This window comes from Lepidochelys kempii, chromosome 2, assembly GCF_965140285.1.
Source record: "Lepidochelys kempii isolate rLepKem1 chromosome 2, rLepKem1.hap1, whole genome shotgun sequence".
In the NCBI taxonomy this organism is placed as follows: domain Eukaryota; kingdom Metazoa; phylum Chordata; order Testudines; family Cheloniidae; genus Lepidochelys; species Lepidochelys kempii.
In genome coordinates, this window is record NC_136381.1 from 68,247,052 (window position 1) to 68,476,322 (window position 229,271).

At 42.4% G+C, this 229,271-nt stretch overlaps 4 protein-coding genes and 1 non-coding gene across 14 annotated transcripts; 4 read left to right on the plus strand and 1 right to left on the minus strand.

Moving 5' to 3' along the window:
* The first annotated feature begins 19,317 nt into the window (after positions 1-19,317).
* Positions 19,318-20,367, plus strand: MOS (MOS proto-oncogene, serine/threonine kinase). Its single transcript, XM_073329408.1, has one exon. It carries the CDS (start codon positions 19,318-19,320, stop codon positions 20,365-20,367), a length of 1,050 nt encoding a protein of 349 aa, XP_073185509.1.
* A 19,176-nt stretch (positions 20,368-39,543) lies between these two features.
* RPS20 (ribosomal protein S20) lies at positions 39,544-43,239 on the plus strand. The gene is made up of 4 exons (XM_073331126.2): positions 39,544-39,690; positions 41,777-41,876; positions 42,494-42,567; positions 43,016-43,239. The coding sequence occupies exons 1-4, from the start codon at positions 39,688-39,690 to the stop codon at positions 43,196-43,198; spliced, it is 360 nt and encodes a 119-aa protein (XP_073187227.1). The 5' UTR covers positions 39,544-39,687; the 3' UTR covers positions 43,199-43,239.
* Positions 42,359-42,423, plus strand: LOC140908008 (small nucleolar RNA U54). Its single transcript, XR_012157719.1, has one exon. It is a non-coding gene; the product is annotated as a small nucleolar RNA U54 (small nucleolar RNA).
* Positions 43,240-49,185: 5,946 nt separating the features above from the next.
* Positions 49,186-124,577, plus strand: LOC140906696 (kinesin-like protein KIF20A). 7 transcript variants are annotated; one of them, XM_073331128.1, is made up of 19 exons: positions 49,186-49,262; positions 51,041-51,187; positions 52,442-52,516; positions 54,211-54,330; positions 55,392-55,530; positions 55,622-55,806; positions 62,803-62,911; positions 63,477-63,668; positions 63,753-63,864; positions 65,695-65,766; positions 68,649-68,795; positions 72,626-72,791; positions 75,192-75,365; positions 78,762-78,901; positions 82,155-82,320; positions 90,058-90,175; positions 90,251-90,318; positions 92,231-92,350; positions 120,996-121,306. In XM_073331128.1, exons 1-19 carry the CDS (start codon positions 49,251-49,253, stop codon positions 121,128-121,130), a joined length of 2,397 nt encoding a protein of 798 aa, XP_073187229.1. In that variant the 5' UTR covers positions 49,186-49,250; the 3' UTR covers positions 121,131-121,306. The 7 variants fall into 7 exon arrangements, with proteins under 7 accessions (XP_073187229.1, XP_073187228.1, XP_073187233.1 ...); XM_073331127.2 differs by lacking the exon at positions 120,996-121,306 and adding an exon at positions 95,858-100,575; XM_073331132.1 differs by lacking the exons at positions 92,231-92,350; positions 120,996-121,306 and adding an exon at positions 124,159-124,300.
* Positions 99,073-197,086, minus strand: LYN (LYN proto-oncogene, Src family tyrosine kinase). Of its 4 annotated transcripts, none has more exons than XM_073331136.2 (13): positions 196,833-197,086; positions 158,033-158,106; positions 156,132-156,180; positions 155,935-156,040; positions 155,440-155,538; positions 155,230-155,333; positions 153,156-153,305; positions 151,212-151,364; positions 131,641-131,823; positions 130,282-130,358; positions 118,317-118,470; positions 116,716-116,847; positions 99,073-100,888 (listed from the first exon to the last, which is right to left on the minus strand). In XM_073331136.2, the coding sequence occupies exons 2-13, from the start codon at positions 158,099-158,101 to the stop codon at positions 100,686-100,688; spliced, it is 1,479 nt and encodes a 492-aa protein (XP_073187237.1). In that variant the 5' UTR covers positions 158,102-158,106; positions 196,833-197,086; the 3' UTR covers positions 99,073-100,685. The 4 variants fall into 4 exon arrangements, with proteins under 4 accessions (XP_073187237.1, XP_073187235.1, XP_073187236.1 ...); XM_073331134.2 differs by having other exon boundaries at positions 157,970-158,106; positions 196,833-197,085; XM_073331135.1 differs by lacking the exon at positions 196,833-197,086 and adding an exon at positions 172,083-172,182 and having other exon boundaries at positions 157,970-158,106.
* Positions 197,087-229,271: the final 32,185 nt, after the last annotated feature.

The following is a 229,271-nucleotide window of genomic DNA, read 5'->3' on the forward strand; positions in this document are numbered from 1 at the left end:
ACAACTTGCGTGATTTAAAACTGGGAGGATGGCAGTTATTCAGAGGCTCGTAAAACAAAACATAGGCATCTGCAGTCCATGATTTAACCACGTGACCAATTGGAAGATCCTACTTTCACTGTAGTGTACTAGTGGCATCTCTACATTGAAAATAAGGATTGAGGAAGCTGCCGCGTTATGTGTTTGGAGCCCACCATGAGAAACCGGCAGGTGAGTTTGAGACTTATTAGCGCACAGGAGATTGTGATGTTTTGCGTGATCACTTCAGACAGAAATATGGGCAATTCGTGTTGACTTTACACTTGCTATTTGTAATGACTGGAAATTATGCTTTAAACAAGACTGTTGGGACATTTCCATGAAAAACCATCCTGGGAAGCTCTGTGAGGCCAAAACACTACATATGCATGAGTCCCTACAGTCAGTGCCTCAGCATGCAGATGGTAGTATTATGAATCTAGTCAAAATCCTGTTCTTGCCGTGCTGTGTATAGTTTGTCGCCCCTTGCTCCCATTCCAAGTAGATACTTCCACTAACTTATGACGACCTACTAGGAAGCTAAAAGACTAGCAGCCGCCTGACAGTAGGTTTACATTCATATTCCATCCATTCTCAACAGTGTATTTGGGTTTGTGTCTCTGGGAGTATAGAGCTTAACCCTCACCACTGACTACATTTCCTGCCTTTGCTTTCTCTTCCCCTATTAAGGGGGGAAAAGAAGAAAAGGCAGAAAGGAATTGAAAAGAGATTCTGCTCCTGCGAACTATGGACCTAGATGTTTCACCTACTGTGAGAGAGATTTTTACCTTATTGTCTCAAATTTCTCTCTCTCCCCTGCACTGGCTAGTGCCAATAAAAAAATCACTTCTCTACCATGTGCTCCTCATTTGCTTTATATTGCAGTAGTGCCAAAAGACACTCATGAGAATCTGAGCCTGGCTCTATATACATGGAGAGATATGTACCCTACTCTGAAAAGCTTACCGTCTGAATTAAACAGGCAACATAGAAACAAAGTGTCACATTAGCTACATTTTTTTTTAATATTTCCCCCTAAAGCACCCTTCCCCCATTTTAAAAGAAAAAAAAATCCTTTGTCCAGGTGCCTCACCCAGTATTCTCTACACTTGCTGGCCTAACATGTCCTCCTTTCCAGCCTGGCAGTGCTGGAGAAATAGGGCAAGTTCTATAAATGGTTGGACAGGTGGGGCACAGCCAGTTGACTCATATTGTAAAATGGATGATAGAAAAATATTTTCTAAAGGCCCTGTGGCATGGTCCCTTCTCCTCCTGTGGGTGGGAGCTCCAGCTGCCTTCTCCAAAGGTAGGGGACAGGTACAGAGGGTTCTACTTCCTCCTGGGACTACTGTTTAGAGTAACCAGATGCTGGAGCCCTTTTAAACCTCCTGTGAACCTGGCCTTATTGCTAAAGACCTCTCAGCTTGGGAGGGTATTGTTTGTCACCTGCCTTTCAGCATGTCCTCATTATTTTAGCGTGGGGAGTGCAGGAGTAAATACTAACTTGCTGTGTTGTACCCAATGGGCACTAGATTCAGCCACCATCTCAGTTCCTGCATAGCATGAGCACTGCCAGCTTCTGTGATCTGGGATATATTTTATTTTTTGAGTCCCTCAGCTCTGTCTTCTTTCTTCCCCACATACAGAGAGGGGATTACTGAGTGACCCCTGTGGAAAGTTCAGAGATGTTATCACTTCAGCTGTATTAAACTAAAAGGTAGTTTGGACCTCCCTACTATTTAGCAGGCAATATCTATGGTAAATGAGAGAGGAGAGGAGATGAGGGCTCAATATCTTCCTTAGCAATACATCTAGTGACTTCCTTATCTTTCTTGTGACTAGAGGGGAAAGCCCACTTGGGTTCTCTTTTTTTTTTTTTTTTTCCCCCCTCCCTCCGGTGGATTCCCAAGTATGAAGAAAATAGCTTTGTCGGGAGAGAGAATTTAGAACAGGTTTCCAAAACTATGGTCTGTGATCCACTGATGGTCTGAGAGAGAGCTGATTGATCACATGGTGGTGGCTTCTCCATTTTCAGTTGCTGCATTATATTTTCAGGTGTAAGTGTGCTTTTAATTTTCCATGTTGCCAATTGTAATTGCCAGAGGAATGTTATGTTGTCATAAATGGGCAGGAGGCCCACAAGATACTCTGTAATAAAGTACACTCCATGCGATGTAAAAGTTTGAGAAGGCATGCTAGATGATTTAACCCTTGACTATGGTGATTGAGCAGAACCTTTAGGCAAAGAACCAGTGATGCCTCATCCCCAGATTTATAACTGCATTGGGGATGGAGATGTTGAGGCTATAAGCATGCAAGAAAGTGGTAGAAGTTCTAGCCAATCCTCTCTGGCATTCTCTCTTCATACTTCTACTTTGATCGTTGTCACTCAGAAGTTAGCGCAAGCGTGGCAACTGTCTCCAAGTCCTAGAGCATAAATACCTAGGTTCCTCAGAGAAGGCAGTGCAATTTTCTTCATAGATCTGAAGTAGATGCGACAGTGTTATCTTCACTTCTCATATCTTCCTCTCTGAAACCATGACTTGTGAAAGGCGTGGGTGCATTTTGTGTGGTATCAGCTTCCATCCTACCTTTTGACTTCCTCTGACTGATGCATTTCTTGTGTAATTATCTTGTGATACATTTTAAGCCTTTGGGGGGGGGGCGCAGAGAGGGGAATTAATGTCTTTGGAGTAGCATATGCTACAGCGTAGTGGTGACCTGTATAGTTCATAGGCCTCTAGTAGGCAACTGAGATGCTGCTTGCATGTACCTTCCAACACCCCGCCCACTGCTTTCTTGAAATATCAAACAGCCATGGTTTTGTTTGCTTTTTAATAAGGTGCTAATAAAACTGTGGTCATGTAAAAGGCACATGATGCATCTCTACATGACAGTGTCTTTGGCTCACGTCTGCTCTGTCTGGAAATGGAACACCAATAGGAGTGAGAACTTCCTGAAGAAGCAGAATGCTCCAGGAACAGCAAGGATCGCAGGCTTCCTCCTCCCCCACCCACCTGCCCCAAGCTAACCCCTGTAGGCACACAAAGCAACTGAGAAAACCCATTTTACTTAGGAGTGAATGTGCTGTGAGGAGTAACCTTTCTCTTCTCTCTCACCAGAAATACAGAGAGGTCATTCACTCCACATGCATGCCTCTTCCCTTCACTGCACCACACTGAACCTTGAGACAATTAGCAGTGGAGAGGTGAAAAGACTGGACACCGTGGGAAGATTAGTACTAGGGAAATGGACCTGGGGTGGTGGAGTGTCATAGAGATAGATAGGGTGGTTTGGGACTATGGAGAGTTAGTGGGTTTTGGGATGTGGGGAGTTAGAGAAGATGAGGGGAAAGGAAAGAAAGGAGGAAGAGATTGAGATGAGAAGCTAAGGGAAAGAAATTGAAAGTAAGTATAAGAAGGAAGAAAAAATATTCTTTGGATGGGGACAATGGAAAAGGTAGAAAAGCAAAGGGATGGACACCAGGATATATAACAGAAGAAAAGGAAAAGTGTGAAGGATGATAAAAGGAAAGAATGATAAAAGCAAGGGAAACCTAGTAAGTTTTAAGTATTTAATATTTTGATTCCAAAATAAAATAGTTCTGCCTAGTTAGGGTTACCAGATAGCAACTGTGAGAAAACGGGACAGGGAGTGGGGACTAATAGGCACTTATATAAGAAAAAGTCCCCCAAAACGGGACTGTCCCTTTAAAAATGGGACATCTGGTCACCCTGTGCTTCTTGGGCATGTTCTGTAATAAAACAGAATATTCAGGATGTACAATTATATATTCAAGAAGTAACAATGGCAAGGTTGCCCCCTTGTGCATGTGCATTACAATCCAGTCTCTTCATGATCTTTAGCCTGTATCAGGTAAAGCAATATCAGATGTTCCCTATAGCTTTAGAGAGATGTGTAGCATCTTCTAAATGTTTAATTTGTGCATAATTCTATTAATTCATTGGCATAATGGTTCACTACGTCTTCAAGGATTTAAATTGGGGAGATGAATTCTGTGATTCATATTTTTAAAATGTAATCAACAGCCAGTCACTCTACAATTTCTTTTCAACCTGCAGCCAAGCCTTCTTTTGATGCAGCCCATGTTATAAGACAGTTAATTGTGAAAATACTTACATTTTTAATTAAGTGGTTTCTGGTGGTTAACATAGATTGAAACATGTTGGGGAGACCACACGACATTGTTGCATTACCCCTGGGTGGGGTATATATGCCACTAACTTTCACTATTACTTTAAACCAGTGATACTCGGACCTCAGTGGTTCAGGAGCTAAATTAGGGGTTAATATTACCCAAAAGAGCTATAGTAGTGTGAATTCATTTTCTATGTGTGTCTGTGTGTATATATAAATTCTTACACAAAATGACTGACCAAATATTTTATCAACTACAATTGGTTAATACCATAGTAAAAGTATCCTGATTGGTTAATAATGAAATCACACAGTGTTTTAATATTGTGCTGCAAGGAGTCACAGGAGACACATTAAAGAGCCAGTTGCAGCTCAAGAGCTTCAGGCTCAGTATCACTGCTCTAAACTGTTATACTTAATCTATACTATGTTGTGTAAAAATCATATTAGTGTGTCCTTTTCATATAAATCACTTCTGTGGACTCTGATATACACCGAGTAGTACAGGGTACTAGAAGATGTTATACACACCATTGTCATAGGTTTTAGAGTAACAGCCGTGTTAGTCTGTATTCGCAAAAAGAAAAGGAGTACTTGTGGCACCTTAGAGACTAACCAATTTATTTGAGCATGAGCTTTCGTGAGCTACAGCTCACTTCATCAAATGCATGCCGTGGAAACTGCAGCAGACTTTATATATACACAGACAATATGAAAAAATACCTCCTCCCACCCCACTGTCCTGCTGGTAATAGCTTATCTAAAGTGATCATCAGGTGGGCCATTTCCAGCACAAATCCAGGTTTTCTCACCCTCCACCCCCCCCACACAAATTCACTCTCCTGCTGGTGATAGCCCATCCAAAGTGACAACTCTTTACACAATGTGCATGATAATCAAGTTGGGCCATTTCCTGCACAAATCCAGGTTCTCTCACCCCCCTCCCAAAAACCACACACACAAACTCACTATCCTGCTGGTAATAGCTCATCCAAAGTGACCATTCTCCCTACAATGTGCATAATTAAGGTGGGCCATTTCCAGCACAAATCCAGGTTTTCTCACATCCCCCCCACCCCCATACACACACAAACTCACTCTCCTGCTGGTAATAGCTCATCCAAACTGACCACTCTCCAAGTTTCCTCTTGTTTTTTCCTACCCCTCCCCCCCCAGATGTTCTGGTTTAACTTGGATTTAAACTTGGAGAGTGGTCAGTTTGGATGAGCTATTACCAGCAGGATAGTGAGTTTGTGTGTGTGGTTTTTGGGAGGGGGGTGAGGGGGTGAGAGAACCTGGATTTGTGCAGGAAATGGCCCAACTTTATTATCATGCACATTGTGTAAAGAGTTGTCACTTTGGATGGGCTATCACCAGCAGGAGAGTGAATTTGTGTGTGGGGGTGGAGGGTGAGAAAACCTGGATTTGTGCTGGAAATGGCCCACCTGATGATCACTTTAGATAAGCTATTACCAGCTGGACAATGGGGTGGGAGGAGGTATTTTTTCATATTGTCTGTGTATATATAAAGTCTGCTGCAGTTTCCACGGCATGCATCTGATGAAGTGAGCTGTAGCTCACGAAAGCTCATGCTCAAATAAATTGGTTAGTCTCTAAGGTGCCACAAGTACTCCTTTTCTTTTTACCATTGTCATAGTATATATATAAATTTAGAACTGTTTGCACAAACTTTTAAAAAATTCACCATGCATACAGACCAACCCTGGAAAAGTAATTTATCACCAGCTATGTTGTTGAGGTTTTTTTGTTTTGTTTTTTTAATTAAAAATATAAATGGTGGTTGCTTTTTGTTTTTTACAAGTCCAAGCTGGGTGAGACAGCCAAAGATTCATACAGATTAAGACTCTACATATGGTTTCCAAGCAGGCTGAAGAGTTTCCCACAAATATTTGATTTGTCTAAGAGAGATGGCAACTTCTTGTAGAGCGTACTGAGTCCTGACAAGAAGGTACCTGTCAGACCCTTACATGTTTTGACGGATACAATTTCAGCATGAAAGTTCTTCAGGCAGTGACTTTGAACATAAGCCCACCTTCTGGCTTATTGCTTTTTTAACTAAATTAAGAACAAGGGACATTACATGATATTGTTATAGGTAAGATCATCTCTCTCCCTTTTCTCCTAGCATCAGTGTTCAATTTTAAAGTGGGAACAGACCAGCAAAATATGCCAGGGCAGAGGACTGTTCTTCAGTTGAACACTAATGTAATGGACACTAAAGACAAGTAGCCATGGAATAAAACCCCAAACTCACTGAAGTCCTAGGCTGGGCACGTTTACCTACCTCTGACAGATGCCTAAAAGCTCTCTTTTTTTTTTACACTTCAGTGGAATGCTTGTCATGCCAGTAATGTATTATGGGATTAGCCAGTGTTCCTACCTCCCCATCTCTTTGCAAGAGGACATCCCAAAATATTTTTTACCATTTATTAAAGGAAGCTATCCTGCTCATTGTCTGCGATATAGACACAGTGCTGGAACTGAAGCAGGAGATGGACCTGTGTTCATGGTTGTTCATAGACCTATGGAAGATGGTAGGCCTGGGTGACTGTTCATTAGTACCCCACATCCTCTCACATGCAATACATTATTCAGATCCCAATCACCACCATTATTACTGTTGTATTAGGACAAGGAGCAGTCAGTAAGTGATGGAAGCCTGTTGACATCATTCCCAAGCCCATTGTAGTGTGTGCGCCATGTTTACTCAGCTCTGTGGAAAACCATGATCCTACCCCTAAACTGCAAACTTCAAAATCCAGCATTACCCTTTATTCCTCAGTTGCCCTATTTGAAAAGTAGGGGACCCATGGGCTATTAATTAGCTTTCCAAGGTATTTAGGTGTCTCACTGACATTGATTACAGTGAGAGGTAGGTGCCTAAATACCTTGGAAGATCTGGGCCATAAATTCTAAGGCCAGAAGGGATCATCTAGTGTGACTTGTGTATCACAGACCTTAGAACTGTCTGAACTAGAGCAGATCTTTTAGAAAAACATCCAATCTCTATTTTAAAATTTCCAATTATGTTGAATCCACCATAAGCAAAGGGTTAATTACCTTCACCGCTAAACATTTACATGTTGTTTCTGGTCTGAATTTGTCCAGTTTTGACTTGCACCCATTAGATCTAGTTATACCTTTGTCTGCTACACTGAGGAGTCAATTATCAAATATTTGCATTGGGCTAGCTATTAAATCTTCCAGTACAGTTACCTGAATTTGTCTGCCATACAATGCCCTTATTTCACATCATACGATCTTCATACCGTTAACAGGCTTTGACGCTATTGTGGCTTGTCTCCACAGAATCTGACCAGTGTGCAATCCATGGCAGGGTGGCACATAAATTATTTAGAAATGTAGAAAAGCAAAGGGCTAGCTAAATGTATGTCAAGGTCACCTATGAGATAGTTACAACATAAAAGAGCTAGTAATTTTTTCTTGCAGTGTCTGCAAAATATTCTATGTTGTAGTCATCTTTTGAACATTAATAATAGTGTTCTTATGTTCTTCCATTCTCAGGCTTGGAGGAAATGATGACTAAAAAGGGTCATCAGCTCCCAAGAATAACCTGGGTTGGATCAGCCTTCTGTGAGCACAGTGTTCATTTAGTGCCACAAAGAGAGAGAAAGCCAAACAGACATCTATTAGGCAACAGGACTGAAAGTCAGGCCCAATAAATATGACTCACAAATTGTAAGCCCAGTTGGGATCATCTAGTCTGACCTAATGTACAAGACAGGTCATAGGACATCCCTGTATTAATTTCTGTTTGAACAAGAGCATGAGTTTTTGAAAAACATCCACTTTGGATTTTAAAAAACCAAGTAGCGTTGTTAAAAAATAAAGTAGTGACAGCTGTAGCAGATGTGCTTATTGAGCGCATTCAGATTTACATGCAACTACTTGAAATGTTTGACTATTTGCTTCTCTATCCCATCTGTCCTGCAGAAGCACCCAAGCTCTGGAATACTGAACTGGCTCGTGTTCATCATCGGAATTTAATAACAATTATAATTGTTCAATTGCAAGACAACCTGTGTGTCTCCATTGTCCTCAAATTATGCCATCAGTTACACTTTTGCAATCCTACTGCTGGCAAAAAAATTTCATGAATATAAATGAATGTACAATCTGAGAACCATGAGCTTGCATAGGTGTAACTGAAGGCAGTATTTGGACTGTAAAATCTTTATTAAGGATGATGATACATGAATCAGAAAGAACATGGCTTGACTTTCAAATGCCAGACTGAGGATGCAAGGACAGACAGAAAAAAAGTATTTTGAATTGTAAACTGAGCAGATTTGATATAGAAATAATTGAATCACAAATATAGAACCTTACAGACATTTTTACAAAAGAATTTCATAGTAGAACTGCAATTCAAGTTAGGGTTGCCAAGTGTCTGGTTTTCGAGCAGAATGCCCGGTCAAAAAGGGACTCTGGCAGCTCCAGTCAGCACTGCTGACCGGCCTCTTAAAAGTCCAATTGTCGGCGCAGGCAGGCTTCCTACCCAGCTCCATGCAACTCCCAGGAAGCTGCCAGCATCTCCCTCTGGCTCCTAGGTGGAGGGGCAGCCACGGGGGCTCCATGCTCTGTCCCAGCACCAGCTTAGCAGCTCCCATTGGCCAGGAACCGTGGCCAATGTAGGCATGGGCAGCACGCAGAGCCACGTGGTCACACCTCCACGTAGGAGCTAGAGGGAGATGTTGCCGCTTCCTGGGAGCCACCTGAAGTAAGCAACACCCGGAGCCCGCACCCCACCCCCTCCCATGCCCAACCCCCTGCCCCAGCCTGGAGCCCTCTCCAACACCCCAACCCCCTAATCTCCAGCTTCACCCCAGAGCCTGCACCCCAGCCAGAGCCCTCATCCCCTCCTGCACCCCAACTCCCACCCCAGCCCTGAGCCTCCTCCTGCACCCCAAATTCCCCAGCCCCAACCCAGAGCTTGCACCCGCAGTAGGAGCCCTCACCCCCACGCACCCCAACCCCCTACCCCAGCTGGCTGAAAATGAGCAAGTCGGGGAGCTGGGGTGGATTGAGCAGGAGCAGGGGCAGGGCCTTGGAGAAGGGGTGGGGCCTCAGAGGAGGGGCAGGCAAGGGTGTTCAGTTTTCTACAAATACAAAGTTGGCAACCCTAATTCAAGTCCTAAGGAGATAAATCGGAATCATTTTGCATGATTTTAAAGCTTTTTAGTAAAAATCTCTCTTCATAAATCTCTTCTTGGAAGTTATACAGCAACTAGATACTATAGGGTTGCATTTATTAGAGAGAGTTCTTGGGGGTGGGGAAATACAACTAACTATACACAGTTACAGGTTTCGGAGTAGCAGCCATGTTAGTATTCGCAAAAAGAAAAGGAGTACTAGTGGCACCTTAGAGACTAACAACTTTATTTGAGCATAAGCTTTCGTGAGCTACTCTGATTAAGTGAGCTGTAGCTCACAAAAGCTTATGCTCGAATAAATTTGTTAGTCTCTAAGGTGCCACAAGTACTCCTTTTCTTTGTACACAGTTAAATTCTCTGAGGTAAAATCAATTCTAAATGTCAGTTTTGTAATTGTTTTCACATTTGAGGCCTAAAATATTTCATACTCATCTAAAGCGCACACATCTCTACACCCACAAACACTAGTGCACATTAATCAAATTCCAACTCCACCTAAAGAAAGGGAACAATTGATCATTTTAAAAAAAAATGTTTGCTAATAACTCCCTATGGATTCCCTAGAGCGTCATGTCTTATATGGGTCTGCTGTTTAGACTGTAAGCCCTTTCAAGCAGGGACTGTGGTGATTTGTTTTTTCTCTTGTACAGCACATTGTCAGAATTTAACTGTAATAACAAATATAAACATGTCCTTAGATATGACTGAGGGCAAACAGCAATGTTCATGGGGGCTGATCCTGCATTCCTTTTGCACTGGAACTCTCCCCAACTCATAAGGGAGGCTTGGGTGTGCCCCAAACGCAGTATCATTTGTTACTTTTTGTAGAAATATTGCACTTAACTAAGGGTTGATCTTCCAGATGTAAATATTTTTTGCCATAGATGATTTCACCCATATTATATTGCAGCTTTCATAAAACAGGACATATATTGCAATATTGTCATTTTAAAGATAAACCATGAAACCCTGTTTTTAAAATCCCTTGTTATGTATTTGTTCCTAATGACACTTTAAGAGTTTAAAAGCTGAATTGTGCCCACAATTTCCGCTGATGCTTTGCAGTTGATGAAGCTTCCTCTCTCTTTGCACGAGTCTAGAAAGAGAAGCCATGTTAGTGATCTGGTTGTGCTTCCTCTTCACGTGCACTAACGTGGTGACATAGGTTGCTATGAAAGGCTCCTTTGGAGGAATTGCATTGGATACAGTAGAACTGCTGTACTAGGAATTTTATTAAATAAAGGGGTGTGCTCCCCCTTCTGGTCAATAAGGATCATGCCACCAGATATAGAAAATGGTTGAATAGATAGGCACATCATGTGGGTGTAATCTCTTTCTCTCTTCTGTACTTGGGTAACTGGGCCCAAACAATGGAAGGGTTTGGATGCTAAGTATAAAAAAGACACTCTTCAGTAATGTGCTGTGTAATGTATTGTGCAATGTTACTGTGTTATATGAAAATCAAAGCTATTAAAAGTCGGTTCTCTTTCTAAAAAATTCTGCTTTAATTACATTCAGACTGAAAGAGGCCAAGTATCCCTCCACATTCCCTGCCTCCTCTACCCCCCAGCAACTGCTGTCATGCATAGGATTTAGTTTCCTCAAGGGAAGATACATTTGGGGACCTAAAGAACTTTAGCGTATACCCTTTCATTACCAAAATCTAATGCAATGAACACCGAGAGAAGAATGCAGTTTGCTTTCTCTGTGTGTTCATGTTTTGGGGATGAACGGACATCATCACTGTGGAAATCATAATTGTCTAACACTGCTGTTACAAGTTACACTGAAGATGACCGCAAATCAAAGAAGTGAGTGGAGGGGAAAAGAACTTGAACCATCAACATCCAAGCAGAAAATCTCTTATAAAATTATTTTGAAAAGGATTTTTAAAAGAAAAAAATAGGGTGTACTATTTGAAAGGTGCTTAATCAGAAAGTGGAATGTGTTTAAATGAGTTGATTTAAAGAAATTCCAGTTGATGGTGCCCTTTAAGTTATTCCTCCTGTTCTTCAGTCTAATACTTTCCTGGCACAAAAACCAGAAGCTTGACTTTGTTTTTTTTTTTGTTTTTTTGTTTTTTTTTTACAGGTGCTGAGTGCCTGTAGTGACCTTTGAGGTCAACACGGTGTGGCTGCTCAGTACCTCTGAAAAACAGAAACGTGGGGGTGGGGGGAGAGGACAAAGAGGAGTGGAAGAACTCACAAGAGAGGGGAAATCCTCATTCTTGAGGAAGAAAATGTTCTTAATTTAAATATTCCTCGATATAACCCCCAAACCTCCCATCCAGCATTCAAGAGCCTGTCTTAGTCTGCTGGAAAGCATCCGTAGCAAACAGGTTTCACCCACCTAAAAGATGCCAAAGTCCCCTGAGAACCTAAAGCAGGGATTGTCTGTACAGGTAACAGCACAGTGGGACCGTGATACATTACTAGAGCCGGTAGGGGCTGCCATAAGAGAAAAATAGTAATTAATTAAAGTCTCCTGCCTACATTATAGACTCCTCTATTTACTGTGCCACATCTCTTCCACCTTATCTCCTCAGTTTGGCTAAAATCAGTACCTGCCCAGGAGGTGGCATTCACTACCTGGACACCCAGAAGGTAACTTAACATGCCTTACTGCCTAATTTATGAATTGCACCCAAAGTCTGCTACTTTACAGACAAATAAAATACAAGTTTCTACAGGGTTGCTGGAACAATTTTTATAGTGGGTTTGCTGAGAGCCATTGAACCATACTGTGAACCCTGTATATAATGGAAACCACTTCAAGCCAGGGGGTGTGGCAGCACTCCCCACATCCCTGGTTCTGGCACTTCTGTGTCCCTGCCCTGAAGCGTTTACAGTGTAAATAAACACAGCATGAGACAAGTGAAAACAAACCCAAAGGAAGTGGGCTAGGGGAAGAGGAGGAGAAGGAGTATACTTATAGGGTCTTGACTTTGCTTTAGGGGTCGAATAAATATTCCTGGGGGGGTTGATTTGTTTGCTGTTGTTTATTTTATTTTGATTTAAACACAAATAAAAGCATAGAACCATTGCTATAAGGTGCCACTGATACTATTATCATTGTGGCACCTTAGAGACTAACCAATTTATCGATGAAGAGAGCTGTAGCTCATGAAAGTTTATGCTCAAATAAATTGGTTAGTCTCTAAGGTGCCACAAGTACTCCTTTTCTTTTTGCGAATACAGACTAACACGGCTGTTACTCTGAAACCTATTATCATTGGTTTTCCCTAACAAAAAACACATTCCCGTTCCCCCCTCACACTCCAGCCTCTCACCAGCAGGCCATAGCTTCAGGATATTTTGAATTAAAGTCCCAAGTTAAGGCAACTCCCCCCTGAGATCACTGTGCACCCAGCCTCCTATCTTTTATAATGAACTCAAGTGACTTTGCTGACCACAAGTGTGGCAGCAGGGCACGGGGTGAGAGGTAATTTCACAAATAGGCAGACCATTTAGGCCATTATAGGTCATAACTAACACCTTGAAGTCTATTTAGAAGCTAATAGAGATCTGCAGAATGTGGCACACTGGTGTTATATGCTGATCCATGATTCTCAACAAGTGAGCCACCAAGTTTTCACATCAGTTTCAGTGGCTGGCTGGATTTAATACATAGCTCCTCAGAGAGCCTGTTTCAAGATGGCAAAGGCATGGAAGACAATAGTGATCTCCATACCCAGAGGAAATGGGCATGTTTGTTGGGGTTTTACTATCAGTTTTATTTTATGAAAATAGGATTAAAAATAAGATATTGGGGGTGGGGGACTTGGTGGGATAGGAATAGAGGAAAGGGGGTGGACTATGCAAGCACCAAAAGGTAAGGAAGAAAAGGGGGGAGAGAGCCTGGGAGGACAGAAGGGAATAGAGTATTGATGGGGTGATAGAAAAGGGGGGGAGGGAAAGAAGGGAAGAAGATAAGCACAGAGGTGACGGAGTGGGAGGAATCACAGTGAATAGAGTGGGAATCAGAGAGGGATGGAGCTGAACAACCAATAAGTCTGAAAGCCAGCAAGCATAAAATGATGATGACACCAGGATGCTGCCCCCTTTCTTGGGCCAAAACTTTGAAAGTTCTCAATTCTGCCTTCTTCCTGTTCTACTCCTCTCATGGTACTGCTCTGCTACCTACCCCAATAAAGGAGAACTAACAACTTAAAATGCCTTGTTCAAAAATTTTAAGTGACACTTAACTTTCGAACGCCTGAACAGCAAATGTAACTTTTCTTGTCTGCATAGTAAACACTGGCATTTTTATCTGTTTGAATAATCAAAGTGGTGCTTTCCGTGCCTTCTTGGCTGCAAAGATTTGAACTGCTTCCTGCTGAAGGTCCACAGTCTGGGCCAGCTCATGCTCTATTGAGATGATTGCAAGGCCGACCAGCCTCTCCTGTGTCATTGTGGAGCGTAGATGTGTTTTTATTAACTTCAGCTTGGAGAATTTGCATTCTCCACTGGCAAATGTTACAGGAAGTGTTAGAGGTATGCGCAGAGCAACAAAAGCATTTGGAAAGAGGGTGGTCATCTTATCTGTGCACATATATTCCAGAACAGCCTTTGGAGTTGATCCTGCTGAAATTTATCTCGAAAGGGCTTTCAATTCATCACCTAAATCACTCGCATCAATTGCGCATGTCATCAGGTGTCAACATTGTCTCTAGTGCCCTGCATTGCTGGTGTAGGTCTTCTTCAGGTACAGTGAGGAGTTTGGGAATTTCGTACAACATCCCAAATATACTGCTGTGTTTCCTGAGCTGCATGAAACGTTCTTCAACTGACCGTATTGCACAAGCTAGCACCTGGTTAAAGAATTCAACTTTGAATTGTTGTTTGGGGTCTCTTATGGGATTATCCTGTGCCTCGTAATCAAAATGTCTTCTTCTTGGGTGACTCTTGTATTCCTGAATGGATGGGAAAATAGCTTCAGTGTGAAGTTCCTCTGCCAACTTCTGTGCACTCTTCAGAACGTTTTGAAATCCCTCATCTGACCAGTAAGACTGTAGGTATGACTTTGCTTTGTCCAGTTGTTCCATTGCTCCAGATTTATCAAGGTCAACACCTTAGAGTCTCTTGCTTACAACGTTTATTTCAAACAGTATGTCATGCCACAACACTAAGCCACACAGAAATTAGAAGTTACGTATGTTTCTGGTGATTCCATTTCCCACTGCCACTGTTCTCCCATGAACAGTTCCTGTCATAGCATTATCCTCCATAATGACAACTATGGCATCATCTATCTTCCCAGTTTGGTGTTTGATAGGCTTTATCGCCTCCACTCAACTTTCCCATCATGTGGCACGCAGTGGTTTCAGTGTCAGAGAGGATGTTTCCAGATGTTGCTTCAAAATTTGCCATCGATGAGTGGATGCAGAGAAAAGTATATAGATGCTTTGAATTACATTAAAAAATTCAGCAGCCTCACTAGAAGCTGATGCTGTATCAGTGACCACCAAGTTGAATGAATGAGAACTGCATGGGACAAAAAAAGCTCGAGGGTTTAACTCTCGGATCCATGTCTGCACTCCTCTGTTCTTTCCTCTCATGTTGGCACCATTATCGTACCTCTGACCTCTCATGTCAGCTATCGCAATTCCCATAACTTCCAGCTTTTTAAGAAGCATATTTGTCATACCGGCTCTTGTAGTATCATCAATGTCACTAAAGTCTAGAAAATGCTCTCTGACAGTCACCATTGCAGGGACATTTTTACTAGGTTCTGTTGATGTTACAAAACGCACCATTAAAGTAATTTGTTCCGTATGGCTGATGTCAGGTATGCAGTCCAGAATAACAGAGTAATATCTTGCTGACTTCAGATCTGCCACAATCTTCTGTTTGACTTTTGTTGCCAGTAACTGCATGATCTCATTTTGAATTGTTTTTCCAAGGTAGTGGGGTGTGTACATTTCTTGGGTGGTGACTCTTCTTAGATGCTCCTGGAGTACAGCATCAAACTCAGCCATCAGCTCCACAATTTTAAGGAAGTTTCCATTGTTTGGCACAGCTAATCTGAAGTGCCATGCAGTGCTAGGTTTTAGGTAGCAAGCATTCTCACAATGGCAATGAGCCTTTTCAGAACATTTTGCCAGTAAAGAGACTCTGATGCAATCTTCTCTTGATGCTGATCATCTCTGGTGGCCTTTAACCTAGTCTCATCTCAAGCTCTTTCCACCTATGGAATGCTCTCTGGTGATTTGCTGCCTTCTCATGGCATGCCAGATTTCTAGCCAGATTTTTCCAGTCCTTTGTTCCTGTAGAACCCAATGTGGCTGGAACATTAGACTGGAAGAGTTTGCAACAAAAACAGTACGCAGCATTCTGGGTTTTTGAGTACATAAGCCATGGCCTCTCCACTTTGTCACCATTGGGGATTTCACACCAGTAATGTGTTGGGTGGAAACTTCTATTTTCATTGTCTTTGGGGAACATGAAGTTTTTCACTTGCTGTGGCCCATGAAGTACAAGCAAGTCCCTCAGGCTACTGTTCAAGTGGGTCCACAGTCCTGGATCATCTAGACTTAAGGAACTAAACTCAGCAGCAGCTGTTTCTTGTGCCTCCACCACACTCTTCTCTGATCTACACTTTTCTTCAGGAATGTGCATGGTTACATCCCTTTGAGATGGAGATATGGATGGTGCAGTAGCTGCCAGGTCACCTGCACTCTGACTAACTGGAAGATCAGGCATCTCCTCACCACTCACATCCTCACTGGGGCCGGAACATTTGTGTTTATGTATCTCAGGAGAGCTCCTTCCTGCTTAGATAGAAAAGCTTCCTTTACTTTCTTTCTTTTTCTGAATGATGCCCCAGAGGGGCGTTTTCGTCTTTCACTCATGACTGCTGTTCTGTGCCAGCTATGGTGGCTCTCAACACTCAATTGAAGGGGACAAATAAGCAGGCTCGTAGCCAGTCCTGAGTGAGGGAAGATATCAGCGTCTTAAGGGCCTAACTGGCTCCTACTACTTCAGTTGACTGCCTGTTCTCCTCAAGTGGGTTCAGGGAAGCAGCAGGAAACAGGAAGCTCCCTGAGAAGCTGGTGTTAATTAGTCCAGGCGCCTGGGGGTGCTAGAGAGGTCCATAAGAGGCTCCTCCTCCTCTCTCTCCCTGCAGCTCCTGCTACTTTCTGTTATTGCCTCTCACCTTTCCTCCTGCCTGCCTGTTATATCTCTTGTGCCCTCCTTCCTCCAGCACAGCACTCCACCATCTCTGTGCATCTAGAGCAGAGACATACATATGCACCAGCAGCAGACACAATTTTCTACACTCTGGGTCCTAGTGCCCGCCCCTCCCCCCCAGTCTGGCACCTGAGGCGTCCGCCTCAGTTCGCCTCATGGTAAGGCCTGCCCTGGTAGTGGGGGCCCCCTGGCAGGCCCTGGCTTACTGTCTGCATCCTGATTCTGGACTAGAAAGAGCACTGAGCACAGTAGCCTCAAGCCACCTCAAAGCTCCTCCTGCTGCTAGGCTCTCATCAGAAGAAGGTGGGAGAGTGTGGGGGAGGAAGCCACGGGGGTGTTTTGTCCCAGGCAAGTTCCATCTGGGACAAGAGATGCTGGAAGATCCTAATTCATCCCTGGCTCTTTTCTGTCTAACTAACATGATAAAAACCCATATTGTGCCATCCCAACCTGTTTGTCTAAATTCCTCCCAACTGACCTGTTCCCAGTGGGAATCTGCCGTTCCACAGAGCTGGGAGATAACAGCATTCTCATTCACCTCGGGTCCAGATTCCACAAGTTTGCTCGATACTTGAAACTAGGATGTTCCAAAATCAGATCTCTCTCCTGACAGACTAACGCTGATGCAGGCAGCACCCATGCAGTCTCAGCACTAAGCTGTGTCTCATTTGCGGGTTGCCAGAGACTGAAGTCTTTGAGACCTGCTTGGCTGGTTACTCCAGGGTTCAGAGAGGGTCAGAGGAGGCCAATAGGGATATCAAGCATTCCCTCCTGGACCCGACTGCTCACAGGGACATCTGTGAACACAGTCATGGTCCTTTCTCAGGGAGAGAATGCTGGTACTGGTGTACCTGTCTGAGAGGGACATAGTCTCACCACACTTGGAATGTCCCTTGAAGCCACTAGGCTGCTTCCTGTGCATCCTGAAAAGAAAAAAGGGTCACAAAACCACAACTGTCAGAGCAGCAACAGTCAACAGAGTTAGTGCAGGCCAAGGTCCAACTCGGAGGAAGCAGGAGCTAGCACTTCAAGGAAGTAGGTGCTAAGAACTAGGGGCTAGACTTTCATAGGTATTTACATACCTGAAGATGCAGATAGGAGCCTAGTGGGATTTCCAAAAACACCTAGTCGCCTAATTCCAATTTAAGCCAATGGGAGTTAGGCACCTAGTCACTTTTGAAAATCCCACTAGGTACCTATCTGCAACTTTAGGCACCTAAATCCCGTTGGAAATCTGGCCCTAGAAGTCCCAATGCATCAATGAATATAGCTGGTGTCTAGAACAGAAACAGTTGGCACAAAATGCTCTGAAGAAATGAGAGCAAGAGACTCAAAGTACCAAGGCACTGCAGAATATTTGGCCCGGTTTGTCATAGCTACCCCTTGGAGCACCTTCACCCACTAAGGTCCCAAGGGAACTGTAGATGCTTTCATGCACTCCAGGGCATATAAGATGCCTTGTGCTAAAACCAGTGGTTCCAGAACTTTGAGCTTGAGGCATTCCTGACTTTGTGCCCAAGGACACAGAGCAGGGAGCCAGCACAACTGTATCCTAAGAGAAATTATTTTTTCTTTCTTTTTCAATTATAGTTTTTTGTTCATTTTATTGCATTTATTAACTATAATTCTGGGTAGGTATTGTTGTTTTATTTTCCTGCTAGAGCAGCTACAGTAACTTCTCCAACTTATTTACTACAGAGGATCTAGAAATAAAAAGAAAAGGAGTACTTGTGGCACCTTAGAGACTAACCAATTTATTTGAGCATGAGCTTTCGTGAGCTACAGCTCACTTCATCGGATGCATCAAATAAATTGGTTAGTCTCTAAGGTGCCACAAGTCCTCCTTTTCTTTTTGCGAATACAGACTAACACGGCTGTTACTCTGAAACTAGAAATAAAACATTTATCATCCCACTGAGCTAACAGGGTGGGGTGAAATGTTATGGGGGAACTAGAGGGAATTACTATTCATTTATTATTTACTACTTATAAATAGATGAAACATTACAACATTTTGCTTTTACCCAGATATTATCCTTGTCTCTCTCTGTACTGACTTGGGCATCCAAGTAATTTTGTTTTGTACCAGTTATATTTAGGTGGCAACTAATCATTCTCTTAACAAACTAATCAATGGTTTTAGAGTAGCAGCCATGTTAGTCTGTATCCGCAAAAAGAACAGGAGTACTTATAGCACCTTAGAGACTTTTGTTAGTCTCTAAGGTGCCACAAGTACTCCTGTTCTTTAAGCTAATCAATATTAGCTTTCTCAGTTTCAACTGCTTCCGCCAGTAACAGCTGTGAGGTATTTAATGCACATGGTGACTATCATTCTTGCCTACAGTGAAATATTTTACTTGATCACTGTGGTCCATTTACTCTTGGAATATTTTGTAATGACATTCAGTTGGAGATTCTTTAAATAACATTTTATCCTGTGATGAGAAATGATACAAAAGGCAGTACCCCGTAAAGTGAGTTAACATATTTTAGCCTAAACCCCATTTGTATCAAGGAGCTTTCTTTAAAAGCCTAGATTTAAATGCAATTTGCTTTCAGTGTTGGAGAAAAATGTTTGCAGCTGAAACTGATTGGGGTTCAGCTACCTGGTGACAGATGCAGCTCATTTGGAGAGACAGAGAGAGCATAAAAGAGGCTCTGGAAAAAAACTACTTAGCTCCTCTTTTTCAGGAGGCTCTCAGCCTGTCTTTGTTTGTTATTATTAACGCAGCCCCTGTTCTTATTCTCAACTCACTATGCCATCCCCTATCCCTCTTAATCGTCTCCTGCCCCTGGAGTTTTCCCCCTCTGTGGACCTGCGGCCCTGCAGTAGTCCTTTGGCATTCCCTGGAAAAGGTGGAAAACTCTTCTTAGGGGGAACTCCTTCACCGAGGGCTCGTCGGCTGCCTCCACGCCTGGCCTGGTGCTCTATAGACTGGGATCAATTGTGCCTACTACAGCCCCTGGGCTCTGGGGGCTTTGGGTCTGTCTACAAGGCCACCTACCATGGGGAGACAGTGGCTGTGAAACAGGTGAAGAAGTGCAGCAAGAACCGGCTGGCATCACGGCAAAGTTTCTGGGCTGAGCTGAATGTGGCCCGCCTACACCATGACAATGTGGTACGTGTTGTAGCTGCCAGCACATGTGCTCCTGCCAGCCAAGACAGCCTGGGCAGCATAATAATGGAATATGCGGGCCGCACTACCCTGCACCATGTCATCTATGGCACTAGCTGCCTGCAGGGAAAGGGAGAGGGTGATGGGGGTGGATGTGGCAGAGAACCCCTAAGCATAGCTGAGTCCCTGGGTTATTGCTCTGATATTGTGACTGGCTTAGCCTTCCTCCACTCACAGTGTATTGTGCACCTGGACCTGAAGCCTGCTAATGTCTTAATCACCGAGCAGGGTGTGTGTAAGATTGGAGACTTTGGGTGCTCCCAAAAGCTGGAAGATAGTGTGTCCCCAGGTCCCCAGCTTTACCAGCAGGGGGGCACATATACCCACCGTGCCCCTGAGCTCCTCAAAGGGGAGAAGGTCACCCCCAAAGCAGACATCTACTCTTTTGCTATCACCTTATGGCAAATGGTGTCCCGTGAGCAGCCTTATTTGGGTGAGCGTCAATATGTGCTCTATGCTGTGGTGGCCTATAACTTACGTCCATCTCTGGCTGCTGCAGTCTTCTCCGAGTCTGCCTTGGGCCGAAGACTTGAGACTGTCATTTGCAGCTGCTGGAGATCTGATGCAGAGGAGCGTCCCAGCGCAGACCTGCTTCTTCAAAGCCTCCACTCCTTGCAGGATAGACTGTAGCAATGCAGCAGATTCTGCAGTGTCTTTTTCTCCCCCCCCCCCTTTTATTGCTGACTTTTTTCCTTTTTTGTGTGTGTGGCTGCATTAATGTGTTGTGGATCTGACCCTTGTTTCTTCCAAAGGGTTTAAAAAAAAACTACCTGTTGTGAAATTTCTATAAATAAAGTGATTAAACCCAGTTTGGTCAGTGTTGAAGAAAAGAATGGAGGTAAGACTGTCTGAAATGAGTTTGCTGTCCTGAGACTGGGCTCTGTCCTGCCTTGCTCAGGAGAAACTAGAGAATGAATCTGGGCTTCTAGTCTGTTTCAAACTCTGGTTTTCGAGGGGTGAAGTATAAAGGTGTATGAAGTCCTCATTGTCATCTTTTTTTTTTTTAAAAGGAATTTTAAAAATGCCTCAAACTAGAGTGATGGGAGTCCTGTAATAATCTGGCTAACTATTCCCAAAATGTGCGATTGGGGCAGCATTTTAAATTGCCTCAAAGAAATTTCCTGTATTTGCATATTAGTGGTCTTCCTTTTCATTCCTAATTTCCCCAAACAGATATTGATCCTACATCCTATGAGCAGATGTACAGAGAACAAAGAAACATTGAGGATAATTGAAATCTCTCTTCCTCCACTTCCCCAAATGTTGCCTCATTTTATGTGAAATGGATTAGGACTAAAGATATTGTGTAGCTTGTGTCCCTGTTTAGCAATCTCACAATGAAATAAGGTGGGTTTTTCATCAGTTTAAGCTTTTAAAGGTAAGAAACGGACTCTACAAATGCTGTATTAGCAAGTGTATTGGGTTAAGAAAAAGATGCAGCATTGCCAGCTGTTATGGTGAATCTATCTGTATTTTATGGTTTACTTAAAGCACCAGCCCCTGGAGTCATCGGAGCTTTCACACATTTAAAAAGAGTTGGTTTCTAGTCACCATGCTGCAGAGAGAACCTGGATAATGTAAACCCTAAAGCCTTAAAAAACTGAAAGGAAATAAGATTCCCAACATTTTAAAAGCCAAACTTATGACTTGGGGGCCTGACTCTCAGCTTTTGAATACTTAGGGTTGTTTTGGCACTAAGGAAGACATTTAGAACAGCTGGGGAAAAAGATGCCCTAACAACATTAACATTTTTAGTGATGATATTCTAATTGAGAAACTACTACCACTAGATTATCACACTTGTTTGCTTGCTTTACTGTTCTCTCCCCTTCATCTTATCTATCTGTTGTGTCTTGTTATAATCTACACTGTAAGCTCTCTGGGGCAGAGACTGTCTTTAACTGTGTCTGCAGAGTGCCTAGCATAATGGAGCCTTGATCGGTGTCACTGTAACTGGTGATTACTGCACTAGTTGTCCAAAATGTAATTCTTATTTAGAACTATGAAGACTAGACTGCTATAGTTTGTACTTTTTCAGCTCTTCCCTTTGTCTCATTTTTGGAAGAAGGAAGTGGTGGTTCAGTCCAGTTTTGTTTTTTCTCACTCATCTCCATTCCTTAAAGGATTAATGTATCATAAGTCAGAAAATGACTGATCTGTTCATGTCTCATGAAGTCTTGTAATTATGAATTTTGAGATGAAAATTCTAGTCTTCAATATGAAAATGTCTAGTTTGTTGATCACAGAATGAACATATTTAAAAGGTACCCCTAAATCTTTTAAATGGTTTTTTAATTAAGGAGGGCTTTGAAAAGCATACTGAAGGAAAATCGTAAAGGTAAATTGGTTTTTCTTCATGCTTCTTGTTTCCTTCAAAACATGCTTTATGGAAGTTTGGCAATTTACAGTGTACCATGATCACTGTGGCTTGCCCTATAATACTGTACAACTTGTATCTTATAAATTGGGATTGTCTTATGAATTTTAACATGGGTTTACCATATTGAGTCAATTGGCTGTCTTGAAAACGTGCCGACCAGAGTGCATTAATGTAAAACCTAATTTAGAATATAATCTCCACCAAACTATCCACATGTGGGACTAATGGTCTGCAGACATAAAATTTTAAGAAAGTGACACCTAGTGTTGTGAATGCAGAAGAACACCATTAGTCTAGTGGATCTCAACTTGTATTACAGTAGCTTCTGATTTGTTTATATCAGGAGTGGGGCTCTGTTGCACTAGGCACCGTACAAATGTTCACTATTTTTTTTTTTAAGACTCTTCTAAACAGAATGAAGTGTCCAGGGTGTATAGGAATCAAGTTGAAAAACAAAAACCATTCAGACCTTAAGCAGCCTATTCCAAGTCAGTGTGGGAAAAGAAATCAGAGACAAGACGATGAAGGGGCTGGACAAACTCTGTGGCTGCCTGAACAGAAAGAAAGATGGATCTGATAGATATTAGAAATCTTATGAATGAAGTGACAAGATTCAGACACGGTACGGATGCACGGGGAAAGGAGTCTGAGATGACTCTAGAATTATGGGCTTGGTCAACAGGGAGGATGGTGGTATTCTCAATTTGCCAGAGAGGTGAGGCCATATGGTAACTCAATCCAACCTTTCACTTCCTGAGGAGGCTGCCACTGGTCACTTAAAAGGGCTTTACTAGCTTTTGTAGAAACTTGGGAGTGGTTTATAGCAGTTTGACTTTTGATCATTCAAGGGGATTTTCCTCTATTGCCGTCTCTATGTTGGTGTGAACAACTGTACTATGACCACAAAGTGGTGCAACTGCAACTTTGTCTCTGACATCCTCTGGCAGGATACACACTTCAGTGGGCTGTGTTTGAGACTTCTATTGTTTGTTTGAACGTAAACAGCTAAAAGTTGTTAGATTCTTTTCATTTTTGGAAACCGTCCACTCCCACCCTACTTTACCAAATACACTTGGTCTCTGTGGGGCTCTATCTCCTTTGTCCACATCTTGCTATATCCATACAAGTGGATAGAAGATCATTTAAAACACTTTTGTTGCGATAATCCACTTCCTAAACCATGCACCAGAATTATCAATACATAATTAACCATAAATTGGGGATATAACAATAGCCTTTCAATTAATTCTGGCATGCTAATGGCAATTAAATTTAGTCAAATGTCTTAATTACAATAAGAAAAGGAGTACTTGTGGCACCTTAGAGACTAACCAATTTATTTGAGCATAAGCTTTCGTGAGCTACAGCATCCGATGAAGTGAGCTGTAGCTCACGAAAGCTTATGCTCTAATAAATTGGTTAGTCTCTAAGGTGCCACAAGTACTCCTTTTCTTTTTGCGAATACAGACTAACACGGCTGTTACTCTGAAACCTTAATTAAAATAGACATTGTACACTTGTTTGGTAACCCTGGATGCCACAGGGGCCAAAATCTTAATACCACTTCACAGACTCTCTATGGAACTTGTTTCCAATTTTGTCCTGTAATTGGACAAACTCATGTGTCTTTAGCTGTAATATGTCCCTAATGTCAATGAATATCTCTATATATGAAGAAAATGGTCAATATGAGTGTGCTTTGTAGAATTTTCTGATCAAGTAATTTAAAGATCTGCAAAGCAGAGCTGCTCTAGGATAGACAGACTAAGCAGAACACTGGATTAATAGAAAATTTTCCACTGAAACTTTTTAGAAAGAGTCATGATGCAATTAAGAAACAGATTTTGTTTAAACCTGGTGCTGTCAAATTAAAGCCTCAACAACCATTATATGTGGAAAATGAGATCTAAGCATATGTGACCAAACCAGTCAGGAGTACTCTGGAAGTGTGTTGGATCAAAATGAAAACTCTTCAGTTTTAAACATATCTAATTTTCCTTTTTGAATCAGCCCTTTAGAGCTTGGAAATAGTCCAGATTTTGGCAGTTAACTTGATCAGTCAAGTGACCAGAAGGAAAAGATCGCTACTCCATGGGTTATCTTGAACTGCAGTGACAAAACATGTAAGGGGAATGAGAATGGAAGAAGAGATCAAATTGGAAATGGCGTGTCTACGGTGAATTTGAGATACAAGTTGGGTAAGGTAATATCTTTTATTGGGCCAACTTCTATTGGTGAGATATTGCTCCCCTTTCTACTGGGGATTGGACTGAGATCACTAACTTGCTTCAGGTAAGTCACCTAACTGCCATCACATAGTAATAGCTTGTCTCTCTCACCAACAGAAATTGGTCCAATAAAATATATTACCTCGCCCACCTTGTCTCTCTAATACCTTGGGGCCAACAGGGCTACAACAATACTGAATACAGCGAATTTTGTCACTTTGTATTACTTTGACTTGCTCTTCTTAGCTATTGCTGGAGCTCTTTTATGTTTACAAACAAAGTTTAGGCATCAACTCTTTAGGGTAGGCACCATGTTTTTGTTCTGTAAAGTTCCATATCATTTGAGAGTTCAGTTGGACTACTTGCATGCTTAAAGTTAAGGTTGTACAAAAATTTATGCAGGATCATGGTACTGGTTTCTCATTTTAACTCTTCCATTATAACTGGAAATATAATGGGGATAGTGTGGGGTAACAATGAATATTTTATTTATAATATGTTCAAAGGTAAATTATTTCAGCTGTTTCTGCCATCAATATCCTATGTAATCTTGGACACATCTCAACACCTCTGTGCTTCTGTTATCCCCCCTCATGGTGAAATAGGGGTTGGTTTGTTTCAGTTCAGGCAAGAAGTGGGAATAAAAAGTCTACTGGCTCCTAACCCAGTGCTCCATCTAAGACCTGGAGTATTTTGATACAGAAAGCAACTGTAGATCCTACATTTCCCAGAACACATTCCTGAGTTGTTAAGCAGCCCAGCCTGACAAGGAGCAAAATGGACCAATGTTCTGATAAGGAGTTAAATGGCTGCACTTGTTTGTGCAGTGAAGTGGTTCTCAACCAGGGGTATCTGTACCCCTCGGGGTTCACAGAGGTCTTCCAGGGGGTAAATCAGCTCATCTAAATATTTGCCTAGTTTTACAACAGGCTACATAGAAAGCACTAGTGAAGTCAGTACAAACTAAAATTTCATGCAATGACTTGTTTGAGTATACTGCTCTGTATACTATACACTGAAATGTAAGTACAATATTTATATTCCAATTGATTTATTTTATTATATGGTAAAAATGAGAGAGTAAGCAATTTTTCAGTAAGTGTGCTGTGACACTTTTGTATTTGTGCTGTCTGATTTTTGTAAGCAAGTAGTTTTTAAGTGAGGTGAAACTTGGGGGTATGCAAGACCAATCAGACTCTTGAAAGGGGTACAGTAGTCTGGAGAGGTTGAGAGCCACTGGTGCAATACATGTGGTGCTAACAGCATATTTCATAACTTAACAGACTGTTCTATTGCACATGTGCTAGGGCCATGAAGAATGAAGTACATAAGTTGGAAATTTAAATGTTCAGCTGTTAAGAAGCTATTCCCCTGAGGAGGGGACTAAAGGATGTGAGAAATATTATATAATCTGACTTATTTACTTTAGATATTTTTCCCTCCTGCTTAGTTCAAAAACTTATGCTTAAACTTTCAACAACAACAAATACCTTCAGAGACAAACATGGAAAACTTCAGTTGAAAAAATGAGTTTAAAAATGGAGGCTTTATAAAATGGGAACTGCTTTCTTAACAGTAGCTGGTTTTGGTAGCAAAATATGTAATAAAATATAGTTAGGAATATTTGGGCATCTTGTTTAATTTCTTGTCCTTGCATGTTTTCCTCTAGTGGTTTAATTTAAAGCACAGTGAAAATGAATGTTTTTTTTTTTTAAAAAAACAAAACCACCTAGTTTGTGGGTTTGAATGTGTCACTGCAGAGAGATTCAGCTGACAGCCATCTGCTTGCATATCATTGAAGTATGTAACCAATATAAAGTAATAAAACTAATAGATTCCAAGGTTCCAATAGATTCTAGTCTGATCTGCTGTATAACACAAGCCATAGAACTTTCCCAAAATTACTCCTAAAGCATATCTTTAGGTTTGTGCAGTGTTTTTTTTTAATCTTGGATTTTCCATCTCTGGCAATTTTTAAACCACCACAACCCTTGATAAATTCTTCTAATGGTTAATTATCCTCATCGTTAAAAAATGTACACCTTATTTCCTGTCTGAATATGTCTAGCTTCAATTTCCAGCCATTGGGTCGTGTTAAACCTTTCTCTGCTAGATTGAAGAGTCCATTATCAAATCTTTGTTCCTCGAGTAGGTACTTAGAGACTGTAATTATTACCCACAAAACCTTCTCTTTCTTAAACTCAAGGAGCTCAATCTATTTAGTTTATCATTATAAGGCATGTCTTCTAATCTTTTAATCATTCTTGTGGCTCTTCTCTGAACCCTCTCCAATTTATCAACATCCTTCTGGAGAATTGTGGACATCAGAACTGAACAAAGGCTTCCAGCAGTGGTCACACCAGGGCCAAATACAGAGGTAAAATTATCTTTCTACTGTTATTTGAGATTCCCCTGTTTATGGATCCAAGATTGTGTTAACCTTTTTGGCCACAGCGTTGCACTGGGAGGTCCTGTTCAGCTAATTATCCACCACAACCCCCAAATCCTTTTCAGAGTCACTTCTTCCCAGAATAAAGTTTCCCATCCTGTGAGTATGGCCTATAGTCTTTGTTCCTAGTTGTATATACTTGCATTTAACCCTGTTGAAATGTATGTTGTTTGCATCCAGTGTACCAAGTGATCCGGATCGGTCTACATCAGTGTCCTGTCTTCATTATTTATTTTTTGTCCTTTACAAGCTTTCAGTGATGAATTTTGTCTTCCAGGTCATTGATAACAATGTTAAATAGCATAGGTCCAAGAACCAGTCTCTGAGACCTCACCAGAAACACACCTGGTTATGTCACTTCTGCAAATAAAGTGAATGAAGTGAGAATTAAAGGGTTTTCTTAATTTACTTAATCAAACCAGTCCTATTAACAAGGATTAAAACTTAGACATTCTTTTGTTGGAAAACAGTCTTCAAGTTTTAATATGTCATGCTTGTACTGAACTTTGAAAAAGTAAAATGTTTAACTGCTACAGTTACAAGCAGCATTTAAAAAAAAAATTGTCCAGGTCACACAGGGTGGCGCGAGCCAGCAACGCTCTTATTGGAAGTGTACATTCAGAATGGTTCTTAACAGAAATTGCAATTTTAAAATTGCATTTATGTGGGTGGGGCAGGTACATTTCCATTGGGCAGAGTCAGGTATTCATGCAAACCTTCCAACAAGCTAGATTCCTTGGACTCATTTCTACTGGGGATTGGACTGAGATCACAGACTTGCTTCAGGCAGGTCACCTAACCGCCATCAGATAGTAATAGCTTTTAGTCACTACTGGGCAGAATGGTGGAAGGCTCTGTATTCCATTATGAATCCCTCGGAGATCTACCACTGTGTATTTTTTTTCTTTTCCTTTCCCCAGTCACGGCTGTGACTACTTTTTTGTGCTAATGGATCTTGTCATCTTAAGCTTAGACAAACACTTTAAACCTAAATGTATCTCTTCCTCTTAAGAGAAACACAATCTTTTAAAATAATTTACAACTTTTTATTGGTAAAGTGCTATAATTTACATAATGCCTTCTATCAATAATATCTTTCATGCCCCAAAAAGCTTGCAGTCTAAGATAAAACCAACAAACTGGCTTTGTTAGTACATGGTGACTAAGGAAAAATCATCATGTGCTATAGTTCCTTTGGGGGTATCCAATCATAAGTTACAGTTGCATGTTTTACAGACCCTAACTGCACCACATGTGGGTTTCACTTTAAGATGCTGTGCAGCTCACTACTTTAGGGGATGCATCTGCCTGTGTTCCTTCTGTGAAGCAGAAGTACAGTGGGTATGATTGGAACTAACAGTTGTGAATGCATCAATCAACTTTGTTTGGGGGAAAATATACCAAGTGGTGTATTTACATGGAAGTGTGAAAATTGGCATCTGCATTAGTGTTGTAACAAAGATCAGCTGGAATTGTATATAAAGAAAGACTTTAAGAGTTCTACTTCCATCTGAAAAGGTGACTTAAGCTTTGTGTCCTTACATGGACTAGTAGGCATATTTGCCTTTAAGAACAAAACTAGAGAATTCTTCTCATAGTTGGAATCTTTTAACAGGAATATATTTAAAGCAGGTCTACATGTGAGCACCCAAGGGACTCCTCTTTTGAACAGGAAATATGCTTGCAGGAAGTTTTCAGAAAGGAGGTCAATGAAAAAATGAAGTACACTCTGGGTGGTCTCTGAGGAGAGCCTTAGATCAGCCACAACTAGTGGAAGGTTATTGTGGAACATGAATATTCCTTACTGCCTTTTATTTTTTTAAAGAAAACGTGGGTTTACTAGGAAAAAGACAGACTAAAATAAGGAATTGTGAGATTTTTGTAAGAGTAGACTTTTATTTTTTTTCTTTTGAATTTGTCTGGGGAGAGGGAAGCCTCCTTTTTAAAGGAGTCAGAACTGAGAAGACTCCAGGGGAAAAAAGTCCTATTTGAAAGCTCTAGGAGACCACAAAATAAATAAATATTGAGTATCTGTCTGTATCTCTAAAATTGCCTGCTCAGAAAAAAATATTTTTGTGGCCACGTTTATTAGGGTTATAATATGATGAAAATAAGAAAAGAGATACAAAAATCCTCTGATAATTGTCTCAGCAATGTAGTGATGAGACAAACATCCAGACTGAAAAATGCAGTTTCCAGGTATTGCTGGTGGCATACTAATAGATTATTCATCTCTCATATACTAAAGCCTTATTAAAATACTGCTTACTTTCCTGTATTGAGCAGACAGGAATATAGCAAAAAGAAATTACTAGAGAACTGCAAACTGTCCTGGTTATTCTATCTTGTACCCTGTTAAATAGAAACTTGGGTAACTTTAAGAATGGGTATTCCATAGAACTCTTATTAAACCAGCAGCAAACTTCTATTTACTCAAAAATTAAGCTTACCTAAAGTTTTGCTGCTGGTGGCATAGGGGTATGGCACTTGCTCCTAATGAAGGAGGTCATAGGCTCAAATCCTGAGGTGGCCATGGCAGGTGGAGTGAAAATGTTGTACCTTCATGAGCCCAGATAATGCACTGTGAACCTGGATAGCTAGGGTGTCATTCTTTCTTTCTCTGGCACACATGACTATTCGCTGCAATTCATAGTAATTCAGAATGTCAAGAACTAGTCATGTGAGCCAGGGAAAGAGAGTAAGAGTGTCTGGCTTTTGGAAGTGGGAGACCCTAGTTCTCATCCCTAGATTCATGACTGTGTACAGAAAGTGAAACAAGTGCACTGGGGAGATTGAAAAAGAACTCTACCAGACTAGCTCAGTGGCTAGGCCACTCCTGCAATTTTGGGACACTTAAGTTCAAATCTCTTTTCCTTATCAGATAGAGGGGGGGAATTCATAGAATCATAGAAATGTAGGGATAGAAGGGACATCAAGAAGTCATCAAATCTAGCTGCCTGTGCTGAGGCAGGATGGAATAAACCCAGTTGGCTCTGACAGGTGTTTCTCCAACCTGTTCTTAAAAACCTCAAATGATGGGGATCCCACAACCACCTCTAGAAGCCTATTCCAGTGCTTAACTATTGTTAGAGTTTTTCCTCATCTCTAACCTAAATCTCCCATGCTGCAGATTAAGCCCATTACTTCTTGTCCTATCTACAGTGGACAAGGAGAAAAGTTGATCAAATTCTTCTTTATAAGGTCCCTTAATATAGTTGAAGACTGTTACAAGGTTTCCCCCCTTGGTTATCTTTTCTCAAGACTAAACATGCCTAGCTTTTTTTAACCTTTCCTCATAGGTCAGGTTTCTAAACCTTTCACCATTTTTGCTACTCTCCTCTGGACTCCAGTTTTTCCACATCTTTTTCTAAAGGGGGGGGGGTTACCCATAACTGTATCCAGTATTCCAGCTGAGGCCTCACCACTGCTGAGTAGAAAGGACAATTACCTTTTGTCTTATATAGAAGACACTTCTGTTAATATACCCTGGAATATTAGCGCTGCCTCCCCCCCCCTTTTTTTTTTTTGGCAACTGCATCATATTGTTGACTTATATTTAAGTTGTGATCCACTATAACCCGCAGATCCTTTTCACCTAGCCAGTTATTCCTGTATGCTGTAGTTACGTGTTTTGATTGTTTTTTCTTCCTAAGTGAAGTTCTTTGCACTTATTTTATTGAATTTCATCTTGTTGATTTCAGACTAATTCTCCAATTTAAGGTCCTTTTGAATTCTAGTCCTGTCCTCCAAAGTGCTTGCAAACCCACCCCCCCCTTGGTGTCATTTGCAAATTTTATAAGTATACCCCACACTGACTCCTGTAGGACCCCATTAAATATGTTCTCCCAGTTTGCCAATGAACTCTTGATAACTACTCTTTGACTGTGGTCTTCCAACCACTTGCGCACTCACCATATTTTCTCTAGTTTGCTTCTGAGACTGTCTTGTGGGATTGTGTCAAAACCCTCACTAAAACCAAGATATCAGATCTACTGCTTCTCCCCTATCCACTAAGCCAGTAATCCTGACAAAGAAATTGAACCCAGGCCTCCCACAGAGATACCCTAACCACTGGGCTAAGTTATAAGGGGGGCACCCCTCCGCCTGCTGCATGTTGTAAACCTAGTTCTCCTTTACTTTTGTTAAAAAGCCCAAAATAAAAACTAAACGTTGAGTTCTTATTTTATTTGACCTCATTCAAAAAAAAGTTGACTTTTTTGATTTGATAAAAATTTTATTTTTTGTTTGACCAAAACAAAACTTTTTTCCCCCTGGAAGTGCCAGGGAATGAAAAAGTCCATTACCTGTCCTGCCCTACTGATTCAAGTAGGGGAAACCTACCCAAAGAATCACCCAGGCCCAGACAAATGACAGTGACTCAAGGGGATCCCTGATTCAAGGGGAATAAAGGTTGGACTTGAGGCACTAAGGGCTAACTTGAAATACCATAAGAGACTTAATAAATGGACCTCACAAAGAGCGTGGATGGGGAGGGGATTTTTTAGTGTTCTGGCCTGACAGTAAATTCTTATAAGAACCAACAGGGAGCTGAGAGTGCTGCACCCGCAGAGCCATGTAGTGCTACAAGGAGGTGCCCGGAGATGGTTGCCTGTCATAGTTTCATTTGTTTTATTTTTCTTTTAAGAAGTTAGAAGATTTCTCTGTGCAGAAAACAAAACTAAAACTTCAGAAATATAAGGAGGCTTCAGTAAGGTTCAGCTCCCCACAACCCCAGCCAGATAGATGCTGGAACTGGGGGTGCTGCTGCACCCTCTGGCTTGAAGTAGCTTCCATTATATACAGGGTTTGGTTCAGTGGCCAGTGACTTACAGCAGGGTGTTGAGGGACCACAGCTGGGAGACAGTGCCTCCTAAATTCCAGGAGGAGGAAAGGTGCGGGGAGGGGGAGTGTATGGGAGACCCCCCTCTTCCCTTGACAGGGAAACTGAATGGTTCACACAGCATATAAAGCCATCTCCAAACTGTTTCAAAATGGGAATGGCAATGAGAACAGGTTGTATCAACCCAAAGATCAATATAAACCCCACACTATAACTGGAGGACACACCTTCACAGCAATTTCTTTCAAGAAAACATCAAAGAACTGAGCCTCAACTACACTCCACTAGAGCAGCACCGCAGCTGCAGTACTGCCTGAAGATCCAGATAGAAAAGTAGCCAGAGCAGAGCCTCTATTCTGCAAAGACATACATGTGCTTCACTTTATGCACTATGAATAGGCTCTGTTTCGTTGGGACTACCTGTAGTATGTGAAGTTAAGTGTGTGCAAGTCTTTCCAGGAACTGGTCCTAGGATCTGCACCAGGCTGCTAAAGATGGGGGAGTAAGTTTTATAACCTCCTATGCAGTTTCCTCATCTTACACGTGGAAACTGACTGTCCTGGTTCACAGTTAATGTAGCATTGCCATATGCAAGCATTCAAAGATCATGAGACTAATACTTTCAGTTTTTATTTTCTTAGTGGTTTTTGAGTCATCAGGTTCCAAATTTTTTCCCTGCAGCCATGGGGGTTAGAAATTTTTTAAAAATTAAAGCTTTTACAAAATTATGTAGTCACATGACTCCAAGAGCTAGCTCATCAAGACAAATAAATATCATTAGGCTTGCAAAAAATAAAAAAGAGGAGCAAGAGTGAGCAACGCTTTTTTAATATGGCAGTCAGTGGTTATCACGCCCCAAACTGCTTTCTACACATACTTCAGGATCAGCTCTATTTGCATGACCACAGTCTTCCAAGCCCTTAAAACAACGATAACTTCTCTTTCAGTGATAAATGTGCAAACCCAACATTTCATCCTGTTTTGTGGATGGAACTCCTGTTGTCATCAGGTGGGGGCATGCATGTGTGGAATTGGAAGGCATAAGTGTTTCTTTTAGTTCTTGTTTGCAGGACAACTAAAATGGTAGTTTAAATGGTAAAGTAAAAGGGGGGAAATACATTGATATGTATCATCGGATGCTAAATAATCCATATTCTTTTATGTTGTAGAAACAGAACTATCTGTATGTTGTGTGCATGAGAATGTAGAAAATATGCTTTTATTAAGTATGCATTTTCTGAACTACTGTGGTAAGATTAAGTGTAAGTCAAAGAAAACCTTTAGGAACTGTGCTATACAGATCCAGAAGCTCTTAACTGCACTGGTGTGTGAGACCACAGTACAGACTCTATAGTTGCTTTTTTTCCTAACCACAACCTCTTAATTTAAATGGTAGACTACAGCTGCTTCTTTGCTACATTAACTTTTCAGAGAGAAATGGGTAAGCCCTTTGAAACTCAAACTTCTTAATATTTGATGCCCCTTGGATCATTTTCATGCTACATTGTTGATCCGGCCAGCTGTTCGGGGTAATGATTTCTTCAATTTAGTTCCTGTTTCTGATCAGAGCTTGAACACCAACACATCTTGTTTTCTTCTGAGTCCTAAGCTTTACCTGACCTTTTACTAGTCCTGCTTCTGTCAAGCCCCAGTGTGAGTAATATAGGTCACAAAAGGTGGAGCATCATTGACCTGGCTTCAATTTTTCCTCTCAACCAGATTCCAAAGAGTTAGGAAAAGTACTTACTGTTCTTCCTCAAGGGTATGATATGTTGAAACTCAGAATACAAACCTTTCCCCTTTCTTTTTATTAACATCTACATGGTAGGTAAGTGTGAGATGCCACCAATATGCTGCTCTAATGTTCCAGTAGCACCAATGTCCTCATGACACCTCATCTGAAATCTCCCTCTCCTCAGCCACAGACAGCACTTTCACACATGTCCCAGTCCTGAAAAAATGTTCAGGACCAGAAAAAAAAACTGGTTCAAGTAAGTGCAGGAAATAGGAAAGTGAAGTTGATAGGATGAGGGAAACAACTGAGAGAAGCTAGGTGAGACACTCGATTGAGGTACTCTGTTGAGAGCATTAGCCATCTAGTCCTTAAGATGCCTTGGGCTACTTCTTGAGAGGTAGGCACTTTGGATATCAAGAAATACCTTCTTCCACGTCTGACGGGCCAGGGAATTATATTGCTTAGTATTAAAGACCAAACTACTGTGATTTGTCACTTCAACATGGGACTATAACTCTTTACCCAAAGCTTGCGATCGAGGTCACAAAAATGCCAGATGGTGAAAAAGGCAGCAGGCTGTCTTCTAAGGTCACTTACTGAAATTTAATGGGTTTGTTTGTCTGACCCTCATCGAATACCAAAAGAAAAGGGAAGGAGGAATTGTCATCAGGATCCTGATTCCAGGGCCAATGGAGAGATGCCAAAGCTCCAGGTCCGCCTGATTGACTGCGTAGGCATGCCAATGAGGGAGTGAGGAGCCTGGGGGCCTGTCCTCCATGTGAGCTGGGGCTGCCTGAGCCACAGTAGGGCATAGCTAAAGAGAGCAGCAGCCTGAGCTGAGCTGGAGGCACCAACCCATCTTGCCAGTGAGTATCTAAACCAAAGGGGTACCTTTTTCCATGTTACGCAAGTGCTAGTGGCTCAGTGTGGGCTGGTCAGGGAAGATGCATGATGCTTGCATCTGCAAGAACATAGGATTTTTCCAAAGGCTGCTAGCAGGGATATTTTCCCGACTCCCACATGCCCATAGTGATTCTGGGGGACACCGTCTACTCCTTGCTCCTTTGTCTCTTGAAATTCTACATTGGCCACCTCAATAGACCCAAGGAAAGATTTAAATACAGCTCAGCAGGTGCAGGATGACTGTTGAACGTGCTTTCGGTATATTTAAAGCTCAGTGGGGATATTTAATGGCTAGATTTGATCTCAGTGAGGCAAACATTCCTATCATTATTGCTGCATGTTCTGTATTACATAATATTTCTGAGGCAAAGGGAAAAAGGCTTCCAGCAGGGGAGAGGTGGACTGGCTCTCTGCTGAATTTGAACAGGCAGACAGGGCTATTAAAAGAGCCAGTGATGGAGCTATATGGTTGAGGAGGCTGTTAAAATGTTATTTTATAGTTCGCCATAGCAGTGTTGTGTGATACTTTTCTGAACTAGTGTGCCTTTGGGCGCACAGACCTTGAATATGTTCATTGTACGGTCAAGGGTTATTGACTCCCCTTATTAATGTTGTAATGTGGCATTTATGCTTGGTACAAACAAATGTACTTTAAATTTCAAAAACAGAACTTTATTGGGTGAATGTAAACAGGAAATAAAGCTAAAGTGTAAATACAGAAGTACTGTAAGAGGCTGACCCAAACATATAAAAAATAAGTAAACAATTAACATAATTGCATATTAAAAACATATTACAATGTTTCTTTCATGTTACACTACAGTGTACTACTTGTTTTTAAGTCATAGTTGTCCTTATTTTCCCTTACCACAGAGTGATTAGAGAAAAGGGTTCATGTCATGCTGCAACCTGTGATGCTGTGGGTACACGAAGCAGCAAATGGAGTTTTCCATGAGTCGGAAAGGCTGCTATGTACGAAGCCTTGGGGTAGTTAGCACAATAATTTTTGGCAACATCTGTGTGTGTTGCTTAAGTAAAGTTATGTCCTGGTGAAATTACTGAAGCACCTCTCTGTTGCTTTGTCGTTCCTTCAGTAACCACTCTGTCCATTCCTGGTTCTTCCCCCTGCTCTTGGCCATTCGGCCCCTCCAATCCCTGTGCTCGCGATCAGCAGCTGTACAGGACTGGAGGATCTCACAGAACATATCCTTCCTGATCTGCTTCTTTCTTCACCTGATCAAGGTCAAAAGTTCAGCAGGCGTAGAAGGGGCATCTCTTAAGGCCACCATGCCAGAGGCTGCTGATTAAAACAAAGAGATACAGCATTAGATTTACAGTCACAACAGAAAGTAAAAGATGTCTTAAACTCCCTTACACTATTCCTAAAAAGACCTTTAATAAGAAATTATATTTTTCACTTTAGTTTCAGAGCCCCTTGTTACATAAATTTGCAGCTCAAGCAATGGTGAGTATGGACTACTGGGAGTCCTGGAGGACTGTTGTGTGGAAGGTTTAGACATTGGGTGCCTCTCCGTGTCAGTAAGGGGAAAATGGAGTGAATATTGAGAATATTTTTATAGGCAGTGGTGATTTTGGCTGATATCTCACTTCTGAGTTTGATAAAGGCCCAAAGGACACAGCTGCCACTGACATCGTGAAGCTGCCTCAGCTTGTATGCCGCTAGCCTGTTGAAATGGTGTGTGCAAAATTAATGGCAGAATGGTGTGACGGAATGGTTTCTTCCTCTATTACAGGGGAAGAAACAAGGCAGTCATCCTTCAGAATATTTGGGAGAGGGCTGCAAAGTATCTCCATGAAAGTTTCATTGAGTTCGTTCAAGAGGATACCAGGAGCACCCCTGTTGAGCTACGCAAAATACTTTGCCTGGCCCCCTGGCTAGCTTAACATGGAGAAGCGGATGCCACCTCTTGCCAACCACAGGACAGTGATCTAATGCAGGCTGTGTAACTTGGACTGCCATATTTTTTTAAACTTTTCTAACATTTTACAAGTTACCCAAATCATGGATAGGATGGGTGTCATTTTTAAAAAGAAGAAGAAGAGTAGGTGGCGAGAAGGAGGGGAGGTTTTGGGCAACAAAAAGGTTAAAAATAATTGCTTATAAGGAACAGTACATCTATACATTTAGCTGAGCTCCCTTTCATGTTATCAGGCTCATCAGTGCTCACCCAGCAAGATGGCTTGACTGTTGCTGAGTTTCGAACACCTGGCTTGCTGAATGGCTTGTGTCGCTTTCTTGGTCCTCCCCCCTCCCTCCTCATTGTGCACTGCAGAGGTTTCTGCACCTGGATCTCTCAAAGTGTCCAAAATCACATTCTGGTGCTGGTGGGTCCTCACCAAGTATGACATCTAGGAACAAAGAATGTAAGTTGTGTTTACAGGAGCAGGGACTATCATGGGAAGCAGACACTCTGAAAAAGATGTGTGGGTCATAGTGGATAATCAGGTGAACATAAGCACCCACTGCAACACTGTGGCTAAAGCACCAATGCAAGCCTGGGATGTATAAGCCGTGGAATTTGAAATAGGAAGGCTCGATTACCTCTGTGCTTGACAGGATTGTGACTGCTAATGGAATACTGTGTTCAGTTCTGTTATTAATTCAAGAAACAGTTGATACCTCAGAGAGGGTTCAGGGAAGAGCCAGGCGACTGGTTAAGGATTGGAAAGCAGGACTTGTAGTGATTTAAGGAGCTCAATTTATTTAGCTTATCAAAGAGCAGGCAAAGGCGTGATTTGATCAGTCTATAGGACCTACACGAGGAACAGAAATTTGACAATAGAGGGATCTGCAATCCAGTATAAAAAGGTATCACAAGATCCAACTTAATTGAAGCTCGACAAATTCATACCAAAATAAGGTGCAATTTTTTAAGGGAGGGTAATTATCCATTGGAATAAAATAGCAAATGTTGTTGATACTCTATCACTGGAAACTTTAAAATCAAGACTCAATGTTTCTTTAAACAATGTGCTCTAGTTCAGTGGTGCCCAACCTCATTACGTAGGAGGGCCACATAAACCTAAGCACAACCTTGTGTGAGCCAAACAATTTTAATAAGATTTAAAGTCACCTAGATTGATTTATATTTTAAGTTCAGTTTGTTTCATATGTATTTAAATTGTAAATAGAAACTGTATTGTCTCTTTACACACATGTGTAAACTAAAATGATGTAAACGTGACAACACAATCCTAATGAATTGGTTGTTAGTATACTATGTTGAAGCAGGCTGTGGGCCTTAAGAAATGCTTTGGTGGGTCGTGTATGGTCTGCAGGTTAGGCAGCTCTGCTCTAGTTCAACCACAGCTGTTGATCTTGAAGCAGGAATTAATTAAAGGAAGTAAAAAGAAAAGGAGTACTTGTGGCACCTTAGAGACTAACCAATTTATTAGAGCATAAGCTTTCGTGAGCTACAGCTCACTTCCTCAGATGCATATCGTGGAACGTTCCACGATATGCATCTGAGGAAGTGAGCTGTAGCTCACGAAAGCTTATGCTCTAATAAATTGGTTAGTCTCTAAGGTGCCACAAGTACTCCTTTTCTTTTTGCGAATACAGACTAACACGGCTGTTACTCTGAAACCTGCCATTAAAGGAAGTATGCTCTTATGAAGTCCTATGGTCTGTGTTATGCAGGTCAGAGTAGATGATCACAATGGTCTCTTCAGGCCTTAAAAATCCATGAATTTATGACTTGCAATGATTATACTTATCAAGGAGGATGAAACCGCCAAGGCCCATAGTGAGGTTTTCAGAAGCTTGAGTACTCTTAGTAGTAAGTAAGTGAGTAAGAGCCTGTGGAGCCTCAGCCTAACCAACTTCCAATCTTACCACAGAACTCTTGTTTTAGTAGAAATCTTCTTACAATATCAGACGCAAAAGGATACTAAAAGGGAAAGGTGACCCCCCCCCCCCAAAAAAAATCAAGTATAAGTGGATAAATCCAAGACTAAAGGGAGCAGGGTCCAGGAGGGCTTTAACTCGATGCTAACTGAAGTTTCTTTTTTGCTCCTAGATACTATAGTAGTGGCTATAATATAAATACCTTGCAGGAATAGACAGGAACAAGTTCATCACCATTTAAAGCAAGTTAGTTCCTACAGCCAACTCTATTAATCAAGAATGGAATTTAAAATGATTGTAAGCGCTCTGGGGCAGGGTCTGCTTCTTTGCTGTGTGATTGAACAGCACTTAGCCCAAGGGCCTTGATCCACAACTTGGGCATTAGGCATTACTCTCACACAAACAAATAATATTTGCCTAGTGTTCTCTCATTTAAAGAATGTTACTTTAAATTATGGAGACTTTTTAATGAATTATTTTTGGCTATAATTACTACTTTTAAAGTCCAGATCTTAACAATTTTAGACTGCCATCTTGCAAGGGCCTACACATTTAAAGCTAAAGGAACCACCGTGGTGCTGTATCTACCCTGTGAGGATTGGTACAAAGGCTGAGCGTGGGGTACTTGCTGCTCTTGTACTGTGTGTGTGTAGGGGGGGAAAGGATATCTCCTCCTCCCTCTGCGGCCACCCACAGCACAAAATTGAAATGCTGAGGCTGGACAAAGGGGGCAGGATTTGGCCTTTTAAAATTGAAAAGTTGACCAATTGTATTTAAAAACTGTCAATTTGAAGTAGCTCCTACCACAGACTTTTCGCTGGCAAACAAAGTCAGTGTGAGCGGCCGAGGTGTTTTTCAACCTTTTTATCTTTCCATCCTTGCTTTAAGTTAGCAGAAACCAATTGCTTGAGGCGATGCTGCAATTACAATCCTGTGAGAACCCCGAGCGACAACGCTACTTGCACATCACCCCAAACGTTCATGTGTTCAGTTAAATTCGGTCATTTTTCCTTTTGAAAACAGGCGCTGAGCCTCCCGGCCCCGTATCTCTTCGAGGCCTGACCACCCCCAGCCTTTACAGATTTTTGTCACAGAGGGGGCGAGCAGCGCAGCGGGCTCAGTGGGGGGGCCGGGCTCAGGGGCGGGCAGGTGCGCTGGGTCGGGCTGGCACAGGCGGTACAACTCCCGCCCAGGCTCAGACTTTATTATGCCCCGGCAGCCTGGCTGCTCCGCTCGGCAGGCGGGCTCCACGGCCCGAGGCTGCACCGCCGCCCCGCGACCCGCTCGCTGCTATAGCCTGCCTGACCCCAGCGCCAGCCAGCCAGGGGCGGGGCGGGCGGGGCGGGGCGGCCCTGGCTGGCGTCAGCGGTCGCGCGATGCCCGTATGGAGCGCTGCTATATAAGCGCCGCGCGCCCGCCCCTCTGCCTCTGCCGTGAGTGACGCCGCCGCAGCCGGTGCTGCTCGCCCCGCTCCTGACTCACCGCTGTTCGCTGGGCCGCGCCGCCCCCGCCCGGGAATAAGTCGGTCAGGAGGACTCTGTGCAGCCATGGTGAGCGGGCCGGGGAAGGGCGCGTGGCGCTCTGCCAGGCCTCTGCTCGCCGCGTGCTCCCTCCCTCCCTGCCTGTCGGCTCGCCCGAGCCCCGCGGGGCGGCGGCTCCCGGCCTCGCTGCCGTGTGTTACATCGGGGCCTTTCTCCTCTACCGGTGCTGATCCCGGCGGAAGCGGCGGGCTGGCAAGACCCCAGCGGCAGCGACCGCCTGCGCTAACGGGGAGGCGGGGGGAGACGCTGCCCGGCGGCGAGGGAGCGGCCGGGGCAGTTTGTAGCTGGGGGTTTCGGGGACGTTCCCTCACATGTCTCGCTCCTGCCCGCTTTGGCCAGTAGGCACCCCAGCGCTGGGGAAACGGCCTCCCTCAAACAGGCTGCGCCTGTGCTGCACGCTGAGCTTCGCCAGCTCTGCCCCTCCATGCAAAACGCGGCCAGTTCCGGGCGGTGGGGGGGAGGGTTGGATTCTTGGGAAATCACGAAAACATCTTTCTGTGGCTGTATCTTGTTTCCCCTGTAGTTTTATCTACTCTAGAAAGCCAATGAGTCAAACCTAAATAGCTCTTACAAATTAAATTGGCGGGTCCTGTGTGGTGTACCTCTGCTGCCCTTGGACCCCTCTTTCATTAGCTGTGAACCTTTATATCATTAATGGGATTACAACACAGTGCAATTTGCAAAACAGATACAAGTACTTTAAAAAAAATCCTAGTATATATTACCATAAAAAGAAAGGGTGCTTGCCACATATATATAAAAATACAATAGCAGCAATAAAATACTTATATACTGTTGTCCTAAATCACTTAATACAGGGATTGTCTTTCTGATCTCTCTAAGCACATTGCAGAAGTTATACATTAGATTGTTCTTTCTTTATTGTTACTTAATTATTCATTTTATGTGCTATTTCATAAGAAGTCAGAGCAAGTATACTAGTGTAGTTGTCATTCCCCAAATGAATTTAAATCAATCTCCTGATAGATGCACATCTGTGATTTGTTGATCACACACCTCTTTGTTGTTTATCGCCTACCTGCATTACGCCTATGATACTGGCATTTTTCTTTTTGAATTCTTGCCGTGAAACAAACACTGGTTAAACTGTATTACAGATTTGTATGTCTCTACATGCTTAAAGAGACAAGGTGGGGGAGGTAATATCTTTATTGTACCAACCTCTATTGGCGAAAGACGAGCCCTCATGGTACACAGAGCTCTTCAGGTCTGGGAAAGGTACTCAGAGCTATCTGTTTGATCTTATATTTAGTTGTAACACTGAGTACCCTTCCCAGACCCAATGAAGAGCTCTGTATAATTCAAAACCTTGTCTCTCACACCCTTTATCTTTCTAATAATCAGACTGACACAACACTACATACTACATACTACAGACTAGACTCTGGTCTACGCTACAGAGTTAAGTAGACGTAAAGCAGCTTACTCTGTCTACACTAAAATAAAGCTCCCACCAATGTAACTTGCCCACTACATCCATTTAATAACTCCACCTCCATGAGAGGCATAGCCCTTAAGTTTATGTAATTAGGTTGATGCAAGGTCAGTGTAGACACTACATAGACCTGCTACCTTTCAGAAACCATCCCACAATCCCCCACAGTAGCAGTTAAATCGGTGCAACAGCTCCTGTGAGGACATGGATGACTGACACAAGGAGCATAGTGTGTACTTGTAAAACCAATTCAATTACTGTGGTGGCTGTATGACAACATAACTTACATCAACTTAATTTTTTAGTGTAGACTTGCCCTATATGATTAAAGTAATTATTTTGGAGGTGGCTAGATGGCATGTTCCATAAAGACACAAGTCAGTGGAGTGTTTCTGATATTTTCCAAGATGCATAATTGTTAGAGTAACTGTACAAAATGCTGTTTTTGAAACTGGATTCTTACCCTTCCCCCCATTCAGAATCCTTTTGATATGGACTCTAATAAAAGTTATAAAAACTGTAGTTACGGAGATATCTAATGTTCTCAATTTTAGTGAAGGTAGAATGCTTTAAGCGGCATACATACAATATTGACCCGTTTGGCTCTAGTTTCTAATATTCATAATGTTAATGTTTCAGGCATTTAAAGATAGTGGCAAAGCACCTGTGGAACAGGAAGTAGCAATTCACCGAATTAGAATTACCTTGACGAGTCGCAATGTAAAGTCCCTTGAGAAGGGTAAGTAACACTTCTTTTCTTTTTTAGGGTTGCTTATGATTTGAAGTCTCAAATGTTTCAAAACATAACTTCAGCTGGCAGCTTCCCTAATTGACAGGTTATTAGTCTATAAGCTGTCAGTTGTGTTTAAAATTCTTTACCACAGCCATTGACCTATTCTGCCAGTGACATAAAGTAAACTATGGAATAAACTTGTTACTTTAACCTGCTTTAAATGCTTACTTTATCCATACTAGCCGAACTGTTTAACTATGAACTCTCTTGAACAATGTTATAGCTATGTGTTGTAAACACTCTCCTAAAATAGCTATGCCTGGTCCATGCTCTCAAAGCAAAATGTGTTTAAACCACTTTAGTTTAAACTCTTAAGTCTTTATATAGTTAATCTAACACTGTCTAAATGCCATTATGGACAGGCCTAAAAAGTAAAATTACAAGTGACCTTACTAATTCTGGGATGAGCAGTTTATGCCATATGTAGTTGGCCATGAGGATAAATTGTAAACTGAATTACTATGATTATTATTTACGCTATTCTGAGCCAACGTTTTATGTGAAGTGGAATATCTAGTTCAATTAAAAAAACCTTTTGTAAACAGTTGTGTATTCTTTTACAGTCTGTGCTGACTTGATCAGAGGTGCCAAAGAAAAGAATCTAAAAGTGAAGGGACCTGTTCGCATGCCTACTAAGGTACTTACGGCTTAGGTGGCAGGAAAACCATGATTAATTCTCCAAGATTTTATTTGTAAATTACAAATAGTAAAATTGAGAAGGGGTGCAGTCTGATTAAACTGGATTGAATATATTTAAACTCTAACCAGTTAATGGATTAGTTAACTGGCATAAACATATGACTCAATTGTTTAATACAAAACATGCTGAAGAGAAAGGCGGAAGAGGATTTTGACCTGCTTCCTACCTGCATTCCTCTCTTTTGACTTAAGACTCCTTGGCCAGCTATGAAAAGGAGGTGAATAATGGCCACTAAGATAAGTAGAGCTAATTTTTGACAACTATGTAAAAAATACTGCAAGCAATATTTTAATTACATTAGAGCTATAGAAAGTTTTGATTCTAGTCAAAACCTCTGCATAAATCTGTCTTCATTTATTGGTTACTACTCCACTTTCTGTTATAGACTCTGCGAATCACTACTAGGAAAACACCTTGTGGTGAAGGTTCTAAGACCTGGGATCGTTTCCAGATGCGTATCCACAAGCGTCTCATTGACTTACACAGTCCCTCTGAGATTGTTAAGCAGATCACTTCTATCAGTATTGAACCAGGTGTAGAAGTTGAAGTTACTATTGCTGATGCCTAAATGCCTGTCATCTACTTTAATAAAAGTTGATTTGTAATTTTTTTACTGTTGCTTTGTGTTTTGTGAAATAGAATCTTGACTAGAATCATGATTCTTTCATGAATAAAGAACCGAAACAAAGTGGCATAACAATCAAGAATCTAGGCCTTTAGAGGGGAATGGTTGGCCAAGACTTCAGTAGAAATGAATGTTTACCATTAATATAGAACTGCTTTAATGTATTTTGAAGAAGGGAGTGCAGTGTGATGTAATGTTTCAAATAACCATTAAACCCTAAAGGAACATTAAAATAAGGGAAAAAAATTTTTTCATAGTGAATTTTATTTGCCTGGAACTTCTTATAGGCCAGTGGTCCCCAGCCTTTCTGTGACCAAGAGCACATTCATGCCTTCAGAAGAGTGTGGCGGCATGTTCTCTGGCGGATGTGCTCCTCTCCTTTGTTCCTTGGCACCAGCCCTGGCAGTGGGCACACATAAATGCCCCAGCGGGTGCCATGGCACCCACAGGCTCCACATTGGGGACCACTGTTATAGGCGGTAGTCGGTCACTTTTCTCAGATAAAGTCTGGTTTGAAAGTGAACTGCAAAGGCTCAAATCCCTTTTAGTTTGCTCCTTTATGATGTATAAAGAGAGGCTAAACTTCTTTTTAAAATCATGCTTGTTAAGGAAGACCAAGAGGTCCTGGGGATACTTATTGTGAGACTTTATTTGAAGCAGTGAGCATATTGAATATTTAACAAACACCTTTAATCTCAAATGTGAATTCAGCATTGAAGTTAAATAGCTGTTAATTTTTAAACAGGCTGACTAAAAAAACCCCCTCCCCTCCCAAGTGTAACTTTCTCTTGTATTTCACTAGTCTTGGGGCTTGTCTTCATGTGCAGCGGTGCAACTGCACCAGTGCAGCACTTCACTAAAGAAGCTACTATGCTGACGGTTTCAGAGTAACAGCCGTGTTAGTCTGTATCCACAAAAAGAAAAGGAGTACTTGTGGCACCTTGGAGACTAACATTTATTTAAGCATAAACTTTCGTGAGTTACAGCTCACTTCATTGGATGCATGTAGTGGAAAATAGAGTGGAGAGATTTATATACAGAGAGAACATGAAACAGTGGGTGTTACCATACACACTGTAACAAGAGTAATCAGGTAAGGTGAGCTATTACCAGCAGGAGAGCCGGCGGGGTGGGGTGGGGGGCGGACCTCTTGTAGTGATGATCAACCATTTCCAGCAGTTGACAAGAACATGTGAGGAACAGGGTGGAGAGGGGAAATAAACACAGGGAAATAGTTTTCCTTGTGTAATGACACATCCACTCCCAGTCTTTATTCAAGCTTAAGTTAACTGTATCCAGTTTGCAAATTAATTCAGTTCGGGAGAACTCCCATTTGTGTAGTTAATCTACCTCCCCAAGAGGCAGCAGCTATGTTAACAGCAGAAGCTCCCCCATGGATGTAGCACTGTCTGCGTAGGGGGGTTAGGTTGGTGTAATTACATCACTCAGGGGTGTGGATTTTTCACCCCCCCCCCGAGTAACCTAGTTACACTGATAAGTCTTTAGCATAGACCTGGCCTAAGTCTTCCAAGTTAGATGGAACCTGAATTCCTAGTGTAGTTGTGTATAAAGCAATGAAAGAAAACGGGTCCAATTTTTGGTTTGTATATCCTTTAAGGGCCTTTAAAGATCTTGCAGTAAATCTTCAAGAAAAGGAAGGACCTGATATTTCAATCCCCAGTATAATTCAGTTAAGGACTGAAAGAAATGCTTGACTATTTTATTCCTTGCAGATATGTTCACATCACCACTCTAGTGTACTCTTGAGGGCCTGTTGCTCTGTGAACTCAAATTCCTGCAGAAATAGGCATTTTTGATGCTTGGAGAATAGACTGGGCTTCACCTAGTGTCTTCAAACTTCAATTCCTTTCTGATACACAGTATTTCTGATTATGAAATATACTATATACCCAATCAGACTGTTAGAAAACATTTCTAAATATTTTTCCCTTCTTCCTGTAACTATTTAATACTGAACACTGAATGAAGTAGTCAAGCAACCTCGTAGTGAAGTGCCTTAGAGAGATGGGGGAACAACAATGTGCTTTGACCACCATAAACCAACTAAATGAGCTGTCACTGTAATTCATTACATGTTGTCCTCTAAGAACAAAAATTTAAAATTCTACAGAATCCAATTAGTATATATTCAGAATACTTTATCCCTTACAGCTAATTTAGTCTTCTACAATGATTTTCCTAAATGACACCAATTTACAGGTTTCTGTGATGGATAAGAACAGTGAGCTATCTATTCCTAAACTAAGTGGTTGTGGAAATAGCTACTCATTATGTATACTTCAGTATTTTATAAAAGCCCAACTCCAGCTGCAAGATGTTAGACCATCCAATTTATGTTGTAAAACATTTCTAGATTGGCCGATGAATGGCTTTTTAATGATTATTTGCACTTTTATAGCACCTTTTTATGAGAAGTTTTCAAAGCATTTTACAAAAAGACAATAGTTTTGCTATGAGAAGCTCCTGTGAAATACAAGAATTAATCAACAAATTTTACAGAAGAATATGCTGATTGATATAGATAAGTTGACAGAGTTTAAGGCCACAGAAGACTGCTAGATGATTTAGTTGTGCTCCTATATCACAAGTCATTAAATTTCACCCAGTTATCCTTGTATTCAGCCCACTAATTACTGTTTGGTTATATCTTCCAGAAAGGTATCCAGGCTCAATATGAAGCCATCAAGAGATGGAGAATCCACTACTTACCTTTATTGTTAAAATATTTTCTTTGCTGTTAACATTTTGTGCTTAATTTCTAATTTGAATTTTCTCTGGTTTCAGCTTCCTGCCAGTGGTTCTTGTTATACTTTTCTCTGCTAGATTAAAGAGTCATAGAATCATAGAATATCAGGGTTGGAAGGGACCCCAGAAGGTCATCTAGTCCAACCCCCTGCTCAAAGCAGGACCAATTCCCAGTTAAATCATCCCAGCCAGGGCTTTGTCAAGCCTGACCTTAAAAACCTCTAAGGAAGGAGATTCTACCACCTCCCTAGGTAACGCATTCCAGTGTTTCACCACCCTCTTAGTGAAAAAGTTTTTCCTAATATCCAATCTAAACCTCCCCCACTGCAACTTGAGACCATTACTCCTCGTTCTGTCATCTGCTACCATTGAGAACAGTCTAGAGCCATCCTCTTTGGAACCCCCTTTCAGGTAGTTGAAAGCAGCTATCAAATCCCCCCTCATTCTTCTCTTCTGCAGGCTAAACAATCCCAGCTCCCTCAGCCTCTCCTCATAACTCATGTGTTCCAGTCCCCTAATCATTTTTGTTGCCCTTCGCTGGACTCTCTCCAATTTATCCACATCCTTCTTGAAGTGTGGGGCCCAAAACTGGACACAGTACTCCAGATGAGGCCTCACCAATGTCGAATAGAGGGGAACGATCACGTCCCTCGATCTGCTCACTATGCCCCTACTTATACATCCCAAAATGCCATTGGCCTTCTTGGCAACAAGGGCACACTGCTGACTCATATCCAGCTTCTCGTCCACTGTCACCCCTAGGTCCTTTTCCGCAGAACTGCTGCCTAGCCATTCGGTCCCTAGTCTGTAGCTGTGCATTGGGTTCTTCCATCCTAAGTGCAGGACCCTGCACTTATCCTTATTGAACCTCATCAGATTCCTTTTGGCCCAATCTTCCAATTGGTCTAGGTCCTTCTGTATCCTATCCCTCCCCTCCAGCGTATCTACCACTCCTCCCAGTTTAGTATCCTCCGCAAATTTGCTGAGAGTGCAATCCACACCATCCTCCAGATCATTTATGAAGATATTGAATAAAACCGGCCCCAGGACCAACCCTTGGGGCACTCCACTTGATACCGGCTGCCAACTAGACATGGAGCCATTGATCACCACCCGTTGAGCCCGACAATCTAGCCAGCTTTCTACCCACCTTATAGTGCATTCATCCAGCCCATACTTCCTTAACTTGCTGACAAGAATAGAATCATAGAATATCAGGGTTGGAAGGGACCTCAGGAGGTCTATGGGAGACCGTGTCAAAAGCTTTGCTAAAGTCAAGAAACAATACATCCACTGCTTTCCCTTCATCCACAGAACCAGTAATCTCATCATAAAAGGCGATTAGATTAGTCAGGCATGACCTTCCCTTGGTGAATCCATGCTGGCTGTTCCTGATCACTTTCCTCTCATGCAAGTGCTTCAGGATTGATTCTTTGAGGACCTGCTCCATGATTTTTCCAGGGACTGAGGTGAGGCTGACTGGCCTGTAGTTCCCAGGATCTTCCTTCTTCCCTTTTTTAAAGATTGGCACTACATTAGCCTTTAGTCCTGGTGTTTTCTGCCCTTGAAAGTACTTACATGCTACACTGAAGTCCTCTCTCAGGTTTTTTGATAAGCCAAACATGATGAGCTCTTTAAATCTCACAATAAAGCACTCTGTCCTCAAAAACTTTTTGTGCCTTTTATGCAGCTTCAGTTTTTTTCCATGTAAAAAATGGACACTAGAATTATATACAGAGGTAAAATCACCTCTGGTGTTCCTACTCACCTGTTTATACAGCCCAGCATTGCATTAGTCCTTTTTGTGCACAGCATCACAGGGAGCGCTCATGCTGAGGTACCTGTCCACTGTGATTTTAAAATCCTTTTCAGTCATTGATTTCCAGGATACAATCCCCCATTCTGTAGGTATGGTCTGCATTCCTTAGAGATATATAACTGCATGTGGCTGTGTTAAAACACATTTTCTTTGAATGGGCCTGGCTTACCAAGCAATTAGAATGACCTATATGGCTATCCTGTCATCATTTACCACTTTACCAATCTTTGTCATTTGCAAATTCTATCAGCCATAATATATCACTGATGAAAATGTTGAACAGTATTGAAATTAAAGCTACCTGCTTGCTCTGAGGCTCTGCTTCCTATGTAATAGTTCTTTCAGTGTGGATCAGGCCATGTCTACACTACAAAATTAAATTGACTAAAGTTAGGTTGAACTACAGCCACCACAATGCACATCCTCATCAGGAACACTTGGACCAACTTAAGTGGGGCATTATGGGGCACTGACAGCCAGAGCCCCACAGCCTAGGCTGACAGCTGGAGTCCCACTGCCCTAAGCCAACAGCCAGAGCCCCACCACCCAAGACTGACAGCTGGAGCCCTTTCACCCTCAGTTTGACAAGCTGAGCTGTCTGCTCCCAGCAGCAGGGCTCAGCCTGCCAAAGGCAGCAACAGGCAATGTAAGCAATGCAATGTCTACATGGACACTGCATTGACCTAACTACATCAGCCTAACCCTCTTGTGGAAGTGGGATGGTGTAGCGGGGGAGTTAAATTGGTGGGAAGAACACTGTAGCATAGGTCAAGGTAAACTGCCTTACATGTGAGGGTGATCTGGCTGCAATGTGTCACCCTACTGATCGCTAGGGTGTATTCGGCTGATCTGGCTGGCGAGGCTGGTGTCCCCTTCCCCCCTCACCGCTCCATGTGCATCCCTCCCAAAGCTGCAGGGTCAAAGAGGACAACCTCCCAGACAGAGGAGTACTGTTCTTCGTCAAGGGTATACAGTAACTGCCCTCCCCTGCTAGAACCTCCAAACAAGATCAACCTGACTGGGTAGGGTAGACCAGGCCACAGACTCAGTGACAGACCCAGGCACAAAGAGTAGTAGTCTCAATCAACAGTCCTGCATTTTAACAATGACTTCCCCAGCCTTCCTGCAACCACAATATTGCTGCCACTAGCTTTAGACTATCTCATAATCAACCAGTCTGGATTTAATCTTAATTCTTTTTCTGGGTAAAAATGCAGGTTTAACCAGACTGTTTGAAAACAATGGCTGGGAAGCTCCAGGCTTCTCAACCTCACGTTTCCTTTACGAAGGGTTGGCTGGTACGCCAGTGCCCTCTGCCGGACACCCAGCCGGCTCTCTACGTGAGTGGGTGAGCGGCTTGACCCCAGCCCGCTTTGGCGCGGTCCGGCTGTCGCTTTGCAGGAGCGTTTGATGCTATCCCCGGTGAGCTGTGGGGCGGTCGCAGTTCAAGTCCCAGCTGCTGCTGCCCCTCGCTGGTAGCCGCGCTAGCGAGGCCCGCCGAGGCAGGGTGGAGACAAATGATAGTCCCGCCCGGAAGCGGGGCCCTGGCGGGGGTGACTCCACGGGTGGGGAAACGGCCGGGTGCTGCTGCCGCCGCCCATGTGAACGGCGAGCTCAGCCCCCCAGGCCCGTCCGAGCCGCGGATCCATCATCCCAGGCAGGCCCTGGAGGGACATTAGGGGCGGGTACCTAATGACCCCTTCCCCCCACCACACACGCGTTACAGACGTTCCCCCCGAGCTCGGGCCGGTACAACTGCCCCCTCCCCCCGTCAGCCCTGAAAGAGGAACCGGTAACTGGAAGCCCAGCCCGGGGGCGTCCGGGTGCTTAGCGCCACCCCAGTCCCCAACCGTCACAACGGGGTTGCCGCCGGCAAGTGTAAAACGAGCCACCCCCCCAGGCGGCAGCGCCGGCGGGACTCCCACACGCACCTCCTACTGCGCACCGGGCCGGGCCCGCGGCCAATCAGGGGAGGCGCTGGCACCGCGCGCGCTAAAAAGGGCGGCGGGTGGGGGCAGCTGCAGGTTGGAGCGCGTGAGGGGTGGGGGGGCTGGAAAGCAGGCGAGCTGCGCGCGACGCTCAGCTGGCGCTAGCGGTCTCTCCTCAGGTGGTGCGCGGGAAGGGTTGGAACCGCCCCGACTCTGAGAGCGGGCGCACCTCCCCTTCCCCCGCGCGGCCCGACCCCCTCCCTTGCGTCGGGAGCCGGGCTCAGGAGGGGGCGGCGGCTGCTGCCGCCTGGTGCCCGCGGCTTTCCCGCGGGCCTTCCGCTCTGAGCCGACAGCCCCGCCGCTCTCCCGGGGGCGGCTGCCTCCAGCCTGTGCCCGTGATGAGGCGGACCCCGGCCGTGGGCCGCTCCGTCCTCTCACCTAGACTCGGTGGACAGCTGCTCTCCCTCTGCCATAGGCAGCTGCGGGGCTCTGGGTGCAGTTCCGGGCTCTGCCACTGCGTCACTGGGCCCCTGGGGAAGACACTGCCTCTGCTTCCCCTCTGTGAATGGGGACAGAGGGGGCTCTAATAGGGTGACCAGACAGCAAGTGCGGAAAAACCGGGACAGGGGGTGGGGGATAATAGGAGCCTGTCTAAGAAAAACCCCCAAATATCGGGACTACCTCTATAAAATCGGGACATCTGATCACCCTAGGTTCTATAGAGATTTATGCCTCTGTTCATTAGGGCCAAACTCTGCCCCTTGCATCCTAGTGCCATGTGTTCCCCAGCTGCAGTCAGTGGGAGCCCTGCATAGGGATAAGAGGGGGGCAGAATTGAGCTTACTGTGAGTTTGATCTCGTTAGGGTGCTGAGCACCCTCACTTTGTGAGTCACAACACTTTGGATGCCTTTTGATAGCTACAAAGGAAAGGGAATGATAGAAGTGCTAACTATCCCTTTCAGATGTACCTATTTACAGGACTGCCCATGTCACTGGTCTGGTACTGTAGATAGTAAATGTTTTGGATTTCCTGCAGACTTTTTTCATGCTATCTGCAGTTTTAAAGATTTTTTTACATTGCAGAGCATTTTTAAAGAGTAAATAACTACAAGTTTTTTGGGGGTCATGTCTTTAGATCTCCCTCCATCCCACCCCTTCAGGAGGTGTATATATATATTTTTTAACTTAAAAGCCTTGTTTCTTGCATACTCTCCACCATTTGCATGTGAGAGCATGTGTGTTTTGTTTCTTATTCCTCTATATGTTCACAGGTTAAGAGAATGGACTATGAGGAGGGAAGCTATGCATCCTCAGCAGGATCTGGCGTGTTGGACTTCACCTGTTATGAGGACTTAATGGGTAAAACCTCACCCATGGAGTTGTCCGTCATACCTAATGCTGATGAACAGCAGCAGGAGGTGGGGGTTGTTTGTAATAATTTCTTCTAATGATGTCTTTGCATTTAAGTAGCAACAACTCAATAACAAGTTTCTCTGTATTGTGAACTCCCTCCCTTTTTCCAAGTCCGTTTCCTTTTCCCTTTACTTAAAAACAAATCATGTCCTGCAGCAAATTAACATTTTAACCAGTACTTACAATGTTTGTCTTAAGCATTTGAGGAACTAAAGGATTGTAGGGTAGTGCAGAAGTACACGTGGAAGTTTGCACAACACCCAGCTGGAGTATGCCCAGTTCAAACTAGTATTCTTATCTTATTACTAGCTTACTCTTACCATGAGAACCAAACTGTTTTACACTCTTGCACTTTGCCTGCAAGCCTTTTAACTTAGTAATATAACTATTGCATTATGCCAAGATCTGGCCTTGTAGGTTTTTTTTCTACTGGTCATGCTATCCTACAGCAACAGGTCTACTGCTTCTTTACCTCTTGGTCATCACTCTATCCATTCTGCCTTTTTGGCAGAGTGATGATGAAAGGAGTAGTCTGAAGAGTTGTGCTAATGAAAGGTACTAAATAGACAGGCTGGATGGGAAGGGAAGGATTATAGGGATCCCTCTTTCTAATAGAGAACAGTGGGGAGACCCAGTTGGGTTATTTTTTCCTTTTAGTAGCTAGGAGGGGAGCTAGCAGCAGCAGCTAGGAAACATCCCTGACTTCAGCAACCAAGAAGGCTTCCTCCATGACCGTTTCTGAAGGGACGATAAAAGGGTTTGTGGCTTGGCGATAGGCACAAGGTGTTCTTTTTTTACTGAGCCTCAGTAGTGTGCCTTGAACCATATAAAACTGGAGTATGGACTTTCCATTTATTATACAAGCAACACAACTTAGATACACTTTGCAGAGTGACTAGAAGGTGGAAGCAGTTCAATTTTTTGTAAAATATATATATATATATATATATAAATAAAATGTGCTGTTGGTGGATTAACATTGGGCTTGTTGTGTGAAATAGACATTTTAAAGAATTTAAATGAAAAGGAGTGGATAGTTTAGCACAGTAAGAGTTCTAGGCATAAGGGACAGCTTGGAGAAGACATGAAGATAAATGGAAGGATACTAGTACAAAAGTCATAGTAATGTGGGTGGCATGAGATGGAATTGTGTGGTGTGGGGAAAAACATCAGAGATATAAGGTAAAAACAAAAACTCTGGAATCCTGAGTCTTTGGCCTACAGACTTAACTATAAATATTTTTTTTTCAAATGAGCAGATATATCAACCTTTGAAAGTCTACTTGAGAGTCAGACCCTTCTCTAAAGCAGAACTTGAAAGCAATGAATCTCAGGTTAGTTGTTGTCCATAAATGACTTATTTTTTTGTCCTCCGTGGAAAACACTTGCATTTCATCTCAAGAATTCTAAAATAGAAAAAGCTTCTGTAAGTTTTCAGTTTCTAAATTTTGTAACCAATAGACAGCACTTTTCCTCACTATTAAAGTTGAGTGCCTCAGAAGTGACAATTCCATCTCCTAGAAATATGCTACTTATCAGCAGTCTTTACTGTCTCACTGATTCCTACAATACAGATTTGATAAATGTGGAAAGCCAAACCAGAACAAGATTAGCGTATTAAATTTTGTCCAATAAACTGTTCTGAATGTGGCATCTGTACAAAGTCTGACCCTTAATCAATCGTTTTTTTTCACATATTAAAGTAAAATATGTGACAGGTAACTTAAAGGCTGAACACAGAGAAAATAAATATCTGCTGTGCACCAGTAAAACTTGTCCAGGTTCTAGGAAAATAGATGGTAATATTGCATGGCTTGCGTGTTATGCAAGGTAATGACTTTGTGACTGATGGAGCAGAAGTAATTTGCTCTTGCCACTTGAGCTGGGTGAAATTCTCTGTACAAATATTTTATTTGCCAAAATATTTTATTTTGGGTTGTCTGAAACTATTTTGAGAAACTTGTAAAATAGTTTTGGACCCCCAAAAAAGTTCTGGTCTAGATTCATATGATTACTTAGGCCCTCCCACTGCTTTTGTACCAGTGGTTAGGGCATTTACCTAGGAGGTGGGAGATCCGTGGTAAAGTTCCTGCTCCAATGAATATTGAATTATTTATACAAAGTGGAACAGCTTCAACAGGAGAGAGTAAGAGCCAAACCAAATAGCCAGTAGCCTGCTGGTTAGGGCCCTCAGCGGGGAGATTAGGGATTTGAATTTGGGACTCCCACATCCTAGCTGCGTGCTGTAACCACTAGACTACTGGGTATATGAGCACTACCATTTCCTCCTGTGAATTGAGTCCTTCATTTAATCTTTTAAAGTAAGTTAGGTTAGGTTGAACAAAACATTTATTCAACCTGAAAGGCAACTTTTTTTATTGACTTGCAATTTACCAAGAATTAAGAACAAAATTGATTTCAATTTGGGTTGAACCTAAACTTTAAGAATTGCCAGTGAATCGAAAAATAATTTGCCCAGCTCTAACTACCACAGTTATCAAATGGATTATGTTATGGTTTTATAATACTTAAGAGGCAGAAGTTAAATCGTGTAAACTCTAGAAGTTTCTTTTCCTAGGTTACAAATAACAACACCATACATTCAAACTGAAACTCTTCAAATCCAGTTTACACTCCATTTAGGCAGTTCATAGTTTACATTTTGTCCAGAAACAAAATATGGAGAAAACTAGTCAGTTTCTAATGCATCTTATTTGCAGGCTCTCTTGCATGAGTATGATACTGCAAAGCTTGGGTTGCAAACTCAACAGGTGTTCGGAGTGTGTTGCAAATAGGAGTGGGAGGAGGGGATCCTGGAAACATTTTTAATGGTCTTGGGTATTGTAAAAGCGTACCTTTTACAAAGCCCATGTTTTGGTCCAAATCTTATATTAGTGTCCCATTAAAGTTTTAATGCACCTCTTAAATATTTTAACCTATTTTTTACAATGTTGAAGCTCTGGTAGACAAAGGTGTGCGCTTCTGGAAAGCTATTTTAGAAAGAAGAACTTCTATGTCTTTGCTTTAGGACTGTGTAATTATTGAAAATCCAGAAACAGTAACTCTACAGGCACCCAAAGAATCCTTTACGATGAAAAACAGTGAAAAGGGGATTGGACAGTCTGTACACCAGTTCACCTTCACTAAGGTAGGCTAACTTTCATGCCATGATCTTTACTAAGAAAGCAGTTTTACCCTATAGGAAACCAAAGTTGTGGCTTGTTCTTCCATTTTTAGTTATAGTGAAAGTTTCTGTTTGTATAACTTGTTAACTATGACCTTTCAAATTTGAATTACTTGTGGTATCTTCTCAACTTCCTTTGAAACAAAACACAATGTACAGGACTGATATTCACTGTTAATTCATCAGGAAGGGTATATTTTCACACAATGCTAATTAGATGAGAGAAGGAAATGTATGTAGTAATCGTATTGCTTTCTTTGATTAGATGGTGTTTACAAAAGCTTCTTGCAGGCAGTATTATATGAAACAACATAGCACAAGAAAATAATGTGACCACATACATTTTTGTGGTTTCACTATCCCTCTCAATCACAATTGCGTATATAGGTATTGTAGGAGTGTGTTACTTAAAACTGGCATCTAGAAAGGTATATCTTCCAATTGAGAAGATGGAAGCTTTATGGCTTGTCCTTTTCAAACCTGATGCCTAGTTTTTCTTTTCTTGACACATGAATGCAAAATCCAGCAAGGACAACAGGAGTTTCTGTTCTCCCAGTATCAGGAGAGTGGTTTGCATAACCTGTTGAATAGCTTCATATTTAAGACTTGGTCTTTCTCTGAGTAATTTTTTGAATTGTAGATGCACATTTCTATATGGCTCCCTCCTATCCTGCAATACAAGTATAGGTGATTCTTCTTCCAGGATACTTGGCATGTGATGAGGAGCTCAGGCTATTCTTGGTTCTTGCCAGTTGAACGGTGGTCAGAAATAAATGTGAGCCTGCATTTATCTCAGTCGCTGGAATTAAACATGCATGACATGAAGCCCAAACAGAAACTTGTGATCAGTTATAGGGGATCCAGACAATGAAGCTGATACAGTTTGTTCAACTTTCTCTGTACAACTAACTTACCTTATTACTCAACAGTGAATGGTATAAACAAAAGTTCTTTGTACCATTTAGTAATCCATTTTTCAGCTGCTCCAGATGTCATTTGAAAATTCTTGTTCTTTTTTTGGTTAGGTCTTTGGTCCAGAAACTACTCAAAGTGACTTTTTTGAAGGCACAATGAAAGAGATAATAAAAGCTTACATTGATGGAGCAAATGGACTAGTGTTTACCTATGGGGTTACTAATGCAGGCAAAACATACACTATTCAAGGTAACAAAAGCAAATGTTACTACTTTCATAAAATCCAGTCAACACTTTATGTGAAACTAACTACATATAATACACTTACTTTTCTTCACAGGTTCTCCAAAAGATGGTGGTATTTTGCCTCGTTCTCTTGATATGATCTTTCACCACATAAGAGGAAGACAATATCTGAAAATGAACTTGAAACCATACTTAAGCAATGATGTAAAGAAGCTAGATGTGACCCAGGTTAAACAAGAGGGAACTATAAAAGCTGCTGTTCTTGCTTCTCTGAAAGAGGTCAGTGACCAAATATTTCCTTGTTACTTAAGTTAACATCTAAATCTTCCCCTTAATTTAAAAAAAAGAAAAAAGTGCTTAGTACTTTTTTACAAGGTTCTGCTGTAGTGAGTTCCATTGTCAAATTTGTGTAGGCTCTGTAGTGGTCAATTAAGATATGGAGACTTTTAAGAATAAGAGCAGCAGGTCATACGTGCAGCATAGGTTAAACCTTTTTAATGAGAACTTTGTGGAAACTAAGTCCCCTACAGACAGGGGAAACAGAAGTGAAAAATATTATAACATTAGTTTGAAACCTGCTAATGTTATACTGTTGAGGGTCACTTCCAGTTTATTGTGTAATTCTTCCCAAGATAACATCTATAGAACCTTGATCTCCTTCTCAGACGAGGTGTCTGGCTGTAATGTACCTTGAATAAAAAAAGTATACAAATTTGGTCGCTGCTCTCAAAATCTGTGTGAAGCTGAAATCAGGCTACCAAAATGATTCCGTTCCAGCATGACTAAGGTTTTATGTAAGGAATAGAAATTTATTGTGGGTAAATAAATAAATTAAATTTTTCAGAAGTATCCTAGCCCCAATGAAATTTCATTGGGGAGTCTAAGCTCCCAAATTGGTGCATTTCAAAATTTTCTCTTTGATACGTGTTAAGAATACTATCAGTCTGATAAACCCAAAATGTACACTCCTACTCTTCCATTTTAAAAATCTATTATGTTCAGCCCAATGTGTCCTGTGCCGAAATATATCTGGATGACTATGGGATTAGTGAGGTGGTTAGGGGGTTATCGTCCCTCCCAACTGTCTTTTCCGTTGTCTCCAATAGCCGTGACTGCTTTTGGAATAGTCCAGTTAACTATCAGAGACTCATTTCTCAACAAATGAGAACAGAAATTATTCTAGCAGCTCATTCAAACCCTGCAAATCTAAGTTTGATGGATCCAAATCTGATTTAATAATGTTAAATAGAGATCAGAAAACCTCAAATGAAAAAATGTGAAAGACCTAGAAGAAAAGGTCTGTGAAAGACAGGTGTCAAAAGAGTACTAAATCATTAGTGGGAGTCTTGTACTACTGAAAATTGACATAATCTGAACTTTTTCCAGGTAGGATTCGTAGAAAAAGTTTTATTCCTGAGGGCATTCTGCACCTAAAATAAAATTCTGCACATAATATTTTAAAATTTTGAAAATTTTATTTGTCAAATGTGGAGGCTGCCAGCATGGCATTGTCGACCACTGGCTGCACAGAGGTGGGAGATCATTGCAGCTTCCCCCTCTTCCCCGGGACATGGACTCAGCAGTGAGGCTGCACCCAAGTCTGTCACGGTGCAAGAACTGGGCCTGCCCCAGAAACACCCCAGGGCCATGCCCCTCCATGCCAGGTGCACCAGGTGTGGGTAGGAAGGCTCAGCAATGCAGGATTCAAGTGTGGAGGGCCTTAGTGTTGGGGGGATCCAGGTGTGGATTGAGAGAGTGCTGTGCAGGGCAATCTGGGTGTGGGCAGCTCAGTGGAGGATCTGGGTGCAGAGGGGATCTGGATGCACCAGGGTTTTTTTGGGTGCAGTGGTAATGGGACTCTGCAGGGGGGTCCAGGTGAAGGCAGTTGGGGGTCAGCCGAGGGGAAGGGTCTGGATGTGGGGGGGAGGGGGTCCAGATGCTGGAAGAGTGGGACTCAGTGGGGTGAGGATCCAGGTGCAGCTGTTTGTGGATCTGGGTGTGGGTGGCTCATCGGGGTGGTCCAGGTGGAGGAGGAGTGGGGCTCATTGGGGGGATTCTGAGTGCGGTGGGGGCGGTGAGACTCAGCGGGAGGATCTGGGTATGAGCGGGTCTGGATGCATGGGGATTGGCAGATAGGGGAGCAGCTCCCTGTACAGGGATCCCTCCACCTGCAGCTGAGGGGTGTGTGTGTGTGTGTGTAGTTTTGCAGAGCTTCCTGCAGCCAGGGGGAAAAATCTGGGGGTAGGTCTGACCTGGACCTGGCTGCCATGTAGGGGAAGAAGTCCTGCCCTACCCAGCCTGGACTAGCAGCTGGTAGGAGCTTCCAGCCAGGTCCTGTCTCTTGCCCCAGTCCTGTCTCTTGCCCCACAGTGACTTACCTCTCTGGTGGCTGCCCTGGGCACCTGAAACTTACTGCTGGGGAGGGTCGCATGACTGCTGTTGTGGCTTTGCAATCAGTCCTTTTTCTGTGGGGAACATAAATTCTGCACATGCACAGTGGTGGAGAATTCCACCAGAAGTAAAAAATTAAATACATAACCATTCCTTTTCTAGAGATTGTTATTTGAAAGGCTTCTGTTTTGTTCCTTAAACTTGACCAGCCTCCTGTACCTCATTCTGAAGACATTGTCTATACTACCCAAACTTTCCATCAGTTAAACTGTTGTCTGCTTCATTGATCTCTGCTTGAATGGCTGTAGTGATTTGGATGCTATGGGACTATGAACATCAGACTTTTTTTTATGGAAAAGGAAGGGTAAGAGATTAAAACTGTGTATTAGCAGGTACACTCAAATGTAGAACAAAACTATTGACCCAGATTCAACTACCATCTCTATGCTGACAGTTCACAGATCTTCTACTCTACACCGGACCAGTCCAAACTAAAATGTAAGCATATCTGACATCTCCTCATGAACACCTAGCCATCTGCTGAAGCACAGAATGGCTATAACAGAGTTCTTAATCTCTTCCCATCTTCCCTCCCCCCACCCCCAGCTCTTTCTGTGAGTCACTGGACAACACCACCATCCTACCTGTCACTCAGTCTTGTAATCTGGGTATCCTCTATGATTCAGATCTCTAGGTCCTCACATCCAGGATATATCTAAGTCTTTCAGATTTTTTCTGTATAACATCTCTAAGATACAGCCTTTCTTTTACATCTACCTAGCTAAAACTCTTGTCCAGGCTGTCCTCTCACATCTTAATTACAGCAACATCCTTTCCTCTACCTTTACAAATGCAATTTTGACCCACTCATTTGTTCAGAACGTTGCTGCAAAGAACCTTCTCCTAGCTTGTTGCTTTGATCATGTTTCCTCTTTATATCCTCAAATCTAAGTTGCTGTCTTCACTTTTGAGGCCATTTGTGGCCTATCCCCCACTGTGTCTATCAGTCCTTTGCTATCAAGATGTTGATTTGTGCCTCTGATTGGCCCATGCCAGCCATGATTGCCCGCCTGTTAAGTTTTCAAAGAAGCACTTTGTGCTTTCTCCCATGCTAGTCTTCATGGTTGGGAAGAGCTCCTCATAAACCTCTGCAAAACTACACTATCCTACAAACCCCTCCTTAAATCTCTTTGCCATGATGCCTGCAAAAAATTAACTGCAGTTAGGCCACTGGTACCACTTCCTGTCAGACAAGCAGTATTGCCTTACTGCTTCCTTGTGCTTCCCTCATAGGTGCTGACTCTGTGGATGCTCCAGGGCTAGAGCACCCATGGGGGAGGGGAAATGATGGGTGCTAAGCACCCATGAGCAGCCAAATCCCTCCCAGCATCTCCTGCCCACAGTGGATCAGCTATTCCACGGTGTGCTGGGGGAGGAGTGAGGGTGGGGTGCTCTTGGGGGAGGGCAGAGATGCGAGGGTGGGGTCGAGATCCCCTCCCCCCCCCGGCACATTAGAAAGTTGTGCCTCTGGCTCCCATATCCATCTGTGGTCTCTTGTCTTATACTTGGACAGATTGTAAGATCTCTGGGGAAGGGGCTATCTTGTGTTTATACTGCTGCTATCACAGTGGAGTCCTAGTTGATGACTTGGGTTCCTAGGCACTATGGTAGTATGAACAATGACTCCACTCTGAATTCTTGTCAGAAGGCTTTCAAGCATTCTGGTGTTAGCAAAACTGAAACTTACAAAAGAATTAGGAAGGAAAACAAGCTATTATAATGTTACAGTTCCAAAGCTGCCATAACAGTCAAGAGAGCTCATAAATGAACTTGATGAGGATGTCTTTTATGAATAGCAGATAAATGGTAACCTGACTACTTGCATCTGTCTTATATTTTAGTGCATACAGCAAAACCTTCTGAACTTCTCTCTGAATTGCAAAGGCTTCATTCCTTCTGTTACTATGGAGTTTTAGTGGTCTATGGGAAGGTTGTTTTTCATGATTATAATGCAAACAAGTATGTAGAGGACAGAGGAAGAGAGATGTTTGGATATACTACTTTGGAAAAATCTGAACAAGCTGTGGGACTTTAATGACAGCAGAGCCAGCTTTTTGTTTTTTGAAGCCTAATTTTGGATCTAGCCAGATGAAATTTGGGGTAATTTTGAAATCTACATTTGACAGATCCCTTTTATATTGATCAGTGGTTTTCAAATTTCTTTTCTGGTGACCCAGTTGAAGAAAATTGGTGATGCCCGTGACCCAGCAGAGCTGGGGATGAGGGGGCTGGGAATGAGGGGGTCTGGGGTTTGGGATGGGGGGTTGGGGTGCAGGAAGGGGCTCTGGGTTTGGGGGGCTCAAGGCTGGGGCAGGGGATTGAGGCACAGGGTTCGGGCATGGGCTTACCTCAGGCGGCTCCCGGTCAGCTGTGCAGTGGAGGTGCTAAGGCAGGCTTCCTGCCTATCCTTGCACTGCAGACCGCACTATGCCCCAGAAGCAGCTAGTAGCAGGTCCGGCTCCTAGGCAGAGGTACACAAGCAGCTCTGCACGGCTCTCACCCATAGCCACCGCTCCCCCCAGCCTGTGTGGAGCTGGTGCTTGGGGCGGGGTCAGCGCACAGAGCCCCGTGGGCCCCCTGCCCGTTTCGCCTAGGAGCTGACCTGCTACTGGCTGCTTCTGGGGCACAGTGTGGTGTCAGAACAGGTAGGGACTAGCCTACATTAACCTGGCAGCACTGCCGCCAGGACTTCTGACACCCCGTTGGCAGTGCTGAGCAGAGCCGCCGCAACCCAGTGCCTTACATTCTGCGGCCCAGTACTGGGTCATGACCCACAGTTTGAAAACACTGAGATTGATCAAGTTCTGGTAACATAGCAATATTACAAATTTGAGATGTTCAAAGCAGGTATATTCAAGACACTTGTCCTGTTCATGTAGTTAAAGGCCAGAAGGGACCACTAGATTATCTAGTCTGTTATTGGTGAAGCTTTTGTTTCTGAAGTCCTTATAGTTCAGTCATAGGTTGACATGTATATCTAGATGGCCCCAAACCATCCAATCTCTAACTACTTTATTAAGAGTATTGCTTCACTTTGTCTACAGTCTTATACTTAAATTCCATTCAGGTAGGTTTTTTATATAACCTAACCCCCCTACCCTCCTTTGTTTAAACAAAGTGGACATCTTTACCTTTTTCAAGTAAATTTGCACTTTGCTTATTGGTTTACAATTGAAAGAGTTCACGGTTTACATTTTGTTAGATGAAACACCTCTGACTTTCCCAATAGTGACAAATTATACTATTCATGTGAGAAATCAGAATCTGAAGTTCTGTTCTGTTACTTAACTCTTGAACATGTAGAGGAAGCTTTCATATTTTAACAGCAATTAGTGTACATGTACTTACCTGTGTACTCCCATCTATGTGAAATACTGACTGAAGAATGGTTGACGCAGGGTCAAAATAGGAGGAGGAGGAAATGTAACTGTGGGAGGGGAAGTCTTATAAGAAGCGCATACCATTTTTTTAGGGGAAAAGGCAATATGCCGCATTTATTGAGAATACAGCAGTTAGCATATGACTTTCACTCTCACTCACACACTCCTGCCAGTTGATGTTTATAGTTACCAGTCCAGAGTCTGGATCAATCTAGTGGCCAGTCAGAGTTGTTGCAGAGGGGCTCTGTGGGTCACTATCCAACGCTTCTGGAGTTGTGGCAAGATGAACCCGAAGTCCCATGGCGAAGCACCCTGTTCTTATAGTCTTTTTTTCTTTTTTTCTCTCGTTGAAGTCTGTGGATTTTGCCGTGTCAGTTTGTGACCGGTTACTCCTTAATTGGTGTTATCTTATTGTTAACATTCTAAAACACCTCCGAGAGGGTCATCCTGTCCTGGTTTCGATTTAATCAATTGTCTTGTCTTTAGGGGTGCCAGCCTCCACCTCGGGGTTGTCAATCTGCCCTTCCTCACTTATGGATGCACGTTGATGGTTCGCTGGTGTCCTTAAATTTCTTTACTCCTCCTTCCTTGACCATCTGACTTTAACAATGGCCTTCACACCTTGTCTTTTCCTGATGCATACATTCCTCATTCACACAAACAGTCTTTTACAGAGACCTTCAGACAAGATAACATTTTGGAAAGGATTATATGATTACTAAAGGGATTGCAAAAGAACCTTACACAACTTAATTTGCAATGCATACAAAAAGCAAGACCTTACAGTAAATACTATAGTGAAATCTTATCCTAAAACAAGAGTGACCATAATCGGTCATAAGGACTGTTCTGGTCTGTCCCTGCCTTAACATCAGTACAGACACTGGCAGTGTGTCAGATGCGTTTCTGCCAATGTCCCAGAGGGTCATTCCTTTCTGCTATTCAAAAAGGGTGGCTGGCAGGATGATCAAATCATACATTAATTCTTTATAGTACAAATATAAAATCCTGCTCCTACAGAAGGCGATGCCTGGAGCTCCATTCAGCATGACAAAGATCAAGTTGTTGGCGTGGGGGAGCAGGTGGGCACAATATTTAAGAAAAGAGGCTGTGGCAATCTGATTCTAGCCTCACTACTATTGCTACTGTTGCAAATGTAAAACTTCTAGTAAAAACAGTGGCTGCCAGCAAGGGGCCAAGAAATCATGACTTAAGCTAAAATTTATATTCAAACTCAAGAGTTCTACTCTGATTTTGCTTCATGGCTAGTTTTCTTCTTCTTGCAAAAACTACAGTTTATGATCCTTCTGAATTGTTTTTGTAGATTGTAATTAAATAACCTTTTTCAAAAACTAGTATTGGAGGTGAAGACAAGCCCAGCATAACATTTCTTCAACTATGATCATATGTTAACTTGGCTACAACAACTTTTTATTTTCTCAAGGACATAGAAGATACTTCGAAATCTATAATTCAGAGTGCTTCATTATGTACCTTGGAATCTGTGTCTTCTAGCAGCTGTACTTCAACAAGTCTGCCTTCTGACCTGCTAGGTAAAATACACTTGAATTCATGGGGGAAAAATGAAGGTGTCTGCTGCAATTGTTTTAAGAATGGAGGGAGTGGAAGCAGAGAATCTTGTAATTGGCAGCCAGTAGAAAATTTTCTAAGCTTTAGAGATTTAACTTGCTTTCAAAGTGTGAAAATGTAGAAGAGAAATAACAAATTTAAAATTCTCTTTGATATCTTTGCCACATTTAAGTAGTGGCTTAGTTTGCTAGGCAAAAAAAGGTTTGGTCAGAACTTGTGGCTAGAAACATCAAGTTGGTGGTTGGCGTAAGAGGAGAAAATAGGAAAACCAGGAAGTATTTGCAAGTCTGTGTTTGAGTTGTAGATTTGATGGGCAATGTTAAATGTTTGGGACTAATCTGTCAAGTGTGCTCATGCATTTGTGTTAATTAGGTGTATGCAAAAAATTCGGAGAAGTAACAAAGCTTAAATTTTGTGCACAAAATTGTTTAATAGGGACTTTCTGCCATTTGAATTTCTGAGGCTACTGAACAATTTCAGACTCGCTGATAAGGCACTTGGGTAACTTTTTTTAATCATCTTTAACAGTGGAGGACTCTGTTTTACTTGACACTGGTGGGACTAAGCATCAGAGAACACAGTCTTCAGTGTGGGTTTCCTTCTGTGAAATTTATAATGAGTATGTGTATGACCTTATGGATGTATTGGCTATATCAAAAAATCAAAAACGCAAAGTTCTAAGAATCTGTGAGGATCAAGGAGGAAACTCTTATATAAAAGGTAATGACATTACTTTTGTGACTTTGGTTGTCCTATACAAATATTAATGACTTGATGTATTTGTAAACAAGTCTCTTTCTGCAGACTTAAAGTGGATCAATGTTCAGAGTACGGAAGAGGCTTGCAAAATACTAAAAATAGGAAACAAGAACCGAAGCTTGGCTTGCACTAGAATGAACCAGCACTCAAGTAGAAGGTTTGCTGCCTGTAACTATAGATATGTCCTTGTACTCTAGTTTTTTTTGTTAAACTGAAATAATTTAATTATACCACTTTGAAAGCACTTCTGAAAAGAACAATTATTAGTTGATTGCTTAAGACTCTGCTTGATTGTATACTTGCCAGTGTATCAAACCTGTCACTAATTTCCCTTTTTCAGGGGGAAAACTGAGAAGATTATGGCAAAAAAATCTGCCAATAATTGGAGTCCTTGTTTTCTTTACCTCCTTCAGTCTCTTAAGCCTGGTTATGGTACAGAAATTGCACTGGTCTCATTAGTTTCTGTGAAATAGATCAATACAGTTGATTGAGATGATAGATCAGCAGATCTTGGTAAAGGATAAATGGAACAGGATTGGAATGGCTGTTTTCTCTTGGGTCTCAAAGATAGTACTGGGCAACTACTTGTCTCCAGCTGGGGTTTCTCAGGATTTCCTTGTCATCCCACTTGTTCCATATGTGTGCAGGGCCAGAGACCAAATTTAACCTGCAGTACAACCTTTATATGCTGCTGCTCAGCTGTCTACATTTTGCCAGACTAGAATATTGCAATTCAGCTTTCCATGCTGTCTCTATGGATAACAGCTAGCTGGTTATAATTCAGTCCAGAAAAGACTGAGATAATATTGGATTAAGCGGAAGTAAGGGGAAAAAGGCAGAGAATCTTGTATTGAAAAGGTATGCCCACTTGTTACTCAGTTTTATAACTTGGGAGGGTTTTTTATCCTCTGCTGCCTGATGTCCATTTGTCTGTTTCCCAAGGATTTTTTTCAGTCTGTTTTCAACAAGAGATTGTGATCTTTCCTGTTGAACAGTGGCAGCCTGTAGCCACCTACAGAGGAAGGCTACACTTGAACACCCCTTAAACTAATGCAGAACAAAGCTATCTGCTTTCTTAGCAGAACTTCATACATGGAACAGTTACACTGGTGTTCCAGAGAATACTGACTTCAGTTAATTTCTGAGTGTAATTCATTGCCTGTACACACCAAAACTAATTCCTTCAGGAATTGTGATTTGACTATTGGAGTGCCTGTCTGCCAAACTACTTAGAGATTAACTGGAGTGCTCAGACTGTGCAGGAGAAATTGGGAGCAGAACATTCTTAACTCTCTGAAATTTTGCTTCCCTCTTTGGTCTGACAGCCCGAGTAGAACTGCCAGAGCACTAAAGGCTGGTTCTTTCTGAGGGGGTTGACTTAAGATTTTCTTGTGATATTAAAATGTTAATGCACCAGGAAAACCTTACAGAATATTGGGTAAACTGAACAATAAATGATGCATATGCTAGAAACCAGGGTGAATTATCAGACTGACAAATTCCTCCTCTCCTCCTTCCCCCTTCTAAATCCACTCCCCTTATTTTCAGGGAGTTGGTATTCCAAACACTAGTTTCTGTCTGAAGTTCTTGTGTTCAGGGATCCAAAAATGAACCTGTCATGGATCTGTAGATTTCTTTATGCTGCTTAAGCCAAACAGCCTGTGTGACTCATGAAAATCATTCTCCCCCCCCCCCCCCCCCGAAGCAGCTAATTAAAATCCCATCCTTAACTCCCGCACTTCAAGTAACCTCTATTTGCTTCTCTTTACCTTTTGGTTTTTAATGGTATTAAATACTGTATCAACTTTTATTGGCTGTTCAAATTTAATGCATTACAAATATGCTCCTTAACTTTTATTTTGTCTGACCCTTAATTTTCTATTAACCCCACTCAACTTGTAAAAACCAAAATACTAGGTAAAGTTGAACATAATTCTAGATGGAAGTCAGATTGTTGATAATGAAAACTTGTTTGTCTCCCTACTAGTCACAGCATATTTTCTATCAGACTACTAAGACTAAGTGATGAGGCTGAGCCTCGTATTCTTGGAGTTTCAGAGTAAGTGTCTTACTTCCTAATTCTACAATAAAATTTATTATGGGTGTGCTAGTAATTAAACCTATGTCTAAGTTGCCTAACACTGAATTATAAATTGTTCTCTGACCTTTGAGTATTTCAGAGCCATGTTTGCAGCAGACCTTTAAAACTTGGTAAGGGGAAAAAGTCTTGAGTACAGAAAGCTGGCTTTATTGGTCCCATTACATTCCATTAAGATATGGTTGAGAGAAACTTATGAAAATTGCCACTTTCCATCTGTAGCCAGGAAACTTTTGGTAGCCTATTGAAATAACTGAACACGAATATTCTAATCTAATGGTGGGCCCAAGCCATTCCCAATGCAACAATAGAATGTACTGGTCAGGGAACCCCAGATGGCAATAGCCTCTCTGAGAGTGGGGAGAGCAAGACAGTCTTCCCCTGACAACCCCTTCCTTGGGGGCCTCATGTGGGGAACAAGCTTCCCATCTTCTGTAGGGGGAGCTAGGCTTGGCTGTGTCCCCCAACTCTGTATGTGACCCCATCAAGCCTCCCCTAATGGTAACTGCCTTTTGCTGCTGTTTGTATAATATGTGAGTCTCACACCTCAAACTGCGCTACACTGCAGAAGGTTCAGAGTCCAGACTCTACCAATGATGTATGATCTCGGGCAGATGGGTGTTATCTTTATGTATTTCCTTTTAAACCTAGGAAACTACATTGTTAAAAGAATGCTTAGGTGGCAGAGTCAAGCTCTTGGAAGTTGTGGAATGGTAGGTTGCTTGGTCAACCTTAATTCAGCCTGCTTGTGATCATATGTATTATACACATACGAACTTATTTTCCCCACAGGACTCCTCCTTCCTGCAGTGCACAGAATGGACAGTGCTCAGGGACTGAATCAGGGTTGTGTAGTGAAAGAAGATGTCTATAGGATCCCTTTCCCCCTTCCTCTAGAAGTTGGTAGGAGTGAAAAGAACAAAATAGAGGACTTCAGGAAGGTGAAAGAATGATCATGTGATTTAAGGCAGGAGAAGGCCAAAGGAGAGACCTGCTTCTGCCATAGTTCATGTGTTACTGAGGAAGTCCTTTAAGACACAATTTTGGCAGGTGCCACTAATCATGTTCCTCTTTCTCTGGGCACCTTCTTTGAGCCACCTGGGGCCTGATAGGCAGAAGTTCTGAGCACTCAGACCTTCAGCTGAAGTTGTTAGGTGTGGGTTCCCAGGCAGTAAGGCAGCATGATCTGGAGGCATGAATATGAGTTGAGTCGCGATGTTATGATTTGAAATCATGGCTCTGCCAGTGAGTCAGTTTCTTATTTTTCTAAGTGGGGAAGATAACAAATTCATCTCCAAAGAGATAAGAGCACTAACGTTTTGTGAGGCACTCTGATATTGTGGTGAGAACTGCCCTATGAGGTGTTCTGTATTTGCCTGCACACTTTGGTTAGTCTACAGTAAATAAGGTAAGATCATCAACTGAATGATATTGAACAACTGCCTCATTCCCTGAGCAGCACCAATCTTGTGTATTGAATGAGGTAGGGATCTTGTGGAGATAGTATGTGATCATGTAATTAAACATATACATGCAAAGGGCTAAAATCTGCATAGGCTTAGGTTGCATGGGCAGTCTGCATTTGGGCACATCACAACTTTTGAGTACTTGACTTTGCAACCTAAATGTCCTCATAATGCAGGTTTTTTTTTTAATGTTTATCCTGGCACAAATATTTCTGAGTATTCTGGTGGGCCATGTGGAGGCAAACCAATGGCCTAATCCAAACTTTGATGACAAAAGTTTCATTATGTGCTAAGTGTTGACACTTGGCTGTAAAAGTCAACCTGTGGGGAACTCCTGTCCTCTAAACAGATGTTGGAAGCTGCAGAAACAAACAAACTACTCTGCATCCAAAAAGTATCCAGCTATAGCTATGTATTTTAAAATAAGGATTAGGACATTGGCTTAACTATCTCTCCATGGAATATGGAAATACTAATGTCAGTATTTAAGCTGTTGCAATGTGTTTAACTATAGCTGTATTATGAGTAAGACTATATTTTAGTCATGGGTATTTTTAGTAAGTCATGAGTGGGAAACAAAAATTCACAGCCCATGACCTGTCCATGACTTGTACTATATATTTGACTAAATCTTGGGTGTGGGGGTGGCCTGGGTGGGGGAGGGGCACACAGCATGCCCTGGTGGTGGTGGTGGGGGGGGGGAATGGCAGGGGTTGGCGGGGCTGGCAGGCTCCCTATGTGGCTCCCTAGAAGCAGCAACATCCCTCCCAGGCTCCCTCAGCTCCTAGTTCCGCATGCTGACCCCATCCCAACTGCCACCAATGGGACCTGCAGGAATGGTGCCTGAAGGCAGAGGCAGCATGCAGAGCTAGCAGTTGAGGGAGAGACATGTCGCCGCTTCACAAGCCTCCCAAGGTAAGCGCTGTCCAGAGTCCTCACCTCAGCCCTGAGCTCCCTCCCACATGCACCCAAACTCCTGTTGCTGCTGGGGAGGGAGAAAGGGGGGTGGTGACCTGAGACTGCCCCGGCAGTGGCCGGTGCAGCTCGCCCAGGACTTGCCTGAGCTCCTCAGGCGAGCTGCACTGGCTGCTGCAGAAGTCACAGAGGTCATGGAATCCGTGACAAACTCACAGCCTTAATTATCTGATGCCCTAGTCTGGACTTTGTATTGAAGGGAAGGCTTTGTACAAAACCATGTTTCTTACCTTCTGTTTGCAAAAGCCACTGAAGAATCAAACAATAGAAAGAAGGTACTCTGTAGTTCACATCTTAGATGTGTGTCCAAAATGTCACACCAACATATCTGAAAATAAACAATATTAAAAATTGTACTTAATTTGTACAATATTTATATTGCTGATTAATTCTTTCATTTAGATTGTCTCTCTGTGACTTGGCTGGGTCTGAACGGTGCAATAAGACACAAGCTTTTGGAGACAGACTAAAAGAAGCAGGGAATATTAATAATTCTCTTTTTATTCTTGGGAAATGCATTGCAGCACTGAAGCAGAATCAGAATCCTACGTAAGTGAGAAGACCTATAATAATAACTTGAATTTTAGTTCAGCTAAAAGACTAACCATGCAGTGCACAGCTTTGGGTAGTGATTTTGCAAACTTGGACAATGGTTCACTTAACATGTACATTTAGCAATATGTTTATTGAAAACATCACTATAACTCATTTAATTCTTCTTCTTTTCCTGTGGGAAAAACTATTGTATGTGGGAGTATGGTAGAAAAGACATGAAATTGCAAAACCAGTGACTCTTTTTATTTTGTGAGCAACCAATATCTCTCATAAGTACAGATTTTTTTCTCCATCTGTGCAAGTAAACTCACTTGAGAGTTCAGAAATAGACTCTCCTCCGCATGAGATTTCTTCAAGTATCTCCTTTTTGTGACTGGTATGAACTTGTCCAAAAATACAGATTTGTTGTCCATATTCTTTTTTCTTGACTTTTTAAAATATCTTTCCTTGGACAGTATTTGGGAATATGTTCAGCTTTGTTGGATAGGGACGTTACATTCAAATTTGGGTGTTCTTATGGAAAAGTGCGTATATTTCCTCAAAGAGAAAAGGAGTACTTGTGGCACCTTAGAGACTAACCAATTTATTTGAGCATAAGCTTTCGTGAGCTACAGCTCACTTCATCGGATGCGTACTGTGGAAAGTGTAGAAGATCTCTTTATACACACACAAAGCATGAAAAAATACCTCCCCCCCCCTCCTGCTGGTAATAGCTTATCTAAAGTGATCACTCTCCTTACAATGTGTATGATAATCAAGTTGGGCCATTTCCAGCACAAATGGAGTGGAAATCTATCAACTGCATGAAAAAACTTGTACAGATACAGACAGACATCATCTTCCTTTCCAAATGCAAACAGATGGACATCATACCAAAAGGACTGAAGGTAAAAAATCCATTACAATCGACATACCACACAGACTATGCTGACAGCTTGTGCCACACGCTCTCAAAGAAACTGCAGAACCACCTGATCAACATCCTCTACAGCAAACAAGGAAAGATAAAGAATGAGCTCTCAGAAATGGATACTCTCATAAAAAACCAACCTTCCACACACACTTCCTCGTGGCTGGACTTTTCTAAAACTAGATAATCCATTTACAACACACACTTTGCTTCTCTACAAAAGAAAAAGGACACTAAACTTTCTAAACTACTACATGCCACAAGGGGCCACAGCAATGGTTCCCTCAACCCACCCAGCAATATTGTTAACCTATCCAACTATACTCTTAACCCAGCAGAAGCAGCTCTCCTATCTTGGGGTCTCTCCTTCTGCCCCTCCACCCCCACGAACATGATACAGTTCTGTGGTGACCTAGAATCCTATTTTCGACGTCTCCGACTCAAGGAATATTTCCAACATACCTCTGAACAACATACTAATCCACAGAGACCTCCCTACCAACACTACAAAAAGGATTCTAGGTGGACTCCTCCTGAAGGTCGAGACAGCAGACTGGACTTCTACATAGAGTGCTTCCGCCGACGTGCACAGGCTGATATTGTGGAAAAGCAGCATCACTTGCCCCATAACCTCAGCCGTGCGGAACACAATGCCATCCACAGCCTCAAACAACTCTGACACCATAATCAAAAAGGCTGACAAAGGAGGTGCTGTTGTTCATATTCTGACCTATTCATGGTGACAAGAGGCTGCTCGGCAGCTCTCCAACACCACTTTCTACAAGCCATTACCCTCTGATCCCACTGAGGGTTACCAAAAGAAACTACAGCATTTGCTCAAGAAACTCCCTGAAAAAGCACAAGATCAAATCCGCTCGCACACACCCCTGGAACTCCGACCTGGGATATTCTGTCTACTACCCAAGATCCATAAACCTGGAAATCCTGGGTGTCCCATCATCTCAGGCATTGGCACCCTGACAGCAGGATTGTCTGGCTATGTAGACTCCCTCCTCAGGCCCTACGCTACCAGCACTCCCAGCTACCTTCGAGACACCACTGACTTCCTGAGGAAACTACAATCCATCGGTGATCTTCCTGATAACACTATCCTGGCCACTATGGATGTAGAAGCCCTCTACATCAACATTCCACACAAAGATGAACTACAAGCAGTCAAGAACGCTATCCCTGATAATGTCACGGCTAACCTAGTGGCTGAACTTTGACTTTGTCCTTACCCATAACTATTTTACATTTGGGGACAATGTATACCTTCAAATCAGCGGCACTGCTATGGGTACCCGCATGGCCCCACAGTATGCCAACATTTTTTACGGCTGACTTAGAACAACGCTTCCTCAGCTCTTGTCCCCCTAATGCCCCTCCTCTACTTGCGCTATATTGAGGACATCTTCATCATCTGGACCCATGGAAAAGAAGCTCTTGAGGAATTCCACCATGATTTCAACAATTTCCATCCCACCATCAACCTCAGCCTGGACCAGTCCACACAAGAGATCCACTTCCTGGACACTACGGTGCTAATAAACGATGGTCACATAAACGCCACCCTATACCGGAAACCTACTGACTGCTATTCCTACCTATGTGCCTCCAGCTTTCACCCTGACCAAACCACACGATCCATTGTCTACAGCCAAGCTCTGCCATACAACCGCATTTGCTCCAACCCCTCAGACAGAGACAAACACCTACAAGATCTCTATCAAGCATTTTTACAACTACAATACCCACCTGCTGAAGTGAAGAAACAGATTGATAGAGCCAGAAGAGTTCCCAGAAGTCACCTACTACAGGACAGGCCTAACAAAGAAAATAACAGAACGCCACTAGCCGTCACCTTCAGCCCCCAACTAAAACCCCTCCATCGCATTATTAAGGATTTACAACCTATCCTGAAGTATGACCCAACACTCTCACAAATCCTGGGAGACAGGCCAGTCCTTGCCTACAGACAGCCCCCCAACCTGAAGCAAATACTCACCAGCAACCACATACCATACAACAGAACCACTAACCCAGGAACCTATCCTTGCAACAAAGCCGGTTGCCAACTGTGCTCACATATCTATTCAGGGGCCTAATAACATCAGCCACACTATCAGAGGCTCGTTCACCTGCACATGCACCAATGTGATATATGCCATCATGTGTCAGCAATGCCCCTCTGCCATGTACATTGGTCAAACTGGACAGTCTCTACGTAAAAGAATAAATGGACACAAATCAGATGTCAAGAATTATAACATTCATAAACCAGTCGGAGAACACTTCAATCTCTCTGGTCACGAGATTACAGACATGAAAGTTGCGATATTACAACAAAAAAAGTTCAAATCCAGACTCCAGCGAGAGACTGCTGAATTAGAATTCATTTGCAAATTGGATACAATTAACTTAGGTTACCTTGCATAATGACTTAGCCACTCCCAGTCTCTATTCAAGCCTATTTCCCCTTGTTTTTTCCTACACCCCTCCCCCCCCCCCGACGTTCTTGTTAAACCCTGGATTTGTGCTGGAAATGGCCCACCTTGATTATCATACACATTGTAAGGAGAGTGATCACTTTAGATAAGCTATTACCAGCAGGAGAGTGGGGTGGGGGGAGGTATTTTTTCATGCTTTGTGTGTATAAAAAGATCTTCTACATTTTCCACAGTATGCATCCTATGAAGTGAGCTATAGCTCATGAAAGCTTATGCTCAAATAAATTGGTTAGTCTTTAAGGTGCCACAAGTACTCCTTTTCTTTTTGCAAATACAGACTAACACGGCTGTTACTCTGAAACCTTTCCTCAAAGAGTGGATCTAGAAAAGTTATTGGTCAGCTATGTATGTGATATTTCAACTCACTGTTTCCTTCATGGAAATTGTACAATTTTCTCTTTAAGTGTGAAACACAGCTATATTCCATTCAGAGAGAGTAAACTCACTCGTCTGTTTCAACCATTCTTCTGTGGTAAAGGCAAAGCTTGTATGATTGTCAACATTAATCAGTGTGCCTCCGCTCACAGTGAGACATTGCACTTAATGAAATTTTCTGCTACAGCCAAACAGGTAAGTAGAAGTCTACTTCTTGAAGCATTCTTACACTTAACTTATAAATTGCCTAGATTGACTATATATTGAAACTCCTGATCACATAGTCTCTGTGCTTCTTGATTTGAAGCACAACTGCCTTGTCTCTTATGGGCTTATAAAATACCATACTACTTCCTACATATAAAGTGCTGTTGCTTGTTTTTAATAGTCTTAATCTTCTTGAAATAGTGGCTTTTCAGTCAGGTATGCAGAATTATATTAGTATGCACTAAACAAAGTACAGTTACCTAGCGTGACCAGACAGAGTGTTGGCCATGTTATGCTACCTGTGTACATGCAAATAATTAAATTGTAATCCCACATCATGTGCATGCACAAGTTATGAATGTGTAAGTTTGTTGCACAAGCTGACCATTTGTCCCAAAGCTTTTTAACAGCAGCTTCAAGAGATGCAGTAAGAAGACGCAATCTCTAGTGTCTTACAACCAATATCAGAAACAATCTTTACTTTCTTTGGGAGTGGCTGGCGCACATGCACGTGCTCTCTCTTGCTCTCACTCTTCCTCCCCACCCCCACCCCCCGACCAATTTCCACCCTGCATAGATGGTTGCTAGTTCCTATCCTCCCTGCCTCATCACTAATGCAGGATTTTGGATGGTATTTGATCTTACCCTGCTCTATTCGCTTTCCTATTTCTTCCTGACAGCTGCCCCGCAGAATCAATTGCTGGGCTGCCTCTTGCTGTCCATTTCCTGCTGCTCTCATGAGGTAGCTATTTATTTGATGGAAAGAGAATCTTCTTTCTAGTTTGGGGCTGTAAACCCACTTTTACATTTAAAACTCTATTACACTCAGGAAACTGTTAGAGCTCCTAAGTCAGGGTTTCTGACAGTGCTCTCAATGTAGAACTTTCCCTGTTTGAGTTCCCTCCATAGTACATGCTTCTTCCCTCTCTGGATGGATAGAGCTTGTCTGTCAGAATCCCCTGAGCTTCTCTGATCTAAGTCCCATGACTCAATCTTCATCTTGCACATCAGGGTGGATACCTGAACCTCTCAGCCTCATCCCACATGAGGCAATAACCATGCTAGGCAATTGCTCTTGGTCATTCAGGGAAAAAATGCCAAAAGCTAAAATTCTCAATTTTTTTCTGAATCTCTGCTTAGATAACTAACCATAGCAAGTCTGAAAATAAGGAAGATCTTGTTTTATTAAATAAAAACTGAGGGACAATGTTAGGATATAGATATTCAGGCCTGTCTGCAAAGGCCTGTACTCTAAGAATTTAGGTGTATTGTTATCACTTGGCTAGTGATAGAGGTATAAAAGAGAGAATCAAAATCACTGTCTGCTGGTGTAAGGGCCTTCTCTTCCTGTGACAGTCTGAGGCCCTGTTCTTAGGCTAAGGCCTTTGGCTAAGCAGCAGAGGCAGCCATAAGCTGGGAAGCAAACAGTCACATCCTCACATTCCAAACTAGTCACACTGAAATAAGGTGCTATTCGGCTGTTAGGAACTATCAGGACAGGATTGTATTCCTATCACCTCCAGAGAAAGGGAAGTGCCTAGAAAATGTAAAAGGAAACTTAGTTTGATAGCATCCTGTCTGGCAAGAACTCACTTATCAATAGCTGGGATGTGAAATCCTCACTTCTGTGTTGTCTTGTCATTGTAGTTCCCACTTTGCTATTGTTTGTCTGTATAATCTCTGTCTGGTTCTGTGATTGTTCCTGTCTGCTGTATAATTAATTTTGCTGGTGTAAACTAATTAAGGTGGTGGGATATAATTGGTTACATAATCATGTTACAATATGTTAGGATTGGTTAGTTAAATTTCAGGAAAATGATTGGTTAAGGTATAGCTAAGCAGAACTCAAGTTTTACTATATAATCTGTAGTCAATGAGGAAGTGACTGGGTGTGTGTGGGGGTGGGCATGGGCATGTGGGTGTGTGAGATGGGAACAGGGAATGGGGGTAAGAAAATTGGAATCATGTTTTGCTAAAGGGGGAAATGGGAACAGGGAATGGGGGTAAGGAAGTTGGAGTCATGTTTAGCTAAGGGTAGGAATGGGAACAGGGACACAGGTGTAAGGCTCTGTGGTGTCAGAGCTGGGAAGGAGGATACTAAGGAAGGAAACTGGAATCATGCTTGCTGGAAGTTCACCCCAATAAACATCGAATTGTTTGCACCTTTGGACTTCGGGTATTGTTGCTCTCTCTTCATGTGAGAAGGACCAGGGAAGTAAGTGGGTGAAGGAATAAGCCCTCTAACAGACAGTCTTAAGTTTGTCTTAAAAGTATATGTATTTTAACATTCTTTGCTAGATGGAAGGTTTGTTAACATAGCTCCTTTATATTACCAGAAAGAAATGCCATTTCCTCGACAGTACATAAAATTTTATGACTATTTTTCAGGTTATTCAGACAATCCACCCCCAAACCTTTGGATATTTTGCCCCAAAACTGGTTGGGAAGGATGGCAAGCCTATAGTACATTTTGATGCCAACATATCTGCTGAAGAATTTCCCGATGAAGATATTGATACCTCCTCTGAAGAGGAAGTGGACATCACCATCATGACCCATGAGGTAGTTAAAATCTAATCAGTTATGTATACCACAGTATATTTTAGTCAGTATATTCAAATAATAGGAGAAGGGACAAGTTGCCTAATCTGAAATGCTTGGGTTCCTGCTCAGTGTAATTTTAACATGCTGTGCGATGGTAGGATGGCCCAGCCTAGCTTTAAGATGGCTAAGTAGAATAGAAATGAGGGTAAGCATTAGAAATTTCAGGTCAAAAGGAAAAGCTCAGAGGAAGTGAATATTTAGATTGGGATGCCTCTTTAAACCCTTCTCAGACTGTGATGTAAATCTGATGCAATATCTAAGCAGGAAAGTAAGGAAGCAGTAAGTTTTTTTGTTTTTTTTTATTAAAAGACCGCGCCAATTATTTTTAAACAGTTACCCTTTTCCTCCTGGGGAACTTTACAAACATGTCTTTAAAACCTTTGCAGATCACTTTAACAAACTCATATGTGATGGGGAATAAGGTTAATGTCTGTAACTTGCTTTGTATATACAAATCATCATATAAATGCAGGAGCATGTATCCATCCTATATGATGTGGCTGGAATAGAAGGCTTGCTATCTTTAACAGGATCTGAGGTAACATCTGCTAAAATGAAACAGTGGGTCTGTTGATCTGAAAATAACTTGCGTCCAAGAGTCTTAAAAGAACTAGCTGAAGAACTCTCTCAACCATAATGTTAATTTTTAACAAATTTTGGAAAACTGGGGAAATTCCAAAGGTTTGAAGGTCTGCCAACATGATTCCAATTGTTAAAGAGTAAAAGGGATGACCCAGGGAACTCTAGACTGGTTAGCAAGACCTCAGTCTTGGGCAAAATAATAGAACAGTTAATTTGAAACTCTATTAATACAGGCTAAAAATATTATTCCAGTTCATATGGTTTCATGGAGAATAGGTCTTGTCAGACCTGTAACCTTTTTAAACAATTACAGGTCAGGTTGATTAAAAGCAACTTTGTTGATATGATATACCTAGATTTCTCCAATCCATTTTACTTAGTACTCCATGGCATCTTGATTAAAAATTGCATTATATGGAATTCACAGGGCCCACATTAGATGGATTTAAAAATTGGCTAACTGACAGATCTCAAAATGAAGGTGGTTAATGAGGAGAGGTACTTGAACAGGGCCATTAGTTGCAGCATCCCCAAATGGTTGGTTATTGGTCCAACACTTGTCAATATATTTTTAGAATCTGTTTAGATGAGAGAAAATCTGTCCTATGCAAACGTTAGTAGCAAAGATTAGTGGTGTAATAAATGAAACTAGATTAGTGTTAGTGATTTGAATTGTCTGGTTAAATGGTCACAAACCCAGAAAATACATTTTAATACAGCCAAATACAAGGCACTACATTCTAGGAACAAAGAATGCAGGCTATACTGATGGGAGACTGTCTTGGAAAGCAGGGACTTATGCAGATTTAAGAATCATTATAGCTAAGACTCCACGTGAGCTCTCAGAACAATGTTGTGGCAAAAAGGGCTATCGTAATCCTTGGTGGTTTTTAAAAACAAACCGGGGTTGGGGGGGGAGATATCAAGTAGAAATGAGGAAGTGATCTTGCCTCTGTGTACAGGGTTGGTAAGACAATTGTTAGAATACTGTGCACAGTCCCAGTGTCCACACTTCAAGAAGGTTGTGGACCTATTGGAGAAAGGTTAAATGAGAGCTATAAAAATGAGCCGGGGCTGGAATACAAGCCTTATTGATGTGAGGCTGAAGGTGCTCAGTCTATTCATCTTATTGAAGAGAAGGTCACTGTGTATAGGTATGTAAACATTTAAAAAGATCTCTGATAGAGGAGGCTTGTCAGTCATGCTGATAGACATAAGATCAATGGCTGGAAGTTGAAATTAGACATACTCAACCTTGAAATAAGATGCAGTATTCCAGTAGTAATTTCAGTAGAAATTAAACATTGGGACACCTTATCTGAGGAAGTGGTAGACTTTCTATCTCCTTTTTAAAAATGAGATTAGATATCATTCTAAAAGGCAAACTAATTCAACTTCTGGGAATAATTGTATAGCCTGTAGTTTCAGTAGGTTGGACTCGGTCCGTGATTCTCAGACTGAAACTTGCAAGCTGGAAGTGGCTCTTTAATGTGTTGTCTACAGCTCTTTGTAGCACATGATATTAAAACACTGTGATTTAATTAACAACCAATCGGGATGCTTTTACTATGTTAACTAATTGTAATTGATAAAATAATCCTTGGTCAGTCACTTTGCTGTGAGAATAATATATAAACTAAATATTTCCCTGTCATACTATAGTACTATATACTCATATTTAAACAGTAAATGAAACAACGAATTCACACTACTGTGGGTCTTTTGGGCAATGCTGATGGCTTATTTGGCTCCTGAACCACTGAGGTCTGAGTATCACTGAACTAGGTGATCATAGGGGTCCCTTCTGGCCTTATTGTCTGTGAATCTAGCATCTTTTAGCAATTAAATACCAAGGTGAAAACAGAAAATGCCAAACTGGGAAGAGGTTGTTTCTGCAGTAAATGTTTTCAAATTTGAGGTTTCTCTTCAACCTTTCCTTTTGAACGCTAGAAACTGCTTAAACTAAAATGTGCAAGAAATGCAACCTCTTTCTATTGGCTCTGATTTTTACTATTCTGTAGCCAACATCCTGGTCATTCACAAACAGTCAACTTCTGTTAGTCTTGGTAGTAAAGCTTTTAATAATTTAGTATCATAAAGCAACCTTTAATCTATTTAAATTATCCAAGTGGAGAATTGTGTCCATTTCATTAAGCTATGACATGGCTAACAAACTCTCATCTACTGGTTTGAAAAAAACATTCTGTTTTAAAAAAACAAAACACTGTTCTTGTTTGTCTCATGCCAGATTCATTCTTTTCTAACTGATCTGTCATGGTGCACAACTTAACAATTGTCTAGATTGCTAAATACTAGTGATTGCTGCTGCAAATCAATACTCTAATTGTTCACTTCTGAACTGATCCACTCTCAGTAGCCCAATTTTATATCTATGTATTGCTTTCCAGCCCATGGAGCAGGAAACTCTGGAGGTGATCCCAAAATGTGGAAAGACTTAATTGAATTATTTAGTAGGAGCAAGATATAATCATTGAAGTAAATATCAGTTTTCCCATTAACTTCAATGGGAGTAGGCTCAAAATCCTTTTCTTGGGCACATAATTAGGTTTCAACAGAACTGAGGTATTTCAATAGGAAAACCAACATGAGATGGAGTTTCATGTTCCATAGTGGACAGGTAGAGATGGCTTTTATGAACACCATTGCCTGGTAAATAGCCCTTTTTTTTTTTTTTTTTTTTTTTTATATATAATTTGAATTGCATGTTGTTACTCCTGAAGTGGTTTCTGAAGTGAAGTATTTTAAATGCAGGAGCTCTTGAAAACGACTGAGAACCTGAAGGAGACGCTAGTTGCAGAAAGGCAGAGTAAACTACTTCTTGAGGTGCAGATACGTAAAGAGATGGCAGAAGCCATGTTTCAACAACTGTTGGAAACGGAGGAAACCTGGAGGTAAGCGATGACACCATCAAAACTATATAACATGATATAGAATAGGAACATTTCATGCATACGCCATTTAGAGAGGAAGCTAATCATGACTGGCCAACTCTAAAGCTCTTCTATTGTTCCCAAGAGCAAAAGACTAGAAAATGTCTCAGTGATCAGACTACCGTTGCATGCTTCCCAAAAAAAAAAAGGTGGTGGTAATGCCCTCTGCACGCAACACTGGATTTATTTTATGGTTAACCTGAAATTACTGGAGGATCTCATTCTGACTTTCCCATACATGAGAATCTACCAGATCAGGTAAGAATGATGGGTCTAATCACATACACTTAGTACCTCCCTGAGGATGCTCTGCTAGACTGCTGTAGAATACAAATGGCTACACAAGTGGCAGAACACCTTTGTAAGCACACTACATTGTCTATCTTTTGTGTGGCTTTTTTGCCAGCTCCACGAACCATTACCGCCTTCTTGGTGGCTAAGATAATGTGACTGCACACACAACATAGAGCTGGTTCTGAGCAATGGTTGTGGTAACTCCAGGGATTGGTTCAATAATTTGGGGATCTGCAAAGTTGATGGGTATTTCAAATGCTATTGCATGTGACATAGGGCAGTGGTTCTCAAAGCCAGTCCGCCCCTTGTGCCGGGAAAGCCCCGGCCGGGCTGGGCTGGGCCAGTTTACCTGCTGTGTCCGCAGGTTTAGCCGATTGTGGCTCCCACTGGCCGCAGTTCGCCACTCCCGGCCAATGGGGGCTGCGGGAGGCGGTGCGGGCCAAGGGATGTGCTGGCCGCCCTTCCTGCAGCCCCCATTGGCCGGGAGCGGCGAACCGCGGCCAGTGGGAGCGGCGAACCGCGGCCAGTGGGAGCGGCGAACCGCGGCCAGTGGGAGCGGCGAACCGCGGCCAGTGGGAGCGGCGAACCGCGGCCAGTGGGAGCGGCGAACCGCGGCCAGTGGGAGCGGCGAACCGCGGCCAGTGGGAGCGGCGAACCGCGGCCAGTGGGAGCGGCGAACCGCGGCCAGTGGGAGCGGCGAACCGCGGCCAGTGGGAGCGGCGAACCGCGGCCAGTGGGAGCGGCGAACCGCGGCCAGTGGGAGCACTTGTATTGCAAGACAAATCATCTGCTTAGTTCTCTCATCTTGTTTCTGCTATTCATTTTCATTCAGCTTCTGCTTCTGCTCCACTAAAGCACAGTTTTCTGACATTTTAAGAGGAGGCTAGTCATGATAGACCATGGCCTCTCTGGCAGGTGACTAAACACAGAGAAATCAAGCATGCACTGAGATGGTAGACGTCTGCACACTACTAAAGAAACCTGAAATTACCTGTAGCATTTTTTTGCATCTTTTCTTGGGAGGCGTCCCCTGGAAAAACAAGGGAGTTCTAAAAAAAAATTGCGAAAATCACAATGGGATTGTGTCCCTCATCCCTGTATTTTACGTGATTGGCACCAAGGTGAGCCTAATAGGAATACCACAGAAATTTTATTATACTGTAGTGTAGTAAAATTGGAGACAATTGGTTAGACACGTCTTACAGTAGTGTTAATGTGTCAGGTCTGTCACTGTCTATTGATAGAAACTTGCTGTGTTTTTCCCCCCCACTCCTTCCAAAAAAAAATTAAGGCTGGGATAGCCCATCTAAGTCTTGGTTTAAACTTAAATCTATCAACGTAGTTATGTTTGGAGCATGAGGGTGGTCGGTTAATCTACATAGTTAAACCAGCAAAACCTTCCTGATGTAGATGCATTTTATACTGGCATAGAAGTGCTTATACCAGTATAGCTTATGCTGGTTCCTCAAACTGCAGTTATATGCCAAAATAAGACCTAAATTTTAGATGGGCTCAAGTTTAAAAGTGGATCAAATTCTTAGGAGTTCAATCTCAAAGGGGCTTGAGCAGGGGCGGGTAAACTTGTTTGGCCTGAGGGCTACATCAGGCTTCCAAAATTGTATGGAGGACTGGTTAGGGGAGGCTGTCTCCCCAAACAGCCAGGCGTGGCCCAGTCCCTGCCTCCTATCCAACCCCCACTGCCTTGCTTCTCACCCCCTGTCCCCTGACCACCCCCAAATTACCCTGCCCTCTATGCAACCCCCCTTGTCCCCACCGCGCTGCCTGGAGCACCAGTGGCTGGCAGCACTACAGCCGTGCTGCCTGGAGCACCGGGTCAGGCCACAGCTCTGCAACTGCACTGCCCAGCCGCCCAGAGCGTTGCACTGGTGGTGTGGCATGCTGAGACTGCGGGGGAGGGGGAACAGCAGGGGAGGGGCCAGGGACTAGCCTCCTGGACCAAGAGCTCAGGGGCTGGGCGGGAGGGTCCCGTGGGCTGGATATGGCCCGCAGGCTGCAGTTTGCCCACCTCTAGGCTTGAGCCTAGATATTAAGGAGAGGAGGGATGGTCAAGTATTTAGAGTGCTAGCTTGGGATTGGGAGCCCCAGGTTCAATTGCCTTCTCCTCCACTAGCTTTCTGTGTGACTTTAGGCTTGCTGTGCTTCAGTTCTGCCACTGTACAATGGGGGATAATAGCATTTCCCAATCTCTGTGGTGGTGTGAGTATAAATCCAGTAAAGATTGCAGTATTTGAGTTCCTCACCATAATGGGGACCATATAAATACCTCTGAGCCTTTTTCAGTCTTGCCAGTTGGTGTGTACTGTGACTACATCAACTGAATGAGAGATCCAAAGCAGTGACCTAGCATGCTTTTAGCTTTCCTGAACTAGCAAATATCTGTTGCCAAACCAAAGTACTATAGAAAACTAGACCAACCAAACTTGACTGACTTCCAGCATTAAATATACACATAACCCTTCCTGTTGCGTATACAGTTGTCCCACAGACTTGCATTATAGCACCATTGCAAGTAGCTCAGAAAGTCCTTGCTAGCGTTAATATCTAGACAGCACAGGAGTTAGAAACAACACTTTTTTTGGCATCTCTTGATTTCTCTATTACTTAATTTACAATGTTCTAGTACTATAGATTAACTTGAATGAATTATTTTTCTGATACTGAAAAATAGAATCTGACAAGACTGTCTCTCAAGGACTAAGTGAAATTACTGCAAGCTTAAAAAGTAGAACTTAAAGTAGTGTACATTTCTTCTGCTAGTCTCCCATTTAACCTCATGATTTTTATTTACTTTGAAACTTTGTCCAACTCTTTCTAGGTTTCACATGTAGTTTTGAAATATTAACGCTTTGACTCTTGTAAAATCCTGTAAACTCAAGCTAACTTGATTTATCATTCTCAGTAAACGCTTGGAAGATGTGAGAGAAAGTTATGAGGAAAAGTTGGAGAATACATTTGAAATGTATAAGGAAGCTATAAAGAAACATGCATATTTGTGTGCAATGGAACAAGTTGAAGACCACTATGTTCCAATAGAAGAGTTTGTAGCTGAACAAGAGAAAGTTGAGGTAGACTTCATTTGGTTTTTTAATTGCAGTGTATGTAGTGTCCTTAAATTGTCAGCCTATGTAACATTGCCTTTCCTTAAAGGTATCCTCCAGGAATTCTCCCTCTAACTGTAACATTGTAAACTAAGCCACCAAAATAACTTTTGAGGTAGCTCAGCTCATTGATGCTGTGAATACATGGTCATATTGTGCTAGTAGGGTGTGTCAGGCTCTTTCTGATACTGTTTCTATGCTAATAGCTTCTCTGGGAACTCTGGCTGTGGGTATGTCTACAATGCAATAAAACACCTGTGGCTCGCCCATGTTGGCAGACTTGGACTGCAGGGCTATAAAATTGCAGTGTAGACATTACAGCTGGAGCTTGGGCTTTAGGACCCTCCAGCCTGAGCCTGAATGTCTGCACGAGAGTTTTCTAGCCCCATAGCCCAGGCCCCATAAGCCTGAGTGAGTTGGCACAAGCCAGCTGTGCGTGTATTATTGCAGCATAGACGCTCTACATGGCTAACACCAATGAGCCCTGTTGTGTGCGGAAACACTACCTGCACACTCCACCCAGACATCAATTCTGTGGGTGTGTGAGGACTTCGTTATAACTGGAGGGAATGTGGATTTGATCAAGCTGCGTCAGGAGGAAAGACCTAGAATAACTGGAGGAGGAAGGTAGCAACACAAAGGATTGGGGGTATGAGAGTGATGGCATAGAAGCCAGGAGCTAATATGGGATCCCACAACTTGCAAGGAGGTAGAGGGTGGGAGCAAGACTTCAGTCTTTGAGGGGGAGTTTGTGTGGAGGAAAAGCAGAAGGGAGACATGGTGAGTGAGAGGGATAGCCCTCATAGCAGCTCTTAATTCTGAAGGTCCAGAGGGAAGCAGTTGATGGTCAGGAGGTTGGTAGTTTTGTGGTGAGAAATCAAAATTTTGAATAAAACCCAAAAGGCTCTTGAGTCTATACTCAAGAGTCTAGACTCTTGAGTCTTTTAGTAGCTGTATCCCACACTAAATTACACATTCTTCAAGTAGATGCAGACATGTATTCCACACTAGGTGCATACATGTCCAGCAAGCCAGAGCCTTTTGCCTAGCAATAGCTGTAGAAGGGTAGCACTCATGCTCTGGCTCCTTCCCTGGCTATCTGAGATGGCACCTTGCCTATCCCAATGCAGTTCCTTCTCACCACCTGTGGTTGAAGTCTCACAATCTCATGCCTAGTTTAATGTTCCCTGCTGATGCCCTCACTGGGGTTTAAATGCTGTCCTTAGTGTGGAGGAGCGATCCTCAATAGCAATCCCCACAACGGTTGCTTGCTTTGTTTCGGTGAGGCACACCTTAAGAGCACACTTCAATCTGTATACTGTTTCAGAAGTGGACTTGGGTGGTGTGGGACCTTTGCCTCAAGCAGCACCTGCTTGAATAGTCCATGTGGCCTGATCTGGTACCAAGGCCCCCCTCAGACTCAGAGCACTGCCATGCCTCATTCTGGGGTAGGCGCCCTGCCAAAAAGACAGAGAAGCTGTTCTGTCATTGGTGCTGAGGAAGAGGTCTTGAGGGGACTCCTTTGCCTCCCCTTGGAAAAGTTCAGACCAGCACAAGGTCAGTTCTGGCAGGAAGGATAGCACAAATACCTCTGACCCTTCCCTGGTACTAGGTGGGAAATGCAGAAACCAGATACCATTGATTCTGGCTCCAGTCTTAAGGCATCCGTTGCATCTGTACCAACAAGGGAGATGTCAGTACCAATTTTGTCCATGTTGTCGGTGTACCAGGCCTCCACACACCACCTCTGCCTTTTGGTCCTGCTCTCACTGTTGGTCCCAGGGTTGCGCCACCTGCACTGTAGTGAGCCACTGAACCTCCATGTCCCTGGCCACTGCATCTAGATGCTCCCCTTCCTGTGGTGGGGATGGAGCTGGTACTGGAATTGGTGTGGAGGTCCTCAGCACCAGCACTCTCTTCAGCCCTGCCGTGTTCAATGCTGCAAGTGCTCTCTTGGCAGCTTTCACCACCTTTGACGTTTTGTGCATTCAGATGCTCCAGTACGGCTGTTTTCATCGGAACCAATGTTCCCTGTGGCACTAGCATGCTCTGTACTGCCTTCATCAGGGGCCCAGATTCCCACCTTGTTCTGGGCGATGGATGAATCGGACCAATGTTTGGCTCCCTTGGGTCTCTCTCCGCCCATGTTGCCGAGAACCCGGTGCTCTGATTCAGAGTCAGTTGTCATCCTCCCGCTCTGTATCAACCAGTGAACTCCAGGGATGCCAATGGATCAGTATGGCTCCCAGGTTGTCAGGTACCTCATGGCTGGGATGGAGGTTCCTGGCCACCAATACCCTATCAATGGCCTTGGACTCAGTAAGACACTCCTTATTTGCGGAGATCCCATTCTTCATCCCACTTCAAGACAAGTCACCCACCAGGTGACAGTGGTTGCTTGTGGTTGATCCAAAGCTGCCATCTTGTCTTTGGAGCAGATGGCATCCTTCCTCCTGACTTCCTGGGAACAAGAGACAATTTTGGCTCACCCAAGACCTTCGTCCTCATTGCCAGACGATGCTGTGCTTCCTCGTTTGTCCTCTCCTATTCCAGAGGACTTTAAGGTGTACCAAGACCGTTACACCATGTAACCACAGCCCTGGGCATCCAGGTGGCATTCCTCCAAGAGAACATGAGCAAACTGGTGAATGTTTTATAGCCCACCATCCCCAGGAGAATGGTCCTCCTGACCAGTGATGTGCTCCTTAAGCTTGCAAAGAGCCCTGTGGAGTATCCTGGCCTCAGTACTGCTGGTTGCAAAACTTGTGGAAAAGTGCTACTTTGTTCCCATTCAGGGATTTGAGGGGGTTCTTTTTCCATCTGGACCCTAATTCCCTTGTTGTAACAGTGATAAATGACAGGACCTGGCCAGGAAGTTTCAAGTCTACTCTCAAGGACAGACTCCTAGATCTTCCTGTCCAGAAGATCCAGCCACTCTACCTAATCACCATTGCAGATGAGGATTGCAAATCAATGAACTTTGCTGGCCCAGTACGACTTCCTCAATTGGTCAGTCATGGCTAAAGTTGAGGACCAGTTGTCAGAGGCCTCACTTGAGGAGTTCCAGGTGTGTGTTGTGGAAGGCTGCTTGGTGGCCAAAACATTCCTGCAGCGCACCCTTGAAGTTGCAGGCACCCCGGCCAGGGTTATGGCCTTGGTGGTAACTAAGGAAGGTTTTCTGGCAGCAGAACTTTGGAATCAGTCTGGATAGCCACCAAACCATCAAGGACTTGCCCGTTGACTGAAGAGTCTTGTTCTTGGATAAGACTGATGCACTCAGTCTTTGCACTCCTTCAGGGCTACCTTGAGGTCCTTGGAAGTGAACAGGCAAAGATGCCATTATGGGGCTCCGCAGCAGCAACAATGTCACCTGCAGCATTCCCTTGCACAATCTTTTCTCCTGAAACAGGACTACCCTAGAAAGGAAGATAGATCCCACAGGAGGAAGCAGTTGGGCTTGAGCTTCGGGCAGTTCACATGCCCTCCCTCAGCTCAGACCAAGCACCCATTTTTGACTCCTTTGACCAAAGCACTGGTGCACTTTTAATAATGTTTGCGACTGTATTACCTCCGAAAGCTGTGTCCTAGATACTGTTGGATTGGGCTATGCAATCCTGTTTTTCTCAATGTCCCCCTCCAACTCTCCTTTCCTATCCCTGGTCAGGAACCCCTCTCACAAGACACTGCTCATCAAGTAGGTCAGCTCTCTGAAGTTGGGCGCGATGGAGGTTCCATAGGAACACTGGAGCTGTGTTTTTTTTACTCCTAATACCGAAATCCAAAATCCAAAGGCGGGATGAGACCCATTCTTGACCTTCGTAGCCACAACAAATTCATTAAGTACTTGAGATTCTGCATGGTCACTCTATTGGCTATCCTCCCACAGTTGGCTTTCCTCCTCTCAAAATGACTGGTTTGCTGCCCTGGACTTCGAAGACACTGTCCATTCTGCTGAGCCACAGGAAGTTTCTACGTTGTGGTAGGAAACCACCACTTTCAGTATATGGTCCTCCCATTCAGCCTCTCTTCTGCCTCCTGAGTTTTTACCAAATGCATGGCAGTGATCTTGGCATATCTCAGGAGGAAGGGAATCCACATCTTCCGATACCTTGATTGGTTACTGAAGGCTGGCTCCAGAGAGGAGGTTCTTACCCACATTGACATCACATTTAGTTTGCTCAACCGTCTGGGACTCATTTTAAACACTGCAAAGGCAACCTTGACTTCTACTCCCCAAATAGTTAATTGGGGCCTCTTAGATTACACAAGGTCGAAGGTATTCCTGCCAACCAACTGCTTCCAGGCATTTCATCAGGCCTGCCTCAGTTTGCCGTCTTGGCCATTTTTGACAGTCCGCCTGTGTCCGAGCCTGTCAGGCCACATGTCCACTTGAACAGTGTGCCAACTTGCATCGTCGCCTTCTTCAGATGTGGCTCAGGATGGTTTACTGCCCTTCCCTGCATTCTCTGGACAGGTTGGTTTGTTTTCCTCCACTAGTCCTGGATTCCTTGTATTCGTGGGAGTCCCCACACAGTGTGTGCCCAGAAGTCCCCTTCACTTGGCCCTCTTCAACCAAGTCAGTGGCCACTGACGCTTCCCTTCTGGGTTGGAGGGTGCATCTGGATTCACTGAGGGTGGAGCCTCACTCCACATCAACATGTTAAACTTTGGGCCATCCACAATGCATGTCATGCCTTCTGGGACCACATCAGACACTTGATGGTTCACACAGTCACCAACAATACTGCAATGTGCTATGTGAACAAGCAAGAAGTGCATTCCAGGTTACTCTGTCTGAAAGCGATCAACCTGAGGCAATTGTGCATCAAAAGTCATCACTCCGGTAGCAATCCATTTGCTGGAGGTGCAAAATTGTCTATGGACTATCTCAGTAGGGTTTTTTCCCTGAGCCATGAGTGGTTGCTGAGGGAGAGTGTTCTCTGGGTCATTCCCATGATTGACCAGTTTGTGATGAGGGAAAACAAAGGTGTCACCTCTTGGTTTTTCTCCCAGGGGGGCCTCAGTCCAGGCTCAGTCTCCAATGTCTTGCACGGCAGCTGGTATTCGGCTCTTCTGTATACCTTCCCTCTCACCCCCCCAAATTCTGATAATTCTGCAGGCCATCCTCAAGCTGAAAGTGGATCGGGTCAAGTTCATCCTCTTTGCTACAGTGTGGCAGATAAGATGCTGGGTCTCAGACCTCCTTGCTCTGTTGGCTCAGCCTCCCATCCTGTTTCTCTCCATCCTGACGTGCTCACTCAGGACCATGGCTGCACCCTCAATCCTGCAATCCGCTTCCTGCACCTTTATGGCCTGGCTACTACATGGTTGAATGAAGAGGAGCAGTGCTCAGCAGCTGTCCAGCAAGTCCTACTCAACAATTGGAAGCCCTCCACTAGGACAGCCTACTTAGCCAAGTGAAAAAGGTTCTCAGTATGGTCCATGACCTTTGGGACCCAGCTGACTGGCTTCCATCGAGAAACATCTTGGAATACCTGCTACATTTTCAAAAATCAGGCCTTGTCCTCCGTTTTCTGAGTGCATTTGGCAGTGATATCAGGGTTCCATTCCCCTGATTTCAAGGGAAATGAGAAATCTCATCAGAGTGGCATTGGAAATAACTGAAGAGGCTTTTCTGCTTGCATCCTCTGGTTCCCTCTGAGAACTGGTTCCCTATTCGGACCTAAACATTGTTCTAGCAGTTCTGTTTGGCCCTCCGTTTGAACCCCTTGCATCTTGGCTGCTGCCCCTCCTGTCAGCCATTATTTCGGTAAGAAGGGTGTCTGAGTTGCAGGCCCTCGTGGCTGAGCCCACTCACGCTGTTTTCCAAGGACAAGGTAATGTTGTAACCTCACCCAAAGTTTTTATCCAAGGTGGTGTCTGTTTGATCTAAATAAGACAGTGTATTTGCCTGACATCCAGAGTATGGAGGAGCTCTTCTGGGGAAGAGCATGCATTAGGGGAAAAACCCACAGGTAATGCCTACATAAAAGGCTAGATAGAACTAAAGAGTTTTTTGTATTTCCTCTCACCAGTTCATGTCATATGTGGACCACAAGGGGGCAAGTGGTCTCTTCATAGACTATCTCTAGAGCAGGGGTCTCAAACACTCAGCCCGTGGAGTTATTTGCTGCAACCCGCCGAGCTCCTCCCCCCCACCCCCGAGTTATTTCCTGTGGCTGCCAAGCTCCCCTCCCCTGCCACCCCTTCTCCTTGTGCCCTCCGCCCCCATGCGGGCCATGTCCCTGCTCCTCTGGCGGTGGGAAGCGCCTGGAGGTAGGCAAACAGCTGTTTGGTGGCGCTTAGCACTTTCTGGGAGGAAGCACTTTCTGGGAGGAGCAGGGAGCCGTGTGCTCAGGGGAGGAGGCAGAGAAGAGGTGGGGTGGGGACTTGGGGGAAGGGGTTGGAATGGGGGTGGGAGAGGGTGAGAAGAGGTGGGGCCTCGTAGAAGGGTTGGAGTGGGGGCGTGGCTGGGGGCAGAGGAGGGGAGTTAGTGATGCAGCTCTTGGGCCAATGTACTAGTCCTCATGTGGCCCTCGTGGTCAATTGAGTTTGAGATCCCTGCTCTAGATGAATAACCTCCTATATCAAGGCTACATATGAGAGAGCTTCAGCTACACCTCAGCAGGTACAGGCTTACTCCACAAGAGCACAAGACACATAAATAGCATTTCTCAGTGGCATTTCCATACTGGTCATTTGCAGGGCGGTCATGTGGTTGTCTATACATATGTTTACAGACCATTATGCTATGACCACATCTTCCAGAGTGGATGCAGGCCTCGGAAGGGCGGTCCTGCAGTCCCAATTGCAGTAGACTCTGAGCCCGGCCTCTAGATAGGTGACTCGCAAGCAATACCCCTAAGTGGAATACACATCTGCACCTACTCAGAGAAGAAATTGTTACTTACTGTAATTGTGGTTCTTTGAGATGTGATGCAAACATGTTTTCCACGACCCACGCTCTGGCTCCTCTGCATCAGTCTCCTTTCAGCAGCTTTTGGTGCAAAGGAGATGAGGGGGGTCAGGATGGTGCCACCTCATATAGTGAGGGGAGGGGTTACAGGCAAGAAGCGTGAGCATGAGCCCTCTACAGCAGCAATTCTCAATCAGGGGTCGGGGGGCCATGAGCAGGTTTCATGGGGTCCACCAAAATAGACCAGAGAGCAGGGCCAGTGTTAGACTCACTGGGACCCATGGCAGAAAGCTGAAGCCGGAGCCCTGTTGCTTGGGGCTGAAGCCAAAGCCCAAGCAACTTAACTTCATGGGGTCCCGGGCAGTTGCCCTGCTTGCTACCCCATAATGACAGCCCTGGTTCTTAATCTACTGGATTTGCAGAAAAGCGGTTCTTGTGGCACAGATGGGCTGTGGAGTTTCTATGGCATGTGGGAGGGGGGTGCTCAGAGAAAAAGACTGAGAACTCCTGCTCTACAAGTATTGCTAGGCAAGTCTCCAGCTCTGGCATGCTGAGCGTGCACATTCTTAAGTGGAATACACAACTGCCTTGGCAAGAGAGGCACAAATTTCTAGAGAAGACTCAGTAAGACTAACTTTAAAAGAACCTTCAATTGGCAACTATTTCTAAAATAAAGGAATGTTCAATATGATCAACATTTGCAGTAGTAAACTTGTTTAAAGACCAATCTTTTAGTCAAAGGTGTATATTCTCTTTACATAAATATCAGTGTGCCTTTCTTTGTTCAGGACAGAGATAGGAAAATATTAGAGTTGCGACAAAAATTTGTAGAGCGGTCAGATGGATTGTTGGCTTTGGGAATCCCAAATTCAGATATGTTGACTGCAGAGGACAAAGTGAAATCAGGTAAGCATCTAATATTCTCCCAGTATGCTCTTGTTGTAGAGTATAAACCAGCTTAACTCTCTTTATCATCTACAGATCTTAAATATAAGGAGATGCAGAGCACTACAGATGTATTGCAGAGACAGTGCAATGAGAAAGATGAGGTAAATTTCTCTATCTTGTCCTAGACTTTGGATGAGTGGGGGATTGTTTTGGTGATTGAGGGCTCTACCCTGTAAGGGCCAGATCTTCAAGTGCTCAGCAATAGAATGCTCTCAACTGGGGAAAAGCTTTCAAAAGTGCTCCTAGCCAATATGCTGAGTTTTCTTTGGTGCCTAAACTGGGAATTGGGCGCTCTTACATTCTGGCTTGTCACTGGTTTGAATGTCCTCTTGTAGTGACAGTTGCATGTGATCTCTAATGAGATGCAGTGAAACTAGAATCAGCAAAAAATCTGGCCTAGGATCAGGATGCCTCACAAACACTTTATTCAACAATCCTTTGAGGTAGGAAATAATTTATTGCCCCACATTTTAGAGATGAGGAGCAGAGGCGTAGATTAAGTAACTTGCCCAACGAAGCCAGGTAACAGCACAGATCCTGAATTTCAGATCAGTGCCTTTTAAAAAAGCAGTCCTTCATTTTCTTTTTGTATCAGAGGGGTAGTCGTGTTAGTCTGTATCCACAAAAACGATGAGGAGTCCGGTGGCACCTTAAAAACTGACAGATTTATTTGTCTACAAAAGCTTATGCCCAAACAAATCTGTTAGTCTTTAAGGTGCAACTAATTCATTGCCAAAGCTGTTTTCTGGATGGAGTGCAGATCTGGAAGTCAGACATAAATGGTTCATTGCTGTAATATCCAGGGTGTGCATTAGGCTTACTGGTATGTGCCTCATATGTTTAAGAATGACCCCAAAGCAGAATTCCTTCAACTGTTCATAATGTGCACCAGTCGCTTACTAATTCACACCCTGGAGTAGGCCAGCTTTAATAAACATACTCATAGTTGAGAAATGTTTGTTAATTTCTGCTGAAAACAAGACATTTTTACTTTTGTGAGAAACTTACTATATTTTACTAGCTCTAATTTAGAGTATATAATTTAAAGTCCCTGGACTAGTAACTCATCTTATACCCAGTCTCCAGAATCTCAGCAGCGAGTTCTGGCTCTGAAGCCAATTTCAACTTTTTGGCCTGAAAATGAAACTTGCTTTCTAGTGTAAAAACTTAATTGTGAGTTGTTCAGCATTTCAAATTTAAAATGGCTAAAAGAGCAGAAAGCTATTGCTGCAGTGGCAGCCTGGGACTTCAGGCAGTGGGGGCAGCCTAAAGGAATTACTCATTCTCCTGAAAATCCCACTCTTCTATCCTGCTTCACTTCTCTCATACATTCCTACTCAGTGGCTCAGCTCTTACCTTGCATAGTTTCCCCCTCCCACATTTGCCCATTTAACATAGTGAGCACAAGGATTTTTTAAATATAAGTATTTATAACTTCAAAGCCCTTTGGAGAACTAGCTTAATAGTGGAGGTTTTTTGGTTTTTTTTTGTAGTGGAATACATACAGCTGGGGGCACTAATTCTCAAAACCTATTTTGATTAGCAGGTTGGGCCTCTATCTCAACTGTGCTCCTGCTCAGATAGTTCACAACTAGTCAAACACAATCAATAAAACACTGTTGGGGGCGGGGAGAGAAAGTAGGCTTTAAACTGCCCCTTGCTCAGCATGTGAGGTTATTCCAGGAGCAGTCTGTGATCCTTCCTTCCATTCTTACTACTGGTGTAAGTGATCACAACTCTCCTGTCTTTAGTGGAATGGCAACTGCTTATTTCTGCGGTGCATCTGATCCAACAATTCTAATATGTGCTGGTTGTACTTTATTGTAGGTTAAGATATACTCATAAAATTCCATTGTTCTACCATGGGACCACTTTTACATTCCGGGGTCTTAATGGCCTGTTACTGTGGAATACTAATAACACTATCAAATGTTTAACTACCTCTCCATGAATTTAAGGGTATATACCCTTAAAACTTTCAAGGATTTCTTACCTTAGTATTGTTTTGTGCAGCTTATAAAATCTCTAAAGTTTAAAATACAAAAATTAAATGAAACCTTACAAGAAGCGAATGAAGTCTGCAGAAAAGCAACTGAGGAAAACCATCGACTGACACACGTGGTGATGCTCAAGGTTTGTCAAACAAGTATTGAAACTACCTTTAAATGAATTGTTAGTGCAGCTGATGGTTTTACAAGGCTATTTCTGAATAGGAGATAGCAATTTTATTTTTGGTTCTTGTTCCTTTTAGTGCTAGCATAAAGCTTGTCCTTGAGTTGGCTGCTGGCGGAATCTCTTGTGTTCTTTAGGATATGAATTGACCATACAGGACACTTCTTGTACTATGGGTTTGTGTCAAACCCCTGTGCTTATATTCTTTAAACTGGTAATGTATAAAAAGAAGGTTTATTTTGTTTGACTTGTGTAGAGGGGAGTAGATATGGAAAACTAGAGGACTCTGTACTGTAAATCTGACTGCATTTGAAATGATTTTATAAAACATTATTAGTTAGAAACTAGCAACTTTCAAATATAAATAAAAGATGCAGTATTCAGAGAGCTCTTCTCGAATGCCCAAATATAACCCATTGTTGCTTGCTAGACTTCAGCAGAACACCTGTACGCTGATGCTGATTACTGTGAAACATAAGAATATCAGCTTTAAGCAATGGTGTCTTTCCTATGGAAGGGACTAAATTATATCTAACTAGGGCCTCTGGGCTAGATCTTCAATTAAGGCCTTATTCTAGTTGCAGTGGCTCTCCCACTAACAAGGAGGCTTAAACAAAGAATAGAATATGTTCTTTGTATAGCAACTAAATTAATATGGTTACCTTTGAATTTTGGCCTCTGGATTTGGAAAGGACAGATAAAGACAATGCAAGGTACGTCTAGGACTACTGAGCTTTTTGCTTTTAGCCCATGTGAACATTAAATTACATAATTTGCATGCACTGGCCTTGAGTTTATAGCCCATTCATTTCACTGGGGTAGCTCAGTCCCTTCAGGTTCTTATTCTAGGATTTGGAGACATCAGTTCACATTTAAAAGGCTTTTGTTACAACCATAAGATCCAGAAATTGTTTGTTCTTACGACTTTGTGTTCTTCAGAATGTGAATCTGCTGTAGGGGCTCAGTCATCAGCATAAAGGGGCAGGATGTATGACTATTTCAAAGTTGAATTACTGAGCTCAAAGCTTGTCAGACACTGGGAGACTTGATCTTAAAGTTTGGTGTACACACAACAGAGGGTCCGCTTTCTACAGGATGATGTAGAGCACTTAAATGAAATATTGCAAACTGCTCCACCCACACTTCATCATTGACCAATTTTGATGCCATTGTGATTCTCTGTGGTCAAATATCTATGTAGGAATTAGACTGGGCCCAGTAATGCGCTTCTTGACCATTCAATAGCTAATTTAAATAGTAACAACCTGGGTTGAACTTGAGGACTGGTTTATGCCACATGGAAAACACTTTGAAAACTACCTTCCCCTTTCTTACTATTTGAATACTTACATAAAAACAGGAACTTCTCCTTGATCGATTTCTTATTCCAGCCTAAAGTCAAACAGAATTATGTTGTAATTAGTTGCTGTGGAGAGAATTCTGACTCTAGGTTTGAAATTGAAACAGGAGCAGGTGAGTAGCTAAGGAGTAAAGATCCTGTGACACTTACTTCCCCCAATATTTTGAGTTTCTTGTCTTAATGGGTCAAATATAGACCTAAATTGGAAACTGAAGTTAATTAGCATACCAGATGTGGTATTCAGGCATCTTGCTCTATTTAGTTTGAGGCGGTATTGCATGTGCTTGTGACCATGTAGTTTAATGTCTCAAAACTGCCAAAACTTTAACTTAAACTTTGGCTAATGGCCTTTGCCCATTTTTCTTCAAATATAATTGTCTATACAGTAGAGCTAGGGAAAATTTTTCGGCCAAAATTTCTTTAGCAAAAATGCAGATTTGGCAATACTGAAACACTTTGTGAATTCATGGTGGTTTTTTTTCCAAATAATTTGTGGAGGGGGAAACACAACTTGAAAAATCATTCATTTTGACACTTTTTAATACGAAAAAAATCAGAATGTTTTCCTCCAGAACTGTTTAAGACTTCCTTCCTTTTTTTTAAACCTTAAACGTACAGTGTTTTGGGTCAGACAAAATATTTTGTCTGATAGGCAAACTGGTTGAAACTATAGGGAAGAACCAAATTATCACAAACCGAAGAACACGATTTGTAAAAGGAAGTCATGCCTCAGAAAGCTATTAGAATTTTGACGGGGTCAGCAAACGTGGTTACAGTGTACTAAGACTTTCAGAAAGCCTTTGGCAAGGTCCCTCACCAAAGGCTTTTAAGTACAGTAAGCTGTGTTGGGATAGGAGGGAAGGTCCCCTCATGGATCAGTAATTCGCTAAAAGACCAAAAATAAATAGTCCATTCTCAGAATGGAGAGAGGTAAATAGCATGATCCCCTAGGGATCTGTACTGGGACCAGTGCTGTTCAGCATATTCCTAAATGATCTGGAAAAAAAAAGTCTGCAAACTGTTCACCCCTATCTTGAGTGATTTTGTAAATTCAAAGCAGACTGCAAAGAGATCTCACTAGACTGGGTGAGTGGGCAACAAAATGGCAGATGAAATTCAGTGTTGATATGTGCATTACTTTGCATTTTGAAGAACACCATTTTGTATGGAGTTGTGATAACCGATAACTTAGATCCTCACTCAGGAAAGATCTGGAAGTCGTGAATAGTTCTCTGAAAACATCCACTCAATGTGCAGTGGCAATCAAAGCTAACCATGTTAGGAACCATTAGCAAGGGTTGTATAGATAAGGCAAATATCAATTAACTATATAAATCCATGGTACACTCAAACCTTTAATAGTGTGTGTAGTTTGGTACCCGCATCTCAAAAAAAGATATATTAGAACTGGAAAAAATACTGAGAAGAGCAACAAAAATTAAGGGTAAGGAACAGCTTCCATAGAGGAGAGATTAAAAACACTGACTTCAGCTTGGAAAAGAGACAACTAAGCAGGGATACGATAGCGGTCTATAAAATCGTGAACCATGTAGAAAAGTTGAGTAAAGAAGTTTTTCCCATAACAACCAGCAGTCACCCATAACATTTATAGGCAGCAAGTTGAAAACCTAGAGAAGTACTTCTTTACATACCACAGTCAACCTGTGGAACTCGTTGCCAGGGGATGTTGTATAGGTCAAAACTATAAAGCGATTCAAAAAAGAATTAGGTAAGTTCATGAGGGATAGGTCCTTAAATGGCCATTAGCCAAGCTGGTCAGGGATGCAACCTATGCTCTGGGCAGACTGAGCCTCTGACTTCCAGAAGCTAGGAGTGGACAAGAGGGGATGAATCCCTCTATTGCCTGTTCTGTTCATTCCTTCTGAAGCACCTGGCCAATCAGGGTACTGGGTTAGATGGACCATTGGTCTGACCTATTATGGCTGTTCTTAAGATTGCCAGCAAACCAAAAGAAATCCGTGTATTTGCACAGTTCTACTAATATAACACACTGATCTCCGTCTAAATTTTACTTGGAAGAAAATGAACAAAATAATAGTACCATCCACTAGTTTTCATTTATCTAATGTGGTTTAACAATTCCATAGGAACAAGAGATGAGAGGTCTTCAGAACTGGGCTAAACGTGTCCTTGAGCTTGAAGCTACAGTGTCTCTTCTGCAAGAAGAACTAGATGAGAGGAAAAAGCACTTGTATTCAGAAGAGCTTAAGGAGCAAAAACCCAAGAGAGGCTTGTTTACTAATCTAAAGTCTACAGTAGCAGTCACTTCTAAAACACCTGTTGGCAAAACCTTGGGGAAATCTGAAGACTCTCCAACTATGTCAAGAAAACAAGCTATTTTTGCACGTAAAGTAAAAGAATAACTCTAATCCTTGCTGCATTAACATGTCTGTATTGACAAGGCCCATCAGCTGTAATTTTGAACTGATGTTAACAGTTGGAATTTGGGTGGAGGAAAAAAGGCTAGTATAGATACAGCCTTACCATCAATGTAACTGGGAGGATAAGCTATTAATAGGAATGACAACTTTCCTTCTGTCAGTGTCTTCTTTAATAACTACAGAAGACATGTAAACGTAAACCTAAATTGGGATTCTTGTGTAACTGTTGGTGTGGAGATCTGCTGTGGAAATACAGCAGGTATGGATTTCCACATTGCAGGAAAATGGGTGCCTTGTGTCAAGGTTAGTGGTACATTCCTGTCTTTTACTTTCCTTGTTTCTTTTTACACTTACTTCCAACACTCAAAATGGCATTTGTGCTCGACCAAACAGCTTGTTCACTTTCACTGTTTCATTAGCTAGTAGATATTGTTTGTAGAGGAGCTGGCTTCCTCACAGTTAATCTTATGCTTGATTTGAATTGAACTAGTAATCTTATACTTGATGTCAGTTGACTGTGGAATTAAAATGAGTGATTTGGTACTAAGATTTCATTTAATGATAGTCAGATGATGGAATGGTAAGGAGCCACTGTTCATTTTAAATGCTTCTGTCATAATCATGATTGCCTTGGTTTGCTTGGTGTCCATTTGAAAATCCCTCATTGAATTGTGTATGCAGTAGACTTCTTAAAATGTACTTCTAATAAAGCTTGTTTTTTTTCAAGTCAATTACATATTAGATCATTTTAAGATTTGGTGTTAAACGGTGATTAGATCATCAGATAATTGATTTGTCCTGAGAGTCCCTGTGTCTTAACTTTTGTTTCTATTGAAGTATGATGCACTTGAAATCAAAGTTTAGGAGCAAGAGGGCCAGTACCTCATCTTAAAAGAAAACTTTGTCTAGAAATTTAGTGGGGCTGGGACTGCATGGTGATTATAACCAGAAATAGTTTTGTTTTAGCCAGATAATAGAAAAACTACTTCAGAAATGTGTGCCAGTCACAAGGTTGTAGGAGTTGAGCAATTGCCTTTGCATGGTTTAATGGTGGCTGATTTTGTTGTGCTATACTGTCAGCATTACACAGCTATGTATAGGAACCCTTGAGTCAGGTAAGAGGTTTTTTGGCAAGTTCTCAGCTTTCAAGCAGTGCCACACAGAAAACTAGGTATGATCAAAGTGATATTTTGGTGTCAGTGGGGATGGTGGTGGATGTAAAAGTGTTGATTTGGGATTTAGCCATACCCCCTAACTATGGATGTATTATCTGAGTTGCTAAATTATGCAGCAGGTTGATTATGTAGGAATTAAGCAATACGTTACAGTTAAATCATGAAATGGGGTTTCAAGCAAGGGAAGTTGAATAGTTGGAGAGTTAGGTGAGTGGTGTGCATTCTTGTGGTCAGAGAAACCTGGGCTTGCAAAACCTAGCAGCCTGTATCTTTGGAGTACAAAGATTAGAGGTGGTGTTTATACAGCTCAAAAAACCCACCTCCTGACTGAGGCCATATTTACAGGGACTAGAGTGGCATAATCCTGTACTATAGAGGCTGCCTACAGTGAGTGTTTTATTTTTCATTGCTGTAAGAACTCTGTTCTCATGTAGCAGTAGCTAGGTAGAGAGGCATTCTTTTCTCAGTGTAGCTGCATCTACACTGGGGCTAGGTTGGCATAGCTATAGTGGTCAGGGGTGTGGATTTTTCACACCCCTGAACGCTGTAATTGTTGACCTGTGTTTTAAAGTGTAGACCAGACTGGAGTTAGAGGTTGTCACTAACATTGTGAAACACTAGATGGAGCAGCATTACTATTGCAACACTCAGATGATCATGTTCCTGTAATTCAAAGCCCTGGTCTCGAAATTTCCTCTTCCCTTTGTCAGTACCAAATACTCCTAACTGGTTAAGTGAGTGCTTCAGTCTGTTAAAACTCACGCTAATGTGTACTCAGGGACTTCATATATTCACTAGGAATTGGGATTTTCTGATCTAGGAAGCACGAGTTACTCTCCCGAAAAGCAATATCCAATGGGGTTATTTGTCCTATCAAAACAGGTATCCACTGATTTATAAATGGACTCATCACAACCATGGCAAATTCCAAAGAAACAGCCTTCTGGTAGCTTGAACGCCATCTGGATCAAGCTCTAGCTCAGTCCTTAAACTGAATATCCAGCCAGACCACCTTTATGTCCATCACTGGCACTCAAGAAAAGATCAGAAATGAGGATAATAAATGGAGGTTCTCATTTTAAATACTTTGGTTTATTACAGTAATCTGATAACATGAATAGGAACCTTGATAAACCCCAGTCATAGATTTCAGTTTAGATGTTCTCCCCCCCCTCCCCCCAACATTACATAAAATATGGCTTAAGTTAAACCAAACATGCTTCCATCTTTCACCTGCATTTCTCAATGCTGCACTAGCTCTGCAAACACATAATGAATTTGATCCAGTGTATGGCTCCTAGACTTTTTCTGCAACTAAGATGACTTAGCATTTCCCAATGCTAACTTAAATTTTGAAAATGTTCAGGCTTTCCTAAATGTTTCAGTACACAGTGGTGCCTAGTGGCACTGTAGAAGATTGAGGTTTTGGCAGCTATTTTGGAATTGACTACTGAGGTGGGTAGTTCAGAATTGTAGGATAAGAACCACTGAGCTGGATATTTCTGCTAAAATATTCAGCAGTGAAATGGCTGTCTTGAGATTTCTGAACTGCTCCTCCTGAGATGAATGGGTATAAGAGGCAAGATTAATTTAAGTGATGCTATACAAAACAAAAATAGTTCTTTTGGTTAACATCTGAACACTGACACGATCTGATCCTGCATTCCTTGTACACAGAAAACTGTCAGCCTGGCCTATAAAGTGGCTACTTACTGTAATTTGCAGGACAAACTACTATGGTACAAGTTTAAATTTAAAAAGTTTGTTTATTAAAATAAAAAAATCACCATACAGTAAAAATATTTACAGTCTGTGGTGGTTAATCTGCACATTGACTGACTTCCTTCATTCAGAAACCTGCTACGCTTTACTAAAAAAGAAAAGCAATGGATGTTTATACTGCTCCCTTTGTTTGGACTGCAGGTACACTAAAGCCTCACCAGTAGTTAGCCTCTTTTAAAGCTTCCGTGAGTACCCTTTATCATAAATGGTTTTGGTTGTAAGAACAGCCCAGACTTTTTTTATACAAAGGAGGACAAACAGGCAGTCACATTGTAACTGCGCTGGTTATGCTTTTTGGTAACTAAAACATACTCAACTTGATAATTCACTTCATGACTGAGCATTGGTTTAAATACAGTTTTGTTAATACATCTGGATTCTAACAGAATATACATTAAGAACACCAACTATGTAATAAGTAAATCAGTCCATGTTTTTAACTGTTGGTTATGAATTAGTAGTAATTACGTAATGAAAAGCAGAACCAGGGTGCTAACACTCACTCCAGTGTAATTTCACTGATTACAGTATGCTTATAAGGTGTGGTGCATTTAAAAACATTCTTTTTGGCTAATCTTTAAAATTGCTTTCAGTTCAATTAATTGAAACATTAGGAATATATTACTGAATCACTCACTCTAAAATTCCTATTAAGATACTTATAGAAAACATTCTCATGGGTAATAGATGGATCACAGTGTTTCAGAATACTGAGGGCCAGATCCTGCTCCCTTCAAAATACAGGGGAGATTTGCCACTGACTTAAGATGGGAAAAAAATGAATTTTGAGCTGGTGGTTCCAGGCTTAAATTCAGTGCTCTATATGCAGAGCAAGAAAATATGTTGTCTTTTCTGACACATCTAGCACAATAATTACACCGTTTTATAATGCAATTTCACAATATCTCAGGTCTGATTCTTACCTTGATGCCTGTAAAAGACACTTTTTTCAAATCTTAACAGTGTAAATGCTTGAGCTGTGCATAAATGCCAAAGATAATTAAGTGTAAAAAAATTACCTTTAACCCTCTTAAAGGGGATGATTACATCCTAAATATTAATCTTGCAACAAGATACAGTTCTCCAGATAGTGATCTAAAATAACCAGAGGCTATACAAATACAAAGCATGATATCTTGCAAAAAGCTAATTTGGGAGCAGAAATTCTTTAACTTTTCCTTCATAAGTTCATATTTATCTTCAGCCTTCTTACATTTTCTTGTAAGGCATGCTATCATTTAGGGATTTCCCCAACTTCTTCTGTTTGCAGCTGCAAATGCTTTGTAAGTTTGTATTGGTGAGACTGTACTCTTTGTTTTCAAAGCTTGTTTTGTTTGGATGTTTGTTTAGGCAAATAAAAAGATATCTAAAGAGAACTCTAACTGTAAGCAGAGTGATCATTCAAATTAAATTAACCATAGAGGAACGGTTTATTTCTAGGCAGAATGATTCTTCCTGTGGAATTTCAGCCTCCAGTTTCAGAAGCCACAATCTGTTAGGATATCCAAAAACATGAAATAACTGGTCTGCCCAGTTTGTCCGAACAATAGTCTATGCCAACTAGAAAAGTTTTTGTTCTATGGCTGCTGTTGATACTGCCCTTCTGTTGCTGTGTAGAAATCATCTAGCACACTCTGTAAATAATCAAATGTTGGCCTCTCTTCTGCTTTATCTTTCCAGCATGTTTTCATAATATCATAAAGCTCCGCAGGACAGGTTTCCGTGCGTGGCATGCGGTACCCACGCTGAAGAGCAACCATCACATCAGCATTACTCATACCTAAAACAAAACAAATGATTTTTAGAAGCAGATTTTTGTGTCCAATGATCAGAGCACCTTCTTTTGCTGTTACTCCACACCCCAAAAACTCATACTAAATTAATTAATCTAAATGGGGCAATGCAAGTTTTACTTTTTTTAATTAAAGCTAGCAAATAGATGCTGTGCATATACATAGTATGACAGTCTCTGCCTCAGAGCTTAAATATAAACTCACAGGCAAAAAACCTTTAATGTAGGGTTAAGGTTGTAGATAGTACTCTCTGTTCCTCATGCCTTGCCAGAACGGGAGTTAAATTCCAAAAATCCAAATGTTGGAAAACCAGGAAATAGAGGGTTCTGCCTCAAGGCCCTCTCTGTATTCACAACTTGTGCACTGTGACATGTCAGTCTCTGTAACTATTTTGAAAAGCTGTGTCATGCAATCTCTTTTACAAGGGAAGTACAGTATTCTACATAAGAGTTACATCCCTTGCCCCCCATGGCCATTGCTCCTTCCAGAAAGTGAAGGGAATACATATTTGTGTCCTCAGGCCTATATTTTCTCAAGCCTAGCTTTCGGCTTTGTAAATAGCTTAGAGTATCATAGTCTAGTTCAGTGTAAGCAGCCTTTCCACTGTCACAGGAGACTTTAGTCTTTTACCTGGATTATGTCCAGCCTGAAACCCCTAAGGCCTTCAAGAGGTACACCTCTTACCCACTGATAATACTGGAGACAGAATCCTGTGTTTAGATCACTCAATAATCTTCTGTACTGTCTTTGAGACACCTTTACTCCCTGCACCTAAAGGGGGGAGAGGCTCCTCTGCCTACAGCCTGATCTTCCATTGGGCCCATTGATGATACCAACACCAGCCTCTGTGCAGAGCTTCTCTTACCAGACTGGTAAAGTATCTCTTGGGTCCTGTGTATCAGAGGACTAGCTGTGTTAGTCTGGATCTGTAAAAGCGGCAAAGAGTCCTGTGGCACCTTATAGACTAACAGACGTTTTGGCGCATAAGCTTTTGTGGGTGAATACCCACTTCATCAGATGCATGTAGTGGAAATTTCCAGAGGCACGTATAAATATGCAAGCAGTCTGGTCTTAGCACCACCTTTGACCATGGGCTCAGTGAGAATCTCTTTAGCCCTAATCTGCGAGACAGTCCCTCACCCTGCACAACCTGGTATTGGTTAAATCTAAAGCCACCTTGAAGAACAAACTGGCCTAAAGTTCAGAAGCCTTGGTGCCACAGGTAGTAACCAGAGTGCCTACTCCTCACCTAGTACTGACACACCAATTCTGAAGCTGCCTTTCTTAGTACCTCATCACCAGACTAGATGTCTAATTGTGTAATAAGAACACATTTCCCCAGAGGAGGTGTTTCTTCTGTTTTACATTCTTTCTCTTCTGTACACCCAGACCCATGGGGCCTCCCAAACAGCACCACTGTAATTTCATCTCTGTACTTCTTCAGAACTGGATGCTCAATGCTGACAAACTTGGTCTCACTGGTTTGGATCCTAATGACACCTTCAACTTGGGTAGATTTCCACCCCCTAGTCAGGCTGCTAGGCACCCTGCTACATACTTTTTCCACTGCCTGTACCTGCTCCTCTGGTTCCAGTTTGAAATCACTTCAGGGTACCTTCAACTTCTTTGTACTTGGAGGCTACCTCACTCTACCTCAGGACACCAGACCTCTTCTCACCTCAAACCCACAACTCATGGAAAGAGATGCATGGCCGCCTTCAGTTACTTATGTAGCCTTACATATAGCAATGCTTGAAAACCCTTTTTGAAAGCTGCAAGACCAGCAACGACCTCAGTGCTAGCATTGGGGCCCCCCTTTGGCACAGATAGTCCCACTAGCCATCATGGGACCTCAGTCTTGCCCTAACAAAGTTACTGGACCCTTATGAGCCTCTGGCTTGAACTTTTCAAGCACATTAATCAAAATAACCTTCCTCCTAGCAATTACATCTGTTCTGAAGATGAGTGAATTTAGGGCTCGATGGCTACTGTACCTCTTTAGCATTATAAACCACCATACAAAAGTCTCTTCATGACTAAGGTAGTCTGATATCCACCTTTCTCAATCTGTGTTTTTTCTGGCAACCTTACTCAACTCCAGGGAACTTCATCTCCAGGCCTTATAGGTGCTTGGTCTTTAGCTGCTTGGGATTCACAAGGAAGATTTAGGCTGCCAAGTAGGAGGGATTCTGTAGCCAAGTGTGGAGGGCACTTCCATGGGAAGCTCAAGTTCCAGGGCCCTTGTTTGTTTAAGTTATACACAGTGGCAAAGTATACCATAACCCACTGAATAGGGTACTCTTCAAATCCCTTCTCCGCTTCAAGCAGAGCATGCAGTTGAAACTGGGACTCCCATAACCTGGATGAGTGCTTTCATCATGGGTTAAAGATTATAAACAGGGCCCCCCTTCTTCTACTTTAAAGCATGCCTCCTAGATCATGGCCAAAGGCAAGAGACATGCTTAGCATGTGAATCCTGGTATTAACTTATGTCTAAGCCTAAGTGAGCTGTTTGTTTGGTGTCAAGACTCTGAAATATGTAGGTCTGGCTCCTCCAGTGACTTAACACTGGAAACTTAAGTGTGTACAGTGTTGCACAGCAGCTGGACAGTTTGTGAATGCCACTGGTGCCTAACTGGGGGACATAAGCCTCTAAGTTCCCCTTGTGACATCTGTCCGCTGCTCTTCTTAAATTATCATTTCTTCCCCTGTTTTACAAATAGTGAGACCCAACTGCCAAACAACTAATTGGAATAGGAAATGTTGAACGCTGTTAAGTCTTACCTAGCAAACTACTAGTCCCTGGTTTAAAGACTCAGGTTAGGAGAGCTGCTGTACCCTCCATAAGTCTCCCTAACCATTGTGGTTCAAGGCTCAGTATAGGAATCTGGTGCTACAAATTGGTATTTAGCTAAGAATTTCTTGCCTACTCTCCAGCTGCTCAAGTGGGAATGCAGAGAGGCTTTTAGAGCAGAAAAAGGTTACTAACTTGTAACTGTTCTTTGCATTCACATAAGCTGCCCACCTTCCCCTGTGCTTCAGCATAACAGCAGGAGGCTCAAGGGTGGGAGAAGGAGCTGAGGTGGGTAGGGGTGAACTCCCTTCTACCACACAGGACCATATCATCACAGGAGAACTCTGGTGGAGTTCTCTAATGGACATAGTTTTGGAATTTGATACCAGGGTATTATCCCACAAATATAAGTGACTCCTGCAGAGTACTGAATGATAAAATCTTTTTAAGGTGACACTTTGATATAACCTTAACCTCTGTGCATGAGGGAGATCACAGTACCTTATTCTTTTCTCCTCAGTGTCTACTGAACAAAGGCCTGTACTGCACAGAGCAGTTCACAGATTCTAAGCTCTGCAGTGCTGCTGGTACTCATCCACTCCTTGTGCTGCATACCCCAGGCCCCAGAACTTCCCTGTCATCTGAACTGGCTGAGTGGAAGTACTGAGTCAGATTTTGTCTGGGCTATAGTAAATGGTAGGTTGAGTTAGGGAGGGTGAGATACTTTTAGTCTCAGTTGCTATGTGTAAAGGGGCAGAATTAAGGTCACCGCAAAGCCTTATCTCCCCCTGTGGTTGGATTGACATTTTATTTTGGGAATTAAGCTACCCCAATCTGGAAGACCACAGGGTATGGCTGAACCCCTGCACTCAGAGCTCTCCTGTTGTGGAATGTCTCAAAGACAATGCTCTAGACTTCGCAGAACCACCCTCCGCTCCCTTAGGCTGACAGGGCACAAGGCTTAACTAAGTCTTGCATGTGGATTTCCCTTGGAATTTGAGAAAATGGAATTACTGAGGGGAGCATGACTGAGTGGACAGTGGACTTCTCAGTGACAGTAGACAAGAAGCTGGATATGAGTCAGCAGTGTGCCCTTGTTACCAAGAAGGCCAATGGCATTTTGGGATGTATAAGTAGGGGCATAGCGAGCAGATCGAGGGAGGTGATCATTCCCCTCTATTCGACATTGGTGAGGCCTCATCTGGAGTACTGTGTCCAGTTTTGGGCCCCACACTTCAAGAAGGATGTGGATAAATTGGAGAGAGTCCAGCGAAGGGCAACAAAAATGATTAGGGGTCTGGAACACATGAGTTATGAGGAGAGGCTGAGGGAGCTGGGATTGTTTAGCCTGCAGAAGAGAAGAATGAGGGGGGATTTGATAGCTGCTTTCAACTACCTGAAAGGGGGTTCCAAAGAGGATGGCTCTAGACTGTTCTCAATGGTAGCAGATGACAGAACGAGGAGTAATGGTCTCAAGTTGCAGTGGGGGAGGTTTAGATTGGATATTAGGAAAAACTTTTTCACTAAGAGGGTGGTGAAACACTGGAATACGTTACCTAGGGAGGTGGTAGAATCTCCTTCCTTAGAGGTTTTTAAGGTCAGGCTTGACAAAGCCCTGGCTGGGATGATTTAACTGGGAATTGGTCCTGCTTTGAGCAGGGGGTTGGACTAGATGACCTTCTGGGGTCCCTTCCAACCCTGATATTCTATGAGTAAGAGGACTAGGTACTCCTCAGGGTCCCATAGTTAGCAACTGGAGGTACCAATAGATATGAAGGGGAGTCTGGCCATGCCTCTCCCTTACTGGCACAATCTTTTCTCCCACAAAGAGGTAGGGTAGGGGACAAGGGGAGCTCTGTACCCTTTCCCATCAGGGCACCAACCCTACTCACACTCAGATCCCCCATGTCTGTGTAGGGTGCAGTAGGTTTTGGGAAAGAGATTGCAGGGTTCTCTTTCTCCTCATATCTACTGCTCAGGAAGTGCAGAGATGTAATCTAAATGATCACATCAAGCACACCACTGGCTCCTAGGCATAGAGTGTCTCCAAAAAATATTCCCCTACCTCTTTTAAGGGTCAGATCTGTGAATGCATGATTTCCCAAAATGATGGCATGCAGCATTTCCCTACTCTCAGCTCTCCTTTCTGGCTCAAGCTCCACCTGCCTGCCAGGCACCTATTTTTTTTTTTAAGGCTTTATGCATGGGGCATGGCACTACATATGTCCCTCAAGAAGCTGCCATTTGGGGGTGAGGAAAGTGACTTGCAGAGCTCGCTTTCCCCTTCACTCTACAACTCAGGAGAGTCATAGATCCAACCTAGGGAACTATGTTACACAAACACAAAATGGCTCCCCTACCCTGCAGCCTCCCCAAACATCCCGCTATGGCTCTTCCTGCTACTTTTCCAACTGCAGCCAACAGGGTGAGTGAGACTAAGGGCTCTCTCTAAGAACCTCAAAAGTCTCAATGCTAAACTTGCCCAAATTGTCTCCTGAACTGTAAGCAACCTGCAGTAAGCTCAAGAGCCAAAACTGGGGCCTTGAGGAATCTTGGACAAAGTTGCACAAGACTAGAACCAAGGGGCTGCTCAATTCCAAACTAATGGTTTAGCTAAAAAAACCCATCCTTCAGCCTACGCCTCTCAGCATTGAAGGTAGGGCTCTGAAAGTAGCCACCATCTAATTATATGGTTTTTGTGACTTGCCCACCATCACAGTGGAGGCTGGAACAGACCCTAGGTCTCACATCCTAGCCCATTCCTTTAATCACATGTCCAGCTCTTTCTATTGTCCCTGCCCCTTTCATTCCACACCGTTTCTATGCTAACAGTCTAGCATATGTGACTAGTTCATTTCACACATGTACTTCAAAAGGTAGTGCAGTACAGAGGCTGAGGCTTGGGACTGTCATATAAAAGGACCTGGATTCAAGTTCCAGCTCTGTTGTAAGTGCCTTTGTGTCACTCCTGCAGGTATGAAGAATGCCAGTAGCCTTCATCTCATGTAGAGGTAAGGAGAGTCCATAACGGTGGTGGGTAGACAGCTCCAGCTGATAGGAACCAAAGCAGCGACTACATTGGCACACTACAGAACCAAGCAAAACAGCCAAGTTTTTTATTAATGGATTTTTAGAGTGGTATCCTGGTACCAGATACTTCATGTTCCCTCTCTCCTTTGCACTCAAGCTGTGGGCACGTAAGGGCAGTTTTATAACAGACTATGTTGGGAGGAGACCTGTATATTGGGAACCTCTTGGGCAAACGACCCCAATATTGTGCCACACACTACTCCTACCCCTGCTGGGGCACAGTAAGTTTCAAGGCAATCTGCCTATGTATGGGGATTTTAGAGTACTTAGAAAAATCAGCTGTGAACAGAAAGTCTGCTGTGACCTGTAACTACTGAAGAGTTGCTAGACAACAGCTGAGAGAAAGGTAGTATTCTCATCAGAAGGGGAATTGAAGCAGAGTGCGACCAAATGCTTTGGCCAAAGTCACACACAAGCAATCTGTGATGAAACTGATAATTGAACCCAGATCTTCTGAGTGCCAGTCTGGCATCTTAACTACAAGATCATTCACTCTCTACCATGTGCTTCATTCAGAGCATAGGATAAAGAATAATTGCCTCTTCTTCTCCAAATACAAACAGTCTCTGTCATTCTCTCCATTATACAGCCTAGAGGGAAGTAAAGCAAGGGGGAAGCTGGATAAATCCAGAGAAGCTGGGAGAAGAGCTTTCAGGGAATGCTTCCATCTTCCCTCAAACTTACAGCTGCCCCTCTTTCCCTAAAACCCACAAAATAACCAAAGCCTGTTGTGAAAATTTTGACACCTGAGGAGGGCTTCCAGGAGCTGTAAACTAGTCCGATAGAGGAGAGAGAATGGCCACATGGAATGGGTACAAAATATATCGGAAGGACAGAACAGGTCGTGCGGTGGTGGGGGTTGGGGTAGGGGGTAGTGGCACTATATGTGAAAGAAAATGTAGAATCAAATGAAGTAAAAATCTTAAATGAATCCACATGTTCCATAGAATCTCTGTGGATAGTAAATCCATGCTCTAATAAGAATATAACAGTAGGGATCTATTATCGACCACCTGACCAGGACAGTGATAGTGACGATGAAATGCTAAGGGAGATTAGAGAGGCTATCAAAATAAAAATCTCAATAATAGTGGGGGATTTCAATTTTCCCCATATTGACTGGGTACATGTCACCTCAGGATGAAATGCAGACACAAAATTTCTCGATACTTTAAATGACTACTTCTTGGAGCAGCTGGCACAGGAACCCACAAGGGAAGAGGCAACTCTCAATCTAGTCCTGAGTGGAGCGCAGGATCTGGTCCAAGAGGACCAGACTATATGGACTATCTGGTCCATAACTATAACAGGACCGCTTGGAAATAGTGACCATAATATAACAACATTTAACATTTCTGTGGTGGGAAGAACACTTAAGCAGGCCAACACTGTGGCATTTAATTTCAGAAAGGGGAACTATGCAAAAATGAGGAGGTTAGTTAAACAAATTAAAAGGTACAATGACTAGAGTGAAATCTCTGCAAGCTGCATGGACACTTTTCAAAGACACCATAATAGAGGTGAAACTTAAACGTATACCCCAAATTAAAAAAAACACAGTGAAAGAACTAAAAAAGAGCCACCGTGGCTTAACAACCATGTAAAAGAAGCAGTGAGAGATAAAAAGGCATCTTTTAAAAAGTGGAAGTCAAATCCTAGTGAGGTAAACAGAAAGGAGCATAAACACTGCCAAATAAAATGTAATAAGAAAAGCCAAAAAGGAGTTTGAAGAATAGCTAGACAAAAACTCAAAAGGTAATAACAAAATGTTTTTTAAGTACACCAGAAGCAGGAAGCCTGCTAAACAACCAGTGGGGCCCCTGGACAATCGAGATACAAAAGGAGCACTTAAAGACGATAAAGTCATCGCAGAGAAACTAAATGAATTCTTTGCTTCAGTCTTCATGGCTGAGGATGTTAGGGAGATTCCCAAACCTGAGCCATCTTTTGTAGGTAACAAATCTGAGGAATTGTCACAGATTGAAGGGTCACTAGAGGTGGTTTTGGAATCAATTGAGAAACTTCACAGTAACAAGTCACTGGGACCAGATGGCATTCACCCAAGAGTTCTGAAAGAACTCAAATGTGAAATTGAGGAACTATTAACTATGGTTTGTAACCTGTCCTTTAAATCAGCTACTGTACCCAATGACTGGAAGATAGCTAATGTAACGCCTCTAGAGGTGATCCTGGCAATTACAGACCGATAAGTCTAACGTCAGTACCAGGCAAATTAGTCGAAACAATAGTAAAGAATAAAGTTGTCAGACACATAGAAGAACATAAATTGTTGCGCAAAAGTCAACATGGTTTCTGTAGAGGGAGATCATGTCTGACTAATCTATTAGAGTTCTTTGAGGGGGGATCAACAAACGTGGACAAGGGGGATCCAGTGGACATAGTGTACTTAGATTTCCAGAAAGCCTTTGACAAGGTCCCTCACCAAAGGCTCTTATGTAAATTAAGTTGTCATGGGATAAGAGGGAAGATCCTTTCATGGATTGAGAACTGGTTTAAAAGACAAGGAACAAAGGGTAGGAATAACTGGTAAATTTTCAGAATGGAGAGGGGTAACTAGTGGCGTTCCCCAAGGGTCAGTCCTAGGACCAATCCTATTCAACTTATTCATAAATGGTCTGGAGTGAGGTGGCAAAGTTTGCAGATGAGTGTACAGGGCCAGATTCAGATTACCAGTGCATTTCTGAAGTAATTGCATTAGAACCAATTGAGTTATTCTGGTGTAGCCGATCAGAATGCAGCCAATAAAAAGTTCCTTTTTTCGATCACCAAGAGGGGGAGTAGTTAACAGTGTGTCGGCAAATCATACCGTCAAATGGCAGATCTGAATGTGAATGAAGTGGATCTTTCCGAGGTGAACAAAGCTAAGCACATTTCAGAGATTAACACATTCATTAGGTGGAAGGGATAGCGTTACATTGTATTCAACAGTACATTTTGCCAGCTTATTTACGGACAGTAGTATTAGAAATAAAGGAAACCACTTGTTTGGTCTCTAAACTACAGGAAGAGCACTGCAGCAAAGCTGCTGGGGGCAACCAGACAGAACAAAGGAAATATGCTCAAATGAGAATATGGAGGGGAGTTTGATGCTTTATTTTGCTCACGGAGGACCAAATTATGCCTAGTTCTCTGTGGATGCATGGAAAACAGGGTCTGCTCTCTCCATGTGTCTGTGGGGTCCCTACGGTCTCAAAAAGGGGCAGAGAGGAGGTAAATCCATTTATCTCCATAAAGTGAGTCAACATACACTGGGAAAGCAGGACGTAGTGTCCTAAAAGATAGTGGAAGCTGTGCAGGCATTCTACAACTGCATTGGCAACTTTGTTTTTTATATTCAAAATGTCTATATAAATGACAGTTATAATATCCAGTACCTTATTGGATGAATAAGCCAGTGCTTTTTCCTTTTAAAAGAAACAGTCGTGGTTGTCCTCTCTTACAGGCCTGTAAGGTGAGTTCTTATATTTTTTAACATTTATATTTTAATTCCCTGCAAATAATTTCTTAAATATTAACACTGGAAATGGGCCTGAGTCGGAAAATTCAGACCCAGATCCAAACATTTCCAAATTTCAGAGATGTTTGGATCCAGGGTTTTGGTTTCAGTTCCAGCACAAAAATAGATCTCAGCTATGAAATCTGGATCTGGATCAGAACTCTTCATTTGGGCCCATGTTTAATATTTGCATTCAATTTTCCATATGGTGAAAAGCATTGAAATGGTCCAAGTTACAACAGTGCAAATGCACTTGCTTTTGAGACTATCAGTGAAATAGGATGTCGTCATAGGACAAGAGTCTCTTGCTGCTACACAAATGCAGAGCAAAGGTTAAGGCGCTTACGGAAAATACAAGTAGAGAGCAAGTCAATGAGACATTTATCTTCCCTGCAGAATGCTCCGATGCTCTATTACAATGACTTTATTTCTGTCAATTTAATAATGTTATCTGATGAGCGTCAGTGCACAAGAACAACAGTTGCTCACCAGGGGCTTCATCCTGCCAGGTGTTAAGCACTCTGGCTCTAATCCCAAAAAGCACGTAAGTGTGTTCCTATTTTTAAGCAGTGAATCGTGCCATTGAATGGGAATGTTCATGTACTTAAGTGCTTTGCTAGATCAGGGCTAGAATGCTCAGCATTTTGCCAGATCAAGCCCTGCACCTTTACCGTTCTGCTACATTCTGAATGCATGGGGCAAATACGCCCATTTTGTGCTTCAGCCAATTTGTGAAAAGCCCACCTGTAAACATGATTTCTAGTTTTCAAGAGAATAATGGGGAGTTCTTTCTTTTAATCAACATTTATTAATGACACATTTTAAGTACACATGCCAAGACACAACATGATGAGCACGTATACAAATGTGTATACTGAATAAATAATATTTCCCAGCTATACAGCTTGATCGGTTGTCATAGATTCTGGTATAAGTTAAAGATACAAAGGAGTAGCAGTGTCTCTCTAATTTTCCAAGACACTGTTATGGGTAGACTATTTCTTAATGAACAGTTTCACCAGAACCATATATTATTTAATTGAAATTCATCCTGAATGCACATCTCTTACACGGTTCATAATCTTATACAGGATGCTAACTTATGAGTCTGAGGCAGTGCTAACAAACATTAGCCGTTAAACTTGGCAGGATGCAGAACCAATTCCTTATGTTGAGCCCTCTTATTTTACTAACATCCAGTATTGGTGATTGTTAGGAGTAACTGATCACAGGTATGGAGGGAGAATCTAGATCTGAAAGGAGGTACGTGTAATAGAGAGCAGATGATGCCATTGAATGTATCCAATATTTGACATATTGTACGATCAGCTGGAAATTAGTTTCTCAACAACTGGTTCAAATTGTTTGCCTACAAAATCAGATATTTGCATTTTATATTTCAAAATAGTTTCTGTAACTATAAGTCCCACTAATCACTTCAAGATTATCAGGAAGTAAAATAGTCATTGAACTTAGAAACAGAGTTCACAAAAACTCAGTTTTCTTGACTGTAAATGCTTTCTGCCAAATTGTATGTTTATACTCCCTTCACACTGGTGTTAACCCCTTGTCAAATATAATTCAAACCATCTCACAGAGCTTTAAACTGACTGCATATAAGACCTTAGATTTAGTTAGCTAGTTTTCAACTATTAGTAAAAAAATGTTGTAAGGTATTCTTACTAGAGCTGATTATTTTTAGTTATTTATTTTATACTATTTATTATTTCTACTCTTGAGGGACTATCTTTGCCTGGCTACTAAATATTGGTAGGACAAAGTTAGGACGTACTTTTCTTCCTGGAGTGTTATAGCCTAGACTTGATCTAACCTGACTAATGTGCTAAGCTGTGTTTTCGCAGCTGTTTGCCGGTCCCACAGTTATTTTGGTTACATGCTGGCTCTTCATATCACATTTTCAATATAAACCAGGAGATTTAACTTTGTATTTTCAATTCTTCAAATGAAACAAAGATTATTATATATATATATATATATATACACACACACACACACACCAGTTTGTGCAGATTTGTGCTGGAGAAAGCTCTTGGGAGCCTTTTAAAACCTGCCAACAGTGTGATGTAAGGGTTGGAGTTCCCCTTCCAATCTCTGGCTACAATTAATTCATCCCTGACATATATGAATTATCTATGTAGCTCATAAAAATACCTGCAAAGAATTACTATTTTTCCAGTGGGATGCATCAGACTGCACTGGGTGTTAGGTATTTTTTAAAAAAAATAAAACAAAACAAAAAAAGTTCTCGGGGGGGATATTGTCCACACGTTTCTCAAAGGACACCCTTTCTCTCACTAGTTTAAAATCAAACGGGTGGAATGCTGTACTGTACTGTCAATATACTCCACATATTTTCCTGGAACAAAGCATAAATGGCAGCATGGCACTGCTTTTATGGAGGTAAAGATGGAAAATAGAATTTGTTGCGAAACTTTAAAACAAACATTTTTTGTGAGGTTCTAGGTTTTTCTTTTAATCAGGGCTAGAAGCTTTTACATTTCACAATTATAATTCATCTTAATAGCAAACTTCACGATACCCACGGATAGGTAAATTGGGTGACCCTCAAAATGTTAAGCGTTTGAGTTCAGTTATGATAAGCATATGTATCAGACTACCTCAGCTTTAGGGAGGATACCACAAATCGTCCAACCACACACAACTTCCACCTGATACTTTCTTGAGGAAGTGGCGCCTAATGGTTGATTAACTCACGCTAGTATGTTGAGTGGGTGTCTGCTGGGCCTGCTACCCATTCACATATTCAGGCCCTTATCTAACAAAGCGTTTAAACATGATTAACTTTAAACATGTGAACAGTCCCACTGACTTCAGTACTTCTTGACTTCAATGGGACCACTCGTGCTTAAGTGGTTTGCTGGATCAGAGTCTTCAGGAGCACTGAACATACCTACATTCGCTCTATCTTTTCTGGAGGTGACCTGGTCAGTACATTTTCCCCCTGTTCTAATCTGATGGAGACTCACCCTTCCCCCTCTTTCTCATTAGAGGAGCAACTGGAAAGTCTGGCCCCCCTAATGGAGTTGGGGATGGCAGGCCTGCTCCCACCATTCTAGCCCAGCGGGGCTTGAACTCTCTGTTCTAGCCCTTTGAAGCTTCATGCAGTCTGGGACGCAAAGCTCCGAAACGCTTGTACAGTGGTGCTTTGAGTGTTTTCAGAGTTTAAACAGCCAGAGCTGTAGGACCTAGCAGAAGGCATTGCTGGGAACTCCTATGCTTGAATGGGTATCTGCAGCTGTCAACTACCCTGGAATATATTAAGAAGGAAGATGGAAGGCCTCTAGGATTCTTCTTCCTCAAAACTATACCATCCAGTAAGCAGTAAGTGCAGATGGTGGGTACATAGGAGTGTGGTTAAACTTCCCAACTTTCCCTCAGGAAGATGGGTGATTCTTAAGTGAACTCTTCAGAACCTCAAAAGGTGAAGCTCAGTGTGTATTTACACAATGGCATTCTGCTTCCTGGAGTGCTTGTGGGAGTTGTTAAATGATGCATGAGCCAGGGGAAATAGATGAATAATTATATATTGTGGTGGAGCACCAGTTCAGCTATAGTTAAGGCTGAGAACCTCTTCCTGTTTAAAGGCTGACTTTTCTAAGTGTTCTAAACTCTGCTTGCTTACTTAGATTGGTTTGAAATTTCCTGTGCCTCATGGAGCTACAGGGTAGGGAAATGGTCCAAATGTGGGGTCATTTGAGCAAGGGGCTCCCTCGATACAGCCCTTTGGGGAAAAAAGCATTTCATAAAGTCTACAGATTCAGATTTTTTTGTTGGTTTTTTTTTTTTTTGCACACACCTGGGGCTCAAACCATGGCTCTGGTCATCCCCCCAGCGGCTCTTGCTCACTGAACAATTTATCTCAGCTAGTGCATGGCATCCACTTCCCCTTTGGGGAAGCAATATTGAAAACATTATTAAAGGAACAGTCTAGCTTTCTAGAATGGAACGACAAACACTCACAGGCCAAACAGACTGCAATGTACATGTGCAGAAAAAGACTAGGCAAGAGAGTTTCCAGCCAGCCTGGTCTCACATGACCTTGATGGCTCGAGGAGACCTCCGGTGGACCTAGAACCTGAGCTAAACCCCAGCACTGTAACTTCAGACTGTACCCTTGGCAGAAGTCTGAGGAAGATCTGTAGGCATGTTGCTGCTATCTGCTTCTGCACAGTGACAGTTCTTGGTTTTTTGTTTTTAACTTCCGGGAAATATAATCGGACTACAGCAGATCATTCAGAAGTGGATCATACTATTTTCCAAAAGAAATGACACATACATTTGCTGCACAGTGCAGGGGATGTAGGGAGTGCAGGGAGATGAGAGGAGATTAAGGGGTAGAAGAGTAGAGTGGAATGAGGTAGGGGTGTTTAGGGCTGCAGCAAGGGGAGGGAGTGGGGCTTGCGGGCTCAGGTCAGGGTGGGGATGGACACTAGGATTTGGGACATGACGATAGGTGGCAGTGGGAGGATTAGGAGAAAGGGGGCTGTCAGCCTCACATTTTTCCCTGCTGTGTATGCCGGGATCCGGAGGGGCCCCTAGCGTCTCCCTCTGCCCCCCCCATCTGTGTGCCAGGACCGGAGGGGTCCTGCCACTCTCTCCCTGGCCCCTCCTGGGCTTGCCCTTCTGGGTGGTCTGAGACTTTTTCCCTGCCCTTGTGTGTGCACTGGGATTTGGGGGCCCTGCCTCTCCAGGGCATGGTCTGAACCCCTCTCCCTGCTCCCTGTCTGTGTACCAGAATCTAGAAACCCTGAAAATAACACCAATTTAAACCTTTGAAAACCAGGAAATACAGTCTGTGCTAATGCAACCTTAACTCTGCCCTCTTTGAGATCCTCCCCAATACACCCATACCATTTATACTTGCACTCTGCTTTTGTAGATAGTGCAGAACACTCAGGGGACAAGGCACGTCACCATGTGAGATAGAGCCTAACACCTTCTATTTGCTGAGGTGCGATGTACTGAAGAAGAGCTACCTACGCCTGCCCTTTACTCAAACACAGCCCACGCCACAACCCTTATAAACAACCCTAAATTTTACAGCCCCTTCACCCTTATACACAGGATGCCATCTCATACTATACTTCCATTTACCCACAGACCATGCTCGTACCCCACCTCACTGTCCCCAAGGCGAGAAGACACTTCTGCCCCACTATTGGCATAAGCTACATAGCCCATTGCTGAAATGAGGCATACTGGATCTCTCAAGGCACCTCTTTTCACACTGGGAAGAAGACAGGGAGCAAAGCTTAACTGCCCCCACACAAAAATAGCCGCCGTGTTCGCCCCCTCCCCCCCCGGTCTTCTCATATCACAATCACACATCCCACAAGTTGGTCCAACTAATCCTGCCACCATGCCACACAGCTAGACCAACACCATGAACTGAGCTGCTGTGCATGCAAATAATTCCCAGTGGCTCCTGCCAGCTCCAGAGTGCAGAGTTAAGGTTGTGTTAGCATCACCATTACTTTCACTCTTTACTTCCTGGTTTTCAGCTGTTTTGAGTTTTGCTGTGCTTGACGTTCTGGAAAGGCATGAGGTACCACAAGGCAACCTTAATTGTGCGTTAACGAAGGTTTTTGTTAGTCATATCTATCTATCTAACACCTTTATACAAGGTTTTTCTGTTTGCTTAACCCAGGGAAACTACGTAACTAATGCATTTTCCCGTAAAAATATCTTCAAACAAAAACAGATCAACACTAGGTTGCTTAATGAGGTCTGCCTAATGTAAGAAACCTCCAGCGTAGCCTTATGTCCCAGCTACCTTATCATCTAAGTGCCAATATTCCAATGGGAAATCAGCCCTTCTCTAGATTCCGCTTTCCTGTTCTTTTGTAGCGTCTAATGCTGACAAAATATTATGACTGTTTATGTAACAGCAGAATTGCTTAGTAGGTTTCATTTGAAATTCCACCTCTTCAAGAGCAACATTTCATTACTCACAAATAGCACTGATACACAGCCCTAGAACGTGTAACATCACCGGTCTAGTCGATCATTAAACCATGTGAAGTGAGCTTTGGGAAATCAGGCTTAGTGACAGTTACTGGAAGTCAGCATTTACGACAATTTTAACATCATTGGAGTACATAAACCAGTGCAGGGTTTGTATTTTAGATTACACATAACTTGCTGATTTAAAGCTCCCAAAAAGTTGCATGCAGTGTTAGGTACATATAAAATGGCTGAGAGTTTTCAAAATTCTTTGATCTAGCCTGCAGTATGCACCCTTCAGGTCCACAATGCTGCCATTATTGTAAGATATTCACTTCCCCCCCCCTCAGTTAACTATTTTCTGTGACTCTTCAAAAGAGCATCAAAATATGAATACCATGTAATGATATATAAACAAATGTCCATACCTGGATAAGGGATTTTTCCAAAGGTAACAATTTCATTCAGAAGAATTCCAAAGGACCACACGTCAGACTTAATAGTAAAGGAACCAAAGTTAATTGCTTCTGGTGCTGTCCATTTAATAGGGAATTTTGCACCTAAGAAACAATACATTCTCAATTAACCAAGAACATATGTTGCTTGAAAAATATAACTACTAACATATCTTATAGACTCACCTATTATTTCCATTAAGTATAGGGTATACAGTGAGCATTTAGTACAAAATCCTGTCTTTATCTTAGGGGACTCAGAAGGTACTAGCTCCTCTTCCTGTCCAAGAGTTATTGTACAGATGCAGTGCTTAATTTGTGCCAGGGCTGAGCCCTGGCACCTCTAGGCTTGGCAGTTCATAGCCCCGGCACTTCTGGGCTTGCTGCATCAGTTATGAATGTAAAAAAATTGCTTGAGTCCTAGCACCTCTTTCATTACAAACTAAGCACTGTACAGATGGAGCCACCATGATGTACTCTCACACACCCTGTGTGTCTCCTGGAAGTCTCAGAGAAGTTAATCGAATTTGGGATTTTCAAAGGAACCTAAGGGTCAAAGGAGTCAGGAACTCAGTATCTAACTTCTTTAGTTTCCTTTTCCAATCCCACCCTGAATGGGCACGAGATTGAACTAATCTATTCTCTCACCCCAGAGGTTGTTTCAGACCAACCGGAATGATCGTGTGGGGAAAACTTTTCGCAGACATGAAATGCTATTCCTGCATGAGTGAACGGAAGACTTCATTCTGTGGTGTTGTCAGCCCAACACCTTTCACAACTACTACATTTACTTACAAATTTAGAAGGAAAAAATAAAAATTACACATCACTTTTCAACCCACCAGTGTCTATGCTCTGTTGTCCCCTACATTTATCAGTTCAGAATAAAGATGAGAGTTTTCATGTAATGGTTGTGCCACTCAAATAGTTTGCATCGCTGTCATTACCTCTAACTAACTCCACTCCATATATAGAATCTTGACTTCCCTGGGAGTTTTGCCTTTGTAAGAAATGCAGAATTAGGCAGGTCTACACCTCCAATATAATGTTTAATTGATTTAATCCTCTGTTTCATGTCCAACTATGTTACACAAGCAAGCTGTTGCAGAGCGAATCTAACCATATTTTAAAATCCTCTCACTTCTACTTACCACCTCTATTGTGGAAAGGATGTTCAAGCATGTCTCATTTATGCATTTGAGGATAAAACGAATACTAACATTTTCTCTTAGCAATTAAGAAAAACTCAGTTCACTGTCTAATTCAACAAGATGAAAAGCTTTGCTATATTATGCCGAATAGTTTATTAGTTTGATTTGTAACATTTATTGTGTTGCTTAAAGCAGGTACAAACTGTACTTTTCATAAACTTTCTAGTTTGAACAATCTAGAACGAGGGGACAGAGTAATTTTTAAGAACAGCGTTGTCATTAGAACACCGTATTTAACAAATTATTCTGGCATTTTTCACTCTGTGCTATGTGCTTCTCATTTTTATGTTAAACAAATGCCTAAATCTGTGGCTCTTAACAGAATGAGTTTTACAGAGCTGAAAAATATACATGAATACTTACCTTCCCGTGCTGTATATTCATTATCTTCAATTACTCTGGCTAGTCCAAAATCAGCAATTTTGCACATCAGTGACTCCGAAACCAGAACGTTAGCTGCTCTCAGATCTCTATGAATATAGTTTTTCCTTTCTATGTATGCCATTCCTTCTGCAATCTGTAAAAAGAGTAGTGCTTTCATTTTTGGTATTTTTGCAGCACACTGTACCATCCTAAGCAATTATGAGCTCTTCTTCTTTACCACATCAGTACCCCTTAGTTAATGATTATAGCATCAACTATGTGCTGAGCATTTTACATATATATGGGGGCAAAGTCCCTGCCCAGGAAAGCTTTTAGCATACGGGCCAATCCTGCAAATCCTCATTCACAATAGACAGCTCAGTGATTCCAAAAGGACTGCTTGTGTGAATAAGTGTTTGCAGGATTGGAGCCTCCACAGCCACATCCAGTTACAGTCCCTGATTGGGCAGAGAATTTAAGCATATGCTAAGTCCCACTGAATTCAGTTAGGCATGTGTTTAGGAGCCTTCCTGAATCAGGGCCTTCATACTAATAAAGAAATATTAAAATTATGTTGTGAGATTTCTTCCCCAAAAATTCCCTATTGAAAAACTGGTGATAAATTAACATGTTCAAATAATAAAATGGAATAGGATTAATAAATAAATAAAAGCTTTGTATGGATTTCCTCTTACAAAGTGTCCCTTTTAAATGGGAGATTAGGCAAGAAAGTAGACTTTGAAGTGTAAACAAAACTGCAAATTATAAGAATATAAGAATGGCCATACTGGGTCAGACCAATGGTCCATCTAGTATCCTGTCTTCCAACAGTGGCCAATGCCAGGTGCTTCAGAGGGAATGAACAGAACAGGTAATCATCAAGTGATCCATCCCATGTCACCCATTCCCAGCTTCTGGCAAACAGAAGCTAGGGATACCATCGCTGCCCACCTTGGCTGATAGCCATTGATGGACCTATCCTCCATGAATTTATCTCGTTCTTTTTTGGACCCTATTATAGTCTTGGCCTTCACAACATCCTCTGGCAAAGAGTTCCACAGGTTGCTAATATATTATCTAATACAAATTTGAACATTTTCAAGAAAATTATCATACAGACCTCAACTAGCTTTGTGCTTATTCCCATTTACTGTATGCATCTGTTCATACACTAGGAATGTTTGGCAAAATCCTGCTCTTATGTACCCTAATTTCATAGGTAAACAAAGAAAAAATAGTAAATTTGTTTCATAACTATCCAAACCAAATTAAAAGTGGTAAATATTTTGGCAATTATCAGAGATGATTTTTCAGAATTTGCCAAGATCATTACTTCATTTTTAAAATGGTGTGTGAAAACATAGGGTGAGATACTCATACTCCACCAAAGTGTGTCCTAGTTGCTGTAGAGGACAATAAAACTTGCACACTTGGAAAGCCGCTGCCAAACAAGGAGCCCGGGTATACAGACTAATCTGCTCTGATACTGCTATTCCAAAATTCCTGTGGATGGTATGTTAGAATGCCCTTCCTATTGTATGGGGAAAACACGGCTGTCTGTCTGTCTGTCTGTTCTGTGGGTATGCTGGGGTAGGAAGAGAACATAGGAAACTTTTTCCAACCCCAATCCACCCATGCATTAGCGGTGTCCTTGTCAGTGCTGGAAAGTTAGCACCAGTCTGCATGTTGTGTGGCTGCCCTTGAACTGCCACAGGTGTACAGGAGCTTGCTCTATTTTGTGCTAGACAGAGCATCTGACTCTAATTTAAAAAAAAAAATTAGACACTTCTGCTAATCACATAAAAAAGTCCCTGACAGGCAAGCCAAGTGCATTGGCAAGCATTTATAACAGCAATTGCACACTCTTTGTTCCTCTTTTTTGGGGGCAGGCAATGGAAAAATAACAGCATTTCCACCCCCCATGAGCATTTTCTTATAAACCAATGTACTGCTGCCGTGCTGCTTCTTTCATACAAGCGTGTGCAGTTTCAGTTGTAAAACAGAAATAAAGGTTCTCATGCTGAACCAAAAAAAAAGGATTTTTACCAATATTTTGCGATGAACAGAATGCATGTGTGAGAATTTTTCATATCCACAAATAACATGAAAGGAGTAGCTGATATAGCTTGCACTACTTGCTGCAAAGGATCTTTTTCGGAGACCTACAGGCTGGCCATAAGTTGGGATAGTGAATTCTGTGCCCCTAGCCCCATACAAAGTTGGATTAATTGGGTTTTGGGAGGAAGCAGAGAGCAAACTATAATTGGTACTGATGTCGGTTTTATCTGGTTTGACAGTAACTCAGCTGACAGGCAGCAAAGTGCACCAATGTCACTGAAGGAATTAACTTTCCTATCATTCCCCTGCACACATTAACAGGAATGGTCAATGTGGCATAGTGAACAGGACAACTCTGTGGGATACAGACTGTGATGGGGACTTTTAATTTTTATATGTACTTCCACAACCCTGCCTGCAATATCCCAGTAAAGCTGTAGGAAGGAACTTAAAAAAGAAAAGAAAAGAAAACACAATAAAATATTGGGGCCAGATCCTTTGACATCAATAGGGCTGATTTACACCAGTTGAGGATCTGGCCCTTTATTTAAAAAAAAAAAGAATCCATTACATTTTGAACAATTTTGAACACAAAATTACTCTTTTTCCATGACATTTCAGGACAATCTTTTGCCTGCACTGAATCACGTGGAAGTTCAAAAACCAGACTCCTTCCTAGCAATTATTTCCCTCTCCATCAACTCCTCCATTACTCTGGACTTCCCCAAGCCTGAGAGCATTGCTTTTGAGAAGTGAGAGAAATACACTTCTGTATTGTAATTTAAATGAATTATTACTAAGAGTTCTGTATTAATATGCCTAGTAAGGAATCTATTTGTAAAAAAAAACATTTCCTGAATCTTTTTTGTTGTCTGTTGTTACAGACATAGTTGCTGACAGGTATTTTGAAATAAATTACCAAATTAATTGAAACTGGCATGATTATATTGTATTATTTTGACAAATAAAATATGCAGAGTTTTGCAGAATTTTAAAATATTGTGTGCAGAATTTTTAATTTTTTGGCGCAGAATTCCCCCAGGAGTAAAGAGAGGGCGAGAAGCAAAGTAACTGAAAAATGGTTTATACTTTTACACAAATAAACAATGCTCAGGTGTGGCATAATCCACTGTCCATCAGAGGTGGTGACACAGAGGTTCAACCACTAAACAGGAGATTCCACAAGCATTGTAAAAACTGTATATTCCAATAATAATAATAATAAACAATAATAATAATAATAATAATAATAAACTGAGTTTCATTGACAAACCATGGGAGTTATATGTAAAAATCAAGTAATGAGCATGAAAAGGGAAAATGAAGTCACTCTCGCCCACTCACGTAAAGATAGTTTACACACAAAAATCAGCAGCCAAACAGCTGTTGTTCAGCTACATGCAAACTCTAGATAGGACTATGAGGTTGGCTTTGGTTTTGATTTTATTGCCTATATGGTAGGTAGGGTTGCCAATTTTGGTTGGACATATTCCTGGAGGTTTCATCACATGACAATCTTTAATTCTGGGACAATCCTGGAGGGTTGGCAACCCTAGTTAGGATATGGAGTACTTCCACACTTTCCACATATACTGGATGACTATGATTATTAAACAAATAGTATTCCCCCCCTTTAAATAATTATTGCCAGGCTTTCAGGACAATATTTTTTTAAAAAATAAAATCCAATCTTCAAACAGTAAAACTATGTACATAGCATCAGAATGTTGAACGATCCAGCATCCTGTGGCAGACATAAACCATTCCATAAACCAGCCTCCCTACTGCAAAGCTACATAGAAAAGTACACAGTAAATCAGGCTCAACATTGCATAGGACTGGGAGCCAGCATTCTTTTCTCAGCTCTGCCACTGATTTGTTTTGTGATCTTAGACTAGCTTCATACTGTAATCTCTGTCTCAGTTCCCTCCTCTGTAAAACTGGGAAGATGCTTGAGTCAGCCACAGGGGTGTTGTGGAAAATTAATTAGTAAGTGTATGTAGAGCAGTTTCAAAATGAAAAGCACTATTACGAGTGCTAAATAAAATGACTGCTGAAAGATAATGGTAGATAAACCAGACAGTACTGAATGTTGCTGGAGCTAGTAGCATGAAAGAGCAGACAAGGCTGAAGAACCTCGGAGCCCTGATTGCGCTGTGTTTCAATTCACACACAGTCCTCTTTCCGTTCTTATGGTTTCCATTCCAGAAAGGTGTATAATCTTTTTCGCAGTAGTGTTTTCTCTAACATGTGATTTCAGCATGGTTTGCAATGCTGTCTGTGGCATGTTAACTTACAGATAATGTGCATTTAATGGCATGTTAAACACATGCTCCTTTTTTGTTTCTAGGCTGTATGTAAAAATATGAATTCCTGGTGTTACCAAACTGTATTTGATTGGGCTCAGTATTGTTGTTTCACTTCAAAATTCCCCCAAGTCAATGGGTCTTCAGGCTGACACTCTTAAGACATGTCAGTTTCATAGCCAAGGGTACACAAGGGAGCAATGTGGCCAGGATCATGCCCAACTGCTTTTGACTGCCCTATGGATGAGGTACCCATTTGCAGCTGCATGAATGAACCTGAGCTGGCTTTTTAGTGTGAGATCAAGCAAGACTCAAACCCCTGACCTACAAGATTGTAGTCAAGCACCTTAATCAGCCACTGCACCTATGTGAACCTCATATTTCAGATGAGCCTTTAAATTCTCCCTCTTAGATTTAATAAATGGCTTTTTAAAAAAAGTTTAAAATTAAGGTTCTTATCCTCTGCTACTGTCAAACTGTATAGATTGCAAGTCAGGAATGTGTGTGTAAAGATGGCTTAACTGTCTGCTGTACATTATCCTGATTCTGCAGAGACAGAGTAACCAAAGAGCTGCTCTGATTTGCCCTGGCTGCTCTGAGAGTCTGAAGACACAGCTGGGGATCAGTATTGAACTGGGGCATCCCAGTCATATTCCCTTATCCCTACTCTGTTGCAGCAGGGAGAAGAGTGGCGCTGTAGCTCACGAAAGCTAATGCTCAAATAAATTGGTTAGTCTCTAAGGTGCCACAAGTACTCCTTTTCTTTTTACGAATACAGACTAACAGGGCTGCTACTCTGAAACCTGTCATAAAAGCCATTGTCAGTTGTATACTACCAGAGACACCCTTAAACTGGGGTCATACTCCTGGGCCAGATATACCAAACTTCAGGGTCTGAGTGAACTGACAGGGCAGTGCAAAGCAGCCACACTACACAGGGAGAATCTGGTGTGTCTAGGTTGTAAAAAAAGCCAATAGTGCAGCTGGATTTTGAGGTTTAAACTGTTGGTGGCATAACTCTGGAAGAGTTCTATTTTGGGCTGGGGGGTTGGGAGGAAGAGAATTATTATCTTGTTCTAAGAGCACCCTCCAGTCCTGAAGGGCCTTCAGTGAGGGGGCATGGTACTGATCACACTAAATGGGATTTTTATTAGCCTAGAATTAACCACAACCAGATTCCTTTAAGTAATGTTGTGATCCATGACCAGAAAGGGTTAAGCATCCTGCAGGATAAATGACTAAAATTCAACCCTTAAAAACATATGGGGAGATAATGTTTGTGTTTTTGTGTATTTATATTGGTATATATATTGGTAGAGGTCAACAATGTAATTCAGGCTACCAGTCTGAAAAATGTAATCAAACACTCCATGTCTATGCTGTATTCTGTTAATTCAGAGATCAAAAGAACATTTTAACATTTAAATGAACTGTAAATATAGGATATCGCTGTATTCATCTCTCTTTGAAATGTACAGCAAATCATCTGCCAATGGTGGAAAAACAGGCAATTGCCTTATGTTGATCTGTGTGAATAATTACCAGCTATGCTTAGGAACTGGGTCCACTTCAAAGCCCACGAGTGCCTATTGTTCGACTAAGGACTCCGACCTGTCAAAGAAGGCCTGGAATTGTATAAAAGACCTTTGGGTCCCACTCCTTTTTATCTCAGATCTGCTTGAGATTTCACGCAGCAGAAGCCTAAGCCTAAGCCAAAGCCATAAAGACTGAGATCCCAGTTCTGACTGGACCGCCCTGAATACAAACATTGGACTATAATGTATAGACTATTTCTGAAAGAACTCTTTGCATCTACAAAGCTCTCCATCTCTGTTATGAATCTGAATCTCAAGACTGACTCATGTCTGTATGTATACTGTTCTTTTAACCAACTCTCTCTCCCTTTTCTTTTTAAATAAATTTTAGTTTAGTTAATAAGTATTGGCTGTAAGCGTGTATTTGGGAAAGGTCTGGAATATTCATTACCCTGGGAGGTAATGTATCCGATCCTTTGGGATTGGTAGAACCTTTTCTATATGATTAATAAGATTTTCAGAAATCCCCCTCATACCTGACTTGGGTGTCTAGGTGGAGGTCTGAGGCTCGGTTACTTTAAGGGAATTGTGTTGTTGACTTCTGAGAAACCAGTGTGGTACTATAGAAGCTGTTTTGTGCTGGCTTGGTAAATCTAAGGATTGGAATATATCCACCACTTTTGGGGATTGCCTGCCCCATTCTGTGCAGTTCACCCGAATTGAGTGACCTCAGCTGGCTGCCCTGGGATCTGGTCACAAATGTCTAGCCAATGGAAGAAATAGTGATCAAGTGGACTTAGTTTACGTAAAAAAAATAATTAAGATTTAATCCTGGTGTGACCAAGATGTTAATTGGTTAGCAGCATGGTGAACAATGATGGCAGTCTACAGCTCTTCAGAAACGTACTCCAGGTTTGGTTTTGGTTTTTACAACTTATTAAAGAGGCCTTTTATAATATTTATTTTCATTTTGTATCAATGTTTATGTTAAAGAGGTGAGCAAAAACTTGGGCAGGGAAGGCTGCACTGTATTCTTCTAGCTTTGGTCAGCTGCTTTGTATTCTAAACAGAGCAAAACGCCCACACAAAACTAAGGAAGATGAAACCGAGTAGTTTGTTGGGCAATCATTTACCAGAATGTAATGTTACCCACCAAAAAAAAAGGAACAGGAAAAAAAAAACCTGAGACCTCTAATGCTGGATAAGAGTGATGACAAAATAATTGCTACATGTCTCTTCCGGTTTATTTTATTTTATTCCTACTGAAAAAGGGTTAGAACATTGACCCAAGATTTTGGGGATTTTTGGTTTGTGTCTCTCATGAACAGGAGTTGGTTCAATAAAAGACATCATCTCCTCACCATGTCTCTCTCAAATCCTGGGACCAACACAGCTACAATTACACTGCATAGAACAATGAATTTACAAACTCGGACTGGGTGGTTAAACAGGTCTGAATAAGATTTACAATAACGATGCTTTGAACATTTCAAAATGGAGGACCGAGCACATTCAGTAGGAATTCTGTTAAGAGTTATCTATGCAGTTAAAGATGGATGCTGTATGTGTATGCAGCTAGCTAACTGCAGTAAATGGTTAAAGGAATTTGGAAACTCAGCTCTTGAAGCCAAAGGAGATTATAAAGTACACTGGGTCACTAGCTTTGGAGCAAGAGGTTATGGAGCTTGTAAACACAAGCACATGTGAGCTCTGAAACTAGGGAAATGTCATCACCTGGCAACTTCAGGAGCCCATTAGCTTAGGATCAAGCATAAGATCCACTAATGAAGCAAATAGAGCTTGTTAGCTGTGCTAGTTAACATTGCTATGTAGGAAGCGGTTGTCAGCTGTGAATGGAGACAGGAGAGCATAAACATTCTGCATGCTGATTAGCTTCGGACTGTTATATTAACAAGCTTTGCTAGCATAGCTTGCAAAAGGAGGTGGTGGAATATGTACAGTTTCCAAACTGATGAATGGAGACTAAAGAATGTACGGCACCTTGGAATTGCTCAATAACATTGCTGACAAGCAGAAGAGTTTACAGGAGGTGGTACTTCTTGTAAATTGCATTAGCGACTGAGCACCAGACTAAGGAAATTGTCAGCTGATGTGTTACTAGCTGTGCAAGACAAATAGTAGTATAACAAGAAGCTAGCAAGGGAATCTGTGAAAGACAATTCAGTTCTGATTTTTGCTTCTCCATTATTATTCCAAACATCCTTTCTGGCATACTCTATATCTTTGGTGCCCAGTTCTATACTGCTGAATTCAACAAAAGACTCTGTACCCTTTCTTTCCTCTCCTGCTGGTAACAGCTCACCATACTCGATTACTCTTGTTACAGTGTGTATGGTAACACCCATTGTTTCATGTTCTCTGTGTATATAAATCTCCCCACTGTATTTTCCACTGAATGCATCCGATGCAGTGAGCTGTAGCTCACGAAAGCTTATGCTCAAATAAATCTGTTAGTCTCTAAGGTGCCACAAGTCCTCCTTTTCTTTGTACCCTGTTTTGATGTTGGTGCTTAGTAGCATCAGTTGTAGGTAAAATTGAAAAACAGATGCCTTTATAACAAAACACTCTGGTTTCACACACTCATGACACTCATCCTTAAAGGCCAAAAATCTCTGTGATTGGACTCTAGCAAAAGGTGATTTCCCCACCTCCTCCCTCCATCCTCCTCAAACAACCCCATCACCCCCACAACCTGGAACATGGACAGCACCCTTCCAGAGGGTGAAGGTAAAATTTTCCCATTTTAAAAATTTCTAATAAATTTTCTTTAGGCAAAGCTAAAGCAAAAACGACTAAAGATTTGAACTTTGTATAGACTTAGTTCTCAGTGAAGAGTTGAAAAGTTGCTTGTTGTTTCTTTTTCATTTCATTTTTTTATTTGACAAAGATATGACTGTTTTAAATGTGTGTGCTAAGGATAGGCAGCAGAAAGTTTCCTGAAGTCTACAGGTGACCACTAAAACAAAGGTGCACTGGCATGCGTGTACTATGAAATATGTGTTTAGCTATTATTATTTGGGGGTGGTTCAATGAACTTACATGCTCTGCTAACAAAGCAGCAGAATTATGGCTGTATTATTAGGCTCTAGGTTTAGAGATCAAAATAATTGTACATGTGAACCAAGCCAGAATTTCAGCTCAGGTCTCCTACAGCGAAAGCCCAAAGTTTCCATTTAAAACAACAATCAAATCCAAGGGCAACAACCCAAACCAAGGTCTGCTGGCTAAACTAATCTTTGATGTGATTCCACTGGCTTCAGTACAATTACAGCAGGTGTGAATTTAACTGTTTGCTTGAAAGATGCCAGCTATTAAAGTTAGGCCTATTTTAGATAGATGTTTTGGTTTTGTTTTGTTCCGTTTTAAAAAGAATCTGAAACAACCAAAACACTATAACCTCTGTAGATCTAAATCATTCCTTTCAAAGATTGAAGATTTTTTCCCTGAACAACTGTGAATTAAACTTGCAGGGTTATAAAGCCCTGAAAGTGGGGCTTGTGATGGAAATGCCAACTCAATTTACACCAAATAATGCTAAACTAAGTGTTTGGTTTTAAGGACCATTAAGTGCTGTATCTATTTTTGTGCTGTTGGTCGGTCACAATGACCACATCCTCTCTCTTTCTTATACCCCACTATCTGACAGACCATTTCAGATCACCACGACCATTCTTCTGGATGCTTCCTGTTTACTCTCTTCCTGTTGCACCATAAACCCTTGGTTAATTTGTTATTCTGCAATGTGCGCTGGTTCTCTCAAATAGTTTGTGTACACACACACGCAGCTATTTTAGGGTCTTCACAAAACAGTACCCTCCCAAGAGCTGTGCGTTTGTGACAAATGTCAACATGATGCAACAGCAAAGTGATTGTACAAGCACAGAGAAAACCTCATGTTATTGCTGCTTTTTCTTTTTTTCCTGAGAAGCTGGAATAAGCTGGCACAGAGCCTGCCAGAGTGGTGTGAATTTGACTGTCACACATAGTTCAAGTCTGTGTCAACCAAAGCAAATGTGCTGGTCTTGGCTTAAGCAGTTAAATGGGAATTTCCTTTTATTTATTTATGTTGAGACACAGCTTTCCAATTTCTTTTCACTCAAGATAAGCATGGAGATATGAACCAATGCCGGAAGCATAAGCTAATGCACAAGCCAGGCACATCCTGAAAAATTTATTAAACATGTTTTTCATACCCCTCCATTCTTAGTACAGTCTGTGTTCTTGAAACCTGAGTTTGTACCACTAGATTTACTGACAGGTTTGCTGTGAAGTTACCATTATTTAAAGCTGAATATCTTAGAAGGTGAACAACACAGTTTGAAAATAAAGTATGTCTGTCTTAGGCCCTAAAGAATGATGATTTTTATTAAAGGACTTTAATCAACAAGTTAGCGTTAGAAATAGTCCATCATCCTTTCCATATTCCAGGTACCGATCCCTATTGTACATTTCTTTAGGTCAGGGGTCCTCAAACTGCGGTTCGGGACCCCTCAGGGGGTCGCAAGGTTATTACATGGGGGGAGGTCACGAGCTGTCAAGCCTCCACCCCAAACCCCGCTTTGCCTTCAGCATTTATAATGGTGTTAAATACATAAAAAAGTAAGTTTAATTTATCGGGGGGCGGAGGGGGTGCCCAGAACTGAATGCAATATTCCAAATACACCAGAACTCTAATACACCAGAACCTATCCAGTCCATCATCCAATGCCTTTGCACATGCATTCCAAAACTGCATTGGTTTTTTTGGCAGATTATAAATTCACGTGGGGTTTGATGTTTGCATTTGTGTCTCTGATAGCCTTACCAATTCACATATTTTTCCTCTCCCATACAGTATATGTATTTTATAGTACATTTTCCCATCTACATTATAGTTTTCCAGTTTTTCATTTTATTATTTTCTGCTCTCTGTACGTCCCTTTCTATCTATAAAGTCTAAGTATAAATATATAACTCATACCTGAATAGTTTTTCCTTGAAATTACCCAAAAGAGACTTCCACGGATAGTTCAGAGAAGCTAGCAAACCTGCAGCCACGTTGGACCAATGGTTGTGGAGTAAGGCAGTCCCAAACACGGGTCTGTTTTAAGCTTGGGGCCTACAACTTAATGGCTTCACTGCATTGGCTTGTACCAGTCTGTGTATCCATGATAAGCCCAAATCATATGTATTTATATACTGGCTACGTTAAACTTTTGATTGTCATTACCAATACTGTATTACATTATTTAATATTTCTACTGCCTTTCCTCATGCACTGTAACAAATCAGTACAGCAAGCTACAAAATAAAGAGTCTGTACCAGCCTAACACTCATAAAAAACAATACCCTACCAGAAGCAAACAACTATTGTGAGTTAGTAGCACATGTTAAAACATTCAAAACACAAAGGTGACTTAAGAGCATAAGCCCTATTGACTTTTCAGTGGGATTTTTGGCTCTTAAGTAATTTTGGTGCTTTTGAAAGTTTTACCCACAATGCACAAGGTATCCCATGTATCGTTTGTACCTGGGGGCTGCCAGTTGGTTTAGTAAATCAGGTGTTGGTATTCTGAACCATCCTTCATACATTTCAGTTATCCAACAAAATTACTCCAAAATCAGTGTGAAAGTGAAAGTGATCTATTACACTTAACAGAATTTCTTTACTAGCGGACTCAGCTCAAGGAAAGGTGAAAAAGAATGCATTAGCCCTACTTTAAAGATTTGCAAATGCAAGTAATATATGGAACTAGTACTACCCCCTTACAGGTATCTGCTAGAACTGAAAACAATCCTCCCCTCTGCAAACAAAATAGACATATCACTGACAATAAAACTGACATACGAACGTTAACATGTAGCCTTAATCATACACACACTCTGTGAATTATCTATTCTTTTTCTATCTCCCACAAAAATCGCTCTGAACATTATTTCATTACACCAAAAAGTCTTGGAAGTCCACTGTTACAACAACAGATTTTTTCAGCAGTGCCTGATATGAGGTTCAGCCTCCAAGACACTAAGTGCTTCTTAGTTTTCTTTATATTATAACCATTTACCTGAGCTGAGAAGTCAATTAGTTTTGGAAGCAGTAATTTACTTCCTTCATCACTCTTCAGAAAATCCAGCAGACTGCCTGTTTCAATGCAGAAAGAATAAATCAGTACAGTTCACAAGTAAAATAAAGTAATAAGTCTATAGCCAGCCTCACTACCTTCTGCATGCTTGAGCTTTAGCAGTCTATGTTTTGTTTTAACATATTTTTAAGTCTGCCACAATTAGTTATATGGTTCTCTACATGCTATAATAACAATGCTGATCCAATATCTGAGTTGATCAACTATGCAGCTTTCTGAGGTGCAAAACTAAAAAGTCAAGCTTCTCCTGAGTTCAACATTAAGTCTTTTTTTTTTTATTTGAGTGATTGATTTTTTCCCATTCTAAGGAATATCAGCAAAGTTGCCCTCAGAGTATCACTCACAATTATCAAGGACAAAATTTTAAAAAGTCACAAAAAGCATGTCTAACTCAAAGGAAGCTGAGCCCTATGGTAGTAAAACACAACTAAAATATCTGTTTACCCAGGACTTGATTCTGCAGCCCTGACTAGCATTGTGTAGTAATTATTCATAAAAGCATGGTACAGTAGTCCTTCCTGTAGGGCCAGTCAACAGGACGTTTCATGAATTTAACTCCGGGATTGCAGCATATGGTTCAAAGCGTTCACCCACTTTGGCAGAAAACATGAGTATTGGATGCATAATGCAAAGTCATCAAGATATTATAAATGATATGTTTATTATTTGTTAAAAGATTTTTAGAGCTCTTCAGAGATTTCTAAAACGATGCATCTTAAAACACAACATAAGCATAAAATGAAAACTCTTGTCCTCTCTTAAGGTAAATAAGAACATAAGAATGGCCATACCGGGTCACACCATAGGTCCATCCAGCCCAGTATCTTGTCTACCGACAGTGGTCAATGCCAGGTGCTCCAGAGGGAGTGAACCTAACAGGTAATGATCTAGTGATCTCTCTCCTGCCATCCATCTCCACCCTCTGACAAACAGAGGCTAGGGACACCATTCCTTACCCATCCTGGCTAATAGCCATTAATGGACTTCACCTCCATGAATTTATCCAGTTCTCTTTTAAACCCTGTTATAGTCCTAGCCTTCACAACCTCCTCAGGCAAGGAGTTCCACAGGTTGACTGTGCGCTGAGTGAAGAACTTCCTTTTATTTGTTTTAAACCTGCTACCCATTAATTTCATTTGGTGGCCCCTAGTTCTTATACCATGGGAACAAGTACTTGACCATTTAATATAAAATTAACACAATTATTTCTCCCCTTTTTTGTTACTAGGGATTGATTTGACATTTAATTAAGATGTGCTCACAGAGTCCAACAACTCTCACCTTTTGCCATGAATTCTGTTATAATATAGATAGGTTCCTCTTTGCTGACTACAGCATACAGCCTCACTAACTTGTCATGCTGAAGTGTTTTCATGAGGTTGGCTTCCTCCATGAATGCTTGCACAGACATAGTTCCAGGCTTCAGAGTCTTCACAGCCACTTTTGTACTATTATTATAGTAACCTAAAAAGGAAGGGATTATTATGGCACAGAACTCATTCAGCACAGCACATTGACTGTGAGGAGAGCTCATAAACCAGGCTGGACTTCATGAATGGTATAAACCTGGTGAGAAGTGTCCAGACACAGCACAATTAAATTACTTGTAGTATAATCATACCATGTTTTGTAACAAGACATATCAATGTATGGAGAGAGGGTCTGTTAATGATCTATTTTTGCAAGTCATTTACCTGAAAAATCAAATTAAAAATAAAATGATCACTCTTTATATTAAGGTTTCATTTATAAATAGTTCATAAAAGGTAAATAAACGATCAATAGATAGTTTAATTGCAGGGATCGGCAACCTTCGGCACGCGGCCCATCAGGGAAAGCTGCTGACGGGCCAGGCCGGTTTGTTTACCTGCAGCGTCCTCAGGTTCGGCTGATCGCGGCTCCCACTGGCTGCGGTTCACCGTTCCCGGCCAATGGGGGCTGCGGGAAGCAGTGCGGGCCGAGGAACGTGCTGGCCGCCGCTTCCTGCAGCCCCCATTGGCCTGACTGCTTGTCAGGTGATCTTTTGCCCGGGATATGGGGGGATTTTGCTTTCCTTAATTACTTTAAAAGTATGTTAACGCCCAAGAATAAAGGGAAAGTCCTAACAAGCCTCCCTGCAAACCTATATTAAGGCCAGACAGCGCTTTGCCTTAATTCAGTATCAGTGCTGCCCTTACGACTACTACTACATTAAAAATGTACAAACAGCATCAGCTGGAGAAATAATTTGGTATAAAATAAGTATATGATGTACTGAACTGAGATTTCATGAAATATGCTAATTACCCGTATATCAATGTACAAAGATTAGTACATGGATAAGGAAGATAAAGGAATATTTTCTGATGGAATCAATGTATAATATTCTTAATACATAAACTTTAGTGATAAAGTAATATTTTATTCAGGTGTAGCAATCTTTAAAAGCCTGTGTTATTTAATTTTTACTGAAGTGAGATAAATAAAGTCTCCTTCTAAACATGCCATTCTTAACACAAGTGCACTAATAAAACCAGACCACATCTCTTTGTGATGCAATCTATAGATTTCAACACTGAAAAAACATGTACAGGAAGAGGTAAACTTTCATGACTCGGCACACCAGCTACATTTCTCTACCCAACAACAATCTGCACAATTTCAACACAGTTTGTGTGTCTACCTGAAAGTCAGCAACTCCTTAATCTCTACTTAAACTCCCTTACGCATTAGTAGAGTGACTGTAAATCAGAGCTTGTCTACATGGTCAGTTAGTTCATGGCAAGCCATTATGTAAATCTGCAGTGCACTAGCTTCCCATGTACTAACTCTGCGCTTTCCACACTAAGCCATACTCCAGGACTTTTAATGCACTGGTGTGGCGTTTATGTGGCAAATTAGTGCGCAGCAAAGTGGTGTGCTGTTGATTCACCCTGACCTGCAGCACACTAACTCACTGTTTATACAGGCCCTGTCTGTTTTGCACAGTGACGAGCCACAAGAAAGTGAACGTTAAAGAAGGTGGGGGCTACTTCACCTTACATCTTTAACTGGTTCCTTCTTATATAAGTTAACATGCACTTAGACTCTCTACATGTGGGGAATGTGTAAGTAAAGTAAGTAAATCCAGGAGAATCTGAGTGTAAGAGGGGCAAAATTAATCTAAGGAGATCTGACACCATTTTATGTATCACTTCTCAATTGGGTACTACAATTTTTTTTTTTTAAGTTTTCATTTCATTTAACATTTTCAGTATGAGATAAAGCAGTAATTTCATTATATAGCATGTGTGGGTAGTAACATGAGACTTTCATTTGCTCTGAAAATACAAGTTATTAGTACACAGAATAATTAATATAAAAACCCTTAAGAAGCCAGATTTGTAAAGTTAGACATGAGCAACTATGTACTTACACTGAAGTGCATGCCTCACTTATGAGTGCAAACATCTAATATTTGTGCACAAATTGCAAAGCCATGGGCAGGCAAAGATATTCAATTAGTGTGCCTGCAAATCTGCCTGTCCAACTGTGTGTGCCTAAAGCTGAAATCCTACTCCAGAATGTCCACTATTTGAAAGGGCAGGAGGAAAGAACAAAGCTTCAAAAATATCACTGAGAATTTGGATAAAATTTTCACCCAACTGAAATCAATGGCAGTTTCTTCATTTACTTTGAAGGAGCCAGAATTTAACCCATTCTATTTTAAGGGGCCCAATATTTGTACTAAAATTAAAGGTCATTAATCTCCACTAGTTCTTTGTGTCACTCGAGTGCAGGGATTCAATAAAAATATTTAATTCTATGTATTGACGGTATGTGGCTTCATTAAAATCCCAAGTACTTCAGACTGTAAACTTAAAATCAGCACTGTAATATACACTAATAATGACTGTCCTCATGCTGTGTATTCATTTTACAACAGGCTCTGATTTCATATATATGACTGCAATCTTGTAAAATCAACTACTACATATGCAGTATTCAGAGTAGCGGCCGTGTTAGTCTGTAACTGTAAAAAGAAAAGGAGGACTTGTGGCACCTTAGAGACTAACCAATTTATTTGAGCATAAGCTTTCGTGAGCTACAGCTCACTTCATCGGATGCATTCAGTGGAAAATAGAGTGGGGAGATTTTATATACACAGAGAACATGAAACGTATGCAGTAGTTGCACATAGAAAAGACACTTTCTTAGAGCATGGCTACACTTGCAGATGTTGAGCACTTTGAGTTAAACCAGCCTTTGGAGAGCGCAGTAGGGAAAGCGCTGCAGTCTGTCCACACTGACAGCTGGCGTGGCCACATTTGCGGCACTTGCAGCAGGTTTGGGAGCGGTGCATTATGGGCAGCTAACCCAGCATGCAAGTGACTGCAACGTGCTTTTCAAATGGGGGGGTGGGGTGGGGTGGGGTGGAGTGGAGTGTGACAGGGAGTGTGTATGTGGGGGGAGAGAGAGTGGGTTTTTGGGGGGCTGAGAGCATGTCAGCATGCCGTCTTGTAAGTTCAGACGGCAGCAGGCCCCTCCACCCCCGCCTGTCTGTCTCTCTCTCACACACAGCATTCCACACTAATGGCTTGTTTTGTCTCGGAGCAGATAAGCAGCGGGCTGTCAGAAATGGAGCTTTGAAAGGGCATATCCGCATTCCTGTAGTGATTCAAAAACAATGAGAAGAGTGGCCACTTGACTTAAGGGGACTATGGGATGTTTCCGGAGGCTGATCACAGCGCAGTAATGCAACACCTCGTTCACACTGGTGCCGCGGCGCTCCAGCGGGGGCGCAGCAAATGTTATTCCACTCGCCAAGGTGGAGTACCAGCAGTGCTCTAGCCGTGGAGACAGAGCGCTCTACGTGCCTTTCCAGTGTGGACGGGTAGTGAGCTAGTGCGCCCGGAGCTCCTTTATTGCATTGTAACTCGCAAGTGTAGCCAAGCCCTTATTCTGCTTCCATTGAAGTCAATGGGTATTTCCCTTCACACTCCCAGAGCCAAATCCTTGTTCCTGACAAACACCTGAACAATTTTTTGACTCTTCCACCACAAGGTATAAGCTTATTTTCATTAGGGGACTTGACGACAGGTAATCTATATTGAAAGATATTTTTTCCTATTTAGACTTTTGTTTAGTTTCTAACATGCAGTGTCTGAATCTAGGAAAGCCCTGCTTTTTTCAGGGTGTGTGTTTAGTCAGGGTTCCTTAGTCTATCTATCTATCTGAGGTCCTTACATTATGGTAGTGTTTGAGCACCTCACACTCGAATGTGTATTTGTCCTCACAGCACTCCTGTGAAGTATGATTATCTCTGTTTTACAGATGGGGAACTAAGGCACAGGGAGGCTAAGTTTACTTGCAATAGGGCACAAAGGAAGTTTGTGGCAGAGCAAGGAATTGAACCGACATCTCCGAAAGTCCTAAGCTAATGCCCTAACCACCACATCGTCTCTCCCCTCCGCTCCAGAGAACAAAAAAGGAACTCTGAAAGCAGGCTTAAGGCCTGTCACATTGTATAAAAAAGTTCACTTGAGATTATAGGAAAGACTGTCTTTTGAACAGCAGTCAAAAAACATGAAACAAGCACTTCAAGATGACCTGTTAATGTAATTAAGGGTCAAATTCTTCCATTAGATGTGCAGGCACATGGCTCCCATCTTTATGTAAGCGGGGGAATAGTCCCGCTATTGTGGGAAACTTTTCTGGCTTCTGCACTACCCTGGTGAAGTGGGCTAGCGAAAGGATCTGAGTCCTCACTCCCACTTACTTTACCCAGTGGCCTCCCTGCCCTTGAGGACTCCCTTTCCACTCTCCTCTCTGGCAGAGTCCTCGTAACCCCAACAAGGCTGGGCCCAGGATTCCTCGGTGGCTCGACCCCAAACCCTGCTGCGGTCGCCTAGGACAAGGGCTAGGGTATTCCCACTCTGGGGTACTCTCTCTGCACTGGGCACTTCTCTGACCCACTGACCATTACATACAAATTAAAGCAAATGCAAGTTATTTAATCAACAATTAATTTTAAAAAGAATAAGGAAAAATGAGAAAGGTTAAAGGGAGCACATCAACCCACTCTGTGGCAGGGAACATCACAAACAGTGTCTCTGGAACATCAGGGCAGTTCACAGTCTGTTCCTTGTAAGTCCCAGGCCCCCTTCTCAGGCCCTGGCTGTGCCGCAGGGATGCTGTGGGTTGGACACTTGCTCTGGTGGTGGCCTCACGCTCTCAGGCTCTAAGTGGTAGGACCCTTCTTCCCAGTGTCGCCCCACCCTGTCGGGGTTATGATCCAAGCCTGGCCTGCAGAGCCTCTTGGCTGAGGTGTCTCCCTGTGCTGGGCCCGCTACCCAGGGTCCCCCTCGCTCTCCCCAGCTGCTCACTGCACCCAGCTCCGGACTGCTCCAGCCCCAGCTCCACCACTCTGTCTCTGCCTTGCTGCTGCTGCTCTGCCTCCAGCTGCCTGGGCTGCTTCTTTGGCCCCTCTGGCTCTGGTTGCTACAGCTCTGCTCCCAGGACAGGTCTGCTCTGCAGGCTGCTTCTGTGACTCTGCTCCCAGCACTGACCTGCTTCCTGGGTTGCTTTTCTGGCCCCTCTGGCTCTGGTTGCTGCAGCTTTCTTCCCAGGGCAAGTCTGCTCTCTCTGGGCTGTGCCTCTGGCTTTGGGGCTGCAGCTCTGCTCCCAGCACGGGGTCTGCTCTCTCTGGATCTGGCACAGCTCTGCTCCCCAGCTCAGCTCAGCCCCACTCTGTCTGACCCAGGCAAATCCAGATCACACGGAGGACGGGACCTCCCTGGCCTCCTGACTCCCTGATTAGCCTGCCTGCCCTGTCATTCAGACTGACCTGGAGCATTGGCCTCTCCCCATTGTACCTGGGGGCTGTCAGGGTCCTGATTCCCCATCTACCCTTCCCCATTTTTAGTACTGGGAGCTAGCAACTAAAACACGCCCACTGAATGTTAGTAAGGGGACAACAGTCCCCTTACATTTAGGAAAATTGGTCTGAAATATTCTTCTCAGCTAAAAGAGGATAATGCTGCATTTTAACAATATATTGAAACAAACATGGCAATCACTTTGGAGGATAGGATTAGGATTCAAAACAATTATCACAAAATGGAGAAGTGATCTGAAATCAACAAGATGAAATCCAATAAAAGTAAGTGCAAAGTACTACACTTAGAAAGAAAAAAAAAAAATCAAATGCATGACTACAAAATGGGAAATAACCGGGTAGGCAGTAATACTGTTAAAAGGATCTGGGGGTTATAGTGGATCACAGATCAATTACGAGTCAACAATGTGATGCAGTTGCAAGAAAAAAGGCTAATATCTACAGGAGTGTCGTAGGTAAAACATAGTTGGTAATGTCCCACTCTACTCAGCTGTGGTGGAGTCCTCTACTGGCATACTCTGTCCAGTTCTGGGCACCACACTTTAGGAAAGATGTGGACAAATTGGAGGGAGTCCAGAAGAGAGCTAAAAAACCGACAAAGAGTTTAGAAAACCTGAACTATGAGGAAAGGTTTTAAAAAGTGGGCATTGTTTAGCCTTGAGAAAAGAAGACTGAGGGGGGATCTGATAGCCTTCAAATATGTTAAGGGCTGCTATAAATAGGGTGGTGATCAATTACTCTCCATGTCTACCAAAGGCAGGACAAGAAGAAAGGTCTTAATCTGTAGCAAGGAAGATTTAGGAAAGATATTCTGAAAAGCTTTCTAACTATTAAGGGTAGTTAAACTCTGGAACAGGCTTTGAAAGGAGACTGGAGAATCCCCATCATTGGAGGATTTTAAGAACAGGTTAGAGAAACACCTGGCAGGGATGGTTTAGATACATTTGGTCCTGCCTCAGTGCCTCTAGAGGTCCCTTCTGGCCCTACATTTCTATGCTTCTTTGACTTCAGTACCTCCCTGAATAAATAAAGTCTGTTTTAGCATAATCCTATTGTGGTGACAGAACAAACAAAAGCCTGACCAAAGCAATAAAAAGCAAGGCCAGTTATTTGTCCAGTAGGTCCTCTATAGCCCTGTATTAAATATGGAGAGAAAAATCACTTCTTTTGTCAAATAGAGCAGAGCAAACCAGATGAAAGAGAAGTGTGGCGATAAACAGACTTCATGTTCCTGACTATCTCAGAATGTGCTTGGGTCCAACTGTGCACTGCTTACTCAGGCAAAAAGCCTTTCAAATCCAGTGGGTGTATAATGCATGAAGCCGCCTCACTTCTGACAGGTAGAATCCTGAAGAGATTTTTCCCTAAGTGCAATGACCATCAACTTGGTCATTGCTGAGGATTGAATTAGGCTCCCACAAGTTAAGAGCATAAGTCTTTAGGATTTGAGCTAAAGGACTATGTCACTAGCTGGCAGCTGCAGCAGGCCCATGCGAGGCTGGCAGACCAGGTCCCAGCTCATGTCAAGATCCCCACGTCTCGACTGAACACTAACAGATACACAGCTGGAATCAGTCTGGCTCACCTGTGTGTTAGTATGTTAAATAGGTATTAGAATTATCAGACTGTGTTTAGACTATATTGAAAGCTGGTGAGTTGTTGCATGCAATAATCTCACTTATAGCAACTGTAGCCCATACTGTAAGGTAATATTGACATTTATGCACTTGATAATTGGTTGGTAAAATCTAAGTATAGAACTCACAACCAATTTGGGGTTGTGCCCTGCTTCCTAACAGTCTGCCCTGAGGCTGGTACTCAGGCTCTTGACTCACTGCAAGGCAGCTTACCAGCCCCCGTTATCTATGTAGCTGGCACAGAATGTGACACACACTGAATGGTGGATTACACAGGGACTTCAGGTTTGGGTCTGTACAAGTCAGTGACATCAAGTTGAGCAGGGACTGTCTATGTGTTTGTGTTTGCACAATGCCTAGCGCAATGGAGTCCTGGTCCATGACTAGAGTTGCTAGGCACTACCGCAGTATAAATAATAATAATAATAATAATTTCCTGGTTCTACTGTTTACATAATAGTTTTGGCTGCTCTGAAGCTGTGCTCTATCTGCACAGACAACCTAAATTTGCATAAACCTTTATGTGTATACAGTGAGGATGGACAGGTGGCATTTCTACTTTTCCCTTTCCTTAGGACCTGCCCCAGGTGACAGCAGATTTAATGTCCAGCAGAGGCTGCAAAGGAATTACTCTGGCAGAAGTTGTAATGGGAATTAGCTTAATCATGCCACTTCCTCCCCAGCCACAACCCGGGTTACTGGAAACGCCTCCTCTCCTCCACCCCCAGCAGACTTTCTGCTACCGTGGGCCCTCCTCCACTGTCTTCACTGACGGAAGTTCATCGGGCTCAAGGTCTACCAAACACCCCAGGGTGTCCTGCTATTGTGATAGGATATGAGTGATCACCCACTCTTTTTAGCTACCTTCAATAAGCAGATATAAAGGAGATGGATAAATGAAATTCCTGTTTTAACTCCAAACTTAATTCCTTTTTAAAGTTTAAGTCAGACCCTATGTGATAAAATTTCAGCCTATGTGTAAATTGTAAAAATGCCCCGTGATATTTGCAAACACATCCATTGGTGCCTGCAAAATCCCACATCTGTGCATGTAAAACGGGAAATTACATACTGCTTCATCAGTTGTGCCAACAAGTTTTGCTGGTACATTTTTAGAATCCTTCATTTTAGTGAAGGTATTTTTGTGGCTCAGCTTATTTTCTGCAGCCCAGCATTTCCCACAATTCTGGACACCTGGGCTGCTCTCCTCTCAGCAGCACATAGAGGTAGATCAGTGTTTTGATGTATAGCCATGCCCCCTCAGCTTCTGCTTGTGGCCAGATTCTCTGCCTTCACAGCAGCCCACAGCGTGGTTCCTTTTGCTCCTGTCCTTACTCCTTCTGTTTTAAATTTTCTGCCCATTTTTTGGGCAGTGGGGAGAAGTGTTCTTCCTTCTCAGCCTTCCTCCTCCTCCCGGGGTCGGCTAACCCCTCAAGGATTTAACACTTCCTAAGCCTCCATTGCAGCATTTTCCTGCTGGTTCCTCTGCCCTTACAGGCATGGCGGAGTGGTCAAGAAAGCATTGAATCAAATTCAACCAATTCTCTCTACATGGGAGCCTTCCCAAGCTCAGCAGAGGGTGAATTATGCCAGCCTGCACCCAGTCGTCAGTGCCTAACTGTGGGAGGTCCTGGGACTGCAAGTCGGACAGGCAGAGGTCTGGGACCCACTGAGGCGGCAACTCCCACCGGGAAAAAAAGGACCAAGTACCCCAGTGTGGAGGAGGAAGAGGCTCCAAAAGCGAGGAGGACCCTGACCACTCGAGTCAGGTAAGTCCCAGGGAATCTCTGCAGAACAAAGAGGAGAGGCTTGCACAACCGCCTGTCTCCCCCACCCTGCCACATCTTAAAGTTGGTCCTGTGCACCCTGAGGAAAGAAATAGGGCTTCTAATCAGCCTGCCTCTCTCCCTCCCAAGAACAAGGACGTCCTCTCCCCTGCAATCCTGGGGGGGAATGGGAGCAGTGGGAGGATTCTCAGACAGACCTCTCGAGAGGGTTCCAGGCCTAAAGGAAGGCAAGCCACAAAAAGGTCTCACTAAAGCCACAGCAGAACTTCTATATTCCCAAAGTGTCCTATTAAAGGTTAAAAAATATTAAAATAGCTAAAAAGTAAAAAAAAAAAAAAAAAAAAAAACCCTCAGAAATACTAGTCCTTTGATTCCGCCACATCCTCTTGCTCCCCCGCACTGAGGAAGGTGAACTGTCTGGCTGTGAAACCCGAGCAGGCTCCTGAAAGTAAGCCTCATATTTCTCTTCTCAAAATCCTTCCCTCAGGCTGCAATACCCCTTCTTCCTCCTTGAGGAGCCGATTAGGAATGAATGGACAAGCCTGATAAGGGCAAGCTATTAGCGAGTGTGACCTCAGGCTCTGTAACATTCAGCAGCCAAAGGGCTCCATTGCTGAGATACCAAAGTAGCCTCCCTCCCCAGCGACACGGTTATTCACTCAGAAGGAGAGTTGTACCCTAAAGACCCCACATACAGAAAAATGGAGGCCACTCTCAAAAAGGGCTTTGAAACCTCCTCCACCATCCTCTGAGCATCCCTGGCAGCTACCTGCTTTGCAAGAGCATCTCTTTCCTGGCTGGAAGATCTCATAGCCTCAAGGACAGAGATCACCCTCCCTAGCAATAACATTTGTAGCTGATGCCTCAATGGATGCAATGAGATTTTCAACCTGAGCCATGGCTTCCGACTCAGTAGCCAGGCGCCATCTATGGCTCTGACCCTGGAAGGTGGATACTCAGTCTAAACATGTCCTGTGCTCAGCCAAATTCACAGGCTCCTTCCTTTTTTGGAGAAAAGATGGAGGCCGGCAGTGTTGCAAAACAGTCTCTCCCTTCCCCACTAAAGGCCCTCAGTAGAGAATATAGATCAGCCTTCACAGAGAGGTGCTGCTTTCTCTGCTCATCTTCACATAGATACCAGCACAGAGGCAACAGATTCTCTGAGGGAATACAGTAGAGCTAAGGTCTGGGGGAAATCTAGAGGGACCTCAGCCCCACCCCGCAAAATCCACTTTATGTTAAAGATCACATAGGCTTCTACCCTGAGTTGGAGTTAGTGGGCAGGATTTCCAATTTCCTCAAGGAAGGGTTTCCATTGACCACAGACAAGTAGGTCAGGGAAAAATGAGCCTGGGATACTTCCTTGAGCTGTGGGCTCCATCTGATCTGATTTGATCTTCTTCCAGTCACCCAGCTCCTACAATGCCAAAAACCACACAGCCTGATACAGAACAAAATATCTTCTGGATGTGGGAGTGACAGAGTGTGTTCCCTCAGAAGAGAGATTCTCTGGGTTCTACTCCATCTTCTTCATTGTACAGAAGCACACAGTGGGTATGAGAGTGTCATTCCCAACCTCAAAAGACTCAACAAGTGGATGAAGACAATTAAGTTTTGGTTGGAGATCCTGGCCTCTGTGGTGTCATCCTGGCTCCAGGGGGACCTCTTGACTTCAGTAGACCTAGCCAACGCAATCTCTACATTCCCATGCCACTGCAGACTTTTGAGGTTCATCTACAGCAGGAAACATTATCAATTCCCAACACTCCCATTCAGCCTACCCCTGTCCCCCCACCCAGGTTCTTACAAAGAGGTTGTAGGTGGTAATAGCCAAACTCAGATTGCAGGGGACTCATCTGCACCTTTTCCTGGGCAACATCCTGATCAGAGCCCCATCACAGTCAGCAGTGCACAGGGCCACTGATTCAGGTCAGGGTCAACAACTCTGAGTGGTACCTGAATCAGGAGGTTTTTGATTTCATCCTTCAGACATTTGGCCCCCCTTCAATCAACCTGTTTCCAAATTGTATGAATACAAAAAGGCGAAAATACTTCACAAGGAAGGCAGACCCCAGATCCATGGAGACAGATGCCTTATTGCATAGTTGGCCACAGAGCCTACTTTACTGATAACTCCTCATTGGTCAAGGAGTCCTTGGTTCTCAGAGCTGACAGAGATGACCCTGGAGCCCCTACTCCAGTATCCATGAAGACCAGACATCCTCTCACAAGGTCATCTTTCACCCGTACCTAAAACGGCTTCAACTAACAGCCTGGCTGCCCAGAGGGAAACACTAGAAGGATTCAGTCTGTCCTCCATAGTTATTAAGATATTGTTTTAGTCTAAGAGAATCCTGATATTAAGAGCATACTCCTATTTCTGGTCCAGATTCAACTACTGGTGCCAAAGAGTACAATGGAAATCCCAGAAATCCAGGAATTTCAACCATTCTGGACTTTCTTCAAGAAAGCATAGACAGAGGCCTTCAGCCCAGCACTGATGTATGTCAAGTGTCTGCCCTTATTAGCATGCTATCTGCAGGATCCTTGGGCTCTCTGGCAGACAATCTACAGGTAATCCCATTCCTTTGAGCAGTACAATTAGCCAGACAAGTGGTAGGCCTCTCTTTCTGAAATGGGACCTTCCTCCAGCTTTGAGGGCCCTGACTAGTTATCCCTTTGAGCTTCTGACTTCAGGGTCAGTCTTTTATTTAACCATTAAGATTTGTTTCTTAGTAGCTGGCATGTCCCCCAGGCGAGTGTTGGAGCTGGCAGCCTCATCTATACAGGAGCCATACTGCATGTTTGAAGAGGACAAGGTGGCATTCAACACACCAGAATCCTTTCTTCCCAAGGTAAGTTTCTCCTCCCACACTTTGTAAGAGGTTGTGCATCCTTCATTCTGTCCAAAACCACAACATCCAACTGAAAAGGCGTGGGACATCTTAGACATCAAAAGAGTGTTGAAAATCTCTGAAGCATACAGAATCCATGAGAAGATCAGGCTCCCTATTTGTGTCCTTCCACACAAAATGCCAGGGACTCAGAGCAAGTCTTCCATTGCTAGGTGGAAGCCTAAAATCAGAGGTTCCTGTCCCATAAGGAATCAAGGAGCACCTGATGACATACTTAACCTCCAGAGCGGAAAGAGCAAGTGCATCCACTTTGGAAAGTTGCAAAGCAGCCATTTGGTCTACAGCTAACACCTTCATTAGGCAAGCTCTACAAGGTGGATCTTCTATCTTCTGCAGAGGTCTTCTTTCGTGGGAACATGCTGCAGGTGATGGTCCAGAAATATTAGAGACTCTTGAGCAAGCTCAGAAAAAGGGGGGGTACTGCTTTCCTACGAGGCTGCTTTCCTACAAGACTTTTGGTTCATAACCCTTTCTACAGCTGTTCACTGCTCGCTATTTCCCAGATGTCCAGAAATGGTGGAGACACTGGATTGCAGAATGGTAACTTGCTTACTGATCCTTTCCTTTCTGCTAGCAGCATCTTCAACCCACTCTGGATGGCTTATAAAGGCAAGGGTCAGATGTAAGTGGAATCATTACCGTATGACCACCTTCCCTGGTCTAGTATACTTAGTTACTGCATCTGACGAAGTGGGTATTCGCCCACGGAAGCTTATGCTCCAATATGTCTGTTAGTCTAAAAGGTGCCACAGGACTCTTTGCCGCTTATACTTAGTTATTTCATTATCTCTGGAAATTCATTAATAATGATATACATATTTTACAACTTGGGAATAACTCATACAATAGCAAGCAGGAGCAAATGAGCATGGCCAGACTGTGCGGTGTCAAAACACTGATCTGCCTCGGTGAGCTTCAGAGAGAGGAATCATAGAATCATAGAATATCAGGGTTGGAAGGGACCCCAGAAGGTCATCTAGTCCAACCCCCTGCTCAAAGCAGGACCAATTCCCAGTTAAATCATCCCAGCCAGGGCTTTGTCAAGCCTGACCTTAAAAACCTCTAAGGAAGGAGATTCTACCACCTCCCTAGGTAACGCATTCCAGTGTTTCACCACCCTCTTAGTGAAAAAGTTTTTCCTAATATCCAATCTAAACCTCCCCCACTGCAACTTGAGACCATTACTCCTCGTTCTGTCATCTGCTACCATTGAGAACAGTCTAGAGCCATCCTCTTTGGAACCCCCTTTCAGGTAGTTGAAAGCAGCTATCAAATCCCCCCTCATTCTTCTCTTCTGCAGGCTAAACAATCCCAGCTCCCTCAGCCTCTCCTCATAACTCATGTGTTCCAGTCCCCTAATCATTTTTGTTGCCCTTCGCTGGACTCTCTCCAATTTATCCACATCCTTCTTGAAGTGTGGGGCCCAAAACTGGACACAGTTCTCCAGATGAGGCCTCACCAATGTCGAATAGAGGGGGACGATCACGTCCCTCGATCTGCTCGCTATGCCCCTACTTATACATCCCAAAATGCCATTGGCCTTCTTGGCAACAAGGGCACACTGCTGACTCATATCCAGCTTCTCGTCCACTGTCACCCCTAGGTCCTTTTCCGCAGAACTGCTGCCTAGCCATTCGGTCCCTAGTCTGTAGCTGTGCATTGGGTTCTTCCGTCCTAAGTGCAGGACTCTGCACTTATCCTTATTGAACCTCATCAGATTCCTTTTGGCCCAATCTTCCAATTGGTCTAGGTCCTTCTGTATCCTATCCCTCCCCTCCAGCGTATCTACCACTCCTCCCAGTTTAGTATCATCCGCAAATTTGCTGAGAGTGCAATCCACACCATCCTCCAGATCATTTATGAAGATATTGAATAAAACCGGCCCCAGGACCGACCCTTGGGGCACTCCACTTGATACCGGCTGCCAACTAGACATGGAGCCATTGATCACTACCCGTTGAGCCCGACAATTTAGCCAGCTTTCTACCCACCTTATAGTGCATTCATCCAGCCCATACTTCCTTAACTTGCTGACAAGAATACTGTGGGAGACCGTGTCAAAAGCTTTGCTAAAGTCAAGAAACAATACATCCACTGCTTTCCCTTCATCCACAGAACCAGTAATCTCATCATAAAAGGCGATTAGATTAGTCAGGCATGACCTTCCCTTGGTGAATCCATGCTGGCTGTTCCTGATCACTTTCCTCTCATGCAAGTGCTTCAGGATTGATTCTTTGAGGACCTGCTCCATGATTTTTCCAGGGACTGAGGTGAGGCTGACTGGCCTGTAGTTCCCAGGATCTTCCTTCTTCCCTTTTTTAAAGATTGGCACTACATTAGCCTTTTTCCAGTCATCCGGGACTTCCCCGGTTCGCCACGAGTTTTCAAAGATAATGGCCAGTGGCTCTGCAATCACAGCCGCCAATTCCTTCAGCACTCTCGGATGCAACTCGTCCGGCCCCATGGACTTGTGCACGTCCAGCTTTTCTAAATAGTCCCTAACCGCCTCTATCTCCACAGAGGGCTGGCCATCTCTTCCGCATTTTGTGATGCCCAGCGCAGCAGTCTGGGAGCTGACCTTGTTAGTGAAAACAGAGGCAAAAAAAGCATTGAGTACATTAGCTTTTTCCACATCCTCTGTCACTAGGAGAGCAACCCAGATATCCAGAATTGCGGGAAATGCTACTAGCAGAAAGGAAATTATCAGTAAGAAATTTTCCATTCCCTTCTTTAATAGTTTTATAAAAAGATACTAAAAAGAGTGCAATATTACAGACAGACACTCTCATCCAGACTACCTCAAACCCAAGAAACCTTTACACCTGAGATGCAAGAACAATGTGTCTCATTAATAAAATAAACCATCAGGACTCCTTTTACGTTAACTTTTCTCTTAGCCTAACTGAGAACTTTCACTTAATTATTAATGCCAGAGTATGTTATGACTCATGTCAGTAAATATCTGGGGACAATAATGAATAAAACATGGACACACTGTTCTATAGTGCTGTTTAGATCTATCATGTCAATGCAACTGTTGTACAAATGCACTAACGCAACACTCTAAAACTCTTGGTCAGTTGTATGGTGGAAAGTAGTAACTCAGCATACAGTTAATGCTTTTTAAAATGAAATGTGGAGCTGGAAATGACATGTAGGAATGGGGAATTTGCCAATCCATTTACATGAGAGGGCTACACACTTCTCTACATGTGAGAATGCAATCCCACTGAAGTTAGTGGAGTAGTACATATTTACTTCAGGACTAAATATGGCCCAGAGAATGATCATTTTGGCTGGAGCAAAGTCTTGGGTGGCCAAACTTCCACTACACTTTTGCACACATTCAATCATAGCAAATTGTAATATGGATTTGTGATGTCCATTATAAATAGAAGGGATTTTCAAAACAGATCTCCAAAACCAGAGATGAAAGATTAGTGAACTAACCGGTACAACATGCCCTTTCATTCCCTGCTCCAAAACAATAATTGCCTGCAAAATTGTATCTTAAGAGCCTACTCTGAGTTACAGAAGTAAAGGTGGTCTTGAAACCACAGAACATCTCAGGCTATATAGCGGCTGAAACAGGTAGAATACTTCTTGGGCACTGGCCGGGAGCACAGTGAGGAATGACTCCTCTGCTTCCTTTCAATGCCTATAGCATGCACTTCCCTCAACATCAGTCGACATCTCCTAACCACTGGGGAAGTGGGGAAGTGGAACAGCAACTCCACCTCCTCACCCAGGTCAGCCATGCAAACATTGGAGTGGTTAGCACTATTGGTGCACAAACAACAGAGTTCTACCTAGTCCCCGCACAGGCATATAAAGAGAGCAAAGGGCACTGCTCCATGTAAAAAGAACAGGAGGACTTGTGGCACCTTAGAGACTAACCAATAAATGGGTTAGTCTCTAAGGTGCCACAAGTCCTCCTGTTCTTTTTGCGGATACAGACTAACACGGCTGCTACTCTGAAACCTGCTCCATGTACATATTCAAAAGGAGATATAGCCAGATCCCTGTGTGTTTTGAGTCGTCCTATGAGTCAAGCCAAGTTCTTTTAAACCCAAAAGAAATCACAGATGAAGCCTTATACACCAAGTTTCAAACCCTCCAGGAATGTTTACGACTGAACTATAAACTCTTGAATAAAAATGAAACAAAGAGATGCTGACAGACCCATAACAACACTGCTGCTAGCAGATGTGATCTCCCTCTCTCTCTCTCTCTCCCTCACACACACACCCCTCTTCCCTCCCACCCTTTTGTAACTATAAAACTAGTTACATTCCTTCTACTAACAGAAAGTTCTTCAGAAATCAAACCATGATTGTGGTTTGTACCTGGTACATAATATTGCTTAAAAGAATCATCTTTGTCCCATAAAGGCAGAAGTAATTTATCATTCAGAGAATATAACCATCTTATTTCCAAACTAAGGGAAGCATTAAGGAGCTGACTATTAATAAATGAGGCTGGGGTGCTTACTCCAATCCTATCCTGGCATGGGCCTGGGCTAGATGACCTAATAGATCTTTTCTAGCTACAATGTCTTCACTTCTAAGATTAATCACACTTGTTCATAAAGGATCCCCACCATGCAAATCAGCTTCTCTTGCTTCAGAAAAGATGCAGAGAGTGAGAGGAAACACACTACTCAATTTCACAGTACAGTAATTTCCCACATAATGTAATAACAATCCACAGAGGAAAATGTTTAGCCCATGTCAAGATCATCACATAAACAAGAGGAAACATCTTGAACCAGAAACACCCCCTTTTAATTTTTGTGCATGTGTATGCAGAACTAGTAGCTTCCTGAAATTAGCTGCACTTTCAACAGATGACAACATACCACACTGACTTTTCTATAGCAGTTCACGGTCAGTCACAATATTTATTGACCTGGTGTATTACACAAGGAAAAAATGCACAATGGCTGACCCTTGTCTTAACTAGTGAATAAGCATCACTCATGAGTCTCACAGCTAGAGGCCTTCTCAAGCTTCTTCTCATGAGGGAATATAAAAGCTGCATTCAGTCATAACATATAATTCAGTTATATAAGCAGAGCGCAAGTAGTATGTTTTATAGTCAAAGATTAAATGTATCACTGAATTAGACCTTTCTGTTTAATTATCAAGGATGCCACACCCATGGCAATATACAGATCTAGATCTTTACTTTTATATATACACATACCATTTCAAAACAACAGTATTCCAAATAGTGTGTTCCTATGAGACTGTTATGCTTTTTTGGGTGGCTAGAGTCACTCTTTGTACCTCCCGACTAGCTTTGATTGCTCAGAAATGCATTGCCTACTGTGACTTATTATTTAAAAACGTGAAAATGTTTATTCTTTAAAGATGACCTATGAAAGTGAAGAGGAGATTCAGAGAAGGGTGAGGAGTAGCATTAGGGACATCAAGACTGAAAGACTGGATTGATTTTCCTCCAAAGGGAGATGAATAAGAAGGGACATAAGTATATAAAATAATGAATGGCATAGAGAAGGTAGATCAGGAACTTCTGTTCTCATAACACAAAAGCAAGGGAACACACAATGAAATTTAAAAGGTGGAAAATTCAGAATGGACAAAAGTAAATACTCTTCACATACGTGTAATTAGACGGTGGAACTCATTGCCACAGGAAGTCGTTGAAGCCAAGAACAAAAAAGAACTGTATATTTAGATGGATAACAACAACAACGAGGGTTATCATAATTAATGCTAAACATTTTTTCGAAGAGATAGTAAACTTCATGCTTTTGGGTCTTCAGGACATTCTAACTTTTGGAGACCAAGATGAAACAATACTGGAGCTAATTACTCTAAAATCTGCCTACTGCAGAGTTTCTACACCTTCCTGAGCAGCAGACGGTACTTGCCAGAGACAGGATACTGGACTAAACAGATCACTGGTTCTGATCCAGTATGACAATTCCTATGTGCTACTTTCCAATCTTCTCTTTACCAAGAGATGCTGAAGCTTTGCACATTATTTACTAACACACATTTTGTTTCGTATTTCAAGTGTTCAAATAAACACCTTTACCCTGATTTTAAGAGAGTATTTTGTAAAGGTAGAGACATCTAGCAAAACGTGTTGGACCAAACCCGAGGTATTATGTAGTTTATAAAGCTAAAAGAGTCCCATTGGTGTCAATGGGAGGCCCTTATGAATATAGCTCTGTTGAAATGATGATTTCACGGAGGGTGCAGAAATCGTGAAAATGCTCCCCAACAGTGATTTTATATATATCATATAAATAAAAGGAAAATGTCTACAAGAAAGTCTAAAAAGCTACCTTAGCTTACAGTGCTGTGCACATGTGTGGAAGAATGGAGTGCTGTGTGCACCAACTTGAAATTGACTAACCTTACATGTGGCAAGGTGGGTGAGGTATTATCTTTTTATTGGACCAACTTCTATTGGTGAGAGAGACAAGCTTTTGAGCTTGGCCAACTTCTACTGGTGAGAGAGACAAGCTCGCCAATAGAAGTTGGTCCAATAAAAAGATAATACCGCACCCACCTTGTCTTTCTAATATCCTGGGACCAACACAGCTACAACACCACTGCATAGAATATTACTTTCCCTCCTTGAAACTGACAAAGCGCAAACTCTGTGACATCCAATACTTTCCTATTTACGCTGTAGTGAATTTTCAAAAATATATAAACAGTGATTTGCACAGGGCCCTACTTATGAATAACACTAGAATTTAGAGGAAGAGGAAGAAAGAAGAACAAAGGGATAACACACATCAAGGACCTGAGGCTCAGGACAGGTCCATACTAGAAACTTTTGCCAGGAATATTGGTTAGGAATGTGATTTTTTTTGGGGGGGGGCATTTCTATGCTGGCAGAAGCCATAGTGTAGATGCAATTATACTGACATAAAAGTTACTCTGATGGTATAGCTTATTTCACTTGGGAAGCCGGTACAAGCTGTATCAGCAAAGTCACTCCCACCCCCGCCAGTATGAGCTGTTTCTTTACTAGGAGGGTTTGCCGTTAGAGCTATATTGGCAAACCTTTTCTCCTGTAGAACTGCCCTTATAGTGGAAAACTATTGCACCATGGCTTTAAAAAAAAAGAAAAGAAAAAAAAGAAAGCCTGACAGTGGGTACAACAAATAATCTGCATAGCCCTACAGTGTAAGGCTTTAGGGCAGAGTTCCAGGGATCTCTACCTGCAAGGGAAGCAATCAGCATAATTCCTACATGTGTGCTGACAGGGAACCTGGGGGAACCACTGTGGATCAAGAGGCAGTACAGAAGGGTCTGGCAGATCCTGTGAGACCCATGAATTCTGAGAGTCAAACCACAGTTTCTTCCATAGGGGAACTCACTCCCCACAAAAGCTATCAGAGAAAATTCTACAAGGAGCTTGACTGCCCACCTTACCTCTCCCACTGGTTTTCCCCATGAGAGGGCATTTTCTGGGACTTAATATGCTGATTGCAAATATATATATATTGGGCCAAATTCATCCCTGATGTTACTCCAATGAAATCTAAGTAACAACACCAGGGATGAATCTGGATCCTTGAAACTGCACTGTATATAGTTATATTTCAGTGACATTTTGAATATTTAAAGATCCTTTTCAAAGCGCTAAGCAAACCAAAGGCTTGTAAACTTACCCATCCAAACTTCTCCAAACTGACCAGCTCCAAGTTTCTTCAGTAATTTAATTGATTCCCTTGCAATCTCCCAGGCATCTTTATCCCAAGGTTTTTGGGGTTTTGGACTAACACATGCTTTTTCCAGTTTTCTGCATAAACCATCTGACTGTTCTATTTTTCAAAAGAAAAACCAAGTAGAAAATCCATTACATTTTGTAATTACATTACATTTACGTGTCTACAGTAAAGTATGTGCAACTGCCGACTGGCACCAACTTCACAATCACCTTCATACTATTTTTAACTTTCCATACTGGGATTTAGGATTTCTTGAATTCTAGAGCCAATTTATAACATGTGCAATCTGCATTAGATGCCATAGATCTGCGGATGCAAAGAGATTGTTATTGCTCATATCGTCATTAGATTTGCTTTTCTCACTTCAACAGTGCACTAAGATAAATAGTGCCAAGGTAAATAAAATGTATGTTCTAACTCCTGAAAGTATGTTAATGAAGACAGAATTGGAAATACTGCTTAAGAAAAAGAAAATCTTATTAGTAAAGTATGTGATCCAAATCAGGAGAAGTTCTGAGTACGTGCCACTTCCATTGACTTCAGCATTTCTAAAGCACAGACTCACTTATTAAGGTGCCTAATTTTAGGCATTTGAGTTTGAAACTATGTAACTTGCACAATTTCACAAAAGAGGGCCAATAGCAGAGCTATGGCTAGAACTCAGGAATTTCTTGATTTGAGTCCTATGTTCAGGCCACTAAACCATGCTGCCTTCTAAGATGGGAGAGTTTTCGCTATAGTAGCATCTCTCTGATGACATTAAATGAACACAGTGTGTTGGCTCAGTCAGTTAAAAAAGAGTGATTTATTTCGTTTGTGAGGTGTTTCATACCAAAAGGCATCGAGCCAAGCTATAGACAAGTAATCTACACCCGTAGTATTTTGTAAGCTAAGTTCTGTTTGGTGAAGGATGCTGATGTTTTTTCTCTTTTCCCTTTAGAGGAAATATTGGCTCCAATCCTGGGAAATCTAGACAATGGAAAAGATGCCACTGGTCTTCAATAAATATCAGGATTGAGCCTAGTATTTTGTTACATTTCTACGCAGCTCTTAAATTATACAGTAGCCACCCACGCACCCACACACACTAAATAGATAATAATTACTTCTCCAGTCACTGCACATTTACAAAGAAAAAGAAATGTAATTAAGTAGGATTGAGATTTTCCAGTCAGTGCAGGGGATTTACAACACATCATAAATTAAAATTAATCAAAATTGTGTGGCTAAACCTCCAGTCTGGCTTTGAAAATCTCAACCTTGTATTTTTTTCAGCTACAAAATGGCCCCAAATCTCCTTTTCCTGACCCCAAGAAGGTATAGGCAATGGAAATTTTGTACTCAATGAGCAGCTGTAGACATTTTTATAAGAGGTTACTGTTTATAGACCCAATTCCTGCTCCCTTTGAAGTCAACGGGAATTTTGCATTCCCATCATAAAGTCACTCACAAAAAATGTCATTGTTGGCACAAGAAAATTACAGTGTTGATTTTTTTTTTCATATAAATCACCAGATACAATCCTGGAAGACATTTATGTATAAGAAATATTTAGAATTCCAGCATATCATAATGTCCACATATATTGGTTTACACTTACAAAAACAGCACTTATTCACAGTGGGCCTGATTATTCTCTCGTACCAGGTTCACACTGGTGTAACATTGACATTGACTTGTATGGAGTTACTCTTGATTTACACAGGCATATCAGAGGTCAGAATCAAGGCTAATATTATATCTTGCTACAATTCTCAGTGCTTGGATTTTTTACAAAAAATGTGGAAAGACTTGAAATAGAACAAGAAAAGCATTTTGATTATTTGCTTTAATGAAAACAACGCCTAGTATCCAATAAGCAAGCCACTGACTGATTTAACTTACTTTGGTAATGTTTGATCATATCGTTGATGGTGGAAAATGTAATCCTTGGAGAGATGTAATATCCTCCATTGTCTAGACTCCTTATTTTGTAGTGCTTAATAACATCACCATGCTGTGGATCATGGTCCCTGATGGAAAGAGAATAACTGCCTGTGGACAAACAGTGCAAAGATGTTGTTTAGTAGATAGGACACCTATATTGCACACATTGCTGTAGTTCAATATAAATATATGCAACAAACATGTAAATTTTCCCCCTGCTTCTCTTGTCCACTATTTACTTCAAAAAGCATTCTGCAATCATCCCAAATGATTGGCATGAAGAAGTTAGCAACTGCAGGCTCTGTTGCTGGTACCAAATTTACCCAGAAAGCTAATTTTCTGTCAGACTTTTCTGCTTCAGTACCAATGGAGATACTCACACTAATTTTCTCTCTTTCTTTTTTGGTAATATTCTGACAAACTGAGGCTCAGTTGTGCAGACAGTTACATGGCTATTCCTATTCCTGGGCATAGCCCCATTGACTTCAGTGGGACCATGTGCAGAAGCAACTGCAGGATTAGCCCAACCTCACTAATTGATATACAGGCTGAAATTCACTCTGCCAGAGGGCGAGTACAAGGAATCAGTGTGCCTTAAGCCCCTGGATGCTGCGAATAGGCTAGCGAGGAGGGGGTTTTGGGCATGCACAAAGGAAGAATCACAAGATCCACATGTATCTAGGAACTCAGCTTGACTCCAGACTTGTCACTGAGGTTTCTTTATTGGCATATGAACAACACTTGAATTGATCAGGCGTAAGCGTAGGGAGTGGGTATATGGCATACCACAAATCCAAATGACACAAACTCCCTGTCTTTATATACATTCAGAAATTGCACTACCTTCACTATATATTGCATTACATGTTTTGGGACTGGCTTGGTTACTTTGCAGGAACCAATCCCAGTGCAGAATGCTCTGTCCATGCGCTACCCATGTTCGACTTTACTCTTTACCTCATCTTTATGTTCCCAACTTCTCTTGTCCATTGTTATCCTGTTCTCAGCAAATGGTGCCCTGGGTGTTCCCCCTCTAATCTTAGCTAGCTCAGATGTTGTCTTTTAGCTTACTGACCCGTTTACTTATTTTAGCACAAGCATTCCATTTTCAGTCTGCTAATCTAGTTACCTCCCTAATCCTGTCTTCCAAAAAATGAAGCCGCCTCCACATTGAATTACTCAAATCAAGCCAGGCCTACGCCCTATTGGCAGGTTATTCATAACTGTCCATTGCAGGGATTCTTGCATCTTTCTCTGAAGGATCTGGTACTGTCACTGTTGGAGACAACATATTGGACTAGATGCATCAATGAGATGTTGGTGTCTAACTTTCTCAGGTTCCTTTGAAAATTCTAGTCTGGTGTCTCCATTAGTCTTCTCAGTATAAATAATGGCTTCTGTTATAAAAATATAGTTTGATTTTCTACCTACAGTGCAAACCCCCGGGTGCCACAAGTATACTATAAAACCTGTATTTGTAAGATTTGATATCTCAAGAGCTTTACAGAACAGGACAACTGTTATTCACATTTAAAGTTATCATCTAACCCATCCTAGGAGTCACAGTATCACAGATGTTCAGAAGGGAAAAGACCTCCTAGTTCATCCACTCTCTTTGCCTACATAGGATCATTTCTCACAGTACATTCTCTATTTCTATTCTATATTTTCTGGGTAGGTTTTAAGTGTTAAGCCATAGGACTCCTTCAATTCCTTTGGAGACTTTAGAATCATAGAATATCAGGGTTGGAAGGGACCCCAGAAGGTCATCTAGTCCAACCCCCTGCTCAAAGCAGGACCAATTCCCAGTTAAATCATCCCAGCCAGGGCTTTGTCAAGCCTGACCTTAAAAACCTCTAAGGAAGGAGATTCTACCACCTCCCTAGGTAACGCACAGTCTAGTCTTTCCCACAGTCTAACTGAATTCACTGATATATGTAGCAAACAACATAACATATTGGGCCAACTTCAGCTCTTGATCATGAGTTCATTTTTATCTCTGGTATCAATCCCAAAGTAATCCATTGCCTACCTTTTAATGTTTCACTTTCTCTGATAAGGAATGCTCCAGGATTGTTTCCTGGTGCTAGAAGCTGTCTCTCTGCATCTTTCCTGGTTATATCTTTGAAGAACCACCTGAAAAGTATTTTGAAAGAGTTAGGGTTTTTTCTCTCTACCCCCAAGGATATGCAACAGGGTGGAAAAGAAAGTTTCAAATGTACTGAAATATAGAAGAACATACTCTTCTGTTTCCAAGGTGTTTACTTTTGCTACATAGTTGCTTGGAATGAAGCCTTCTTTCTTTGTTGAGAGAGATTTAGCTCTCCACCATTCTCCAAGCCTGAAACACAAAACAACAACAGTAATCACAACATGCGAACAAAAAATAATGAAAGGTTATTCAGCTACTTCTGTGGTGCTGCTGAGGACCCTGGCTGGGCTGGAGGGGAAAACACAGCATTTTTCTCTGAAATTCAGTTATCCCAGAAACTTTAGAGGGTCAGCTTCAGAGCAAACTGCTACAACCCTCACCCAATCAACTGCCCAAGTGTTACAGGGGCTGGGAGGAAGGACCCAGTTTCACTTTCACATGGAAAGGAGCTTTTTTCCTTTAGTTTGAGAGCGTGTGTGTGTGTGTGTGAGAGAGAGAGAGACAGAAAGAGAAAAACAACATCTATATAGGGATGTAGTGATATCCACAGAAAACGTACAGTACAGCCAACACTGCTCTACTTACTCCTCAAGAACTTTCATTTTTTCTCCTTTCTTGAAGGACAAGTCATCTTCATGAATTCCATCATAAGGATACAAGGCTACTACAATGTCCCCATGCTCCTCCGCGTCTATTAATGCAGAAAGCCAAGTGACATTCTTACTATTATATTTGTTTGTATACGGCTATCACAAGTTGTTAGCGTTCTTATGGAAACATACCTTCTTTACAGAATCTCTGCCCTGGTAAAAGGTGCATTTCTGTATTCCCCTACAACAAAATATTTGTTAATTAAGCAGTTGGAGATCACCATGATTATATATATTATATGCACAGTACATAATATATAAAAGATTCTTCAGCTGGTGTGGCGTCATCTTAAATATTTCTAAGACAATATCCACAAAACTTTAATTAAAAAGAAGCATGTGGCTATTTTTCCTGTGCAATTTTAAAGGCAAATGATAAAGTAAACATTGAAGAAGTCCCAACTAGACTTTGAACTTATCAGCTCACACCGCACCAAGCTGAAAAGCGAAGTGGAAAATTCACAGCTTTGCTGTTGCTGCACTGACCTTTGACAAAGCTACTTTAACAGGCCGACAGAGCAATAATTATCAGTGTGAGGTGCTGCCCTCAGAAAGCTAAAAATAATATTAGGGTTGTCAATTAATTACAGTTAACGCCTGCAATTAACTGAAAACAAAAATTATTGCATTACTTTTTTTAATGCCTTGATCGCATACTTAGCAGGGAGGCAGGCATTGTCGGCGGGGGGCAGAAGCCCCATGACAGAGCCCCACACCTATATTTGAAATATAGAAAACCACCAAAAATTTATTGTTTAACAGTGTGATAAAAACTGTGATTAATCGCAATTAATTTTTTTAATCGCTTGACAGCCCTATTAAAAATATTTACTTTTAGTTGATTCGGGGGGGGGGGGGGGGAATAAAAAAAAATGTAACGATTAAAAAATTGCAGAATCTGATTTTCTTATGCCTGCAATTTTCCAGTGTTGCTGTCCATGAGATTTCATTCATAAAACACACCTGGTCAAGACCCCAGCTAGTATAAATCAGCATAGCTTTACTGAGAATTCTGCCAGTTGACACCAGCTGAGGATCTGGCCAACTGAGTGGAGATATGGGGAAACATGTTTACTGCTGACTAAGCAACTGAGAAAAAGGAATTATTTCATTTTTATCCAGACGGTAACAATCCTTATATTTTGCCAATTTAGGGTGGAAAATGCATATAGGTCCATATCTTCTCCTCTATACAAGATCGTCTTGTAAGGTTTTGCACAGGAGATTTCATGGCATCCTTCCCCCTCCTGGCTGCAGAAATACTTGGCAGACGATGCTGTGTTTCCCCCTACTCAGGAGCGGGGTTTTACTAGTGGACCTGCATGGTAGCAGACCCATGAGTTACACCAGTGGCCTGCCTTCACTACTGTGGATAGAGCACTGCTCCACAGCACACAGGGGTTTTCAATTGGCTTGCTCTGCCCTGTACAGCAGAATTGCATCCATTCTGCTGCCCTTCAGTCCACATATGCTTATGGAGAGAGGTGAGAAGTCAAGATTTGCTGTACTAGAACAACATGCAACAGTACACTCCTTATCAGTGCAGAACTACACATTAAAAATAAAGACGTGGTGCTTTTATAAAGAAATTCTGATGCTCTACAATTCTTATGAGCTTAAAAGTGCAAAACGCTTCTAAGATATTGTTGCTTTTAGAACTATTTCTAAACTATTTCAGACTTCCTCAGAGTCACTCAGCATTCCTTGAAAGCATCACACATACCACATCAGGGAGTATTTGCTCTCTATAAAAAGAAGGCCGAGCCAATATTTACAAAGAAATAAACCGCCAAGGGCTTTTTAAAATATGGCATACCCTTTGACGGTAAGGTTGCACAGCACTACAAAGCAAAATTGTAGACAAAAATGATTAATTTTAGGTTCTACATGCGTTTTTTATTTAAATTTAAATCATGCCAGTCATGCTTTGATCTTGCTATTGGAATTCTCCCCTGAGACTATCTACTTACTGGCCTTTGCTGTTTATTGGACGTTGGATCCCTCACATAAATAGTTCGTTCAGTTTTACGTACTGGTTGGTTCTTCAAATCTAGCCCATCTCCATGCAGAGTCTCTTTTCTTTTTGATTTTATACATCCCATATTTCCTGTTGGAATAAAAAGGTATTAAACAAAAATGTGTTATTATATAACCAAGTAGCTTTTCATGCAATCATCTGACTATGTAACAAAAACTTTCTTTCCATTCACAATAGCTGAGCAACAATTACAAAAGCTTCAGGCATCAGTATTGATACATGTACCTGTGGTTGGGAACCACTGCTTTAGTAGTTCCCCCAATACGTTCTATACCAAGGTAGTCCTTATGTCAGTTCAAGATAGGACGGTCTGGGTTCAGCTGCTAGTATCTACGTAACTGGAACCCAACTGCTAATCCACCCAAGTAATTATGCATTTCTTGAGAAAGCACCTGTAACAAATTATCTTCCTCCTTTGTAGGGCAGTAACTATCTTTATTTGTCACAGGACTTGCCTTGAAGACACCAAAAAGAAGTGTTTACATGTCAAACAGCCTTATGAAATGGGATTGGGGCACCGACAGATGCAAGTAAACCAGGGGTGGCCAAAGCACAGCCTGAAGAGCTGAAGCAGCCCATTGAATTCCACACCAGGTCTCGTGTCTGCCCACATCTTTAGTACAGAGGCCTTGTCCACACTAGAAAGTTGTGCCTCTTTAACAATACTGATATGGTTAAAGAGATACAACTCTCCTAGTGTGGATACAGTTATATCAGTGTAAAGGTGCCATAACTGTTCCATACCACAAGGGCACCATATCCTATAAGGCACTTTTACAGTGGTATAATTGCATCCACAATAGGGCTTATGTATTTTTATAATACAAATAATTTTATAATAAGAATCACATCCCTAACCGACATAGTTATACCAATACAGATATCAAGTGTAGACCTGGCCTGAGAGGCAGCCCTCAAGAAATACAGCACAACACGTTATGCTCCCACCAGTTGTAGCCTTCCACCCAGGTCAAGATGGAGCACTGCATGTTGGGCAGGGCCGGCTCTATAGTTTTTGCCGCCCCAAGCAGTGGAAAAAAGTGCCGGCGGACGGCAAATGGGAGAAGCTGCCGCCGAATTGCCGCCACGGCCGGCGGGGCAGAGGAGCTGCCGCCGAATTGCCACCACCGTGGAAACACTGCCACCCCTTTCTAACTGCCGCCCCAAGCACCTGCTTGGAACGCTGCTGCCTGGAGCCAGCCCTGACGTTGGGACCTATAGTCTCTGTGGGCTGCACCTCTTCCTCTACATTAAAGATGAGGGTAGCTGCAGTCTGCCCTGTTTTGCGGAAATTAGATGTGGCCCTTTGATATCAAAGTTTGGGTGTCCATGAATAAACTCACTGGTCATTGCACATTAAGTTCAGTGACCAATTGAGAGCTCATTGATCTCCAAACCACCTAGTCACTTGTGTTCTCTTAAATTAAAAACAAAAATGCCCAAGGGCCCTCATTCCACAAGAAAAGTGAGTGCAGTTTTCAGTTCTGGCATATCAATGATTGCAGCATTTCCACTCACCAGTGTAAGATGGAGAGACCGCATTTCTGTTGGAATCTTTTCTTACAATAGGAAACCTCTAATGCTTTCATTTTTGCTTTGTGAAAATTCCATTGGAAATCCCCCCAATCTCCAATTCCATATGGTGTATATATATACACACACACACATCGTCTTTCATTTGAGACACTAACAGAAGCTTTTAGGATTTCAACATTTAAGAACACCCTCCAAGTTTTCAGGCACAATTAATTGTGGGCATACAAAACTCGCTTGCACTTTTGAACATGACAAACATGCAGATGGGTAGGCAAGCTGGGGTTTGTGTGTGCATATCTGATTATTAGATGTCTAACTACCTGATTGCACCCAGAATAAATCAGGTATTCAGTCATGTTAACTAACATCTGTGCCCACAATTTTGCACCTACAAAACCACAACCTGAAGTTGAAGACTCATAAAAAACTGGCATGAAAGTAGTCAAGCACATGCCCTAACTTTAAGCAGGTGAGTAGACCCACTGATTTAAAAAAGACTAATCAGTGGCAGAGCAGGGAAAAGAAACCCTGACTCCCAGTTCAGAGCCTTATATGCACTGGAGATGGAAAGGATTAATGTGATGCAGGGACCTTAAATATATGTTATGGTGGGAGGGGGAAAGAAGAGAGATTGAAGATCCATCCCCCCAAAAGTTAAAAAAGGATGTTAACATTAGTTGTAATTGTGTCATTCACAATGGTGACAGTAAAAGCATTTGATGAATATTTTGCACAAACAACTAAATTTCAGCCACCTAGTAACATATACTTCAGATGCATCATCCAAGATTAAACTCATAGCAACAATAAGATTCAGAGTGGTAGCCATGTTAGTCTGTATCAGTCAAAAGAACGAGGAGTACTTGTTTGTTATAGAGACTAACAAATTTATTTGGGCATAAGCTTTATTCTTTTTTTTTTTTTAAATGGACACAAATCAGACATCAAGAATTATAACATTCAAAAATCAGTCAGAGAACACTTCAACCTCTCTGGTCACTCAATTACAGACCTAAAAGTCGCAATACTCCAACAAAAAAACTTCAAAAACGGACTCGAATGAGAAACTGCAGAATTGGAATTAATTTGCAAACTGGACACCATTAAATTAGGCTTGAATAAAGACTGGGAGTGGATGGGTCATTAAACAAAGTAAAAACTATTTCCCCATGCTAATTTTTCCCCAACTGTTACTCACACCTTCTTGTCAACTGTTGGAAATGGACCATCCTGCTGATCACTACAAAAGATTTTTTTCTCCTGCTGATAATAGCCCACCTTAATTGATTAGTCTTGTTATAGTTGCTATGGCAACACCCATTTTCTCTGTGTATATCTATCTTCCTACTGTATTTTCCACTGCATGCATCCAATGAAGTGGGTTTTAGCCCACGAAAGCTTATGCCCAAATAAATTTGTTAGTCTCTAAGGTGCCAAAAGTACTTCTCATTCTTTTAGCAATGATAAACTAGAACACAAATGTGTTACAGATTGAGGGTCCAATTCTGCAAGATACTAATCGCCTCCAAAGAGGCGCTAAGCACTCTTCACTCCCATTGATTTCAGTGGGAGTTAGGGGTACCCTGGGCCAGATCCACAAAAGAATTCCAGTCCAATGGAAGTTAGGAGTCTATATACCTTTGTGGATCTGGATTTCAGTTCCTTATAGGATTGAGCCCTTTACCTGTCCTTTATTAATTAGTCTCTCAAATCTTTCTAAAGAAGCAGTTGAAAAAACTGCAATAGATTAAGGTAAATGAAGTGCTCGTTTAACTTTCAGGCAAATTAATTCACAGGATTTCTAATTAAGTGTATGAAGATTCTGAAAACCTCATTTCACATAAAGCAACTGAAAAATATTAAAGACATGTTAGGAATTTTGCCACTTATTGCATTTTATTCTGATACTATAACGGTGAAATTAGAGTTTCTATGAATTCTCCCACGGCCTTGGGATCATGTATTTCCATGGGTATTCCCAGTATTTTATGCATCACTGCGTATGGAGTTCAAGACATTTAAAATGGTCAAGATGCTGAGATAGGAATTTTAAACAAGATGTTATAGCTGATAAACATTATACATTGAAAGCAAACAGACTTCTTGCACCTGAGCAGGAAGGTCCTTAGAATGGCATGAGAATAAAAACTCCATAAAGCTAATCTTAACAGCAGACATTGTAAGATAAATTTTGACCAGCCATATGCTAAAAGTGATGAATTTTAAAATATTGATACTATGCAATTACCTTTTAACCCTTAAAATATAAACAGTCAACCCCAGTAAAAATACATTACTCAAAAAGTAGTGAAATATGTAATGAATGAAGCATATCTATTTCTTAAGTTATAGTATATTTCTGTAGAAAGTATGGGGAAAGTGGATTTATGCATGAATATTGCATTTAGTGTAAAATGTTTATTTGCATGACTTTTTTCCCCATTTACCTCAATGAACATCAGGTAAATTTAATCTTTTGTGAGAGGCAAGTGTTTTTTTCCTGGTATTAAAAGGAGAATTTGATAAGCTTTCAGCTGTTCAGAAGTACAACATTGTTACAGATTAGAGTATTTGTTCTTCTGAGATAAGAATCACTTGTACAACAAAGGAAATACTTTCAATCCCTTTACAGACGTTTCTCATTCCCACAATGTTTTACAATAGGTGAGATGTTACTGTTCATCAGTGCTTTTAATCAATTTTCCTGTCCACTTTTTTAGACATGAAAGATGCTCCACGTGTAGATAAGAAGAAACTATATAAGAGAGGATAACTTCTATAAGCAGATACCTAATTAAGTAATTTGACTTAAATTATCATTGAATAAAAGCATCTGATTTTATTACGTGGCCTAAAAGGTAAAATGAAGTTAAAAGACATGACTGCTCTCTTTCAAACACACACCAAAGATAACTATGAGCTTCCTCTAACAATAGGTTGTTTCATAATCACCAACCTTTCTTTTGATGCCTGCAAAGATGTAGGATTCAAAAAGAATTCAAGACAATTATCATCATCTGCCAGCATATCATCTCACCCCAGTAATATTTTATCTCTTCTCTTTGCTTAGCTTTCTCTTTGATTTCAAGTAGATATCAGGGACCAGAAACTGCTTACAATGTGCTTGTTTGGATTTTAAAAGCTGCTGTCCTTCTGACAAACACAGCTGTTCTATCTGCCTTTTGCTTCAGTACCAGCAATGTAATTTAACTAAAACCACAAATATTTTAGCCTAATACGCATAGTGGAAGATCACATGACCATTACAGGTCCATCCACTACCGCATCTGTAGCCTGTGATATTTTGCTTCCTCTAAGTGCTTGTCTATCTTAGTCATCTATATCTTACACATTTTTCAATATTTTTATGGTTGCCTCTTCTAGTGATGTTTGTTATACATATTCATTATGCTGTGAGTTAACAACTGTTTCCTAAATCAACTTGAATGCTTGGGCTTTTCTTAACCAATCACGTTTTACTAAAATGCTTCTCAAATCCCAACACATTTTTCAATCACTTAGAGTGGTTTTAGTTTAATCTTTGTATAAACTGACTAAAATATTTTTAGAATAGCTTTTTAAAAGTTGTTATAAAATTAATATCACCCAGTTAGTAAATGCACTAACATACAGTATGCAAACTGCCTAATAGTAACTATTCAAGGAGCTGACTAAACAATCCCAAAGCTGTGATAAGATATAGATAACTCTTAATAAATGTCTATTTATATGGATACTTACTGTACAAATAAGACGTTTATATGTCATTGGAAGCTTTATAGATGGTAGAATAACTCTTTATTGTTTAAAGTTATAATAATCTAAACAGTTATTTCTACTGCCTGCCTGTTGCAGGAGACTAAAATATTTGTTTTTGTGAATTATATTTCATATCTTAACTGTGCAATCTGCTGTGAAGGAACAATGTTGTTGTTTTTTTAAAATCCAAGATCCAAAAAGTCATCATTGGGCAATGCTTTGCATTTAGAACTCTGAATCTAGAATTGAAAACAACTTATTTTTCCCCTTGGACATTCCAAAAAGGTTAAATTAAAGTGACAGGTAAGTGCATCTTTTTATAATTTTAAATTGTATTAGTATACCCTTAGAAAACTGAAAACAAAATCTCTCTATCTAGTCTTTTCCCACTTTCATCCCACTTTCTCTCAGTGTGGCTTTTTACACTGATTGTTCTGTTCTCTTTTCAGAGTTTATAAGGCCAGACATAGAGCTGGTTGGAAATTTCCTAACAAAACAAAATTTTCTTGGAAAATGCTGGTTCATTAAACCCAAAATGTCTCATGAAAGCAAATCAGGTTCAATGAATTTTAGTGAATCACGGGAAGGTTTCAGTCAGAAATCTGCCTGGTTCCCTGCCAGCCCACGTGGCGTGCTGCTTGAGAGTCCCACCATTCATACTGCACTGGAGCCAGGGTCCTCCAGGTTTCCAGGATCCATATTTCCAGGTAGCCTCACCATGCCAGGGCTTTCTGGCTCCCTGCAGTGCGTCCAGGTGCCTTGAAGTCCCAAAAGCCTAGGGAGAATTGGCTCTAGCCAGAACTGGGTTCTCGGAATGAAGGCTCCTTGTTCCGCAGCACAGAGCTTGGAACCCCTTTCTGCCACAGAGTTGGGAGCCTGGAAGTCCTGCAATGTGCTTGCAGGGTCTAGGGCTCTTGGGCATACAGACTGCCCCCAGGCCTGGGAGCCCAGGGCTTCAAGACTACTGGGCCAGTTGCCTCCCCAGGCTGCCTGACTCTCCAGTCTGACCTCCTGTATAAAAACAGGCTAGAGGACTTCCCTGAATTAATTCAAGTTTGAACTAGAGTATGTCTTTCTGAAAAAACCAATCACGATTTAAAATTTTCCAGTGATGACCCTTGTTTTCTTGGTGTCTCCATCATAACCATCTAAAAGAGATTTATTCAAATATTGAAGCCTCCTTTTCTAGGCAAAAGTAGCGATGGGAAAACCTTAAAAGGTTTGGAAATTCAGTTCATGTGACCTTTTTTCTCCTGTCCAGTCTAGCAAAGACCACTTCCTCTTACCAGAGTATTTCTAGGACCCTGTTTTTCAGTACTGCAGCTCTCTCCTGCCTGTGTTATAAGGACCAACTCCACAGTAAGGGCTCACTTCCATCTTTTAGGGCCCTAAAAGTATCACACTTCTGGTACAGTGTCACTTGATGCAGTCTGTAGCATATCTGCCTCCAGAGAACACAACAGAAAAATTTAAATCAAGGCACTAGGGCTCAGCATAGATTTACTTGGGTCCGGCAGCGTACTTTTAAACCTGCTGCCTAACACAACGGTAAGAACGAATGTTAGTAGAGTGGAGGGGCTATAGGGAGGGAGTAAATTTGCGGGTTCATGAATTCAAATCTTAAAAAACATTTAGGTTTTTGTTTTATTCAAGCCAGTTCCCATAAAAGGTGCAAGAAGATGTTCTTTAAATATGTTATGAGCAAGAGAAAGATGAAGGAAAGTGTAGGTCCTCTACTTAGCACGGAAGGAAAGCTAATAATAGATTACATCAAGAAGACGGAGACATTTAATGCCTATTTTGCTTGCCTTCGCAAAAAAGGGTTAATGGTGACCAGATACTCAACACAATTAATATTAACAAGAAGGGGGAAGGAACACAAGCCAAAATAGGAAAAGAACAGGTTAAAGAATATTTAGATGTATTCAAATCGGCAGGGTGTGATGAAATTCATCCTAGGATACTTGAGGAGCTAGCTGAAGCAATCTCAAAAATGTTAGCAATGATCTTTGAGAACTCATAGAAAATGGGTGAGGTCCGTGAGGACAAGAGAAGAGCAAACAAACATAGTACCTATCTTTAAAAAGGGGAACAAAGATGACCCAGGAAATTATAGACCAATCAGCCTAACTTTGATCCCTGGAAAGATACTGGAACAAACTGTTAAACACACAGTTTGTAAACACCGAGAGGATAATAGGGTTATAAGGAATAGCCAGCATAGATTTGTCAAGAGCAAATGATGCCAAACCAACCTAATTTCCTTCTTTGACAGGGTTCCTGGCCTAATGAATGATGGGGGAAGCAGTAGTTGTGATATCCTTGATTTTAGTAAAGATTTTCACACAATCCCACATGACATTCTCATAAGCAAACTAGGGAAATGCAGTCTAGATTAAGTTACTGTAAGGTAAGTACACAACTGGTTGAAAGACCACACTCAAAGAGTAGTTATGAATAGTTCTCTGTCAAACTGGGAGTCTCTCTCTAGTGGGGTCCCTCAGGTGTCAGTCCCGAGTCTGTTACTATTCAATATTTTCATTAATGACTTGGGTAATGAAGAGTATGCTTATAAAATATGCAGATGACACCAAGCTGAGAGGGCTTGCAAGAACTTTGGAGGAGGACAGGATTCGAATTCAAAAGGACCTTGACAAATTGGAGAATGTGTTTCAGTTCAACAAGATGAAATTCAATAAAGACATTGCAAAGTATTCCACTGGGGCTGGGGGGAGGGGGAGGGAATAAAATGTACAACTACAAAATGGGGAATAACTGGCTATGTAGTAGTCCTTCTGGAAAAGCATCTGATGAATATGAGTCAACGATATGGTGCATTTGTGGAAAAGGCTAATATTCTGGACAAACTGTAGGAAATCCAGAGAAGGACAACAAAAAATGATAAAAGGCTTAGAAAACCTGATGTATGAGGAAAGGTTAAAAAATGGCAAGTTTAGTCTTGAGAAGAGAAGACTGATGAGGGAGCTGACAACAGCCTTCATATATATTAAGGCAGAGATGGGCAAACTACAGCCAGCGGGCCACATCCGGCCCGTGGGACCATCATGCCTGGCTCTTGAGCTCCAGGCCAGGGATGCTAGCCCCCGGCCCCTCCCCTGTCGTCCCCTCTCCCTGCAGCCTCAGCTCGCCATACCGCCAGCGCTCTAGGTGGCGGGGCTGCGAGCTCCTGCCAGGCAGTGCAGCTGCGAGAGCCGCCGGCCTGCCCTGGTGCTCTAGACTGTGCGGCGGCATGGCTGGCTCCAGCCAGGTGGCGTGGCTGCCAGTCCTGGTACTCTGAGCAGCATGGTAAGGGGGTGAGGAACAGGAGGGTTGGATAAGGGGCAGGAGGTTCCGGGGGGCAGTCAGGGGACAGAGAGTGGTTGGATAGGCGTGGGAGTCCTGGGAGGCCTGTCAGGGGGCAGGGGTGTGGATAGGGGTCAGGGCAATCAGGGGACAGGGAGCAGGGGGGGTTGGATAGGAGGTGGGATCCCAGGGGGGGCTGTTGGGGCAGTGGGTCCCGGGAGGGGGCGATCAGGGGGACAAAGAACAGGGGGGGTTGGATGGGTCAGGAGTTCTGAGGTGGGCAGTTAGGGGATAGGAAGTGGGAGGGGCGGGGACCAGGCTGTTTGGGGAGGCACAGCCTTCCCTACCCGGTCCTCCATACAGTTTTGGAATCCTGATGTGGCCGTCAGGCCAAAAAGTTTGCCCACCCTGTATTAAGGGCTGTTATAAAGAGGACTGTGATCAATTCTTGTCCTACCTTCAGCAGACATGGAGAACAAGTAATAGGCTTAATATGCAGGAAGGGAGATTTAGGCTGGATATTAGGAAAAACTTTCTGACTAAAAGGGTGGTTAAGTTCTGAAATAGGCTTCCAATAGAGATTGTGGAATCACTGGAAATAGACCATCCCTGACAGGTGTTTGCCCAGCCTAACTTGACTTGGTCCTGCCTCAGCGCGGGGGGCTGGACTAGATGATTTCTCAAGGTCCTTTCCAGCCCTTCATTTCTATGATTCTATATTCCACCACGGCTCATAAAAAGGATTTATGGCCTACTGCACGTTTCTGATTCCATTCTCATTAACTCAGGACGTTCCCTGGGCACCCAAGCCCAGAAATCTTTGAGTCAATCTTCACCCTAACCTTGTTTCCTTTCCTACATCTCCCTTTTACACTAGTTTCCAGAACATCGCCTCTGGAACATTGACTGACTTTCTGCTGAAATCCTTATGCATATATTATTCACTTCCAGTCTCATCTATTTTAATCCCCTCTTTATTTAATTCATTCTTATTCATTCCAGCCCACCACCCTCATATTCCCTCCTCATTTTAATCCAATCCCTTACCTGGCAGACACACATGCACCACAGAACATTACACTAAAGGGCACTGCATTTCCATATCATGCTTCTCCTCTCCTCCCCTCCCCACAAGCAGTCCATTCAACATGTGAAGTGTTAGTGAAGGCTGAACTCTACTCAGACTTTACCAGGCAGAGCCCCGTACTCAGACTTGGTGCAAATATGGGCTGCTCCCTTGAAATTAATGAATTTGCACCATTTTACATGAGATCTGAATTGGTCCCAAGAATCTTTTGCCTGTGACATCAGTCCCACTGACATGAGAAGTAGGGTTGCCAACTTTCTAGTGGCTGAAAACCAGACCCCCTGAGGCCCTGCCTTTCCACCCCGCCTCTTCATCCCAAGGCCCCGCCCCTGCTCTGCATCTTCCCCAGGCCCTGCCCCCCACCCACTCCTCTTCCCCCTTCCCCATCACTCGCTGCTTTCCCCCACCCCACTTGTCACTGGATCGTCTCCACCTCTTCCCTCTCCCCCACCCCCCAGCAGGACTCCATCTGCTCCAGGACTGGCACGGGAGCTGTGCCTGCCTGCCTGCAGGTAGGAGGTGGCGACGCCGGCTCAGCAGGAGTTGGTGCAGGTTAATGACCTGGTGCCTCCCTCTGCCCCATGGTGACCAGACACTGCCAGGTTCCCTTTTCAACTGGACTTTCCGGTCAAAAACCAGACACTTGGCAACCTTCGTGAGAGTTAGCGTCTTTCTGAAGTCCATTACTGTACCTGGTCTCTCTTCTGATAACAACATTTCTAAAATTCTTGCACTTTTCCTAATCTTTATCTGGGAAAAATGAGATAAAGCCAAATTATATTTTAATATGTATATATTTGGAGCCAGCCAAAAACAATGGGACGTATTAATTCCTAGTGTAACTCCATCAAAGTAAAGGATTATATAGGTTGAGAAATAAGTTATGAAGGTACCATGGGATTTTCTTAAACTTGCTTACACTCAACTCAAAATCCAAAATTCCCATGTTATGCACCTTTAAAATTACAAATCTATTAGATCATATGATACTTGCATAAAACCCATCACTACAATATCTAAACACTTCACTTTTCCATGATGATCTCCCAATGATATATGCACAGATTGCAGACCAAATTTCTTCCTGTTTATTTGACAGTATCATTTCATTTATGGTTCAATCCTGTGCACATGGAAAATTCACACTGACTTCATTGGGAACAAGATAGGGCCTTTTTATTGTAAGCTGTCTGGGGCAGGAACCAAAAGTTACTGTGCATCTGAAGAAGTGGAGGTTTTTACCCACGAAAGCTTATGCCCAAATAACTCTGTTAGTCTTTAAAATGCCACTGAACTCCTCATTGTTTTTGTGGATACAGACTAACACGGCTACCCCTCTGATAATTTACTATGTATTTCCAGACAGCATGGAGCATATGGATAAAACTAAGTGTAGAAAACAAAGATTCAAGCTATAGTCTTATCATTCTTAACAAATTACTCATTTGCTCATAAAAAGCCTAATCAAATATTTACAGTGGAAGGTTGTCCTTCACTGTGTTACTAAGGTAAAAGGAGCCACTGGACTGCTAAATATTTTTTTAAAACTTGCATAACCTGGAGTTGAGCAATGTTGCACAGAGGAAGACAACTGAAGATTGCTGAAATTGGAGTTTTTAGCAGTTAAAAAGGAACAGAGCAAAGAACAGTTCATGGGAACATAGCATTGACAGGGAATTATTCATTAGTGAATCAGGAAGTGAAATATAATAAACTGTACCCTTTCTATTTATAAACCAGAAGACCTCTATCACACACAAAGCAGCAAAGATGTGCGCGCTATAGTGCTCACAATTCATTCAACACACAGTAAAATAAATGATTTTCATTTCAAAGACTGACTTAGTTTTCCAACTATGTCTTGGATGTAAGGGACGCTACTAAGAAGCCATGCACACATTTGGGACACTAATTATTGAGAGGGCTTTGCATCTAAAATTACAGTTCTTCTTTGGGACAGGGACTTTCTCCCCGCTACCATGCAACTGGGTGGTGTGATTGCAGCATTTGTAGGCATACCTGAGCAATCTTTGATCTAGCTAGATCAAAACTAGCTTGGGTAACAATAGCAGTGAAGTGGCTCTACACGCTAGCCCATCCACCCAGGACCCTCAGTATGTACACGAGTGACCTCTGCCCATGCTGCCACAACTTCACTGCTATTGCTACTTGAACTAGTTTTGACCAAAGCAAGCTTGGGTATTTCTACTAGTTCTGCACTCACACCTCTTGACTGCAATTTACTCATACATGTACTTTATGTTTATATAGTACCAAGCAAAATCGGATCCCGATCTTGGTTAGGACACTAAGGCACTACTATAATAACAACAAGACCATCTCTACGTGGAAGTAACCCTTACAAGGGCCTAAAGAAAACTCCTTCCCAGGCAAAACTCCTTTGGCTTTCCATAAATCCCTCTCACCTTTTGTCTAGACTCGTTAGAAACTTGGCCTGATATCATTCCTTACCCAGGCAAAACATAAACAAGGAGTATTAAATAGGACCTATAATCATGTCATTACTACAATTTGAAAGATGGAAAGATTATTTTGAAAAGAAATAAAAGTAGCTTTAATTAAAGGGAAGGACAACGGAATTTATATGAACCATAAATTCAGCTTTTCCTTGTTTCTTTTAATAAAATATTAAAATAACATCTCTCCGCAGAGAGGTTGCCATGTTGTTAACATTATAGAAATTCGTAAAGAATTACATAATGGATTTTATGAATTATGGACTTAAAGAATTAGGAACATGTTCCAGCTTTATGTCGTCATTTCTGGCACCAATATTAAACTTGTGTTTTATGATAAGCCAACATCTGTTTTCTGATGTGGTAACACTTTATTTTATTGAAATTCTTTGCCTGAACTGCATCCTCCAGGATTTTGAATCAATATCACCAATGAATTAATCAATTTCACCAGTCCCTAGGCAATTACACTTTTTTTTACTTTTTTCCTTTGTATTTAATGTTCTTGAAGAAGGAGGAAGGGGAAACAAGGTATTAATTTGTCATAACAGAATTAACAACTTTAGCCAAATCTTCAAAAGGGATCAGATAAAATGGACCACTGGTAAAAACAAAATTGTATCATCATACTGACGACGTTTAGGAAGGATCCCAAAGCAATTTACAGATTTAAAGTGCCATAAAAACTATATTTTACACACATGGAATCACTTTCCCCACCACTAAAATGGATCCAACATTGAAGTGAAATAAAGCTATATTTAGTGGCACACAACAACATTTCACAACTGATTAGGTTGAAAACTCCATTTCCAACTGAAATTGAAGAGTAAATTCCTGGCACTGGATTATCCAGATTGGAATCTAGTTGTATCAGTGGGTTAAAGTTTAGAGACAAATTGCAAATACCTTACTCCTATTGGTGAACATCTAAACATACAAGAAGTCACACTGAGATTTATGCATATAAATGCTCACCAATGGGAGTAAGGGGTTCACAAGATGGTCCTGAATTTTTATTTTTTTTTAATGTTTAAACAAATCATTGTGAGAAACTGGCAACAGAAATCACAATTTATGGGCCTTAAGACACTGTGGTATTCTGTAGAACTTGAGAGAACTTCATGAAATACCAGTAGCAATAAACTATTCTTCTATATCAGTGGTTCTCAATCTTTCCAGACCATGTACCCCTTTCAGGAGTCTGATTTGTCTTGCATACCCCGAGTTTCACCTCACTTAAAAACTTCTTGGTTACAAAAATCAGACATAAAAACACAAATGTGTCACAGCACACTATTAGTGAAAAATTGCTTACTTTCCCATTCTGTCTGTATGAAATTTTAGTGTGTACTGACTTCACTAGTGCTTTTTATGTAGCCTGTTGTAAAACTAGGCATATTTCTAACTGAGTTGATGTACCCCCTAGAAGACCTCTGCGTACCCCCCAGGGGTACGCATACTCCTGGTTGAAGAACCACTGCTCTATAGGAACATGGATGGACAGAGCTCCTTGCAGTTTCCATGGAAACTTAAGCACTTCCTGCTTAAAGTGAACTTGAGCTGCTTCCCTTTCACATAGTCTGTTCTGTATTCTGTCTGAATTACAGCACCGAAACCCCTACCCCATCCCACCATGCATGCATGCATGCACACTCCCATGCACCCATACCCTCCCAGTGCAGGATGTAGTTTAACTTTGTGCATCTAGAATATTTATACCAAGGCAAAATGCCTAATTTATAAAGATGCAAAACATTGGTATTGATTCCAACAAATACAAAGCTTTTGTCTGGATTTATTTGAAACTTGGCCTCATTGTTACAAGAGGAATGGATGGAAGGGAGGATTAAGCAAGAAGTTTCTTCACTTATTTTACTCACCCCTCCTATGTAGACAAAGCTAGTAGAACCTGTGGCCTAGTCAATGCGCAGGGGAGCATCATCAGATTGCACCTTAAGTGATGATTAAAATGAACCCTCTCCTCCCTTCATGAGCGTGTATGTAAATTTGTATCTGTGGGTCCCAAAATTTTCAGTCTAACCAAATATGGCACCTGCACGTGTCTCAGGGAATGGTTTCTTTGACTAGTCATCAGGGTGGATCCTTAATGGACACTATCGCAAATCCACCATCTGTTCTTACTTCAGCGTACTATATCTCTGACAGTTCGGTTACCCACCCTGTCTTTCCTAGGGTAATTTCTATTTTCTTGGAATGAACTTGCTTCCTGCAAGGAGTGCTCCACAGCTATCTGAAAATGGATATGGGGCTCATGAAGCATCATCAAGCTACATCATGACATGCCAGTGATGACATGAAGGAGGAAAACTCCTTGAAGAACGTCCATGATGGAGTCTTTAATGGTGGACTTAATGAAAGAGATGCTGGGGTCAAGAAGGTTTTCTGCAGGCTTATTTCTATTTTGTCAAACCTGTATTTATAAATATGTAAAGTACTTAGAGCTAAAAGTGACATTCATATTGATAGATCTAGCAAATGAAAAATTCTCAAACTCTTTCAGCCACTTCAATAAGCAAAAACAATCACACCTGAAAAAAAAAATCAACATATAATTCTATTATAGACAAGGGGAAGGAGCTTTCATTTTCTAGTGGACCTCTTTATATGGCTTCTCAATACAGCTATATTGACGTCAATGCATGCTCAACACTTCTGAAGCTCAGGACATTGTATTTATGTGCCCAATCTGGATTTAGGACCCAAACAAGAAACACTCAGGTTTGAACATTTTGTCCCAAGTTGTCTAGTTTGAACTAAACTAACACCATTATTTTAGATTGCAGTTCCTCTTGGAACTCTGTTTTGATTTTGCAAATCAGAATTGTTTTAGGAGGAAACTGGAAAAGTCCTTGAAAATACGACAGTGCTGAATCTAGTGCCCGCAAGTTACACAACCACAGAGAAAAAATCTCATGCCATTTCCATCTTGTTACTGATAATGTAAAAACATAGAGTATTGATTAACTGTGCAAGCTGTCAAGTTAGAGGCATCTGAACTCACCCCCATTGATGTCAATGGCAACCCCCCCCCCCTTGAATTCTGTTGGAGGAAGATTGAGCTCTATGGTATGACTTTTGGGGGGAGTTAATTTATAAACAACTCATTTTTTTTGCACAACTTTAAACTGTGTTTATAATAATCCCTTGAAAGCATGAAACAGTAGCCTGCTTAGGTTGATAACTTGTTTATCTCAGCTAAGTAAGCTGTAGCAATCTTTTAGAAGTTGTCTCAGCCACCAGTACAAATGTAGCCAAATGAGACAAAGGACTACATGAATTGGAAGATGTAGACAAAATATTAAAACAAAACCCCTGAAATTCTTTAAGAGTTGGGATTTAAGAATGAATGTGCACACTGCCTGCATATCTCCCACCCATACCCAGCTCCACCCTCTCTGGCAAAGCAATGCCCAGGCAGGTGGTGGTGAGATGTGCTGACAGGCGGACAGCAATCCTCCCACACCATCTCCACTGCACAAGAGCCTTCCATGGTGGTGGTGAAGGAAGAAAGAGGCAGCTGGTTTTACTCCTAACTCTCACAGCCATCCTCGGGGAGTAAGTATTATTGCACCCTTTTCAGTCAGGCAAATGAAGGCACAAAAGGGTGAAGTACATGTTCACATATGGAGTCATTAGCAGAGCTAGAATAAAATCCAAGAGCTGTGACTCAGTCCAATGTTCCAATCACTAGACATAGTACCTCCAGTATTTTATGGTGATTAATATTTGCAAAACTATGTTAAGTGCCAAGTTTTATTATTACATAGCCACAAAGGTGGGTTAAGAGGACAGCAAATTGTTGATGCCTCAAGTCTGGCAGCCTAGCACAAAACTTGGTTTTTGCAAAAGGCTTAAACTACACACATGAAGTTTTGCTAGGTTATAATAAAGGGTTCTGAAATATAGTTCTGAATTACATGGAACTCTCTCCAGCCAGATTCAGAATGCAATTTAATGGTCACACATGTGTTTCTCTCTTGCATTGGAAGATGCTAAATCTTTTCCCATTTGCAGAAACTTGAGCACTCATATGTCAGATGGATTTTATATGAATCAGCCTTAATATTCCACTGTTATGATTTTGAATGTGACTGGCCATTTCTTGTTTTCAGTCTTTGAATATTTTTATTTCCATTTTCACAAGCTATGATGATTGGTTTCAATGCAATTGTAATAGTTTGTACTGATTCTGATTCTTTTTCATGCTCAAGGGCCTATTCCTGCAATCACTTACTCCCACCAATGGTCCCATTGTCTTCGGCCCAGTCCTGCAATTCATTACAACTGGGCAGAATGACCCACGGACATGGAGCGCCGTTGACGGTGATGGGGCTTGATGTGGGAGTTGCAGTCTGCCTACCCACAACAAATTGCAGGAGCCTGGCCTTAAGTAGTAAAGTAGGCTGCGTGGTGTTTGCAGGCTTAATCCTCAAGTTTGCATTGCAAGGGTATATAAAGAGAGTGAATTTTATAGCTGTATCACAAGAATCAGAATTGGGGTTGCTGCTGGGAAGGAAATGTAGAAGAAAGAACAGATTAGATACATAACAAGACAGAGGGAGAGAAACAGATAAAGGAAGATGGGGAAGGTGGAGAAACAATGGGCAGAAATAGTGGTGACCTAAAGGGGAGCAGAATTTCTTACCGAGTGTGACAATAAGGTACTGAACAAATAATAAATAAAAGTTTAGTTACTATGTAAAGGCAGGTTTCAGAGTAGCAGCCGTGTTAGTCTGTATCCGCAAAAAGAAAAGGAGTACTTGTGGCACCTTAGCAACTAACATATGTATTTGAGCATAAGGTTTTGTGAGCTACAGTTCACTTCATCGGATGCAGTATTTAGTCTCTGTACAAACTTCATATTGGCCCCAGTGAGCGATCCAATATAGAGTAGAGAGTAGGAAATATGACAATTTGAGGACTCTGTCTACATATAATTCATTAATTTTAATTTTATGAAATCGCTCTGTCATTAACTGCCTCAGTATGTAGTCAGTTATAAGCTAATAAGGTCCCTTAACACATATCGCCCACCCTATCTGGAAGAAGATACAGAACAAACAAAAGAAGACATTAACCTTAACAATTAGGCACTGCCCAAACAATGGATATGCTAAGAAGGGTGCCTGAGCTGGAAAACCAAGTTTATCTGCAGAAAGTGGGGAGTGGAGAGTGAAAAATACCTAACAGTGGAACAAAAGGGAGAGAGGTGACAATGCTGGTTTAAAAAGACACAGGAGGCTTTGGGCAGGGAAGAACAACAAAAGGTGCATGCTTTTGTAGCAGAGGGGTCATTTTTGATTGCAGGACCAAGGAAGAAAAAAGCTGGCTGCCCGGGGCAGGGGAGGGAGGAGGAGTGCGGAGAGACAGACACACATACTCCATGATTTGGAGGAGAGGCCATGTGCAGGAAAAGTGATCCTGGACACCCTAGAGCAGTGCTACTCAAAGTGGTGGTCTGCAGACCAGTGCCGGTCCACGAGCCATCGGCTGCCGGTCTGCGCGCACATTGGAAAAAAAAAATTGCCGGTCCGCCACATCAGATAGCTTGAGAAGCACTGCCATAGAGGACTCTGACCAAAGAACATGCAAGAGTAGTAAGGAAACTCAAACAAGGAAAGGCACATAGGTGTTTTACTGTTTTGTCTAGATCTGTATATCTCTTGGGCTATCTATAGTAAAGAGTAATTGTGTTAGAAATCTTTACAAAAGTCTGAGAGTTATGTGCTTCAACTATCACATGTCTCTGAAAAGGTAAGCCATAAACAAGAGCAGTCACAATTTTCGGCTTTAGGAAAGGGTGCGGTTGGCTGCAGTCGTCAGCTCCTAGAAGCGGCTGGCACGTCTCTCTGACTCGTAGGCACAGAGGTGACCGGAGGGCTCCTACACTGCCCCTGCCCATGACGCAAGACCTTCCCCGAGCACGGCAGCCAATGGGAGCTGCGGGGGTGGCACGTGCACACAGGGGCAGCACGCAGAGCTCTTGGCCACCCCTTCGCCTAGGAGCCAGAGGGACATGTTGCCACTTCCTGGGAGCCGCCTGAGGTAAGCTCAGCCCAGAGCGAGCACCCCAACCTCCTGCCCCAGCCCTGAGTTCCCTACCACCCCAAACTCCCTCCCAGAGCCTACACCCCCCCACACCTCAACCTCATGCCCCAGCCCAAAGCCCTCTCCCGCACACTGAACCCTTCCCCCACTGCCCAGACCCTGGCGCCACCCCGGAGCCTGCACCCCCTCCCGCACGCCACTCCCCAGCCCGGAACTCCCTCCTGCATCCCACACCAGAGCCTTCACCCCTCCCGCACCGGAAACCCCTGCCCCAGCCTGATGAAAATGAGCGAGTGAGCAAAGGTGGGAGAGAGGGAGCAACAGAGGGAGGTGGGATGGAGTGAGTGGGGTGGGGCCTCAGAGAAGGGGTGGGGCAGACGGTGGGGCCAGGGTGTTCAGTTTTCTGCAATCAGAAAGTTGGCAACCCTGCTAAGATTCTATATTAAAAAACTTCAAACTTCAGTGCTTTTGGGGACATGGGCAGTTGGACTGTGAGATCCCACTTCCATGAACAGTTTACAGACAGTCAAAAAGAATCTGTGCTCAGGAAGATACCAGCAAGACCAAAGAAAGAGAATGATGGATCCTATTTAAACCAGGGAAAGCTTAAGAGGGCACCACGTGGTGGGACCTAAACACAGTAGCTTAGTGAGTGTCCAGCCGGTGGAGCTTTACCAGGGCAGTGACAGAAATCCTGAGTTTATATTGCTGCCCACAGATAATTATTAAACATGGAATCTAACCCTCTCCTCCAAATGAATTTGACACGACTGGTCTTTTTCAGACATTCAGAGGGTTGACACTGGCTGTGTTTGAAGGAGCAAAGGCCTGTCTGTACAATAGCACGGGAGGTACAGTACTTCACTACTACTTTTGCTTTGACAACTAAGTGCAAAAGAAAGGACTTTTTCTTTCCAGACATGCTAGAAAATGACTAAATATTTTGTAGGATTTTCATTAAAAGTTTTCTGATACAAATAGATTTAGTTTCTGAATCAACTTTGACACTTTCCCTATGCATTAAATACTTTGTAAATAGTAAGTTCTGAAATGGAAGGCCAGCTGAAAGCTGTTACTAATAGAGTTACTGGAAACTGTTTTGTTCTTCCACAAAAACAACTAATCAAAAGGTTAAGGAGTAAAACTTTAGGAAAAAATGCATGGGTTAAGTTTTTTGATTTTTTGGGGGGGTGATAAAAATATTTTGAGACTGTTAACATTTGTTTATATTATTTATTTTGTTTAAAGGTAGTTTTGTAGCATCTCCAATGAGCTAACTATTAAGAAGGCCAGGGACCTGCAAAGTAGGTTTGTGACCTGATCATGCCTCCAAGCAAGCCGAACATGCCTCTTTGAGAATATGGCCGTATCCAAATTACCGGCACTGCAGTGACATAGCTCTGGCACCATGCTGCTCTGTAGCATAGATGCTTCCTAAAGCAATGGAAGGAGTTTTTCCATCCCTGTAGGTAACCTCTCTGAGCAGACAATGAAAGAATTCTTCTATTGGCTAACCATATGTACACTGGGAGTTAGGTCAGCGAAGCTATGGCGCTCAGAGATGTGATATTTAAATATCACTGAGCACCACAGTGAGGTCAACCTAACTTTTAAGTGTAGGCCAGGCCTATATCTACTGTTTCTTTAAATCTGTACCAAGAAGCTAGGCAGGACTGGGGAAGTTTCTAGGCAGAAGCAGAGAGACAGACTAGTGATAGGAATAATACCAATTTCATTATTATTAAAAACATTCCATATTCAATGTTAGAAGAAAGTGGCTCCTTCTAGGATTCTGTTATGAGACAGGTTTCAGAGTAGCAGCTGTTTTAGTCTGTATTCGCAAAAAGAAAAGGAGTACTTGTGGCACCTTAGTGACTAACAAATTTATTTGAGCATAAGCATCCGATGAAGTGAGCTGTCGCTCACGAAAGCTTATGCTCAAATAAATTTGTTAGTCTCTAAGGTGCCACAAGTCCTCCTTTTCTTTTTGTTATGTGACAGAACTGCGGAGCGCTAGTAGGGGCATAACAAGGCTATGGTGAGCACTCACCTGAAAGCTTTCCCTGTTTATGTGCAGGTGCCATTGGGGCAGAAGAGACTCCTTCTGCCCATTTACTCCACTCAGTGCCCCTAGCAATTTAGAGCAAGATTTTAAGCAACACAGAGCAAGAGTTTGCCCTGCATGCTTTCCAGTAACTTATACATTATCACCGAGCAGTGAAGGGTCGGGTGGACTTCCATTAGAATAACTTTTATAATTCAGTCTGGTTTTAGAACATTAAAACTTGCATTCAAAAAAAATAATGTTTTTTAAAAAAATCAGGTCAATTTAAAGTGAAAATAAAGTTACACATTTCTCCAGTTTATTTGAAAACTCTGCTGTACATTGTCAAATACAGCCCACGTCATTATTGTCACAGAAAAGTCTAATGTTTATTTCAAATTTTATTGCTTAATTCAGTTATGCTTAGTTTTGCACCTATTTGTTCTGTGTTTGTACAGTGCCTAGCACAATGGGGTTCTGGCCCCCCACCACCATGTCTCCGAGGCACTCTGGTAATAAAAATAATGAATAATGCAGCCAGATATGCTAACCTCCCCCACTGAAGCAGAAACCTCTCATAGAAGACACCTTTCTCCAGCTCCCTCACATGTCAGTGCTTTTTCGGCTTGTTGCTGCTCTTCCTCTCTTTCCCCTTCCCAGTAACAGCTTCTCAGGGTGCTGGCTCTGTAAAACAGCAGCTGACTTCACAGTGCAATTACCAGCTTTGGTAAGTTTCACTTTGCCCAGAGGACAGAATCTACTGTGAACAAGTGAAGCAAAACTTACCAGAGCGACTCCTGAAGGGGGAAGCAATAGGAGGGAAATAGGAGAGGCAGTGGACATTGGACAAAGCCTTGTCTGTCTGCACACAGTTTTTAACAACTTATAAATAGTCCAGGCTACGGTTGGCTCCAAAGATAGCTTGTGCCTACACACAACATAGTTAATACCCTGTTGAAAGTGTTTTGCCCTTGCTAGTGGCTAGAATGGCACATAGCTACCTTTCTCTAACAGGTTCAGTGCACAGACTGCTTGCAGCGTCACTAGGACCTCTTTATCACGGCTGTGTCACTGGTTTGCTTGGTCCCCCTTTCTCCTTGGGCTGTCTTAGAGTGCAGGGTTACACAAGATGAAACATCCTTCAGGCCCCCTAGCTCCTTCTGAGGCACTTTGGAATAGCTGCACAGGTGTGATACACATAGAATAAGGCAGTATGGTAGATGCGTTAATCTACAAACATGGTCGATAAGGTTTTTTTTGGGGGGGAAAGCTGAAGCATGGGGTATAAATCAAGAGCTCTTGTAACTGTGTCAGATGAGTTACCTGTACTGTAGAAAGAAAAGGAGTACTTGTGGCACCTTAGAGACTAACCAATTTATTTGAGCATGAGCTTTCGTGAGCTACAGCTCACTTCATCGGATGCATACGGTGGAAACTGCAGCAGACATTATATACACACAGAGATCGTGAAACAATACCTCCTCCCACCCCACTGTCCTGCTGGTAATAGCTTATCTAAAGTGATCATCAAGTTGGGCCATTTCCAGCACAAATCCAGGTTTTCTCACCCTCCACCCCCCCCCCCCCCCACAAACTCACTCTCCTGCTGGTAATAGCCCATCCAAAGTGACAACTCTCTTCACAATGTGCATGATAATCAAGGTGGGCCATTTCCTGCACAAATCCAGGTTCTCTCACCCCCTCACCCCCTCCAAAAACCACACACACAAACTCACTATCCTGCTGGTAATAGCTCATCCAAAGTGACCACTGTCCCTACAATGTGCATGATAATCAAAATGGCCCACCTTGATTATCATGCACATTGTAGGGACAGTGGTCACTTTGGATGAGCTATTACCAGCAGGAGAGTGAGTTTGTGTGTGTGGGGGGGGGTGGAGGGTGAGAAAACCTGGATTTGTGCTGGAAATGGCCCAACTTGATGATCACTTTAGATAAGCTATTACCAGCAGGACAGTGGGGTGGGAGGAGGTATTGTTTCATGATCTCTGTGTGTATATAATGTCTGCTGCAGTTTCCACGGTATACATCCAATGAAGTGAGCTGTAGCTCACGAAAGCTCATGCTCAAATAAATTGGTTAGTCTCTAAGGTGCCACAAGTACTCCTTTTCTTTTTGCGAATACAGACTAACAAGGCTGTTACTCTGAAACCTGTACTGTAGACAGGCCCTAAGAGGATAAAGGATCAAGTCAGATGGGAAAGAAAAACAATAGACCCGGAATGGGGAAAGAGCTTAAAAATAAAAAACACCCAGAGAGACAGCAGAATGAGGTTACTGCTACAGCTGGGTAAAAGCAAAAGGGTGTTGTAGTTTTTCAAGAAAAAAAAATCAAATCAACTAATAAAAACTCAAAGCGGCACAGCATTAAGGATGCTCAGCAAGCAGTATTGATAGGTACCATGGCAGAGAGGATAGAGAGTTCCACTACAGCACATCGCTTCTGTCACAAGTTCTACAGCAAGGCAAATGCATTTCATCAGCCTTAGTGATAACACTGCTGATCACTGCTTCCCCCGGCCCTGCCAGCAGCATGGGAATGCCGCACACTGCCAGTCAACCCCTCTCCTTCAGCCACTGTGCTGAAAACTAGTCAGAGTGGACTGCCAAGCACCAAGAATAGATGGGTTCCCCTTTCTGCTTAACGTATGCTAATGCTTCCCAGATCGGTGCTTGTCTCCCTGCTTCGATCATATTTTTCAGGCAATGCGGGGGAACGGATATGACAGAGAGAAGAAGAGCTGCCACACTGCTTGCAAGGTCAGAATGAGGAAAAAGAAGATGGAGAGAACAGAATGAGAACAAAAACAAAGCATAAAGAGCAGGGGATGCACTGAGAAGCAAAGGGGGCAACAAAATACCCCTCCAGCGCTATAAGAACGTCTGTCTAGCCTCTGCCTAGAGTTTAGAAGTTACTTGGTATTTTGCAGTTTCAAAAGCCTATTTTGAATTTCATTTGCATGTGGTGTTACCATGCTGTCTGCAGATTCAAATCATTATTGCAATTTGTATTGAAACAGCTGAGCCCCAAGCATCCAAATGACGAACTTCCTCTTTCTCCTCTCTCCCTTCCTGAGTATTTACCAAAGGAATTTTCACTTCCTCAATGACAAAGACTCAGATCCCGGCAATCCTCTTAAACTATATTCTCCATCTCCTTTCCTCTCATACATGAATCTTTGTTACATAAAAGCACTCAACCTATTACCCAAAAGGGCTGGCCAGGCCACTCCCAGTCTGCTAAGCTGCAGGGGCTGCTCCAGCCTAGTACAGTCCCTTCCATTTGGACCTTAAGGGCATAATCTCCATGATTCTCCAGGTCCTGCAGATGGTATGGTTTGAGAATTTCCACATCAGATAAATGTGCTAGATATATTAGTTTTATTGTCATCTTTTCCCATTCAATTTTATACCACTGGAAGACTTATGCTTGAATATTTTCTTTACCAAGATCAATTGGTAAACAATTGGAGTCAAAAGCAGCAGTAATACAGATCTGTGGATTTACAAATTTCACCATTATAAATTAATGATACACATATCTATAGGAATGGCGCTTGTTGCTCCTTAGTATTTATTTTGTTGGAAGGCCATAATGCAGTCACATACGACAGTATATGGAGGGGAAAAGACTATATTTCTACATTATCTTCTGCAGAACCATATTGTTCCAGCATTTGTCTAATACAAAAGTCTTTAACATATGAAGCATGGTCAAAAGTCTATTGATCAAACAGGTCTACATGGGTGTGCCTGTACCAAACAATGAATAAGACGTAAAAAGCAATAAAAGTACACAATGAAAACCCCACACACCAGAACATATGAACAATAGGGTTGCTGTGCCAATATGTACATTTGCTGAAGGCCCTGAATTGCTTTCCACTACAATAAAGAATTGTTTGCTTTCCACAAACAATAAAGAAGATGGAAAACACATTTTCAAGATATAATCAGTCCCCTTTATACGTATATCAAGTCTGAATTGTAAATAAACTGATGTGAATAATGTAAACAAAAATTACAGAAAATGCCAAGCTCGGAGTGCAAATGTACCATGCACACTAATTCCTAGTATGTACTGTAGCATGGTTCAGCTCAATATTTCACATGTCTATATTGTAACTGGTGTTCTTCAGAAGAACTAAAAAATCCAATTGTTATTGTCACTGAGACAATAGGCTCAATCAAAAGAACGTATAAAAGAAAAATAGAACTTTAAGATGTAACTGAGCAAAGTAGGTGAGAGTTTTTTAGTATATCACCCACAGCTTAGACAGGAAGAGCAGTGTTGACCTTACATTATGTCCAGTGATGAGCTGCCAAAATCTCAAGAACCGGTTCCTTCACTCGCTCCGGGTCTTCAGCGGCACTGAGGGACCCGCCGCCAAAGTGCCACCGAAGACCCGGAGCGAGTAAAGGACCCGCTGCCGAAGTGCCGCCGAAGACCCGGAGCGCCACCGGGTTAGTAAAAAGGGATTCTCAAGGGGAGCCTCCCCAAACGGGAGCTCAGGCGGGCTGGACAGGATGGTCCTGCGGGCCAGAGTTTGCCCAACCCTTTAACAACCGGTTCTAAACCGGCTTCTAAATTTAACAATTGGTTCGCGCAAACCGGTGCGAACTGGCTCCAGGTCACCACTGATTATGTGCACCAAAGGCCTCAGGGGCAGGAGGACACGTTGCTTAGACTGGGAGTTATCATTGTACCTGGAACAGTGTACGATGAGGTACTCAGTGCTGTACAAAGGAATACATTATAGTTACCCCAGGTGCTTGCAGTCTAAATAAGACAGACAATACAGTCCTAACATATAGGATACATAGGTTGAAGGTCTTCATTTCATAGAATCATAGAATCATAGAATATCAGGGTTGGAAGGGACCCCAGAAGGTCATCTAGTCCAATCCCCTGCTCAAAGCAGGACCAATTCCCAGTTAAATCATCCCAGCCAGGGCTTTGTCAAGCCTGACCTTAAAAACCTCTAAGGAAGGAGATTCTACCACCTCCCTAGGTAACGCATTCCAGTGTTTCACCACCCTCTTAGTGAAAAAGTTTTTCCTAATATCCAATCTAAACCTCCCCCACTGCAACTTGAGACCATTACTCCTCGTTCTGTCATCTGCTACCATTGAGAACAGTCTAGAGCCATCCTCTTTGGAACCCCCTTTCAGGTAGTTGAAAGCAGCTATCAAATCCCCCCTCATTCTTCTCTTCTGCAGGCTAAACAATCCCAGCTCCCTCAGCCTCTCCTCATAACTCATGTGTTCCAGTCTCCTAATCATTTTTGTTGCCCTTCGCTGGACTCTCTCCAATTTATCCACATCCTTCTTGAAGTGTGGGGCCCAAAACTGGACACAGTACTCCAGATGAGGCCTCACCAATGTCGAATAGAGGGGAACGATCACGTCCCTCGATCTGCTCGCTATGCCCCTACTTATACATCCCAAAATGCCATTGGCCTTCTTGGCAACAAGGGCACACTGCTGACTCATATCCAGCTTCTCGTCCACTGTCACCCCTAGGTCCTTCTCTGCAGAACTGCTGCCTAGCCATTCGGTCCCTAGTCTGTAGCTGTGCATTGGGTTCTTCCGTCCTAAGTGCAGGACCCTGCACTTATCCTTATTGAACCTCATCAGATTCCTTTTGGCCCAATCTTCCAATTGGTCTAGGTCCTTCTGTATCCTATCCCTCCCCTCCAGCGTATCTACCACTCCTCCCAGTTTAGTATCATCCGCAAATTTGCTGAGAGTGCAATCCACACCATCCTCCAGATCATTTATGAAGATATTGAATAAAACCGGCCCCAGGACCGACCCTTGGGGCACTCCACTTGATACCGGCTGCCAACTAGACATGGAGCCATTGATCACTACCCGTTGAGCCCGACAATTTAGCCAGCTTTCTACCCACCTTATAGTGCATTCATCCAGCCCATACTTCCTTAACTTGCTGACAAGAATACTATGGGAGACCGTGTCAAAAGCTTTGCTAAAGTCAAGAAACAATACATCCACTGCTTTCCCTTCATCCACAGAACCAGTAATCTCATCATAAAAGGCGATTAGATTAGTCAGGCATGACCTTCCCTTGGTGAATCCATGCTGGCTGTTCCTGATCACTTTCCTCTCATGCAAGTGCTTCAGGATTGATTCTTTGAGGACCTGCTCCATGATTTTTCCAGGGACTGAGGTGAGGCTGACTGGCCTGTAGTTCCCAGGATCTTTCTTCTTCCCTTTTTTAAAGATTGGCACTACATTAGCCTTTTTCCAGTCATCCGGGACTTCCCCGGTTCGCCACGAGTTTTCAAAGATAATGGCCAGTGGCTCTGCAATCACAGCCGCCAATTCCTTCAGCACTCTCGGATGCAACTCGTCCGGCCCCATGGACTTGTGCACGTCCAGCTTTTCTAAATAGTCCCTAACCGCCTCTATCTCCACAGAGGGCTGGCCATCTCTTCCGCATTTTGTGATGCCCAGCGCAGCAGTCTGGGAGCTGACCTTGTTAGTGAAAACAGAGGCAAAAAAAGCATTGAGTACATTAGCTTTTTCCACATCCTCTGTCACTAGGTTGCCTCCCTCATTCAGTAAGGGGCCCACACATTCCTTGGCTTTCTTCTTGTTGCCAACATACCTGAAGAAACCCTTCTTGTTACTCTTGACATCTCTGGCTAGCTGCAGCTCCAGGTGCGATTTGGCCCTCCTGATAACATTCCTACATGCCCGAGCAATATTTTTATACTCTTCCCTGGTCATATGTCCAACCTTCCACTTCTTGTAAGCTTCTTTTTTATGTTTAAGATCCGCTAGGATTTCACCATTAAGCCAAGCTGGTCGCCTGCCATATTTACTATTTTTTCGACTCATCGGGATGGTTTGTCCCTGTAACCTCAACAGGGATTCCTTGAAATACAGCCAGCTCTCCTGGACTCCTTTCCCCTTCAAGTTAGTCCCCCAGGGGATCCTGGCCATCCGTTCCCTGAGGGAGTCGAAGTCTGCTTTCCTGAAGTCCAGGGTCCGTATCCTGCTGCTTACCTTTGTTCCCTGCGTCAGGATCCTGAACTCAACCAACTCATGGTCACTGCCTCCCAGATTCCCATCCACTTTTGCTTCCCCCACTAATTCTACCCGGTTTGTGAGCAGCAGGTCAAGAAAAGCACCCCCCCTAGTTGGCTCCTCTAGCACTTGCGCCAGGAAATTGTCCCCTACGCTTTCCAAAAACTTCCTGGATTGTCTATGCACCGCTGTATTGCTCTCCCAGCAGATATCAGGAAAATTAAAGTCACCCATGAGAATCAGGGCATGCGATCTAGTAGCTTCCGTGAGCTGCCGGAAGAAAGCCTCATCCACCTCATCCCCCTGGTCCGGTGGTCTATAGCAGACTCCCACCACTACATCACTCTTGTTGCACACACTTCTAAACTTAATCCAGAGACACTCAGGTTTTTCTGCAGTTTCGTACCAGAGCTCTGAGCAGTCATACTGCTCCCTTACATACAGTGCTACTCCCCCACCTTTTCTGCCCTGCCTGTCCTTCCTGAACAGTTTATAACCATCCATGACAGTACTCCAGTCATATGAGTTATCCCACCAAGTCTCTGTTATTCCGATCACGTCATAGTTCCTTGACATCACCAGGACCTCCAGTTCTCCCTGCTTGTTTCCAAGGCTTTGTGCATTTGTATATAAGCACTTGAGATAACCTGTTGATCGCCCCTCATTGCCAGTATGAGGCAGGAGCCCTCCCCTCACAGACATTCCTGCCTGTGCTTCCTCCCGGTATCCCGCTTTCCCACTTACCTCAGGGCTTTGGTCTCCTTCCCCCGGTGAACCTAGTTTAAAGCCCTCCTCACTAGGTTAGCCAGCCTGCTGGCAAAGATGCTCTTCCCTCTCTTCGTAAGATGGAGCCCGTCTCTGCCCAGCACTCCTCCTTCATGGAACACCATCCCATGGTCAAAAAAACCAAAGCCTTCTCTCCGACACCATCTGCGTAGCCATTCGTTGACTTCCACGATTCGACGCTCCCTACCTAGGCCTTTTCCTTCCACGGGGAGGATGGACGAGAACACCACTTGCGCCTCCAACTCCTTTATTCTTCTTCCTAGAGCCACATAGTCCGCAGTGATCCGCTCAAGGTCATTCTTGGCAGTATCATTGGTACTTCAAATAGTGCTGTTCTCCTCCTCCTCCCCCGAACATTGAATTTGGCTGTACTCTCATAACAACATCTCTCCCCACCAAGTGCTTCTGTCAAAATGTCATCTCTATCCTCCAGGGTAGAGGATATTTCCCACTGTAATGTATCTAGCATCCTGAGCCCTATGAGTAGTTCTTTAGGCCTGGACATTAAATAGAGGTTAAATAGAGGTTCATTACGAATATCAGACCAAGCAGCTCTCATATCTATCATACAAACACCACACAAAACTGATTCTTCCTCTATATTTATGCCAGGATAGTAATCTTAAGGAAAGGTGCTGAGGATTGTTGAGACAGACTCCCCACAGGAAATTGCAGCTTTAGACATCAAATTTAACGGAAGCATATTTGAATGAGGCTAAAAAGATCACTGCATTTCCCATCCTTCTCTGAAGAACAATTTAACTAAGAGTGTTCAATGCCGTCATTGGAATTTTGTTGATAGAAATTAAAACATTTTTGAAATAGTTAATAGGTTACTACATGGTGTATGGGTACTGACAGTTGTATCAGTGGGGTAGATCTAAAAACTTGTATGTTGTTAAAAATAATTTATATAGTTCACTGGGCCGTGGCCTGCTTCTGATCTTATCTTGTCTGGAAGGTGTTTGCCAGCTCTATTCATAAATACATAACTATGTTTTGGAGAAGGGTAGAAATTCTTGTGTGGGGAAAAACCTTGCAGTCACTGATGGCGTCAGGAGCATGATCAGCACACACACACAAAAACCACACACCCCCCCCCCATCCGTACTATTTCACAAAAGGGCAGCTAGTTACTCAAAAGCCTAAAGGGCCAGTAGCAATTTCATACAGAGTGTTTTTTGGTTTCTTTTTAAGGTTGTGCTTAAATACATTTATACGACTTGATTCCTTGGCCTCAAGTGGAAGTCTAGCCCATTCCACATGAATCCTGTGAGATCTGCAGGATTTGTGGGGCCAGACCTTCCTTTCTCCTGACTGAAGAACACAGGAAAAAGCCCCATGAAGGAATTCTTGGGGAGCTTCCTTCCCACTCCATGTGGCTATCATCATCTAAAGGCACGACCTGGCCTGGGGTTATGGGTAGCTGAAAGTCCTCAAACAGAGGTGAAGAATAGATCTCTCTAGCATAATGTTTCAAACAAGTGCTCAGTACTTTTTCATGGAATCTACACTATGAGCACAAGTCATCAGCAGGAATTCTACAAAACACACCCTATGGATTTTCTTTTTATTCTACTTTATAGCAACACCATCGCACACGAAGTTGGGGCTCATTGATACCATCAAGGCACGGTCTCATGTTGGGGGCAGCGTAGAGCCATGCTACCTCAGGAGGGTCTGCTGCAAGAAATCCTGTCTCACCCTTGCATTAGGTGGAGTTTACACCCCCTCCTCCTTCCTACCATCACCCTTTGCCTGCCCACCAGCTGCACTGGCCCAGCTTCATAGGAACTCACATAGGGAAAAAAAAAAAAAAAGAGGGAGCAGACCCTGAGTTTCCCTGAGCAAAGGGGCTACAATTATGTCTGGCCCTTACACAGGCCACATAAAGAGGGGAAAGGGGCTTGCTGTCTTCCACATAGTACCTCACCAGAGGTGGGTATCTTGTTATACCAATAAAAACAAAAACCAGCAGGATCTTATTAAAGGGAAAAAGGCAAAATACCACATTTATTGTGAATACAGAAAGAATCATAGTAAACAGTTAGTTATAGCTATAACATTCCATTCAATCTCATATTTATTCACACATTCATTCACACACACACACAGGTTCTGCAAGGTTGTTATCATAGTTACCAGCCTTAGAGTTGCTCATGCCAAGCCACTGACCAGGTGGCCTGGACATGAGGAGGGAGCAGGACCTTGTCAGATGCTCATCTGATGCTCCTGGAAGTTGGTTTACAGAATCAGACCCCAAAGTTCTCACTTTCTAGAGTCCATTTTTATAGGAATTTCTTCCTATGCCAGTCTATGGGAATTGCTTCATCATGCTGTTGCTGAATCAGTCAGCACATAGCACATTCCTGACGGCTCCATGCTGCTAGATGTTATCTTGTTCTTTGGTTCTCCCATCCTTGAGGCTGTTGGGTGGATTCCAATCTGCCCTCCGGGGGTCCTCTGGTTATTTCCACTTGACGCCTTCTTCAGCCGATGGACACTGGATTCTTCGGCTGACACCTCCCTGATCATTCAGTTATTATCCACACCAAGCATCCATCCACATACATCCTCTATCTCTATTTTAATCACAATTGTTAACAAAGCAAGATGACTACAACAAAAAGGCGGGGAGTCTCTGGGTGCTGTTTTTGTTGTTACAGAGTATTGTTTTGAGTCTCTCTCTGTGTGAGTAGTTGTTATTACAAAGAATTGCTTTGAGAACAGACTCTGTCTTAGAATGTACTAACACAATTAGCAGCTTGCAAGTTTCACACATAGAGGGAGAGAAACAGTACCAAAAACCAAGAGACCTCTTAATTAGTAATACCCTGGAATTTAAACTCTGGGGAATCAAACTCATTTGTGATTTTAATACAGAACTTCTTTAATATGATCCAACATAATCCCCCTTTTGACACTAAGATTTATAATTGTCAGTGTCACTTTCTATGTAGCCTATTCAAAAGAAGGTACTGTGAGGCAATTGGAGTTTGTGATTCCAATTCATGCCACATACATGATCCTACTGATGTATCTTTACTACAAGGTTCTGGGGCAACAGGCAAGGTGAGGCACACCCACTTTTGAGGAGTCCATTCGGTACAACCTCTAGTGTCCAATAGCTTCCCTCCCTCACCAGCCCGAGGTCCTGGCTCGAGGTCCAGGGTAGCCAGAAGGATCCCATGTGTAATATGGGGAGTGGGCTAACCTTCAATACCTTTGCCTCCAAGGACTGTTGTTGTGCAATTTTGACAACAATTTCTCCCATTAACAAGTCTGGTTTTACAATACTGGAAACGTATTGCATCCATTCATATTGATAAGTGTCAAACAATGATCTCTTTCTTTGTTTTAACAAATGCATCAAACCTTTAATATTTCCCAATATGACCAACATTTAGTGTTCCAAAGTAGCTAGGGCAAGTATCTGCATTTCAGTGCATCCCATAGCTATGGCTGTGTAGTTTCTTATTTCTAATTTTTTTTTTATGCATAAGCCATGTGGTAGTATTAAGCCATTGCCAAAGATTCCATCGGGCTTTTAGGTTACCCAGACCAATTTGGACCAAGTCTACATTGGCATGTACTTGTTTCTGTATCAGGCTGTCCTGTAGCTGGGACAGAGAGCTTAATTAATTTATTTTTAATGACCTGCAGGTCTTTAGTATTTTTTTTTTAAAAACACACAACTGTGCTAGCAACAAGACAAAACATAGAACTCAAAACACAATTTCTATTGTGACAGTAGATTCATGGTATTGGGTTGCTCTTCAGCTGGCATCAGCTTTTCCTGATTTTCTGAAAGACAAAAAGAACATGTTTCTACCCCTTTTGGGGTGGCAGATTATTGCTTAAAATATTTCTTTTACAAATACCCTTGCTGATTGCAGGCAAAACAGGAATTGCTCCCACATTTTCCTGTTTTTGTTCTATAGGCAGGCCAGGTTTCAATGGCTTTTATCTTTTAAGGGTTATGGGGAAATTATCCCACTGTTTAGTCATTAAATCCCTGAGGTGGGGTACCTCAGTTTTCCTTCTTATACAGCAGACCAAGTTTATAATGTTTTTCCTGCTGTGATAAGCTTTAAGTTTATTTACAGGTAATAGCTGAGAAGCATCATTACCATATGACCTTAAACGGTTTTTCCAAAAATCATACACACTATACGTTGTTACAGGGGTACTTATAATTAAATTTATTAAAATTAGCTTGTTATCCCATGCCTTTTATTTCGACAATTTGTTTGCTGACCAGGTATGTCCTTTATCTGCAGCTCCTTTGTGCTGCTAGTTCTTTCCTTCCTTTATCATTTAGATAATTTGCATTTTCACAGACACTTCCTGCTTTTGGATTTAAAGCCATCAGCAGCTCAGAGACTGTATCTTAAAAGGGGGACAATCAACTTTCACCAGAGTTTTGATTACTTTTAACTTCTGCTTCCAAAACACACAGCAATCTGAAAAAGAAAACCCAACCTATTATGGCTCCCTTTGGAGCCCTAATAGCATTTTAATTAAGTAGCATGGTATGTTTGCATTTCTTTTGCCCCTTCTACAATATACCCTGCACATGTTCTGGGGCAAATGCACATTCCTTCCATAGTTTAACTTTTATAACATTATCCATATCAATTTTTACATAAGGTGTAACTATTTCTTTTTTTGCTTAGAGTTTTCATGTATCTTTATCAAAGTGACAGTCTGATTACTCAGAGCCATTTTAAGACTCAGTGTTTCTAACATTGCTTCTTTTTGTTTTGTGCACCTCACCCCTACTCTTGCTTCAGAGGGGCACTGTCTTTTTTATTTATTTTTTTTACTACAACTCTCATCTGCTATTTTGTTACAAAAAACAAACAAAAAAACAAACAAACAAAAAGAATCCAGAATTTTTTTTTCTATTCTCTTGATTTTGACTGCCTTGCTGCAGTCACAACTTAAAAACATTTTAAATTTTGTAAAGCATTGAGTTACCTTTTAATGGTTAAATGCCAAATCCCAAAGCCAAACAACACTAATTACCTGTGCCTAGCAAAAAGATCTGTCAGTTTTGCAACTTTGAATTAAAGAGTCAAATGGATTTTTAGTGGCATTATTTAAAACAAAAACAAAACCAATTGGTCCTTAGAACTTTACATATTTACACACACACAGATAGATACATACACATTTTCTTTTCCTTAACATCCCTTCCACACTGCTCTGTTTTTTACATCTTACATTCCCTTTATATATTTGAGGCAGTTAAGTTCCAATAGAACCCTCTTATGTTCTTTTAGCAAATTTACTAAATTGTCCAGTCAAATGATTTTAATCAGATAGTTTATTTTTGCCTGGCTAATTTACAGGTATTTCTTTGGAAAAGGGCCCATTTTTCCTTCAGAATGGTTGCAAAGAAACCAAGAATGCTCTGACACTTTTCCTTTTTAACATTTTCACGAAGTTTAACTGCTTAATTCCCTCCAGCCTCTGCAGAGTTAACTTTTTTTTTTTTTTTACTCTCTTCTCTCTTTGTAATTATGCCTAGGGGTGCCGTACATAGGACCTTCTCCCCCTTTACCTGCGTCCCTCCAGCCTCTGCAGAGTTAACTTTTTCACTATTTTTGTATTCCTGGAGTGCCTCTTTCACTATTTGCAGCGGACTTTGGGTATTTGTAGCCAGCATCTTCCAATTGTCTACTCCCTTTTCTGTTTGTGCCTTTTCCTCTTTACATGAAGACAAGCGGAGGTAAGAATCCTTACATGCCTTCCACAACAACCAAATTGCTGCTCTCTTTTGGCAGCTCTAGAAGGTTTGTATATGAGGATATACTGAGCCAATCTACCCTCCAGGTCCGAAATTGTGCAGGCATCAGCTATGGCTTGTTTAGTCCAAGGACTGTGCCCAAATTTTTGAAGGATTTGTTTAAAAGGTGTAATTTCTTTAACAAAAGGTGAGGTTGGAGTTCCTTCTCACTCCATTCCTCCCTCTGGTACTGGCTTACCCTGTTTTCTTTTAAACATCTTAACATGGATATTTCAATCTCTTTGTCACTCCTGGTATTACTTAGCAAGTGACACAGCCTAGATTCTGAAATCATAGCTTAATCTATGCGCTTTTCCCCTGCTACCTTCCTGGAGGCCAGCAGGTCTGGTTAACCTAACAGAAATGCCTAGCTCAATAGAGCTGGCGGTGTGCACACCAATATTTACAATAACTGAGGGTTTTTACCAATATTCCCCCTTTCGCAATTCTCCACCAAAATGTTATACCAATAAAAACAAAAACCAGCAGGATCTTATTAAAGGGAAAAAGGCAAAATACCACATTTATTGTGAATACAGAAAGAATCATAGTAAACAGTTAGTTATAGCTATAACATTCCATTCAATCTCATATTTATTCACACATTCATTCATTCATTCATACACACACAGGTTCTGCAAGGTTGTTATCATAGTTACCAGCCTTAGAGTTGCTCATGCCAAGCCACTGGCCAGGTGGCCTGGACGTGAGGAGGGAGCAGGGCTTTGTCAGATGCTCATCTGATGCTCCTGGAAGTTGGTTTACAGAATCAGACCCCAAAGTTCTCACTTTCTAGAGTCCATTTTTATAGGAATTTCTTCCTATGCCAGTCTATGGGAATTGCTTCATCATGCTGTTGCTGAATCAGTCAGCACATAGCACATTCCTGACGGCTCCATGCTGCTAGATGTTATCTTGTTCTTTGGTTCTCCCATCCTTGAGGCTGTTGGGTGGATTCCAATCTGCCCTCCGGGGGTCCTCTGGTTATTTCCACTTGACGCCTTCTTCAGCCGATGGACACTGGATTCTTCGGCTGACACCTCCCTGATCATTCAGTTATTATCCACACCAAGCATCCATCCACATACATCCTCTATCTCTATTTTAATCACAATTGTTAACAAAGCAAGATGACTACAACAAAAAGGCGGGGAGTCTCTGGGTGCTGTTTTTGTTGTTACAGAGTATTGTTTTGAGTCTCTCTCTGTGTGAGTAGTTGTTATTACAAAGAATTGCTTTGAGAACAGACTCTGTCTTAGAATGTACTAACACAATTAGCAGCTTGCAAGTTTCACACATAGAGGGAGAGAAACAGTACCAAAAACCAAGAGACCTCTTAATTAGTAATACCCTGGAATTTAAACTCTGGGGAATCAAACTCATTTGTGATTTTAATACAGAACTTCTTTAATATGATCCAACAATCTGGCCTGAAGTGAGTACCGTCTCAGCCTAAAAATCAAAACACTTAAATACTCAAAATGAAGTACGGAAACACACACTTCTTTTCTACCAGAAAAATGGAATTACTTCTGGGATTAGCTGTTTAACTCCCCACAACCCTAGTGCAGCATTGCCATGTGAAAAGACATGAAGAGTACATTATCTAATAAAACTAAGGGTAACTTTACGTAGGATGCTACTACCCAAGTTGCACTTTAGCCAGGACACCAAGTGCAATGCCTCTTGTCTTGAGAATTGTGCTATGTAATCTTTAATGGCCACAGGTGGCCAGGAGGACCTTAGTTTTGTGTCATTCAAGAGATGGGACCTTCAGCATCCTCTAATTCAATCTTGGGTCATCAATTAAGTTCTGATTCAGGGACAAATCTCTCAACTGAAATATCCATATCACTTTCTGAAGGACCTGGGTAGGCTATGAAGTTTCCCTTACAAAAACTGATCAAGCATGCTGCTGTTAAGCTTATGAGAGCTGATAGAGTCACAGAACACAGTGCCTCATTTCTAGAGAGAGAGAGAGAGACAGTGGGGAGGCAATAAATTAATAAATGCACAAAGATTTGTAGATGTGTAGAAAATCCATCCAATAGTTTAGACAAGGTGAAGCAGACCTGAAAACAGGAATGCTAATAGAGTATAAAATGCCTAGTATTAGCAGGTGATGTATCATTGTAGTCAAAAGCGCTATCAACAGAAACAGTCATTGAATGATTTTACTGACCAAAATATTGTTTAAAAGGCCTTTCTGCAATTCTTTGGGCACCTTTACAACAAAAAGTCTGCTTACCTAGAGGAATACACAGGAAAAGCAGAACCACTTCACATCTACCAAATTACAGTAGTTGCTAAAATGCTTGTTATACATCATCATTGCAGTAAGACATTATCTCAACAGTTTCTTGATGAAAGAAATCTTTATCCTATTAAATCAAGAAAACTTTCTAACTATTATGTAACTTACAAAGCTGGCACTGGATACAAGATATTAATCTTGAAATAGGTCAACAGAATGTGAAACCTATTGGCTGCAGAATCCATGAATTTTAATTGTCTCCTGTGATTCTGTACACTCATGTTAGATAGCATTATCAAGGAAAAGAACGAGGAGTACTTGTGGCACCTTAGAGACTAACAAATTTATCTGAGCATAAGCTTTTGTGGGCTAAAACCCACTCATCAGTGAGACTTTCATCCTGTTTCTACTTTTACTGAAAAAATTATTTGGCTCTTCCAATCTATTGTTGTAATGTTGTCACTATTTATTATAAAGACGTGAAGTCCTCACTTTATTAAAAACTTATAAAACCATCACATCTGCTCCGCATCCAGTACTAGAACAGGAAAGATTCACATTAAAGCAATTTGATTAACCCTTCTTGAAAACTAGGCTCCCCAACACAATTTAATCTTTATTTTGTTAAAACAGTTCTATATAGCAGATTTTTTTATAATCATTTGACAAGTGTTCCACAATTTATCTACCACCAGATATTATATTACAACCATTTGCAGCCAGTGTTCAGGCATTCCAGGGGTCGTGCAGGAATCATACTGTACAAGGGTAAAAAGTTCCCCCTCAATTTGTGGTGGGTGCGTGGGTGGGATGGTGGATTTGCAGGGAGTGTGGGAGAGAAGAGTGTTTGTTTAGATTTTTTTTTTTCAGCCAAAAACTAAAGTGCTCTTCCATTGTGAAAAATGAAAGTAAATATGGCAACTTCTACTTCAACTTTTTTGTTCCCTGTGTGTATTCAGAGTTATATCTGCTTACTTTAATGACAAACTAATTTTGACTACTGAGCTGAATTTTATTCTTGCTTGAGAAAAAACAGGGACTGTCAACTAAATTCTAACGGCAGAATATTGAGGATGTTTGACTGAGAAGGAACCAACTGGACTTTCAGATTCTAGACAGAATTTGCAGGTATGGCAGTTTAAAAAAAAAAACCCAACCTTTTACACTTTAGAAACTGAGCAGACTTGGACTGGAAACCAGTGAGAGACACTACACATGGAACATCACAATACCATTTTCATTTTTTTTCAAAGCAGGAGCACACTTTAATATCTAGCTAAGAGGAAGCAGTTTTAATTTGAAGATGCTCCAGAAATTACTATACACTCGTAGGTTTAAAATCCAGAGTTTAAACACAGAATATCCAGAGGCCATATTTTCTCTCTTAGTTAAATCAAGTCTATTGTCTTAGCTTGTGACAGTGACTAAGAAAAAATGCATTGTGTAATGCTACATTCTTTCTGGCATTCCTGCTTTTTTGTTTGTTTTTAATTAGGAATAATCAAGATTGGCTGAATAATCAATATAGCCTTGAAGATCATAACAAACCATCAAATGTAATCCCTTTCTAAAGTCTTCTCAAATAAATTGCTGTATTTCCTTAAGAGCTGAACCATACAGGAAAGCTTAGACTGCAGCTACACACCTTCCCTTGGGCTAAAGGAAAAGCTAACCAGGCTGAAAAGAACTCTCGCTTCCTTTTAACTAATGTACTATAAATTGTATCTGAGGTTCAAAGAACTGTTCACTGAAGGGGCAGAAACACAAGCTGCCCATTAGTGTCACACTTCCTCTTTTGAACTGGCTATATCCTTAACACAAGGTTCATTTAATATTTCTTCAAAAAGAAAAGGAGTACTTGTGGCACCTTAGAGACTAACAAATTTATTTGAGCATAACCTTTAGTGAGTTTGCAGATACAGACTAACACCGCTGCTACTCTGAAACCTTAATATTTCTTGTTCACTTCAGTTAATTAGAGAGATCAGGTTCCATGACCGGACAAATCAATCACCCTTTAGCTAATTCACTAATAATTCTAGAATGCACTCAACCAGCCCCTTCTTTCTCCTGCCTGAAAATTTTGGCTTTTCTCTTTTCATTTTTAGGGGCAAGGGAGACCAGAGGAAGATGTCAACATGTATTTATAGACTAGCTTTCCCTAAAATGATTAGTATACCAGTAGGGGAGGTTAAATCTCAAAAATTCCAATGTAATTAAAGACAGCATGTTATAGGAGAGCTAACAACGTAACTAAAACCCAGCCTCCTGCGACAAGCTATTTATGCAACAGACAAATGTCTATTATAGAGTGTCTATTCCCGCTGACCCGCAAGGTAAATCCAGGTGGGAAAAAACTGTTACCAAAGCAACAGGGACAGCTGCCAAAAAGGTCCCAAGAATCACCAGAGAGAAGCACTGGTTCCCTCCGACAAACTCTAGGAATGTCGGAAGCCCACGATTTGTATGAATTAAAGAGGAAGTCTTATTAAGCCGTACCCTGCCAGCGCAGGGCTGTTCCCTACATTTCCCACTGCTCTGAAAGGATCACAGAAATTACCGCTGGACACAGTAGCCACTTCCAAATTAGGAGACAAAAGAAAGACACTTACTTCCCTGAGCGTGAAACTTTGGAAGCAGCAAGTAAACTCCACAGTTACTTCAGCCACAGAGTTGGGGTAGGAGCCAGGGTGTAGTTCAGAATTAAATTAGCGGATTATCCTCGGGAAGAGGAAAAGCTACCCGTTGATTTTTTTGAAGACCACAGGATTTTGCAGCTGGGACAGAAAGAGAGACTCCAGAGCAGCCAAGCCTATAGTCTGCCTGAGGCCACCCCTGTGCACTGCAGAAAAGGAACTTCGGTTGGTTTCAGTGGGTTGGCTGAGAGTTTTCAGTTTACTTCCTGGTATTAGGAGATTTGCATAAATAATCAGTAAAGGATATGGGTGGGGGGGGGGAGAGGAGGGAGAATTTTTAATAAAAATAAAAAGTATTGTTCAGCTTTTGATTAATAAATCAAAACAATGGGGGAGGGTTTCATAGGAGGGGCTGAAGTAGAGACACAAACAAGATCCCCAGAGAGATTTCCACCAGCAGATGAGATAGATGAGAATGGGATTTCAGGAGGAGGAAGATCATTACTGTTGGCTGGTTTCATTTTAACTAGAGCAGCCCTCAACCCTCCCTTCCTCTGGCTAATGGGAGGAGGAGGGCGTACTCTGCTCTTAGAGACCGTCACAACCATCTATTTTCCTCCCTCCCTCTTTCTACTATTCAATGAGGGGAGGCGGCACACACCTGGGGGGAGGGGGCAGTAAGGAAAGTCCAAGCAGTTTCTCCTATTCCCTTTCTCACCTGGTGGATAATAAACTATTTTAGCTCCCCCGGAGCACATAAGGAGTCTGGGAGAGTTTAGAAGGAATGCAAGTTAAATATTTTACTAAGTGTAATGACTGTCCCTTCTGAGCCAGGGAAACTTGTGAGGTATGACTGAGCAGAGCGTTACTGTTAACGCTATTAAACAAGAATATTGCAGTAATAGCTAGAGACTAACCAGGACCACATTGTTCTAGGTGCTGTACAAACATATAGTAAATGGCAATCCCTGCTCCAACGTCTTATGAATCTGAAGGGGAAAATGTAAGCGGTGGCTATGGCGGGTAATAGGATGGAAACATTTCTGTTTTGACCATGATTCTGCTTGTTATGTCCAATACTGGTCAGAGACCTAATCTGTTTTCTTCATCGGCATGAGGAGAAACTCCTGCTCTCATAATAGACTCTTATTTATTAATAAGAAATTAAAAATATATTGAAAGATCTGAGAGGGAGGTCACATGTCGCAGTAAGGTAGAGGACTCTGATGATGGGCACTAGAAATCCACCATCAACCCTGCCAAACATTTAAACATGGCAATTTCTAAAATGTACAGGAAACAGGCTTGGAAAGGAACCCAAAGGTACAATTACCAGTTTTTAATTAGGATTCACTAGAAGACTGCTCTGATGTGGAATCAGCCCCTAGAGACCATCAAGCCCCAAGCAGGGAGGTCTGGACAAGAAATCCAGAAGCTGCAACTCAAACTCTAAAAGTGGAGAAAGGCATAAGTCTACTTACTGAGCAAACAACTTCTGAGCACAAAAGATTAAATAATATTAAAAGTGGTCTGAAATTCTGACTTTGAATTCTCAAGCAGAGCACTAAATTGGGGTATTGACTACAGCAGGCCCAAATCTTGGGAGTAGCCGAGCAGTATTAGGTGCAGGACACAAGGTGAAGCAAAGGTACCTTTATGCCTTCTTTGCAGTTCTCCAATTTTAAAGCTAGCTAAGAGCCTGTTCATCCCTCAACTCTAGATAAAGTAGCCTCCAGGGGTACATCTATACTGCAATAAAAGACCTGCAGCACAGGGATGGCTGGCCTGGGTCAGCTGACTCAGGCTCACCAGGCTGGGGCTGCAGGGCTATAGAATAGCAGTGTAGTTGTTTGGGCTCAGGTTGGAGGCTGAACACAGACCCCAGACAACTACACTATTGTTAGCTCCACAGCTTGAGCCTAGGGTGTACACAGTTGGAGGAGTACACAGTTGGAGGAGCAAATCCATGCCAGTCTATGACACAGTCCTTAGCCACAGGCTGTATGTGTGTGTGTGTGTGTCAGGGTAGGGAATTGGAGGGAGGGGGTGTGACAGGGTGTACCAGGCCCTTTGAGGCCTCCTCCTGGAGGCCCCATAGTCCTACCACACTGTGCCCCAAGAAAGGAGCAGCTAAGGTGGGTCTGTCAGGCCTGCCTAGAGAGGCTGTATAGAAGCAGCCATTCAGAGGCCAACAGGCTCAGATAAAAGGAGCTGCAGGGGCTGAGCATGTCAGTCTCTGGCTGGGAGGAGAGGAGCAAGGAAGTGCTCACTGCTAGTCAGAGGTGCTTGACAGAGACCTGGAAGACAGGTTCTCATGGCACTTGCGTTCAGTGAGAAGGATCTGAGAGACACAGCCCTGAAGTAAGGGTGAAGAGAAAGGGGCTATGTGGGAAAAGGCCCAGGGAATAGCAGCAGTGAACTGGAGGCAGTGGTACATGGCTGTTGTTATAGGGTCCCTAGGTTGGGACCTGGAGTAGTGGGCAGGCCGGGGTTCCCTCACCAGCCGCTGGGTAAGTGGTCTAAACCCCAAGAAGGGGACAAATCTCCTTTAGAAGCCCAAGCACAGAGCTGGATTTAAAGGGTCCAGCAATGAGGCTGAAGATCCTGGTGAGGGCTGACAGTTTGTGGGACTTTTGCTACCCTGGAATGGTTAATCCATTTTAGACTGTGTGACTTGGCCAGAGGGCTGAAGCACTGAAGATCCATCTAGTGAGGTCAACAACCTATGGGAGGTGCCTGGGGCAGGACAGCTTGCAGCATCACACCCAGCCAACAGGAAGCACCAACGAGAGGGCATGTATTTGGACCACATTGAGCGCCAGCTATTTTCTGTTGCTTGGTCCCTAGAAGGCTATAACAGTCTGAGCATAAAGTTAAAGCAGCTCCAAATCAGTCCCCAAATTATGCTGAAATACAGGTAGCTTAAAGCCACCTTTGTCTCCTCTCCTTCACTTAGCACAAGAATGCAGAAACTCAAAATTGGGGCCAATGTTTATCCCTGACATCTATACTGCCACTCAGGGTATGTCTACACTGCAGCAGCACAGCTAGGGCGCTCTAGGCGGCATCTATGCTACAGTGGCATCAACGGAAGGGTGGTTGTGGAATCCTTGTCATTTTAAAGAATAGGTTAGACAAACACCTATCGGGAATGATCTAGGGATATTTTATCCTGCCTCGGTGCAGGGGGCTCGACTAGATGACCTCTTGAGGACCCTTCCAGCCCCCACGTTTCCATGATTCTATCAACAAGAAACATCTTTTCAAGAAGATTTGACTAACATGAAAAGGGGTTGGATTTGGGATATATATTCCGTGTTTTGTAAGAAAAGTAAACAGATGTGTGGTTATCCTTAGCAGAAAAATCTTCCCAGGTCAAGTAATAGAGTTCCTATCTGATAAAGAAGGTAGTTGCATGCCTATCTCAGGAACTATAGCTAGGCAAGAAACTGCATATACAAACATATTCATCACATGAAAACACATTACTAATGTTTTTGTTCAGGTCCGCTCTGCATCTCAGGGGCATTTTATCGGTGACGGTGGACTTTAATTGGGTCTCCCATCTAAAACTAGTCAAAAAGTCTAAATAATAGAACAACTTGTGTAGGTCGGAAAACATGAAAAGAGATACCCCAAATCTATCACTGAAATGCTGAAGAGAAAGACTGTCATATATGAGGAGTCGCTGTTCATTTTCCAGAATAGACTTTATGTTTTGATGGCCTGATCCAAAGCCCATAGATGTCACTGGTAAGACTCCCATAGACTTTGGATTAAGCCCCCAGACTGTAAACATTTATATAAGGTAGGAAAAAAGGGGATAGTGATTTTATTATTGTCCACATTATGTCGCTTTATGGGCTAACGTACACACTGCCGGGAAAAAAAAGAAGGAACGTACTGGACAATACAGAACCTGAACACAGGCAAAAAAAATGAAAAGGTCTATCTAAGGTCTTATATGGCCTCTCTATCACCAGAATATCGGAGGGCCTTCTGCGGGTGTCCTTGAATATGGAAAACTGAATAACACATAGGATATTAGTGATAGTATCATATGTGGAATAGGCAAAGCAATAATTTGAGGGAGATCACTTAGACTGGCTCGTCCTTTAATTTAAAAAGGAGGGAAAATCATTGTATTGAACAAAAGTGCAAAGATTGAAAGGTCTTCGTAGGAGTACAGGCAGTCAGAAGCAATGCAGAGCACACGAAAATGTAAGGACGACAGTTAAAACATGCTATTAAATGAAAGGCAGAGTACTTGCATAGCTCAATGTGTGGATAGGGCTTCAATAAAAAGGTACATTAAAATGTATGGGTTTGGAGAGTGGGAGGCTGAGCTAGGGGTTTGAAATCTGAGTCCAACAGTGCCAACAAGTGGGAACATTTTTTCCTATAGAAATTCCACTATTTGCATGGTTAATGGTTGCATTATTTCTCTTAGTTTTATTTTTAATTGAAGAATTATCAAGTAGTTTAGGTCCAGATTGTTAACCTGTTTTATACTCTATCAGTTTTCATAGTCTGGTAGAAAATGTCTTCTGGATTTCAATTTAAAAAAATCCAGTCTTTCCTCAAGATTTCTTTTTCTCCCCCCTCTTAAGACAAAAGATAAGAGGCAAGAGCAATGTATTTTGGCATTTTTTTCTTCCATGACAAACATTTTGGTGTGGATGTCTTAGAGGAGGCCATCCAGCTACCAAAAAGCACAAGACCATTTACAAATACTATTCCTAAATGTGCTGTTGATATGACAGAGGAGATTTTTGACAAGCAAGAAAACAGAAAAGGGAAAAATAATCTCGTAAAGAAATGTTATTTTCAAGGTTGAACACTATGGGGATAACATATACATACATGGATATTCTGCAGTCACTATCAGAGAGATTTTTTTCTGGGTAAAAATTGGTAGTGGTGGGGAGGGAATCTATTTAGCTGTTTTTAAAAGATTAGGAGTACAAACACGTTAATTTTCCAGCTGTTAATTTGTACTCCCTTTATTCTAAAATGTCTTTGATTATTTTTAATGGAAATTTGCAGCCTACTAGTTCATATTCTGGACCAATGCTCTAAGAAGTTAAAATGACTCCATTTTTAAATACTTCAGGGAGGAAAAAAAAATCTATATATTGACTCAATCTCTTTTTGAACATCAGACAGACTAAAATTATATTATACACTCTACACAGTTAAAGCAGGAAAAGTTGGCATCTTTCCCAAAGACAATGGTGGGACTAATCCAGAGCCTATTAGATCTCATTGTATTGAAATGTTCCTAATGCACATCCTTTAAATTTACCCTTCATTCTAGTTAATTCTAGTGACCCTTGTACCACTCCTCCCTAATGAAAAAATGCTTACCTGGAGAGTCCCTAGTTCTGAGGTTTGAGAAACAGCTAGCTTCTTGGTTAGATTGTGATTTTGTGGGTATGTTTAATATTGGATTCAACTTCCCCCATCTTTTTTGTTGGCCAGGAATTCTTCATTGTTTATTTCTTCCAGCTCCAAAGTGAGTGGATAGCCTGTTGGTTATCTGAAGCAAATCCTTCCAGCACTGGCAGCCAGCTTTAAAAGAGCTTGCCATGAGCTAGGCTTTGTTGGCATGGCACTAGTGAAATAGATCTAGAGAAAGAGGAAGCTGCCTGCACACACCCTACAGTACATATAACTAGCCTTTTTCTAGGCATGTCAAATTAACTGAAGAGTCTTTGGTAGAACAGGAATACCATAAAAAAAAAAATAAAGGAAAATTGATGCCACACCTTGGATCCATTAGAAACTGAGAAGTGGATTCATGTGTTTCTTGGTTCACATGAATATAATTCTGTCTAAGAAACAGAGGAAACTAGCTGTATCCGAAGGGTATTCACATGTCACTCATGATGTGCATAATAAAGATGTAAGCAGGGTCTGAGTGAGCTCTCCCTGACATCTCTGAGCTGGGGTGGTGGTGGTGGTGTGTGAAAGGACTTTAGGAACAGACCATATTTGCATAAACACTCCTAAATAGCTTATGTATGCAGCAAAGAGAGCTGCTTTGCCAAATTGATCAGTTTTGGCTGGTATTGGGTTACAAGTCACTTTAGTGTTGAATGCAGGGGTAATGAAATATTATCCTTATTTTTATGAGTAAAGGACAGCAGAACTGTACTTAGCCTGTCCTGATTGAGGGATTCCCCCTAAAAGGAACCTCACTCGCTAAGCAAGGGCCGTAGGGAGGCCAAATCCCAGAGAGAGTTGGGACAGCTGTTCCTACCTGGTGGTATGGGCTCTGACACCATTTGACTGTTGCCTTTCCAGTGTTTAAAGACAGAGCTGATTAGACTCAATTGAGTCTCCTTCTTTTATTCAGCAATCACTAGAGTTGAAGTCACTGGCAACCAAGTGACAGTGAGTCTTAGACTTGCTGTGGGACAGTGTTAAAATGAAACAACCTGCACTAGCAGTGAGGTTCCCCACTACTTCTGAAATCACCCAGAGCTGGGTTAAGTGATGGCATCTCAGAATATGATGTTGCAGCAGGAAGACAGCAGAAGCAGAGTGTGGCGGTAGAGTGAACGGCACAGCAGCTGAGGCAAGGCTCAACACTCTGCAGTGGGAAGGCAAGTGACTGCACCTCTGAACTCTGGGTCTTCACTGACCCAGGACAGCAACTGGGAGTGGGGTGCAGTGGAGGGAGAGGGGAGTAATATGTTAAAGGAACATTTGTTGTCAGAGTTTCCATCGGCAAGGTGAGAAACAGAGGCAAAGGACACTGCCCAATGGACTCTGTGGTGAGTGATTTCACATGATCGTACACTTTCAGATCATGTTTGTGGTGTTTTCCCAAGTTAATGCTGGGTTCCTTTTTATTAAAAAAGTTCTCTTTATTAGACAGAGACTCAGTGCTTGCAACTGGGGGAGTACTGCCTCTTAGAGGCGCCTGTGTGTGTGTGTCTGTACGTGTGTTTAGTTTTCCCAGAATACTAGGTGGGGGCTCAAACAGGTTCTGTTTTGTGGTTGTAAAGATGAACGCCTAGATACTCAAACTTGCCCTTGTTACTCCACCTGGCAGAAGGGTTACAAAGATAAAAATAACTCCTTATTTTCCAGTTTGAGGCCTTTGTCGAAGAAGTGTGACTTCTTCGTACTCCAAGAGATACTTGAGCAACTAAATTAATTTCTGCTATACAGAGATTTCTAACTGGCAAATATGCTGACTTGCTCTCTCTGTGGACGATATTTTAAAGTTAGATTCAATTCATTTCAGCTTTCCACAAAGAGGTCACACATTTCACACTACTGGGATGAAGCTATTGGCATAACCCATCAGCAGATTTCCTGCCCTCCTTTTGGTAAATCCTTTTACGCATTATAAAAAGAGTTAAACTCAAAGGATCAAATGTTCCGAAGTGTAACCAGGGTGTCCACAAATGCACTGTGCAAAACCCCACATATGCCAAGGGCAGATATGAAATTGTGGGGAGCACTGATACTGCTGTACATGCAGCTGTGGGGTTTCATGGCCAGACATTCATTTTTTTGAGCATGAAATGTTTGGGCCCATCTTTGAAAACTTGTACCAGAAAGTGTCATATGCATTATGTACATTTCAAATAAACTAAAACCTCTTGGCTAATCTAGTTTGCCTAAGTTTTTCCAATTCTACAGGTTCTGCTAAAAGTAAACAGATAATATTACTATGAGCCAGATTCTCTGCTGAACACAGGGATAGCATCAAGGGGCCATTCTTTGTCCCGGGAGCTGCTCTAATTTGTACCAGCAGGCAAAGGACCCTAAAGGACTATATTCCCACTTAGTATCGTCAGGGCACTGCTCCACCCACTACTCCTCCCTACCTCTCGACTTCCCATCAAAGCCATCTGGCAGAGGGCTTCAAGGAGGTTAGCATAGAAGCTGGCTAGCATGACTACACCCATGAGAGACTCCCCCAACATGCATGATATCCTCAGCAAATGAGCTAGGGCTAGACTCCATCCTTTTTGGGTCTCAGCAGGAACTTGAATGGGGTAAAGTGGGCCAGAGAATCTGGCCTCACCTGTTTTCATATTTCTTGGTTTCATAAACACTGCAGTCAGACCGTTAGTCTACCCTTCAACTGTGGTTTTAGCCTGGAAAGAATATTTTAAAAGTTATGAATATTTTTACTCCTCTCTTGGATTTATAAATGACTTCTATTAAATGTACCCTGATTTGGATGTAGATTATAGGACTGATCAAATATCTGACATTTTCTCCAGTTTATTATAATAAACACACTGATTAGTCAGAAAAATAACAGATGTCTTGTATCTTATAATCTGCAACCTATTGTTCATGGTAAATATCTGCTTGGCTGAGTTATAAAGTAACAGAGGAAAACTGTTGAAGAATCCCAGAAATTCTGTCACTGGCTGGACTGGTGAATAGTTACACAAAAGTTGTTTGTTTTTTAAAAAATCAGAGGCCTTGGAAAATGATGTGCAGACTGCTCACACTGTCATACATGATGTCCCGTAGCTCAGTGATGTTGCGCAAAGCGTCACTATACTTTCCCACCATCTTTGTATAAATGCAAAATGTTGTCAAGGATAGATGTAACCGGACCTCTGAAGTAGCTGCACGCCTTGAAGTGTCAAATCAGTATCTGTCATGCATGCCGAGGGCGTCACTGAGCAACAACCAGTGGATCTGTCAAGCTCACGATCAGAGGAATAGTTCACAACGCTCCCACTGCAGTAGAAGAAATTTATTACTACTGTAGTAGTGACAGCTACTGTTAAACAGCGCTGACAACCAAGGAACTGCCAAGTGACAGTTGTGCCACTCAGTGGTAGGGCTGCCTTCTGCCCATCACATGTGGCTCACAATTCTTTAAAGTTTGCTAGTAAATAGACAAGCAGCCACATAACCAGCTCATGACCATGTCTGCTGCAATACAGAAGGCTAAGGAATCAGATCTTGGGTGCTCCTCCATGCCACTACTACATCTGTTTGTCATTCATTAGGGCATACATGTTAAGTTACTCAGAGTGTTACCTAATGTAACTATCTTCTGCCAGGCCGAGTTGATAGCAGCAAGGGCCGGGTTCAGTACACAGGGGTTCCCTCTCATCAAAGCAAATGCAAAACTGGCTCGAGCCCCCACCCAGTGACCTGGGAAAATCTTACACACACCCCTGGGCGCCTCAAAGAGGCAATACTTCCCCTCTCGCAAGCACAGAGTCTCGGTGTAGCAGAGAATCTTTAATAACATGAGGTAAACGACATCAGCATTAAATTGGGGAAACACCACAACTAGGGTTCATCAACCAAACCATGAGCAAAGACCCACCCCAGCAAATTGGGCCATGTCCTTTCCCTCGGGTTCTTGAGTCCCAGAACCCAAACATCTCTTGAGTCCAGCAATCCAAAAATCACCCAAAGTCCAAAAAGTCCAACAACCCCAAAAGTCCATCTGCAGAGTGTTACTCCCCAGTCTGGGTAAAAATGTGCGTGTGTGATGGGGGAAGAGGCAAGGGGCACCTTATGTGACCTGAAACTGACTGCCCCGCAGCTCCACAGGGCTTCACTCTGATCCACTCCACAAGCCGCTCTGCTCTGCCAGCCATCCCACGAACTGCTCCGCTCCGCGTCACACAAGCATCTCCCGCCATCCCATGAACTGCTCCACCAGCCCTTCCACGAATGGCTCCACTGCGCTCCAGATCTTCAGGCTCCCCACTACTTGACACAGTGCTCAGTGATTTCAGCTCTTAGCAATTTTAGCTCTTTAGTGATTTCAGCTTGTAATAGTGGGAGCCTTAGTGCTGGTGCACCATAAGGCCAAAGTGAATTCAGCACAGTACCTGTGGCTAGACTCTTAATAGACCCAAAATTAGCTCTGACATTCCACAGTAGAGCGAGACAGAGGTGCAACTGATGTTTCAGGCCCTCACAAAGGGGCCCACACCACCAGGTACTAATGCCTGTCTCCAGACTCTCTCAATTCACAGAGTTTTGGAACCCATGTCCCTTGCCTAGCGAGTGCTACTTAGTTGATGGCGAGTCCCTCCATCATAACAAAAGGCCAAGTACAGTTCCACTATCCTTGATTCCCATAATCAGGGTCATAACAATTTATTCTTCCTGCCCCAATAACAAAGACACTGGGGATCCCACAGCAGCCAAAGTGACCATTTGGGCAGCTATGGCCTCATTCTAGGCGGGGTAGGTGTGCCTATGCAAATGAGATAGGCCCCTGAAGTTCTTTTCCACAACTTGCCACACCTCACCACCAGATGTCAGGGTGGAGCTCATCCTGACTCTGCTTACATCTGTAAGAGAGGAAAAAAGGCTGAATGAAAACATCTGTATCAGATCTTATGACTAGATTGTATAACCTCTCGTCATACACCCTGTAGGATTAGCCATTTTCAAGAAGATCCAGGTTGACACTATCCCTGCAAAATGACTCAGCAGGACACTTAGTGGGCCAAATTCTTCACTGGTTTAACTCATACATTATAGCAGAGTTATAACAGGGATGAAGCTGGCCTACTGTGGCTCCTTTATTTTGTTCTTTCCCCCACACTTTCTTCTTCTGCACATGCCAACCTTGCTTCCTTAGGTTTCAGGGTCTGTTTTGCTTCAAATTAACTTTTCTTTCCCTTGTCCCGTCCTCCTCAACCTTTTACCTCTTTGTGACAATCAATTCCTTCGGTCTCCCCCCGGTCCACTTCATCCTCACGCCATTTTTCTCCTGGGTGCCCTTTGTACTACATAATCTACTTTGGCCCTCCCCCAGGCCACTTCCTAAATAAGTTTTCCTTTCTCCCTTTCCATGTTCAACCCTCATTCATCCCTTTTGCCACCAATTGCCATCAATCAGCAGCAGATATGCTCCGCTTAGCCCCAAGTTAGGATCAAAGTGGGTCCCATACAAGGCTTCTGATCAGGGTGTCACTAATGCACAATGTGCTGCAATTGCTCATTGGCTTCTTCTGATACCCACTAGTCACCCACTTTACAGTAGGAGAAGAAGTTCCATTGACTCCTAGCTGATCTGCAGTTAGTGATTGGACAAGTGGAGAAATCTATCACACAGCAACAGCACCCAATATGGTAAGAGCGACAAACAGGATGTTTGGTGTGAAGTCAAGCCTTTAATCAGGCCCTGCTGCTGTTGTCAGCCTGTGCACAGGACATGTCCTGCCATGTGCAAATTCCACCCAGCTCTTTAGGGTCTGAAAAATATTTTTGGAAACATGGCCTTGATGTCCAAAGTTGCCCTTTAGTAAATGATTAAATTCATTGTTCAAATAAGGAAATGTCAATTATGTTTTCATATAAGTGTACAATTAAGGTACAGCATACGAAAAGGGACACCATTAATTACAGGGGTTTAAAATTTGCTGTGGTTGGTTCCTGCCAGAGCAAAATATCTGTGTTGCAGTTAAAGACTGAACGCCAAACAACTATACCCTTGCTTTACTCAACAAAGCATGAGTTCTTGAAAGGGAATTACTAATTGCAGTTTTGGCAAGAGTCCAGTATTGACTAATTCTAGTGATCACACAGCTATGGTAACTTAGAATCATATCCTGTAAGGCATGCAAACAAGGGTAACCCTATTTGTTTAAAGAAAGGTCAAGATGTACCTAATGAGAGCGTTTGCTATACTTGAATTCTTGGGTGATTTTTTTTTTCAAAGTTTTTGCGATTTTAGAACTTGTGAATGAGAAATTATGGGTAAGTGGTTAGTGGACAAGCCTAGGATTTTAGAGTCCCTGCTCTACCCCAGACTTCCTTTATGATGTTGGGCAAATCACTTAGCCTTCCTGGGCCTTAGTTCCCCACCTGTGCTATTATCCCCATTTCACTTCCCTACCTCACACAGGTGTGTGAGAATAATTACATTAAAGACTGTGAAGTGCTTTGAGAGCTACTGATAAAAGTGCTATATGGGAGCTAGGTATTTTATTATTAATGATGTTGGCCTGTTTAAATCTTAGGAGGTAGTGGTGGGAGGGCCCACAGGAATTAGGATGTGGAATGGAACAGGGTAACTGGCCCATTACATGAAATCGGGTTCAGCACTCCTATTGCAATCCAGATGAACCCTAGTTTGGTGTAATGAGGAGGCACCCCTGGGAATTGTAAATGAGAGTTCAGAGTGCAGAGTCTAGCAAGGGAGAGAGTAAAGAGAGCTCAGAGGAAGAGAAAAGCTGGGCTAGGCTCAGAGCTTCAGGGAGGGGATGCCCCTGAAGGAGAGAGCAGTGAGTTCCCTGGTTGACCAGTGGAGCCAGATCAGAATGGTGAAGACAGTCAAGAGGTCACCCACAAACTGCCCCAGGCCAGAGAGCCCTGGCCAGAAAGTGCTGAAAGCAGCAGAATGAAATACCTGCTGGCTGAAGGGCCAGAGAAGGCTGGGCAAATGATGGAGGGCTGATCCTGCTGATGTCTCCAGGCAGAAGCTAGAATCCTAAAACACAGCAAAGGAAACAGGGCAGAGCAAGACCTCAGCTAGAGGGACTGGCGTGAGGCTGGAAACTGGGAAGGTTGTACTGAGTTTATTTGAAGAATGAAGAGGGAAACTGAGGCACAGAGTCATTTTCAGGGCTTCCCTGGAGCCACAAGGGAGTGACTGGGAAGAGACCATGTGTTTACAGGGGACAATACATGAAACACACAGGTATGGGAATGCAGGTTGTAAATCCAAAATGAGGTTATTGGATGGAGATACCAAGCAGAGAACCCCAAACAGAACTCACTGCTCCATGAAGGAGTCCAACGAATCAGTGGACACTGCCCAGAGGAACTTTGCCTGGATACATAAGAGTTGCAGAGCTTCCTCCTCCTAAATGGATAGTGATATGTCCATCTTGGCGGCCAGTGCCAGGAGGAGGTTGCATGACTTTGTGGTACATAAATGAGGGGTGCTCAAATGAAGACATGGGGAAAAGTGCACCTAGAGCCTCAACAGGAGGTTCTAGAGGAGCCAGCAACATAGTGCACTGGTGACAAGCATATGTCAGGGTCTCCATCGTTCTGAAAAAAGGAGAGGTTTTGGGGACATTTGAACTGTGCCAGCCACATGAAGCATGTTCCTCACCCCATGCAGGAGCTGCTAACTAATATCCCTAGCTCATTGAGGTACCAGGGTGGAATAGGGGATGGCCCACCAGGGTTCCTCACCCTCACAGGTGGTAGAACATCCCACCACTTGATATCAGGGTGGGACATGAAGACAAGGAAATGCACTGCCTGGGGTCTGAGCACCTAGAGATAGTATCTAGGTATGGTGCAGACTATCATTAAGCTGGCTAGGGTGGTCAGGAGGGCTCATGGCACAGGACTGGCAGGAAGCACCTTCTTGCAGGACTCACTCGTGAAAAGCAGGAGAGGTAGGGCAGTTTTCACCTCTGGAGCAAACGATGTGGTACATGGGGGGGGTGGACAACCCCACGCACTGGGCAAGCACCATAGGGTCCACCCATTCCTGCCTGCCAGAGACCTGGGGGTCTCTCATTAAAGTAACATCAGCAAGGACCAACTTCTGGTGCACTAAGACAACCTCCACCACCTGTGCAGGAAGTTGGGTCTTCCTCCCAGTAGCAACCATGTGCTTGGTTGTTGAAATAAACTTTCAGGGTCTGGAATAAAGATAGACAGCTCAGAGGTTTGGTGGAGGAGCCCTGTAAATACATTGCAAGCCTCCACCTGATCCCAGTCTCCCTGCTCCTGAGCCACAGGGATCATGTCATTGGCCTACACGCTTACAGGGCCACTTGCAAGTCTGCTTTTCAGAGCACCAATCCCACCATCCTCTTGCAGAGGAAATGGATAAAGAGCTCAACGGTGATAGCATAGAGTTCTCTAGACAGGGGGCAGGCCTGATGCACTCCTACACCAATGCTAACAGGTTTGGTCAGGGACTAGTTGAGCTTGACCGGATACTCTGCAGAAGCGAACAGCATCTGGAAGAATTCCACAAAATGGAAGCCAAATCTGAATACCTGCTTATGAATGATGTTGGATTAACAGCCCTGGAGAGTGAAGCTCCAAGCTTCTCCACTGAGATGTCTCATGTTGGGGCCATCTCTCGGAACAAGAGTACAGTTCAGTCTCTATGCTGTTGGACTCTCTGCTTAGACTGTTAACAAAGCTGCCAGTCATGATGGTGGTTTGCATTGACATCTGGGACCTGAGCAGTGACAGCTTATTTCACATAAGCTAACCAACCATCAGGTGGTAATAACTGTTTGTGAATACTGAACTGGACTAAGCAGTAGCCCAAGCAATGTATATATTAGCATATATGTTACACGAAAACAATCCATAAAATTATGAAGGAATAAACACCTGAAGTTCTGTGCATACTGCATGCATGATGTGCTTCTGTATATTCTAGGTGCAATGAAGAATGGTGTCTTTCTAGAAGAAATGTAACAGCTGTGAGAAGCCTATCACAGCATACACTTTTAAAAAAAAACAACAAAAACCTGCATTGTGTGTGACATGCATGACAATTTTTAAAAGCTTTTTTACTTAAGGAACAAGGAAACATGCTTATTTTTTGTGAGCCAATTAGATTACTGTCAGGTCATCACTGCATACAATCTGAATCTTTTGTTCATAAACACATTCCTAAACTAGTTTTGTTAGGTGCTCTCTGATGTATAAAGAGAATTAATGATTTGTGTGATTAGACCTATTAAATGATGAAACCATTATAAAAATGCTATTACAGTAACCAAAAACACATTTACAGTCAGCTACATAAGTAGTCTTATGAAAAAATACCATCTGAAATATGGTACAAGTTTTTCCTTTAGTGTCTTTCACAAGACTTTACAGAACAAACACAGAGGGTTAAGAATAGTGTGAGGAAAAATTAAGAGGGAATAGAAAGGTAAATTTTAAGATGAGATTTGAAGAGAGGTAGAGACAATGAAGCTGATACAAGGCTATCCCAGATAGAAGACTATGACCCAACAGTATGAGGGGACTGGATGGAGGTTGGTGGTAGATGAACAAAGGGAATGAGAAGAAAAGCAGAGAGGGGCAAAGTCTCTGAGGGAGGCTGTAGTATGGCCAGAAGGAAATTCCTCAGTGGATCCTCTCTTGTTAGTGAGAAGTTAGGAAACCAGTATCACTCACTCAAGATAATCTGTTTAAAACTCCTTTTCCACACATCTTTTATTACTGCGGTAGAACCTTGAGGTCTCAGTCAGGGCCCCATTGTACTAGACACTGTACAAACAGTAAAAACAAAGAATCCCTGCCCCAGAGAACTCCTGGTCTAGGAATATGACAATTCAATAGATGGCAAGAGAGAGCTCATTCAGACCACTGGCTTACAAGTGGCCTAACCAGGGTCCATGAGTGACCTGTAGGCATCATGGCAGAGACAAGCGGTGGCTTGGCAAACTGTTAACAAATCAACAGCTATTGATATGATGGTATTTTTGGATGAATCCTGCCCTCTCCTCTGCCCAAGATTCAAGATAAAACAGCCACTTATCAATAAAGCCCAACAGACAAGAACACATGTTACACACAACATCTCTCCCTGAACGTACTGGGAAACAATCATTCCCACCTATGGATAGTCTTTCCTGTAACTCAAAGGTGGACACATGACCACTTCAGAGAGGAGGCATTTAAACTGCATATTAAGATGACAGATTCCGGGTATTCTTTGACAGTAACATTCACAGCAGTGATACAAGTAGATGGCATGGAGGAAAAGTCTTTATAGTTAGACTCTCGTCTGTAATTGCCCCTCTTAAGTCACCATTTTATTTATGAGACAGATTTTCTAATTTTTTGACATTGTGTTATACATAAATGAAAGCTACTTGTGCCTCAAATCTATTATAAAAATCTCTGACTAGATCATCATATGCCATCTTATCAGGGTGTTTTGATATTTTTCTCCTTCTTCTGTTATGTCTACATAAACCAGGTATGTGGATGAAATTCTTAGAGTTTGCCCTTCCCCCCTCCTCCATTAAGTGCATGAGACAATATCTTGTTTCATTCATTTTTACTGGTGGTCTGGTTGGCTTTATCCCTATATCAGCATGAAGAGAAAGGGCTAGGTAGATGGAAAACTCTGACATCTCCTTCACAGAATCTCCTGCAGAATCTCCTACAGGGATAGGGACTCTCTCTTCCTTATACAGAACAAACAAGGAGCTTAGCCTCTAAAGGGACCTTGAGAGGTCTTTTTCAAGTCCTACATTTCTATGATTCTATAAATCCATGGATTCCCCCCACCTCACTTGACAAGATCTGCCAGGGGACTGAACCACTGGCAGAGACATCTTATACTTCCACATGTCCTCAGGGGCCCTCTGACCTCTTATTGGTTCCTTGCCGGCAGAACTCCAGGAAAGAAATACAGCTGCGGACTCCCTTCCCTTTGGTTGTCTCTGAAATCTCTTCCACAGTTCAGCAGCAGTGGGAGGGCACAGAAAAGTGAACACAGCTTCTCTCATCTCCCTCCGGCTGCATTTGTCTTTGGATTCTCTGTTGCTTCCCAGGGAGACACCACATATAAATGTCCCTGTCCCCACTAGGGTGACCAGATGTCCCGATTTTATAGGGACAGTCCCGATTTTTGGGTCTTTTTCTTATATAGGCTCCTATTACCTGCCCCGGTCCTGATTTTTCACACTTGCTGTCTGGTCACCCTAGTTCCCACACGACACACATGCAGATTCCTGGAATGCGCTGCATGGGTGCAGGGACCGGGGTGGTACAGCCACAACACAGGGTTGACTGACCTCCTCCTCTTGGGAGGAGATTCAAGTGGAGAAGTGTGCACAATCCTGGTGTGGGGGGTGTAATTCCATTGCCCTCATCTCTGCCTTGATTCACTATTTGTGTTGTGTGTGTGGGTTTCTTTTCTTTGTTTGGTTTTTTTTTTTTAAGTGTTAGAAGTTAAAGAAAAACTGTACAACAGCTACAGGATGTCCTGTGCATTTATCTAGATAGGCAGGCGCATGACTCACCCAAAAAACCTGATGATCGGAAACTACTGTGTGTGTTTCCTTTTAAAATTTCTTCCTGAAAATATGAAATATTCAAGTTTTAAAATACAAAACTTCACTAACTGGAGAAGTCCTAAAGCTAGCGCGGCATGAGGAAAGAATAAGGGAATTGGTTATGCCTTGAACAACATACTTTATGATAACCCAGAATAATATCATGACATACATCTGTGTCTTCCAAAGCCCCAGTTACATGCATCCTCTGAAAGCAAACTATGATGTCCAGATTGGGAAAAAGAACATTGGCAAATTATGTACTCTTTATCTGTAACTTACTAAAGCAGAGGTGGGCAAACTACGACCTTCGGGCCACATACGGCCTCCGGAACTGTCCTGCTCGGCCCTTGAGTTCCCAGCCACAGAGGCTAGCCCCATCCCCTCCCCTGCTGTCCCCCCTCCCCCCGCAGCCTCAGCTCGCTGTGCTGCCAGCGCTCTGGGGCAGCGGGGCTGCGAGCTCCTGCCAGGCAGCGGGGCTGCGAGAGCTGCCAGCCTGCCCCAGTGCTCTAGACTGCGTGGCGGCGTGCCTGCCAGTCCTGGTGCTCTGAGCAGCATGGTAAGGGGGCAGGGAGTGGGGGGGGGGTTGGATAAGGGTTAGGGGGGTCCGGGGGACAGTCAGGGGACAGGGGGCGGTTGGAAAGGCATGGGAGTCCCCAGAGGCCTGTTAGGGGACAGGGGTGTGGATAGGGGTCGGGGCACTCAGGGGACAGGGAGCAGGGGGGGTTCAATAGGGGGCAGGGGGTGGTCGGGGCCAATGAGCAGGAGGGGTTGGATGGGTCGGGAGTTCTGAGGGGGGGCAGTCAGGGGGCAGGAAGTGAGGGGGTGGGGGCCAGGCTGTTTAGGGAGGCACAGCCTTCCCTATTCGGCCCTCCACACAGTTTCAGAACCCCGACGTGGCCCTCAGGCCAAAAAGTTTGCCCACCCCTGTACTAAAGGATTAGCCTGGTCTTTGTTTTAATAGAGAGACTTTATTTTTTAAAGAAGAAGATGAATACAGCAGTGAGTAATACCCACATTAATAGACCTGTAAGCACCTCTAAACTCCTTTGCAGTTGCATTCAGAGGGAAACTAATGGAAGGGCACCTCGTAGTCAGCAACAAAGCTGAAGAGTGCTAGCCAGAGGTTTGAGGGAGATTGTACATGACTGTAGAAAGACTGGGATTTTGTTTCTTCTCTCCCTCCCTCCTTCCTCCACCTTTTTCTGCATCCCCCTGTTATTTGCTCCCCTCCCAACTTGCTGCTGTTGGGGAAATGCTACACACACGTGATTGGGATGCCTCACACCCCATTCTTCTCTGTGGGCTGGGCTCCCCAGCTGGATTACATCTCCCGTGATGCATTGTGCTCATCTCACTCCCACGATGAACCAAAGCAGCTCAGCAAGAGAGGAGACCTTGGTTCATCATGGCACGAGACACCCAAACTACAACTTCCATGAGGCGCTACAGCAGCATTTCTGAATTTTTGAAAATTTCAGAACCATTTCTGAAAAATTGGTTGGTTGTCAGCCACAATTTTTTGCTGCAAAGTCAAATTTGTCTGTAGAACTACCCGCATGCTGACCAGCTCTATTTGTAAGGGTAGGATCGGTGCCCCAGTATGTTTAGCCAAAGTCTTTTTCCTAGTGTTGGGCAGGATGGTGTGCCCTAGTTGTTTGCACCCCTTCCCCACGGTAGGGTTGAACATGCACAAACAGTAAAACACTTAAGGACCTTTTGAATGAAAGGCATTATGTACTTGTAAGTTATTGTTCAGGGAGGAGTAATTCCTGTGAGTAGAGCAGGCTGGACGTGTTCTGGGTTACTAATGGGAGCATGTCTCTTTTACCTGTGGGTCACCAGTTCAAATCCTGCTCGGGTCAATAGCAATCAGAAGTAGTTGCAGTTTCATGGCTGTTTAGCAGCATATATGGAAGCAACTGATGATCTCAGCGTAGTTCAATACAAAGGTCCATATCATAAAACCATCACCACAACTGCCACCCTTCTTGACAGAGATGACAAGGATTGAATGGACCTAGAATGGACTTCATTCCCTACTAGTGTTTCCTATGCAAACCATAGTTCAGGCACGTATGAAGCTTACACTGCCCCATCCATGCTTTAAGTGTAGATCAGTTTTCAGGGCTGTCATCCCACCTCCTTTCATAAACTCACTCAACTCAGTCTTAGGTGACTGACTGACCACGCATAGGGGGCTGCAGAACACATGAGGATGGAAAGTCACATGGTTTCTTTTCCAACCTGCCATAAAGCCTGCCCATCACTGCATGGAAGACTAGCATCCATGGCTTTCCTGCACAAGTCAATAAACCATGAATAATATCTGCTGGACAGGATGAATTATTTTAGCACTCAATGCTGCATATTATTACTGGATGGCAGAATTTCTTCAGAATAGTAGCATTTGACACTGGAGAGAGTAACCAGAAATACAGCTGGCAGTAATTAATTTTTGGGTTTCTGTCACAGGGGTCTTTATCCTCCCCTCAGATATAGTGCTCAATGCATATCCTTGAATATCACTGTGGCTAACATCTGCTTAAACTGAGCCAGCATTTCTCATACACCCAAAACTTTCATTGAAGTTAATGGGAGTTTTAAGTGAGCAAGGAATGAAGGAGCTGGCCTATTACTTTTTTCATTTAAATGATATAACCTGCATTCACCTCAGGTTCTGAAAGCATTATATCAGGACAACAAAGATTTTGATGAGGAGATGGAATAGAGGGGAAACTTTGCTGAAATAGTCATCAGTTACTCCTGTCCTCTTCTTCCAGAGTGAGTTTCACAACCCTAATAACAAGCATGAAGCACTTGTAAATGAACTTTGGCTAAGAAACTAATGGCTCAGAATCTACTCCCTTAGTCTGTGCGGAGGGCTACGGGGTTTCACTGTAACTCCTGTGTGGCTGCTAATCCATCCCGTGAGCCGGAATAGTGGCTGCTGCCTCTGCATAACCAATATGCAGGAGCTGCTATCCACTGAATCCACATACATATCTTCCATGCTAGCATATTTGCTGACAAGGTGCTGCCCACTTCCCCTGTAATTTTTAGTTACAATTTGAACATAGTCTATTTTTTCCCTGGCTATGCCCTTGTATTACTGATATCACCCCTCCTATGGACTTGGGCATACACAAATGATGTCTTACTCTTAAAATAATCAAATTATCGGAGACATCTTACATAGTAATCACTATGTTAACATTTGTCATTGTGGTCAACGTAATTTTGTGTGTTATAGCATGTTATTAGTTGTATTATACTAAACCCTAACCCTGATCATTATGCTAGGCATTGGACAAAACAGTATGAGACAATGAGATTACAGTCTAAATAGACAAAAGGCGGGAGGACAAAGAGGTGCACAGAGAGGTGAAGTGACTTGTCTGAGGTCACATGCAGGTCAGTGGCAGAACCAAGACTAGAAACCCATTCTCCTGACTGCTCGTCCAGTGCCCTGGACACTAGATCTTGCTGCCACTCTCATACGATATTGGGTTTTTTTTTAAAAAAAGCCATTCTTATACAAAAAGTACTCTGCAATGTAACAGTACTACAGTTAAGACTCAGTCAGTCTTCCTCTTTTCAGGCCCTTTCCAGACAATTTATCTCATGGGCTGAAATGTCTCATACCCAGACTATAGGTTTGTTTTGTGTACATGAAAAGTTTGATGATTCCCCATTAGCCTGTTTTTCAGAAATCACAATGGGCACAAGCACTTACAAATGATACAGCAACCCAGCAAGGGATTATTGCTGCCGGTCAGAAGATATGGAGTGTTTCACAGCAGGGCAAAATTCAGCGCTTCTTACTCCACAGAGTAATAAAACCAGCAGGTGTTGCCTATTGACTCACTGCTAGGGAAAACAGTACGTACTGTATAAGTTTCCACTCAAAACTTTCAAAGTAGAATTGCAAAACACTGAGCTATATATAATAGTGAAAGAAATCCTCCTCAGTGATACAGAAACATTTTAATTAAATCTTTTCCCCTCCCCCCCCCCCGCATCATATTGTTCATTAGATCGATACGGATAACAACTGAAATTGCAGCTGGGTAACCGCCTGGTAGTGTTTTCGGGAAATATAACTTGGGTAACAAGTGTGGCTCCTGCTGGAAGAGAGTTAAAAGGCTTCTGTTGACTCACTGAGGCATGTGCCACCTGCTTATAAGTGAGGGATGGGAGCAATTTGCTGGGCTCAGGGGATCTAAGGTGTGGGTTGAGCAGCCCTGAGGGAGGACTCCTAAGAACAGCCAAACATGGGAAGAAGTGTTGAGCTTATCCTTAGAGAGACTGGGTGGGTGAGGTAATATCTTTTATTGGACCAACTTCTGTTGGTGAGAGAGACAAGTTTTGAGCTTACACAGAGCTCTTCTTCTGGGCTTCCTGGAATGCCATAGCGGTTACGTATTATTTACTATTACTTCACATTTTTAAAAAATAAGCATCCACCTAGTGCTTTGGGTACCTGTCCCATAAATTAACACACCACATAAACAAAAGCCCCTAAGTATATCTAGCTCTAGCCACACCCTTCTCAGCAGAGATAACCTTCCGGGCACACTGCAAAACTTAACTAACCTGGGCTCTAGCAAACCAAGGGTGGGGAGCAAGTTCGAAACTTCAGGACACCTTACAGAGAATATCTTGCCAGCAGCTCTCTCCTATTTACTGAGGGACCTCCAGCTCTGTTCAGTATATCATGGGGAGACAGGCAACACACCACACAGTCCATCTCTCCAGGACCAAAGCAGGAATGTTCCCTACAAAACATTTGCTAGCTTGGTTTAGTCTATTTTTTGGATTCCCCAAGTGATAGGACATCTTCCCTTTGGAAGCCATTCCCCAGCACAATACAATACATTTTTCCTGCTGGTCAGATACATTTTTATTTTCCTAGTTCCATTCTTCTACTACTACACTGCACACTGAATAAATCCTCTCCATCCTTGGTGTTTATACCCAAATGTGTGTTGACTAGTACAATGTTTCCCCAGCCATCTCACACTGTATCTTGCCTACTCTTATGTTTGCCAAATACAGTCTTTTCAAGCAACTGTATCAGTTAAGAGTTCAGACATGCTAGCCCAGGGCTCACCATTTCCATTCCATTTATTTAAGTGCTAATTATGGGTACATTTTAGATTGCTTAGCACCAGTCTGACAATTAGCTGAAGTCTCTCATACTTACCCTACTGGGATTTGGAGTAGGCTAAGATGCATTGTGTAATGCATTCACATCTGACTAGAAAATGGAATATTATTGCATGAGGGCCCAGCACAGGAGCTTCTCGTTAAAGCAGGTTAGAGTAAGCTCAGCACCACCTCACAAGAAGTTGAATTGGCACAATGGCTGGTAACCACTTCTTCACTGAAATGAAAGTGTTATTTCAAATACACAGAAAAATAGTGTAAAATGTGTTAATGGATGAAAGATAAAATAGTAAACGAATCACCAAGACTATTGTCAACAATAAGTAGCAGAAGAGACAAGATAGAAATGGATCTCTATGGGATGCAATGAATTAAAAATTGGGACTATAGACTATTTAGGGAAGAGACCTAAAAGCTTTACACATGTGGTAACAAGCCCCAACTGCTTATACAGGCAACTGAATGGATCTCAAGCTGCAGAAGTAAACTCAAAAAGAAAAGGAGGACTTGTGGCACCTTAGAGACTAACCAATTTATTTGAGCATGAGCTTTCGTGAGCTACAGCTCACTTCATCAGATGAACATCTGATGAACATCTGATGAAGTGAGCTGTAGCTCACGAAAGCTCATGCTCAAATAAATTGGTTAGTCTCTAAGGTGCCACAAGTCCTCCTTTTCTTTTTGCGAATACAGACTAACACGGCTGTTCCTCTGAAAGAAGTAAACTCAGAATACCAATTATTTACACTATCTGATCCAAACCAAATTTTAATAAAAACAAAAACCACTCACTAGAAGACTGAGCTCCTTCACTGCACTAATCTGTACATAAAACCTTTCCACTAATCTAGAACCCTGACAAACTTCCACACCCAAGCGTCATTTAAAGAGCTCCGTTACAGAAGGCATTAAAAAACATGACAAACTCCCCGTAGGTGATTCTTCACTGCACAACAGGCATCTGCTCACCATAATATGAATCACTGGTCAAAACACTATAAACCAAACCCAGACCTGGTGAGACGGGCTGCAACTCTATGATGATGATATTCTAATTAGCTCATTCTACCATCCACAACTAAATCAGAACTTTTTATGTTGCTGGATTAAGATATCATACAAAGAACAGATCACCAGTTGTCTTGAATGGTATATACATAGGTTTACCCTCTGAGTTGCATGTTAGCCTTGAATGTGATTCATGCTGCTATTTTAGGCTAATTAGGGTTGCCAAGTCTCCAGGAATTAAAGATTAATATTCCATTAAATATTATGTCATGAGATTAAACCTCCAGGAATTTGTCCAACCAGAATTGGCAACCCTAGAACCCGTCAGGGCAGGGGCAGTGTTTGTACACATGGGACCATGGACCACTAATTCTGATGGGAGATTCTAGATGTTACATCAATACAAATACAAAGTAAGCATATTTGATAGTTTCACTCTGAACTGAGAGAGACTACAGGTCTCTTCTGATATCAGTCAGTAATCTGGTCTGACACTAATGAATCTATTTTCTCCTTACCGCATACATAAATCTTAGGTACTATTGGGAATTAAACATGAGCATAGCAAGGTTAGTGTCTACATGCAACATACTCATGTCACACACACATTTAAAGTAAATTTAGATTAGGGAGGGAAAACCTAATCCCACATGGGTGTGCCTCGACTAGGAAAAGCAGTCAAGGTTAGGTCAGGGCTAGCTAAGAGGTATGGAGTGAAGCAAGTAAAATGAAGAGACTATCCAGACTGTTTCCTGTTTGAAGTAAAAATGTGAAACTTGTTCTTGTTCCAAGTAATTATAATCTATAAACTGTCCAGAATCTGCCTTTATGAGCACATGACACTAACTTGATGTCCCATTAAGATGCTTGTAGGGGCTCTCAGGCTTCTCCCATCTCCTCTGGGCACAGATGAGAGAACAATAAATCCTGCTTAGGACACAAGAAGCTCCGAACCTGGCCCTATCAGTTTCTGTAGATGGATTCTGATCTCCACTGCACCGATGAAAGTCTAGAGTAATTTACCGGCAATGCAAAGCAGCCAGGAAGTCAGCTTGAACAGCTACGTGGGAGTCCCCCTTTCCCCAAGAGTAATCTGTAGGTAGAGTAGAACAGTTCTGTACCACCCATCCTCTCAGCTTTCCTTTCCCTGTGGTCATAGGGCTTACAAAGGTGCTCCAGCCACATCCACTGTATTCCAGTATTTCCAACTCTTGGAATAGCCCCAGGCAGAGCCATCATTGGGTGCTGGAACTTAATGCATGGACTGAACCTGCCTCCAACCAACCCCCAGAAAACTAGAAGCTGCCAGGATGATGTTGTCAATCCATGTGCTGTATGGAATCTGGGGGACACTTTAGAATATTAGCAAAAAGAAAAGGAGTACTTGTGGCACCTTAGAGACTAACCAATTTATTTGAGCAAAAGCTTTCGTGAGCTACAGCTCACTTCATCGGATGCATCCGATGAAGTGAGCTGTAGCTCACGAAAGCTTATGCTCAAATAAATTGGTTAGTCTCTAAGGTGCCACAAGTACTCCTTTTCTTTTTGCGAATACAGACTAACATGGCTGTTACTCTGAAACCTTTAGAATATTAGGAATACCAATATTGTAAAATTGCAAGGAATCTGACCAGGTATGCCATGTAAGATATCTATGGAAATGTTATGATTTGCCAAATATGATGATCTTGTTTATATGTTTGTACCACCTTTGTATTATGAGTTATAGATATATACAGTATATCTGTATTTCCAAACTTATGCTGTGTTTCTGGGTGACACCCCCAGACAGATTGGCATCAGCACTAGGCCTACTTGATGGGTCATGAAGAGATATCAACTGTACAATGAAACCTACTGTTATGTAGGGGCATGCATCTGGACAGAACTCTTAGGTTTTTCCATGCCATGTGCTGGACAGCTTGTGTTTGGAGCAAAGGAAGTACAAGCCACATAGCAAAAGGAATATAAAAGGCAACTGCATCATCTCCATTTTGTCTTCAGCCCTGCTTCTTACTTCTGGAGTAATCTTTCTACAAACGAAGCTCTGAACAAAGGACTGAATGACCCATCCAAGCTGTGGATGTGTTCCAGAGGGACTTTCTTCAAGCCAACAAATTCACCAATAGTGCTAAGAACCTGATACATGGACTTCGAATCGTTGTTTATATGTGATTTCTTTACCATTTAACTTCTCTCTTCTTGTTCTTTCTTTATAATAAACTTTTAGTTGTAGGCACTAAAGAATTGGCTGGCAGCCTGGTATTTTGGGTAAGATCCAAACCTATACTGATCTGGTAACATGGATGACCCTTTGGGGTCAGAAGAACATTTTGTATACGTAAGCAAAGTTTTTTAAGTAACTTCTCACTTTACTGGACCTAGGTGCTGATTGGGAGTTAGAGAACAAGAATGTAATAAAGGGGACTGTGTGATTTCTTTTTTTGGCTTCTTGATAACCAGTGTGCGGAATCAGAAGCACAGTTTGTGACTGGTTGAGATTAACATCAGTGTTATCCACAAGCCTTGGGAGTATCTCCTTTTCCTTTTGCAGCCTGCCTGACCTTGGCATTTCTAAATGAGTGCGGCCCTAGGTACCCGGGCTCATAGGTATAAAGCCAGTTTTGCCCTCCTCCAACTTTTTCTGTCGGTCCTGCATTAAGTGCAGTTTGGTAAGACTCAAAAATCAGGCCCAGTGAGTTACTCTGGATTTATGCTGCAGTAATGGAGATCAGCACCTACTACTGACCTTTGATTTGGCTGAGGAGACTAGCATATGTGGTTCCACATAGTCAATATTTCTGTAGCCTCACACAAGGTTGTGATTTTCTGGCTGTGAACAAACTAGCTGTCCATTTATTTCCATGAGCAATGTTTTTACACTTTGCGCTCCCCATCTGTCCTTCCTGAGTGGCCAACTGGTTGACATTGGTCACGTTTATAGTATTCTTTGGACTGATGGGTAAACAGACTGGTTGGCCATCAGCCACATATACACATTGAATATATCAGGCCATGTGACTGGCTTCTCCTGAGCATAATGGTACACTACCCACCCCTATTGTACTCATCAGCCCAGATGTGCAAGCAGCTTAACATGTAATGCTAATTTATCACTTCAAAACAGTTTTGTCCTACTTGCTCCATTTCCTTGTTAATCATCTAAATTTGGTTGCATAATTTCTTTTCTGAATCACGTGTAAAGTCTCCACCTCATTGGCATCACTCCAAAGCTCCCCTCTCTCCCCCACTCCTGCTCCAAACACGCACAGACATAGGAATAATTATTCACGTTGGACAATGCACATGAACACCCAAGGATCTGCCCCAGTCAGAAAAGGGTGGAGATGAGGCATTAGCTGCCATAGCACTTGAACATAACAGCCGTAGGTTTTATGTGAAAACCCAAACTAGACATGTAATCACCTGCTATATCCAGCATAATTTAATGCCTGGTATCAGCATTTGCAAGAGTGTGGCAAGTCTGGAGCCTTTGGGTGAAAGAATCAGGGCACTCTTTTTAGCTACTAGAATATGCATATTGAGCCAGAATCATCCCTGATATAAGTCCACTGACATCAAGGTAGAATAATCAGATTTCTGTAACAGGTCATTAAATATATTAATATTTTAAAAGCTTTCACCCTATTCTGTATTTTCCTTCCCAGGAGTGAATAAGAATAGTTTGCTGTAATTTGTGTGTTATTTACATCTACTTGTGTGAGTCACTCACTGCTGTTTTTTACTGAATATATGACTGACATTGAACTATGACACTATTTTCCTGTGATAAGCTTTGTTATATAATTGGTAGTGATGCTGACTTTGCCTCTTGCTATTTTGTAGCCACAAATAGCTAACACTGCTGACGGAGATTAAATGACTTCACGAATGATCTAAAGAAAAAGGCAACCTGTCAAAAAAACTGCAGGACACACACACACACACTCTCTCCACCCCCAGCAGTGTGGATTGTGTCCAGTGTTTTGTTTAAGTTATTAGAAGATGACACTGGCATCAGTTTATAGCTGCAAATTAAGAGTGCTGTACAAGATGGCAAACTCCAAAAATAAAAGCAACCACTTTAAAGTGGTCCAAATACGCTCCTGCCCCCAATCTTTCCCCTCAAAGGTTGTATCATTCTAGCAAGAATAATCTGCACTCTCCTCTATAAACATCTGAATTACAAACAAAGTAGCGAGGAATTTTAAATAATCTGTTTGACCCATGCAGGCTAGTTGTTTTCATTCTTCATCCAACCAGTTGACTGGTAGGGTGGTCAGCATTGGTCCTTGGTGTCACAAACCAGGATATGGGCTGTTAGGCCTAGTGACTGGAGCAAGAGCCAGGCAGCCAGTAACCAGAGCCAGAGTCAGGAACCAAAGCCAGGGGTCAGAGTTGGATTCTGGAATCAGAGCTGGAGCAGACTGAGCAGAACAGGAGCAAGGCTACAAACAAACCAGGATCAGGACTAGCGCAAGGCAGGCCCACAGGAGAGCACAGCTGCAGGTGTACCTATTGAATAGGTAGAGAACAGTAGTTGTGGACTCCCTCCACCAATCAGGCAGTGTCATCAATCAGGAGCCCCTGCTGCAGCTCAGCTATGCTCACAGGCTGCCAGGAGACTCAGCAGGCAGAGCTACACCTTCTCATTCCTGACACTTGGAGTTTCTTCACCAGGGCCTTATATCCTCATTGCAGCTTATTTCTGTTCACAAGTTCCCAGCTGGCTACACTGTTTGGTTCAACTGTATCTCTTAGAAAACTACATGGTCCATGGTGATCAAACTGATAGTCACTTCTAAAGTTCACTTCACTAAACCAGGCACAGCTGAGATTACAAAGTCATCTTGGATTCTTTGCTCCAGCCCAGGCACCACTGTGTTCAGCTTTAGCCAGCAAGCAGCTCCTTCTAGGCTGGGTCTCTGTGTCCTGCTCTCACAATACAATTTGTTTCCGCATCCTGCCTGCTCCCCATACACTCATAGGGGAAAGCCCTGTGCCATAAGTCACATGGCATAGTCACATGGAAAGTGTTAATTACATGAGGCTTCACTAGTTGTACTTGTGGTGAATGCTTGGGGCATTAATCCCTTGTAAATTGCAATTCAGCATAAAAACAAGGTTGGTCCCATTCTCAGGGAGAATTGCATAATAAAAAAATAATTGAAAGACTATTTCCCAGCACAAGGTTTCTTACCCAGGCTCTTGGCCTTCTCCCAGGAAACCTCCAACTTCCTGCTCTTGAAACACTTGTTTTCTTGACCCCTCCCAGGAGCATCTGTGTGAGCCTGAGTTCTAATTAACTATTTGTTTGCCAGGAACATACCCCCTTCCACTGGTCCAGCTGCTCTACAGTAAAAAGGAACTCCACATATAGGCTCAGTGATAACTAATGTCCACTGGAAATGGGTTCTCTGAGTCTACATCTGAACCAGAGAGTGCGTAACCCACACAATCCCCTATCCAGGTGTGATTGCTGTAGTCAGCTCTTGTGGCATCACTGGGCAAGGCTTTCTGCATTTAACCTTTTCTGAGGAGAGTTTCATTTGAAGTACTTATATATCAAGAATTCAGCATGCAGTTCATTACCACCTTTGCCCTACATATCAGCTGTCTAGGTCATGGCACCTGGTACAAGATAATTAAGCCCTTGGGACCTGTCCTGCTCTCAAGCCATGACTGTTTCACAGTTAAGCTGAGTGGGGACAAAAGCTATTTACCAGAATAAGAACGGCTGGTTGTCCTGGCACAAAAATGCGACAAGCCCTCAGAGGTCTAGATGGCAGTGTCCTAAGATGTGACAAGGGTAATTTATTCAAAGTATATCAATCTGTAGTATAAATGCAGAGAAGCATCCTTCTCTGTACTGCACATTCTGCCTTTACAGTGTTAGGACAAAGAATGGGGAAAATGCTTTATTACCACCTTACGGCCCCTGTTTATGAGGAATTTCTTTCCATCCAGGTGTTGATGAGTTCATTGTGCTGTCCCCATAGACCACAGGTGTCCCCATGAGAAAGCTGTTGTATTATCTGGGGTGACTTTGGAAGGGGAGGAGAAGGACTTGTAATATTTAGGGAGAAAGAGAATGACCTGTCAGAAGACCACAAAACCATATACTGGTGAGTTTTTGAAGTTGCACACACACATAGCATGCATACAGTACAGCAGATTTTCAATAAACACAGGTATCTAGAACTGCTTTAAAACTCCCCATTTTCAGAGCACCACAGAGTGGCTGGCCAAAACCTCCACTGATTGCCGGAAGGAAGGCATTTGAAAATATATTTGTGTATGACTTGTACAAAGGCACCTAAAGAGCTGATTGCAGAGCCAGGAGCCCTGCTCCCCAGAGACCGGTAGACCGGTATAACCGGTAGACAACACCACTATTGGTACATTTGTTAAAAGAAGAGTAAATGTTAAAGATAACCCTAAATTTTTGTGCAACTGCCAGGTTAACAGGAAGAATAGTCAAATGGCCAGATCTTACTCTACATTACTACAGCTGTTTTGCACTGCCTCAGCTCTGCAGGTCACTGGGCAACCCCCCAGTTTAGGGGAAATCCTTGGGTGGAGTAGAATTGCTATAGCACCTCCTAGAACACCGCCTATCCTTTCTAGTCACCTGTGTCAGAGTACGGTTGAGGAGAACAGGCCTAGCCATTGCAATTCTTAGCTGCTGGAGCAGCTCGGGGTGGGGTGGGGCAGGGGTTTCTTTGAAAGCCAGCATAAGGAAGAGCACCTCTTCTTTATGATGGAAACCAGACCAGGATTAGGGTATGCAAAGGACATCTTTGCTCCTGCCTCCTCAACTTCCCTGACCACTGCTTGGCCATAGCTTAGGATTTAGCCACATCTTTGTAAACCTCTGAGGTCAATATCCTAGCTCTTTTATTAGTAAATGAAAATAATGTCCTGCAGTTACAGACAAATTTAGTTGTCTTTTTCAAGACCCCATAACACCAGATTAGGGCCTTTTCTAGGTGGCCATGGCCTAGAAAAGGGGAGAGGGTTGGTGGAAAAATTATATGGCTGTTTGAGGTGTTTTGAGGGTTCTGCATCTGACTGACTTTGTACAGTATCATCCTTGCACGTACTTGCACACTGTATAAATAGATTATACCCTTCACTTAGTTGAATATATTACTTGACATCTTAATGCATTTGACAAGTAAAAAATTAATGTAGCTAATACAAGTCCCAAATACCTTTACAGCATTTATTCCTGTCATTTGATTTTAAATTATAAAAATGTTTAAATAATGTACTATAGGCTTTCCGAACCTGACACACAATTGCAAAGATACCATTGTTTTGTTTACATTTAGCTCGGATTTCCAATTATATAATCATAATCCCAGATCCTAGTGGCAGACTTTACCATGCTACACAACTCTAATTTACTTCAACGGATACCAGTGTCACTGGCTAGCTGATAGATCATGCGATTGTTCCCCAACTCCAAACTCCTGCAGTCAAGACAATGAGGTAGTAATTAAGGAAACACTGTGAGAAATAAATTTTGTCCATGTGATGGGGTTTACGGATCACACACTAACCCAGAGGAAGGCATGGCATGGTACTGGGTCAGGAAGGCATCGCCCCTCCCCAGCTGCTGAACATGCTCCTGGTGGAGGTGCAGTTTGAAAAGGGCACAGGAAGCCGAGTCAGAGGTAGGAAAGAGTTACAGGCTGCACCAGGAAATGAGGCTGATGCTTGGAGTTGTAGCAGAGCAACTGCAGCCTTGGTAAGGCCACTCTGGGAGCAGTGGTCCATATTTCCTCCCACACTTCTTTGGTGTCAAGAACCTACAAGAGGCCCCAAAGAATGGGATGGTCTTGTCCTTTGGCAGACAAAGCATGGACCAATGAGCAGTCTGGATATTGGGAGCAGGGTCCTGGGTCAGGATCTGGTGGAGTGGGAGGGCCTGGGTCCCCCTTGCTGCCCCTGTCTTGAGAGGAAGAGGGGACACACAGGAGAGACTGAGGCCCTCTGTATATGACTTAACAGGGTGCCCTTCAGGATGGACAGACTGAAAAGAAACGTGAAACCACTGCCTGACCACAAAGCCAGCTAGCTATCAAACTCCACCAGTACAAAATTGATGGAGAATTCAAGCGGGTGTCCTCGGGCCTGAAAGGAGCCTGAGGCATGTGAATAAAAAGTGAAGGGGGTTGTAGAGCTGCATCTTGACACATTGCTGAAATGGGTTGTGGAGAATCTGCAGCAACAACAGACTTGGTTACTACAACAACTGGCAATGCAACAAAAGGAACAGGCTCAGCAGCAACAACAGCAGCAAGCTTATTAGGTAGTTGGCAACACAACCGAGGGAGGAGCAGGTGATGCTGCTGCAGCCCCAAAGCCTGCCGCTAATCTGCCAGTGGGAGCAACTAACATCAGCCTGGCTCCAGACCTCCCTTTGAAACAATATGGGACCAGATGCTGAGCCCAAAGAGTTCCTAGTAACATTAGAGACCGTTGGCTGGTGGAGAGCTGGGCGGTCCTGATTTGCCCATATCTCAGAGGGATGGCTGAGGCTGTATACCAAAGTCTTGATGTGACAGCAACACAGGAGTATTTCCTACTCAAAGATGGCCATCCCAGTTGCTTTTGGCATTTCAGGTGAGGCCCATTGCCAGAGGTTCCGGTGGGGGAGGTTTTTGGCCAGAGCTTGACCCAGGGTGGTAGCCCAAACTCTAAAGGAACATTGCTGGTGGTGGCTCTGGCCTGAAGGAAAAAAAAAAAAAAGAAAAAAGAAGGGGGCAGGTGGCAAAAAGAGTCGAGCTGGAGCAGTTTCTCCAAATTCTCCCACCCAGAGTATGGAAGTTGGTGGTGTGACACCAACCATAGAGTCTTCCAAAGGCAGTGACACTGACAAAATTACATGCAGTCTGCCAGACCTGGTCCGAGAAATACCAAAGAAATACCTAGCTCAACCATGGCCAATGCAGAGAAGGGCAAGAAGGGGAGGTACAAGAGAAATCTGGCTTCCGAATCCAAGGTTGGCCAACTGAGCAGAGACTGCCCTTGGGAGTTCAACCCCACAGAGTGATGAAACAGGAGGGAGGCTTCAGCCTGGTTAGAGGCACTTTCACAGGAACACCGTTCAATGAAGGAGACAAGCAACAGAGGCCCTACACTGTCTGGCAATTGCCTCATGTGTGGACAACTGGGCCACTTCCAATGGGATTCCCTATACATGGACTGCAAT

Coding starts and splice junctions, on each gene's coding strand:
- RPS20 (XM_073331126.2), top strand. Junction 41,877..42,493: donor TGTAAAGTCCCTTGAGAAGG/GTAAGTAACACT, acceptor ATTCTTTTACAG/TCTGTGCTGACTTGATCAGA. Junction 42,568..43,015: donor CTGTTCGCATGCCTACTAAG/GTACTTACGGCT, acceptor TTTCTGTTATAG/ACTCTGCGAATCACTACTAG.
- LYN (XM_073331134.2), bottom strand. CDS start 158,101: ATGGGATGTATAAAATCAAAAAGAAAAGAGACTCTGCATGGAGATGGG. Junction 156,181..157,969: donor CCAATAAACAGCAAAGGCCA/GTAAGTAGATAG, acceptor ATTTTGTTGTAG/GGGAATACAGAAATGCACCT. Junction 156,041..156,131: donor GCAGAGATTCTGTAAAGAAG/GTATGTTTCCAT, acceptor CTGCATTAATAG/ACGCGGAGGAGCATGGGGAC.
- LOC140906696 (XM_073331127.2), top strand. Junction 54,331..55,391: donor ACCAGTTCACCTTCACTAAG/GTAGGCTAACTT, acceptor TTTTTTGGTTAG/GTCTTTGGTCCAGAAACTAC. Junction 68,796..72,625: donor AAGCAGAATCAGAATCCTAC/GTAAGTGAGAAG, acceptor TTTCTCTTTAAG/TGTGAAACACAGCTATATTC.
- MOS (XM_073329408.1), top strand. CDS start 19,318: ATGCCATCCCCTATCCCTCTTAATCGTCTCCTGCCCCTGGAGTTTTCC.